Below are 288,358 nucleotides of genomic sequence, written 5' to 3'. Positions count from 1 at the left end.
CATCTCTGTGGATGTGCTGTCCTGGGCCTGCTTCAATAAGTGCTGTTTATCTGGCTATATTTTCAAGATAGCATGGAGGGATGCTAAACTTGGTATTTGAAATCTGTTTTTCCTCACAGCAGAAACAAGCCTGCAGCACAGCGCTACCAGCCAGCTAGCCAACCCCACAGCCGCCTGTTGGGCAAAGGAACCCTGGAACTCATTGAGGTTGCAGGAATATAGAGAAGATCATTTCTCCTCTTCATTTTCTTGCTGTCTTTTCTTTCTTAAAATCTTACCCTCCCAAAGCAACAACTGATGTGAGTCAGTATGTGTTGGCAGGGCAGGATGGTGTGTGTGTGTGTGTGTGTGTGTGTGTGTGTGTGTGTGTGTTCATTCTTCCTCCCTGTTCCTGTTTTCCCACCTCAGCCTTGGGTGTTGTTGATGAAACTCTTTTTTTTTTTTTTTTTTTTGAGACGGAGTCTCGCACTGTCGCACAGGCTGGAATGCAGTGGCACAATCTCGGCTCACTTCCACTTCTGCCTCCCGATTCTCCTGCCTCAGCCTCCCGAGTGGCTGGGATTACAGGTGCCTGCCACCATGCCCAGCTAATTTTTTGTATTTTTAGTAGAGACGGGGTTTCACCATGTTGGCCAGGCTGGTCTCGACCTCCTGCCCCTGTGATTCTCCTGCTTCAGCCACCCAAAGTGCTGAGATTACAGAAATGTTTTATATACCTATTTGCTGCAGGCAGAGTTTGAAGGCAGAGACATATCAGTTAGAGATCTGTAAAAGACAGTGAGGTGACATGAACAAAAGCATTCCCACCAACACTGGAAGTATTCAAGCCAGATTTTTAAACATGAGATTTCCACTTTAGGATCAAGGTTGGATCAGATAACTTTGAAGATCCTCTGCCATTTAAAAATTCTATGGGCCAGACGTGGTGGTTCACGTCTGTAATCCCAGCACTTTGGGAGACAGAGGCGGGAAGATCACCTGAGGTCAGGATTTCAAAGCCAGCCTGGCAAAGGTTGTGGCACATGCCTGTGATCCCAGCTACTTTGAAGGCTGAGGCACGAGAATCACTTGAACCTGGGAGGTGGAGGTTGCAGTGAGCCGAGATCACGCCCCTGCATTCTAGCCTGGGCGACAGAGTGAGACTCTGTCTAAAATAAACAAACAAATAAATAAAATAATAAATACAAAAATATTCTATGATGCCATGATCTTACTCCCAGTTTAATGAACAGTTCTGATGGTGATTTTTAGAGTGAAACTCATAGTTTCCTTGAATATTTTCCTACTTTGCATATTTCCCAAGATGCTTTTTCCATTTTGAGGAAGATACAAGATACTTCTCACTGAAAGTTCTCCTTTAAGGGGAGAAGCAATGGCATCTGAATCTCAAAGTTTGGAAAAAATAAACCGTTTTTTATCTCTTGGCTGAAGGCAAAGTGAAGAAGTAACCATAGCTCAGCTCTGTGGAGAGTAGGGGTGGCAGATGGGAAGGTGAAGGAAGGAAAAGCAAACACAGTCAGCCCTCCCTCCACACTGGCATCCATGCATCCATAGATTCAACCAAACAAGGACCAAAATATCCCCAAAATAAGAAATAAAATTAAAATGACAGTACAATGAAAAAAACAATACAATCTAATAAGACAATAGAGCACAACAACTATTTCAATAACATTTACATTGTGTGAGGTATTATAAGTAATCTAGAGATGATTTAAAGTATATGGGAGTATGTGCATAGGTTATATGCAAATCCTATGCCATTTTATATAAGAGACTTGAGCATCTCCAGATTTTGGTATCTGAGGGGATTCCTGGAACCAATTCCCTGCAGATACTGAGAAACAACGCTATGCTTTGGGCAGAAGTACTTCCAGAAGAGCCACACAATTTTTCCCTTATCCTTGCTCAACAAAATGCCAGCATCAGAAGAAACAACAGAAAAACCTGATTCTTTCACAAGAGCTGACCTCTGACTATAAAGGATTTAGGGACAAGATTCCCAACCTACTCTACATGGCAAAGGAAAAAAATAAAGTATTATCTTCTTTCTCCTCAGAGGTCACTCATTGCTTTTCCTCTCCAAAATATGCTTGTCTTAATTCATTCACCTATAACAAAATACCATAGACTGAGTGTCTTATAAACAACAGGAATGTATTGCTCACAGTTCTGGAGGCCGGGAAGCCCAAGATCAAGGTGACAGTGGATTTAGTGTCTGCTGAGGACCCACTTTCTGATTCATAGATGATGCTTTCTTGCTGTGTGCACTAATCTCATTCAAGAGGGCTCTACCTTCATGACCTAATCATCTCCCCAAGCCCCAATCTCCTAATACCATCACATTGGGGGTGAGGATTTCAACATGTGAATTTTGGGGACATAGAAACACTCAGCCTATAGCAATGCTCTTTTTATTTTGCCTTGCTGATAGCTAAGGTCACTCTGTGTGCACATTTATTTCACACTTGAAGCATCCCTGGTGTTTATAATAATCACCTCCAGCCTGTCACATGAAATTAATCACACACACACACACACACACACACACACACACACGACCATTTTTCATCAAGGCCATCTTCCAGAAAGAAATTACTCTTTGACTAGTCAGAGAAAGGTGCAGAGATTATTATAAAAATCAGGAGAGGCAATGAATAATATGAAGAAATTCAGTGTCCCAAGTTCTTTTCCTCCCACACTTATTTGTAGCCAGTGTGATCATTCCTTATGCACCTAAACTGCATAATCTAAATTAATTCCAACGTGTTGTAGAGTTTCACCACCATTACAGTTTGCTGTGATTAGCAAACCTTAACCTAGTGCCTTCATGTGGAAGTATGACTATTTTCACAGTTTTGTATGAATGTACTTGCTATATGACCTTGGGTAACTCACTTTACCTTCTTTGTCTTGGTCTTCTACCATCTGTAAAATATAGTACAGTTTTTCCTTCTCCATATTTTATGATTAACAAAAAATAGAAGATGGTTAGAAAATAATAGGCACACATGATTCATGCAATCATGCCAATAGTACCAGTAAATCGCAGTTTCAACATGTAATTTCTATGCAGGTCATCAGTAAAGCACATCTTTAAATCACTTTCAATCAATTCACAAGGTAACAGAATTTTGATTTTTTTTCCCTTTTTAGGTGCAGATTACATATCCCATCTAGATTAAGTTATATATATAATATATATATATGTACGAATCAATGCAATATCATATAGGGTCTCAAAATATGTTATTTTCTTACTCCTTGTTTACATTCTTCTCATTAAGTCATTTTTTCACTCAACAAATATTTATTGAGTGGCTATTATATTCCAAGAAGTATGTCAGGCATCACAGGCTCTCATTTCATCTGTATGCCTGGTGACAGGATAGCTTTGCCTTGACTATATGGTTTTTTTCAAATTTTCTTTCTTTCTTTTCTTTTTTTTTTTTTTCTTTTTTTGAGACGGAGTCTCACCCTGTTGCCCAGGCTGGAGTGTAATGGCGCTATCTTGGCACATTGCAACATCTGCCTCCCAGATACAAGTGATTCTCCTGCCTCAACCTCCCAGGTAGCTGAGATTACAGGTGTGTGCCACAATGCCCAGCTAATTTTTGTAATTTTAGAAGAGACAAAATTTTGTCATGTTGGCCAGGCCGGTCTTGAACACCTGACCTCAAGTGATCCACATGCCTCGGCCTTCTAAAGTGCTGGGATTACAGGCATGAGCCACAATGACTGACCTCAGATTTTCTATTGACTTCATTTCTACATAGCCAGACAGTAATGAATCAGTTCTGCTGATAATTATGGTCAGTATAAGTTAGAAACCCTTTTGTTTCCTTATGTATGTCTTTCTAAATTTCTGCTGGGCTATATCTTAATACCTTATTCCCAGACCTTAGCTCAGTGCCCCAGTGTCTGACACAAAATAGGCTCAAATAACAATTAGTTGAAATATAAATAATGATCATAATGCTAAATGACAAACAGCCTTTCTACTACGGGGTGACCTCGGGCAAGTCACTTCATCTGTTTTCTTCATTCATAAAATGATAGACAAGGCTGGTGGTTGCTAACCAGCTGAGTCAAGACTGGTGTTATTGTAAAGATGTGAAAATGCATATACATTCTATAATAAGTCCTACATAAAAACTGAATATACTATTTGTCATGTATATATTTGTATGTGTGTACGCACACCACATGTAAAACAAATAACAGTTTTACATGTATGTAGGTTACTGTGTCTAAGAAAACCAGTATCATTTAAAAGCACTGTAGAGTTTATAACATCTTTTGGCTACTATGTATTTCCTTAATAAGCACATACAAAAATGTAAAATTACAACCATTTTGACATTCTAAAACACCTTCACACTCCAACAGGGCATCACTGGATTAAATGATCTTGAATGTCCTATCTAGCACAAATATCTGTGGTTCCAATTCAAGAGCAAGCAGAAAATATTTCTCAAGTGTTAGCTATATACACAGCAAACAACCAAGTGGAAAGCAGAAAATACAGCCAATGAACTCTACAAGTAGAAAATGTGAGCATTTTCTTTTTTTTGTTTGTTTTTTTGAGACGAAGTCTTGCTCTTGTTGCCCAGGCTGGAGTGCAGTGGCACGATCTCGGCTCACTGCAACCTCCGCCTCTCAGGTTCAGGTGATTCTCCTGCCTCAGTCTCCCGAGTAGTTGAGATTACAGGCATGTGCCACCACGCCCAGATAATGTTTTTGCATTTTTGTATTTTTTGTAGAGATGGGCTGGTCTCAAACTCCTGAGCTCAGGTGATCTGCCCACCTTGGCCTCCCAAAGTGCTGGGATTACAGGCATGAGTCACTGCACCCAGCCTGATTTTCTTTTTTACTAAAGCTGCTGTCATGACTGGCTTTATCATGACACTCCCACTCCCCTGTCCCCAAGGTACACTGGCATGGTCCTGCTCTCCAGAGTAAGTTCTACACATAAAAGACCCTTTTCCCTGTGTCCAGTAAATGGCTGGGCCATGTCCTTTAAACCAGCAGTAGCTGTTAACTCTTGGTTAACCACACCCCATACCCACAATGTCATGCAATAAATGTTTCTGGGAGATGACTAAAGAGGCTGGTGGACACATTTGCTGCATGTTCAATAGTGACTGACAGTGGAGAGGAGGGAGTGATAGGCATTTCTTTTATTTATTTATTTTTCTGAGATGGAATCTTGCTCTGTCATCCAGGCTGGAGTGTAGTGGTGGGATCTCAGCTCACTGCAACCTCCACCTCCAGGGTTCAAGTGATTCTCCTGCCTCAGCCTCCCAAGCAGCTGGGATTATGGGTGCATGCCACCATGCCCAGCTAATTTTTTGTATTTTAGTAGAGACAGGGTTTCACCATGTTGGCTAGGCTGGTCTCGAACTCCTGACCTCAAGTGAACTGCCTGCCTTGGCTTCCCAAGATAGGCATTTCATAAGAATCATACAACTTGTCCTCCCTGTACCTGGGGCATACACAGACCAAGGATACAATGCTCATGAGCTAAAGAGATCTTGGCTGCAACGTATTTGAGCCAAAAAATAATAATCATTTGTATTATACAATGAAGAGAGATGATGAAATGGTTGCGACTTATTTGAGAATATAAACTATAGTGATCAATAAAATCACATTTGGTGCAGTATTTAACCCATTTATAGAGATGTATATTTTCACTCTATGTTAATTTGCAGGGACATTTGAGAGGAAATGTCTGTATCATAAAAACATTAAAATAGAATTATTTCAATCTCAGTTTTGCCTGAGGCCCCAAGTCCTTATTTATCAGGATTTGAAAACAGGATAACCAGAAAAAAAAAAAAAAACTTTATGACTCTGAGCCCCTCAGTCATCTTGAGGATATAAATCTCATGTGTATATTAAGGGTTCAAAATGGTAGGATTAGAAATTAAAATAAGGCTTATTTGGATAAATTGTTGTATAAACCCCCTCCCATAGGGAGTGTGGGGGAGTTCGCCTCTCACCTCAATCCTAGAGAAAGGTTTTAGACATCTTGATATGTAGCCCCTGGGGTTTGGAAACTGTATTAGTCAGTGTTTTCCAGAGAGACTGAATCAATAGAATACAGATATAGATGTAGATACAGATAGATGGAGGGAATTTATTAGGGGAATGGAATCACACAATTATGGAGGCTGAGACATCCCTCATAGGCCTTCTGCAGACTGGAGAACCAGAGAAGCCAGGAGAGTGGCTCAGTCCAAGTCTGAAGGCCTGAGAATCAAGAAAGTTAATGGTGTAGCTCTCAGTCTGAGGCCAAAGGCACAGGAACCCAGACGGCCACTGTTGCAAGCCCTGGAGTCCAAAGGCGGGAAAACCTGGAATCCTGATGTCCAAGCCCAGGAGAAGAAGGGCATCCCAGCTCCAAAAGAGAAGGTGAGCAAGACTCTGCCCTCCTTCCGCCGTTTTTTTTCTATCTGGGCCCCTAGCTGTTTTGCACGGTGCCTGTCAACATCAGGGTGGATCTTCCCCACTCAGTCCACTGGCACACATGCCAGTCTCCTGCATACACACCCTAACAGACAACGTTTCACCAGCCATCTAGGCATCCCTCAATCTAGTCAAGTTGACAACTAAAATTAGCTATCACGCAGACTGATGTCTGATTTGTGCTATAACATCTATGGAAAGAGAGACGGTGGCGGATACGCAGTTCTGATGGTGGCCTGAAGAGAGGGCAACAACCTGTCCCCACAGAGAGTCAGAGCAAAGAAAGCCCAAGTTCCTTAGACTCTGCTCAGGAAGCCTGTCCAGCCATGCAAGGAGACTCCAGCAGAAGGAAAATGAAGGGGTGCCACCTGCATGCGGGGGGTGAAGGGCTGAAGATGGGATCGTAAACAACCAGGAGAGGAGAAACACTCAACTCTGTCAAAGACACTGCAGATAGGAGATGTCAAGTGAACTGACAGGATGGATTAGGAATTCTTTTTTTTTTTTTTTTTTTTTTTTTTTTTTTTTTACTTTAAGTTCTGGGTTACATGTGTAGAACATGCAGTTTTGTTACATAGGTATACACGTGCCATGGTGGTTTGCTGCACCCATCAACCCATCACCTACAACACCAGGCTGCCACAACACTTGCGTTACATCTAATGAGGTGACTCCATTTCCATTGTATTGCTATTCTGGTTAGTGAGAAGATGCACTATAGTATAAAGTTTGCATTAGAAGAGCCAGGAAAATATGAAGTAGAATTCCCCTTCGATTAATGTTAAAGAACTTAATCACAGAGGGAGAAATAAATGTTCACATTGGCACCCATTGGTATCATGAATGGAATACAAGCTCCATGGTACTACGTGCTTCCTCTCTTGTAGGATACGGACTGAGCCACCTTGGCAAATTATGCCCATGGTATATTCACTTCATCAACAAAGCTAGTCCAGAACATTCTAAGCATTTGCTTCTTATAACCTGATTCTTGGCCACTTAAGCAGCATTCTCAATGCTTCCAATGAGTGAAAATGAAAAAAAGAGGACAAAATAAGCCAATAATTCTAGCTCATTAGCAGCCAAAAAAAAAAAAAAAAAAAAAAAAAAAAAAAAAAAAAAAAGATCTTTGGGCAAACCAAAGTTCTAAGGAGAAAGGGGGAATAATGAGCTAAAGACCAGTGCCATGTATGTTTGATACTCTTAACTGTAACTCTGGAACAACAACAACAACAACAAAAAACCCCATCCAGGTTTAAAAATATGTATAAAACACCATATTATAATATAATCTTGTGTTTATTATTTTAAAGTAGGAAAATGCAGATAGTGTGTCTTTTGCATCACTGTTGACAATATGATCATTCATTGAGGATAGAGCAGTGGTATCCTAGTTAAAACTCTTTCAAGTTATTCAACAATAATTGAGCGCTTCATCAATAGCAATTGCTATTTTCCATCACTGAATGCAACTCATTCCTGAAGCCCATTGAACACTCCAGAATATTGTGCGGGCATAGGTCTTGCTGACTCAGTTGTAGCCAGCAATAGTCAGTCATGCTCCTTGTCAGGTACTTCTGGCTCTCTATGATGTGGGGAAATGGTAGGAGGATGTCATTTGGACCCCTGTGTTCAATGGAGCAACGTGGTTGGTTCTGGCCAATGAGCTGTGAGTGGAAGAGACCTGCCGCTTCTGCCGAGCATTTCATATATGTGTGGGTGTGAGTATACTCTCCTTCTCCTCCCACGGTGGCCAGCAAGGCTCCAGGGGCTGAGCACCCTGAGAAGCAGTGCCCGCATTTGCCAGAGTCAGCCACGTGGTATGAGTGAGGAAGAAAACTTTGTTTTAAGCCCATGAGATTCAGGGGTTATTTGTTACCACCTGTTAACCTCCCCTGACTGATACAAAGGTCTTATTGTCTACCTCCTTACTGATATTGACTGATCAGGTCACTTACTGAATATGTCTGGACTGCAACTCAGTGCCCATTTTTATTTATAAAGATCGATGAGTTGTTTTATGATTGGAACTTGGGGTAATATAAGTAATACATTTCCCATACAAGCATCACTAAGAGTAAACATGGACTGACAATGAATAGTCATTGTTGATTTGCACATAAACCCAAAGGTAGGTTTTGTTCATTTTGTAAGATAGAAATTAGATGCATTGTCAGGCTGATGACTGAGGGTGGGAGCATCATGGAGAGTCACATTAGAAGTGGTGACACCTGCCACGAGGGCACAGCATTCGTGCAGGTACTGTGAGATCAAACGCACTGCCTTCAAGCTGGATGCAATGCAATCAATCCACTTTAACATGAGTAATCATTGCTGAGCATTTAACATGAAAATCATATTATAACGTATATTATGAGGAACTGAACAGTTTGGTGAAGAGGAGAGTTATACAAGTCATATCTATGAGTTCAGATGATGTAAAAAAAAAAGTGGTTAGATTTACAAAAGGCATGGAAGGAAAATGTGTAAAGGGAAATACTCTGTGCTGCTCCTCCAGGAAGACCTTCCCCAACAGAGGGGGGCTTGCCCCAGTCTGGTGCCACCTGTGTCCGGCAGGTAAGCCCATCTCTTTGGGTGTTCAGCATTGGATAACACATTTACCTGCAGATCTAAACCACATCCCGCAGCATAGCCTTTTTCAGTAATAATGGTGGAAACCTGATCTCCTTGGCCTTACTACTTTGTTCTATGTTTCAATTTGTCCAGAATAGGGACAGAGAAGCAAGTGCTGTTGATTGGTCTCTTCAAATACAGCAAGGGAAAGTCCTAATGGAGAAGCCAGTCTTAGGCTGAGATGGGAAGGAAGGAAGAAATGGGGTTTGGACGTGAGGAGGATGGGAAGTATTCCAGGATACAGTACTATGGCACAAAATCAAGGACTAAATGCTTATCTGTCTATTTTTTGAGTTCTGTAAAGTGCTTTCACATACATGATAAAAATGTATAACGGCACTGATGGTCAGTGTAAATCCTGTGCTCTCTTCTGTAACCAAACACTGGCAGCCCTGGACTCCTAGTGAAGGAGACAGACATGTATCCTGTTTTTGTGGTGAGATTCTAGTGGGGAAGTTAGACAAGAAGCAAGTAGTACATATATAAAGTATTTTCAGATACTGATTAGCGCCATGAATGAAAATAAGGTAGGGTAAGGAGACAGGATAGTGGAGGCTCGCTCTTTTGGGCAGTTGGTTAGGTCTGGTCTTATGAAGATGGGTCTTTGAGCAGAGTCCTAACTGCAAGGAGACAAAGAGCCCCAAGGAGAAACAGGAAGGGAAGAATCTCAGGCAGCAAGAAAGGCAATAGTACAGACCCTGAGGGGAAACATGTTTGGCTGTGGAGGAGGCCAGTGTGGCCCTAGGGGATCAGGAGGGGTGAGTCCAGGGGAACAAAGCAATAACATGCAAGTAGCAGCTGGAGAAGGACCCCAATGTCTAAGGTCAGGAGCTCTGAAATGAAAGAAAAGGCCAGGAAAAGCCAGGACTGTGCCCAGAGAAGGCGAAGTGATTAGAACACTCTTGAAAATGAATCTGCTGTTGGGTTAGGGTGTCTCCCCGAATGTCGGGAAAACTGGCCAGAGGTCATTAAAATATTGCAGATGTGAGAAAATTAGAACCTAGCCTTGGGCACTTATTACAGGTGCTAAAATCTGAAAACTCAAACTGAGGAAAATTGGCAGAGCTGGGAGACATATTGGATGACAAGGGCAAAGAGGAGAGAGAAATGACAGACAATTCAGGGTCACTGGCTGACTTTCACTGTCAGTGATGGCAGACATGGGAGGGGAGGCTATCTAACAAATGCTCACATCTAGGGGTTATGTAGTCAGCAGTGACAGCAACTTGCAAAAAAAAAAAAAAATACTGTTCCAAGAGCCATTTTTTAAAAAATGAATGTCATGCAGACATGAAAAATAAAATCAAGAAAAGGGATTGTATTACAAACTCACTATTCTCAAGATAAACTGAAAAAGGCAAATTTCATGCTTAGTAATGAGAACAAAATAAACCTTTCAATTGGTTAATATTGCAATACAATCATTTTGATTATGTGTCTTTATTTTAGTTGTTATTTTTTGAGTCAGGGTCTCACTCTGTTGCCCAGGCTAGAGTGCAGTGGCAACCTCTGCCTCCCAGTCCAAGCAATTCTCCCACCTCAGTCTCCCAAGTAGCTGGGATTACAGGTGCATAACCCCCAGGCCCAGCTAATTTTTGTATTTTTTGGTAGATATGGGTTTCACCATGTTGGCCAGGCTGGTGAACTCCTGACCCCAAGTGATCTCCCCTCCTCTACCTCCCAAAGTGTTGGGATTACAGGCGTGAGCCACCTCACCTGGCCAGATTATGTGTCTTTAAAAAATAAAAATGAAGACCTGCATAAATTAGTATAGTAGAAGGGGAAAAGAGATACGACATCTTTTATCTTTTTTAGGGACCAATGAAAGGACAAGAGATTTGAGAACTGTAAGAAAGCCCTGAGAAGCACATTGTTCAAAATTTATGCTCATTTGAAAAAAAAAAGGAAACGACCTAGACTGTTACGAAAGTTGAACCCAAACTGAGCACCTTTTAAATAAGGTTGTCAAAGGTAAGTATGTTTGAGGTAAAATTATTTCCCCAGTCTCAAAATGAAATTTCCAGTAGACTTTTTTTTAAAAAAATTATGGAAAACAAACATACACGAAGAAACTGCATTTTACAACTGAACATTGGGTTTCAAGTAGAGTGATTTTTAAAAATCTCATATTTAGATGCTGTCTGGTTTTAAAAATAGGCCAAATGGATCATAGGCTGAGAATCAGAAATCCTTCTTTTGGTTTGTCTCTTCTCCGTAAGCCTCAAGTACTTCTTAGTCCTTTCTTTATGACTAGATAAAATTATAGTAACTACCACAGGGATTATGATTCCTAGTCAAACATCAATCATAGTTAGTCCTACACACAAATGATGTCAAGTGCTAGGCACTGTCTAGGTTCTATAATATTAGAGTTCCTAAATTTACACGCGCACATGCACACACACACATACACTTGAGATAGAGGATAGAAAGATAGATAGATAGATAGATAGATAGATAGATAGGCAGATAGATAGATAGACAGACAGAAAGATAGATGCTAGGCTTGGAGTGGTGGCTCACACTTGTAATTTCAGCCCTTTAGGAGCCTGAAGCCAGAGGATTGCTTGAGCCCAGGAGTTCAAGACCACCTGGGCAACAAAGCAAGACTCTGTCTCTATGAAAAACAAACAAACAAAAAATTATCTGGACATGGTAATGCACACTTGTGGTCCCAGATACTAGGAAGGCTGAGGCAAAAGGATCACAGGAGCCCAGCAGGTCAAGGCTGTAGTGAGCCATGATTGTGCCACTGCACTCCAGCCTGGGCAACAGAGAGAGACTGTCTCAAAAAAAAAAGAAAAAAAAGAAAGATAGATGCTAGATAGATGATAGATGGAAAGGGGAAGGGAAGGGAAATGGGAGGGGAGCGGAAGGGAGGGGAGGGGAGGGGTGGGGAGGGGAGGGGAAATCCCTTCACTAAAGACTTGTAGGTCAAGTCTCAAAGAGCAGCCAGCAGACAGCCTTCAGCTGTCAACTACATCAGGGATTGACCCAGCTGCAGAGAACTGCCTCATACAAGGTCACACCCCTTCCTGGGTGACTCACAGTCAACTGACACAATCAATAAAACCTGTCTGTCTTGAGCCAGGTTGGCACAACTCTGAAGATCCATTCTGATTGTGGAGTTCCCTGTGAGGTCTGTGTGGTTGGGCCTGCATTGCAGCTCAATTTCTCCCCCTTCTCACTGCTGTTTCCTCTCTTCTCTTCCAGATGTCATTACTAAGGATCCTTTTTAATTAGCATCCAATATTCCAAACTCTAACCACAGTCTGCTTCCTGTACTTGCATACATTCATTACATACATGTGTGAGTGTACATATATGTTTTAAAAATCCCTAGCAAGAGTAAGTATGTTATTTGGTCAGTCAGCTGTTAAAACTTCCACTTTTTCCAGTTGTCTGGTGGAATTAAAAAAAAACAAAAAGACTTTCACTTTTATTGGTGCAATTCATATCAATGTGCCACTGGTAGCTCTTGGAAGAGAAAGAAGAGACAGCTAATATGGAACCTGGAGACAAGTTCCACTCTGCTCCTGCTGAATAACCTCCTCCTTTGCTTTTACCTACCTCCAGGAGCGCTGGCCAGTGTCAGCTCCTGAAAAGACTGATGCTCTGACCTGTTTCAGTGAACGGGGAGAGGACTTGAGGCTGGGAAACCTTTGGAATAGGCAAGGGGTCCCCCTACATGGGCTTGCCTCCATGACTCATAGTGTGTTCTTTGGTTCGCTCCCTGTGGTCAACCACCTGCTGCGAAAAGTCGTTCACTGCTGGTGTGAGAATCATTGTCATCTACACTCAAGTAAAAATGTGTATCAAAGGAACAGATACTTCTCTTCCATGTAACCTGAATATAGATCTATCAGGCAAATTCAGACAACTGTTCTAGATGCAGAGACCATCATCTCTGCTAGGGGTCAGCAAACACTGACCATGGCCGAAATCTGGCCTGCCATCAGATTTTGTTGGGCCCAGGAGTGAAGAATGTTTTCAGGCTTTTCAGTGGTTGAAAAAAAAAATAAAAAGCATGATACTTCATAATATGTGAAAACTATATAAAATCTAATTTGTAGTGTCCATAAATAAACTTTTTTCTTTTTTTTTTTTTTTTTTTTTTGATACTGAGTCTCGCTCTGTCACCCAGGCTAGAATGCAGTGGCGTGATCTGGGCTCACTGCAAGCTCCACCTCCTGGGTTCACGCCATTCTCCTGCCTCAGCCTCCCGAGTAGCTGTGACTACAGGTGCTCGCCACCACGCCTGGCTAATTTTTTTTTTTTTAATTTTTAGTAGAGACAGGGTTTCACCATGTTAGCCAGGATGGTCTCATCTCCTGACCTTATGATCCGCCCGCCTCAGCCTCCCAAAGTGCTGGAATTACAGGTGTGAGCCACCATGCCCGTCCCCATAAATAAACTTTTATTAGGACATAGCCATGCTAATTCATTTAGATATTGTCTATAGCTGCTTTTGATCCACAATAGCATAGTTGGGAAGTTGTGACAGATACCTGAAAGCCAAATATGTTTACTATCTGGCCCTTTGCAGAAAAACTTTGCCAACCACAGAGCTATGTGATTTAGGATTATACAACACAATATCACACATTTGCTTATTGGTGAACATCCAATGGGTGGATATTCACACAGATAGACTTGTTACCTATACATGTTTGTAAGTATCTAGCCTCTCATAAAACACTAAACACCTTCCACAGAAGTGCACTATGATGTAGAGACCCCAGGTTATGCTCAAACCCAAGTGCTATCTTTCTTCACCCCTTTTTAGTTCAAAATATCTGCCTTAAAAAAGAACTGGAAAAACAACATTTGTCAAGTAAGTGCAGCCGTGTTAATGTTAAATAGATGAATGCATGGATGGATCTTTTAACACACAAGCAATGGAGAAGATATGCCAGCAACGATAATACTTGTGTTAGTGTGAAGGGTATTTTAGATCTGCCCCAAACTCAGGTATAAAAAGTTTCCCTGACCTTTTCCCTACCAGTTTAGAATTTTAATTCATCCCAGAGAGTCAGTGGCTTTGACACAATAGCACTTACTCTTCAGATGCCTAAAAATTTATGGTCAAAAATATCAAAAGATTAGAAATGTGATTTTCAATCCCAAAAGCCACATTGAAGTTCAATTAAACAAAAATGCCTGGGGTTTTCATATGCACTGAAAATCATAAAAATCAATTTTATTACAAATCTACCCATGAAACCATCTATCTGTCTATCCATCCATCAATTTATTTCTGCAATATGTCTCAAAATAGCACCCAAGAGTTTGTGCCAATTCTTATTTTTCAAGGTATATTGAGCTTTTTCAAGTTCACAAACTCCATAAACTTCACGAACTCCATATGGTGTTCACAAAGGTATAATAAATATTTTTTATCTTTTGTATTGTTTATGAACACATAATTCATTTTTACTATATCAATTGCTTGCCTAAGAAGTTACAATGCTTCCTTTTCTGCTTATTCTGGCTTAAAAGCCTTTCGGAATTTAATCTTACCTGATCTGTTCAATATTACATTCTACATTACACACCCAATTTCACTGTATCTCACCCACCTGTCTTCCTACACACTAAAGCCCTTACTCCTCCCAATCGCCATGTTTTCGTTAGCTCCATGTCCCTTTTATGTGTTGTTCTTTCTACAAAGAAACCCCTTTTCTCCTCTTTTTGAAAAACACCTACTTATCCTTCTAGAACAACCTAAATGTAGGAACTTTCCAAATTCTCCAGGGAAATATAGCCCTTCCTTCCTTCCATCCATCCATCCATCCACCCACCCACTCACCCACTCACTAATTTATCCCTTACTGAACAAACATATTGAGCATCTATTAGATGCTCAAAAATGTGTAACAAATAAGCTATTTCTGCTTGGTTTATAAGGACACTGAGATATCAGCAAAGTGTTATGGACCAAAGAAGAAGAAAATAAAAGAAAGACATCTAAGTCAAATTGGAAGTAGGACAGTTTGGAAAGCATTTCCCAGAAGAGGTGATACTGAGTTAAGTGTACACAGGACAAGAATTATGCAGCCAGGTGGATGAGGGATGGGAAGAGGAGAAAGGGAGAGGGTGTTCTAAGCCAAAAACACAGCAGGTAAGAAACTGAGTCACCACTAGGAAAGTTAAATCAATATGGCAGAAAGAAAACCTGCTCCTTGGGCCATTTCATCATGCATTTGGTAGAGCATTTACAACTTTATATTAAGTAATATGGGCTTGAGGTTCTGCTTTAGATAATATGGACTTGAGGTTCTTCTACCTTTTATTACCTGTCAGAAATAAGGTTTTAATCCCTGGGAGGTGAAGCTTGCAGTGAGCAGAGATAGCACCACGGCACTCCAGCCTGGGTGACAGAGTGAGACTCCGTCTCAAAAAAAAAAAAAAAAAGAAATAGGGTTTTAATCTGGAAATATTTGGGGCTAAGTGTTGTCCTGAAAGGAACTTTGGAAAAGAAATATTCCATTACGCTTGCTTTGTCATCTTGTGATACAGACTCAGCCCATGGATCAACAAAATGCCTTCATTCTCAACAGTCCAAAGAGCTCTGGGTAGGATCTCACCTTCCTTATAAAATTCACGTCAGATGTTGAATAATAGACATTATTCTGTTTCTCTTCCAAGTGAGAGACAATGAGTGGCTCATCCCCTGAACGGTGTGTGGAATAAGGTGAAACATGTAGCAATCAAGAACTGGACTCATCCCCTGAACGGTGTGTGCAGTAAGGTGCAACATGCAGCAATCAAGAACTGGACTCATCCCCTGAACGGTGTGTGGAATAACACGTAGCAATCTAGAACTGGCTGCAGAATATATGTTTGGATTTTGTAACTTTCATGCTTCCAAAACTCAGGGTCATTTTTCTACATTGGCTCTTTCCCTGTATTATCAATTGTACCCTTCACATAAGAACTGTTTCATAATGGCAACCAATCAATTCAGAATTCAAATGGTGATTCACCAGTTTGATATGTACGTTGCCCTGGGGTTATGGAGAAGCTGCAAATTTTGGGGTACTGTTCCAGCTTATTAAATCTTTTTATTGAAATGATTCATCTTTTCCTGACCTTATCAAACCATCCAGGCCTTGTCATCTACAGCAGGACTTTGCAAAGTGGACTTCTGTCACCTGCTGCATTTTACTGGTGTGAAATCAGGAGGAGTATGGTGGATAATGCATTTTGAATCCGGTTAGACATGAATTATTAGGTTGGGGCAAAAGTGATAGTGTTTTTTGCCATTAAAAAACTATGATCACTTTTGCCTCAACCTAATAACACCCAAACCACCTGTAGAAATGATTAAGAAATCTTCAACTCAAATGCCTTCTTTCAGGAGGAGTTTTAAAACAGAAATTACATCATTCCAAGGTTGTGTCTGCGTATGCAGTTGTATCAAAAAACTTAAATGTAATTTTTGAGGGAACTAAGCCAGGAGAAAGGGCCATAGTGATGAATGTATCCAAAAGTAGCCATCAGAGAATCCGTGAGTTCTTACACTGACACAGGAAGACCCCTGTGTTTGACAGATGCAAAATTTCCATTCAGATCTGGTCAGCACTCTTCACCTAACTGGTGTTTTTAAGAGATAATTAAAACTGTTTGCACAATGGCACAGTCTATGACACATTAATAATAATAACTAATATTCAATTTAATTCTCATTTCTATAAGTGCCAGGAAATTTGCTAACATTGTATATATACATGCAATACATGTACATTACATCTCATGCAATCGTAACTGTTTTATTGCTTTTTTTTTTTTTTTTTTGAGACAGAGTCTCACTCTGTTGCCCATGCTGGAGTGCAATGGTACCACTTCGGCTCACTGCAACCTCCGCCTCCCAGGTTCACGTGATTCTCCTGCCTCAGTCTCCCAAGTAGCTGGGATTACAGGCACACACCACCACACCTGGCTAATTTTTTTTTTTGTATTTTTAGTAGAGACAGGGTTTCACTATGTTGGCAAGACTGGTCTTGAACTCCCATAATTAGAATGTTTAACAAGTTTTCTGGGGATGCTGCTGCTGCTGGACTGGGGAACCACACTTTGAGAACCATTGGCTGAGAAGCTCTAGCACAAGAGAGGCAGCTTGCCAGCAGGAAAGACATTAAGTGCTCTGCCTTCTGGGGGAGTTTTGCAGTAGTTCACCCACTGTCAGGAGCTACAAGGCTCACATCCAGCTGGTGTGAGGGCATCATGACTTAAAAGCTACATGCCTCACATCTCTTGTAATAATTTCATAGACATAGTGATGTGGTTTGGCTGTGTCCCCACCCAAATCTCATCTTGGATTTCCACATGTTGTGGGAGGGATCCGGTGGGAGGTAACTGAATCATGAGGGCAAGTTTTTCCCATGCTGTTCCTGTGGTATTGAATAAGTCTCATGAGATCTGATGGTTTTAAAAAGAGGAGTTTCCCTGGACGAGTTCTCTCTCTTTGCCTGCTGCCATCCATATAAGATGTGACGTGATCCTCCTTGCCTTCTGCCATGATTGTGAGGCTTTCCCTGTCACATGGAACTGTAAGTCCAATTAAACCTCTTTCTTTTGTAAATTGCCCAGCCTCAGGTGTGTCTTTATCAGCAGCATGAAAACGGACTAACACACAGAGCTTGCAGGGACCCCACTAGAGATGTGCCAGTTATCTGAGTCACAGTCTGAGAAGGCCAGAGTTATGGCTTCCTTTCAGCTATTTATAGGTCACCCAGTACAGGAATGACACCCATTAGTACCAATCAGGGGTCACTTTACAATGTTGCCTAGTGACAAAGTAGAACCATACCACCTTTGTATGTTTGCAGAGAAACAGAGCTAGAAAGATGAGGTCAAATTTTCATGCAGAAGGGGAAAGAAAGCATTCCTTTGTTAAGCCTTTATTCACAAGATACATATCTTTACTCACATTATGCCCCTATTTTAAAAGCTTAAGAAATGTAAACATTATGTCAAAAAGGTCCTCAATTTTTCATTCTTGGTTTAGCTGAATCTCAAAGCCACCACTTGGAAGGATCACACCAATCAAGGAAGTAGATGGCTTGCTTTGGGCTTCTTTAAAAAATCACCTAGATCCTAAATTGCTGTTTCTGTGACAATCCATATTGTCTGTTTCTGTTGTACATGATACCACAGGACTTGCTAATCTCTAACCTAATTTGTAAATAGGAAGTAAATTTCTACTTCAGAGCTTCTATCATCTAGTTTTTCTTCACCTGACTGCTATATGGTCTGCTTCATTTTGTTATGTTGCTTACTTGAAAAGACCATGGAGAAAACATATTTGTTATTTAAATAAATACCCAAATTTGCAACTCCAGATTTTAACTCTGCTAATAAAAGAAACTTTTAAAAGAAACAATCTTGGCCTAAGTAAGGCATTCTTACCCTTGTTACATAAACCTAGAGATCTTAAAGAAGTAATTATTAGCCCTGGTTGCATTCACTTGAAGATCTTTTTAAAAATACCGAAGCCTGAACCATACTGCAGGCCAATTAAATCACAATGTCTAGAGAGATAGGGTCCAGGTGCAGAATGTTCTTAAATCTCCCCAGGTAATTCTAATGTAGAGCCAGTGTTAAGAACTTTTGAAACTAAAGTCTATCACTGAGAGAAAATTATTTTTCCTTCCTGTCACCCTTCCTCCCCTTCTCCTTTTTTTAAAGAAAGAAAATACTGGGAAAGAAATCCGAGGCTGTAATTATGAGGGTTGGTTATAGCTTTCTTTACAAACACTCCTGGGTTATCAGAAGAACTGCTCTAACCTTGGGGCAGGTGGACTCTTCCTATAATGACATGTAATTATTAGTATTATTAATACTTTTACAATCATATTAATAATTAAGGTTCTTCTGCAATAAAAAAGAGACATGGGCCAGGCAGGTTGGCTCATGCCTATAATCCCAGCACTTTGGGAGGCTGATGCAGGAAGACTGGCTTGAGCTAAGAAGTTCGAGGTTGCAGTGAGCTATGTTTGCACCACTGCACTCCAGCCTGGGTGACAGAGAGAGAGAGAAGAAAGAAAAGAAAGAAAAGAAAAAAGAAGGAAGGAAGGAAGGAAGGAAGGAAGGAAGGAAGGAAGGAAAGAAAGAAAGAAAGAAAGAAAGAACGAACGAAAGAGAAAGAAAGAAAGAAAGAAAGGAAAGAAAGAAAGAAAGAGAAAGAAAGAAAGAAGGAAAGAAAGAAAGGAAGGAAGGAAGGAGAGAGAGAGAGAGACAGGGAGAGAGAGAGAGGGAGGGAGGGAGGGAAAGGAAGGAAGGAAGGAAGAAAGAAAGAATGAAAGAAAGAAAAAAGAGAAACAAAGAAAAGAAAGAAGGGAAAAAAGAAAGAGGAAGAAAGAAAGAAAGAGAAAAAGAGACATGAATCTAAGCTAAAAAATTAGAGAGACAAAGATTAGGTTCTGCACTTCAGTTTAAAAAAGAAGAAATAAGTACACAAATCTATCATTTAATGAGAGCAAATATTTATGTCTCCATGTCTTAAAAATGCAGATGTGGCATAGACTGGCTAGATGCTCACCCACCTGTTTCCTTTCTTCCTGAGCATGTGCCTGAACATTTCCCAGCTTCCTTTGTCCATGGATACAGGGATGTGACTGAGAATAGTCAGTGGAATACGGGCAGATGTAAATATCACATCCAGAGCTGGTCAATGAAGCCTACTCATACATGACTGTGATAGTTAATGTGTCAGCTTGGCTGGGCAACAATGCCCAGATAAGTAGTTAAACATTATTCTGGACATTTCTGTGAAGGTACTTTTGAATAAGATTAACATCACATCAGTGGGCTTTGAATAAAACAGATTACCTACAAGAATGTGCCTCATCCAATCAGTTGAAGGCCTGTATATAACAAAAGACTGACCACCCCCAAGCAAAAAAGAATTCTGTAGGAGATGGCCTTCGAACTTGAATGGAAACATCTACTCTTCTCTGGGTTTCCAAAGTTCTGGCCTATTCTATAAATTACAGACTTGCTAGCCTCCATAAACATAAGCCAATTCCTTAAAATAAATCTTTCTTTCCTTTCTCTCTCTCTCTGTCTTTAGACACACACACATACATTTTATACTCACACATATACACTTTATACACACACACATAGACACACCCATATTCTATTGGTTCTGTTTTTCTGGAGAACCCTGACTAATACAATGAATTTCTAGAAACAACTCTTAAGAATGAGGAAAGAATTGGGTTTCTTTGTTGGAAGTCCTCTTGCCAACCAGGGACATCCACATGGACTTAGCATGAATGGGAAATAAACTTTCATTGTGTTAAGCTACTGAAATTTGTGGTTGTGATTGTTATAACTGCCAGCATTACTTGATCTAACTAATATAGCAGATGTTGAATGAGATGGTTGTTAATTTCCCTTTATCGCTGACATTCTAAAGCAGTGGTTCTCAAACTTAGCTGTGCATAAAAAAATCTTAAAACTTTCAAAAAGTACTCATACTTGGTCTTCACCCCAAAATTATGATTTCATTGGTTTCTGAGGTATAGCCCAGGCACTGGAATTTCTAAATTCTCTCCAGGTGATTCTAATATGCTGATAATTTGAAGAACTACTGTTCTACAGGATGACTGAGACCAGAGTTAAAAGTTCACGGATAAGAGAAACCAAGAGGGTTCTGTTGGTGAAAGCCTTCATCTGGATGAATGGTATGATTTTCTGGCCTCAAAGCAGAGCTCTTGAGCTATATAATTATTGTTATTATTAATAGTACCAAGAGGATACATGCATTATCTTACTACCTTGCTAAATTCTCACAATAAAACTCTTCCATAAATATTATGATTCTCACATTTTAAATGAAAGAAGCAAAGCTCAAACAGAGATTAAGGTAACTTGCTCAAAGTCACACAGCTAAGGAGTAGAGCCCATGCTCCCAACTCTAACCTGTAATACCTCCCATTATCCTAAAGAAAATGCTATCCCACCCCCAGCCCCCCACCCCCTGACAGGCCCTGGTGTGTGATGTTCCCCTCCCTATGTCCATGTGTTCTCGTTGTTTAACTCCCACTTATGGGTGAGAACATGCAGTGTTTGGTTTTCTGTTCTTGCAATAGTTTGCTGAGAATGATGGTTTCCAGCTTCATTCATGTCCCTGCAAAGGACATGAACTCATCCTTTTTGATGGCAGCATAGTATTCCAAGGTGTATATGTGGCACATTTTCTTTATCCAGTCTATTATTGATGGACATTTAAATAACATATAGTTTCCCAAGCCATTTAGCAGGAGAACCTGCTATAGATCGAGAACCACTATAATTGAGAACCACTGCTTTAGAATGTCAGCGATAAACGGAAATTAACAACCATCTCATTCAACATCTGCTATATTAGTTAGATCAAGTAATGCTGGCAGCTATAACAATCACAACCACAAATTTCAGTAGCTTAACACAATGAAAGTTTATTTCCCATTCATGCTAAGTCCATGTGGATGTCCCTGGTTGGCAAATGTCCTGATTTGCCAAGATTTGTCCTGATAAAGAAAATGTCCTGATCAAAATAAGTAAGAATCACTCTGTGCAACTTGTTGGTCAGATACCTGAAATATTGCATTCAATTCCAAGAGTCCCAGTTTAAAGAAGAAGATAGTAAAATTGTGTTCAGAGAGGAGCAAGTAGGTTGTTGGAAAGCCTGGCAAGCAGGAATAAGTGGAAGAGAAAGGAAGTGTTAGATCCCAGAAAGGCAATGCTAAAAAAGAAGGAATGAGTAAAGAAAGAGAACATAATAGCACCTTCAAATATTGTAAAGGTTGACATGTGAAAGAGGAATTAGCCTGTTCTCCCTTTGTCCAGAGGGTTAAATCAGATCATAAATTAAACATTGCAAAAAAAAAAAAAAATTCTGCTTGGTGTAAAGAAGACCTTCTAATAATTAGAGCTTTTCTGAAGACTAGCAGGGTTGCTAGAATTTAATGAGAAAATATGTTCTATAAATGCATATAAAACACTGAGTATTTTTGCTGCTATTATCATGTAGGTGAGTGTTCCATTCGTTGAAATGTTCAGGTACATACTGAAATGGTGGTTCTGCACAAGATAGGAATAAGTTTGATGGTCATTAAGGTCCATTCTAATCCTAAGATTTTATCCTCACATATCTCAGGTCCCTCCAAAAAAAAAAAAAAAGTGTTTTATAAAATGCCTTGTCTAATGAGTGGTGACCAATATATATATATACCATATATATATATATATATATATACCATATATATATATATATATATATATACCATATATATATATATATATACCATATATATATATATATATATATTTCTTTACCATATATATATATATTTCTTTAATTAATTTTTTAATTATACTTTAAGTTCTGGGGTACATGTGCAGAACATGCAGTTTTGTTACATAGGTATACACGTGCCTTGGTGGTTTGCTGCACCCATCAACTCGTCACATTAGATATTTCTCCTAATGCTATCCCACCCCCAGCCCCCCACCCCACAACAGGCCCTGCTGTGTGATGTTCCCCTCCCTGTGTCCATGTGTTCTCATTGTTCAACTCCCACTTATGGGTGAGAACATGCAGTGTTTGGTTTTTTGTTCTTGTGATAGTTTGCTGAGAATGATGGTTTCCAGCTTCATCCATGTCCTTGCAAAGGACATCAACTCATCCTTTTTGATGGCTGCATAGAATTCCAAGGTGTATATGTGGCACATTTTCTTTATCCAGTCTATTATTGATGGACATTTAAATAACATATAGTTTCCCAAGCCATTTAGCAGGATATGCAGTCTCTTTCTTCCCACCATAAAAGTTAAAGAAAATCTACAGCAATAATTTGGTCAATTGTGGTTTACTGAAAACTTACTAGGAGGCTAACTTTGAGATATTCACTTTACTTGAATATAAATATCATAAAGTACATATAGTGGATAGAGTATATCCACATGGGCCTTCCTGAGACAGCACGATGGCCCATGTCTGTCCCCTTTAGCCCCTCCCATAGTCAATCATTCTGTTGAGTTGTTCAGTCTGCATTGTCTCATCTTCTCCATGGCAAGCTTTTCTGAACAGGCCCACTACGCTTTGGCATTCTCTCCACAGTATAGCGCAGTGATTGCCACACCATAGATGCTCAACAAAAGTTTGATTTGGAGATGACCTAGACCCTACAAAAGTTGTTTGTGGTCCTGCACTCACAGCATGATAACTGAGGGATAATGTGCAAGGAAAAATGTGGTTTTTTTCTTTTAAAAAAATTTTATATAAATGTAAGGGATGCAAGTGTAGTTTTGTTACATGGATATATTGCCTAGTGATGAAGCCTGGGCTGTTAGTGTACCCATCTCACAAATAGTGGACATTGTACCCGTTAAGTAATTTCTCATTCCTCATCCCCTTGTACCCTCCCACTTTTCCAAGTCTCCAATGACTATTATTCCACTCTCTGAATCCATATGTACACATTATTTCACTCCCACTTATAAGTGAGAACATGTGGTAAGAAAAATACATGTTAGATATATCTCTGTAATGAAAGGAAAAGTAAAAGAATCAGTCTTAAATTACTGCAATAATTTATGCATTTCTTCCACATGTGGCAAATATATCAACTCTCTTTAGGTATAATATACCTGACCTCATTGCTGATAGCATAAGAGCTTTAAACAAATATTTAAATTCAATACTTAGCTTTTTCTCTCATAAAATGGAACAAGATATACTAGGGTAGGGAGGACCCTTCTCACGTTCACTGCTGTATCCTCAGCACTTGGTACATAGTGTTTGCATCACAAATACTGGCTGGATGAATCAGTGAATGAATGAATGAATCGGAGGCTGTGGATGTGAAATGTTTGATATGCCTTTTAGAGAGATATTACAGGCCTTTGAGTGACTATGGTATTTTCACCAAGCTTCTCTTTGAGCATATGACTTAGTAAGCATCTTAAAGTTCATGTTGCCAGACAGGGTGAAAGTATGAATACTTTCTTGAGCTTGGTTATTTCTAACTTGTTAGGTACAGTTATCAACAGTGATAACAGTCCAGCCTGAGCTAGATATAAACAAGAACTGTATGCCAGCTTTCAAATTGCAGTTTCCATGATAAGCTGGCTCTGTTTTGCTGCCACTGAATAGAGTGCCATTTAGCAGTGGTGAGAGTAAGAAAAAGTTGATCCTTTGGTACTAAACAGTTGAGACCTACTCAAGGGAGCTGACATTTTCAACACCACTTGAAACTTGGGCTTGGAGCCAGGAGAAAGTTTACACACAATCAAGAGGGCACTGCTGCATCTGTAAAAGCAGTTTCCTGTAGCTAGATGGAAACAAGAGTGATGGAGATGAGAGCACCCAAGTTCATAAAAATTCCCTAATATGTTCATTTGTAAAAGAAGAAAACAACATTGGCCAAAGAAAGATGTTCTCCTAGAAAAAAGAAAAGAAAAAAAGGAAATCCATCTTAGCCTCCAGGTGAAAAACACAAATAAAATGTCTGCGGGAATATTAAATGCTTTTCCAAAATGTGCAAAACAATAAGCTTCCTACTGTCCTGGTGTGCAACGTTTAAGAGGAGGCTGGAGGAAGGAGCATCCTTGTCTATGGGCACCTGCTTCTGCCATGCTGGAGAGAAGGCAAATCTCAAAGGGTCTGGTGGTTAGGATGATTGGATAGAGAGATATCTCTATCTCAGTCTAAAGGATTGGAAGTACTACACATTCTTCCTTCAAACAGTCCACCTTTTCTGAGCACCTGTTAGCAGCCAGGCAGTGTAGTAGGAATGAGGAGATAATCAGTTAGCCAGACCACCCCTGCACTCATGGATCTTATACAAAAACAGAGGTAAAAGACAATCAACAATGGACTGATTCCATTACAATGAAGATAAGTGTTAGAAGAAGAAATAGTACTAGGAATTTACATAGTGGTGAAATCTGACCTACTTAATTCCATGAGCTGAACATTGATGCATAAGCAGAAATTGACAAAAGGAAGCCATTGCCACCATTGATAGGAATAAGAAATAACTATTTCCCAAATTCTTTACATTATCAAATTATTCTCCACACAGGTGTTTTGGCTTTGCTTTTTTAAATTCTGAAGTCTGAAGTTTCAGAAACTACATTGTAATTGAAAATAGGTACTCCTCTTTTTTCTTCTCTGATCCTTTCATTAAAAATTCTCATCATCTTTTTATGTTACTTATTTGGACCTTAAAATATATAAAAATATGTGTGGTTTTTGCTTGCAGAAGGCACACTTGGGATCTGAAGCAGCAATAATTATGAACTGACAATACAAAGGTTGGTTGGCTCTGATGAGGAACTCCAAGGACCTTAAAATTCACTTATGTCAAGAGGGGAAAAGGAGGAATCTACGATAGCAAAATAAAACCCTTGTACAGGATACACCCACGTGCACACGTGCACTGAGAGAAAATGAGAGTTGTAGGGGGCTGTAGGATCCTGACCGTCTCCTGCCTACAGTGAGAGGTTCATAGAGATTAAAGAGATTGCTCAGGTTGTCCAGCTTGGAAGTGACAAAGGCTGGGAGTGCTGAATACTGGAATGTAATGGAATCCATCTACAGGTAAAAAGCCTATGGCAACAATTCGAGGGAGAGGTAAGGTCTCTGAGGTGGCAGGCAATTGGTATGGAGCCTGAAAGCCCAGGACAGAGTTTTATTTGCTTTCAAGAGCAAATAGGCTCACACTTATAATCCTAGCACTTTGAGAGGCTCAGATGGGAGGATGGTTTGAATCCAGAAGTTCAGAGCCAGCCTGGGACACACAGTGAGACTCTGTCTCTACAAAAAAAAAAAAAAAAAAAAAAAAAAGAACAATTAGCTGGGCATGGTGCTGTGCACCTGTAGTCCCAGAGGCTGAGATGGGAGGTTTGCTTGAGCCCAGGAGGCTAAGGCTGCAGAGAGTGAGCCATGATTGCTCCACTGCATTCCACTGCACTCCTAGGTAACACAGCAAGACCTTGTGTCACCTCCAAAAAAAAAAGCCTTAGCAAACAGAAGTGAAGGTATCCTGAGGGAATATTCTATTTGGCTGGGGACTCCTTATCATTATTTTACTTAGTATTGCAGCAGACTGTGTTTTCTGAAGGTATGTGTTCCCCCTCAATCTCTCTCATCCCACCGGCCCTTCTCCAATGTGACCTTGCCATTCCTCCATCAAGAGGGGAACTCTAACTTGCCTCCCTCTTTGGATCTAGGCTACCTTATGAGTTGCTGGTCGCCAACAGGAGGTGGTGGTGGAAGTGGCACTGAGTGACTTCTCAGGCTATGCCAGAAAAGCCATGGGGCTTTTGCTTGATTCTTTTGGGACACTGGCTCTGGGGAAGCCACTGACCACGGCAGGTGACTCACTAGCCTGACGCTGCTATTTTGAAAAGGCCACATGTTGATGCTCTAGTCAATAGAGCATCAGGTGAGCTCAGTGTTCTGTACACCCCGGCCACAATGCCAAAACATGTGAATGAGGAAACCTCTGTAGAAGTGATCTCCTTCCAGCCATTTACATTTCCACCTGAGCCCCCAGAAATCATGGAGCTAAAATAACATGGCCTGTCTAAATTGCTAACACACAGAAACGGTACACATAACAAAATCACATAAATATAGATAAAATCCACTAGGTTAAAAGGAGTTTGTTGCACAGAAAAAAAAATGACTGAAATAAATGTTATGTTTCTATAAAGGTTACTATGGGCATTGAGCCCGCTGAACAGATGAGAAACCCAAGGTACAGAGAGATAAACCCAATTAGATGATAGAATCATAAGTAGAATCTTACAAATGCAGCAATAAAATGATCATAAAAGTACATGTGAGGACACTGACATTCATAGAAAAATGACTTGGATCCAGATGCACAGTTAATAAAGGCAGATCCAGGAAAAGAACTTAGATTTCCTGAAGAGTGCTGGAATCTGAAGCTCTTTCCAAAATATTAGATCAAGCACGGGATAGTTAAAAAAAAAATCACATGCTTTGGCATCAGATCTGGGCTGATTATATCCCTGAGGTAAGTTTACTTTATGCCTGGGTGCCCCTATCTTTAAATAGAAAGAAAACAGAGAAAGAATAATATGAATAAAACAATGAAATTTGGAACAGGCTTGTAGTTTAATAGGATCGTACTAATGTTAATTTCCTGGTTTTGATTATTCAACTATGATTACATGAAATGCTAATAGCAGCAGCAGCTGAGTGAGGGGTAAGTAGGAAACCTCTGTACTATTTTTGCAACTTTTTGTAAGTCTAAAATTAGATCAAAATAAAAAATTAAAAAGAAAAAAAAAGAAGGAAAAACCATACCTAACTTGTGGGGTTTTAAAAAACAAAGTTGGAAAATGCAATGCCTGGTACTTTAAAAAGATTTCAGATCTAATTCTCCTCTGCTACCCTCATTCCAGCTTTCTGATAAAGCCAGAACAGATGGCCCACTGACTTCTGGTTCAGGCCTTGCTCCCCAAGAAAAAGTCCCCTCATACTGCAGGTATATGCCAGCACTTTGCAGCTAGAACACTTCTGAGAAAATGAATTGAGGAAGCAGATGATGGGAAACTTCCCACGGTAGTGAAATCTCTAAACCTCTTCTTTGACCTTTGAATTCTTGGCAGCCCCAAGCTACGTTCCTGCCAAGAGTCCTCACGCGTGTAGCTTCCACATCTCCTCGCCCTCATTTAGAGGGCAGACTTCCTCCACACTCCAGTCATCTGGTGCCATCTGTCTGTGGCCATGAACTAGCTGAAAGCTCTCCGAAACTGCCTTCTCAAGCTAATTGAGCTGCTCTAAATATCTAAAGAGACAGAAATGGGGTTATACCAGAGATGGTTTAATAAAATATTGAAAGAGCTTTTTTCTAATGGTGTAGTAGTCCACTTCCTTCTTTCCTCCCCCAGGGAAATATGCATCTTATCAGTTTATTATCCGAATTGAACTTAACTGGTCCGGGAAATCGGCCACACCGTCGGGGGAGAGTGAAGGAGAAATTTCCAGGAACTGATCAGAACTATTTTAAAATCATTTTGCCAGTGCAAATCTTGAAATTCCGGGAACATTCATAAAACTTATCTATGAAGATAAAGACTGAACATAAAGAATAGCAATGGGCTTGGCCTCCTACCTTAAAACCATAGAGATTGACTATGTTAAAATATATTATTGAGGATCTATAACAGGAAACAGATAACCTTGGAAGCTACTGCACCAGTCAGCTTCTGGCTACAAGAGGATGAGTCCATCAGTTCACAAAACCAATGACTTCCATCAATTTATATTTAAGTTTTTTTTTCACTGAATAATTCTGTCCTTCTAATATGAATCTGACTTTTCTAACCTTGCCTTATACTTCTTGGAAATTCCTACTTAATATGAGTCCACATAATCAGAAAACATGATTAATTTTAGGGCACAAAAACTCACTTTTATTTATTTATTTATTTATTTATTTATTTGAGACACAGTCTCACTCCATAGCCCAGGCTGGAGTGCAGTGGTGCGATCTCGGCTCACTGAAACCTCCGCCTCCCAGGTTCAAGCGATTCTTGTGCCTCAGCCTCCTGAGTAGCTGGGACTACAGGTGTGTGCCACCACGCCTGGCTAATTTTTGTATTTTTAGTAGAGAGTGGGTTTCGCCAAGTTAGTCAGTCTGGTCCTGAACTCCTGACCTCAACTGATCTGCCCACCTTAGCCTCCCAAAGTTCTGGGATTACTATCATGAGCCACCACACCCGGCCAGGGCACAAAAACTAATTTTTCTACAAACAATTGCTGGGTATGCCACGGGGCCCATCAACAATGAAGCCCACTTTGACTCACAGTTCTGTGCTCTGAGTGAGCAAAAACATTAACCTCAAGGCCTGTACAATGCCTGAGCATTTTCTGAATCATTAAGTACAATGACACAGGGAAGGAGAGGACAGGAAGAAGGCTGGGACCAGGCCCCCTTCGCCCTAGTGTTCTGTCCTAGGACCGTGAGTACAGCTGCAGTCTTAGGTGTGCTTGTAGGTCGGGAGGAGGCAGGAAGCTTGGGAAGGAAACAGACACTTTGGTTGTCCCCATATTGCTTCTGGACCCCTCATGGTGCTCTAAGAAGGAGAGAGCAAATTTGTCTACTGAGAGGGACATTGTAGTGGACATCAAGATGCAACTTATTGCTTTATAAATTTATATTTCCTCATCTTTTCAAGTTTTACCTCTGATCATGATAACTCTGTTGGTTGTTGGTCGCACTCCCTCCTATTACCCTTGACTAGTCTAGAAATCACTCCTCCCTAAGTTCTCTACCCTTTTCTCCTTTTCTTTAGGCCATAATGTTCTCAAGTTGCCTTTGATGAAACTAGATCTGAAATGACTTCTGGTTGATTAATTTGTTCATACAATATACTGTGAAACTGGGCAAGAGATGATATAAACACTCCTTGAAGCTAGCTGGGGAGGACTTTGCCACTGTTTTTTCATTTTACAAAATGAAAGAGCATCTATTTATAGCTTTTGATGACATAGAATAGTCTATTTGATAAAAATTAATAGTATCCCCTAGTTCTAATAAAAAATTTATTTATTATGACAATATCTTTATAAATGTGGAGCGTCTTCCTCTTAATGATTTTCTGGAACTCTAGTGGTAAGATCACATTTTGATTCATGCTAACCCTGGGAGATCATTGAAAACCAGAACAGAGCAGCTTGATTAGGTGAATGTTTATAGTGTAGACCAAGAATATGCCTTCTGAGAGTTATTTCACATCTTAGGGAGACAGTAAGATGTGATCTACTTTTACAAATAATATAGTGATTAAATAAAGACAGGTATAAGAGAGAGAACATGCTACTCAGAACAGTGCACAATTGAAAACTTATGAATTGTTTATTCCTGAAATTTTCCACTTAATATTTTCAGATCACAGTTGACCACAAGTAACTGAAACTGTCAAAAGCGAAAGTGCCAACAAGGGACTGGGGTTGTGGAGGGTCAGGGGGACTACTGTATCTGCTTTCTTTTCCTATAGATTTGTCTGTTCTGGCCATTTCATATAAATGTAATAATACAATATATAATCTATGAAGTCTGACTTCTTTCACTTAGAATTATGTTTCCGAGGTTCCTTCATTTTGTAGCACACCAGATAGTTTGCTCCTTTTTGTTGCTGAATAATATTCTATTGTATGCATATGGCCCATTTTGTTTAGTCACTCACCGCTTGATGGACATTTGGATTGTTTGTATCTTTGGCGACTGTGAATAATTCTGCCATAAACATGTTGGTACATATATTGGGGTGGATATATATTTTCAATGCAGCTTAGGTAATGCCTTAAGGATTCATTTTTCTCTACATCTTCACCAACATTTGTCATTGCCTTTCTGATGATAGGTTTTCTAGTGGAGGCGAAGTGGTATCACACTATGGTCTTAATTTGTGACTCCTTAATGACAAGTGATATTGAGCATCTTTTCACGTGTTTATTTGCCATCTGTATGTCTTCATTGGCTAGTATCTGTTCAGGTCTTTTCCCACTTTTTAAAAAAAGTTTGTTTGTTTGTTTGTTTCAGACACAGTTTCACCCTGTCACCCAGGCTGGAGTTCAGTGGCACGATCTCAGCTCACTGCAACCTCCACCGCCTGGGTTCAAGTGATTCTCCTGCCTCAGCCTCCTGAGCAGCTGAGATTATAGGCGCACACCACCATACCTGGCTAATTTTTCCATTTTTAGTAGAGACAGGGTTTTGCCATGTTGGGCAGGCTGGTCTCAAACTCTATAGGCACGCACCACCACGCCTGGCTAATTTTTGTATTTTTAGTAGAGACAGGGTTTTGCCATGTTGGGCAGGCTTGTCTCGAACTCCTGACCTCAAGCGATCCACCCACCTTGGTCTCTCAAAGTGCTGGGATTACAGGCATGAGCCACCATGCCTGGCCTCTTTTCCCATTTTCTAATCAGTCATTTGTCTTATTGAGTTGTAAGATCCCTCTGTGTATTCTGAATACATGTCTTTATCAGATAAATGATTTGCAAATATTTCCTCTCACGATATGGCTTGGTTATTTTCTTAACAGTATCTTTTGAAGAGCAAAAGGTTTTAATTTTGACAAAGTTCAGTTTATCAATGTTTCTTTTATAGATTATGGTTTTGGTGTTATATCTAAAAACTCATTGCCTAACTCAAGATCACAAAAATTTTCTACCATGTTTTCTTTTAGACGTTTTATAACTTTTGCTCCTCTGCTTAGTTCTATTACTCATTTTGAGGTAATTTTATGTATAATGTAAGGTAAGGATTTAAATTCACTGCTTTTTATATGGATATATAATTGTTCCAGCGCTATTCGTTTAAAAAACAATGCTTACCCCCTTTGAATTGCCTTTACACCTATGTTGAAAACCAACTGACCATACATATAAAGGCTTATTTTGGGATCTCTTCTGTTCCATTGTTGTGTATGTCTATTCTCTCTCTCTCTCTCTCTCTCTCTCTCTTTTGAGATGCCAGAGTGCAGTGGTGAGACAGTAGCTCACTGCACCCTTGGACTCCTGAGCTTAAGTGATCCTCCCACTTCAGCCTCCTCAGTAGCTGGGACCACAGGCTTGAGACACTTTACTCAGCTAATTCAGCTAATTTTCAATTTTGTTTTGTTTTGTTTTGTTTTTTTGTCGAGAAGGGATCTCATTTTATTGCCCAGGCTGGTCTCAAACTCCTGGCCTCAAGCAATCCTCCTGTCTCAGCCTCACAAAGTGTTGGGATTACTGGTGTGAGCCACTGCACTGGGCTTATATGTCTATTAAGCCAAAACCACATTGCCTGATAAATGTAGGCTGGTCATAAGTTTTGAAACGAGTGGTGCAAATCCACTAACTTTCTTCTCTTTCAAAGTTGCTTGGCTGTTCTAGGTCATTTCCATTTCCATATATATTTTTTAGGAGCAGTTTGTCAATTTCTGGAAAAAAAAAAAAAAAAAAGGCCTGGGGGGAGCTTAGATAGGGATTGGGTTGAATCTGCAGATCTGCTGCAGAATGACAGTCTTAACTACGTAGAATCTTCCTATCTGTGAACATATAATGTCTCTCCATTTCTGTAGATCTTTTTCACATCCATGTTTGTAGTTTTCAGTGTGTACTTCTTGCATTTCTTTTCTTACATTTATTCCTAAGTGCTTTGTACTTTTTGATGCTATTTTTATTGTTATATTGTCCATTGCTAGCATACAGGATTAAATTATTGTAGTTTTGTAGGTCATTGGCTTATATAAAAAAATCTTATAATCTTTTTACAGGAATCATATGGTGACATGAAAAGGGCTCCATAATATAGTCCCCACCTGCTACTCCAGCATCACTCCCCAGCACCCGTAACTCAGAATGTATGTTTCCCTAGCACTGAACTTCTAAAAATTGATACATGTTAGATGTACATATTTTCAGGGTCCATGTGATAATTTCGTACATTTACATAATCAAATCAGGGTAACTTGGATATTCATCACCTTAATTATTTATCATTTCTTTATGCTAGGGACATTCAAATTATTATCTTCTAGTTATTTTGAAATGTACAATCAGCTAATATTAACTCTAGTAACTTTACTAGAGTTAATGGAACACCAGGTGTTAGGTCTTCTTTCAAGGTGTGTATCTGTACCCATTAATCAACTTCTCTTCCCTCCGCCACACTACCATTCCCAGCCTCTGGTAGCCACCAAACTACTCTCTATCTTCATGAGATCCACTTGCTAGCTCTCATAGTCTCACATATGAGTGAAAACATGTGATATTTGTCTTTCTGTGCCTGACTCACTTCCCTTAACATAATGACCTCTAGTTCTATCCATGTTGCTGCAAAGGACAGGATTTCATTTTTTTTATGGCTGAGTAATATTCCATTGTGTACATCTACCACATTTTTCTTATCCTTTCACCCACTGATGAACACTTAGGTTGACTCCACATTTTGGCTATTGTGAGCACTGCTGCCAAGTACATGTGAGTGAGGATATTGCTTCAATATATTGATATCATTTCTTTTGGATATATACTTAGTAGTGGGATTGCTGGATCATACAGTAGTTCTATTTTTTAGTTTTGTTTTTTTTTTAAGGAAACTCCATACTGTTTTCCACAGTGGCTGTATTAATTTACATTCCTACTAGCAATGTATGAGGGTTCCCCTTTCTCCACATCCTCACCACCATCTGTCATTCCCTATCTTTTTTATTTTAACTGGGATGAGATTATATCTCACTTTGGCTTTGATTTGCATTTCTTTCATCGTGAGCGCTGAACTTTCAGCAGTACCCTGCAACCTTATGATGTTTTTACTTAAATTTAATTTCAGCCTCAAGTCTCAGTTTATGCATTACCTCATCCTAGAAGCCTTCCCCATTTTCTCTCTACTTGCGCTACGCTGCATACACTGGGGAATGCATGTGTGCATGGACACTGTCATTTCTATACCGAATTTTAACTAATTACTTACATGTTCATCTGGAGAAACTTGTGTCACCATGTATAGCAAAACCTGCCAGTTGTTTATCGATATCCATCTTCTCTTTCCAAAACAATAGAACCCCTAATTTTTTGCTAGGCATAAAGCAAAAGAAATAAAGACCATATTTCCAACCCCCCTTGACATTAAATGCAGTGGTATGATTATCTTGCATCCTGTGAGAGAAGCTCATCGGGCAGCTCCCAGAAACCTTCCCTCAAAAACAGCCAATGCATATCTTGTTTTTCTTTTTCTTTTTTTCTTTTTTTTTTCTCCTTCTTGCCAGTTAAACCAGATCTGCTAAATGAGGCTAGACCAGCCAAAGTGAAGTGACTGTGGGAACAGAGACCCACATGGGGCAAAGCAACAATGAGAGGGGAGCCTGGGTCTCCATATCCCACCCTGGTCTGCCTACTTCTGGGCTTTCCATGAGAAAGACACATAATTCTCCCTGCTTTAGGCTGTTATTTTCATGGGTCTCTCTTACCTGTTGCCAAACTTAGTGGAAAGAGGTTTATACCACATCCTATTGCATCCTCAGTACCTGGTGCTGTGCCAAACACATAGTAGTTACTTGATTGATGTTTGCTAATTTACTGCAAAGGGATAGCAAAAGTTAAAAAAAAAAAAAAAAGGAAAAAAAAGCTTTATGGAATATTACCTTCAAATCCATCCTGCTCCACATGGTTACCAAATCTCTTTCCAGGGTAATAAAATCATAACATTTTAGGCATACAATTTGGCCTTCAAAGGTCTCCCAGCTTTTTAAATCTAATTTCTATTCTAATTTATTCATCATGATGTTAATAAGATGTTTGGTTTTTCATGTAGAAGGAAAAGCAAATTTATACAATGATTCCATGGATATTCAAGAGACAGAAGGCCTGTAATTGACTATAATAATAGATCTCACAAAATCATAAAACTGATAGTAACAATGGGGTTCAAGCAATTAAACAATTTTGATTCCACAGATGAAAAAGCTGATGTTCAGAGAGGTGACACAACTAATTCCAGGCCACACAAACATTGAATGGCAGATCTGATGTCAGAACCCAGATAATCTGACTTCCAACTTGGTACTCTCAGAATCAGTTAGAGTGCCTTTGGTTGTCAAGAGCAGACTAACTAACACAAGCAAAAATCCTTTTAAAATCTTAGAATTTACAGGATCCAAAGCTTGGAACAGGCAGGAACCAGGCAGCTCTGTTCCTGCCTGGTTTCCATGGCAATATCAGCTACAGAGCTCATACTGATTTAGCTGACGGAATGAATGAATAAACTCCAACCACGGTTATTGTTCTGTTTTTCATTCTGATTGTAGAATGCTTCTTTTTCTTTTCTATTCTTTTCTTTCTCTTTCTTTCTTTCTTCCTTTCTTTTTCTTTCTTTCTTCCTTTCTTCTCTTTTCTCTCTTTTCTTTTTTCTCTCTTTCTCTCTCTCTTTCTTTCTCTCTCTTTCTCTCTCTCTTTCTCTTTCTTTCTCTCTCTCCCTTCCTTTCCTTTCTTTTCCTTTCCTTCCCTTCTCTTTCTCTCTCTCTCTCTCTCTCTTCATTCCTTTCCACCATTATTCTTTGCTTACTGAATCTGCTTCCCAGAACAGTGGCTGATGAGAAGCCTAGGCACCAATTTTCTCATTCCCATTTCCCTCATCCTAATATAGGGAGTGAGATACAAGGGCGAATCCCTAGAAGATGCACTTTGAGAAAGAGAGAGAGAGAGAATGAGAAAGACAGAGACAGAGGAGAGGAGAGAGTAAGAGTTAGTTCTCTGGCTTTCCTGGCTTCCTCTCATTTTCTGTTTTTATATGCATTTTATTTGTTTACATGATTTTAAAGTCTGCAGTTCGAGACCATGAGATGACAAGGAGAGAACTGAAAGCCAAACTTTTGAGAATACTTGAAGGGAAAGTTACCAAGTGCCTGAGTCTTCTATGATATCACTGAGCAAATGACGACGCACCCCCCCCCATATTTTAGAAACAAATAACTGAATGCATGCATACCATAAAGGAAGATGAGTACACACATGTAAGCACTTAGAGAAAGGAGAAACCACCTTGTATTTTTATCTGGAAACTAATAAAAAGCAAAATGCATCCAGGAATATTATATGACATGCAATTTCACAATTCAAGGTTTTTCTTTTTCAGTGTGTAGAGTTAGCCATAAAGCAAATTTACAGATACTGAATGACCTAGTTAAATCTTCCATGGATGCTAATATCTCCTGTTAACACCTTGTAGCTTGACTCTAAGGACTTCTGCGCACCCATCACATGTATAGTATGGTGTTTATTTCTTGATTTTATATTTTTAATATATAAACATATTGGTTATAGACAAGAAAGACCTTCTGTCTTATTAAATGACTCACATGATTTGCCTCGAAACCACAAGCTAAGTCAAACTTGTGCTAAGCATGGTTTAATCTGACAGAATATAAAGATTCTAGGACAAATCAAACCCAAGTGAAAGTTTCCAGTTTTATTGTCACACCCAAGTTCGATAAAGAAGCAATATGAGCTTGAATTAAACTTGCAGCTGAGAAAGGTTAAAACTTGAATATAGTATTGAGCAGAAAGAAAACTTTCCATGGATCAAGGACTCAACATAATTCTAGGATCTATAGAAAAAAAATCCATCTGATTTTCAATGTGTGTACATTCTAGGAGTAAAACCTATGCTTTCTTAATATTACAAAGTAAAGCAATCTTCTTTCTTCCCAACAGCATTGCTTTGCCCATTTTAGTCTGTTATGTGGCATTATCCATGAAGAGCAGGACAAGGGAAATGTACAGCAAGCACTTGTTAATGGTCTTTGGAGAAAATGATTTAAGTGCACAGACAAATGCTGGGTCAGAGGTGATTGTGCAAGCCAGAGAAGGAAGAAAAGAAAATATTTTTTAAAATTAGCCAATAATCCATTTATAAGGACAACAAAAAATAGAAGCTTAATGACTTTTTGCCATATTACTAAAACATGTAAGAATTACACGTGACTTCTGGAACACAAAATTCTTAATCCCAGGTCAGAATAATTAATTCAAAACTAATTTGTTTTCAGAGAACATATCTAAGAAATAATAAAATGTAGGGTCTCAGCTCACATCCACCCTTGCTCAGATGAATGATCATAAAAATGGTCCTAGGCAGGCCATGGGTTCTGCCTGGCTGAGGGCTTTGTGCACAGGACCATATACCACAAGCAGTGAGTTATTTCAAACTCCAGCTATGGGAACAGAAACTCCTTAGGAGTCCGCACCAGAATGTCTAGAGGGGCAACTATATTTAAGAAGCATATTTTACGCTTAAAAAAAAATTAACCACAGAAACTGAGATTCCACCAAACTTCCTTGATACGAGGGAATACACAGAAGATGAACTGTAAAAGTTTTATTGAAGGACTTAATTTTTTAAATTAAGCCATTTAATTTAAAAAATGAGACTTTTAAAATAATGTTGAGAAACACACCCTTCACCAGAAGAAGAAAGGGGAGTGTGGCCAGGGAACCACAGCAGTTCCACCTGTACCTGGTTTATGCAGTGCATTTCTGAATATTGTCTTCGAGGAAAGGTTAGGACAGGAGAAAGCCTCCAGACACCACCGTTCAAGTATAATTTGAGCCAGGAAAGCTGTCAGTGCAGCTTTTTACTGTGTTCTAGAATCCTTTGGGAAAGAAATCTTTTCTTGGGTTCCTCTGAGAATTCTGACTGAGGCAAAACCACATTTATCAGGGATTTTGCCGATATCCCGAAATAAACAGTCTCTCAGCATGAGTCTAAAACTCCATCCGCCAAGACCGTCCCTGGGACTAAGCCCTGAAGCTGAGCGATCACTTGCTTCCTCTGCTCCTCTCTCATAAGAATTCCTTCCCTCAAAGGCCTCACAGGCTAGATAGGGAGGCAGACACACCAGAGAAACAACAGTGAAGCATGCAAAGTGCTGTGAGGAAGTGTTGTGCAGGTATTGTAGAAGCTCAGATTGGGAGTGCCCAGGGCTGACCGACCCAGACAGTCTTTTATACTGGGCATGTGTGTGGGTACATGCATATAGAAATTTGGGGAGGAGAAGAAAAAGAAATAAAAGGAAGTAATAGTGGCTGCAACTTCTGCCTACAGATACTATGACTTGTATAGGTAATGCTTTTGTGACTATACTTGGCCTTGCTTGCAACCCACCATCTGAGTCCTGCTAACTGAGGACCAACTACTTTGGAACAAGCTACACTGTGCCACCAAAACAGACCTCAACAACACCTTTATTACATACACAATTGCCCCAAGAATTTTTATAAATACTATTTTCCTTTGCGGCAACTTTACTTGCCCTCTCTCTCTTTTTCCTTTTAAAATTTTTAGAGGAGTTTCACTCTGTCACCCAGGGCTGGAGTGCAGTGGTACAATCATAGCTCACTGTAGCCTCGAACTCCTGGGGTCAAGTGATCCTCCTGTCTCGGCCTCCTGAGTGGCTAGGATTACACATGTGTGTCACCAGTCCCAGCTACTAAGCTAGTAACCCTCTCTTAAATACAATCTACTAAATCTATTGAATGATCCAGGAAGAAACAATATGAAAAAAAAAGAAAATTAAGAATTTCACAAAGCAAATACATGTATAATGTCTAGAAGAATCAAAGATGGAAAGATAATATGGTAATTTGACACTAAAGAGCCTGATGAACTTTTTGATTTGTTATAAAACATTTTAAAATTTTCCTTCAATATTTAATTGGCCAATGAGTCTCCAAATAGCTATTGCCTCTCTCTCTCTCTCTCTCTTTTTTTTTTTTTTTTTTTGAGATAGAGTCTTGCTCTGTTGCCCAGGCTGGAGTGCCCTGGTGCGATCTCAGCTCACTGCAACCTCCGCCTCCCAGGTTCAAGCTATTCTCCTGCCTCAGCCTTCTGAGCAGCTGGGACTACAGGTGTGTGCCACCACGCCCGGCTAATTTTGTGTATTTTTAGTAGAGACGGGTTTCAACATGTTGGCCAGGATGTTCTCGATCTCCGGACCTCGTGATCTGCCTCCCACAGCCTCCCTCCCAAAGTGCTGGGATTACAGGTGTCAGCCACTGCGCCCGGCCCTCCCTCTCTCTAACTCTTAATCCACATTGCCATGCATTGGTTCCCTGCTATTAACCTCTTTGGTTCTAATCTAGATGACGGCATCTGCTGGTCGGTGTCCTGGTCCAATGCGGATCCCATCCAGCATGCTCTCCACCCTACATGCAGAGCAGTCTTTGTAAATTACAAATCTCATCACGTCCCCCCTTCACTCAAACACTTAGATATCTTCCCCAAACAGCCTTTCAGGATAAAATCCAAACTTTTCAGCCCTCCATAATCTGACTCTTTTCTTGTTACTTGCTCAATTTGGGACATGTACTCTGGAAAAATGAACTGTGTCATACCCCAAGCACGTCATGGTCTTGTGTGCCTTCATCTTTTTTACTCTCTACTCCTTACCAGGAATGAACTGCCTCCCATTCTCAGTCTAGATCCGTGGTTCTCAAGGTTCTCAAGGGAACAGTGGCAACAGCAGCAAATGGGACATGTCAGAAATGCAAATGATCAGGCTTCATCCCAGATCTCCTGGGTCAGAAATTGTGAAGAAGGGACCAGCAATCTGCACATAAGGACTGTAGATGTTATGCCACAGAAAAGTTACGCAGCGTGCAAAGAACTAGCGTGCCATCGATGACTTCTTTGCCTGCAGTTCAGCAAATACGCAGCAGAAGTGAAGACCCCTAGGTCACTTGGTCAAGCTAGTCATAAAACAGAAGTGGCTCAAGGAGAATAAATGGATTATACGCAGGGACCCCTATAAGTATTCACTATATTTTATATATCTTTATCTATGGTTTTATCTATGGTTTTGCTTTCCATGCTTTGAGCACCTCATGGTCATCCATGGTCTGAAAATATTAAATGGAAAAATTCCTGAAACAAACAGCAAGTTTTAAATTGTGGACTATTCTGAACGACATGATGAAATCTCATGCGGTCTCACTGTCACACCTGGAAGATGAGTCCTCACTTTGTCCGATGTATCCATGTTGTGTGTGCTGCCTGCCCAGTAGACCCTTAGTCTTGGTTATCAGATTAACTGTCTGGTATCATAGTGCTTGTAACCCTTATTTCACTTACTAATGGACCCACAGTGCAGGAGTAGTGATGCTAGCATATTGTATAATTGCTTCTTTTATTATTAGTTATTGTTGGTAATCTCCTACTGTGCCTAATTTATCAATTTAACTTTATCACAGGTGGTATGTATATACATGGTCCCCAACTTACTGTGGTTCGACCTAAGATTTTTCAACTTTATGACGGCATGAAACTGTCACATTTTTAATGTAATGTATAATATTCAATAAATTACATGACGTGTTCAATACCTTATTATAAAATAGGCTTCGTGTTAGATGATTTTTGTCCACCTGTAGGTTAATGTAAGTGGTCTGAGCATGTTTAAGATAGGCTAGGCTAAGCTATGACGTTCAATAGGTAAAGTGTATTAAATGCATTTTTGACTCACGATATTTTCAACTTAGGATATTTTTATTCAATCATAAGTTGAGGAGCATCTGTATGTATAGGCAAAAACATAGTATACATGGAGTTGGGCAATATCTGCATTTTTAGGCATCCGTAGGGGTTCTTGAAACATATCCCCCTCGGATAAAGGGGAAGCATTCTATCTATAACAAGATCCTTATTAAAGGAATTGGCTCATGCAATTATGGAGGCCGAGAAGTCCCAAGATCCGCAGTTGGCCAGCTACAGATCCAGGAGAGCTGATGGTGTCATTCTGATCTGGTTCTGAAGGCCTGAAAACCAGGAGAGCCACCCCAAATTGTTCTACAGATTTAATGCAAATCCAATAAAAAATTCAACAAGAAGCCGGGCGCGGTGGCTCAAGCCTGTAATCCCAGCACTTTGGGAGGCCGAGGCAGGCAGATCACAAGGTCAGGAGATCGAGACCATCCTGGCTAACACAGTGAAATCCCGTCTCTACTAAAACAATAAAAAAAATGATCTGGGCATGGTGATGGGTGCCTGTAGTCCCAGCTACTCAGGAGGCTGAGGCAGGAGAATGGCATGAACCCGGGAGGCAGAGCTTGCAGTGAGCCAAGATCGTGCCACTGCACTCCAGCCTGGGCGACAGAGCGAGACTCTGCCTCGAAAAAAAAAAAAAATTCAGCAAGGGGTGTGTGTGTGTCTGTGTGTGTGTGTGTGCAAGCCATACACAGAATACTTTTTTTTTTTGAGACAGTCTTGCTCTGTCGCCCAGTCTGGAGTGCAGTGGCTCGATCTCAGCTCACTGCAACCTCCGCCTCCCAGGTTCAAGTGATTCTCCTGTCCCTGCCTCCTGTGTAGCTGGGATTACAGGTGTGCACCACCACATCTGGCTAATTTTTGTATTTTTAGTAGACACAGGGTTTCACCATGTTGGCCAGGCTAGTCTCCAACTCCTGGCCTCAAGTAATCTGCCCACTTCAGCCTCCCAAAGTGTTGGGATTATAGGCGTGAGCCACCGAGCCCAGCCAGTACACAGAATACCATTTTTTTACTTAAGTATATTAATCTAGAAGAATTCTTTAAAAATACAGTATACCATTTTTATTTATAACACTTAAAGACAATCAAAGCCAAACTATGCTGTTTCAAGATACCACATACTTAGAAAAACATCTATAAAAAGCAAGAGAAACATACAAATCAGGCCCGTCTGGAGAGAAGGGAGTGAAGCATTGCGCTGATACAGGGATAAATGCTGGTTGGGTAGACAGGCAGTCCTTATGCTTTTGGCTGACGTAGATGTTATGTGCTATTTCATGTGTTATCACACACTCCAGTAAACACGTAACATAAGAGAATAATTAACCACCATCAAGCGTTCTCATCTTGAGACAGGAAGATGTAGAGGAAAGACCTTGATGTGGGTGTCAGTTACAAGGATGTACACCAGTGACTGACATGACTTGGTGCAAATCTTGGGTAGAGACCTATACTTAAGCTCCTCACCCCCACCTGCCGAGGCGTAAGGGCTCAGAGGGGGTTCCATGGGGTGGGCGGGAGTGGTAAGGGTCCAGGTGCAGCCACAGCCTGGTGCCCCCCACCCCATGTGCACACCCTCTCCCTCCCCGCCGCCTCTTGTGCACACACCTTCCCACCTCGTGTGCACACCCTGTCCTTCCTCCTCACTACTTCTGCACACCCTCTCCCTCCCCCACCTCATGTGCACACCCTCTCCCTCCCCCGGTCCCATGTGCACACTCTCTCCCTCCCCCAACTCATGTACACACCCTCTCCCTCCTTTCCCATCTCATGTGCACACCCTCCCCCTCCCCCACCTCATGTGCACACCCTCTCCCTCCCTTCCCACCTCATGTGCACACCCTCTCCCTCCCCCGGTCCCATGTGCACACCCTCTCCCTCCCTTCCCACCTCATGTGCACACCCTCTCCCTCCCCCGGTCCCATGTGCACACCCTCTCCCTGCCCCCTGCCCCTTGTGTGCACCTTCTGTACCCCCCTTCCCGCCCCAGCCTGTGTTTGCAGTGCTGCAGGGTAGCTGCAGCCTTCGCCTCCCACAGCTCCTCGAGGTCAGAGGGCTGGGAACCCCTTGGATGTGGCTGAGATGAGGACCCTGCCCCTCCTCAGGCATTTCTGGGCAAGGCGCACAGAGACACAGCGAGCCCAGCAGCTGAGCCCCTCCTATCAGGCCACATGGGAAACTAAGGCATGAAGACAACCCCAGACTGGAAATAACAAAGCCATCATGTACTGTGTGCCTACTGAATGGCAAGCCCTATGCCCTATTCTTTAATGTCATCTTTAACGAGACGTCTTCACTCACTTCACCACATGATAGTAGACAGGTATTTATGATGTGCCTACTGCACGCTGGGCACTTTTCTGGGCCATGAGGACTCAGGGAGGTCCCTGCTCTGGTAGAAGTCAAATCCGACAGGAGACAGACTAGGGCCCCACACACCAGGAGGAAGTACCCAGTGCAGAGAGTGCCAGCAGGAAGCCACAGGGGCAGGGAAGGCGCTCCTGGGAGGGTGGGTGGCTGCGTCCTGAGGCTGAGCAGGGGGAGCTGGCCTCGGGACCAGATGTGCGCAGGCGTGGAGCAGGAAGTTCCTGGAATGATGGGCAAGAGGGAGCAGGTCACTGGGGGCAGGTCTAAATGCTGGGGGCTGCATTGGGATAGCAGAGGCCTCGGGCAGGCCCGCTCAGCATGTAGACTCCCCTCCCTGGCCTTCCCTAGGATGACAGTGGAGGTCCATCCCCAAGTGGTGGTGAGGACAGTCCTGACACAGAGACCCCAGCCCAGCTGGCAGGGGAAGGGGAGCCCCCAAGGACCCCTGTATGTTCGGGCGTGTCCCGCCAGGCGGCCCTCCATGGTGCCCAGCAGCAGCCCTGCTTGCGGACCCTCTTTAGTCCCCACTGTTAAAAAAATAATTCAATGAAAAACGACACTAGCTGGGCATGATGGCGGGTGCCTATAATCTCAGCTACTCGGGAGGCTGAGACAGGAGAATCGCTTGAACCAGGGAGTCAGAGGTTGCAGTGAGCCGAGATGGCGCCACTGTACTCCAGCCTGGGTGACAGAGTGAGACTCCATCTCGAAAAAAAAAAAGAAAAGAAAAGAAAAAGAAAAATGACACTTGCTAAAGCTCTGTAGGGAAGACTATTCAGGACCATGTCACTAGGTATAAGGGACCATGGCGATGAGATTCTGCAGTGGGTAAGAGATTGGGCTCAGCCTCGAAGACAGCATGGGCAAGTGGGATCTGACAGTCAAGGAGCAGGGTGCGGGGCAGCGCATGGAAAGTGACTAAGAGGAAACATCAGCAGCCAGGAATTCTGGCTAAACTCCCCTAACAGGATTCCTGCTGAAGGCCAGCCAGGATGGTCAGACCACACCTGGGGGACAGAGGGGGAACCCGATCAGATGTCAAGGATCGGGGGCTTCTCGCTAAACTGACTTTGCAGGATTTTTGCTAAAACTAGAGTTTATAAGGAAGTGCTCAGATGTGCCTAGGAGAAGGCTCAGGAGCCTAAATAAAGTTTGACCAAAGAATCTTTGTCACCAGCTGTGGTGAGAGTGAGGCCCAGAGTGGGTCAGGGCTTACCTGCTCAGGTTGTGCAATTGGGAGGGGTCCGTCAACAGCCCGGAGTTTTCCCACTGGGGACTGAGTCTGGGCCCTCAGGGTGCATACAGGTAGATGCTGGCAGGCCCAATACCCCATGCAGTGCAGACTGGGATTCTGGGGCCTGTGGCACAGACTGGTCAGACCCACCCCAGGCTAGACATTCTTTGCAGGGAGAGCTGAGGCTGCTGATGCCAGGAACAGACAAACAAGGTCATCACCAGGTAATGAGCTCGTTACCCACATCAGGCAAGGCCATTGCTGGGTAATCATTTGGCTTCCTGCAGAGCCACCTGCCCTGGGACGGTGCCCAGAGATCTGGCTAGCCAGTGCCACAGGAGGCCGGGGCACAGTTCCAGGGCCTAGTGGGCAAGGCAGGGGTATTCAGGGACAAGGTGTGCCTGAGTCCCCACAGGAAGCCCCAGACCCTGAAGTAAGACCTGGAACAAGTCATTCTCCTCTCTGAGCTCTCAAAGAAGAGGTCAGCTCAGGGGTCTGGGAGCCAAGGTCTCCTAGAGTAGACTAAGCTGGCCGCTGCCGTGGTAACACACACCCTCCCAGCCAGCCACTAGTCCTGACAGGTGAGGAAACTGAGGCTAGGTGTTTTCATGAGGCCTTTGAACCCAGAACCCAGTACCCAATGTCCTGAGCAAAGCCCAAGCCAGACCTGCCAGCTTATGTGTACAGAGGCCCCACTACGCAGCCTGCACTCCTGGGGCCTAAAAGGACCATCACCTCCCCTTCTAAGAGGCTGGGCACAGGGGCTGGGCCCCAGCCAGGCCAACCTCCCTCCTCCTCCAAAGGCCCAGCAGCAGCTGCTCCCAGAGCAAGCAGCACAGTCACAGCAAAGGTTGGACAAGTGTCCTGTGCTCTGTGGTCTGAGCAGAGGGCCAGGGGCCGTGACCCACATGGCCCCTCCAGGACCAGCTCCAAGATGAGCCTTCCTGTCCCGACCAGTGTGTCCGGGACCTCAGGGCAGATCAGCCGTACCTGCTGGCTGCTCCTGTTCCTTGCTCTTCCTGGGGCTCCCCACCACCTTTGGGAGGCAGCTCCAAGACCCTGCTGCCTCCCTTGCTTACCCTCAGGCACCTGCTGGGTGTGCCCCCTCCCCACACAGACCCCTGAGCCAGCTTCAAGGACTCTGCCTGCATCTCTACATCCACTCTGATGACCGTGAAGCTACAGTCACACTCTCTGCCTCCACCCCTGCCCTGCTGGGTCCCTGCAGCGCCTCTCAGAGGCCCCCATAGCCCCCTCCCACACACAGAGCTCGCATGGCCCTGAGCGCTCCCCTGGCTCCCAACTGCCCTTGGGCTCTGGGACATAAAACCTCCAGCCAAGGTGGCTGCCAAGTTTTATTTAATAGCCATAGAGCACAAAAGGGATGACAATTAAGTCACACGGAGAGACTGCCCCATCGGGACCCCTGGCCAAGCTAAGCAGAGGAGCCCTGGAGTTTCCTCTGACCCCCCACTGTGAATGCATTAGTGAGGGGCAAGGTGGCCAGTCGCCCACCCAGCCTGCACGTCTGCATGCACAGAGCTACAGCCTGGGCCCAGGGACAGCCCTAGGAGCTGGTGGCTTCCCACAGGCACAGCCAGCCTCCCCACCCCCACCGTGCCTGGCCCCTGGCCCAGGGCACACTGAAGGGAACAGGAGGGGAAGGAGTAGGTCCTGCACTGGAGCCTCAGTCAGCTCCTCTGTGCCAGGGGCAGCTGGGGCTGGCTGAATTTGAGGAACTTCCCGGAGGAACTGGAGAGCAGATCTGTGTGCGCGCCCCGCTCTGCCACGCTCCCTGAGGGACACACTGCTTTGGCCAGCCCTCATCCCATCTCCTCTCCGCCAGTCCCCAGTGTCCACCCCAGCCCCACTACCTATGAAGCTCAAGCCAGGGTCCCCACCATCTGCTTCACGGCCATCCCTGCACTTGAGCTCAGGGGCTCAGAGTTGTGCTGACACGCCTGCTTGTCCACCCCTCACCGACACCTCTGTGGTCCTCCTCAGGGCCCAACAGGGTCCCCAGGACCCCGCTCCCATTCTGCCCTTGCTCCTGCCAACCTGTCTTCTCTGTGCCCATGACTTTGGGACCCTCTGCCACATGTGCCAGCCCCCACATCTGTAGCCCCTGCAAGAACAAGCCCTAATCTGGACTCATTGCAAAGGCTCAGCTTCTCTTCCAGCCTGTTCATAAACCTCCAGGCAGAGATCACAAAACTAACAGCTCTTTCTGCAAATCTGGACTCTCTCCTGCACCTTCTCCACCATCCAGGCCTCCCTATCACCCCTCCTGGGGACCTCAGAGATCTCTTCATTTCACAGGTGAAGACTTGGCTTAGAGAGGGCACAGCCCCTGGGTCACACAGCCCGTCTCCAGCAGGGAAAAGAACCCAGGGCTCTGTTGTTGGCAGTGTTTTAATGACTGGGGGGAGGGAGAGAATGGCTAATGAGGCTCTAGGGATCAGTAGAGCCAGATGCTGGAGGTCCCAGAGGACGGGTGACTCAGCAGGAATGGGGGAGTCTGAGGGGTTGACAGAGTGCCCAACTCTCACCTCCTCCTGCACCTTCCAGAGAGACGGGCTGCAGGGAGTGATTGAGTGGATGAACATGACTAGAGGGACCCAGCCTTCTCCTCAGCAGCTGCTTGAGGACAGTATTAGCGGTCCCCTCAATCCCCCCCACCCACACATGCACATGTGCACTGACCCGCAGGGGCCAGACCCCGGTGGACCCGGGGACACAGCTTCCAGGGGCTGTCTTGCCATGTCCCTTCCCAGACCTGCCTGGATTCATGCCAGGCCACCCTCCACAATTTGCTGAGGGAGGCCCCAGGGTCCAGGGCACCCAGCCTGCTAACTAGCCCCTGGGGGTACAGGGAGAACAGCATGCTGTGTGGGGGATACTACTCTCTGCCCGTACCTAGGGCCCTGTGGCGGCCACAGGCAGCACTGCTTATGCAGAGGCACTGGGGTGAGAAGGAATAGGGTGCAGTAGTGAGGGCTCCACAGAGGGTGGAAGGGCTGCAGGGGAAGCAGGGAAGCCACGAGGGCCTCAGATGCCAGGCTGCAGAGGTGGACGGGCTGGCCAGCTCCTCTCCCCAGCCTCCTACTGTAAAATGGGAGAGGATCCCAGCCCTGCTGATTCATCCACTCACTCCACGGCAAGACAGCCACTGACAGCTGTGTCCTGGGGCCCACCCGGGCCTGGCCTCTCTGAAGGCTAGCACTCAGCATGCTTAGTGCCACACTCGGCCCAGGAGAAATGACCCAGCCCTGGGCTCAGAGACCCCACAGTGGGTGGATGGAGAACAGAGTCATTTAAATACAGGGTGCTGTGGAGGAGGGGCTCGAGGTCCCCAGTGTGGGACGGGGCGGTCATGGAACGTTTCCCTACCCAAGTGGGAAAAGTGTGAACCACCAGGAAAATGGCGGGGGTCGGGGGGAGAGGAACTATGCAAAGACCCAGAAGGATGAAGAAGACTGTGGGATTAGAGGAGGTTAAAGACACAGACAGACTCGGACATGGTGGCTCATGCCTGTAATCCCAGCACTTTGGGAGGCCAAGACAGGAGGATCACTTGAGGCCAGGAGTTCAAGACCAACCTGGGAAACACAGTGAGACCCTATCTCTACAAAAAAATAAATAAATAAAAATAAAAAAAAATTAGCCGGGCATGGTGGTGCACACTTGTAGTCCCATCTACTCAGCAGACTGAGGTGGGAGGATCGATTGAGCCCAGGAGGCAGAGGCTGCAGTGAGCTATGATTGCACCACTGCACTCCAGCCTGGGCAACACAGCAAGATCCTGTTTATAAAAACAGAACAAAACAAAAAAACCCAGCTTGAGATGGCCAGGGATTTCCAGAGGCCCTAGGTGGGCCGCCTTGGAGAGCAAGGGAGACCCTGAAGAGCTCGCATGGAAGGGCCAGCAGCTTGGGGCTGGAGATGCCACCTGGATGGATTCCTCCAGCTGTGTGGACTAGGGGACAGGGTGAGGAGATAATGGCCTGGACTACGGAAGGACGTCGCCCTGAGCCATTGAAAAGGGCTGTGGGGTCCACGACCACTCCTGGCCTTCCCTTGACTATGATGGAGACAGTAGCTTCCAGTGTAAAATGTGAGCTCAGTTCCTGACTCCTGTCTAGCGAGTGGTGCCTGGTCTTTGGCTGGCGATGCTCTATGTCACCTATGCCCAGAAACTGGGCCATGCCCACAACGTCGTCGTTCCCGCAGGGTCCCCTGGAAACCGGGCTGCCCGGGACCCGGCCCTGCCGGGGTTCCCTGCGCCCCAGGCCGGAACCCCCAGGGCTTTGGTCGTTCCCACAGCCGTCCCGCGGGCCCCCTCCACGGTGCGTCGCCTGGGCCCCAGCGGTCGCTAGGCTGCAGCCTGGGGCTCCCGGCCATCCCGGGCGCTGGTGGCGGTGGAGGCAGCAGGGCGGATGGCGGAGCCCGGCCGCCCGTGGGCCCAGGCGCGTAGTGCGTACAGAGCCAGCGAGGTGCTGCGGCGCGGCCCGGGCCGCCGGCGGGACCCGGGGCCGCAATCCAATGGGCCGGGCCAGGAAGACGCCCGAGCCCCGGGCCGGCGGGCTCGCCTGCGCGGCCAGCTCCGGGCCGAAGCGGCTTCGCGGTCCGTGGTGGAGCGTGCGGGGGCCGGGGCGGCGGGCGCGGGCGCGGGCGAGAGGACCGGCGCGCACACCGCGGCTCCGTGTGCTCGGTATGCGGGGAGCCCCGCGGCGGGGCCACCTACCCGGCGGGGGTCCTGGAGGTGAGCGAGCGGCGGCTGCAGGAGGGCCTGGCCGCAGTGCGCGAGGAGCTGGGCGCCGGGATTGAGGCGCTGCGCGCGGAGCTTCGAGCGGAGCTTAACGCCCTGCGCGCGCTGCTGCTGCCGCCGCCGCCGCCGCCGCCGCCGCCGTCCCCGCCTGCCCGCCGCGAGCCCCGCGCCGTCCCCCGCGCCGCGCCCCGCGGCCCGACCCTGCTGCGGACGCTCGGCACCGTGAGCGCCCTGGTCGCCGCCTCCAGGCCCTCAGACGACGCCCCGGACGGCCCAGCAGAAGGCGGAGCGCACCGAGCCCCGGCCAGGAAGAACCACAAGAAGATGCCAGTGCCGCCTGGGGCCCCGCAAGGTGGCGGGGACTGAGGGCGGCCGCACAAGGGCAGCCTAGGCGAGGTGCGGAAGGCGTCGCGCTGGCTACTGTGGTACCCCCAGGACGGGGCAAGTGAGCAGATCGGTCCCCCTCGTGGAGCGTGGCTCTGAGTCAGAAGGGTGCCCGGGTGCCGCCAGTTAGGGCTCCGGTACTGGAGGGAGGGGGTGGGCGTGGGACGGGCGGAGGGTGGGCCACGTGCGTCTGGGGAGTGCGGATGGCAGCCGGGGTCCTTGCCAGAGCCTGAGTCCGGCTAGAGAACGGGGTGGAGCCCCTTTGGACCTCAGAGCTGGGCCTTTGGGCCTTGGGTCTGGGTCAGGGCTGGGTCAGCCTCCAGGGGAACAGCCGAGACTCCCCTTCCTTGGAGTGACTGCAGGTTCTTTTTCTTTCAAGGTCTCAGTGAGGAGGCAGGGTCTCCACGCACTGGAATAGTGTCAAACCACACACAAGGGCACAGAACCCAGGGACACAGGGCGGCTGAGACACGCAGCTGGTGATGTCCCTCAGGACGGTGTCAACCAGTATGTAATCACATTCCACACGGCACCCACCTGGACAGCGGCCTCCGGTCAGCCTCACTCTGACGCAACCCCCCTCTCACTGGACAGCATCACCTGGGCACAGAGCCTCACCTAGTCTGTGTCCCGTGGACCCAGCTTTGCTTTGGACAGTGACACCAAGAATACTCACCCCTTTACTTAGCCAGACCACAGGCAGCCACCTGGACACAAACATCTCTCCAGAGTCACCCTCCACGCAGACTCCACAGCAGAACTCCCAGGGAGGCACTGGGGCATGGCTTCGGAACACCAGGCAGCCCTCCGCGGTGCCCAGCACCGGCTCAGCCAGGGCAGCCTGCAGCGGAGCCTGGAGCCAGCAGCTTCTCATATCTTGGCCTCGGGAAATGTAGCTGGAGTCATCATTTAGCAGAGCACAGTGTCCCTGGGTTGGTCACCCAGCTTAGTTTTAAAATAAAATAATGTAATCTTGGTCTAATGGTGGAATTTCTGACTGCTAGATTTTCTCCTTCCGTCTGACCAGGGGATTCTGACCAGGGGATTCAGACACCAGGGGATTCAGACATCCTCACCCTGAGGATGAGGGTGGGGGCCCTTCTCCCTCAGAGAGGAACCTGGAGAGGCCCGGGTTCTGGTAAGGTAGGAGAGGGTCACTCAGAGGGCTCCCACGGAACAGACAGGCACACTGAGGCCTCAGCGGGATTAGGGCAGGAAATGCCCATCTTGCAGTGGGGGACCGCGCCAGCTCACGCACCCACCCCCTCCAGGCCACCTTAGGCTAAGGTCACTCTGTGCATTATTTCATTATTTCACAAGGAGGGTCGCCCACGGTTGACAGAACCACAAGCTGAGCCCCAGGCCCATCAGAGCACAGTGCACACCTGCTAGGGTGGGGGAAGAGCGGGGGTCTGCTGCGGGGACCGAGGCTCTGGGGGAGGCCAATACTGTGTGCCCCTTAAGAGGCTGCTGTGGGCCGGGCGCGGTGGCTCACGCCTGTAATCCCAGCACTTTGGGAGGGCGAGGCGGGCGGATCAGGAGATCGAGACCATCCTGGCTAACACGGTGAAACCCTGTCTCTACCAAAAATACAAAAAAATTAGCCGGGCGTGGTGCCGGGCACCTGTAGTCCCAGCTACTCAGGAGGCTGAGGCAGGAGAATGGCGTGAACCCGGGAGGCGGAGCTTGCAGTGAGCTGAGATTCCGTCACTGCACTCCAGCCTGGGCGACAGAGCGAGACGCCGTCTCAAAAAAAAAAAAAAACAGAGGCTGCTGTGGGCGGAAGTTATCCGTGAGCGGTATGGGGTGAAAGTGGGAGGGTCCAGCCTGGGGCACGGTGTGGAACAGGGTCATCTGAGGGTGCAGGGCAAAGAGATCAAAACGGGGTGGAAGAGGGGCAGCGCCTGCGGGAGGAGCCAGACAAGGCCCGGGGAGGGGTGTCGGGGGGAGGGGGGACGGTGGCTCCACCTGCACCCACCGGATGGGTATGGGGTCCTCGAAGACGGTCCAGAGCACCGCGCGCTCGCAGTCAGGCGGGGTCAGCGACCTAGCGAAGCGATAGTAGCTCGAGGTGTTCGGCCGCATCGACGCCAGCGGGAAGGTGGACATCAGATTCACTGAGATCCCCGGGCAGCGGAGGGAGGGGGATTGGAACCAGCCTCCCCGTGCCCTGCTGGCGCCATCCCCAGCAACCCCCGCCCCTCGAGCCGGAAAACGACCCGGTGGCTCCTCACCCGGCTCAGGCACCTTCCTCAAGCCTGACACTATGGCGCAGAAGTTGGTGTTGCTACAGTCCTGCTCCTGGGAGGGGCTCCAAGTGCGAGGGGTTCTGAGTGGGGGAGTCTCTGAAGAGGGAACTCGGCTGGGGTACACTAAGCAGGAGGCTCCCAGTGGCAGGAGGCATCTGGCATCTGGGAAATGGGCTGGAGGGTTCTCGCCCCCACTGGCCCTGCCGATTCAGGCATTCCCACCGCCCCATCCTCCCACACAGATCCTATAGACCCTAGAGATCCCCGCACAGACTCCACAGGCCTGGCCTGTCCACTTCCAGGATCCCCATGGACCCCTTTTTTGGAAACATACATAGAATCACAGCCCCGCCTTCACCGCCAGCAGCACCGCCAGCAGCACTGCCAGCACTGGAGCCCATCACCATGGTGTGGCGCCTCCTCCATGCTCTGGTACTTTGTGTTACTGTGGACCACGTGCATCTGGGGGGAGGCACAGATCGTGGGAGATACCCAGCTGCCCCCACCTTGCTCTCTCTCACCTCCGTGGGAGCACTCCGGCCACCCGACCTTGTGCCCGAGTCTACCTCCATATCCTGGCGCTGCCTGTCCAGGCTGTGCTCCGAGTCTACTCGCCTCGGGCCCCCCCACCAGTTGAAGTGCAGCTGCAGTGTGCGGTAGACAGGCAACAGCAGCCCAGCCTCCCAAATCTCCAGGTGGTTCTGAGGATCAGTGTCCATTCAGAGTAGCAATGAAGGGGAGGAGGCACACGACACCCTCTCTACCTCAACACCTGCCCACCTTCTGCCATTAGGGCACAGGGTATGAGCAGAGGCCCTTCCTCAGGCCAGGCTGCTCCCCAGTGGGGCCCCATTGCCTCCATGGAATGGAACCCATGGTGTCCAGGGCTCCTGCTGGTCAGCAGAGCAGAGCTCCACAGACTGCAGGGGAAACCCTCCCCCCCACACCCAGCATGGCATGGAAGAGGGCAGAGGGCAGCCCTCCTGGGGTGGGGCTCTGAGCCCAGCTGTGTGTGGTCAGGGATCCTGGCCCTGCCAGAGACCCTGACTCCTGGTCCTCAGGGGCCATGGCTGGTTGTGATTTGTAGGGTGGGACCTGGCACCTACATAGAGGGCGCATCTTTACTGCTGTGTGAGGATGCTCCTTTCATGTGAAGCTAGCCCCTGTGGAGGGTTTTTGGCCCTGTAGGGTGTCTCAGCTCCCGTGTGTAGGGGGTCCTGGTCCCTGTGTACATGCAGGAGCTCTCATGCCCTGTGTGGGGCTCCTGCCCCTGCCTAGGAGGGGTCCTGACCACAGGGTGCTGACCTGTGTGGCTGTCATTCTCCAGGGTCCAAGGGCCTGGAGGTGCTGAGTCATAGCCTTGGAAGGTGAAGGGCCCTAGGGTAGAGTTCCGCCGGACCCTGTGAAGGTCAGTGTCGATGGGGGACTGGCCTGGGCCCCCACAGGCAGGGGCCAGCTTCTTCCAGTGGGTGGGGACTGTGGGAACAAGAACTGGGGCCTTTGGGGTGGGGTCAGGGAGGCAGCCTGGGGGTGCAGCAGAGAGTGGCCCCCATACACCCAGAGGATAGCCCAGCCTCAGGAAACCCAGCTGCCTGCTTCCCCCACACCTGAACAGGTCACAGCGCCCCCCTTCTCTTGTACCCTGCATCTGACCTATCCATCTAGTCTCCTGGTTGGCTGCCCCATGGTGAGATGAAGGCGGAAGGGTCTCCGGCACACAGTTGCACACCCACCCTGGGACCTCTATCACATGCACACGCTTGGGCTGGCCACAGTAACAGGCACACCAGCCTTGACTGACTCGGGACCAGTGATCACAGCAGGCCCAGACTCACACACAGGGGGACAGTCACGCACTTGCACCTGATGCCCAGTTAGTCTACTGGGGCAGAGGACTACAGACGGAAACCTGCAAAGAGCACAGAGTGCAGGGTGCAGACTGTCTCTTGGCCACTCTTGCACCACTGGCACATGCTCTGGTGGTCCCAGGACACAGACTGATCTCACACAGCCTCACATGACACTCTGTCCTCACCACACTTGGGGTCCTGGGAGTCGTAGCACCAGGCACCTCTAGAGACAGTGGGCAGGAGGCTGAGCTGAGGGCCAGTCATCTGGGCCCTCTCCAAGCCCCATCCCATCAGCTGTGGTCCAAGAATGAAGTAGGTCAGGGGCTTAGGCCAGGGGAGGCCAGTGAAGAACCTTCTCTCCTGTCACCCCTACCCCAGTATTTTCTCTCCCCAGTCCCTCCCCACTCCCAGTGGCAAGACCTAAGGGGTGGTGGAGCATGGCAAGAGGGTAGATTGGAGACCAGACGGGCAGAGTCCTGGTGCTCACTCTCAGAGTCTGCGCCACACCAGCTGCACCGCAAGGCGAGCATGATGCCAGGGGTGCGCGTGGCTCAGTGGCAGCCACAGCTAGGAAGGACTAGAAAGTGGCTAGACCGAGGAGCCAGGCTGCTGGGCTAGGGGCGTGGCTGTTGAGGAGAGGATGGGAGGGGTCAGTGCCCAGGCAGGGCCACCAGGAAGAGCACGAGCGCTCCAAACTCACCCAGGTGTGCTCTGGTCCCAGGGCTGCACTGACTGCCAGCAACAATCGCTGAGGTTAATCCTGCAGGGGAGGGGTGACCTATTATTATCCCCACTTACAGTCCAGGAAGCAGAGGCTGGGGACCAGAATGACACACCAAAGCCACCAGCAAGAAAGGTCAAATAGTGAGGGCACCTTGGACCCCAGCGCCCATGACTTTCGGGGCAAGGATGGGAGGAAGGTGTAGGATGTCTCTTGCCCCACTGTGGGCCCGGAACTGCCACCCCATCCCAAGACCACAGCCTCCCTCCTACCCAGGCCCCCTGCGGATCCAGGCCAAGACGGAGTCCTGCAGGAGGTCAGAGGAGGGGACTTCTTTGCACCCCACGCCTCTTTCCAATCACCAGAGAGCAGGGCCCTACCCACATTGGGGATGGGAAGACAGCCCCTACCCAGAGGCAGGGCTCGGGGCTCTGTCCAGAGTGCTGACAGTGACCTGTGCGCCCGGGACTCAACACCACCACTCCACTCCTGCCCCAGCAGATGGGATAAAAAATGAGGGGCCACATCCTTGAGGCTCCCATCCCTGCCAAGGGACTTACCAGTTCCTTTCCTAACCCTGACCCCTCTTGTGTCCGGCCGCAGGACTTCCCCCCAGTATACACACCTGGAGTGCCCCCAGAGCAGGGCATGCAATCACACTTCCTGGACCCCTACCCTCTGAGACCTAGAGATGGCACTGCTGGACATGAGCGAAGAGGCCCCAGAGGACCTAGGCTACTTTGTAACACTAGGTGGCTTGGACTGGAGGGAGGGGCTGTTTCCAGCCACCTGGATGATGAGGGGAGCTTAGAGGAAATGGGGCTGATGGCCAGGTTCCAAGCTCTGCCCTACCACCCCGTCCCATGCTAGCTCTCAGATGGTGTCAAGCAGCCCTGCCTCTATGTGGATCCTGTGCACGTCAGCAACACCTGCCAAGGCAGCAGCCAATGCCCTGAGCAGGGCTGGGTGCTGCAGGATAGCTGTAGGCAGCTCAGGGCTGCTGCTCTCCCTGCACATCCCACCTGGGGGCTCCAGGCTCAGCTCTGCCTGGTCCTCAGGGGGTTTGATGGACGCCTGCACGGGCTGCAAACCCTAGGAGCATTCTGCTGAAAGGTGGGTACCTAGCCTCTTCCACCTTAGCCTGTGGCAGCCGTGGGGGTCACACCAAGGACTGACTGTGCCTCTTCCAGAACACAAGTTTATTTGGCATTTGGATGAAATGATTCTCACAGCATCTTAAGAAAAGTTAGTGTCAACCCAACCAAAAACTAAAAACCCTTAATGAAAGGAAAACATAAAAAAACAGGCATCAAGACAATGTACAGTATCAAATCCCACCTCCACATGGCAGGTCAGAGGGCACCTGGGCTCTGAGAAACCGTGGCAAGGTGGTCCTGGGGGAGGAGGACCCCTGGAGCACAAGGTTCAGCAAGGGTGACCCCGGGACTTGCTGGTCAGACTGGGGGCTGCAGCAGGCCTTGCAAAGGGGGCATTCTGGATGGCGGTGCAAGGACAGATGAGCGAGTCCAGCTCTCCTCATGCCCCCAAGGGCCTCCTGGAGCCACAGTGGCAGAGGTGTTCCAGGCAGCCCTGCCATGTGGACCTTCTGCCTGGCCCAACGTGCCAATGGCCTGAGTGCTTGTGGAGGCCCATGGGGAAGGGGCCACCCAGCAACCCCTGGCCAGCCCAAGGCCCACCCTCTGCAGCCTGCATGGTCCACTTTACCCCGTTTCCTCACTGCCCCCTACATGTCTGACCGGCCCCTAATGTTCCTCTGGTCCCCAAAGGAAGCGTCCCAGTCCCACACGTCTTGTGCCAGCCACCCTGTCCCGCACACACAGTTCTGAGGCCCAGCAGGAACCCTCTGAGCTCTCAGACTCAGGCCCGTGGGGGACTCTGCTGCACGGTCCTCGGGCCCTCACTGGCCACCTGGCACCTATAATGCACGTGCCTTCTGCTCTGGAACCTGGCTGCCCTGCCCCAGTGCATGTGGGATACACAACGTGCTTCCTGCTTCGTCCTCTGCAGCCAGTGGGGGACTCTTGTGGCCAGGACTTCCTTCTTAAGTAGCAGCCCTTCTCCAAGGGGAGTACAAGCCTGCCCGCACACAGCCTCCAGCATCATGCTCCAGCAGGACAAGCTCAGGGACGGGCAACTCAGTGACAAAACTCACAGCTCTGGACAGCTCTGGCACAAAGGTCAAGTCTGTCTGTGGGCAACTCAAGATTCTCATTCCACACGGGATGGAAAAAATGGGTCTCCAGCCACAGTGTGAGAATGTGTCAAGAAGTGGACTGTGCATGGAGTCCGTCCCTGAGCAGCGCCACAGAACTGCATGCTTCAGCCAGGCCTCCCAGGTGCTGCCCCTGCTGGTCTGGAAAGACTGAGCGAGACAGCACTGCCTCAGCACAGCCCAGGATGCATCGATGACCCTGGAAGAGTGGGCCCCCACTGACCTGCTAAGTCCCATGTGCCACCCTCACCTGCAGACGCTTGGCCACATACACACACAGACACACAAACATACAAAGGAAAGATCCAGACATTCAACGTAGAAAAGATATGAATGTGCTAAAAATCGCACAGAACCCGCTTAATCTCCAAACCTCAGAAATGTTAAAGGCCCTGTGTCAGGCAACAAGACCACTGCCCAGGAGCAGGCAACAGGGTCCGTCAGGCAAAAGGGTGCCAGGAAGGTCTCCTGGCCCCTGCGCTGCTGAGGAGGGGCCGGAAGGTGTGCATGCGGCCGCTGGGCACTGAGGTGCAGCAGTGGAGGTGATGTAAGGAGTGGACTTTAAGTAGATAGATGCAGCCCAGGAAGGTGGTTTCAGCCACCCCTCCTGCAATGAAGCAACCCTTTATGGCACAAATGGGACTGGGGGCAGGCCCAGGGGCAATTCAACAGGAGGCAAGAGCCCAGGGCTCCAGAGTAGAGAGACAGGAGGCAGCTCAGTCCCCAGACCCCAGCAGAGCATCTGGGGCCTCGGCCCCACTCCAGAGCTTCTTCCTGAGGGAGCCATGCACAGCAATGCTGGGACGAACTGATGGGGTGGGGTCAGGCCTCCTGCCGCAGAGCTGGGCTGCAGAGCCCAGATGGAAAGACACAGTGAAGAGCTCAACCTCTTTCCAAGCTCTCCTTCTCAGGGCTTCAGGTTCCAGAGCCCCAGGGGAGCTCCCAGCCAGGGGCAGGGTCACCTTGATATTCACAACTGGGCTTGTGGGGGCCATCTTTAGTGCAGCCGTTGTGGCAAAGTCAAGAGGCTGCCTCCCTGAAGCAGACCCACTGCCTACACCACACTGACAGTCCAGAGGCCCCCTCCTAAGGGCAGCCAGCAAGGGGCACCGTAGCAGCTCCCGCTGTGCCCGTCCCAGACTGGGTCAGCAGGTCTCTCTGGACAGCGCACTGCACCGAGCAGGCCCACCAAAGACGCGTCAGGTGTGGCCATGGCCCACAGTACCTTCTTCATTCCCTGCCTCTAACATGTGTGGTCTGAATGAATTTTGTCACTCTTCTGCCATTTATAAAGGAGAAGACAGTGATCCAAAGCTATGCATGTTTCTGAAGCCCTCAAGGAAGCTCAGTGCAGGCCATCACTTCTTTTGGCAGGAGGCGGGCTGTGGTCTCTGTGTACACACGCATGCCCGCCAGTGATGTGCGGCAGTGTGCGGCATCCAGGCTGGGACAGGGGCCTTTCAAGTCTCCCCAGGGACCGGTGTTTTCGACAACAGACAGGTGCTCCCAGACCGTTGGGGTACAGGCCGGGCCATCTACACCACAGTATTGAGGGAGCTGTGGCTGTGGCGGCCACCGCCTGGCAGTGCCTCTGCAGCTGGGATGCTCCCGCTCTGGGCAGGGTCAGGGGGCACGAGCAGGGCGCTGCTGCTATCGGCAGAGTCTTCCAGGTCTGCCAGAGAGGCCCCCGCAGTGGGCAGAGGCTGCTCCAGGCGCCGGGGTAATGCACCTTCACTTCCACCATCCCCAGGGGCTGGCAGGCTGACCTCTGCAGGCTCAAAAGCATCATCGTCTGCAGGAAGAGACAGAGGGGTGTTAGAGGCAGGTACGGGCCTGGCACAAGGGATGCAGGGCAGCTGGGCAGAACCAGGAGACACTCCTCCTGCCTGAAGGCCCCCCTGAAGCTGGGTGGTGAGCAGGACCTGGGTGGCTCCCCCGGACCTCAGATTTTGAAGGAGGAGCCTGCCCTCCTTCATGACATGACACCTGTTGTACCTACTGCTCCCTGTGGCTGGGAACCTGGTATATGCAAGGTGCAGGGCACATCTCAAAAAATGGCAGACACGGGCCTGTCCCACCATCGGTGTGAGGTAGGGGAGACACACTGACCAGCAGTCACTAGAACAGAGGGGCCCAAAGGGAAACCGTCTCAGACTTAGTAAGGGTGAAGACCCAGCTCAGCGGGAAGGCAGGGGCATTTGTCATCAGGGAGGCACTGGGCCCAGGTGGTTGGAAGAACATTCAGGGCTGCAGCTGGAATGTGGCAACCAGAGTGTGGGCAACAGGGCTGCAGTGAGCGGCCTGGAAAACCACACAGGTGTTTGCAGGAAGCTCTGATCCAAGGCAGGCTGTGTGGCAGGGAGTCGACTTGCTTTGTTTTGCCCTATCTTTATTACTTGCTTTTTTTTTTCTTTTAAGAGACAGGATCTTAAAAGATCGCACACTGGTGTGCAGTGACGTGACCATGGCTCGTGACAGCCTTGAATTCCTGGGCTCAGCTGAAGCTGTAGAAGGATGGGAAGCAGGGGCATCACTTATTGGGCCAGAAGAGCCAGGTGAGAGCCAAGGACCTACGTGGTGAGAGGTCCATGCAGGCCAAGGGAGAGGAGATGTGACAGGAGCATGAGTCGGATGAGCTGGGGTCTGGAGGGAGCAGACATTGGCAGCAGAAGGTACAGAAACTGTACCCACCCCACAAAATGGCCCCAGGTCCTCTGGGGCCAAAGTCCAGGGCAAGGGCTAAGGAAGTGGTCAGAGGCCATGAAACAGGGCAAAAGCAGGAAGTACAAAAGGAAGAGGCTTGGCCCCTGCCTCAGTCTCTGGGCATTTGTCTGGCTCCCCTGGGGCAGAAGACAGTTCTAGCTGGGTGGGCCTAAGCTCTGGATGCAGGGACAAAAAATTGGTGGTAATTGATGAGAGCAGAAAGACCCAGCACAGGGGTCCCAGGAGGTTCTGGTAGCAAGTCCAGACCAGTGTTCGCAGGCAAACCTCCTGCAGCCCCAGCTCCTCCCCCCACAGGAGGCCACAGGGCCGGGATTCCAGTCCCAGCACTGCCCCTGACTCAGCGGGTAACCTTGGCAACATCCCTTCCTTCTCTGGCCTCAGTTTCTCATCTCTACAGTGGGAGAATTGGTCTAGATATTTCCTAAGGACCTCCTGGTTGTGAAATAAACACAACAGAGGCAGCTTTCAAAGATCTTCTTCCCCTTCTCCTTCCAAAGGGCTGGCAGGGAGGTTAAACCAACTTTGAGCCTCTCTCTTCTCTGCTTAAGAATTGAAGATTTCTATGAACTGGACTTTTTGATTTACAGTCCCAAGTGGTGTAGGGGGGAATAATAAGCTCTTTAGACTTGGAAGCTCCTGCAAGAAATGATGGATGTCCTCAAGGAAACGTACATCCAGGAAGGTGTCCCCAAACTCCCAGCAGGAATCAATCTCCCTGTCCCCTGAATGCTCGACATCTCCCTAGTAGCATTTTCTACCTTGTGTTTTGTGCAGCTGCTTGTGTGTCTCATATCCCCCAACTAGGTCACAAGCTCCCTGAGGTCAGTGACTGTGCACCTTGGGCTCTCGGGCAAGATTCATGGCATGGCTGCTGACCGGCTGGACAGATGGGACTTCTCTGATTTTTAACCAAGCATTCTTCCTGAAGATGAAAGTGTCCCACGTCATCTTGTTGGGATGATGTACCAGGATCTGTGCTGCTTTAAAAATGCACAAAATCCCTGGTACTTTGGAGTTCTTTGCAAGTAGAAAAAAAAAAATTGATGGAGGGTGGAGCCCGATGCTAAGTGGAAGTTGGAATGAGACCCCTGGAAGCTTTGTTGCTTGTATCTGAGGTCCTGACTCTATTGACACTACAGCACAGACCTCTGAAGACTGGGCCTCCCAGAAGCCTACTTGCCACCTTCTAGTATTGCAGGTCCCCCAAGAGCTGGGACCTGGTGGCATCATATGCTAAATAAGAAAAATAATCATTAACAGCGAGCTTACTTTTTTGCAAAGCCTGCTAAGCCCTTTAGCCACTGGTCCTCATTACAGCCCTATGATGGCAGAAACTATTGTCATCCCCAATACACAGATAAGGAAACTGAGGTCCAAAACCACACAACCAGGGACATTTTTCCTCCGACTCCTCACCTGGGTGCTCCTCATTCCTGAGGCCTCTCTTTGAGCATCACTTCCTCGGTCTGGCCTTTTTCACCACCCTCAGTCAAGAGGCTTTTGGCAGCCTCATCATTCTGTATCAGAGGTCATCAAACTTGAGCATGCACCTGAGCCACCTGGAGGGCTTGTTACGGCACAGGTTGTTGCCCCACTCACCCTAGAGTTTCTGACTCAGTAGGTCTGGGGTGGAACCTGAGAACTCACATTTCTTTAGTTTTTAAGTTATAATTTGTGTGGGTACATAAAAGGTGTTCATATTAATGGGGCATGTAGGATATTTTGATACAGGCACACAATGTATAATAGTCACATCAGGGTAAATGGGTATCTGTCACCTCAAGCCCCATCCTGTGTTAAAAACAATTCAATTATACTCTTTCAGTTATTTTTAAATGTACAATTAAATTATTATTGACTATAGTCACTCTGTTGTGCTTTCAAATACTAGATCTTATGCATTCTTTCTATTTTTTCTTTTGTACCGAGAACTTGCACTTCTAACGTGCTCCCAGATGATGTCGAAGCTGTTGGTCCGGGGACCACACTTCAAGAACCATTGCTCATAGCACTCCATTGATTTCCTTTAAAACACTAATCAGAGTCTGTAATTATTTAATTTGTTGATTTGCTTAATTGATTATTGTCTCTTCCACCAGATTGCACATTTCGGGAGGACAAGGACAGTACCTGTTTTGTTCAGTTCGCTATTGCTAGCTCCCAGCACAGTACCTGGCACATAATAGGTACTCAATAATATTTCTTGAATGAATGAGCACAGTGGTGGAGCTGAGACTAGGCCCAAGCCAAGCCTGCCTGACTGCAGAGTCTGTGCTCCAAACACACCTCAGGACTGTGTCCCTGGATTTTAAAACCTCCAGTGGGGCTGCCTCATTAAGAGGTAAATGGACACCAAATCTTTCGTTGTGGCCAAAGTGAGAGTTCCGCCACAGTCCAGTCATGTGTCTCCTGGAGACCACCCTAGAGAGATCAGGTGAGCAGTATGTGAGGTCCTGTGAGAGGCAAGGCCTTTGATTTCTGGAGTCCATGTGTGCCAGGGCAGCTAAGCAGCTAAGGGCCCAGGGTGAAGTGACTCCTGCCCTCCCACATCATCAGCCCACCTGGTTCTGCTGAGGCTGCGCAGACACAGCCCAGGAGGCCCCAGGTACCCAGGTCTGACCACGGAGAACAAGCTGATGGCATCTGATGCTTGGCTACACGTTCAGGAAACATCCTTGCAGATGTTTCCTCCTGAAGAGGAAGGCACAGGAGAAGAAAAAGGAGAGGAAGGACAAAAAAGAATATAATAAAATAAAATTGCTTGCTATGCCTCTTTTTGGCAAACTAAACCCTCGTTGAAATTAAGATAAGCTTGACAGGCTTTCGTTAGTAGTTTTTTGGGGCCTATCTGAGACTATCTTGCCTTGAGAGACTTCTATTAGAACCGGCTCCACAACTAATAATGTGGTCTCTGTCACTTAACTCAAAAGTCCCTACTGGACTCGTACAGTGAAGCATTAAGGAAATGAAATCTTTTTTCTTTTTTTCTTTTCTTTTCTTTTTTCTTTCTTCTTCTTCTTCTTTTTTTCTTTTTTTAACATGTACAGCAAAGTTTGATTTGTTGAGAACATTTCTTCAACTGACAAGTTACAAGCCATGTCTGAGAGGCCCACCGGGAACTTTCAAAATTTGAGCAGCAGTTTCTAATCACTGACAATCATTAGCATTTTAGCGAATAGATTTTTGATAAGAAAAATCTTTGCTCTGTGAGAAGAAAAAAAAAATCCTGACATTTGATAATGCAAACAGAGTAGCAATTTTAATTAGGCCTCCAACCCTCCTTGGCATAGCAAACATTGCACAAGATCCAGATGTTTCCCATCTTGTAGGATGTGAACTTAAGGCTGCGTCAAGGTCATTGGTACCAGGTACTATGCCACTGATTGACTCTCCGAGGCAAGCAATAATAACCATTATTTCCTGAGCACTTACTATGTGCCAGATGTTCTGCTATGTCACCAGCATTATCTCAACTGATCCTTATCTCAGTCTTAAGAGAGCTACCATTTTTATCATTCCCATTTTACAGATGGGAAAATTAAGCTCAGAATGGTTTGCTAATCCAAAGTTCCCCAGCTTGTTAGTGGTGGAGACACTAACCCAGGTCTGTGTGTGACTCCAGAGTTTCCACATTGAGCTTTACTGCCTCCCAGATGCAATTCAAATGGGGACAGGCTGAGTGACTGGGGAGGAGCATTAAGACCTCACCCTGGCTCTGTCACTGAGTGTGCGACAAATCACGTGATGTCTCCTGGCCTCAGCCTCCTTGTCTGTAGACTGGGGATACTATCAGACATATCTCCTTCACTAGACTCTTGTGGGGCTCTGGGGAAGGGCTAATTGTGCTTAGGAGGATGTTCTTTCCTCTCATGAAACCAGACCCAGACACCGTCTTCTTTCCGTTGATCTTAGCCCCACCCTTTGGGGCTACCCAGAAGAACTCTGGTTCCTTGCCCTGAGATCTTCAGGAATTTATAATCAACTCTTGAGTCTTCTCAATTTTATATTCTCCAGATCAAACATCTCTGATTCCTTCAACCAGTCTCCATATGCCATGACATTGAGTTTCAACACCTCCTATAGCAGAGATCTGTCATCAGCCCAATGGGGATAATAATGGTCATTGTGAAGATTAAATGAATAAATGTATGATGCTCTGAGAACAAGGTCTGGCATCCTAATATTCATTCTCCCCTTTTACTTAGTGATGGAGCCATGATATTATTTGGAGCATCTTTAGGACATTATTACCTGGCTTTCCTTGCTGATAGGGGCTGACCCATGAGGTATAATTTACATACAATGAACTGTTCAGATCTTAAATCTGTCTCATCAGTTTTCATGAAAGTAGATTAAATCAGAACTTTTTCAGGCAATCCTCACCCTCACCCCAAAACAACCATGAATCTAAGTTATATTACTACAGGATAGTTTTGCCTATCTTAGAATAAGTGGAATCACACGTTATACACGTTCTGAGTCTGGCTTCTTCCCTCATCATAATATTTTTGAGATTCATCCATATTGTTGCCTGTGTCTGTATCATGAGGATACCACTGGAAGACAATACTGTAGCTTACTTAGTTATTCTCCTGTTCATAGACATCTAGGTTGTTTCCATTCTTTAACTATTGTGGATACAATTTCTATGACAATTCTCCTACCAGCCTTTTTGTGGACATAGGTTTTTATTTCTCGGGTGACTAGCTAGAAATGAAATTTCTGAGTCACAGGGTAGATATATGTTTAGCTTTTCAAGAAATTATGAAACTGTTTTCAAAAGTGGTTATACCATATTACATTCCAAATTGCACTATATGTGAATTACGATTTTTCTACATTCTCTCCAATGTCTCGTGTTGTCAGCTTTTAGCATCTTAGCCATTCTAGACAGTAAGTAGTGATCTCTCATTGTCACTTGCATCTTCCTGATGACCAATGATGCTAAGTGACTTCTTGTACACTTATTAGCCACTTATATATCTTCTTTTGTAAAATGTCTGCTCAAGTCTTTTATCTTTTTTAAAATAAATTCTGCTGCCTGTCTTTATTACTGAGTTGTGGGAGTTTATATATTCTGCATACAAGTCTTTTGTCAGATAATTGTGGTGTTAATATTTCCTTTCATTCTGTAACTTCCTGATTTATTTTCTTGATGGTACTTTTTAATGAGCAGAAGTTTTAGTTTTGATCAAATTCATTTTCTCACCTTTTTCCTTTTATGATTTATGCTTTCTGTGTCTTTTCTAAGGAATCTTTGCTTACCCCAAGGTCACAAAGATATTCTGTTTTCCTTTAAGAACTTTATTGTTTTCACTTTTACCTTTAGGTCTGTAATTCAGCTTGAATTTATTTTTGTGTGTGGTGTGAGATGGGGCCAAGATTCTTTGTTTTCATATGGATTTCCATTTATTCCAGCACTATCTGCCAAAGACATTTTTCTTTCCCATTTAACTGTGTTGGCTTCCTTGTTAAAAATCAAGTGACAATATATGTGTGGACCTATGTCTGAATCCTCCATCCTGTTCCATTGATTTATTTGTCTATGCTTTCACCAAAGCCACACTGTTTTGATGGTTATAGCTTTATAGTAAGTCTTGAAATCTGATAGCATAAGTCTCCTCATTTTGTAATTAATTTTCAAGATTGTTTTGGCTATTATTGGTCTTTTGCCTTTCCAAATAAATTTAAAAATTTTTTGGACTGGGATTAAATTGGTATTTAGATCAATTTATGGAAAATTGATGCTATAATAATATTGTCTTTCAATCATGATTTTAAAATTTAATTGTTAATTTCCTTAATTTATTTATGTCTTTTAAATTCCTTTCAGCATTGTTTTATAGTTTCAGTGTAGAAGGTCTTCATCTTTTAAGCTTCTCCTTAAGCATTTGATGTTTTTGAATGCTTTTATACATAGTATTTATTTTTAATATAATTTTCTAATTGTTCACTCCTAATGTACAGAAATACAATTGATTTTTATATTTATTTTGTATATCGATTTATTCTAAATGGATTTATTAGTTCTAGTAGGTTTTTTGGGGGTAGATTCTTTAGGATCTCCTATGAACAATCATGTCATTTGAAAACAAAGACAACTTTAATTCTTCCTTTGTAATCTACATGCCTTTTAATTTATTTTGCTTGTCTTATTGCACCAGGTAGGCTTTTTCTCTTTAATGCATCTCAAGACACTCTTGATTTTGGTACAAGTCAGTCTTTGCACAGGTCTCAGGTTTTTCTCCTTCCTAAGAAAGCACAATCAATCAGTTGCCAAAATCCATTTTCCCTAAAAAGTTGGTGTTTTTCCAGATGAAAGGACACACTCAAGGATTTGGCTTTAATTTTTCTTCTTGGCATGGGATGAACTTCAACTTGCATAGTAGTTTTTAGTTCTGTTTGTGAAGTATTGCCAGTCCTCTCCATTTTCTGGGCACAGAAGATTTGCAATTCCTGGATGCCTTTTGGGTAAGTGGGCCTGTATGATTGGTTTTGGCCAAAAAGTAAGCCCTGAAATGATACATCACCTCTGCACCAAGGAATTGAACTACTGATAATGCAAGAGTTTCCAGAACTCTCTTTTCCTCTAGCACATTTACCTGTGATGTTTGAGGTGAAAGCTACTTCCTCTGCCTGGGTCTCTGAATGAGCACAACACTCATTCAGAGTCACAAAGAGGGGCAGATAACATGCCTGTCCTGGGAAGCCCAGAACAAGTTGCCTTATTACTAGGGGAGTGAGAAAGGCTGCTTATAAGAGGTAGTGCTTGGGCCAGGCCTAGAAGGACAGGAAGAACTCTCACAGGTGGGTGTTCTTCTGCCTGGGTCTACAATGAGCATAACACTCCCCTCAGCTCCTGCTGACCCACAACAGACATATGGCTTGAGGTGGAAATAAAATGCTATCTTAAGGCACTGAGATTTTGGGATTATTTGTTACAGCAGCATTACCTAGTCTGATGTAACTTATGTGAATTTCCAAAAGAGCGGTGGCCAAGCAAAACACTAAGTGGAGGCAATGTAAGATTACATATTGTTTTCTTCTCTGGATGAGACAAAGGGCATACACCCTCAGAGAAATCAGTGGTGAGCTAAGGCCCAGAATCTTATGCAGATCTTCCCCATTGCCCAGCACGTAGTAGACATTCCAAAAAAAAACATGCTTATATTCAGTTAAGCCAGAGTTCTCCTTTCCTCTTGAGGTCTGTGTAAGTAGAAGCACAGTACTTCTCTCACTCTCTCCTAGTATCTCCTCCGTGCCTGCAAATGGGAATGACAAAAACAACTTGTCCTCGAGAACTGTTGGGAGAAATTGTGCTGATTACAAAACACTGCAAAATGTAAAATCCTATCTAAGTGGCAATTTTCTCCATTGCTCTGCCAATTGTAATAAATAAATATTGTTTTTTAGAACTGGCTCCTGGCTTGCTTTCCCGCGGCCATCCCATCAAACACTCCAGCACGCCTGGGGTTATTGTCCACTCTGGATTTGCATGTGTGTGCGCGCATGGTGCTTATGTAATGCTATTTACTGAGGAGTTGAGTAAGCCCATCTTGTAGCAATAAAACTCGAGAACGATGTCATACCCCATTGGAGAGGTGATGGGTCAGAACAACTCACTCATGACAACTGTACTATTTGCTCCCAAGGGCAGGGGGGCTTGTTTCAGTCATTTCTGCAGCCCTAGTATGCCTGGATTAGGGAATATCCTTTGTGGTTATTAAAATTTTTTAATTCTTGACCCAGCTTGGATTGGGGCCCTAGGTTTCTGGCTCATGTTATAGCCATGGGTAGAGTCCAGGAACTCCTATAAACTGCACCTGCCAATGGTTAAATTCATGTTTGCTGACCACTTACTGTGACTATATGCGAGGAACAATGAAGGATATAAAGATCACTGACAGTCCCTGACCCCAGCAAGCTGCCATTTAGTACGGGGCTGGGGGAGCCTTTCATTTATTCATTCATATACCTATTCAGTCATTGACTCTACCAACAGTGATTCCACTAATTTTGACTGGTGTTTCAGGTGCCATTCTAGCTACAAAACAAAGTCTCAGGCTTCAGGGAGCATATGTTCTAATAGGAGGATACAGGCATTAATCAAATACTTTTAATAGTAATAAATATTTTACCATAATATGCAATAAGTACTGTTGAAAAAGAGTTTAGAATGCTGTGAACACAAGAAATCAAGGGGAAGAGACTTTTTCAGGGGGAGGCAGTTAAGGAAGGCTTCTCTGGGCAAGTAACCTTTGAGTTGAGACCTAAAAGATAAAATTAAGAATCACCCAGTCTGGAGACAGGATGGAGGTAGAGAGAGCAAGTCAGGCAAAAGAAACAATACATTTAATACAAGACAGACTATATGATAAGTCACAAAGAAGGGCAGATAACATGCCTGTCCTAGGAGGCCCAGAACAAGTTGCCTTATTACTAGGGGAGTGAGGGAGGCTGCTTATAAGAGGCAGTGCATGGGCCAGGCCTAGGACAGGAGGGACTCTCACAGGTAGGTGTTCCAGAGGAAGGAGGAGGAACAGCACAAGCAAAGACCCAGAGGTAGGAAAGAGAGGATGAGGAATTCAGGGCAGACTGTGAAGAGTATAGACTGCTGGGCTAAGGAGTCTGGACTATTCCCCATTGATAGTAGGGAGTAATTGGAGGCTTTTGAACAGGAGAGTGATGTGATCAGAGCACTTGAATGAAAGAGACTCCTTCGTCCCTCTTGGAAACAGTCTTGTGCATAACCCAAAAACATCTCAGAGCCTCTGGCCCCCCTTGAGCTTAAAGAGGACTTCCAGTGGTCTGGAAATTTCCTCTGCCCACAAGAAGAAACACCAAGACCCTGAGAAGACAGTGCAGGAGAGGCAGGAAGGGACACAGGGGCCTGTTACTGGGGCCTTCTTCCCCAGTGATGAAAGAATGTGTGTGTGAGCTTTGTACCCAAAGTGTCTCAGAGGAGGGGGCTGTGTACATGCCAACTATTGTGTAAAATAGGCAGACAGAAGGAAAGGCATTGTACTTGTTTTGGAACTTCTTTCAGGTACAAGGGGGGAAAAATCCCAAATCAATCTAAAAAATAGAATAAAGAGAATTAATTGGCCCATGACCCTGGGTACATCCAGGGGATGGCACTGGCTTCAGACACGGCTGAATCTAGGGCCTAAACCAAGTGATCGGGTTTCTCTTTCTCTCTCCATTTCTTGGGTTTGCTTCCATTTGTATATTGACCTCATTATTTCTCATTGCTATTGAGTTTCCTCAGTGCAGGTAAAGAAAAGAGCCCTTGAAAGCTCTAGCCTGGCATTGCAGCAGGAAGAAGGAGTTTCTGTGTATATAAGTCCCAGGGAAGCACTCTGATTGGTCTTGATGGATCACATGCCCATGCTCATCTCTTGGACCAATCACTGTTGCCAGAGGGAAGAGGTACTATGGGTGGCCAGGCTTGTCCTGAGACTGACTGGCAGTTCTAGCCAAATCACAGACAGTGAAGGAGAACAGAGCGCCAGTGGAAGCAAATCTGAGCTAACAAAAATAACCCAAGAGCCTTATGGTCCTTTTCTCAGGCTGTCCACTGTACAAGAAATGATCCATGGGAGAGTGTTTATAAATCAGAGTCTTCATCCCAGAAATCTGGGAGCCCAGGTCATTTCAAGAAATAATAATAATAAATATATAAAAATATATTTTAATGAGCTTTTGAAAACAGTCATGGTCATTTATTTTATATGACAAGATTAATTAAAGCTGAGGAATTCTGTTTTCAGTGGGGATCCAATTGCTCCCCCATAGGGTTTTGACACCAAGGGGACAGTGGTTCTGCTATGTTGCGGGAAGAGCCCTGGTGGGAAGTCATGTGACCTGGGCTTTCGCTCTGGGCCTGCCTCTGGCTCACTCTGTGATCTTGGGCAACTCCTTTCCTCTCCCTGGACCTCAGTTGACCTATCTTTACTGTGAGAAGGGTGATGTCTGCTGGTAGACCTCATGGTCTTTGGCCCACTCCTATAGTACTGGCTCTCTCTTAGTTAAGTCTCTTTGCAGGAGACATTCATTGTCCCCACAAGCCCTGGATGCCCTTACAAGGAACAGGTGAGTTCTGTCCCCACCAGCTTTCTTCTGAGGACTGCTGGGGCATATCATTTGTGCTAAGGTTAGGAATAAACTAAAATTCAGTGTTCCTGGAAGCTCCTGGCCCTGGCCCCACTAACAGGAACCCACAAAAAGGGTGATTACCAGCTATGATTTCTAAGAAGCAGATGCATAGGGTCAGAGACCTGGGATGGAAGGTCCTGAGTGGTTCCTGAGCCAAGGCTCCCATCCTATGCTAGAGGCTCCTCCCTGACTCCAGGATAGTGCTCCTCCAGTCATTGTAAACTGCTGCCTGTGACACTGGGCTCACCTCCATCCTTGGAGTCCTTGACAGTCCAATTTACCTGTGACATTTCCCTACAGGTCCCAGTGCACAGAAGGGGATCCCAGGCAGAGGGGATATTGTGTGCCAAGGCCCCAGTGTTAGGGGTGAAGGAGAGGAGAGAGAGATAGAGAGAGCTCAGAGGGAGCTAAAAGCTCAGTGGCAGGAGCAGGAAAAAAATAGGCAAGATCTCAAAGGCTGAAAAGGAGCCTGAATTCTGTGCCTCTGAAGGGAGTCAGGGGAGAAGCTTTGCCCCTTGGAAGGTCACCCAAGTGTGGTATGGAGAAGAACTGTAAGCCTGAAGGAGATGAGAGATGTCTGCACTGGGCAGTTGATGGGGGATAGACAGGTGGGAAGGCTGAAAGGTGGGCTGTGCTGCCTTTGGTGACACATTAGGTACAGGATATGCTCAAGTTGGAGGGTGGGGCTGCAGGTGCTGCTGGCTGGGATGGGGAGCCCAGGGAGGCTCTGGGAAGGAGCTATGTTCACTTGGGCACCTGGGGACATGGGATGTGCAGGGAGCCTTCTGGAGGTTTCAGGTAGTAGAGGTGGGAGGTTCAGACCAACCTTCCAAATTCGTACCAGGGCCAACAGAGGCCTCAGCAATGTCTTACCGGCCCTGGGCCTCTGAAAGAAAGAGTTTGCCCCACTCTAGTCGGTGCCACCATTTCTGAGCAGGCATCCTGTTTAAAACAGGAATTTCATGAGCATTTTGGGAGGCTGAGGCAGGCAGGTTGCTTGAGCCCAAGAGTTTGAAGACCAGCCTGGGCAACATGGTTAAACCTCACCTCTACCAAAAAAAAAAAAAAAAAAAAAAAAATTGGCCAGGTGTGGTGGTGTGTGCCTGTAGTCCCAGGTACTCAGGGGTGGGGAGGCTGAGGCTGGAGGATTGCTTGAGCCCAGGAAGTCAAGGCTGCAGTGAGCCAAAACTGTGCCCCTGCACTCCAGCCTTGGTGGAGACAGAGCAAAATCCTGTCAAAAAAGAAAGAAAGAAGAAAGAGAAAGAAGGAAAGAAAGAAAGAAAGAAGAAAGAAAGAAAGAAAGAAAAGGAAAAAAGAAAAAAGAAAGAAAAGAAGAGGAGGAAGGGAGGGAGGGAGGAAGGAAGGAAGGAAAAAGAAAGAAAGATAGAAAGAAAGAGGGAAAGAAAGAAGGAAGGGAGAAAGAAAGAGAAGGAGAGAGGAGGGAGGGAGGAAGGAACCCAAACAAACAAAAAACAAGGACTTCACTTCATTGTGGATCTTCCTCTGGAAACGGTCTGGATCATGGGGTCCTGGGGGGCAGTAGGACCTGTGGAGTGTGGCCAGCTGGGGACCTAGGCAGCCCAGAGTCGTCCCTGACTCTCTGGGGACAGAAAGATACCCTGCCAGTTCCCTTCCTCTGAGGCAGCTCCAGGCCAGCTTGGAGGGTGGGGTTTGGAGGCTGGAAAGGGAGGGTGGCTGAGGTGCCAGCTTCCCTTGTGTAGTCTGCCCAGTGGACAGGGCTGGCCACCAGCACGATCTGTGAGCATTCATTCCTCATTTACTAAACATTCCTGGTGGAACATTTCTCATGGGCAAGGGGCCACCTGAGAGAATATTAGCACCTACCTCTGCTTGGAAACAGAGACAAGCTCCTTGGGTCTGAATGAAAGGAAATCAGAGTTAAGGCCCTTTAAAGGGCTTAGGAACTGCCAAGAGGGGGAAAAGAACAGATGAGTTTGGTCGACAGGGCCATTCATCATGTGGCCGCGGCTGGTGGAGGAGCCTGGGGGAGCGGAGCTGACAGCTCAGCAAGGCTGGGATGCGGCCTGCGTCGGCAAGTTCACATATTTGGGCATTAGTGCAGCTATTAGTTTAACAAGCTTCGTTTATCCTTGTCACTACCACTTCAGCTTCCCATGTAATCATTTGAAATGTAGATTACAGCCAGACAAATGGGACAGCGCAGGACGCGCAGGGTGGAGGGAGTGACACGCAGCAGCTCGTTAGGGCCGCCTTCCCAGTCCCATCCCTTCTCAAGCAAGGCTTTGATTAGCTTAATATTCGCATGATTTCAGTGGGAAGCTCCTGTCACCTATGCCAGTGGAGGTGCCTGGGGTGCGTCCAGGTGAGGGTTCAGGTCCTGTCAGGGTGAGGTCCAGTGGATCCAAAGGCCCCCCCAGCCCTGCAAGGAAACACATGGGTGGCCAGGGCCTGCCCCCGGAATCCCTTCTGAAGGGGTCTTCCTTCCAGGACGAGGTGGCTCCAGCCCCTGGTTATTTCCTTTCTCCTCTCCCTGATCTCAGTATGCTGCCTCTCTGTGTGACCTGAGGAAGATCTGGCCCTTTCTGGGCCTTGTGTCCCCGTCCAGAAAATGGGGGTTCAGATTCACTCATGTAGGTTCACTTCCCCCATTCGGCTGGCGAGCTCACCATACCTTAGTTCCTCCGAAGGAGTCACCTGCCTCCTGCCCGATTTCTATTCCCCACGCTGTGGAACAAGGGCTCTTTTACAAATGTAAATCTGGCTGTGTCCAAAGGCCCTCTGGCCCTGAAGATAAAGACAGAACCCCTTAGTGGGGCTTGGGGTGGGGCAGGGAGGGCTGCAGTCCCCGGTGCCCCCTTCACAGCTTTCTCTCCCCGACCCCTCCCCTGTGAATGCACTTCAGCTCCCTGGTCCCCGGGCAGGGGGGACAGCTGTCAAATGCCCCCACCCCCTACTCCTGATCTGGCTCACCTCTAGGGGTTTGTACCTGCTGTTTCCTCTGCCAGAAACACCACTGTCCCTGCCTCTCTCCCCCAACTCCTTTTCTCGGACATCTCTTTCCCGTCCTTCAGATTCTCAGTTTGGTTGTTTCTTCCTCTTGGCCCCTCCACCCAGCGCCTCTCCTCCTCTGCTGCTCAAAGCCCTGTGCCTCCCACAATAGCACCTAACCCCTGACTGTAAACTCCATGAGGACAGCGCCTGCCTAGCATGGAAACGGGCCCCTGGAAGCCACCCAGCCAAGGCTTGTTAAAGGAATAGAAGAAGCACATGCAACATCATGCTGCAGAAGCCTCCTCCACGGGAGCAGCCGTGCATCAACATTTCTCACGGAGCATTTGCACGACGCCCCAGCTCCTGTTTCCATCCCTGACAGGCACACAGCCCTGGGAGGATCAGGCTCCTCTGAGTCAGTGCCTCTCAGGAGAAAATGGTCAGCCTACTCAAAGAGTTAAAGGGAGGAGAGTTTAACGATGAGACAGCGTATCATGGTGCAAACTGGCAGGGCCCAGGAACCCACTGTGGGAGGGTGCAGCCCCAGTGGGGAGCTGCGACTACCCTGAGGCCTGAAGGACAAGAGGATGGAATGTTGTTGACAGAACCTGGAGGAAGACCGGGAGCTGTGGAAGAGGGGCTGCAAGAGGATGTAACTCCTGAAGACAGCCACTGTCAGAACTGGGGTGAGGCAAGAAGGGAGTGGGGATAAATCCTCTGACCTCTCACTCCCTTCTCTCCAGTCTTCCGCTGCCTCTCATTGGCTGGATCCATCCCACCAGAAGCTAGAGGGCCAGGGAGTCGGGGTGAGGTGGTCTGCAGAGATCAACCTCCTGAGATGCAGAGCAGGGCTGAGGAGAGCCATGGAGCTGGTGGGGTTGGGGGCAGATGGAAAATACCCAGCACGCCAGTCCCCTCAGAGGGAGGCCGTGACCTCTTCAGAAGAGCCACGGAAAACATATCTCAGGACCAAACGGAGATGCATCTACAGAGGGCTCTGATGGTGTGGACACAATCACCACTGCCTTTTGTATTCGTCCCCTCACTGTCACATCTCCCTGCCCAACCCAGCTGGGCAAGAGCAGTCCTGCGCTCCGAGCTTCTTTCTTCACCTCTCCTCCTGCTGAGGAGCTTGTCTCCGTTTCCTTCCTGACACCTTCTGAATAATGACACCAGACCTTGAAACCAACCAGTCGTGAATCAAAGTGGCTTCTTGCTATCATAAAAGAGATGTTCTAAACCCCAAACATAAAGATCGTTTTATCTTTATTAATAGTTTAATGCATCTGAGAAAGCTATTTGACATTTTTTACACCTCCAACTCTTTCCTTCATGCATTGCTGGTCAGATTACACCAGGGTTCAGCCACTTAAATCCACTTAATAACTGACTAAATTCTACACTGAATTTACATTGAGCTACAAGCTGATTCTAGGATACAGATGAATTTTCTAGTGGGAAAAAAAAACCACCCAACACCTGACTCCAAAGTTGTAAATCTGTTCTAATAATGAAAAAGGAATTAGTCAATCTATTGGGATTGATGTGGTGTTTAACGGCACTTGGTGAGGAGGACTCTGCCGCACAGAGTGAAGGGATGGGCCTTGATGAATAATTGGGAGTGAGACATTTTCTTCACCTACATAATTAAAGCACCACACGTGGAAACACACACGTGAAATTAATTGAAAACACATGGAATTTGGGGCATGGAGAACAATTTGACCCTTCCCAGCTGCTGGCAGGCCCCACACACGTGCGTGCCTGACATTGTGAGGAGAGAGGCTTGGTCATTGATGACATCTGAATTAGAATAACACCACACACACACACACACACACACACACACACACACACCCTACCACCATCACATCACAAACATGTATCTAATACATAGCACTATACTTAACATGTTCATGTCCACACACTGTAGCCCAGTGCCCCCACACAAACATGTAACCCCACAGCCTGCACACACACATTCACATGTTTTCTCAATAAGAGAGGCACACGCATGGGCCCATATGATGCTCACACATACTTTCAGGCAAGACTTAGTGGGAAAAAAGGGAAAAACGTGTTCTCTGCCTCTCCCCAACTTCCCAGAAAGAAAAAAATCGTAATTGTCAGAAATGTGATAGGACTGTCAAAGACATATGGAAGAAACCCAAACAAACCATGGAACTTGTGAAACATAAATCCCAATTCTATTTGTTCTACGACAGTGTATAAACCACACATTTTTCATCAAGATAGAAAATTAAAACCCTCACCGGGCTCAGCATTGCTGGGGAAGTTGGACAGAAACCCTAGTGTCCTGGCAGAAGGAGAAGCAGCTGCTGGCTGGCCTGGGACTGAAAGATGCTTCTGAACCGTGGACCAGACCGCAGAGTTTAGCTGCCTCCCTGTCTCTACATTTTAGTTCTGCTGTGACTGTGTCCACACACCCACAGCTGTGATTAGCCAAACATCCCATGGGCATAGTCCGTATTTTGAAAGTCCCTTGATAAAACATAGGTTCAGCTTCTGGGGTGCTCCCGAGCAGCCTTAATGTCCACGTGGCTCCTGAACTGTGTCTTCTACTCCTCCAAGCCCATAGCTTGGAGTTCTTTTTCCCCCACTGAAGCTCACCTGATTCACTTCAGACCTCCAAGTAGCCTGGCAGCCCCTCCAGAGCCTTACTTAATTCCGATGGGCTTAACTCCTTTCTCACAAGAAATTCTCCCTAAAAACTACCAAATATTAATTAAAACCAGTTAATTCCACTCTCTAGAGAATTAGATAATGCTACTGTTTTCTATTCAGAGAAAAGTCTATTTTCCCCTACTTTTGGCTTTTCTTTCCCTAAGCCAGTGTGTTAATCATGAGGAAATGTCCCAAGACTTCTTGAAAAATGCTATGTTTTTAGTGGATTTCTGGGGGAATGTCTACAAAGGCATTTGAAGACTAAATAATAACATCTTTTGGTTTATTCTCATTCAGACATCATTCTTCCTCAAAGCCTCCTGGATCAGGCAGGCAGGCTTCTCTTTGCAGAAGCCACACTCCTTCCTCCATAGTTTGGACCTTATGAACCCGCAAGTTACCATTTTTTATAGTTCCCCTTTGGAAAACTTCTGTTGACAGGCAGTCTGCTGTATTTTACTTTCTGCCTAGCCTTTGGGTGGATGCTAGTGTTCACTGAGACCTAGCTCTTTGGCTCAGCAGAATAATGTGCCTGGGGGCTTCAGATGGCCTTTTGAGGGATGAGGGTCACCACAGGGAAGCCCAGCTCCAAGGGGCCCTTGATGTCTTTGATCTCTCACCTTTGACTTTCAGGCTTCATAATGAATGCTTGGTCCCTTGACTATGAGTCATTTAGAACCACACACTCATTGAGATTTTGAGATGGAAGGACTGGAAATCATGTGGCTCAAACTCATGTCTCTGGCCCCATTGCTCAGATGGAAACACCAAGTCCTAGGTGAGGGCCTTCTGATATAGGTATGAGAGTAAACAGGCAAGGTGATAATAGTTCTCTCTAGGGCTCGAGGCCGGTGGTCTTAGCTGGTCCCTTGTGAATTTTTGAAGCAGATCTGGGTCCTCTGTTATCTCCACACAAGTCCCTCCTTCTGCCATCTCCCTTTAATTCAACAAACATTTATTCGATAGCAATTGGTTGAATAAATGAAGAAATGTGTGTCTACTCTGACCAACTGGGCAATGGAGATAGAACAGAAACTGCTACTCACAATCCAATATCCAGTCTCTCCTTTTCCCAGAATAACAGAATTTGTAGCTGGACAAACAGGGCCACTCAGAGTAGAGATCCCCTTTCCCAGCCTTCCTTGCTGACAGATATGGCCTCAGGATGCGCTTCTGGTCCATGACATACATGCAGAAGTGCCAGGTGCCAGCCTCCTCGAACCTTACTCAGAGACAGCAGGTTCTCTTTCCTTTGTCTCCTCTGTCTTGCTGTCTGGAATTCTCATGCTGCCATCTTGGGCCTTGGGGCTGAGGGACACAGCCTCAGGAGGGCCACAGATGACTGAGTCTGGTCCGTGTGGGCCTCCTCGGCCAAGTTGCTGTATCAGCCATGGATCACTGGCCTCCAGACTCTGAATGTGAGAGAAGATAATCTGTACTGTTTTAGCCACTGCTGTTCTGGATTTTTCAGTCATTCATAGCTGATCTAATTCTGACTACTACAGGCAGTAAAATAAATATTTAACATGGGTTTGAAAAAAAATACTATTCTTTCTAGCTTTGCCAAGAAAAAGTTGGACTTCCTCAAAATGCAATTTTACAAAGAACGAGACTCTGAGAATATTTTAAATAAAGAGATATGTGTATATACACACATACCCGCAATATCTCTATGTATATGCATATATAACATGCATAAATTATCTCTGGAAGAATACACAGAGACTACAGTCATGGAAAAGAGACCTGGGAGCCTCAGGGTTGGAATGGAAGTGATATCTACTGCCTACTTTTTTTGTTCTGTTTGAATTTTGTTTTTTTGAGACAGAGTCTCGCACTGTTGCCCAGGCTGGAGTGCAATGGTGGGATCTCGGCTCACTGCAACCTCTACCTCCTGGGTTCAAGCGATTCTCCTGCCTCAGCCTCCTGAGTAGCTGGGATTACAGGTGCCCACCACCACACCTGGCTAATTTTTTTGATTTTTAGTAGAGATTGGGTTCCACTACATTGGCCAGGCTGGTTTCGAACTCCTGACCTTGTGATCTGCCCACGCTGGCCTCCCAAAGTGCTGTGATTACAGGCGTGAACCATTGCACCTGGCCTCTGTTTGAATTTTTTAACTGTGTGTGTGTGTATGATGTTTTTTTAAAAACACCAAAATTTAATACCAAAATGAAAACCCATTCTACACATAGAGGCCCACAGTCCAATCTTTATCAGATGAGACTTTTTGGTGTTGCCAAGTAAACATCCAGCTCTGGCTTGGGCTTCTTAGTGACAGGGTGCTCACTTCCTCCCCAGACAGCTTGATCTGAACCCATTTCCTCATCTGGGGAACATACAGATGCTCCTTGCAGGACTGTGGGAAGAGCACATCCTACCTGCTCAGGAAAGGTGCTGGTTACCAGTGACACACCACCATTCCCGTGTGGTCCAGTAGAGCCTGTCATTCCCACCAGACCCACAGTGTCTACCTCCTGAGATACTGCTCATAGACTCACAGATCTGCTGTACGGCTATGGATTTGCTCCCCCGCCCCACCACATGGGGCACTCCCTGAGGGCAGGGACCATGCCTGTTCCTCTTTGTTCCTGGGGTCCCTGTGCCTAGCCGAGACCCTAGCATGGAACAGATATCCAGGAGTGTTTATGGCCAAAAGAAGGAGAAGACAGCCGGCAATTCATTCTAAAATGCAGATGCTGACAGCAGTTTCAAGTCATCCCAGTTGATCCATGATTTTTACTGGAATTTTAGTTTTTCCTGGATTTGACTTCCAGCTGCATCAGAGCTGCCTAGGTGAGGCACAGTAGGAGAAGAGCCCTGGAGACTCTGCCTGGAGGTGTCACCAGCCAGTGCCTTTCTTGTGAAGGGTAAGAAAATGCCCTGCCATCTCCACTGAGCCTTCACTACCTGCTGCAGGGCCCAGATGCTGGGAGTTTGTGGGCTGAATGGGCAGCAGCAACTCTTGGGGACCCTCCACTTGGGGTCACACACAGCCTGGCTTCAAGTCTTGGCCATGGCTTGCCAGCTGTGTGACCTAGAGTGAGACAGCTGGGCTTTTCAGCCTGAGTCTCTCCACCCATAAAAGTGAGGATGGTAATAATTGTCAGGACCTCATAGTGTTCTTGTAAGGAGTAAGTGAGATCCTGCATGTGAAGTCCATTTTATAAAGGGGTCTTAATTCTTTGGGGTGTAAATATGACATAAGTTAATTTCCCCACCCCCCCCTCCCCCCCAGCTGTGCTACATGGAACTATCCTCCTTCTCGAATTTCTGGTAGGGTGGTGGCACCTTTATTGAAATCTTGGTCAGATTCCAGAACATTTGAATAACTTTCAGTTATTAGAACAGTTTCATTTTGGTATTTAACAGTCTGTCCTGTTCTTTTTGAAATTTCCATCTCAAACATAATCCAAAGCCGGAGTTCTCTGCCATCACCTGGGGATGACTGGCCCTTGCTGTGGCTCTGGCAGCCTGTGGAGAAACTACATTGGTTTTCTGCTGCTCCATAACAAGTTACCAGAAACCCAGTGGCTGGAGACAACATGCGTTGATTATTTCAGCTTCTGTGGGGTAGGAGTTGGGGTGTGACTTATCTGGGTCCTCTCCCTGGGGTCTTACAAGGCTGCATCAAGGTGCCAGCTGGGGCTGTCCTCTCACTTAAGGCTAGGGTCCTCTTCCACATTCCCTGCGTGTTGACAGAACTTGGGTCCTTGTAGTTAGACAGCTGAAGCCCTCAGCTCCTAGGGGGCTGCCCGCCAATCCCTGCTGTGTGGTCCTCTCCACAGCCTGATCCTCTGCTTCTTCAAGGCCAAAGGGAAGGAATCTGTTCTCTGACTGCTAGACCTTCTTTTAAAGAGATCACCTGATTAGGTCAGGCCCACTCAGGATCGTTTCCCTTTTGATTAACTTAAACTTAGCTGATTGGGGGCTCTCATGACGTCTACAGGATGTGTTGTCTTTGTTCTCATTTGGTAATCCCATGTGCCTGCCCTCTTTGACCCCTGCAGGCAGGTCCTGGATGGTGGGAGACGTGGCTCTGTTCCTTCTCCCAACCCTCATCAAAGACCATCCACCGCACAGCTTCCAGATGTTCCTGGTCCAGGGAGAGGCTTTTGGGGTGGGGTTCCCGCTGGGCAGTGGGAGGGTGGCTCTCATCAATGGTGTCCCACAGCTCACAAGGCACATGCATATCTTTACCCATTCTCCTTTCCCCTGTTTCAGGAAATGTAAGGGCAGGTCACCAAATCTGTTGGCCAAGCAGATGCCCATACAGACGGTAAAATCTCAGGCTCCCCTTTTTGAAGGTACCTCCAAACTTCCCAGGGAGTCTCTTAAAGCCATTGACCCCTGGCTTTGGACAGAGGAAACAGCAGCCCTGCCCACTAGTCTCTCTCCTGAATCTGCATCTTCCTCAAGCTGATGTCTCTTCCTCTCTCAGTCTTTACTTGTGTGGTGATGGTGGTGGTGGGGTGAGTAGGGGGTGTTATTGAGTGGTCAAGTTCATTCTCTGAATTGTCACCTCCCCACCCTGCAGGAGGTGACTGGACCCAACTATTGGAGGCTCTGTGAAATTACAGTTCTCAGCTTTGGCCTTGGCTGTGCAATTCTGGGACAATGGGAAAATTTTCACTAAGCATCAGTGCCTGGCAGATAGTTATAATTAGTGCTCAGTAAATGCTAACTGACATTCTTGCTCACAACTCAACCCAAATAGTCCTATGTTTAGAAGCAAGGCAGAAGATCAGAGTAGACCAAGAGCAGGGCTGATGATGACAAGCCCTGGGACTCCCTTCAGTTCTTTCAGGCCAGGAATGTGCTTGTTCTCCAAGCCTGGGGTCAGCGTGAGTTCACGAGAGAGCAGGACAAAGGTGAGGAGCAGGGGGCTGAGCTGGGTCAGGCACATGCATGCCATTGTTTTGCATCAACTTATTCTGCCTTCCACTGCCCCAGAGTTGGTAGAAAAGAACTGAGCAAAGCTGGGGTCGAAATTCTGGAATTCATGAGTGTCATGAAAATACTGCTTGGCTAGCTGTCCCACAGACCCATGTCCTCGTCTTCCTCAGCACAGAACTAGACTGCATTTCTCAGCCTCCTTGCAGTTGGGTAGGGCCACAGTACTGGGTTCTGGTCACTAGAATGTGAATGGAAATGATGTCTACCACTTCAGCCCTGCCCATGAACACTCTCCAGTGGCTGATCCTCCGTGCTCTCCTTTTTTGCAGGCCTGATGCAGACAAATGAGGTAAACTTGGAAGCCATAAGGTTGAAGATGGCAGAGCCAAAACAAGAAAGGAGGCTGGATCCCCGAGTCACCTTGTGGAAGGCTGCCTGCCTACCAGGAATGCTACATTTAACATGGGGTAAGACTTATGTGGGTCCTCTCCTTGGGGTCTCACAAGGCTGACATGTGAGTGAGAAACAGATTTTTATTGTGTTAAGACGTTGAAGTTACGGGATATGTTTCTTACATCAGTTGATATCACCTTAACCAATACACCAGTTTGCACTGTGAATGAGAAAATGAGTCTGCATCCACAATGTCCATGCTTTAAGAGCTTCTAGGAGTTTTAGAAGTTTATTTGCCATGCTCTGTAAAGTCTGCAAAATGTTTTAATTCCATTTCACAGAAAGGTTTTCTTTCCAAACCCTCTTCAGGGGCCTTCCCTATTAAAAAAGCCCATTTATAGAAACTACTACATAGCATTTTTAGAACTTGTTATCCTATTCAGCAGAGTCTAAGTCAGGAGGCTTTGAACTCGGACAATTACTGCTCTTGATTAACAACAAGAACTGATGAGTTGGCCTTTCCAGTGTGCTAAGCAAACTCAGCCAAGCAGAAAATATCACTGAAGGGGAAACAACCGGAAGTGATTTTCTTGGTTGCATTACACGCCGTCACAATGTTTACACGTTTGTGGATAATGTGGGAACCTCTGCTGCTTGCATGCCCTTCCAGATGATACCACTGGGCTGTAAATGTCATCCTGTGACTGCAGGCAGCCAGCCCAGGGAAAAACCACAGCACTGGGGGTGGTCAGGCCCCCTGCAGGATCCCCACTCCAACGCTTTCAAGTCCTAGCCCCTCCAGGTAACCTGGGGCCGAGCACCTAGGCCTAGAGATTTGTTTGTTTGTTTGTTTTTTAGAGATAGGGTCTTGCTGTGTTGCCCTGGCTGATCTGAAACTCCTGGCCTCAAGCAATCCACTCACCTTAGCCTCCTCAGTAGCTGGGATCACAGGCATGAACCACCCTACCCAGCTGGGGTTAGAGAGTAACAGCAGCCTTGGCCTCATATTGTAAGACAGCTCAGTGGCCGGATAGAGGGGTGTTCATTTCTTCTCGCTCTTGCCAGCACTAGGTATTTTTAAAAAATGATTTTTGTGAAGTCAAATAGTGTTTTCAGTGTTGGATTGAACATTGTGCTCATTTATGAGTGTTCTGTGGATACCTTTACCCATGTCTCTATTGAGGGTGGTAGGATTTTTCATAAAATTGTGTGCACATTTTTCATGTATTAAAGGCATTATACCTTTTCACATTTCTTAGATTTTTCCAACTTCTTTATCTTTGTATTTTGTTAAATGATTTTGGATATATAAAACTAAAAAAAGCAAATCATAAGATTAAATGTTTCAATTTTGTCCTTTGAGACTTTTCCATCTTTTTAAGCTTATAAAGTCCTATTTCATATAGAAATTTGAAATATATTCATCTATAACCCCATTCATTTTATTTAAAACTTTTTAAAGAAACTCTTGGCTCCACTAGGAATTATTTGGATGGAAGGTATGAGGGAAAGATCTTCCTGGGGGCCACATTTGGGAGTTGAGATCTGAGGGGCAGAAGCCTCTGGCTTTGGACAAACAGGGGCAGATGTCGCTGGTTAGGGGTGGCATAGCACGGGCAGAGGTAGTGTTGATGGGTGAAGAGCAGATCCCAGCTGGGACTGCTCTCAGGATCTGGGGGTCTCTTTCTTCTTAAATGGTGTTATGGACTAAATTGTGTCACCCCAACATTTATATGTTGACGTCCTAACCCTCAGTACCTTAGAATGTGACTATGTTTGGAGACTGGGTCTTTGAGAGGTAATGAAGTTAAAATGAGGTCTTTAGGGTGGGCCCTAATCCAGGGTGACTGATGCCTGTGTAAGAAGAGATTAGGACACAGATGCATCCAGAGGGAAGGGGGTGTGAAGACACAGAGAGAAGGCTAAGTAACCAACCCTGCCTGACACCTTCATCTTAGACTTCTAGCCCCAGAATTTCGAGAAAATAAATTGTTTCAGCCACCCAGTGTGTGTTCCTGTCCTCTGTACCCTAACAGACTCACACAGGCAGGTTCTTTGCTAAACGTCCTCAGAGCTGGTCTGTAGTGGAGCTTGCAGAGGCCCCCATCACTATCTGCTGGGAAGACCAAGCAAGGAGAGCAACATCAACTTTTAAAAATTATCTTCAAATTGTGTGTAATGCATGTGCACTGAAGAAAAATCAGGACATGTAGATGAATAAATCACTAAGATCACCTGGGGTGCTAAAGGCCCCAGTGGTCTAAAATCATAGCAGCTGTGTCTCCTGCAGAGCGGACCTCCTAGTGATAGCCTCCGCCTGAGTGTCTTTGCAGGCCAGGCATCCCTCCCAGAGACAGCTATTGAGGCAGTGTGCTCAGTCGGCCAGAAGGGTCCCCTTCCCCACATCACCACACAGCTGGCCAAGAGGCTCCACAGCTATTGGATCTGGAGCAGGGCTGGAAATCCATCTGGTCCCACCCCCATCTGAAACACGCTCCTCTCCGCTGCCTCCTAAGGAAGATGTCAGCCTCTGATTGCATTTGCCACCTCCTCTCCTCCTTGAGCAACCCGATCTGCTTGGAAATGACGTGAGCCTAGGCTAGCCCTAACCTTTGATCCAGAACCCAGGCTACCCTTTACCTTCGACCTGGTGGCACCCACAGAGCCTCAGAAGGTAGGCTTGGGGAAAAGGTCACAGTGCCTGGTTAACTCAGAGGTAAACGGTTCAGTATCTCCTCCCAACACACCCGTTTTCCCATCTGTGGCGCTTTGTTCACACTCTTACCTGTGCCTGGAATGCCATCCCTTCCTGTCCTCTCTAAAATTTCCTGTTAAAATTCTGCCCACCCTTCACAGCTCAGCTCAAAAGCCATCTCTTCCAGGAAGCCTTCTCTGACTACCCCTCCCACAACTGAAAGGAACCCCTCCTGAGACCACACCTCCCTGCCTGCTCCAGCTGTAGGTGATACTGGCCGTGTGATGCCTAGAATTAAAATACACACATCACCTGCCCCCAGAGAGCAGGCTCCTGGTTGGTTCATTTCTGCATTGTACCCTCCTTCTGTACCCAGCACAGAGGAGGTTCTGACTAGAATTTGACCTTGGGGTGTAAAATTTTGACTTCCTTACAGTGGAGAAGACATCCTGGCAAAACTCCCATTTGTCATTTGGAAAAACTTTTACACAATGCATAACACTTGTTTCTCATAACACTCTTGAGGTAAGTATTATCAGGTTTATACCCATTACACAGCTGAAGAAATCAAGGCTTCTAGAAGTTAAGAGACTGCTTATATCAGCAAACTGAACACCAAAACCCGGAATTGAGACTCCCAGGCATGGCTTGCGGGAGGCTTGATCTTTCTGCCCTGCAGCAGTCTCACTCCCCTAGGGGTTTCTTCTGTCCCCAGCACCCAGCATGGGGCTTGGCTCCCCGGGGAGTTCGAGGAACCCCTCCCATGGCACATCTCACTCTGTCTCTTCTCCTCTTTCACTGTCCCTGAGTGCAGAGGGGCTGCTGGAGGCTGCCTGAGGCTGTCAGGGTTGGTACTTCCACCTCCATACCTGGAGGCCTTGCCCACTGCCTCCATTCTGCTGTCGTGTGGGGGCTGCACATGCCCTGCTTACTGCAGAGACTGGTGCCCTGTTTCTGGGGAGGGCAGGTCTGAAGCTTCTGTCCCCAGAAAACCAAGGACAGAGCCACAGTGTCAGGAAACGAAGCACCTGCCCTGCCTCACCAGTTCATAGGTTTGGGGTCCGATTTCAGTTAAAAAACACGCCTACTTCTCTTTGAAGTTTGTGCTGTAAGTCAGGAGCACTGAGAAGGGAGGAGCCAGGCCAGCACTCTGCCGTGCCTCACTGTCTCTCCCTCAGGAGTCACCTTCACCACCATCCATTGCAGAAATGAATGGAGGCCGTGCAGCTGCTTTATTAAATATGAATGAGTTCCTGTCCATGGCCCCCACGCGGTCGTTCGCCCACTCCATCTCTGGCAATTACTGAGTTGCACACACTGTGCCAATGGGCACAGCGGTCCCTGCCCGCCCTTGCACACTCTGACATCCCCCGGCAGGGGCAGGGCTCAAGTCTGCAGCTGCCTTACCCGCTGATGAAAAGCCACCTCTGGGCTCCTTTGCACCTGAAATTTTCAGTTCCAAAGGCTTAAGGACAGGACAGAAGGATTGTGGACTCTTGCTCTCCGAGGTCTGACTGGATATGGCCTGTGGCTTTGGGGCCCAAAGGCGAGGTCTCCTGGTGTGAATGGCTTCTGAGTTCTGTCTGGTTCCAGGAGGCTCGACAGGATCAAAGTGAAAAGCACGTATGGGATGGGGGCGGTGGCTCATGCCTGTAATTCCAGCACTTTGGGGGTGCTGATGCAGGAGGAAAGCTTAAGGCCAGGAGTTTGAAATCAGCCTGGGCAACATAGTGAGAGCCTGTTTCTACAAAAAGTTTTTAAAAATTAGCTGATAATATGTTAGTTTGTAAGTAGGGAAAAATTATTTAAAAAACTGGCTGGGCTTGGTGGTGAACGCCTGTAGTCCTAGCTACTTGAGAGGCTGAGGCAAGAGGGTGGCTTGAACCCAGGAGTTCAAGGTTGCAGTGAGCTATGATTGTGCCACTGGTAGCACAGTCCTTGTTGGCCCTGTTCACTTCTGTGTCCCCAGTGCTGGGGACAGAATAGATGCTCGATCAGTATGTGCTGAATGAATGAATGAGGTGGGAATTACCATTTGGGAACTGAAGAAGTTGACATTAAATCACAGCTAGGAGTCAAATCCAGAGTGGAGGCTCACCCATGACTCAACCTGCCAAGCCTGGGGACATCTCAACGGTGGATTCTGTGCCTGCTGCCCCCTGCCCAGGGCAGAGCCCAATTCTGCAACATGGATTTGTTTTGACAAAACAATCAAATCCATGCATGACTACGGTACAGTCACAGTTGTCAAAGATCATCCTCAAACTAGTAAAAACAAACAAGATCAAATTCTTTTTCTGAACTTAAAAAATTACTTTTATTTTAGGAACGAATAAAATTATGGGAAATATTTACAAATAATTATCTCACATAAAGGTTACATAAAATCAATTCTTCACAAGTAACAGCCACTCATGAAAAGACACACAGATATTGAAACTACGCCAATCTTATTGCATGTTTCTCCAACTAATCTAAAATAAAGGTGTTGCAGTCAACCATTTAATTTAAAAGGAAGCCACAAATTTCAGGTTTGACGAGAAAAAAAGGTAAAAAAATAATAATAATAAACCAAAACTCCACCCCTATTTTCTCCCAAGTCCCACCCTTAGCCCTGCCCTCCTCCCCCAAAAAGAAAAATATGTCCAACATCTTTGGCAAATTGGCACTGCTGTAATTACATTCAAATATCATTACACACAAAAGCAACACACGTCACTAAGAAAAACACCACCAATATTTCAATCAGTTATTTTCTACTAGAAAAAAGGAATACAAAACATACACGTTTTTTAAGAAGCATTTTTTTTTTCAATCCGTTGGAGACAGATCATCTCCCACTTTCAAAGGCAATTCAATTGTGGTTTTTGTTGTTGGTTTTTTGGTATTTTTTTTTACAAGCAAGTGTCTATGCAGGCATCACAAACTTTGGTGGATACAGTAGATATGTATTTCTTTGATGCTGAAAGGTCAGTCCCTAAGACAAAATCAAATGTCTCAAAGAATTAAAAGCAAAATCCATGTGTCTTCCTGGCAAAGGTTTCCAATACAATTGCCATGTTTCAGCAGGCCCTCAGTAGAGATGGGGTTTCTCCATGTTGGTCACGCTGTTCTCGAACTCCTGACTTCAGGTGATCCACCCGCCTCAGCCTCCCAAAGTGCTGGGATTACAAGGGTGAGCCACCGCACCTGGCCATTTCTGTATTTTTAGTAGAGACGGAGTTTCACCATGTTGGCCAGGCTGGTCTCAAACTCCTGACCTCAAGTGTTCTGCCAGTCTCGGCCTCCCAAAGTGCTAGGATTACAGGCGAGAGCCACCACACCCGGCCTAGCCGCCACGCCTGGCCCATTTATTTCTAAATAGACAATACATTTGTATATTTCAAAATTCGGAAGGCACCATCTCAACCCCGTCCCTATTCCTGTAGTTTCTCAGATACAACCAAATAGATTTAGTTTCTTGGTATCTTTCTAGAGCTAGTTTATGAATATAAACAAATATCCAAATAAACAAATATGTTCTTTTGCTTTTTTTTATACAAATGGCACCTTATCGTACCTATTGATCTGTTCCTTTCTCTTTCTTTCTTTTTATAATTTTATTTTACTTTATTTTTTGAGAGAAGGTCTTGCTCTGTGGCCTAAGCTGGAGTATAGTTGTGCAATCTGGGCTCACTGCAGCCTTCACCTCCCAGGCTCAAGCAATCCTCCCACCTCAGCCTCCCGAATAGCTGGGACTACAGGGACATGCTACCAAGCCCGGCTAACTTTTTGTATATGTTGTAAAGGCAGAGTTTCACCGTGTTGCCCAGGCTGGTCTCAAACTCTTGGGCTCCCGCGATCTGCACAGGTAGGCCTCCCAAAGTGCTGGGATTACAGGCATGAGCCACCACGCCCAGCCTCCACCTCTTACAGTGGACCTGATATTATAATGCCCACTTCCTATGATGAAAAGGAACTGAATGAGTGTGGAATCTCTAGGACCACGCTGGCATATAATGGGCCCTTGGGGTTTAGTTTAGTAGCAAATTAAAAGGTGCCCATTCCTCAAAACCTTCTATAGACATCTTTCAGGAAACTGCCATGGATAAATAGCTGCAAATCAAAGCAAAATTTTAGGGACAAACTACATCAGTCTTCACTCGTGAATTTTGCATCTGTGATGCAAATGACATCCCTCTAAGGTGTTACCCTTCTGCAGTACACTACCTGTGCAACTGTCCTCAGCAAAGAGGGAGTAATCTGCAGTAACTGAGTGGTGGCTGCCCCCATTACAGAGGCATAAGTTCTCAACTTGCCACAGTCTGCACCATTCCGCTTTGTGCTGTGCCTGGTCCATTTTACTCACTGATATTACCCAACCTCTGAAGGTGTTTAAGTTTGACCATTGACCTCTCATTTCACAGTGAACCTCAGAGAGGTGAAAGGGTTCACCCAAGATCACTCAGCAAGTGTGCAGTGTCAGCAAGTTAGCAGTAAGTCAACACTAGGCCTTAAAGCTCTTGTCATTTCAGAGCAGGACTCTTACTGCCATGCAGCTACCTCTCTCACCAGATGGTCCAAGGCATTTGGTTGTCTCTGGCTCTGGTGGTTGTGGGAGGGGTGGATCAGAGATGCCCTGGGTCATGTTATGGCTCTAGGCCACACGCAAGCAAGCTGGAAACTGAATTGCCTCTGCAGCTGCAGAAGACTAATTTCTATATTGATATGTGGAAAAACTAAAAGCTAGAAAACACCATTCTACTCATTTTTAAAAGTAAGATCATATTAAATGACGTTACATGCATCATTTATATATTGCTTGCAGCGCCAGCATCCTCAAATATGGTTTTAATTTTGGTAGATATCTTGCTAGGGGGAGCACATTTCTAAGTTATCCAGATATAGGGCCCTCTTTCCTTCTCTTTCTGTCCACATGCAACCAGATGCTTTGTGGAGTTAAAGTTGACATTTATTTAAATGCTACTTGGTGTCTGGTTTTTTCACCTTTAATTTAGGGTTTTCTATCTGGGATGTAAAAGAATCACTTGGAGAGATTTTTCAAAATACCAATGGCCAGGCCACTAGCCAGTCAATCAGAAGCAAAATCTCCTTGGATGGGACCTAGAAGTCTTTACAGTTTTCCAGCATTTTAATGAATATCCCTGATTAAGAACCACCAGGTCTTAAGAGTGTGGTATATGTATTTTTCAAGTTCTTAGAGGCTCTCCAAAACAGAAAAAAAAAAGAAATCTGCTTTATTCTCTGCTTGATGTTGATGGATCAGTCTCTTTAGCCATTAGTCTGATCCTGGAAATTTATGGTCATAATTTGATGAGCAACGTTGGGAATGGCTTCTTCTTTTTCTTTTTTCGTTTTGAGACAGAGTCTCACTCTGTCGACCAGGCTGCAGTGTAGTGGCGCGATCTCCGCTCACTGCAACCTCCACCCCAATACTTTCATTTTTAAATATTATTTATGGAATCCAGGTTTGCATAAGATGGACTGGGTCAATGGCCATGCCCTTTATAAATCAATATTCTTAAGTTCTGCAAATTCAGTTTCCTAAAGAGCCAAATCACATCCTACTCATCAGCAAGGCGGGTAGACATCATCTTCACAATCACTTCTAATTTTTGACCATTGTAAAAAAAATGAAATATGTAATCACTTTCTTATTGTAAAATAAACAATTTACTTTTGCAGGACCTACTGCCTCCCTGCTCCCTTTTTTTTTTATTTCAAACAATCTTGAACCCTTTGTCATGGGTCAGTTGGCAAGAGAAGCCTGTTTGTTGGTTTGAGAGCAGTTCATGCAGACAGAGACCACTTCCTCTGAGAATTCATTTGCTTCCCCAGGATGGAATCCGGCTGGGCTCCTGACCTTGCTGGTCACGTGGGCCGGGGCCTCCATCAGTCATACCCTGGACTCCTATCTGTGTCTAAACACCACGCCCCACCCCGAACTGCATGGCAGCCACTTGCATAGTACTCTGGGAGGGCTCTGGGCATGAGCAGCGAGGACTCCATCAGCAGCTCCTCCAAATAAGCCCTGCTAATGAGGGTGGCTTGAGAAGTGGCTTTGATGTGCTCCTAAATCCAGTTGCAAAACAGAACTAAAGTTAAGGCCTCAGCACAGCACTAACTTTGAAGTATTCTTACTCTAGTGTCCTGTGTGGTGGTACTGGAATTGTCCATTGCTAAGACTCAGAGGAGAAAAGCACTTAGCATCACAGGACTTGGAGCACTGGTGCTGAGGCAGCCCTTCATTCATTCGTCAGATGTTTGTTAAGGCCTAGGCCTAGGGCAGGGGTCAGGGATTCTCCTCTCACACAGCATGTAGGTGGCAGGACCAATACCGGGTCTGATCTCCCAGCTGGGGGCACAGGCTGCTAACCTCAGGCCTGGAATCTGTCAGATGCCCTTCCTGTGCTGACTTGACTTAGACAGGCCTCCTGACCTTCCCGCAAACATCATGTGTGATTCACAGGGGTTCTGGCCACTTGAAAGGTTCCTGAGAAAGTACATGCAATGAGGACAGAGCTTGCAGAGGGAGCACAGGCATGCAGAAGGCTCTGTGTGCAGCCCCAGACCTGGGTACCTTCGTCACCGTCCTCACCCCGCCTCCGGGTGTGCAGATAGGGAGCAGGTCTCCTGTGTTATGGCCCAAGCAGGGCTGTTGGGACACTGAGAACATTCCCTCCTCCCGCAGGAGAGAGAGGTCCAAGGTGCCCTACATCACGCGCCAGTGTGTGGAGGAGATCGAGCGCCGAGGCATGGAGGAGGTGGGCATCTACCGCGTGTCCGGAGTGGCCGCAGACATCCAGGCACTGAAGGCAGCCTTCAACGTCAGTGAGTGTCGGCCTGCGCAGGACGGGATGGAGGTGTGGGCAGTGGTGTCCACGATGAGACCCTAGAGTGCTCCATGGCCCAGGCATGTCACATCCTTCTCTGTGTCTTTTCTTCATTTACTGTTTTATTATTTTTAAAAAAGAGAAAACAAGAGTTGTACAAACAGCTTCTATAGAAGCCAGTTTTTCTGCCTCCATCTCACCAACCCTCACAGGCTTTGAAGGACCCGGATATGCCTCAAATGCCAGGGGAGGGCACTGAGACCCCAGAGGGTCCTTCCCAGCATCTTCAAAGGGACAGGATTTTGTGCCTGCAGACCCTTCTTTGCAGCACACACCACCCACCCTGACCAGGACCCCTAGAATGCCCAGCATCCCTGGGAGGGCCCTGTGGTAGTTTCAGCTCCCTCTGGTGGCCCAGAATGGACCTGGCCTGTGGTAGGGAGGTAAGTTCCAGTGGCCAATTGGGTCCAAAGGAAGACACCGGTTCAAACACTAAACCAGTCAGATTCTCCCCCGGCCTTCCTGCTATGGGAAGACACTGGTGCAGGGGTGGTTGCTGTGTACAGGGCAGAGCCACCCAATCCCCACACAGGCGCTGTGTCCTGCCACGCTGGCCTCCTCCTGGCCATCACATCGGGCCAAGCAGGGGAGGGGAATCGGAATGCCCACGCACCCCTATCAATTCTGCAGACACAGAACCATGCACAGCTCTTGGGAGGAGTCACATGAGCTGCTCAAAGCCTGGGAGGGACCACACAGTGGTCAGCGTGGCAGGGACGATGCTTTAGCCAAGGCAGGGATGGCGGGCGACTCACTCAGGATCCTCAAGGAGGCTGCTGCATTTCTGTGCTCTTTCCAGATAACAAGGACGTGTCGGTGATGATGAGTGAGATGGACGTGAACGCCATTGCAGGCACGCTAAAGCTATACTTCCGTGAGCTGCCCGGGCCCCTCTTCACTGACGAGTTCTACCCCAAATTCGCAGAGGGCATCAGTGAGCACTAGAGGCCTTGGCCTCGTGGGAGACGTCTCCTCCACGTGCACTGCTGCCCTTGGAGGCTGTGAAAAGTGAGGTGTGGGAAACCGAGCTATGCCCCCTCTGCCATGGTCGGGTACCCTGCTGCTGCTGATCCCTGCGAGGTACAGAAAAGGTGATCAGGTGGTTCACACCCCACACAGGTGCCCCTCACAGGGTCCTCACTGGTGGCCAGCGCTGTGGGTGTGATGATGATGATGAGCCTAAACTGCGCAAGGACTCGTGTCCCGGGCGCTCCATGTGACCATCTCGGGAGAGGTCTCCGGCTTGTTGTAACCCAGAGGAGTAACCCACTGCCTCCTGCAGCTCTTTCAGACCCAGTGGCAAAGAAGAGCTGCATGCTCAACCTGCTGTTGTCCCTGCCGGAGGCCAACCTGCTCACCTTCCTTTTCCTTCTAGACCACCTGGAAAGGTAGCCTAGCTCTCTTGTGGCTGCCCAGGACTCCAGGTCTCCAGGCCGTGGGGTGCCCCTCTGCTCCCACCAGAACCCCAGCACCAAGGACCTTTTCCTCTGACCCCCATCTGCAATAACTCACTGCTTCTAAGGACTAGCACCGCTGCCACCCCCGCCCCTGTCTCTCCTCTTTGCCACCCTCCTCCCTCTGCACTGTGGCCTTAACAAAGAGCTCAGAGCTTTGGCCATGGCCAGCAGTGCACTTGTACCCCCCTCTTCCCTCCCAGTCACATCAAGGTGGAGACCTCCCCACCAGCCCAGAGTTGGCCCCTTGTCCTGGGCCACTGAGATCCAGAAGTACCAAGGCTGGAGTCAGCTTGCAGCACAGCCAGGGTCGAGGTCACTCCCTCCCTGAGGACTCTAGCACAGCACAGCCCCTCTGCCTCTCTCCTGGTGGTGGCGTTGAAACAGCACCCTCTGCTTCAGTCCTCTACAGGGTGGCAGAGAAGGAGGCAGTCAATGAGGTGTCCCTGCACAACCTTGCCACTGTCTTTGGCCCCACGCTGCTCCAGCCCTCCGAGAAAGAGAGCAAGCTCCCTGCCAATCCAAGCCATCACCATGACTGACAGCAGGTCCTTGGAGGTCATGTCCCAGGTATGGGAAGATAGTCTAGCCAATGCCACCCCAGCCTGACAGAGGTGGCCTCTGCCTGCCCCACCCCCAGTCCTGCCCATTTTCCGACTTGCATTGTATGTGGTGGTGGCTGAGATTCAGAGAGAGGGACTTGCCTAGGTTTGCACGGATGGGAGTGATAGGGGGTGCACAGGCCACCTCCTGGTCCTGCTGGTGCACCTTCCTGGGGGCTTAAAATCACCCCAAGTGTTCGGGTGTGGTGGCTCATGCCTGTAATCACAGCACTTTGGGAGGCCGAGGCAGGACGACCAAACCCAGGTGTTTGAGACCAGTCTGGGCAATGTAGCAAACCCCATCTCTAGAAAAAAATACAAAGCAAAATTAGTCAGGCATTGTGGCACACACCTGTAATCCTAGGTATCTGGGAGGCTGACACAGGAGGATTGCTTGAGCCCAGGAGTTAGAGGCTGCAGTGATCCATGATGGAGCCACTGTACTCCAGCCTGGGGGACAGAGCAAGGCCCTGGGCATCTCTAAAATAAATAACCACCCCCCACCCAACAAGTCATGCCTTGTCAGGACCCCACCCCACCCCCATCTCACTGTAAGGGGTTCATGACACTAGCGGGGGTTTCTAGCACCTGAGGTGGACTTGGGGGCTTGGGCCCCAAAGACCTCCCCACCAGCAGCTGTGAGCCCCCCTCTGAGCCACTCTCCTCTTCCCCACTCTGCCCGGGCAGGTCCAGGTGCTTCCTGCAGCTGGAGGCCATCCCTGTCCTGGACAGCAAGAGACAGAGCATCCTGTTCTCCACCAATGTCTAAAGGTCCCAATCCATCTCCTGGAGGCGGACAGGCAGCCTGGAAACCTCTGGCTAATCGGGCCATCTGTAGAGTGGGAATCAAGATTTTCTGAGGCATCCTTGGGCCACTCCCAAGTGTCAGGCCATCTGCCAAGAGACAGCGGCCCAAAGCAGAAGGACAGGTGGCCTGGGCAGATCCCGCCCAGGTCTGAAAGCCCCAGGCTGGCCTCAGACTGTGGGTTTTTATGTGGCCACCTGAGGGTGCCCCAAGCCAGTTCATCTCGGAGTCCAGGCCTGGCCTTGGGAGACAGGGTGAAAGGAGTGGTTTTTATGAACTGAACTTATAGAGTCTAAAAGATTTCTACTGGATCACTTGTTGAGAAGCGCCATCTCTGAGGAGAAGGGAACGTGACCGGATTCCCTCATTGTTGTATCTTGAATAAATGCTGCTGCTTCATCCTGTGGGGGCCATGGCCTGTGTGGGTGGGGCCTCTTCCCTTTCCCTGACTTAGAAACCACACTCCACTTAGAATAGGGTTTGAGAGGCTTAGTCAGCACTGGGTAGCGTTTTGACTCCATTCTTGGCTTTCTTCTTTTTCTTTCCAGAAGGATTTTTGTGCAGAAATGGGTCGTTTGTTGCCATGTTTGTCCTCTTTGGAAGGCAGCTCAGAAGCCCCGTGAAATGTCGGGGGACAGGACCCCCAGGGAGGGAATCCCAGGCTACACACTTCAGGGTTCCTTCTCCAGGGAGAGCAACCTCGTCCCCCGATCCTGACCGCCCTTCCGGCCCACGCTTTCCTGTTTGGCTTCCACAGGCCTGGACTTCTCTGGCTTCTCTGCCCACACACTCCCTGCCCCAAGTGTTCCTGCCCCTGCCGCAGCACAGGTGACTTCATTTCTGTCCTCTCAGCTCAGTGGACTCGCTCAGCTTTTGTATAAGTCTCCACTTGGTGGTAGCAGCTTGCTGATGACTTGTTTTAAAACTTTCTTCCTAAATAACCTTTTGATACTTGAATATTTTTAAGTTTTATACATACTTTCTAATTTTTTTCCCAACAGATCCAAATACCTAATAAGATGCTGGAATGTAATCCCTGGACAATCCGTGTCCTGGCAGCATTTGGTCTTCCTCTGAGCACCTGGCTCCGCTGTTCTCAGGAGTGGGTTCCGAAGTCTCTGGAGAACAGGATACGTGGAGGGTTAGGAAGGGGCCAGGCCTAGAGATGGGAGACTCCCTCCCAGAGCAGGTGGAGGCACAGGACCATTTGCTACCCCATCTGCTGGCACCTGTGGGGGAGCCCAGGCATTCTTTGTAAACCATCCTGACCACCTGGCTCAAAGAAAACAGAAGCGTGGAGGCCGCCAAGTATTTTCAAGAAATAACCCCATGAACATTGCATCACTTTTTTAGAAAGAGGGGCTTGGGGCAGGCAGAGGAGAGAAGGGAGAGCAAACTGAGGGCCAAGTTTCCAGATGGTCCTGCAGGAAGAGAGGATGCAGCTGCCCAGAAGGAAGCAGGATCACATTTATGGAAGTGTGTGGGGTCCCTGGATGACACCAGCACCCAGTGCGGCTCTGTCTGGCAACCGCTCCCAAGGTGGAAGGAGTGGGTGTCCCCTGTGTGTCAGTGGGCAGCTCCTGCTGAGCCAGCAGCTCATCATGGAGTCTGACAGAGGGGCCATGCGCCTGACACTCCTCTCTGCTTGTGGACCTGGTGAGGCAGGGAGCAGAAAACAGAGCCACTTGAAGGCTTTCTGTCTGCGTCTGTGTGTGGTGTGGATTTAGTTGTGCTTTTTTCTTGCTGGGAGAGCACAGCCACCATTTACAAGCAGTGTCACCCTCATGGGTGGCGAGGACAGAACAGGAGCCTCTGCTCTCTGTACCTATCTGGGCCAGGTGGGCTCCCATGCCCTGGCTTCCATCTCTGTCTCAGCGACCATTCAGCCCTGCGCAGGAACACATGTTGCTTAGAAAAGCCAAATCCAGCCCTTGTCTCAGTCTCCTCTGGTCTCATGATGTGCATCTGTTACCTGGAAACTGGAAACCAGTCTATCAATGTCTGTGCCAATTTTTTATTCCCTCCTCAACCTCCTTCCCCATACGACTTTTTATTTATGTAGGATGTGTGCTCTCTAATTATGGGATGACCACACTTTTCCATGTTCTAAAAGTGCTCCTCTCCCGCAGGGTCCCAGGGCTGATGGTTGCTTTGGGCCTACAGCTACGTCTTACCGGCCTCCTGCCTCAAAAGCCTGTGTGGTGGCAAAGCCGGTGTGGGGCTGGGGAAAGAAGCGTTCTCCAGGAGGGGGACCCGCCTCTCCTTCTGCAATGCAGGCGAAGGCCTAGATGCCAGTGTGACCTCCCACAAGGCATGGCTTCCAGACTCCCCGACCAGAAATGATGCTTTTTTGCCTCGGGCCCGGGGTTTGAAGCAGCCTGGCTTTCTCTCGGTAAGTGGCTGGTGTCTTAGCAGCTGCAATCTGAGCTCAGCCACCTACACACCACCGTGGGGGAAAGAACTGCTGAGACTTTCATTAAAAAGTTTCCTGAGACGACTTGAATGCGTGTTGATTTCATGATCAGCGCCACTGGGAAGAACCCCTGAGCCGGTGAGGTGGGGCTAGAAGCAGCAGGTGCAGTGATGGGGCTGGGTGCCCAGGAAGCCTCAGTGCTCAATCAGGCCAAGGTGGCCTAGCCCAGGCTGCAGGGAAGGCCGGCCTGGGGGGTGTGGGGTGAGCACAGGCAGGCGCCAGCTGGGCAGTGTTAGGATGCTGGAGCAGCATCCCTAACTCCACTGAGTCGGGTAGTCTGGTTGGGGCAGGGACCACTGTTGCTTTGGCAGAGAGAGATGATCCCCACTGGGGAGAGGCTGTTTTGACTCTGCAGGTGGCACAGGGACAGATGGCCACCAGGGTGACCCAGCTGGTCTTCCTTTGCTATGCTAAGCCCTGGGACATGGAGGATTCCCGCCACACATAGCCTGGGCCCGGGTTCTTACCTGTGGCCACCGCTCTGGCACGAGTCCCTCAGTCTTGGGTGGTTTCTGTCTGGTCCGGGATTTGGTGTTGCTGCTGAGTCCACCCTTTCCATCACCTCCGCATGGGCCGTGGGTGTTGTCAGCCGCCTCCCGCCTTGGCTTCAGTAGCTCACCCAGCTTACAGGGGAGCTGCCCTGGGCTGGAGATGGGCGTGTACCCTGGGTCCTACTTCAATGAATGCAGCTTGAGGAGACCCAGCCATATCCACTGGGCTACAGGTTACCCTCGGCAATGCCCACATCAGCCGTCAGCCTGAGCTTCCCCAGGAGAGCAAGGCTCACACGACAAAAGCTGCCCGTGGCCAGTGAGGTGGCTGAGCCCAGCCAGGACCTTTCTCAGACGTCTGGGATGTGGCTCTGCTCATGAGCTGCCTGGTCAGCTCTCTCGGGGTGAGAGGGGCTTGTCACACGGGCCCCTGCCTGCAGTGTGACTCTTCTCAGCTTCTCTCAGCAGCCCTGCCTGCAGAGTGTCACCGTCACCATGATCATTTCCCTGACACTGCGAGGGTGTGGGGATGTCCTGGGTAGAGACAGGGCCCATGGCAGCAGCAGGCTCAGGGGCGCCCTGCACTGGCGGGCTGGGGACATGGTGGAGACCACACCAAGGGCTGGACAAGGGGACGAGCCTCCATCCTGGCCTCTGCAGGCCTCAGCAGCCCCTCCCACAGGCAGAAGGGTTCATGCTGGGTTCTGCCCTCACTGCAAGAGCTGCCAGTGCCACGTGCTGTTCTGCCCAATTTGCTGTCTGCAGGTGAGGAAAGGGCTGCCGCTGGCCCATTTCTGAGTGTTCAGCACCTAAGGGTGACAGCACTGTCTGTCCCTACCCTCCGAGTCCTGTTTGAAAATCAAACCCATGCTCGCAGGCCGATTTTTTTTTTCTTTTAGAGACAGGGTCTCACTTTGTCACCCAAGCTGGAGTGCCGTTGTGCAGACCCGGGGCAGGGGAGTTGGAGCCTGGTTGGCCTCACTGGAACAGAAGAGAGCTGCTTCATGATGCGCAGCTGACAGGCAGAGCCTCACATAACCCAAGTTCTCACAGTTCAGAGAGGCCAGCCAGCGCGGGGACAAAGACAGGCACGCACTGAAATGGTTTCCTGGAAGACAGGGCCCAGTTGCATCTCTCAAATGGGGCCAGATTGGAAGGGAAACCAGCTGCTTTGGGCGAATGAGGCCACTTCTGAATAAGCTCCCAAACTAGATGGTGCCGAGGGCCCTGGACCTGGCAGCTGGGCTGGACATCGCACGGCCCTGTATTCCAGGAAACGGCATCTCAGTGCTTGTCTGGCCATTTCTCCAAAAGAACCATCCACAGTCCATTTTTCCATTCCCCTCCTATGCACAGACGGGGCCGGGCCTGACCAGAAACTCTCCCTTAGCGTTTTCAGTCACTGCCAAAACCTGAGCGCAGCAGTGAGGATGTGATGTTAAAATGTGACTCTGGGCCAGGCAGTGGCTCGTGCTCGTCAACCCAGTGCTTTTGGGAGGCTGAGTTGGGAGGATCAGTTGAGACCAACAGTTCAAGGCCAACCTGAGGAACATAGATCTCTACAAAAAATAAAAACTAGCCAACTCTGGTGACATGCACTGGTAGTCTCAGCTACTCAGACGGCTGAAGTGGCTTCAGCCCAGGAGTTCAAAGCTGCAGCTATGATCGTGCCACTGTATTCCAACACGAAATACAGAGTGAGACCATATCTTGAAAAAAGGAACAAATAAACTAGGTATAGAAGAAACATACCTGAAAATGGCAGGGCTGTGTGCAGTGGCTCATGCGTGTAATCCCAGCACTTTGGGAAGCTGAGGTGGGTGGATCACTTGATGTCAGCAGTTTGAGACCAGCCTGGCCAACATGGTGAAACCCTATCTCTACTAAAAGTACAAAAATTAGCCGGGCGTGGTGGCAGGCACCTGTAATCCCAGCTACTCAGGAGGCTGAGGCAGGAGAATCGCTTGAACCCAGGAGGCGGAGGTAGCAGTGAGCCAAGATCACAACATTGCACTCCAGCCTGGGTGGCAAGAGCAAGACTCTCTCTCAAAAAACACAAACAAACAAAACAACATTACTGAAAATAATAAAAGCTGATACAACGAAGCCATAGCTAACCTATTATAGAATGGGGGAAAGTTGAAAGCATTTCCTCTGTAAACAGGAACAAGACAAGGATGCCATTCTCACCACTCCTATTCGACATCACACAATCAGGCAAGAGAAAACAATAAAAGGCTTCCACACTGGAAAAGAGGACATCGAATTATCCTTGTCTGATGAAGATGTGATCTTGGATCTAGAAACATGTCAAGGCTCCACCAGAAAACCCCTAGACTTGATAAATAAATTAATACAGTCATTTGCAGAATACAGAATCAACAACAACAAAAAAAAAATCAGCAGCATTTCTATACACCAATAATGGTCTGGTTGGGAAAGAAATTAAGAAGGCAATCCCATTTACAATAGCAACAACATGGAAAGATGTATGCCACAGAAGAAATTTTACCAAGGAGGTGAAAGATTTCTACAAGGAAAACTACAAAACGCTGACGAAAATGTTTAAGAGGACACAAAGAAATGGACAATCATTTCATGCTCGTGGAAGGAATTCATAGCATTAAAATGACCATACTGCCCGAAGCAGTCTAGAGATTCAATACAACCCCTACCAAAATACCAATGTCATCACTCACGGAACTGGAAAGTCCTAAAATTCATAAAAAAGAACCAAAAAAGAGCTCAAAGACCCAAAGTCATGCTCAGCAAAAACAACAAAACTAGAGGCATCCCATTTCACTGCAAATTAGACTACAAAATTTTTGACAAGTGCATAGTAACCAAAATAGTATAATCCTAGCATAAAACTAGACACTTAGATCAATGGGACAGATGAGAGAACCCAGAAAGACAGACACATATTCACAGCCAATTGATCTTTGACAGAGCCGACAGAAACACACACTGGGGAAAGGACACCCTCTTCAATGAATGGCACTGGGAGGGTTGGATAGCCACATGCAGAAGAATGAAACTGGACCCTTATCTCTCAGCATATAGAAAAATCACCTCGAGATAGATTCAAGACGGAAATGTGAATGTTAAGATACGAAACTACAAAAATATTGGAAGGAAACATAGACACAACTCTTCTGGACCTCACTCTAGGAATTTATTGGATTTTATGATGGGCTCAAAAGCCCGACGTGGAGAAGGATGAGCTGGAGGATGGCGCATTGGACCTGTGTCCAGCAGAACTCCTGACAGCGCATGAGGGAGCCTTAGAAGCCAGGTTCCTCCTTGCTGTGCCTACGCGGGAAGTGGAGTTGCTAGGGTCAGAGGCCGGCCCAGACTTGCACGTGAAGCCTGCCTTGTTTGCAGTGGCACTGGATCCCCGACTTGCAATTGCAGGCGTTGGTTTAAATGGTCCCCCAGGGATGTGATGGAAAGTAAAGACAGAAGTGCCACCCAACAGAGTTGCTCCCCGTGCCAGGTCCCACGGTCACCATGGAAGTGCTCTGCCTGGGGGGCCCCCTGGGTGTTCAGGCCCCCTCATGCCCTATTTCCTTTGGTCCTTTCTCTTAAAAGATTTTCTTCTGACGGAATGCAGACGTGGATCCGACTCTAATCCGAATTACCGTGGGTGCGGCTGTAGGGCTGCAACTGGCTCCAGAAGTGCCAGGCTGTGGGCTTCTCATGCTTCCGTCCATGCTTGCAGCTGGGAAGGGGGCAGGAATCTGCCACATGACCTGGGCTGAGTACCAGAAGTACCATTAGTAGAAAAAGGTCGTAGGAGGGGGATATGAGGAGGAGAACGTGAGGGGGCCTGGTGGACTGTGCTCCCTGCCAAACACAGGAGCTGTAGAGGGGGCCCCTGCAGCAGAAGCTAGCGGGGCCACTGGGCCCAGGCGGTCTTGGGACTTGTGTCTCTCCTGCTGTGCATCCCTACTGGGTGCTTTAGAGACAGTGGGCACACAAGAAGCCCCTGTTGCAAGTGAGGACAAAGTGTGGGAAGGCCGTGAGGGTGTACAGTCCGAGACGGCCTTGGCCTCAGCCCGCAGTTCACTGTTGATGCGCTGGAATGCCGCCTCCTTCTCCAGGTCCAGGTCTTCAGCAGTGACCCGGAAACCCAGCTCCAAAGGAGGTGGCAGCATCAAAGGCTCCCCTCGCCTGCGTGGCAGCAGGGGAAACTTGCGTCTACGCGGCCTGTCGGCCTGGGATCTGGGGGAGCCATTCCTGGTGGCGAGTGTCTGCCCTGGTGCTACATCTGCCATCTTTTCACAGTGGGTGTGACCCGAAGAGACAGCCTGAGGTCCGTCCTCACTCACTGTCTTTGAGGAACTGAGGGTCAGCTGGCAGTGGGATGAAGCTGGCCCCCTCCTCCGCTTTAGCCCCGGGAGACCTCCCGTAGAGCTGTAGGAACTCGAGATGGCATTTCGCTTGGTGCACGAGCTCGTACAGGAGGTCTGGGATCTCTGGTTATATCTGACTTCTGACCTCTGGGCACCTGCTTCAGCCGTGGCTGCGGCCCAGAAATGTGAAGGGCCTCCATCCACTCCATTCAGTAGTGACCCCGATGTGGGGTTCAATGTGGAGGAGGGAGGGGCTGCTGCGGCAGCTGCAGGAGCAGAAGTGCCAGGCCTTGTTCTTCTGATGCCCGCATCCATGCTTGCAGCTGGGAAGCGGGCAGGAATCAGCGAGGTGACCTGGGCTGAGTCCCGGGAGTGGGAAGAGGTGGCAGGAAGGGGATCTGATGAGGAGAACAGGGGGCCTGGTGGTCTGTGCTTCTTCCCAGACACAGGAGCTGTAGAGGGGACCTCTGCAGCAGAAGCTAGGGGGGCCACTGGGCCCAGGCAGTCTTGGGACTTGTGTCTCTCCTGCTGTGCATCCGTACTGGGTGCTTTAGAGGCAGCGGGCACACCAGAAGCCCGTGTTGCAAGTGAGGACAAAGTGTGGGAAGGCCGTGAGGGTCTACAGTCCGAGATGGCCTTGGCCTCAGCCCGCAGTTCACTGTTGATGCGCTGGAATGCCGCCTCCTTCTCCAGGTCCAGGTCTTCGGCAGTGACCCGGAACACCAGCTCTAAGGGAGGTGGCAGCATCAGAGGATCCCCTTGCCTGCGTGGCGGCAGGGGAAGCTTGCGTTTACGGGGCCTAGAGGCCTGGGATCTGGGGGAGCCATTCCTGAGGGCCAGTGTGTGCCCTGGTAATATATCTGCCGTCTTTTCACACTGGGTGTGACCCGAAGAGACAGCCTGAGGTCCGTCCTCACTCACTGTCTTTGAGGAACTGAGGGCCAGCTGGCAGTGGGATGAGGCTGGCCCCCTCCTCTGCTTTAGCCCCGGGAGGCCTCCCGTAGAGCTGTCGGAGCTCGAGATGGCATTTCCTTCAGGGCACGAGCTCGTCCAGGAGGTCTGGGATCTCTGGTTATATCTGACTTCTGACCTCTGGGCACCTGCTGCAGCTGTGGCTGAGGCCCAGAAATGTGAAGGGCCTCCATCCACTCCATTCAGTAGTGACCCCGATGTGGGGTTCAATGTGGAGGGGGGAGGGGCTGCTGCAGCAGCTGCAGGAGCAGAAGTGTCAGGCCTTGTTCTTCTGATGCCCGCATCCATGCTTGCAGATGGGAAGGGGGCAGGAATCAGCGAGGTGACCTGGGCTGAGTCCCGGGAGTGGGAAGAGGTGGCAGGAAGGGGATCTGAGGAGGAGAACAGGGGGCCTGGTGGTCTGTGCTTCTTCCCAGACACAGGAGCTGTAGAGGGGACCTCTGCAGCAGAAGCTAGGGGGGCCACTGGGCCCAGGCAGTCTTGGGACTTGTGTCTCTCCTGCTGTGCATCCATACTGGGTGCTTTAGAGGCAGCGGGCACACCAGAAGCCCGTGTTGCAAGTGAGGACAAAGTGTGGGAAGACCGTGAGGGTCTACAGTCCGAGATGGCCTTGGCCTCAGCCCGCAGTTCACTGTTGATGCGCTGGAATGCCGCCTCCTTCTCCAGGTCCAGGTCTTCGGCAGTGACCCGGAACCCCAGCTCTAAGGGAGGTGGCAGTATCAGAGGATCCTCTTGCCTGTGTTGCGGCAGGGGAAGCTTGCGTTTACGGGGCCTAGAGGCCTGGGATCTGGGGGAGCCATTCCTGAGGGCCAGTGTCCGCCCTGGTGCTATATCTGCCGTCTTTTCACACTGGGTGTGACCCAAAGAGACAGCCTGAGGTCCGTCCTCACTCACTGTCTTTGAGAAACTGAGGGCCAGCTGGCAGTGGGATGAGGCTGGCCCCCTCCTCTGCTTTAGCCCCGGAAGTCCTCCCGTAGAGCTGTGGGAGCTCGAGATGGCATTTTGTTGAGGGCACGAGCTCGTCCAGGAGGTCTGGGATCTCTGGTTATATCTGACTTCTGACCTCTGGGCATGGAGGTCTCTCTGCAGAGTCCCGCGCCTGGGCACAAAGGGAGAGAGGCCTCTGTTGTCCCGCAGGGGCCGAAATGCAGACCGTGCATCCCCGGTGACCTCGGGGACCCTTCTCTGATCGTCAGGATTCTCTTGGACTCTAGGGTCCTTGTCCTGCTCAGGCATCCCTGCCCCGCTCTCCTTGAGGTCCCTCAATACTATCTTCCCTGGCCACAAGTCTGGGGACAGCCAGGTGTTGTGGGCCCCAAATGGGTGGCTACCTGCTTCTGGGTCCCACAGAGATTCCTTGTGCTCAGTGTAGTGGCTGAGCTGGAGGACGCCCTGGAATTTGGCGCACACAGCACTGGCTTGCTGTGGTACCTGTGCAATCAAATTGAAGGCAGAACCACCGGGAAGGAACACAGGTCTTGCAGGATCACAAAAAACCTTCTTAGAATTGTCTTGACACCACTGATGCCAAGTTCCCGGGTGCTGGTAGGATGGCCTGCCACTCAGTCCAGGGGCAGGAGCAACGGGGAGATCCCACAAGCAAAGTGAACTGGGGGATGGGCTGAACGGACTCCAGGCAACTGAGCCCTACTAGCAGGTCCTCAGCCTGGGCCCCGACAGGAATGAGGGGCACAGAGTGCCCAGGTAACCGCTCTTCGGAGGAGTGGGGAACCGTCGGATACTTGAACGCTGGAGAGCTGGACTCTGAGCGTCCTCGTGGAGCTGCCAACTCGGGCAAAGGCTAAGCCAGCAGTTCCTTCTGTTGCCGAGCAACGCGCCTTCTAAACCTGAGGGAGTGTGTGCGTGAGCTCATAATGGCCCCAGAGACGGAGTGACCTTAAGGGATTAATAAGCGCAGCAAGGTACCCGCGCAAAGCACTTGCTGGCAATGGCGGGAGGCGGATGTGGGGGGGCATGCAATAGGTACTGGAAGGGGAGACATGGGCACAAAAGTCACGGGAAGAACAGGTGCCCACAATGGCTGCAGATCTGCCCGTGGATCACTGAAGATTCCTGCTCTCCTGCAGAGGTGGAGATTACAGTGAGCTGAGATCGCACCATTGCACTCCAGCCGGGGCAACAAGAGCAAAACTCCGTCTCAAAATAAAAAAAAAGAAAAAGAAAAAAAAGAGGCCGGGCGTGGTGGCTTATGCCTATAATCCTAGCACTTTGGGAGGTCGGGGCGGACGGATCAGGAGATCAGGAGTTGGAGACCAGCATGGCCAACATAGTGAAACCCCGTCTCTAGTAAAAATACAAATTTAGTCAGACATGATGGCACGCGCCTGTAGTCCCAGCTACTCGGGTGGCTGAGACAGGAGAATCACTTGAACCCGGGGGCGGGGCAGGGATTGTGACGCCACTGCACTCCAGCCTGGGTAACAGAGCCAGACTCTGTCTTTTTTTTTTGAGACGGAGTCTCCCTCTGTCGCCCAGGCTGGATTCCAGTGGCCTGAACTGGGCTCACCACAAGCTCCGCCTACCGGGTTCAGGCCATTCTCCTGCCTTAGCCTCTGGAGTAGCTGGGACTACAGGCGCCCGCCACCACACCTGGCTAATTCTTTGTATTTTTAGTAGAGACGGGGTTTCACCGTGTTAACCAGGATGGTCTCGATCTCCTGACCTCGTGATCAGCCCGCCTCGGCCTCCCAAAGTGCTAGGACTAAAGGCGTGAGCCACCGCGCCCGGCTGAGACTCTGTCTTAAAAAGAAAGGCCGGGCGCGGTGGCACTTTGGGAGGCGGAGGCGGGCGGATCACGAGGTCAGGAGTTAGAGACCAGCCTGGCCAACATAGCGAAACCCCATCTCTACTAAAACTACAAAAAATTAGCCGGGCGTGGTGGCGGGCGCCTGTAGTCCCAGCTACTCTGGAGGCTGAGGCAGGAGAATGGCGTGAACTCGGGAGACAAAGCTTGCAGTGACCCGAGATCTCGCCACTGCACTCCAGCCTGGGTGACAGTGTGAATCTCCCTCTCAAAAAAAAAAAAAAAAAAAAAAAAGAGAGAGAGAGAGAGACAGAGAGAAAAAGGTTTATTTATTTAACGCACTTTTATGCTTGTGTTCTTCAATTTGCTTAGGAAACACCCATAAGAGAGCTGGGACTGTGGCCCTGATTGTGGACATGAAATATATGGTTTCTTGCAAAAAATGGACACTGAATAATTACGATTTAGTTGAGCTAGAAATCCATTTGGTTTCTTCCATATGTTTCCAAAATTTTCATCCTTTTCTTTTAATTTTGAGATGGAGTTTCGCTCTTGTCCCCCAGGCTGGAGTGCAATGGCGCGATCTCAGCACCTGCTGGCAATGGCGGGAGGCTGCGGGATGCTCGCGCGATAGGTACTGGAAGGAGAGGCACCCACACAAAAGTCATGGGAAGACCAGGAGCCCACAATGGCTGCAGATCCGCCAGTGGATCGCTGAAGATTCCTGCTCTCCTGCTGAGGCAGGGGTTGTAGTAAACTGAGATCGCACCATTGCACTCTAGCCTGGGCAACAAGAGCGAAACTCCATCTCACACACACACACACCAAAAAAAAACCACACACACACAAAGAAAAGGAAAAGTAGTGGCCAGGCGTGGGGGCTCACACATCCCAGCACTTTGGGAGGTCGGGGCAGGCGGATCACGAGATCAGGAGCTGGAGACTAGCCTGGCCAACATAGTGAAATCCTGTCTCCACTAAAACTACAAAAATGAGCTAGGCATGGTGGCACGCACCTGTAGTCCCAGCTACTGGTGCGGCCGAGGCAGGAGAATCACTTGAACCCGGGAGGCGGAGGTTGTGGTGGGCCGAGATGGCGCCACTGCACTCCAGCCTGGGCAATAGAGTGAGACTCCGTCTTAAAACAAATTTTTTAAAAAGAGGGTTATTAATTTAATGCACTTTTATGCCTGTGTCTTCAATTTGCTTAGGAACTAGAAATCCATTTGGTTTCTTCCATATTTTTCCAAATTTTTCATCCTTTTTTCTTTTTTTGAGACGGAGTTTTGCTCTTGTCCCCCAGCCTGGAGTGCAATGGCACGATCTCAGCTCACTGCAACCTCCGCCTCCTGGGTTCAAGCGATTCTCCTGCCTCAGCCTCCTGTAATCCCAGCCACTCAGGAGGCTGAGGCAGGGGAATTGCTTGAACCCAGGAGATGGAGGTTGTGCTGAGCCGAGATTGCACCATTGTATTCCAGCCTGGGCAACAAGAGTGAAACTCCGTCTCAAAACAAAACAAAACAAAAATTAGCTGGGTGTGGTGGCAGGTGCCTGTAATCCCAGCTACTAGGGAGGTTGAGGCATGAGAATCGCTTGAACCTGGGAGGTGGAGGTCACAGTGAGCCAAGATCAGGCCACTGCACTCCAGCGTGGGTGACAGAGTGAGACTCAATCTCAATAAATAAATAAATAAATAATGTTAAGACAAAAATCATAAAGACATTACATAAACCATGTTATGCCAGTGATTTTTTAAAATATCAAAACAGTTTTATAGAAAACTATAACTCAGGCCTGGTGGGGTGGCTAGCGCCTATAATCCCAGCACTTTAGGAGGCCAAGGTTGGTGGATCACCTGATGTCAGGAGTTCGAGACCAGCCTGGCCAACATAGTAAAACCCCAACTCTACTAAAAATACAAAAATTAGCTGGGCCTGGTGGCACATGTGTGTAATCCCAGCTATTCCGGAGCCTGAGGCGGGAGAATCACTTGAACCTGGGAGGCGGAGGTTGCAGTGAGCTGAGATCGGGTGACTGCAGTCTAGCCTGGGCATCGGAGAAATTCCGTCTCAAAAGAAAAATATGACTTCATAAAAATGAAGTAGGAAGAAACAGAAAATTTTGTCTAGATCTAGAACCATTAAAGGAATTGAATGTTTATTTTAAAATCTGTATCCCATCCCGTCAAAAATCTCACAAAAAACAAAACCAAAGGAAAGCACCTGGCCCAGATGATTTATACATAAGTCCAGCAAACATTAAAAAAAACAGAAAGTCTTTATCTTCTACAGAATTTTTTTAAAATAATTAATTAATGTATTTATTTCTGAGAGGAAGTCTCCCTCTGTAGCCCAGACTGGAGTGCAGTGGCGTGATCTCCGCTCACCGCAAACTCTGCCTCCCAGGTTCAAGCGATTCTCCTGCTTCAGCCTCTACAGTAGCTGGGATTACAGGTGTGCCTGGCTAATTTTTTGTAGTTTTAGTAGAGACGGGGTTTCACCACCCTAGCCAGGGTGTTCTTGAACTCCTGACCTCAGGTAATCCGCCGCCTCGGCCTCCCAAAGTGAATAAGCCACAGTGCGTGGCCTACATAATCTCTTTTTTTTTTTTTTTTTTGAGACGGAGTCTCGCTCTGTCACCCAGGCTGGAGTGCAGTGGCGCGATCTGGGCTCACTGCAAGCTCCGCCTCCCGGGTTCACGCCATTCTGCTGCCTCAGCCTCCTGAGTAGCTGGGACTACAAGCACCCGCCACCAAGCCCGGCTAATTTTTTGTATTTTTAGTAGAGACAGGGTTTCACCGTGTTAGCCAGCATGGTCTCGATCTCCTGACCTCGTGATCCGCCCGCCTTGGCCTCCCAAAGTGCTGGGATTACAGGCATCAGCCACCGCGCCCAGCCCCGGCCTACATAATCGTCCAGAAAAAGAAGCAAATGGAATTCTCCCCAACCCATTGTGAATTTATTATAAGCTTAATACCAAATCAGACATAAATATACAAGGAGGCAAAAGTATAGACTAACTTCTTATGGATATATATGCAAAAATGCTAAATAAAATATTAGCAAATAATCCAGCAATGGATTAAACATGTATCACGACCAAGTTGGGTTTTCCTAGGAGACTAAGATGATGTAATAAAAGAAAAAACTATTAAAGTAGTACAAACTATCAAAGGAAAAAACCTGTATGATCATTGCAACGGGTTCATTTGCGACATAATATAACTTTTTTCTTTTTTTTTTTTTAAGTCTTTTTGGCTGTAAGTTTATTCAATGCAAAATAATCCTCTCCAATTTTACTGAGGCAGCTGACCACATCCACGACGAAATCTGCCTCTAAACTGGAATTCAGTAGCTGACCCAGCCCCAGCCTCGGCTTTCTTGTCGGCACCAGGGGGCACAGCACTCCCTCTGTAGGTATCTCTGTCGGCTTCCGCTCTTGTGAGTCTTGCAGGTCGCTCACCCTTCAGACCTTTAGACCGAGGCCTGCCAGTCCCTGGACGGCTGCGGCGTAGGGTGGCAGGCAGAATCTCCAGGGGCAGATGAAGGTAATTCCGGAGATACTGGATACCCTCATTGGTAAGGTACGAGTAGACATGTCTCCAGGCAAATTGTTCCTTCACGTAGTAGCCTCGGGACTACATGACAAGAAGGTTGGGCATATTTTTTTTTTTTTTTTTTTTGAGACGAGTCTCACTCTGTCGCCCAGGCTGGAGTGCAGGGGCGCGATCTGGGCTCACTGCAACCTCCATCCCCTGGGTTCAAGCGACCTCCGTCCCCTGGGTTCAAGCGATTCTCCTGCCTCAGCCTCCTGACTAGCTGGGATTACAGGGAACAGTGTTTTCTTTTGTCAAAAGAGCCTCTTAAGCCATTGATAATATTTCCCAAGCTTATAACAGATACAAGCCTTTAAAGAATGACATTTGCAGTCACCTAGTAAGACATATCTTGAGATGAAATCAGAGTTGCAGGCTTTGTAGACAACAGCAGTCATTTCTGGTGGCTTCCGGGAGTGGAGGGGGACTGCAGTTTCAGCAACATAGGTGATACCAAAAAGACTACAGTAATTTTTTCTTAGTAATTAAAAACCAGGCTGGGCGCAGTGGCTCGTGCCTGTAATCCCGGCACTTTGGGAGGCTGGGGTGGGCGGATCACCTGAAATCAGGAGTTCGAGACCACCCTGACCAACATGGTGAAATCCTGTCTCTACTAAAAATACAAAAATTAGCCGGGCGTGGTGGCGCATGCCTGTAATCCCAGCTACTGAGGAGGGTGAGGCAGGAGAATCGCTTGAATCCAGGATGCAGAGGTTGTAGTGAGCCAAGATCGTGCCATCACACTTCAGCCTGGGGGACAAGAGCGAGACTTTGTCTCAAAAAATAAAAATAAAAAAGTATACCAGCACTGATGACAACATGGGACAAGTAGACAAATCTAGAAGGGGCAGATTGAGCTGTGTAGTTTTAGTGTTCTTACAGTTTGTTTATATGTTGTGAAATATTCATTGAGATCAAAATCTGGCATTCCTAACTTGTGTTGTGTGTGTATTGGAGGCCATATAGAGTGGCAGTAGTGAAGTGGGGTTTGAATTCAGACCGTTGTTCCTCAAGAATGAATTGACCTGGAGAGAATTACTTGCAATCTCTGATCTTTAGTTCCTTCATCTAGACATACCCACCTGGGATCACGTGAAGATTCAGTGAACTGTACAAGGTACTGCACAGGACATCGCGCTTGCTGCCTGGGAGAGGCTCAAGGCCTTCAGTGCCTTTCCCTGTTATTTTGGAAGCATTGCATCTATTTTGGTGTGTTTTAAGAAACACTGTTTGACAAATACACGAGGCATACTTCATGGACTATTGCTGTTTCAGATTATTCTTAGAACACAGAGGCAGGATCCACAATGTTTTTATGAGGAGAGCTACTTTTTATTCCCCCAAACCTTGACTTTCCTGGACTAGAGGTCTCAGTGATGTGTGCCGATGTGACACCTTTGAGCAAAGTTGGAGAAGAGATAGTGGTAATTTCCACCACTTCCCCTTCTCCAAGACACTGGAAGTGCTGTGAACTGTGCTCCTCCGCTCCTCTGCTCTGTAATCTCTGCCTGGGGGCTCTAGAGGGGCTCTAGGGAGGAGTGTCAGCCAGTGATTCCTCCGTCTCGACCAGGCGGGGACCCAGGATCTTCTGGTGAATTCTGATTTTTTACTTAAGGTAAACCTCTACTTACAGCTTAAACTATGAATGTGGAAATGTCTCCCATATTGTTAAGTAAAATTAAGTAAAATATGCAAGATAAAACGATCTATGTTTTTAATGTTAATATTCTCTGTTAAGTGTATTCAATTCAACAATGTTTACTGGTTACCCAATATGTGTGAAACACTATGTAGGGGTTAGAGACAAAACAAAGAACAAAGTCCTTCTACTTATAAAGCTCATATTCTAGTGAATCTGTGGCTCGGACTTCGGGAAATGTCCTAAGTCAGACCATGATGTGTCAGTGTGGGACAGCCCATGCCCCTGTCAACAGGGGTGGTGTTTGTCATGTCAAGATATCCTTGGATGTGGTCAATCTTAAAATGTTCTTGAGGTCAATCTGAGAGTCGGATATGAGACTTTAGAAAGTGTGGCTAAGAGTAAAATGAAGAAACTGTATACTCTTTTTCTTCCACTAGGAGTCAGTTGAGCCCAGACTCTGGGCCTAAATATACCTAGAAGATTTTAGTGATATTGATGACTGTCCTGAGACATGAGAAGAGCCTCAGAGAAGTAGCTTCTAAAAGACACAAGGATAGCTCTGGGCTGGGAAAGGGTCATAGTTACCCTGTGTGCTGTGTTTTTCTTCTTCTATCCCTGGAGCTCAACAAAACCTTGTGAAAAGTTAAGAGTCTGAGAGATCATGGAGGAAGTCTGTGAAGTGGTACAGGCTGCATAATATCCTGAGCACAAGCAGTGCCCTTGGCTAGGGTCAAAGTGATTGTGCCAAGAAGTGGGAAATCTCAAAAAAAAAAAAAAAACAAAAAAAGGCTGTGGCAAGAGTATGGGCTTCACAAGCCGGTGGGGGCAAAGAGACATGAGATATTGGTTCACGAGAGGTCCAAGAACATGATCACATATGGGGAGTAGGAAAGACACTGAGTGGGGCTCGTTCCAGTGATAAAGCCAGAGTGGGCTCAGGCCTTCAAAGAAGACTGGACAGACAGATGTGCTAGAATTTAAGCTATGGCTATCTCAGGGAGCTTTTTATGAGTGCTTTTTATTTTCCTCTTTTTATTTGTTCATGTTTCCCAAATTCCAAATTACAAAAAGCAAATTAGAGTTATTGCTTTTAAAGAATCCAAAATGTTTTAAGAAAATTGTGTACATTATAAGTAACTACATGTGACATTTGACTCCTGTCCCTAGGCAGGGGCTGCTGAAACATCTACCAACCAATATCCATATTCAAACTTCCAATATCCAAACAACCAATATCCAATATCCCAGGAAGACTTGGTGGATCAGTTCATGAGGGCCAAGGGTTCACTGATGGTGCTACCAGAAGTAAGAATAAAGATGGGGTGCACCCATCACTTCTCACACAAGAAGCCCATGACTATCCAGACACACCCGTGTTCACGGATGAACCCCAGCAGAGGAAGAGGTGAATGTCGTATTTGCTAAAACAAATGAGTAAGCCTCAGTCCTTTGAAAACCAGACACTCCCTCTTCCTATGGGCATTCAGTAGAAGCAAAATGCTACTGATGCCTGGCAGATCCCTTCCAAGATTTGGTTTAAATCAAAAGAGCAGTTATTACCCGAAAATAACACAAATCACAATCTGAGCATGTGCCTCCTGTGAAATGGAGATAATCAGAATTCAACATGGTGCGCATAATGTACTGTAATGGGCCTCAAAGCCCAGGTATTAGTGAGCACAGCAGGAAGCAGGAATTCTGGATAATTCAAGAGGCCCCAATCACTTGAATTTAATATAACTGCAAAATTAAAAAAAAAAAAAGCATTTTAGTCTTAGTAGACTTGCAGCCTCCCTCACTTAAAGGGGAATTTTCAAAATTTGAAAATCACATCAGATGTTACAACTGAGGATTTTAGACTCATTATTTTTAAAAGGGTGACCTTTTACTGTACAGCAGGAACCTGTCTGTGTGGTTTGGGACAAATGACAATGAAGAGATGGATATGTTCCTAGGATCATATTTAGGCTATAAAACATCTATCTGTGCCCTTATCACACTTTTTGTACCGCTGTAGTTAGCATCTCCTATCATTATTAGCTGTGATAAAAGAAAATGCTTCATGAAATATGACATACAAATAGAATAAGCAGCATTGTTCTCAACTGAAATATAGGAGGGGGAAAACTTAACTCATTCCTCATCTGGGAAATAAGAAATATCATGTTATCTTTAATAAAAGATAAAGGGATCTGACTTTTCAGACAGCTCTTACACAACTATCTTTGGCCCCTTCTGGGTAACAGGTAAAATCGTACATTTCTCTGTCATTTTCTGAGTGGCTACCCTGATGAATAGGCATATCCTTAGATGATATCTTCTGCTCTAGGCCTTATTAGCTTTATCCAGTGCTTTTTACTTTTCTTTTCTTCTATTCTTCTTCCCTTCTTCCTTTTTTAGGAAAGTTACTTATGTCTTATTTCTTTGCCAAACAAAATTCAAGTCGGCTTATAAAAGGAACACATATATGCAGAAAGGAAAGTGAGGCTCTAAAAAGAAGAAGAAAGCAAAGAGGCCAGCCAGTTACTGGAAGAATCAGACAATGCCACAGGACAATTGTGCATTGTCCATTTGGTCTGTATAGCAAGCTTCATTTTTGTTTTTTCTAGTGGATAGTGTAGAAATATCAAGCTCTGCTGTAATAGGAGATGTTCCTATGTGTAATTAAACACATCTTCAAATGTCCATTGAACTCTGGCCTCATTATGTTTGTTCAAGTTCTACAAGATAAAAGACAGAAATTCTAATTAGATTTCCAGCTGCCTTTTGTATTTTCCTTAATAGCTGACAACTCTAACAAACAATATATAGTTAAAAAGCCAATCAGATAAAAATGAGAGAGGTCACAAAACTCTGGGACTGGCATTTATAGATGCATGTGCTGTCCAGCAAAAACCAAAAATGGAATTAGGACAGACAGAGCACCTACTGGTCTCTAACAAACGTACTGTGTTGGCATGATGCCGACACACCAGGTATGAATCCCAGCTCTGCTCCTCAGTTCTGCTGGGAGTCTTAGGGGCTTCATCTGTGAAGTGAAGCTGACATCCCTCACCTGGAGCAGTGTTCATGCTTTTAAATCAAATGTATCTGGGTTTGAATACTGGTTATCTCTCCTATTCGCTTCATGATCTGAGACTTACATTTTTCAATGTACAGTCTATTTCTTCAAATTTTCTTTCTTTTCTCTTGGAGTTCAGAATAACATATATCAAGTTCTCAACATGATGTTCAGCACATAGTTGATGCTCAGTAAATGTGAGCTTTCTTGCCCCCTTCCTACTTACAAGAACTAAATGAGAGGAAAACATCCAGCATGGTACCTGGGGGGGACCCAACTGATTAATGCTCATGTGTGATAGTTCTTTTTTGCTGTAACTGCAATATAGTGATAGAGGTGGGAAGTGAAGGCAGCCAGAAACTCAAACCTGAAAAAGCCTTTATCAACGGGAAAGATGGTCTGAAATAATGGCAGACATCCTGGGGGAAATACCCCCTACTTTGGCAATGAAAACTTCAACGTATGGCCTTCATGAAGACCTTTCAGTACATTCTAGGTTTGGGGACTTTGTTGTGCAGAGCAATTGGATAATTATACAAGTCAGTGGAAACAGTCACTCGTTGCATTACAGAATGCAGTATTTAAATGCAAATGCAACACCAAAAACAAATAAGGTGAGGAGTAAAAGAAGAGTGTGGCTAGCTTCTAGGTTAAATAAGACAGTTGGTCCCAACAGGTTGGATGTGACAGGACTGCGCTGGATGGCACTGATCACTTTGAATGGCAGACGTCATAGAGGAACATGTGCAGACTTCTCACTTTCTGTATACTAGAGCATTCCCAAGGGGCAAGGGGCCGCCAAAAGAGAGATTCCTGGTGTTATTAAATATGTAAGATATGCCGGGCACAGTGGCTTACGCCTGTAATCCCAGCACTTTGGGAGGCCGTGGCGGGTGGATTACTCGAGGTCAGGAGTTCAAGACCAGCCTGGCCAACATGGTGAAACCCCATCTCTACTAAAAGACAAAAACTAGCATGGTGGTGTGCCCCTGTAATCCCAGCTACACAGGAGGCTGAGACAGGAGAATTGCTTGAACCCGGGGGCAGAGGTTGCAGTGAGCTGATATTGCACCACTGCACTCCAGCCTGGATGATAGAGGGAGATTCCGTCTCAAAACAAAATAAAATAAATAAATAAATAAAATAAAAATAAATGTACAAGATACCATAATTTTGGTGGATCTGCTGTAGACTGAATGTCTGTATCACCCCCAAATTCATACGGGAGGTGATTAGGTAATGAGGGCACGGCCCTTATGAATGGAGTTAGTGCTTTTATAAAAGAGGCTCCAGAGAGCTCGCTCTCCCCTTCTGCCATGTGAGGCCACAGCGAGAAGACAGCCATCCATGAACCAGAACGCAGACCCTCAGCAGACACAAAGGCATGAGCATCTTGACCTCGGACTTCCCAGCTTCCCAAACTGTGAGAAATAAATCTTCCTGTTGTTTGAGCCACTCAGTCTACTGCATTCTGTTATAGTACCCTGAATGAACATAGATAGGGTACCAACAGAATATAGGCAAAAATAAATTCCTCCCTTCTAAAGAAAAGCTCCTAATACACTGAAATGAATACACAAAGAAAACTATAGTTCTTGCTCCTCTCACATGAAATAAGTAGAACTACATATAAGATTCCCCATGTACACAGCTATGAAGCTCTGGCTGCAGTAGCCAGGGTGTGGGATGAGAGCAGGTACCCAAAGATATGAGGACTTTGTTTCTTAAGCATTATTTATAATATAAAATGCACGTTTGCAAGATGAATGCTTGGGTAATATCTATTATCTTGAAACTAGGCCAAATCAATCAATCTTGTTAGATTTATACTTAATGGCTCCAAACTATGACTTCTTGCATATTATCATCAGAGTGTTAAATATATCTCAGAAACCTAGAATGTTTTTATATAGTGGTTTACTAGCACTGGAACAATAATAAAGTGGTCATTTTTATTTATTTCCTATGGACATGACAGCTTGCTCAGTGGACAATAAAATATATATTTTATAGGTTTATAGGTTTGTAAGGGTCTTAATGGTTATTTGCAAGGGATATTTTAAATGCTTCTACCCCTTCCCTCTACTGAAGCAAGATTGTTGTTTGAAACAATTTGAAGAGCATACAGAAAAGATCTGTTTTTATTGACCTGTAATATACGAGCTGAAATACATAGGAAATTGCTCTAACAAAATGGTGTACCCAGAATGCAACAGGTAAATATAATATCAAATCCAAGGAAATACAATACTTTATTCCAAAAGACATTATGTAATGTGCCTTTGGGTCAGTTGCGTCCATGCCTCTCTTATGGTTGCCCGCCATTTACGCAAAAGCAGAATCCAGCTCTGAAATAGTTGTTCAAAAAGGTGCAGGAGTCTGCTGCAGTGGCTCATACCTGTAATCCCAGCACCTTGAGAGGCCAAGGCAGGGAGATCCCTTGAGACCAGAGTTTGAGGCCAGCCTGGGCAACAACCCCGCCTCTCAAAAAAAAAAAAAAAAAAAAAATTAAAATCAAATAACTAAACGAATAAATATCAGCTGAGTGTGGTGATACATGCCTGTGGTCCCAGCTATTCAGGAAGCTTAAGCGGGAGGATCACCGGGGCCTGGGAGGTCAAGGCTGCAGTGGGCCCTGATTGTGCCACGGCACTCCAGCCTGGACAACAGGAGAAAGACTCCAAATAAAAAAAAAAAAAAAAAAAAAGGAGCCGACACACAGCATAGAGGTTGTACCTACTGTGCTTTTATTTCAAGGTTTTTGTGTGACTTTAGATATTCACAAGTTTCTCTCCTGTTAATTTTCCGGTTGTAAATTGATGAGATGTCTGCCTGGCTACTTCATGATATTGATATGATAATCAAATAAAATAATCTAATTAAGGCTGGGGCCCATGGTTCACGCCTGTATTCCAGCGCTTTGGGAGGCAGAGGAGGGTGGATCACCTGAGGTCAGGAGTTTGAGACCAACTTGGCCAACATGGTGAAACCCTGTCTCTACTAAAAATACAAAAATTAGCCAGGAGTGGTGGCTAATCCCAGCTACTCAGAAGGCTGAGGCAGGAGAATTACTTGAACCCGGGAGGCTGAGGTTGCAGTGAGCCGAGATCACGCCACTGCACTCTAGCCTGGGTGACAGAGCAAGACAGACTCTCAAAAAAAAAAAAAAAAAAAAAAAATCTAATTAAATGATTTGGAAAAGCATAAGACACTTTGTAAGTCCAAAACATTATCAAAGATAACAGAGACATTCCTTTTTTTTTTTTTTTTTTTTTGAGACGTAGTCTCGCTCTGTCGCCCAGGCTGGAGTGCAGTGGCGCGATCTCGGCTCACTGCAAGCTCCGCCTCCCAGATACATGCCATTCTCCTACCTCAGCCTCCAAAGTAACTGGGACTACAGGCACCCGCCACTGTGCCCGGCTAATTTTTTTTTGTATTTTTAGTAGAGACGGGGTTTCACTGTGGTCTCGATCTCCTGACCTTGTGATCCACCCGCCTCAGCCTCCCAAAGTGCTGGGATTACAGGGGTAAGCCACTATGCCCGGCCAGAGACATTCTTTACTTTCTCAGTTCTGATGCACCCTCACGTTCCTTGGGCTGTAATTTCATTGGCAGTTTAACTAAATTCCTGGAATACAAAGGCCATTTGTAATGGAGTTTTATTAAATTAATTAACAAGATTTAGAGCACTTTCTTCTTCAGAAGACTTGTGGCAGGCTTGGGAGGCAGATGACAGACTCTATATAATGGTGTGCACAATGGATTGATTTAATTAATTCAGTGATAATTAAGTTACTTGATCCAGTTGTTTGATGGTGTGTAAGCAAAACATCTGGTTGATTTGCCTGAATCTTGATTTTCACTGGTATTTTTACAACAGATATTGCTTCTAGAGGAAGAAACTTTGCAGGTATTTGTCATTAAGTTTTTATCCTAGATAAATTATATTTATCCTTAATCTTATTCTTCTATCTGCATTTTAAGCCATTTTATTTACACTGGGTTTTGTTTAGATAAAGAACAATTCATTTAAAATTTCTTTCTGTTCACTTTCTCACATCCATTTAAGAGAGCACAAACTGAATCATCAGCTACCATAAATCTGATGCCACTTCAGTGAATTCCCATTAATCAAAAAAACAAGTGATTATTGAGAATTGATTGACTGTGGCACTTCATTTGATGGCTGGAGAGGGTTTCTGTCCTCTGCCATTATGTTGCTTAGATTCAACTGAAGTGATGAGACCAACATACATAAAACAAAAAATAAAAGATAATTAAACTAAGCAACAGATGAAGTAGTATCAAATGCAAATATTCTTTCAGCTTATGGCAAAGAAAAGCCACTGGGGGCTGAATTATGGAAGAAAGGCTCATGGAATAGGCTGTATTTGAAGACTAGTATAAAAATTGTATGCATTTAAAAAAATTCCATTCAGTTAAATGTACTTGCACATATTCAGAGTTTTAAAAATTTGGCCTACATAAAAATACAATTAAGATTCTGGCCCACTTGCATGTTGATTCTTTTAAGTATCACAAAACATGGTATTAAAAGCACTTTTCAGAGGAAGGAAAAAAAAAAAAAAACCAGAGAAATTAATTTGCCCAATGCCTGTAACCAGTAAGTGCTTGAAACAGGATTGAAGCTCAAGCATGTCTGCAAAGCTCATGACCCTCTTCAATGCCAGGATTCCTCTCAAGGAATGCTGAAAACTCAAGAAGCAAGGGATGATGGAGAGAAGGAAAAAAGATGGAGCAAACAGCTGCCACTCAAAGAACACAGAAATGCGGCCGGGCACGGTGGCGACACCTGTAATCCCAGCATTTTGGGAGGCCGAGGCAGGCGGATCATGAAGTCAAGAGATTGAGACCATCCTGGCCAACATGGTGAAACCCCATCTCTACTAAAAATACAAAAATTAGCTGGGCATGGTGGCGTGCGCCTGCAGTCTCAGCTACTCAGGAGGCTGAGGCAGGAGAATAGCTTGAACCTGGGAGGCGGAGGTTGCAGCAAGCCAAGATCACACCACTTCACTCCAGCCTAGGCAACAGAGCAAGACTTCGTCTAAAAAAAAAAAAGAACACATAAATGCATAACGTTCCTTGATACCCAGGAGTGACAGCAAGACTCATTTCAAATACTCCACCAGCAGGCAGGAGGCAGGGCCACGTGCCCAACAACCTACGTTATCAATTTCTACTTCTACTTACGCATTCTATTCTTTTTCTTAATTTCCAAAGGTTTTTGGGGAACACATGGTGTTTGGTTATATGAGTAAGTTTTTTAATGGTGATTTGTGAAATTTTCGTGCACCCATCACCTGAGCAGTATACACTGAACCCAACTTGTAGTCTGTTATCCCTCACCTTCCTCCCACCCTTTCAGCCTCCCTGACTCGCCAAAGTCCATTGTATTATTCTTAAGCCTTTACATCCTCATAGCTTGGCTCCCTCTTATGAGTGAGAACATACGACATTTGGCTTTCCATTCCTGAGTTATTTCACTTAGATAATAGTCCCCAGTCCCATCCAGTTTGCAGCGAATGCCATTAATTCATTCCTTTTTATGGCTAAGTAGCATTTCATCATCATCATATGATCATATGTCATACTTCCTTTATCCACTTGTTGACTGATGAGTATTTTGGGCTGGCTCCATATTTTTGCAATTGCAAATTGTGCTGCTATAAAAATGCATGTGCAAGGATCTCTTTCCTCCATGAGGCATGAGACACTTGGGTAGATCAGGGTGGAGACGATTCTCATTTGTTAAGAAAAAAAAAAAAAAGTCCAGAAAAGATGAAAGAGCCTTATTCCAAAGATTCTTAAGATCTGAAGCAGAGTTTTCTCCAACCAAGCTAAATAATGTGAAGAACCACCCCATTCCAAAATAGGTGTGGGATTGAACCAAGTGATTTGTATTTTTAAAGCTCCCTTGGAAAAATCAGATGATCATGCAGACTTCAGAACAACCAGACCAAGCGGCACATGAATACCATATTTTCCAGGCTCCCCAGGATGGAAAGTGTGATTTCCATGGGTAAAAAGAGAAAATAGAGGGATGGGCACAGCGGCTCACACCCGTAATTCCAGCACTTTGGGAGTCCCAGGCAGGAGAATCGGTTGAGGCCAGGAGTTTGAGACCAGCCTGGGCAACACAGTGAAACCCTGTATCTATAAAAAATTAAAAAATTAGTCAGCCCTGGTTTTGCCAGCCTGTAGTCCTAGCTATTCGGGAGGCTGAGGTGGGAGGATTCTTATGAATATATTCTTTTAATAAGAATTTTAAAATTAAAAATTTTTAAAGAGCCAATAGAAAAACAACACATCAAATCAAATCAGACTCTTCAGACTGGCAAAATTTTTTAATGTGCCCGGACACAAGGTTTCTTTTTTCATCATTTTGATAAAAATGTTTTGAAACATGAGGGAAGTGGTGGTTGAGCAACACTGTGAATGGACTAAATGCCACTGAATTTTTCACTTTAAAATGATTATATTATGTGAATTTCACCTCAATAAAAAAGACATATTTAATATTAAATAAAAGAGAATGAGAGATGTATCACCAAGAAATCCCCAGTGGATGTTCTCTTTAACTTTCACTCCGGAACCAGAGACACCATAAGCGGATCAGAGTTATGGGGCATGTCCAATCAATGAACTAATTTCCTTTCTGCTTAGGGAATTATATTCCCTCGTTAGTCTGGGTGACAGATACCACAGTAAAGAGGGTTAGAAAGAATGTCAACTGACAGGGACACACGCAGCACATCTGGGGTTCTTAACCACTTTAAGCCATGAATAAAAACGACTCACCCGCACAATGATGCCCATACGTTTGCTTTCATAGGTGAAAGGAAGATCTGCAGGACGGTGAAGTTCAGGATCTGGTCACCAGGGGTCCTCAGCTGCATGGAAGACTGGTCCCGGCCCACCAGGCTTAAGCCCACACTTTCGGTCCACTGTACCAGGGCCACCTAAACGTCACACAGGGTCGAAGGTCAGATGCACAGCCAAGAATCTGGGTTCACAGGCTGTGCCATGAACACAAAGGCAGAAGGGGAATCACAGTAGTCACTGCCCTTAGGGACGCCAAGTGCTCTGTGCTGGCCCATGACAGTGTCTGTTCCTCTGGGTTTATGAGGGCTCCCACACTGAAAGCTGCCCCTCTATAAGGCACAATTCACCTTTTCTAGGCTCAGAGCAGGCTGCACACCAGAGGCATGGCGGAAAGAGACGGCAAAGGATTAAGAGTGATTGCAACTGGGTGCAGTGGCTCAGGCCTGTAATCCCAGCATTTTGGGAGGCCGAGGTGGGTGGATCACCTGAGGTCAGGAGTTCAAGACCAGCCTGGCCAATATGGTGAAACCCCGTCTTTACTAAAAATACAAAAATTAGCCAGGCATGGTGGCGGACACCTGTAATCCCAGCTAGTCAGAAGGCTGAGGCAGGAAAATCACTTGAACCCAGGAGGCGGAGATGCAGTGAGCTGAGATCACGCCATTGCACTCCAGCCTGGGTGACAGAGCGAGACTCTGTCCCCGTCCCCCCCCGCCCCCTGAAAAAAAGAGCGATTGGCACAATTATGGATCACTCCTGAAAGTATCTGCAACAAGCTAAACAACAAAAAAAGAAGGAAGAGAATGCTGACTGACACAGCCCTTCACCTTCAGACTCTCCTTTCAGCCTCACGCACTGCACTGGGGGAGCGTTTTCAGTGGTTCTCAACTGGGTGATTCTGTCCCCCAGGGGACCTGCGGCAACATCTGGGGTAATTTGTACTTGTCACAACTGGAAGGAGGTAATGCTGGTATCCAGTGGGCAGAGGCCAGGGATGCTACAAAACATCCCGTAACACACAAGACAGACCCCACCAGAGAATGATCTGGCCCCAAATGTCAATAGTACTGATGTGGAGAACACGGGTCCACACAGAAGAGGAAACCGAGGCTCAGAGCAGTTAATGAAGTTGCCCAAGGTGACAGCGCTGGCATGTGGCAAAGCTAGGCCAGGCTGGCACCTGGATCTGCCTGGTGTAAAGTTCCACAGCACACACTCTTCCCTTCCAGGAGGCATCGCGTGGGTGTCGAGTCAGAACCTTCTCATGGCCTCAGCCAGACGTACTCAGCTTAAGGTCAAAGGCATGAGGGTTGCAAACTCCAAGACAGGAGCCAGAGTGTTGATGCAAATAGCAAAGAGGGCTGAGTGGGGGCTGTGGCAAGCAGGAGCCCAGCCCCAGCCAAAGGGGCTGCTGCTACTATACACACAGGTGGCGGTTACTGCCCTGCAGGGACGATGGCCAGGGTGGATGGAGCTTCCAGTTTCTCAAGAAAAAACAGAAATTTAGACTTCTCCCCGAGACAGTCCAACTTTTAAATGTAAGCAATTGGCCAGGTGCCGTGACTCACACTTTTAATCCCACCACTTGGGGAGGTTGACGCAGAAGGATCACTTGAGCCCAGGAGTTTGAGACAAGCCTAGGTAACACAAGGAGACCCCATCTCTAAAATTTTTTTTTTTAATTATTAGGGTGGTGGCTCATGCCTGTAATCCCAGAACTTTGGGAGGCTGAGGCAGGCAGATCACTTGAGGTCAGGAGTTCGAGACCAGCCTGGCCAACATGGTGAAATCCAGTCTCTACTAAAAATACAAAAATTAGCCGGAGGCGGTGGCATGTGCCTGTAATCCCAGCTACTCAGGAGGCTGAGGGAGGAGAATCTCTTGAACCTGGAAGGTAGAAGTTGCAGTGAGTAGAGATCGCGCCACCCCACTCCAGCCTGGGCCACAAAGCGAGACTGTATCTCAAAAAAAAAATTATTATTAGGGTGGGATGGTGCATGTCTGTCGTCTCAGTTACTCAAGAGGTTGAGGTGGGAGGATCACGATCTGGGAGATGGAGGCTACAGTGAGCCATAATGGTGCCACGGTACTCCCACCTGAACAACAGAGTAAGACCCTGTCTCAAAAAAATAATAACAGAGCCGGGCGCGGTGGCTCACACCTATAATCTCAGCACTTTGGGAGGCTGAGGTGAGTGGATCACCTGAGGTCAGGAGTTCGAGACCAGCCTGGCCAACATAGTGAAACCCCATCTCTGCGAAAAAAATACAAAAAATAAGCTGGGCGTGGTGGCAGGCACCTGTAATCCCAGCTACTAGGGAGGCTGAGGCAGGAGAATCACTCGAACCCAGGAGGCAGAGGTTGCAGTGAGCCGAGGTCGCGCCATTGCACTCCAGCCTGGGCAACAAGAGCGAAACTCCATCTCAAAAGAACAAAAAAAAGAAGAAGATAACCAAACACTTCCAGTGGAGGTGACGCCTTCCGAGTACCCCTCTCCCTATCACCTACCCACAGCCCCTGTCAACACCCTCCTAAAACCTGCCTCCCCTACTCCCCCTAAAGATTAAGCTTTATGAGAGGAAAGTGGGAGGGCCTTCCTTTTCTTCTTTCTTGATTTTTTGTGGACACTCTACCTTTGGACTTGGATGGGAATAAAGTGACAGCTTGTTTGGCATTGAAGTTGGAAGCCCTCCTGTATTCCTTCCCTGTTGTTGCTGTACCAAATTACTGTGCATCTGTTTTTTGTTTTGTTTGTTTTGTTTTCGTGATGGAGTCTCACTCTGTCACCCAGGCTGGAGTGCAGTGGTGCGATCTTGGCTCATTGCAACCTCCACCTCCCGGGTTCAAGCAATTCTCCTGCATTAGCCTCCCAAGTAGCTGGGATTACAGGTACCTGCCACTACATCTGCCTAATTTTTGTAATTTTAATAGAGATGGGATTTCACCATGTTGGCCAGATTGGTCTCAAACTCCTGATCTCAAGTGATCCACCTGCTTCAACCTCCCAAAGTTCTGGGATTACAGCCGTGGGCCACCGCACCGGCCAGCATCTGTTTTAAAATGAAATGAAACAAATAGATTTTCTTACAGTTCTACAGATCAGGGGTGACACGGGACGAGGGTCTCGCTGAGACAGGATCAAGGTCACTTGATTACCATTGCTGCGTTGCTGCTGAGGCTCTAGGGGAGCACCTGTAGTCCCAGCTACTGGAGAGGCTGAGATGGGAAGATTGATTGAGCCTGGGAGGCAGAGGCTACAGTAAGCTGAGACCATGCCACTGCACTCTAGCCTGGGTGAGAGTGAGACTCTGTCTCAAAAAAAAAAAAAAAAAAAAACAACCTGGGGTTCCTCTTGAGTTCCTGTTCCTTTTACCAAGAGAGCTCTGCAGAAGCCACGAGGCAAAGGTATGCAGCGCTCCACCCCCAGTCCTTTCTTTCTCTGGAACCCCTGGATGTCATCTTGGCTGGCCTGCTATACCCTGAAGAAGAGATCAAGCTGGAGCTCAAAACTGGGGTTCCAGTCCCCGCTCTGCCACCAGCCCCCAGCCCCCACAGACCTCTGCAAAATAAAGATCTTGGAGTAGATGACTATTTCTCATTTCTGCTCCAGCTCTGAAAATGCATCTTTATGCATCCTTAGTCTACTATGCTCAGATATCGAATTCAATTTCTGTTGCTTCTATTAACTAAATTTACATTAGCAAGAAATCATTTTTCAAGACTCTCCCTTATTTAAGTTCAAGTCATAATGAGTCAGCCAGCACTAACTAGCTTTGAGCTTTGACCAATGGAAGAAACTGTCATCCTGACCTCTACCTTTCAAAGAAAGGACCAATCAAGTAGTGGGTTTTTCTGTTTTTTGTGTGTGTTTTTTTAGTTTTAGTTTTTGGCTACTGGCCTGCCTAAGTCGTTGAAAACTCATTCACTTAGTCATTTGTTGAATTTAATGGCTGTGCTATAGACAATGTTTATGTCCCTAAAATTCATGTGTTGAAACCTAATCCCCAATGTGATAGCAGTTGGAGATGGGGCCTCTGGGAGGTGATTAAGTCCTGGGGGTGGGGTTCCTCATGAGCGGATGAGTGCCTTTATAAAAGAAACCCCAGAGAGCTCCCTCGCTCCTTCTGCCGTGAGAGACGGAGTGAAAAGAGGGCCTTTTATCAGCCAGGAAGCAGGCCCTCACCAGACACCAAATCTGCCAGTATGCTGATACAGGACTTCCCAGCCTCCAGAACTAGGAGAAATAACTACTGTTGTTTACATGATACCCAGCTGATGGTATTTTGTTATAGCAGGCCAAACAGACTAAGACACTCTAACTTTCAGTATAGCCCTGTTTTGTCTGCTAACAATTGTCTTCCAAAGTTTAAAATTAACAAATCAGTAATGATTCGCAAATATAAAATCATACCAGCCGGGCGCAGTAGCTCATGTCTGTAATCCCAGCACTTTGGGAGGCCGAGGCAGGAGGATCACCTGAGGTCAGGAGTTCAAGACCAGTCTGGTCAACATAGTGAAACCCCATCTCTACAAAAATACAAAAATTAGCCAGGCATAATGGCAGATGCCTGTAATCCCAGCTGCTTGGAAGGCTGAGGCAGGAGAATCACGTGAACCCCAGAGGCAGAGGTTGCAGTGAGCTGGGATGGCGCCATTGCACTTCAGCCTGGGCGACAGAACAAGACTCCGCCTCAAAAATAAATAAATAAATAAAAATAAGAAAAAAAATCATCCCATCTATGTAAAAAAGCTTGGGTGCAGTGTAAAAATGTTTATAGAGTGATACACATGGAGAGAATTACTTCTAGCTTTTTTTTTTTTTTTTTTTTTTTTTTTGAGACGGAGTCTCACTCTGTTGCCCAGGCTGGAGTGCAGTGGCGCAATCTCGGCTCACTGCAAACTCCACCTCCTGGGTTCATGTCATTCTCCTGCCTCAGCCTCCCGAGTAGCTGGTGCCCGCCACCACACCCGGCTAATTTTTTTTTTTTGTATGTTTAGTAGAGACAGGTTTCACCGTGTTAGTCAGGACGGTCTCGATCTCCTGACCTCGTGATCTGCCCACCTCGGCCTCCCAAAGTGCTGGGATTACAGGCATGGGCCATGGCGCCCGGCCACTTCTAGCTTTCTATACCACTGAAATGTTTCAAACATGTATATGTATTTCTTTTATGTTTAACTTTAATTAAATAAACATCCCAATATAATTCAAATATTACAAATACCTAGTTCTGTACAAGCTAAAAACCCTGACTAAATTTATATCCTTCCTTATATACCTATTTAGTAATAAAGTAAAAAAAAAAAATTATTCTTCAGGTACTTTCAACACTTATGGAAATGATTTTTTTATTCCTATTCTCAAGCAGCTATTACTTCACCTGTTAATTGTCCTGAAAAGATGTGAAAAGTCTGTGATACTGGGCTTCCAAGAGATACATTAATTCCCCAAAAGACTGCTCTTAACTTCAATCAAGAAAGAACCTGTAACTCCAGAACCAGAAGAGGCTTCCAGGGCTGGGCAGCAGAATCGGCCAGCTCAGCATGCCCAGCTACAGACCCCACAGGCCCATGTTAGTGGAAATGTTGAATAACTATAACCTGAAATGATCAGAAATGACAAACACTTTTGAGGAAAGATCAATTACAGCTGTATGTAAACATCTTTTAGCCTTGCTTTCTTCTAGAGCAAGCCTCTCAGTGGAGCTTAGGAGCCTACGACAGCTATCTCTGTAGCCGTTCCCCACCCCTGGGATCCACCATCCTAGTCAAAACCTCTAAAGGGTCTGGTGAGGTGGCTCAAACCTGTAATCCCAGCCTTTGGGAGGCCAAGGCGGGCAGATCACCTGAGGTCAGGAGTTTGAGACCAGCCTGGCCAACATGGTGAAACCCCGTCTCTACTAAAGATACAAAAATTAGCCAGGCGTGGTGGCAGGCACCTATAATCCCAGCTTCTCAGGAGGCTGAGGCAGGAGAATCACTTGAACCCAGGAGGTGGAGGTTGCAGAAAGCTGAGATTGCACCACTGCATTCCATCCTGGGCGACAGAGAAAGACTGTCTCAAAAACAAAACAAAACAAAACCAAACAAGAACGTTCTCAGTCTCTTTGGGAGCTGATTCCAACAGGATCTGAGCCCTGCAGAAGTCTTTCCTTCTCCCTTTCCACTCTCCTCCACTTTAGCTTAAGTCAGTGTTAATTTAAAGCTACTTTCTAACAGGACACATAACATCCCCCAGAGTCCTACTCAGGGAAGACCAGTTTAGAAGCGGGGTACTCACTAACACCTCTCGATTGTGGGCCAGACAAACATCTGGGGAGTGAGCTGAGATAACTGCATTCCCTCCCAAAACACAGTGATATACAACAAGGTTACTTTAGTAACACTCTGGCTTCTGTTCAAAGAAATCACCCCTTAACACACAAGATAGAGGATTTCAGGGGCTTGCATCTCACTGCTGTTAACAGCCTCAGTTAGGGTCTCAATAACTGCAGGTCAGGCCAGTAGCAGAAAACGCAACCTCGTTAAGGTGGATGAATGAACAGATACATTAGACGCGAGCTGGATAAAATGCTGGAAAGGTAGAAAGGGCAGGGAGGGGATCCTGTCTCAGGAGTCTGTTGTGTTTTCTCCTCTGGGTGACAAGAAACCAAAGGGGCAGAGCCCACACCTTTCCCTTCCTCAAATGCCCATGTGAGGGACTCAGGCCAGAAACCATCCGTGAAAGGGCTTTTTCATCATTTCTTGGTCAGCAATAAACCACCTGTGACAAGTTTTTAAAGTTTTCTCTTTGTACCTGGGATGCTGTGCTTGGGAAATAAGTCAGATCATGTTCAGTAGCCTTGAATTCTTGTCAAAAGCGGGATACATACCAAATCATCAGAGCACGTATGATACGAGGTGGGAATGTGACATCTGATAAAAGGGGTTATTTGGTGGCATTCAATAAGATAAATACTCAAGCTCACAAAGAGTCACCGGTCAGCCCTAATCCAGCCTTTCAAAATTATAAATCTATCCACAGACCCACGGTTTTCTTCACTCAATACGAAAATACATTCAAATGCACCAGGCAGTGGTTGCAGGTTCAAATGCCGACAGGGGTTGGGAGACGAGCAGACAGGAGCAGGGCAGGGCCATGTGGGGGTCAGAAGAAAACTGAGGCAGCAGCTGCCCAGCTTGGCCAACCACTGCCAGGTAGAAGTTGGGCCCACTATTTCCAGACCTGATCTTTCTTGAGTAAAACTAATTTTGATATAAAATCAAGTGATTTTTAAATACTGCTTCAATTTTTTCTTTTAACATAGCATGAAACAAACAAAACACAGCCTGCTAGGAATCAGCGGAAGAGACAGTGGCATAAAAGGTCACTTCTTGCCGGGTGCAGTGGCTCATGCCTGTAATCCCAACACCTTGGGAGGTTGAAGTGGGTGAATCACCTCAGGTATGGAGCTCAAGACCAGCCTGGCCAACATAATGAAAACCCATCTCTACTAAAAAAAGTACAAAACATTCGCTGGGCCGGTGGGTGCCTGTAATCCCAGCTACTCGGGAGGCTGAGGCAGTGGAATTGCTTGAACCCAGGAGGTGGAGGTTGCAGTGAGCTGAGATCACACCACTGCACTCCAGCCTGGGCAACAGAGCAAGACTCTGTCTCAAATAAATAAATAAATAAATAGTCACTTCTTGATCCAAATGTCTTGTACTTGAAATTGAACTTCCTATCACTTGACTGATAAAAATTAATACTTAAGAAGAAAGAACAGCATCATCTTCCTAAAACGTGATCATTAAGAAATCACTATTTATGGGCCAGGCACAGTGGCTCACACCTGTAATCCCAGCACTTTGTGGGGCCAAGGATGGTGGATCACTTGAGGTAAGGAGTTCAAGACCAGCCTAGCCAACATGGTGAAACCCCATCTCTACTAAAAATACAAAAAAATTAGCCAGGCGTGGTGGTGCACGCCTGTAATCCCAGCTCCTCAGGAGGCTGAGGCAGGAGAATCACTTAAACCCGGGAGGCGGAGGTTGCAGTGAGCTGAGATTGTGGCACTGCACTCCAGCCTGGGCAACAGAGCAAGACTTCATCTCAAAACAAACAAATAAACTAAAAATACAAAATTAGCCAGGCATGGTGGCATGTGCCTGTAGTCCCAGCTACCTAGGAGGCTGAGGCAGGAGAATAGCTGGAACCCAGGAGGTGGAGGTTGTAGTGAGCCAAGATTGCACCACTGCACTCCAGCCTGGGCAACAGAGCAAGACTCTGTCTCAAAAAAGAAAAAGAAAAAAAAAAGAAATGACTATATATTAACTCTATTCTGAGCCAACACTAATATTACACAGGACAGAGCTTTTGCCTCTATGGCCCATGGATAAGCTAACACTAAGGGAGGCACACCTGACAGTTTCCTACAGTGTCTGTAAAACACTGTCCAGCTCTGCTCAAACTGCCCCCGCTGTCTTCTTCTGAACAACCACAGTCCTGTTTTGAGACCCCACTTCGGTGGCTAATCAATAACTGGATGGAAGAGCTCCCCTATAGCTCCTGACCTCTGTTCTCTGACCTTACCCCCTGGGTCCAAGGTCATGGCAACGTGGCGGTAAAACTCCAACACCCTCCTAAATCTTTCTGCTTCACACTCCGAGCTCATTTGTGTACATGTCTGAATGCTGTCATTGTCTGGACCTGAGGCTGAGGCTCAGGCTATGCCCAAGGCATTGAGGAGAACTGCATACATCTTATGGTTCACCAAGAATGCGCTCATAAAAAAACAAACCAACCAAACTCGTAGCCGCAGAAGGACCGCGAGATTGTCTGCCCTCCCCAGCGCCATGTACTTGAGCTCTCTGGCAGTTTTTACACTCACGTTCAGCAACAGGGTTAGGACGAGGCAAAAGGAGACAACTGGAACCTTTTACACACATGGTCAAAGATGTGCAGACAGAACATGGAAGGCAACTCATCGTGGAATGATTTATGATAGCCAAAAGGGGGAAACCTCCTAAGTGGTAAGCTTGGGAGATAGAACAAATACTCTGTGGTGTACGTAGGCAGAAGAATATTGTATAGCCATTAAAAATCCTCTTATTGGCCCAATGCAGTGCTTATGCCTGTAATTCCAGCACTCTGGGAGGCTGAGGCAGGACAATTGCTTGAGTTCTGGAGTTTGAGATTGGCCTGGGCAACATAGCAAGACCCCCATTGCTACAATAAAATACAAAAATTTATCCAGGTGTGGTAGTGTGTGCCTCTCATCCCAGCTACTTGGGAGGCTGAGGCGGGAGGACCGCTTGAGGCCAGGAGGTCAAGGCTGCAGTGAGCCAAGACTGCACCACTATATTCCAGCCTGGACAATACAGCAAGATCCTATCTCAAAAAAATAAGCAAAACACATTAAAAAAGAAAGAAATTCTCTGACTTGCAGCAACATAGATGGAACTGGAAGTTGTTAAGTGAAACATGCTCATTTTAATTTTCCTTTCTAAGGGATGAATCCTAATGAGGTGGGTGGTAAAGGCAAGATACTCAGAAGGTAGGCTGCCAGGGTCTGGCAGAAAAAAGCTTATTTTCACCAAGCTCGGAAGCTTCCCCAGATGAGAAAAGAGGGAAGAGACCAAAAAATAAAAAATAAAAAATAAAAATTCCACTGCACTTGGGAGATGCAGAGTGTCTGAACATTACCTCCAAACAGGGTACCCTGTTTGGCTAAAAATAGCCAGAGACTGTAGAACTTCATCCAGTATCAGCCCTGAGTCTCCCAAACAGGCATCTTCACTCTCTGGAGCGCTTCAGGAGTTTACAAAGCACTTTCAAGCCATCATCCCCCGGGGAGGAAAGTGGTATTGTGGGTTGCATAGTCCAGACTCTAGGCGTGGGCTGTCTGGTTTTAATCTTCCCAGCTATGTGACCGTGGGAACTTTCCTTAGCCAACTTACACTTCATCTGCAAAATGGGCACAATCGTTGTGACTCTATCATAAGAGGGGCTCACAGCCCAGGGCCTGGCACAGAGCAGGTATTCAATAGGTGGTCATTTCTCACTGCCGTCAGTACCACTGTTATCACCATTACTAAATCATCTTTAGCAAGGACCTGTGAGGTCAATGGCCCTAGCCCCTCTTTACCTTTGAGGAGGCTGAGGTGCAGCAATGATTTCCTTAAAATCGCACAGCTAGGCCGGGTGCGGTAGATCACGCCTGTAATCCCAGCACTGTGGGAGGCCAAGGCGGGCAGATCACTTGAGGTCAGGAGTTCGAGACCAGCCTGGCCAACATGGTGAAACCTCGTCTCTACTAAAAATTCAAAATTAGCCGGGCGTGGTGGCGGATGCCTGTAGTCCCAGCTACTTGGGAGGTGAAGCAAGAGAATCGCTTGAACCTGGGAGGTGGAGGTTGAAGTGAGCCAAGATCGTATCACTGCACTCTAGCCTGGGCAGCAGAGCAAGAATTCGTCTCAAAAAAAAAAAAAAAAAAAAATCACACAGCTGATTGAATTGAAAGTTACAAGTGAAACATGGCCAGCAATTGCACTGCAGAAGCAGGGAAGGCCAATGTGATGCCCTCACCTTCCATGAAAGTGAGTAGACAGGGTCTTGAAATACAGACATGCGTTTATGCCACTGGGAGGCTACAGGAACCCACGGCAGATGTTTCAGTAAAACTCAGCCCTCTGCTGAGGTCACAGTGCAATGATATTCCATGTCCTGGCACATTTGTAAAAACAGAGCTACTAAAAGCAAAGTGCAAAACTGCATCTGTAATTTACAGCTGTGCTTTTAAATTTTAAAAAATACTTTAATAGGCTGGGTGCGGTGGCTCATGCCTGTACTCCCAGCACTTTGGGAGGCCAAGGTGGGTGAGTCACAAGGTCAGGAATTTGAGACCAGCCTGGCCAATATGGTGAAACCCCATCTCTACTAAAAATACAAAAATTAGCTGGGCATGGTGGTGTGCACTTGTAGTCCCAGCTGCTCGGGAGGCCAAGGCAGGAGAATCACTTGAACCCAGGAGGCAGAGGTTGCAGTGAGCCAAGATCGTGCCACTGCACTCCAGCCTGGGTGACAGAATGAGACTCCATCTCAAAAAAATAAATAAATAATAAAAAAAATATATATATATATTTTAATGAAGCGTGAGGGTAATTCTAATACATGCAAAGAATTATCTCTGCAAGTATACTCAGATATTAATAACAGTGGGTGCCGCAGAGGAAGGAGCCTGGGAGAATGGAAGTCAGGGAAGGAGAGTGACAGGCTTCTCACTCTGTGCCATGAGCATGTGCTAGCCATGCAGACACTCTGCATGTTACCTAGAACTGCTGATTCATTGCTCAGCTATTCAAGGCCCAGTGAAATACAGCAAGCAGCTTTCATTCATACACGCACATGTGCATCCATGTGCACACACACACTAACATGGCACACGGGCAAATACATCACACACACACACACACACACACACGTATACCTGCACACAAGCGTAAGTCCTACAGAAATGTGAAAGTCATGTGACTTTCTTTTTTTTTTTTAATTTATTTTTTTGCGACAGTCTCGCTCTGTTGCCCAGGCTCGGGTGCAGTGGTGCAATCTCGGAAAGCCATGACTTTCTAAAGGAAGTTACTTAATTCACCCTCCTTCCTGTTCAATTATATGTACTACAGCATGATTCTGTACTCATCCTCTCTCTCTCTCTCTCTCTCCATATATACATATATATATACACACACACACACAAAGTAAATATTATTTTATATATTTATACATTATGTGAATATTTAAATTATTTACATAATATATATTTACATATTTATTTATATAATATATTTTACATAATATATAATATATTTTACATAATATATAATATATTTTACATAATATATATTATATAATATATATTTTATAATTAATATATATTTTATAATTAATACATAAAATATATATTTTATAATTAAATATATATTATATAATATATATTTACATAATATATATTTATTTACATAATATATATTTGTTTACAGAACATATTTATAATATGTAAATATTTACATATTATATAAATATAAATGTGTATATCTTATATAAATACACATAAAAAATATATATATATATATTTAAATATGCATACATTTAGAAGGAGTCTGAGAAAATCTATACCAGAACATAAACAGTAGAGTTATCGCCAGGTGGTAAGAATCACAGGTTATTTTTATCTTCTTTTTGATTCTACAATTTCTCCCTTTTCTGTAGTGAAGACAATAGTACTTGTGATTTTAAAAGCTTTTTTGGCCGGGAGTGGTGGTTCACGCTTGTAATCCTAGCACTTTGGGAGGCCGAGGTAGGTGGATCATTTGAGGTTAGGAGTTTGAGACCAGCCTGGCCAACATGGTGAAACCCTGTCTCTACTAAAAATACAAAAACTAACCAGGCATGGTGGTGGGCACCTGTAGTCCCAGCTACTCAGGAGGCTGAGGCAGGAGAACGGTTTGAACCCAGGAGGCAGAGGTTGCAGTAAGCCAAGATCACACCACTGCACTCCAGCCTGGGCGACAGAGCGAGACTCTGTCTCAAAAGCGCCTAGCCAAAAAAAGAAAAAAAGTTTTTTAAATATGAAAAATTCATGGAAAAGACAAGTGAATGAGCCATGGACAGAGCTGATCCTAGCTGCTTGCAGGACAGCACCTCCTGGCTCAAACCAAGAAACAAAGGCTTGGAAAGCTGCATTATCACCACGGCCCCACTCCCACTCCCCACCACCCACTCTCGACACTGGAACATCCTGGAAACGGTGGGATGCTGTCAGGGCTGAGGCCTGCTCGCTCCAGCATCTGAGCAGCGCTCCGCTCCTCCGCGTCCGATCGTATCTATTTCATTTCCTCCGTGAGTTACTGTAGGGTGGCAGGGAGGGCCCAGAGCCCCCAGGCTGTAATCGATAGCTGAATAAAGACACTTCAAGGTTCCCCAACTGGAATGTGCACAGGAAACAAATTTAGGAAATCCTGCTTTCTGTTACAGGAAATGAATCCTACGCCAACTGGTAGAAATTACTCCAGCAGCTCCCAAGTAAAATGCATACTGGTTTCTATACGTGTTCCATAAACTGATCTTGCCTAGGCTAGCAATGTTTTATTGATATTGAATTTCAAAGGCACGATTCTAGAGCCAGCCAAGTCTATGTGGAATCCTACAGGGACCTGGAAACAGTACGGCTTTCTGAAAGATTTCACCTGAACTAGATTTAGCCTCCTTTGAGCCTCATGAGGCATTTATACAAACCTATTCATATTTGGCGGTAGGCGGCCTCTGAAGCAGTTTAGAAGGCTGATCAGGAAGACTTTAACAATGACTATACCTTTAGTAAGATTATGGGTTACTTTTTACTTTTCTGATCAATGCATTCATGTGTTCTACTATAGACATAAAATAACTGCAATACAAAATAATAAAAGTTGGAAAAAAAAAAAACACAGCAAGGCTAGTCGCGGTGGCTCACGCCTGTAATCCCAACACTTTGGGAGGCCAAGGCGGGCGGATCACGAGGTCAGGAGATCGAGACCAACCTGGCTAACACGGTGAAACCCCATCTCTACTAAAAATACAAAAAAATTAGCCGGGCATGGCAGCGTGTGCCTGTAGTCTCAGCTGCTGGGGAGACTGAGGCAGAAGAATGTTGTGAACCCGGGAGGCGGAGCTTGCAGTGAGCCGAGATCACGCCACTGCACTCCAGCCTGGGTGACAGAGCAAGACTCCATCTCAAAAAAAAAAAAAAAAAAAAACCACAGCAAAAAGGTAACACTGGCTTCTGAAGACACCAAAGGCCAAAGGAAAGTAGTTCTTTTTTTTTTCTCAGTCATGATTCAGAATCTTAGAAAAACAAGACAAATCTGAATTCAAGTGCAATTCATCCACAGAAGAGATAAAGTACCATTCACTTTAAGAAAAAGGGGCCGAGAAGTGCAAAGCATTCCATGAAAGATTTACCCTCATGGAAAAATCTTTGCACAGCCCTAAAACAAACACACCAAAGTCCAGTGGGAGCAGAGGAGTGGGCGACAGGCATTAAAGCCTGCAGAGATGCCAACAGGAGCATCAAGGGCCTCAGGCAGGACTTGCTTCTCAGATCATCAGCATTTGGGGCTTGCTCAAATTTGAATTCCGCTGGGTGCGGTGGTTACGCCTGTAACCCCAGCACTTTAGGAGGCCGAGGCAGGCAGATCACTTAAGCTCAGGAGTTTGAGACCAGCCTGGCTATCATGGTGAAAACCCTGTCTCTACTAAAAATACAAAAATTAGCCAGGCATGGTGGCGCACTTCTGTAATCCCAACTACTTGGGAAGCTGAGGCACGAGAATCGCTTGAACCCAGAAGGTGGAGGTTGCAGTGAGCCGAGATCATACCACTGCACTCCAGCCTGGGCGACAGAGCAAGGAAAAAAAAAAAAAAAAAAGGCCTGGCACAGTGGCTCACGCCTGTAGTCCCAGCACTATGGGAGGCTGAAGGATCACTTGAGGTCAGGAGCTCAAACAAAATAAAATAAATTTGAATTCCATCAAATACCCACAGGTTACTAGTTCCCAGTCCATAGCTACCAAAAATATGGCCCTCTCTGACATCGCTATTCCACAGTATCATTCCCAAAGGGAAAAACAGACTAAACCTGCCAAGCCACAGAAAGAAGAAATGATGATAAACCTGAAATTGTCACTTACTATGGCACAATCCAAGTAGATCAGGACAATCACCCAAACCTACCCTCCCTCCCCCTCTCTCTTTCTGCACACAATTCCCATCTCAGAAGCTGGCCAGGGGGCTGCAACATTTTTCACTCCTAAAAAGCCTGGTTCAAATGTCAACAGTCATGGATGAACTAGGTTTTATAGCTTGAGCTGTTCCACAAACACCCTGCAGGCTGGAAGGAGGAGTCTCTCAGGTGACAAATTCCACCGCAAAAATTCCACTGCCTAAAAAAGGGAGAAAGAAGCACCAGGACAGAGAAGATGACACTCAAGCGTTCTTTCATTTGTGAACTTTGGGAAAGATTTTCATTGTGCCATCCCCCAACCGCCGGGAACCACAGGCTCACTGATACTTGCAAATTGGTCCAGAACTTTAGGAGCCCCATTCTTCCTAAAATGGATTAAAAAAAAAAATTGGGATTCCTCCCAATGTTGGTAGAAGAGTTAAATGTTTAAAAAAAAAAAAAAATTCTGGGAAGCACTTTGGCCATAGTTACCATGAGCATTACACTCATTTAAAGCCGGGCATGGTGGCACACGCCTGTAGTCCTGACTACTCAGGAGGCTGAGGTGGGAGGATGGCTCGTGTCCAGGAGTTCAAGGCTGCAGCGAGCCATGATTGCACCTATCAAGAGCTGCTGCACTACTCCAGCCTGGGCAACATAGTGAGACCCCATCTCTAAAAAAATACTCATTCAATTTGACCCACAAGATATACTGACTGCCTACTTGGGGCTTCACAACAGCCCCACTGTGGGGGTTCCATGGCACAGATCTGGAGGCACAGCAAGCATAAGTAACTGCCCAAGTATGGAGCTGGATCCCGGGAGTGAGTCACACACTACACTGTGTCACACAAGCCTCCTCCCTAGGGGCCTGGGGCTGTCTTGTTAGCACTAATATCACAGTGTTAGTCTACTCAAAAGTATCTCTTAAATTCATAAACCTAATCACACCACTTCTAGAATTATAAGGTGTAAGGATGTTCATTGCAAAATACTTATAAATATCATTGCTAAAAATTAGGAATAACCTAAGTTCCTACAGTATGAGAAGTTCCAATTATGAGAACAGTTAGGATATTAGGGCACATGCATAGGTAGCAATTCTTAAAGAAAGTTTTTAATAATATTCGAGATGATTAGAAAACAGAAATGATAAAATAGTAAGTGAAAAAAGGAGGATACAAACTATATCAATAGGAAAATTCACGTTTTAAAAAGTAAATTAAAAGATATTGAAAGGTGGCCGGGCGCTGTGGCTCACACCTAAAATCCCAGCACTCTGGGAGATGGAGCTGGGAAGATCGTGCCACTGCACTCCAGCCTGGGCGACAGAGCAAAACAAAAACAAACAACAAAAAGAAAAACAGACAAAGTAAAAATGGGTAAAGGATATGGATAAAACATTTTTCCAAAGAAGATAAACAAATGGCCAAAAAGCATACGAAAAGATGCTCAACATTAGGAGCCATCCGGAAAACACAAATCAAAACCACAATGGGATACCGCTCCACACTGACTAGAACGTCCAGAATCCAAAGAACTGACAATAACAAGTATTGACCAAGATGTGGAGAAACGGAAGCTGTCATACGTTGCTGGTAGATACGTAAAATAGTGCAGCCACTTTTGGAAAACAGACAGTTCCTCAAAAGGTTAACTATAGAGTCACCATATGACATTGCCAACCCACTCCTAGGTATATACCCAAGAGAAACAGGAATCTACACCCACTCAAATACTTGTACACAACTGTCCATAGCAGCATTATCTATATAGACAAAAAAAAAACCCCAAACGTGCATTAATTGATGAATGGATAAATAAAAGGTAATATATCCATAAACAGATTATTATTCAGTTATAAAAAGGAATGAAGCATTGATGCATGAATATGCATGGATGAATCTTGAAAACATTACACTAAGTAAAACAGGCCAATCACAAAAGGCCACCTATTGTATGGTTCCAGTTGTTTGGAGTGTCTGTCATAGGCAAATCTATAGAGGTAGAAAGTAGATTAGTGGGTGCTTTAGGGCTGGAGGAATGAGGAAGAGAAGGAGGTACAGCAGGAAAGTGGGTATAGAATTTCCTTTGGGGTGATAAAAATATCCTAATTTGATTGTGATGATGGATGCCAAAAAAAAAAAAATCCCAAAATATACTAACTATATTAAGAAGCCATACTCACCAACGCAGTGGCTCACACCTGTAATCCCAACACTGTGGGAGGCCAAGGCGGGTGGATCACCTGAGGTCAGGAGTTCGAGACCAGCCTGGCCAATATGGTGAAACCCCATCTCTATTAAAAATACAAAAAATTAGCCGGGCGTGGTGGTGGGCGCCTGTAATCCCAGCTATTCAGGAGGCTGAGGCAGGAGAATCGCTCGAACCCCAGTGGGAGGTTGTAGTGAGCCGAGATCACGCCACTGCACTCCAGCCTGGGCGACACAGTGAGACTGTATCTCGGGGAAAAAATAAAAATAAAAAAGTCATACTTTAAATGGGTAGACTGTATGGAATGTGGAGTTTATCTTAATTAAGATCTTAATTATTTACATCTTTTTTAAAGTACGTGGTTTAAATGGGACCTTGTGCCCTGTTATGCTGGCCTCTTGAGTTACAAAACAAAATCTCTAACTTTCCTAATTCAGGCTATACCTCAAGTCCAAGGCTACTCTTTTTAGAGGAAGAGCGGTTCTTTCTTGTATTTGAAAACACGTCTCCCAGCAGCCCTGCACCATCCTGGCTCCTGTCTGCCCTGACACATTGCTTCCTTAGAAAATGCCTAATTCCAGCACAGAGAAAACAACTAGGGCCTCCCCACGCCTTGCCACACCTGCCCAGGTTTACCTCATCGGGGCTGGATGCCTGGTACACGCGGCAGGAGTCTTCGTACTGCTTCTCGGCCTCAGCCTGATCGGTCACACCGTTGGACTCAAACACAGGAGTCACGTTGTGGCAGAGCGCGATGGCCTTCACGGCTTCGTGCACGCGGCTGCTCATGGTCCGCCGGACCTTAGTGGTGAGCGTCGGGCCCTTCTGAGCTGGTGGGTCCTGGGATTGCTACAGGAAGGAGAAATGAACAAGGAAGATGACCAGAGGCAGGAATGATTTGGAGAGTGTGGAAGAACAGCCGTGCAGCTATTGCTTTTCTTCTACTGTTCCAACACACAGAACTCTTAGATATATCTACAATGATGTTGCAAATAAATGACATGCAATTTTCAGGGTTTGTCATTTATGCTCGGCAAAAAAAAAAAAAAGAAAAAGAAACAGAGGAAAAAATTACAATTTAATGAACGAGAATGATTCTACCTGCAGACTGAGTGAATCTATCTTCCCTGGGGCTTTTGACAGAATGAGGACCCCACTGCACTGAAAGGGATCCCGGTAGTTCAGAGCGGGGCTTCCCAACTTGGGTACTCCTATGTTGGGGGACATTATAGGGTGTTCAGCAGCATCCCTGTCCTCCAGCCACCAGATGTGCTGGATGCCAGCAGCTGTCCCCTAGTTGTGACAAGAGATGTCACCAAATGTCCAATGGAGGCCAAAATCACCCTCGGCTTAGAACCACTGTTTAAGCTCACAATCTTCTCGGTTTACAACAGAAGGCAACAACTTCATTGGGTACCCTATGCAAGTAACAACCATCAACAACAAGCAACCCAGGGCAGTCCAGCAAGGCGTCAGGAACAGCCGGAGGAAACCCTGTCCGGACGGGACTCACTGCAAAATGGCACCTGGCCCTCCACTGAAGCTAGACTTTCAGGTGTAATGGTAACTGCGCTCAAGTTTTGCCTTGCAGGCTGACTTTAGACCCCAGCTCTTGCCTGAGAGGCAGCTCCATGGCATACACTGGCCTTCTCCATCCTTCCTTTACAACTGGCAACACAGCTGAGCCTCTGAAGGGCTGGGAATGGGTTAAGTCTTGGAAAAATGGTTTTGAGCAACATGGTAAAAAGAGCACTGAAGGGGAACCAAAGCTGAGCCTTATTCTTGGATGGGTGGTAAGCAGCTAGGAGACCTGCAGCAAGTGGTGTCTGTTCTCTGAGCCCGTTTCCTGTCAATGAGAGGAGTGAACTGGAGGTGGTTTTTAATCCATGCGCCACACTGAGCCCCAGGAATCCTGAGAAACCCACTCAGCAGGATGGGAGATGCAGCCTGCAGCTCCGTTCCTCTGTCACACATCAGGTGCTACCTATGCTTCCTTTTTTTTTTGAGACATGAGTCTTACTCTGTCACCCAGGCTGGAGTGCAGTGGCATTAGCTCACTGCAATCTCTGCCTCCTGGGTTCAAGTGATTCTCCTGCCTCAGCCTCCCCAGTAGCTGGCATTACAGGAGCCCACCACCAAGCCCTGCTAATTCTTGTATTTTTAGTAGAGATGGGGTTTCACCATGTTGACCAGGCTGGTCTCGAACTCCTGACCTCCAGCGATCCACCCACCTCGGCCTCCCAAAGTGCTGGGATTACAGGCGTGAGCCACCGTGCCCGGCCCCCACCTAGGCTTCCTTTGAAGAAAGGGTTCTACTGCTTTAGAATATAATGAAAATTAAGACCACTGGGGGGGAAAAAGGCACTTGTTAACAATCTACGGCTCATTGTTCAACACAAGCCAAATGCCCTCGCATCTGATCAGCACCTGCCTGCATCTCCAGCTGTCCCTCAGGCCATCTTCCTCCTGTTCCCCTCTGCTCCAGCCATGCTGGCCTTTCTGTTCTTTGGGCACTGCCAAGCTTCTTTCTGCCTGAGGGCCTCTGCACTTGCCGTGCCCTCTGCCTGGAACCCCATCCCCCAGCTCACTGCAGGGCTGGCTTGCTCAGTCTCATCATTCAGGCCTCAATTCAACTTTACCTCCTCAAAGAGGCTCTTCCTGGGCCCCCCAATTCATGGCACTCCACTTGCCTTCCCATTGCAAGTCACATTTCGGCAACACCCTGTGTGTTACTCTCTTCATTGTCTAAATTGGCCTATTTACCTGACGGTTCCCTCTCATTAGACCATAGGAACAGAAGGCTCACCTGAGTGAGTTACTCATCATTGTATTCCTAGTACCCAGGGCAGTGTCTGGTATGTAACAGATATTCGCTGAACAATTAAATTAATAACTTAATATTCCCAAGGTGGTGGTAGGGAGTCTTCAACTGACATGATCTTTTTTTCATTTTCAAGAAGAAACAACTATGAAATCAACATCAGTTTCAGATTTTAAATCACAGATTTAAACAAGGGGTCACCTACAACAGTCTTATTGAATCCACAGCTAACTGAATCGTGGGGGCTAGAAATGTGTATGGAGTTACCAGAGTCTACATTCTATTAAAAACATATTTATCCAACAGGAGAGAAGTGATCTGATCCTTTAAAATGAGTCGCACTTTACACCCATGACACCCGATTGCCCAAAACAGAGAACAGATGGGTTACAAGAAACAAGAAAATGACTTTCATTTAATTTTTTAATACTATTTTTAGTAGTAGCATTAGACTCCTCAGGTAATTAGACAATTACTAAATTATTCTGGTCACTGCGGGGACACAGTGCTCTGGCTTCCTGCTCTGTTAACCTCTGGTGTCAGGAGCACATGAGTTTCACTTCCAGGCCAAAGGGCTCTGCATGGTAACAATAATTAGAGTAATGAATCAGAACTCCGGTTTAAATGAATCATTATTTGCCAAGTGCTTTTAATTATAAAGAATTTAACTCTAAAATTATTAAGAAAAGATTTACAGAAAGGTTCTCTATTGGAGAGACTAAATCGAGAACCTTTTTTTTTTTCAATTCTATAATTTACGTTCTAGCCACGAACACGTGTCTTCATTTCTGTCCGCATTCCTCAGCACCTGGACCAAATGGTTATTTAACATTAGGTGCAATAACAAGACCTTTGACAAAGTAATTACTGTGGTTGGCAAGTTTCAGTAACCATGGATTTAAATGAAAAGCTGTACTGAGGGCATCCTTCATGAACTTCTGGATTTTGTAAAGCAATCTGCTTTCATATCTACAAAAGTCAAATGCTTCTACTAATATTTCAAACATGGGATAACACAGAGCCACGGGATTTTGTATTCCAGGCGAAACAATTCCCAAGCAAGGCAAAAAGAGAACCACAGACGGTCAGATGTTCGCGAAGGCCTCATAGCTCAGGGCACCATCTGACAATGAATGAATTGGAAGACAACTACGATAGCCTGACCAACATCACAGGCCACAGGTTCAATGCCTCCACCCACATATCTTTATTTCTCTCTTAAATTAATACTTTCCCACCTTTCCTACTAAAATGTTCCAGGAAGGAGAGGAAATACTCATTGGTGCTGAAACTGCTTCTTTTAATTGTTAAATAAAGTCTCATTTGCACACCAAATGGTCATGCGCATACATCCTTAAGGCACTGAAACTGACCAGGGGCTGTGTTTGGATGATGCCTGTCTTAGGCCTGGTCTTCAAACATCCTCACATTCCCCATATGGAAGAGTTTCACATTGTACAGTGTTTATCTCTAACCTCCTCCCCATAGGCCCTTTAACCTACACACATTTCTTCTTACTTAAAAAATACCAGGGGAAAACAAAAACAGATGTGGCATCCACAGAGGCAGGTTATGACTCTTTTTGCCCTGGGGAAAAACCACTGGTCCCCTTATGGAGGGAGGGAGGGCAGAACAGCTCCACACGAGGTCAGAAGTGACTTCAGAACCAAGCACAGGTCACTACTGGGAGAGGAATTAAGATCTCCAAATACAAAGGGCCCTGACTTGGGCCCCTGGGCGGGTGTCTCAAATCCTATAAAGCCCCTGAGTCATTTATAGCATCCCAGCCAATAAATGCGACACCAAGGCAGGGAAAATAGGCTTCCCTTTCCCATTAGTAATCCACGGCTAGGGCCATTTCCCGACAAGAACTACAGCCTGTTATTACAGAAAAGATTAATACAAAAATTAAACGTTGAGTCACCAGGAATGCCAATTTTCTTTCCAAATGCAGTTAAAACTTCACCACATATGGGCATTCATACTACTAATGGATACCAGGAATGGGTTGCAGTTGACTGAAATACACTTTTTTTTTTTAAGACAGGGTCTCACTCTGTTGCCCAGGCTGGAGTGAAGTGGCATGATCACAGCTCACTGCAGCCTCAACCTTCTGGGCTCAAGTAATCCTCCCACCTCAGCCTTCTGAATATCGGGACCACAGGCGTGTGCCACCATGCCCAGCTTTTTTTTTTTTTTTTGGTAGAGACAAGGTCTCCCTCTATTGCCCAGGCTGTTTTCTAACTCCCAGGCTCAAGTCAACCTCCCGCCTCGGTCTCCCAAAGTGCTGGGATTACAGGTGTGAGCCACTGCGCCCAGCCAGAAATACACTATTAAAGATAAAGAATTTCTGTTATGATAACCCTAACTAACCTGCCACCTCAAAAAAGCTCAGAGCTGATGACTCATTCACCTCAAAGGGCCACCATCAAAGAGACAGGCTCAGAGCTGCTACCTCCAAATGAATCAGCTGAGCTACAGGCTGATTAAGTGACTGAGGAAATCCAATGTTTACTGTTTTAGAGCAGACATCATCATGCAACACAAAGTCAATAAATTTTAATGTACCCATATATCATCATCATTCTCAACTTCGATGATTTTGCCCCTCATTTGGTCATGTCTGGAGACATAACTGGTTGTCACAAATGTGAGGGGACAGGGGTGCTATAGGAATCTGTAGCGTGCTGCTTAACCTCCTACAAGGCATAGGACAGCCTCCCATGACAAAGAATAATCCAGCCCCAATACGTCAATAATGAGAAGCCTGATAGCCACTGAAACTATAAACCCAGGAATAGGACCAGGGTGAGTTAGCAGAGCTGAATTGTGCTAGCCCAAGGTTGGACCTTGCCTTCATTTAAAATCTCAGTATTTCATTCTTCATGAATGTCTTACACTTGAGTTTTTAAAATATTGCACCGTGCCGGCTGCGGTAGCTCACGCCTGTAATCCCAGCACTTTGGGGGAAGACAAGTGGATCACCTGAGGTCAGGAGCTCGAGACCAGCCTGGCCAACAGAGTGAAACCCCGTCTCTACTAAAAAATACAAAAATTAGCCAGGCATGGTGGCAGGTGCCTGTAATCCCAGCTACTCGGGAGCCTGAGGCAGAATTGCTAGAACCGCGGAGGTGGAGGTTGCAGTGAGCTGAGATCATGCCACTGCACTCCAGCCTGGTTAACAGAGCAAGACTCTGTCTCAAAAAAAAAAAAAAAAAAATTCACCAAAATATGATTTGCTTTTTTTTTTTTTGGCACCTGGTTAAATTTGCTATGTGAGTTCCTCACTTGTCTTACTCTAGTCTGGACTGTGTTATGAAACCATTAAAAACCTTGACATGAGTGAAAAGAAGGAAGTTAAATAGTGTTATTCTGGCAGTGGTTCTTAACCAGGAAGGCTTCTCAGAATAACCAATAAAGATTTTTTAAAATATACACACCGGGCACAGTGGCTCACACCTGTAATCCCAGCACTTTGGGAGGCTGAGGCGGGCAGATCACCTGAGGTCAGGAGTTCGAGATCAGCCTGGCCAACATGGTGGAACCCCGTTTCTACTAAAAATACAAAAATTAGCTGGCATGGTGGCAGGCACCTGGAATCCCAGCTACTCAGGAAGCTGAGGCAGGAGAATCGCTTGAACCCATGAGGCAGAGGTTGCAGTGAGCCAAGATCACACCACTGCACTCCAGCCTGGGCAGTAAGATCGAAAACTCCATCTCAAAAAAAAAGATTTTTAAAATATACATACTTAAGATCCAGACCCAAAGAATGCAGTAGAGCCCAGGCATATATTTGTATTTATATTTTTTAAACTTTACAGGCAATTCTGGTGATCAACTCTAGTTAAAAAAGAAAGGAATATGATGGGTTCTCATTGAAAAGAAAACAGAGACAGAGAGAAATAAAGAACACATCTATCCAGACACACAAAGGCAGAGCCTTTGGCATTTTATCCACCCAGGTGTTAATACTGGTTACTGCCGAATGATATGAATACAGGTGAATTCAATGTTTTGTCTTTCTGTTTAGCTGTATGATTTATTTTTTCTGCAAAAAAATTTTCATAAATACCAGCAAGTTTTTCAATGAGTAAAAAATGAAGTAGGTTCCATGTCCCGGAGAAAACCACACCAACAAAAAAAATTCTTCCTCAAGAGAATGTAAACTTGGTGGCTCATGCCTGTAATCCCAGCACTTTGGGAGGCCGAGGCAGGCGGATCACGAGGTCAGGAGATCAAGACCATCCTGGCTAACATGGTGAAACCCCGTCTCTACCAAAAATACAAAAAATTAGCCGGGCATGGTGGCAGGCGCCTGTAATCCCAGCTACTTAGGAGGCTGAGGCAGGAGAATGGCGTGAACTCGGGAGGTGGAGCTTGCAGTGAGCAGAGATCGTGCCACTGCACACCAGCTTGGGAAACAGAGCGAGACTCCATCTCAAAAAAAAAAAAAGAGAGAACATAAACTGAACTTTGTATCTGTTTTCTGTGGATGCAGAAAGAAAGAAGAACGCTCTCTGGCAATCAGTACTGATGAACTGAGTGCATCCTGTGCATATATGTTGTGTGTAGAAAAATAAATCATAAACTCACACGCTCATAAAAAAAAAACCTCAGTAAATGAAAAATGACAGTTCACAGACCAAAGTAGGTGGAATAATCCCAATTCTGGTTTGAGACCGTCTTGCTCTGTCACCCAGGCTAGGTGCAGTGGCACGATCTCAGCTCACTGCAACCTCTACCTCCTGAGTTCAAGCAAGTCTCCTGCCTCAGCCTCCGGAATAGCTGGGATTACAGGCGCCCGCCACCACGCCTGGCTACATTTTGTTTTTTGTTTGTTTGTTTGTTTGTTTGAGACAGAGTCTCGCTCTGTCGCCCAGGCTGGAGTGCAGTGGCACAAGCTTGGCTCACTACAACCTCCACCGCCCGGTTCAAGCAATTCTCCTGCCTCAGCCTCCCACGTAGCTGCGACTACAGGCGCGTGCCACCACGCCCAGCTAAGTTTTTGTATTTTTTTAGTAGAGACAGGGTTTCACAATGTTAACCAGGATGGGCTCCATCTCCTGACCTTGTGATCCACCCGCCTCGGCCTCCCAAAGTGCTGGGATTGCAGGCATGAGCCACCACACCCGGCCTAATTTTTCCATTTTTAGTAGAGACAGGATTTCGCCATGTTAGCCAGGCTGGTCTCGAACTCCTGACCTCAAGTGATCCACCCACCTTGGCTTCCCAAAGTGCTGTGATTACAGGTATGGGCCACTGAGCCCGGCCCCAATTATGGTTTAAAATATGAATTTATGTGTACAAAGCAGGCTAGAGAAACAGGCGGACGTGCTGGCCACGTGTCTCTGGGCAGGGCACCACAAGGCTCCCATTTTCTGTAGTCCTTCATGTTTTCCTCAGATGCATCTATTAACAAGAATTCAAGATATTTCCACTTGCTGGGAAGAGTAAAATAAACTACCACAAGCTCTAGGTAATACAGACTAGTTGTCTTGAAATATTTTGATCATGTAACATATTGGGAAAAGTTTTTCTTTTTTTTTTTTTTGTGAGATGGAGTTTCGCTCTTGTTGCCCAGGCTGGAGTACAATGGCACCATCTCGGCTCACTGCAACCTCCGCCTCCCAGGTTCAAGTGATTCTCCTGCCTCAGCCTCCCGAGTAGCTGGGATTACAGGTATGCACCACCACGCCCGGCTAATTTTGTATTTTTAATAGAGACAGGGTTTCTCCATGTTCTCAGGCTGGTCTTGAACTCCCGATCTCAGGTGATCTGCTCACCTCGGCCTCCCAAAATGCTGGGATTACAGGCATGAGCTACCATGCCAGGCAGGAAAAGTTTTTCAAGTACCTTCCATCTATATATATTGATCTTTGTATAAATACTGTACTATTGAACATTATAAAACAAGAAAAAAATTCTAAAGTCCTATGATAAAAATGAAAAACAGGGCTGGCTGCAGTGGCTCATGCCTGTAATTCCAGCACTTTGGGAGGCTGAGGTGGGCTAATTGCTGGAGCCCAAGAGTTCGAGACCAGCCTGGGCAAATGGTAACACACCCTCTCTACAAAAAATACAAAAATTAGCCAGGTATGGTGACACATGCCTGTGGTCCCAGCTACTTGGGAGGCTGGGGTGGGAGGATCACCTGAGCCTGGGAGGTCAAGGCTACAGTGAGCTGTGATGGCACCATTGCACTGTAGTCTGGGTAAGAGAGTAAGACTCTGTCTCAAAAAACTAAAAATAAAAATGAATAAGAAAACAAAATGGAAAACAGCATTTCTCAGACAATTAGCTAATATCTCAAAATAACATATACTCGGGGTAAGGAGCACTGAGAATTATAGATTTAAACTTAAATTTCTTTTTTTTTCCTTTTGAGAGGAGTCTCGCTCTGTCACCCAGGTTGAAGTGCAGTGGCGTGATCTCGGCTCACTTCAACCTCTGCCTGCCGGGTTCAAGCTATTCTCCTGCCTCAGCCTCCTGAGTAGCTGGGATTACAGGTGCCGGCCACCACCCCTGGTTAATTTTTTTTTTTTTTTTGTATTTTTAGTAGAGATGGGGTTTCACCATGTTGGTCAGGCTGGTCTCAAACTCCCGATCTCGTGATCTGCCCGCCTCGGCCTCCCAAAGTGCTGGGATTACAGGCGTGAGCCACCGCACCCAGCCTAAATTTAAATTTCAAATCGTCATACCTGTTATTCAGCTACAAAGAAGAATAAAGTACATACACCTGCTACAACCAGGAAGAACCTTGCAAATACTCTGCTAAACGGAAGACTGGCCAGACACAAAAGGTCACATATTGTTTGATTCTATTTATAGGCAATGTTCAGAACAGGCAAATCCAGAGACAGAAAGTAGACTGACAGCTGGGGGGATAGAGCAGGGGGGGTTGGGAGCTCAAGGGATGTGGGCTTTCTTTTTAGGGGTGATAAAAATGTTCTAAAATTAGACAGTACCAATATCTGCACAGTATTGTGAACATATTAAAAACTACAGAATCATATGCTTAAAATAGCAAATTTTATGGTTTTTAAATTGTATCTCCTTTTTCCATTAAAAGTACTAGTAAATGGCCAGACGTGGTGGTTCAAGCCTGTAATCCCAGCACTTTGGGAGGCCGAGGCAGGTGGATCATCTGAGATCAGGAGTTCGAGGCCAGCCTGGCCAACATGGTGAAACCCCGTCTCTACCAAAAATACAAAAAAAAATTAGCCAGGTGTGTTGGCACATGCCTGTGATCCCAGCTACTATGGAGGCTGAGGCAGGAGAATCTCTTGAACCCAGGAGGCAGAGTTTGCAGTAAGCCAAGATAGCACCACTACACTCCAAGATGGGGCGACAGAGTGAGACTTTGTCTCAAAAAAAAAAAAAACAGTACCAGTAAATGAATAACCCAGGGGAAAAATCATCACAAGTCCTTAGCTGGTTACAGTTTTCTCTCCTAATGTGTTGGCCATTTTCTTACTTGGCCTTGTATTAATAATCTGAAGCTTTCCTGCAGGAATCTTTTCAAACCACCTGCTCTCTTTATGAGGCCAGTTTAGTTCAACCACATCCTTAGAACAAGTCACCTGGACACTCATAAACTGCGGCCTACATTTCAACACTGGGAAAATAAACAACTGTGGAATTCCAGCCCCTTCCGCAGGACACCTCAAGGACCGGACCTGACAAGTACCTGTCTGATACATGGAGTGAGGGCCCCTGGGTCAACCTCAATAGTATTAGTAAGATTTTAATTTTGCATTAATTTTGGAGATGAAACTGAAATATAAAGAGGTGCTTCCTGTACCCCAGTGGGTCATCTTGCAAACTCTTCCTTGGAGTCCACAGGTTTAGATACCCATGCTCTGAACAGGGATGAAGCTCAGTTTCACAGCAGCTGTTCTCCAACACTACTGTACTCTGGAAACACCTGGTTCACCTGTTAAAACTGCAGGTCTGGGCACCACTCCTTGTGCTCCTGACCCTGGCCCAAGTGATCTAGCCCAGGGGTTCCAAAGGCTGTACTTTAAGAAACACTGGGCCGGGCATGGTGACTCACGTCTGTAATCCCAGCACTTTGAGAAGCCAAGGCGGACGGATCACCTGAGGTCAGGAGTTTGAGACCAGCCAGGCCAACATGGTGAAACCCTGTCTCTACTAAAATACAAAAATTAGCCGGGCATGGTGGCAGGTGCCTGTAATCCCAGCTACTAGAAAGGCTGAGGCAGAGAATTGCTTGAACCCGGGAGGTGGAGGTTGCAGTGAGCCAAGATCGCACCCCTGCACCTCAGCCTGGACAACAGAGTAAGACTGTGTCTCAAAAAAAAAAGAAAGAAAGAAAGAAAAAGAAGAAAGAACCACTGGTATGAGAACCCCTTACGAAGCTCTAAGTTGGGAGGAGTGACTGCAATGGGAGCAGGGGTGGTGGGCATATTCTAAGATCAGATATTTGGGATGGTTCCACAGCTGTAAATTTACTAAAAGTCACCACACTGTGTATTCAACATGGCTGAACTTTCAGGTATGTAAATCATCCCTCAATAAAACTGGGTTTAAAAAAGCATGCAAAAGCTTCCATATGTCCCATCACACACGTGTTCCTGTGCTTATGCCAGGATTTTTAGACATCACGAGAGAAAGATGCACACAGCCTCACTTGGGTAGATCTGTACTGGAATTCTGAGCTCACCCCAGCCTCGCACAGCTAACCCTAACCCCACAACACACAGCTATGTGAGACTCAAGGCCGGAATGGGCAAATTGATTTATGAGCTTCCCCTAAGGAAGGAGTATGAGGTGGGGTTCACGGTAAGAAGTGTGGTTTTCTGAATTCCAACACTTTACAGAGTGTTATCTGTGCTAAGCCAAAAATGAACCATAAAAGCTAAAATACACAAATATCCTGAGATGGGACGGCTTCTGTAAACACCAGGAGCTCTTAAAAATACCAGCAACATGGCATGGGTGTAACTCCCACCAGATGCACACACCGCCACCTGTGAAGCTGTCTAATATAACCATCAAGAGTCAGCGCAGCCGAAAGGGGGCTGGGGGCTATACAGGCATGCAGCTGGGTGCTGATATGCATGACAATCCAATCAATGAGCCCCCCAAGAAGGAGCCTGGTGGGCATTTGGGGTTGGTGGCTCCAAGGGAAGGGTCTAATTTAAGACACAGAAATGAGGCAGCTCACCCTGCCTGGAAGGCTGAACTGCGGGAAAGGGGAGGGGATGAAGACCAAGGCTAGACCCCACTGGAAGTCTCAGACTCCACCACGGAGCTGATGGTATGGAGAGGCTCCTGAGAAGAGGGCAAGAAGGAAAGCTGGGCAGCTTTCCTGTGCAGGGGGTCACGGCAGACAGGCGAGGGAGGGGGTCACCTTGCTGAGTGAATAAGAAGGGATGAAGACGAAAGGCCAAAGGTGGCTGGGTGCAGTGGCTCATGCCTGTAATCCCAACACTTTGGGAAGCCTTTGGGAGGTGAGGGGATCACTTGAGCCCAGGAGTTAAAGTCCAGCCTGGGCAACACAGTGAGACCTTGTCTCTATAAAAAATAAACCAAATTAGCCAGGTGTGATGGTGCATACCCAGTACACACTTGTAGTCCCAGCTACTTGGGAGGCTGAGATGGGAGGATCGCTTGAGCCCAGAAGTTTGAGGCTGCAGTGAGTTATGATTGCACCACTGCACTCCAGCCTGGGTGACAGAGCGAGACCCTGTTACAAAAGAAGGAAGGGAGGTGGGGAGCGGAGGGGAGGGGAGAGGATGGGAGGGGAGGGGAGGGGAGGGGGGAGGGGCTGGGGGAGGGAAGGGAGGGGAAGGGAAGGAAGGGAAGAAAGGGAGAAGAAAAAAAAAAAGGCCGAAGGGGTGATCTAGTGATTGGGTGGGAGCAGGTACTGGAGAAGGGGCAGTGGCTGTCAGCTGGGGTGACGAGGGTACCAGGATGGAGGGCGTGGTGTGCACTGAGACAAGGAGCCCTGGGAGAGAATAAGTTTAGGAGATGAGGGAAGAAAGTCAGGAGGGGTCCCAGGTACGGCATCCTTATGAGCCACATGCAGCAATGCCAAACATTCGGCTACATTATAATCCAAAGCTCCAGGTCAGGCCTAGAGATGGAGATGGAGACAGAGCCATCAGCATCCACAGAGCGATGGAAGCAGGGTGAGGGGCCATCCGGGAGCAACTTTACAAGAGTCCAGCACCGAGCCCCAGAGACACCAACCCCAAATCACCACGCAGAGGAAGACGGTCAAAGACACAGAAAGGAAACGGGGGCTGTGCGGCACATCCTCCCCGTTCAGGGAAGCTCCTCGTGATTTCTTAATGGTGCTAACGTACATCTTTGAAAAAGGTCCATGGATCCATCTGGAGACCAGCCATGACGCTTCCCCATGGAGCCTGGAACAGCAACAAGGGCTTTGTTGCTGGTTGTAGATGATGACAAGAACTGTGTCAAGTCAGCTGTTCTAACTTAACATCCACTCCCACTGTCACACTGTCCCCTGTTCTGCCATTTTCAGGAGACAGCCTGGAAATCCAGCCCACTGACTAATGTTCCAGAAAATTAAATGTCAATTATGACCGTATCAAGAAGTATTCAGGGATTCTGCCTTTAACCTGTATACAGAGATAATTCATTCATATTTCTTACTGGTCTTCTGACTATGGGAATGTTCTCTATTTCGACGAATTTAAGCAAAATATGACCTCCTTATTCTCTTGTTATCACCAAACAAGTGCTGCAACATGGAGCTGGTCTAATGCAGTCTGGCTCAGCCTTGGATGTGCCTCAGAATTAGCAAGGGGTGTGTTTGTCTTACTTTTAAAACCCAAAGCCACGCCCTGCCCTAAGTCTTAATGAGTAAGAATCTCCAGGGTATCAAGCCCAAATAAATGTCTCGTTTTTGTTCTGTTTTGTTTTGAAACACCACCAGCAATTCTGACACACAGCCAAGATGGGGACCCACAAGTCTAACACTTTAGGAATATTAGGCTATTTGCCAGTAATACTTTCTCTGAAAAGTGACTGGTTTTGGGAAACTTGGTAGGAAAAATAAAGGTAGGAACAGATAAACTGCAAGTCATCTCTGATGAACTAATTTCTTCTTCATGATTGTTGAGTTGAATGTAGATGAGAAACTAAAGGTAATCAATAACGTCATGATTATTTCATAAGCAGACCATTTGTTATTGGTGCTCCGGCTCATAGCCAGGGAAAGGGAAAACATCAACATGGTTGTAAACTTGAAGTATAATCAACCAGCAGGTTCCTTCTGGTTCTGTTTATTGGGCATATAATTTTCTCACAGGTTTTTCCTAATGTCCATCAGCACTTCAGAGGAGCAGATTAGCACTGAAGATGAGGAAGATGGGGAAGGACCCCAACTGCAATTTTATTCAAAGTGTAAAGGAAGTGTGGATGTCATGGGTATAGAAGGTAGGTAGTGGGGAGTGACTGCTGATGGGTAGAGGGCTTCTTTTTGGGGTAAACATAAAATCGATTGCAGTGACAGTTGCTCAACTCTGAATATGCTTTAAAAAAAAACAATGAATTGTACTCTTGAAAGGGTGAATTGTACGGTATTGTGAATTATATCTCAATATAGCTGTTAAAAAAAATGTCAAGGAATTGTTTTGGGTGTTGAAACGGAAGGCTTTACCTGGGTGTAAATGCTGAAGATGTGGCTTTGTACTTCATCCATTGAGTCGAGGCCATAGGCTACTGTTCCAAGATGGAGCCGTTTGAAAATCATCTCGCTCTGGGTAAGAGTGCCTAAAACGTGAGACAAATGAGTGGCCGGCCTGTCTCTCAGGATGTCTGTTACTATTAACAGTAATGACAGTTGCCGTCTTTGGAGAGTTTGCTGTATGTCACACACTGCAGTCAGTACTGTCCCTGCTGGGGTAGACACCTGCAGTGTTTTGACTGCCTAGAATCCCATTCCCCTTTTGAAAATGGCTTCCTAGCTTTCCCAGGGGAAATTAACCACACCATGCCCATTCCCTAAGGTGGCCCAAGAGGACTGTCAATCAGGGGCCTGGCCCATTCCGTTGGCCAAGAGGGTGACAAATGACATACACTAGAGCAATCAGATTCTATCTTGAAGGATTCTGACCCTTGAGTAGAAAGATACATCCCTAATGGCAGAGCCCTGCAGAGAGCACCTGGAGGGTCCTAATGCTGACTTGTCCAGAACTTTCCTGGTTGCTCTCCTTCCAGAACCTCATTTTTCTCTGATTTGGTGAGCCGCCAAGGATCTTTGCATTATCTTCCCTTCTACCCCATGGACATTAAGTGGTAGAGATAAGGCTTAAACTAGATCTTCCCCCTCCCAATCCTTGCTCTTCACCACTCTGATAGCCTAATGCCTGGACAGGCATTAAGCTGTGTAGCAGTATCAGGGTGTGGTCAGAGATCAGGCCTGACTGCCTGAGTTAAAGCTTGCTTTGGCTACTGTGAGCCCATGACAAGTCACTTACCCTCTCTGGGCCACATTTCCTCATCTGTGGAAGGGGGACAGAAACACTACCTAACTCACAAGGTTCGGGTGAGGACTGAAGGAATGACCGCACTGAAACTCCCCAGAATTGTATTCTGCACATAATTCACCCTCAGTAAGGGTTTGCTGCTGTTATCATCATCTTCATCACCAAAGAATCTTCATCAAAAGATGAAGAGAATAAAATAGCAGCAACACACATCTCTCATATGTCCAGCGAGAGCCCAAGAGTTTCAGCCAAAGCCCTCAGGCATCTTCTCTCACCGGGAATCCTGTGTAGGTCCCAGAAAGCAGCTCACCTGTCTTGTCTGTGAGTAAGTACGAAATCCTGCCCAGCTGCTCGGGAATCGTGCTGGAGCGAACCATGGTCCCGGGGATTTTCGAGTCCCTTCGAATCACCCAGCTGTACACGATCTTGCCCATGTCCAGGTTCACGCGCAAACTAGTCACAAAACCAGAGCAAACAGGTTAACAGGAAAGATGTAAGGCTCCTTGTATCTTTATAAAAACATGGACTGTAAACACATTTGTGCCATCGCATCCGGACTCACTGCCTGCAGAAGCACACTGCTGGAGCTGAACGCACAGACTCAGCAAGAGCCAGCACCACCATCAAGTCACACACGGAACAAATCCATTATTGTCACAAAGCTCATGTTATGGACTGAAGTCACTTAAAATACAGAGAGGGTAGTGGTTTCCATCTCACCTTTTAGAAAAATTACTGATCCCTTAAGCTAATATATTTTTGATGCTATATTCATTTTTTTAATTGCGGTAAAATATACATAACAGGAAATTTACCATTCTATAGTACTGAGTACATTCACATTGTTATCAGCCATCAGCATCATCTACCTCCGTAATTCTTTCATCTTCCCAAACTGAAATTCCACACCCATTCAACAATAACTCCCCATCCCTCACCAACCCTAGCCCTGGCAGCCCCTGGCAACCAGCACTCTACTTACATTTCTATGAATTTGACTACTTTTTTTTTTTTTTTTTTTTTTTGAGACAAAGTCTCACTCTGTTGTTCAGGCTGGAGTGCAGTGGTGCTTTTTCAGCTCACCACAACCTTTGCCTCCTGGGTTCAAGCGATTCTCACACCTCAGCCTCCAGAGTAGATGGGATTACAGGTATGTGCCACCATGCCCGGCTAATTTTTTGTATTTTTAGTAGAGATGGGGTTTCACCATGTAGCCCAGGCTGGTCTCAAACTCCTGGGCTCAAGCGATCCACCCGTCTTGGCCTCCCAAAGTGCTGGGATTACAGACGTGAGCCACCGTGCCTGGCCAGAATTTAACTACCTTAGACACTGCATGTAAGTTGAATCATACACTTTTTCTGACTTTTTGGGGGGCTTATTTTTCTGGCTTATTTTGCTTAGCATAAAGTTCTCAAGGTTCACCCACACTGTAAGGTGCATTAGAATTTCCTTCTTTTTGAAGGCTGAAGAGTATTCCATTGTATGTATTATATTCATTTTGAACTTTAATTTTATTGCACAAAGTAAACAGAAGTCTTCACATTAATTCAACATCCTATAAACTAATCAAATTGCTTGCCATTTTACTGGCTAGCCCTGGGACAAATGAAGAGTCGACTCACCAATTTTTTATCATGTTACAGGTAGAACTTTGAAGGCTACCAGGTCACTTAGATCGAATACTTGTTTTGCTAGCAGTCAAGTCACTAAAGTGGAGGTATTTATCCTCTGAATCCACTATCCAGAGCATGCTGACTTGGGCACAATCCCCCTGTCCTTGTCACACTATCTTACACAAAACGACAATCTCTGTCCCCAGAAAAACACAAATTCTCACCAAGATGATCTAAATATGCAAAATAGCAAGACAAAATATAAGATAATATGTCAAGTATAAGAGAGAGTATAAGCACTGAAAGTTTCAGGGAAAAAAATATGTAGTTTAATATTTACTAATTATTATGGGGAAAAAGTAGAAGCAAACAGAACAATATGGGGAAAAGTAGACTGCTAACCCACATCACAGAGAAGCTCTAAAAAATGATGGGACACACATACAAGTGATGTGAAAAGTTATTCAAAACACACTGCTCCAATTTTTTTGTAAAGGCAGATTTTAGTAGACCAAACTCCCCTTTTTCTAAAATCAAAAGCACTCTAGAAAAAAGCATATCCCAAAGTATTAACAATGATTATCCCTTGGTAGTGAGAGCAGAGGTGATTTATATTTTATTCTTTTGCTAATATGGGCTTTCATTTTTTTCTACTATGAAAATCTATTATTTATATCACTTTAAAAAACCAGGCCAGGCGCAGTAGCTCACACCTGTAACCCCAGCACTTTGGGAGGCTGAGGCGGGTGGATCACTTGAGGTCAGGAGTTCCAGACCAGCCTGGCCAACATGGTGAAACCCCAACTCTACTAAAAATACAAAAATTAGCCAGGCGTGGTGGCAGAAGCCTGTAATTCCAGCTACTCGGGAGGCTGAGGCAGAAGAATCACTTGAACCCAGGGTGTATAGGCTGCAGTGAGCTGAGATCGCACCACTGCACTCCAGCCTGGGGGACAGAGCGAGACTGCATCTCAAAAATAAATAAATAACCATTTATTCAACCTCCAAATCAGGGAGGCAAATGATTGGCATGTGCCACCAAGCTTTCATTGCACACCTACAGCAGACACTGCTGTCAATCACAACACCATTTCCCTTTGAGCCCAGATGCAGGCTCAGAATCCTTCTCAACACAGCAGTCCCGACAGCCACTATCAACCTTGCAGAGCTGGCTGATGACAGGAGATCTAAATGGCATCCCTAGCATAGGGAGACAAGGCAAGGAAAGATCTCTGATTCAAGAAAGGATGGCTTGTGGAGGAATGTGATCTTCTGGTGCTAGAGACTCAGTGTGGTTCACACTCCTGACTCTGATTGCTCTTGGTCCTCACTCTACAAACAGATCTGCTCCTTCTAAAAGCCGATGGGCGCGGTGGCTCACACCTACAATCCCAGTACCTTGGGAGGCCGAGTCAGGCAGATCACCTGAGGTCAGGAGTTCAAGACAAACCTGGCGAACGTGGTGAAACCCCATCTCTACTAAAAATACAAAAATTAGCCAGGCGTGGTGGTACATGCCTGTAATCCCAGCTACTTAGGAGGCTGAGACAGGAGAATCACTTGAACCTGAGAGGTGGAGGTTGCAGTGAGCCAAGATCGCGCCACTGCCCTCCAGCCTGGGCGACAAGAGCAAAACTCCATCTCAAAAAAGAATAATAATAATAAAAGCCACAGAACCATCATCTTTGAATGAGTAAAGAGAAGAAGGAGTCACAGCGGCCAAACTCAAGCTCGTCGCCTGCTTACCTAATGGGGATGATGTTGGAAAACAAGAGGAGGAAGCGGATGATCTGCAGGTACCAACGACCTGCAAAGTGCTGAAGGGCAACCATGACCAGCGAGACCACCACCAGGGCACCAAAGAGGATCTTGGTGAGGCAGTTCACTTCCAAGTCGAACAGGCCGATCTGTGGGACAAAGCACAAACCAGGGCTTGAGATTAGCTGGTGCAACTCACAGCTTGCCGGAGAGCTGCTCCTTCCCCTGCAAACACCTCTACCCCAGGTAGGACAGTGGGATCCATCGATCCTCATATCTTTGGTCTAAGAACACTGTGCTTCCATGGGCTGGAGTTCATAACAGGCATCCAAGGGAACTCAAAGAATTCTGAAAATTCAAAAAAATGTTTACAACTAAAGAAGATTTACACTTGGAAATGTATCAGCGAGTTACCGCTGTGCTGGCTGGGTTGTGCACTGCATAGCCTCCACCACCCTGCAGAGTGCCCCTGGCCTTGTAAAATGACTCAGATCCTAAACTCTTAGCACCCTACCCGACACCAACTCGGTAGTGCCTGAAAGTCTGGGGCGCACACCAGTGGTGGCACCTGATTTTTAGGTGGTGCATTAATGGACATTATTTTATTATTTATTTATTTAGAGATGGAGTCTCGCTTTGTCACCCAGGCTGGAGTGCAAGGGCACAATCTTGGCTCACACCTCCTGGGTTCGAGCGATTCTCCTACCTCAGCCTCCTGATAAGCTGGGATTATGGCGCCTGCCACCACACCCAGCTAATTTTTGTATTTTTAGTAGAGACGGGGTTTCACCATGTTGGCCAGGCTGGTCTCAATTCCTGGCCTCAGGTGATCCACCTGCCTCGGCCTCCCAAAGTGCTGAGATTACAGGTGTGAGCCACCGTGCCCAGCCCTGGACATTATTATTTTAATAATAATACATTTATTTTCATGTGTAGTCTTTTAAAAAGTAGCAAATCATATCCATAACTTCATAGAAATATGCCCCAGGATAAGGCTAAAACATTAAACAAACAATTTTATAGTTGTAATGATGGCTATAACGTCTAATGGTGGAGCGACCACGACTGAAGTTTAGGAGACACAGCATTCTTTCCTGCTACTGACAAAAGACATTATTCTGTAACGTTCTGACTCTTAAAAATTGGAGGAGGGGTAAGCTGGGACAGCGGGTCACAGTTTGAATCACATGGGCCTGCCCCGTCCTCACTGTGTAGCCTGGACAGGGCACAGTGCTTCCTGAAGCCATTTCTCATGGATAAAGGAAGCACTGCACTCACAGGGCTGTTATGAGGATGAAATGAGATGCATGTGAAGGGTGAAACACAAGGCGTGCAAATGGTACGTGCTCCATAGTTGAACCTAAAAGCACAAAAAATGCTGGGCGCCATGGCTCATGCCTGTAATCCCAGCACTTTGGGAGGCCGAGGAGGGAGGAACACTTGATGTCTGGAGCTTGAGACCAGCCTGGCCAACATGGTGAAACCCCATCTCTAATAAAAATACAAAAATTAGCCAGGCATGGTGGTATGTGCCTATAGTCCCAGCTACTCAGGAGGTGGAATTGGGAGGATTGCTTGAGCCCGGGAGGCAGAGGTTACAGTGAGCCAAAATCAAGCCACTGTATTCCTGCCTGAGCAACAAAGCAAGACCCTGTCTCAAAAAAAAAAAGAAAAAAAAAAGGCACAAAAAATGTCATGTATCCACAAACATGTGACTACGTATTTATGTACTGTATTACATATGTGTATGTATATGTATTTATTGTATACACACACACACATGCATATGCATAAAAAGATAGGATGTCTGTATAAATATCACTCTTAGGTGTTCCTATTTTAATATCTCGTCACTCACCCACCAGAACCAACCAGCCCACAGCCGGTCAATGTACCCCATGACCTCGTACACACCTTACTTTGGGGATTTGAGGTATTCATGACACTCCGGAGTTCTCTGCCAGTGTAAAGAACAACACCCACAACAGTACCTAAAATGGAAAAAAAAAAAAAGAAAAGAAAAGAAATATTAATACAGACAGGCAGGCTTGCAAATAGAAGAGTCTGATCTTCTTGAGAGACTCAGTTCTTTTTTTTCTTTTTCTTTTTCTTTTTTTTTTTGAGACAGAGTCTCGCTCTGTTGCCCAGGCTGGAGTCTGGAGTGCAGTGGCACAACACAGGCTCACTGAAAGCCTCCCACCAGGTTCAAGCGATTCTCCTGCCTTAGCCTCCTGAATAACTGGGATTACAGGCGTGCACCACCATGCCTGGCTAACTTTTGGTTTTGTTTCGTTTTGAGATGGAGTTTTACTCTTGTTGCCCAGACTGGAGTGCAATGGCACGATCTCGGCTTACTGCAACCTCTACCTCCTGGCTTCAAGCAATTCTCCTGCCTCAGCTTCCCGAGTAGCTTGGATTACAGGCACCTGCCACCATACCCGGCTGATTTTTGTATTTTAAGTAGAGACAGGGTTTCACCATGTTGGCCAGGCTGGTTTTGAACTCCTGACTTCAACTGATCCATCCGCCTCGGCCTCCCAAAGTGCTGGGATTACAGGCATGAGCCACTGCGCCCAGCCTCAATTTTTGTATTTTTAGTTCAGATGGGGTTTCACCATATTGGCCAGGCTGGTCTTGAACTCCTGACTTCAACTGATCCATCTGCCTCAGCCTCCCAAAGTTCTGGGATTACAGGCATGAGCCACCACACCCAGTCTCTTTATTTTTTTTTTTTTTTGAGAGAGGGTCTTACTCTGTTGCCCAGGCTAGAGTGCAGTGGGACAATCATATTAATAGCTCACTGCAGCCTCAACATCCTGGGCTCAAGCGATCCTCCCACTTCGGCCTCCCAAGTAGCTGGGACCACAGGCACATGCCACCATGCTTGGCTAATTTTTGTGTTTTTTGTAGAAATGAGGTCTCACTATGTTGCCCAGACTGGTCTTGAATTCCTGGATTCAAGTGATCCTCCCACCTTGGCCTCCCAAAGTGCTTGGATTACAGGCATGAGCCACCTCGCCTGACCCAACAGCCACACTATGAGAACATCAGAGGTTTTTTACATTAGGGCCAAACCAATGATCTGTGGCTATACTGACCAATAGAACAGCCACTAACCACTGAAAACCCTTTAAGTTTAAATACATTTAAATTAAATACAGCGCCTACCCTCCCTAGCCCTATTTCATAGCCACATGAGCTTGTAGCTACCTCATGGAACAGTGAACACCCAGAGCCTTCTCCTTTTACCGCAAAACTTGTACTGGTAAATGCTGGTCTACGAGGCCCAGCAGCTTCTAACGGAAGGAGACTGGGGAAAGGGGTGGCTTGCCGTTTGTGCCCCTGGTCATACAGGCTTCCAGAGGTGCCTAGAACATTCCTACCTTCATTAACTATTATGGAAACTTGGAAACAGATGCTTCTTTTTAGAGCACATTCTTCCTGTGAAGTCTGATCCCGTTCAGTCTAACTTGCCCATTTGGGGGATGTCTGTCCCAAGGACAACTCTTTCCTAAGAACTCCCCCACCCCTTCTATCCTCCAGACACAATAAGAAAAGGCATGAATCCTTCGAAAGTCAACAATTTACTCAAGAAATAAACATGGCCAGTGAACAAGAGGAAAATGCTCAATCTAGTAAATAATCAAAAAATGCAAAATAAACCATTTTTATCCCAATTAGATTGGCAAAAATTAAGAAAACTGAGAACAACCAGGGTTAGCCAATAGCAGAGAAAGCAAATCCTGTGGTACACACTGCTGGCCGACTGGTGTGATCTATTTTGGAGAGAAATTTGGCAGTATCTGTCAAAATTTCACTTCTCTCCCCTTCTCAGTGTGTGCCAAGAAAATCAACACAGCAGGAAAGATAGAGAATAAAGAAGGAAACCAAGAAACACGGCATCACAGGGAGTGAGCAGCACTAGGCTGAAAGTCAAGTCAAGCGGAGAAACAGACAGGACCGGGTAGCGGGGCCGGGGGCAGGGGGTGGTGGGGGGCAGGCAGTTTGTACTGTCTCCATTCACGTCATCTGAGCTGTAACTTGGAACACGAAGGAGCCAGCCCTGCCAAGCTCTCAGGGAAGATCCCAGGAATACAAGCAATTTGGTCTCTGCTGGAAAGAGAAAACACCTCCTTCTCTGTGCTCTCTCCCTCTCACTCTCAGGAATGCCACTGACAGGAGATACAAAAATCCAAAGAGGCTGAAGCACATCTGCGGTAAAGAGCCCGCCCCCAAACGCAGCGCTGGGACCACATCCTGGACAAAGAGCCCTAGGAGGAGGCACTGAAGTCCTTCCAGGGTCTAACACACTCAGCCAGGCAAACAATGTTCTCCAGCACAATGCAGTTCCCTTCCAGGGAGGCTCCCGGCAGATGGCAGGCCAGGGAGAGCTTGCGGTGGCTTCTTGGCAGATGGCAGGCTCCTGTGAACACAGGTAGTCCCTCCCTTCAGGCCCCTGTCACCACAGCAGATGGCTGGACAGTGGGAACTGAGCCTGGGCGGAGCTTGGAATGACCACACCACCACTGCATCCACTTCTATGCAGATGCAGCTCAGCCTCAATCCCCAGAGCCCAGGGTTAGAGAGGGCCCCAGTAACAAGGAGGACCCCAAAGGGAGTATCCCCCACACCTGGCCTAGCCAAACTTGATGCCATCAAATGCTGCTGAAAATGGCCTTTCCCATCCCATGCCTTCTTGTGCTCAGGACACAGGCTCTGCCTCCACAAGATCCAAACCCCAGCCTCATCCTCAGTGAGACCACCAACCGGAGAGGATGCACACACCGGATGTGTCTTGGCTTGGTCTGCACGGTGCTTTCAAGGTTCTGAATAACTGGCCACTTTTAAATTCAGGAGCTTGCCTATCTAGAAAAAATAAAAAAATAAAAAAATAAATGAAGCCTGGCACAGTGGCTCATGCCTGTAATCCCATCACTTTGGGAGGCTGAGGCAGGCGGATCACCTGAGGTCAGGAGTTTGAGACCAGCCTGGCCAACGTGGCGAAACACCGTCTCTACTAAAAATATAAAAATCAGCCGGGCATGGTGGCTCATGCCTGTAATCCCAGCTACTTGGGAGGCTGAGGCAGGACAATTGCTTGAACCCGGGAGGTGGAGGTTGCAGTGAGCCGAGATCATGCCACTGCACTCCAGCCTGGGTGACAGAATGAGACTCTGTCAAGAAAAAAAAATTCTAAAAAAAAGAGATCTCTGGCTTTTCCTGGAAGGGTGGAAGATCTGATGACACCGAGTCCACGTTCCTCATGCTACACTCAGGGAGTGTTGAGGAACAACCACCTCTTAGACAGGCACATGCTCTGAGCTCACCATGGTCCCCATCCGCCACTATCCACTCCTTTAAATCCTCTGCCCAATTTGTAACTGTTGACCCGAAAGTATCCACCCCCAGGCCTCTGATCCCCTCCTTCCCCTGCTGTCACCTCTGCAGCCCCTCCTTGCTCTCAAGGTTCTTTTCACTCCCACCCTCTGCAGCCTGCAGGCCACGCAGCCCTTTCCATTCTCCCAGCCAGTGTCCATCTGGTTTCTCCAAAAGGCCAAGAGGTCATGGTCAGGCATTTCACGGAGTTCTAACTGACTCTCTGGAACAGTGTGGTGCTGCCAGAGGTCAGGGCTACTCTGTGACCCCTTTGTTCCTCATCCACAACAAAATAAATGCTGAACCCGAGAATCAGGGTTTGGAAATTTTTACAGCAATTAAATATTGCTGCAATATTCGAGCATGTGATCAGAGCAGTCATCTCATCAAATGGGGTATAGACCATGGAGGCACCATCAAACTGTTGTGGGCCGGGCACGGTGTCTCACGCCTGTATTCCCAGCACTTTGGGAGGCTGAGGCGGGTGGATCACTTGAGGTCAGAAGTTCGAGACCAGCCTGGCCAACATGGTGAAATCCCATCTCCACTAAAAATATAAAAAGTATACAGGCGTGGTGATGGGCGCCTGTAATCCCAGCTACTGGGGAGGCCGACGCAGAAGAACAGCTTGAACCCAGGAGGTGGAGGTTGCAGTGAACCAAGATCGCACCACTGCACTCCAGCCTGAGCGACAGAGTGAGACTCTGTCTTACAAAAAAAAAAAAAAAAAAAAAAAAAAACTTGTGGCAAGGTGCACATAGTGTGGCTGCTTATTACTCATGCACAGAGGCAGGACCACAAATTGATCTTCTACACATTAGGGGGAAAACCCAACAAACTGGTTCCTCTCCACTAAAAGTTTGACAAGAACTGGGCTAGAGCACCAGTTCTTCTCACCTTCTAAGAGGTGGCTGTTCCTCAACCTGGGCTCTGTAACATCCAGGCCACCTTCTCTGCCAAGTCCCTGGTCCTCCTCCATCCCTTCCCTTATCCATCACTCTTGTGCTGCCTCAGCCTTGCAGCCCTGCATTGGCTACCATGGCAACCACATCTTCTACAGATTAATGCCAGCTGATGCAGCCGGACCTCAGCACTGCCTGGCAAGCTTTTTTATTTTTTTTAAACTTCCAACAGATAACAGCAGACCTGTTAACCGAGAGGCAGGAGTTACAGCCTATAGGGAACACAGAAGTGAAATCTCACGTAATTAAGATGACTCTTGCTGGCTGTTCCTTGCGTTAAGAACTAGAAGGAAATGGCTTGTGTTTATGTTAGAATCAGAGGGCAATTAGATGTCTACTCAGTGAGATGCAGGGGAAACTGAGGCCAATTAAGGAAGCAGTCAATGCCCAGCTGCTCATACTGACTCCAAATCATACACCCACTAAGGGGCAGGGCAGGCAATGCCATCAGATCACTGCTGTGCTCTCCCTCCCCTACCGCACCCCCCACTAAAATAACCAAGCACACAGAGAGGAATTCAGACAAGGGAAAACGTATCTTTAACTCCACAAGGCATCTCCCATGAACTGTCTGAAATACCTTTCTTCTTCAAGATGCCAATATGCCTTCCACTCTCCTCCTCCCAGGAGATGACCTCTCCAAGGCATGTGACCTTGAACAAGCTGCTTAACCTGAGACTCAGTGCCTCATCCCATTAAATGTCCTCATGTAATGTTACGAGACCAAAGTAAGAGAATGGCAGCAAAACACTTTGTCAATTAAAAGTAAGTGATAAGTGAAGACTTAATTAGCATTGCTCATCTCTGAGACTAAGACTGACAAGCCCTTCCAACATTGCTCCTTCCACCTCAGATTTCTCTGCATTTGCAGCTCAGCTCAACTGTTTTCCTTTTTACTGATTTTGGAGGAAATACATAAAACTCTCTCCCATTTCCTCTATAGCCCATCCTAAATTTTTTTTTTTTTTTTTTTTTTTTGAGGAGTCTCACTCTGTCGCCCAGGCTGGAGTGCAGTGGTGCAATTTCGGCTCATTGCAACCTCCGCCTCCCAGGTTCAAGCAATTCTCCTGCCTCAGCCTCCCAAGTAGCTGGGACTACAGGTGCGCGCTACCACACCCAGCTCATTTTTGTATTTTTAGTAGAGATGGGGTTTCACCATGTTGGTCAGGCTGGTCTCGAACTCCTGACCTCAAGTGATCCACTCGCCTCAGCCTCCCAAAGTACTGGGATTACAGGCGTGAGCCACTGTGCCCGGCCTCCATCCAAAACTTCTAATAAACTATAAATCCCATGTTGTAGGCACACGCATCTGTCTCCTAAGGCACTACCATAGCACTGGGACCGGCAATGGACCTCAGCACCGAACAGGTGTGCTCTTGCTGCATGAAAAGGAGGAAGGAAGGAGAGAAGAAAATCACCAGAATGAAAAACAAACAGGCATATGAAAATGCATTTATTACTGAAACGCTAACATTTTCAGTAGCCAAGGTGGTGGTTACCCTTGGGCGGGTGTGGGGCAGCTAGAAGGGAGTGGAGGGAGCTTTTTCGGGGGTGGGGGGTGATAATATCCTGTTTCTTGATCTGGGTGCTAGTCACACAAATGTGTTGCCTGTGTTAAAATCCATCAAGCACAGGGTGGAAGGAGGGTGACGATCAGAAAACACTACCTATTGCGTACTATGCTTACTGCCCGGGTGACAACATCATCTGTACACTAAACCCCCGCAGCATGCAATTTGCCCGTGTAACAAACCTGCACATGTACCCCCAAACCTAAAATAAAGTTGGAAAGAAAAAAAAATAAATCCACCAAGCACTATGTTTAGGATTTTCTGTGTATGTACTATCCTTCCACAAAAGGTTTAGAAAAGAAGAAGAAATGGTGAACTGTCCACAAAAAATGAAGTACACCCTATTCACGTGGCTGTCTAGTAAGGAGACGGGCACACGACAGGTAGTCATGAATTTCCAGCCCTGCCTATGCCAGATGCAACAGGACATGACAACTTTAACCTCATCTTGTTCTCATTGCTTTTAACGCCTCTTTATTCCACTCAAAGAGAAAAGCATTTGACACAGACGTCCTCTGCTCTAAAGTGTGTTGCTTTTCATTGTATCTTTTTTTTTTTTTTTTTTTTGAGACAGAGTTTCCCTCTTGTGGCCCAGGCTTGGGGTGCAATGGTGCAATCCTGGCTCACTGCAACTTCTGCCTCCCGGGTTCAAGTGATTCTCCTGCCTCAGCCTCCTGAGTAACTGAGATTACAGGCACGCACCACCACACCTGGCTAATTTTTTGTATTTTTAGTAGAGACAGGGTTTTACCACGTTGGCCAGGCTAATCTCGAACTCCTGACCTCAGGTGATCCAGCCGCATTGGCCTCCCAAAGTGCTGGGATTACAGGCCTGAGTCACCGCATTCAAGACCAGCCTGACCAACATGGTAAAACCTCATCTTTACTAAAAATACAAAAAATTAGCCAGGTGTGGTGGTGCACGCCTGTAATCCCAGCTACTCAGAAGGCTGAGGCAGGAGAATCGCTTGAACCCAGGAGGCGGAGGTTGCAATGAGCAGAGATTGCACCATTGCACTCCAGCCTGGGGGACAAGAGCGAAACTTTTTCTCAAAAAAAAAATAATAATAAATAGAGTCTTTCTCTGTCACCCAAACTGGAGTACACTGGTGATCACAGCTGACTGCAGCCTTGACCTCCAAGCTCAAGCAATCTTCCCACCTCAGCTTCCTGTATAGTTAGGACCAAAGGCATACAACACAACACCTGGATGTTTGTTTGTTTGTTTGTTTTTGAGACAGAATCTTGCTCTGTCACCCAGGATGGACTGCAGTGGCGCGATCTCAGCTCACTGCAACCTCCGCTTCCCAGATTCAAGCGATTCTCCTGCCTCAGCCTCCCGAGTAGCTGGGATTAGAGGTGCCCGCCACCACGTCCAGCTGATTATTATTATTATTATTATTATTATTATTATTATTTTGTACTTTTAGTAGAGACGGGGTTCACTGTGTTAGCCAGGATGGTCTCGATCTCCTGACATTGTGATCCACCCGCCTCAGCCTCCCAAAGTGCTGGGATTACAGGCATGAGCCACCGCACCCGGCCATGTTTTTATTTTTTGTAGAGATGGGTTTTCACTATGTTGCCTAGGCTGGTCTCAAACTCCTGGACTCAAGCGATCCTCCTGCCTTGGTCTCCCAAAGTACTAGGATTACAGGTGTGAGCTAATGCACCCAGCCTCGTTTTACACTTTCACTCCCCATAAGGCTGCTTGTTCACACGGGGCCAGAAACGCTGACTGGGCCTAAGGGTCTGGAGCCTGGAGTCTGACCTGAGGTAATATTCCCATGCCAGTTAGTTCTCCTAACTCTATTCCTTAAAGCAAGTATTTTAATGTAAGACTATATAAACACTCCAAAAAGAGTCAGTGGATATTTTTATAATTTTAGAGCAGGGAAAATTTTCTTAGCATGACACAAACAACAGAAACCATAAAGAAACAAAAGATCCCAGCCTGGGCAACATGGCAAAACCCCATCTCTACAAAAAATACAAAAACTTAGCCAGGCGTGGTGAGGTGCGCCTATACTCCCAGCTACTCAGGAGGCTGAGGTGGGAGAATCATTTGAACCCAGAAGGTCGAGGCTGCAGTGAGCCCTGATCATGTCTCTGCACAACAACCTGGGTGACAGATCAAGACCCAGTCTTGAAAAGAAAAAAGATCAATAGGTCTGACTAGATAAAAACTGCAAACTTTAGTTCCAAAAAACAAATGAGATCAAGTGAAACAGTCATTGCAATTAAGGCAACAAAGATTAATATTCTTATGACATAAACAATTCTTACAAATTATTTTTTAAAAACCAACTCATAAGCAGAAAAAACCAGCACAGGACACAAACTGGTCATTCACACATATATTTAAGAAAATACGGCCAGGCGCGGTGGCTCATGCCTGTAATCCCAGCACTTTGGGAGGCTGAGGCGGGTGGATCACGAGGTCAGGAGATCGAGACCATCCTGGCTAACACAGTGAAACTCCATCTCTACTAAAAATACAAAAAATTAGCCAGGCGCAGTGGCGGGCGCCTGTAGTCCCAGCCACTGGGGAGGCTAAGGCAGGAGAATGGCGTGAACCCGGGAGGCAGAGCTTGCAGTGAGCCGAGATCGCGCCACTGCACTCCAGCCTGGGTGAAACAGCGAGACTCTGTCTCAAAAAAAAAAAAAAAAGAAAGAAAAAAGAAAATACAGGCTGGGCGCGGTGGCTCACTCCTGTAATCCCAGCACTTTGGGAGGCTGAGACAGGTGGATCACGAGGTCAGGAGATCGAGACCATCCTGGCTAACACGGTGAAACCCCGTCTCTACTAAAAATACAAAAAAAATTAGCCGGGCGTAGTGGCGGGCGCCTGTAGTCCCAGCTACTAGGGAGGCTGAGGAAGGAGAATGGCATGAACCCAGGAGGCGGAGCTTGCAGTGAGCCAAGATTGTGCCACTGCCCTCTAGCCTGGGCGACTGAGCGAGACTCTGTCTCCAAAAAAAAATTTAAAAAAAAAAAAACAAATAAATAGTAAACTTAAAGGAAGATGTTTGCACAAATAATTTTTCTAAAGGCAAATCAATATGCTAAAATTTGTTCAATGTCTATCACATGGGCAAAAATTAGAAAGCCAAACACACTGTTGGTTAGGTACACATATAAGTCAAGATTATCAGGAGCATGAAGAAGAAGAGGCAAGTTTCCTGGGTGAATCAAAACATAAAATATATATGGCCTTCCAACAGTCATCCTGTTTTCATGAAAACATAGGTACACGCCTGTAATCCCTAGCACTTTAAGAGACTGAGGCGGGTGGATCATGAGGTCAGGAGTTTGAGACCAGCCTGGACAACATGATGAAACCCCAACTCTACTAAAAATACAAAAAAATTAGCTGGGCATGGTGGCAGGCCCCTATAATCCCAGCTACTCGGGAGGCTGAGGCAGGAGAATCACTTGAACCTGGGAAGGTGGAGGTTGCAGTGAGTCGAGATCACAACACTGCACTCCAGCCTGGGAAACAAGAACGAGACTCAGTCTCAAAAAACAAAAAACAAAAAAAAAAAAAAAGAAAAAGAAAAAAGAAAAGAAAAGAAAAACAGACACAAAAAAATGCTCATCATCCCTGGCCATCAGAGAAATGCAAATCACAACCACAATGAGATACCATCTCACACCAGTTAGAATGGTGATCATTAAAAACTCAGGAAACAACAGGTGCCGGAGAGGATGTGCAGAAATAGGAACACTTTTACACTGTTGGTGGGACTGTAAACTAGTTCAACCATTGTGGAAGACAGTGTGGTAATTCCTCCAGGATCTAGAACTAGAAATACCATTTGACCCAGCCATCCCATTACTGGGTATATACCAAAAGATTATAAATCATGCTGCTATAAAGACACATGCACATGTATGTTTATTGCGGCACTATTCACAATAGCAAAGACTTGGAACCAACCCAAATGTCCATCAATGATAGACTGGATCAAGCAAATGAATAAAATACTATGCATAGAATACTATGCAGCCATAAAAAAGGATGAGTTCATATCCTTTGCAGGGACATGGATGAAACTGGAAACCATCATTCTCAGCAAACTATCGCAAGGAAAGAAAACCAAACACCGCACGTTCTCACTCATAGGTGGGAACTGAACAGTGAGAACACTTGGACACAGGATGGGGAACATCACACACCGGGGCCTGTCGTGGGGTGGGGGAGGTGGGAGGGATAGCATTAGGAGATATACCTAATGTAAATGACGAGTTAATGGGCGCAGCACACAAACATAGCACATGTATACATATGTAACAAACCTGCACGTTGTGCACATGTACCCTTATAATTAAAGCATAATTTAAAAAAAAAAGAAAATGTAGGCAATAAAAAAATTTTAAATTTCTATATGGTAAAAGAAAATAAAGCCCAACACAAACACAAAAGACAAACAAAAAACTGAAAAAATATTTCTAACCCACAACAAGTGAAAGTTTGATATTCTTTCCTCTATAAAGCATTCTAACAAAGTAATGAGAAAAAGAAGAACCACAAAGGAAGGTAGATAGACCAGAATATTAAGAATTAGCTGACAGGTAGAAAGACATTCAACTATATTTGCAATTAAGTCAAAATTAAAACAGTAGGCTGGGTGCGGTGGCTCATGCCCGTAACCCCAGCACTCTGGGAGGCCGAGGCAGGTGGATCACATGAGGTCAGGAGTTCGAGACCAGCCTGGCCAACATGGTGAAATCCCGTCTTTACTGAAAATACAAAAATTAGCCAGGGGTGGTTGCACACACCTGTAATCCCAGCTACTGGAGAGGCTGAGGCAGGAGAATCACTTGAACCTGGGAGGCGGAGGTTGCAGTGAGCCAAGATGGTACCACTGCACTCCAGCCTGGGCGACAGAGAGACTCTTTTTTTTTTTTTTTTTTTTTTTTAAGCCAACTAATAACTTACAAAGAAACAAAACAGGCAGATGCAAATATGACCACCTGCCAGGTAATCTAGGAAATTCAAACTGAATGAGATAATTATTTTTCAGTCAAATTATCAAAGAATAAAAAGAGTAATTAATTATTTGTTAATAAATTACTTGAAAGCAGGAAAAAATTGGTTCAGATGACATGGGTGGAAAGTGGTGAGGAGGGGCAGGATGTGACCGTCCGCATGCTGCGTGCCCTGGGTGGCTGTGCCCAGGCGTGGCCCAGGCATGACCATGCAGAATTTCTCGCTCTTTAGTCATCGGGGGACTGAGAGACGTACCAAAGTATGATGAAAATAAAGGCAGGCAGTGGAAATGAAATGTAGCAAAAAAAACCTCAAGGGAGAGTGCACCTCTGCCTATTTGTATTAAGTAGTGCACATGTGGATGGTGACACATGGTACTCCAGGGATAGTTTGTGCTGCTTCATTCCCTCTCCTTGCCACACAGGATCCTAATCGAGCGTCTACTACTGTACTAGAGAGCGACAAAAAAGGAAAAGGCAAGGTGGTTTACACCCATGATCCCAGCATTTTGGCTGAAGCAGAAGGATCACTTGAGTCTGAGAGTCTGAGACCAGCCTGGGCAAGAGTGAGACTCCCATCTCTAAAAAAGTATTTAGAAATTAGCTGGGCATGGTGGCATGCACTTGTAGTCCCAATGTTTGGGAGGCTGAGACAGGAGGACTGCTTGAGCCCAGGAGTTCGAGGCTGCAGTGAGCCATGATTGCACCCCTGCACTCCAGCCTGGGCAACAGAATGAGACCCTGTCTCAAAAAAAAAAAAAAAAGAAAGAAAGAATGAATGAATGAATGAAAGAGAGAAGCAACCAGCAGAGGAAAATGGCTTGATGGTGGGGAGTGGAGAATACTATGTTTGAAGAGAGGAAAAAAAATTGATTCCTCTAATAGTAAAGACAGAAAGTCACCAGCAGTAGAATTATAATACTAATTATACTATTAAGTTAATAATATCACAAAATGTAAGAAAATGATGGCTACACAGTAAGTTCTGTTTCTGGAGCAAAATGCCTAGGTTCAAGTTCCAACTCTGCCTTTTACCTGCTGTGTGACCTTGGAGCAAGTTACTTAACCTCACTCAGCCTCAGTTCCGTCATCTGCAGAATGGGCATAATACGAATAATAGTATCTACCCTCATGGTGCCGTTAGGAGGGTGGGTTAAGTGCAGTGTGTAACACACATAAGCACCCAGCACAGGGTCTGACACATGGGCTGCATGCCGCTGATGTTAACCACTGCTATCGGGGGTCATATTCAGCCCATGCAGTCCTGATCACTGTCATCCCAGCACTGAAAGACACCAATGGGCCAGATGCAGTGGCTCACATCTGTAATCCCAGCACTTAGGGAGGCTGAGATGGGTGGATCACTTGAGGTCAGAAGTTTGAAACCAGCCTGGCCAACATGGTGAAACCCCGTCTCTACTAAAAATACAAAAATTAGCCAGCGTGGTGGTGCGGGCCTATAATCCCAGCTACTTGGGAGACTGAGACACAAGAATCATTTGAACCCGGGGGGCGGAGGTTACAGTGAGCCAAGATTGTGCCACTGTACTCCAGCCTAGGTGACAGAGTAAGACCTTGTCTCAAAAAAAGAGAAAAGAAAAAAAAAGAGAAAAAGAAAAAGAAAGGCACCAACATCCACTTCCTCTTGGTGTTTAAACACAGAAGCTCCAGCTCAAGCCCATGCCCTTTCCTAGGGCTCCGGTGCTGGCAGTCCCAGCGCGACATACCCTGCAAACACAACCTCCAGCCAGAACATCCAGGCTGCCTCCCGCTGTGGTACAGATTAGAATGTCAATCTGAAGAGGCAATCAGAGCTATTCCCAGCATGGACGCTGCAGAAAGGTCCACAGGCCACGCTGGCTTCTCCTCCAGGTGTCTCTAAGTGTCCCAGCTGCAATTAGATGTCAGTTTAATTCCCTGGAGGTGTCGGAACAAGTGGAAAATGCCATTTGACTGAGCACTCATTTTTCCAACTGACAGATGATTATTCTAATTACAAAAGGATTTTCTTTCCTTTTCAAATTGCTACCACATTCCTCAAAATGGCGCCTCACCTGATGCGACCACAGTGCCAGCCCACAGCGTGTTCTCTATGCTCAGGCTCTCGCTGATCGGGGGGTCGCTGTCTTCCTGGAAAAGACCAAACGGACACACGTTCACCCCCCAAAGCTTCCCCAGAATCCACAGGCTGCTTCTAGCCTGGTCCGCTCGAGACAGAAAGAGAGGCTCCCCCTGATGAAACTGGAGGCCCAGTTTGGAAGCCGACGGCTCCACCACAAGGGGAGGGCCGAGCTCTTCCACTACTGCCCTTGGGGTTTTCATCTCCCACAGAAATACGTGAAAAAGTTGGCCTGTGATTTAAGAAGCGCAGGCCTCTTAGCACTGAAAAATATTTTATGAGGTAAGAATCAAAACATAAAAGCAAACCAGTCAGGCTGTCTGCAGGCCAGCTTTGTTTGTGTCTTATAGAAAGAGAATGTGGACAATGTAATGTGGGTTCTAGAAACCTGTTGACCCATATTCCTAAAATAATTTTTTTTTTTTTGAGACGGAGTCTTGCTCTGCCGCCCAGGCTGGAGTGCAGTGGCGCGATCCTGGCTTACTGCAACCTCCACCTCCCAGGTTCAAGCAATTCTCCTGACCTCAGGAGATCCGCTCACCTCAGCCTCCCAAAGTGCTGGGATTACAGGTGTGAGCCACCACGCCAGGCCTCCTAAAACAAATTAAATCCAAATTAAATTTCTCTTCTGAAAGATGTGGAAGGGGCTTAAAAATTATGAAAATGGCAGATACGACTTGTATGAATAAAAGAGGACAAAGTCAGGTGCGGTAGCTCACACCTGTAATCCCAGCACTTTGGGAGGTCAAGGTGGGTGGATCACCTGAGGTCAGGAGTTCAAGACTAGCCTGGCCAACATGGTGAAACCCCGTCTCTACTAAAAATACAAAAAATTAGCCAGGCGTGGTGATGCACGCCTGTAATCCCAGCTACTCAGGAAGCTTAGACAGGAGAATCACTTGAACCTGGGAGGCAGAGGTTCCAACGAGCCGAGATCGCACCACTGCACTCCAGCCTAGGCGACAGGAGGAGACTGTCTCAAAAAAAAAAAAAAAAAAAAAAAAGGCCAGGTACGGCGGCTCATGCCTGTAATCCCAGCACTTTGGGAGGCTGAGGCGGGTGGATCACAAGGTCAGGGGATCGAGACCATCATGGCTAACATGGTGAAAACCTGTCTCTACTAAAAATACAAAAAATTAGCCGGGCGTGATGGCGGGCGCCTGTAGTCCCAGCTACTTGGGAGGCTGAGGCAGGAGAATGGCGTGAACCCGGGAGGCGGAGCTTGCAGTGAGCCGAGATCGTGCCGCTGCACTCCAGCCTGGGCGACAGAGCGAGACTCCGTCTCAAAAAAAAACAACAGAGGACACAGATCCATCTGAAGGACAGAGAAAGAAAAACTATTTCAGATGCCAGCGTTCACATGAATTACAGCAAATGCTTGCTCTAAGTTGTCGGGTCAGTCAAGCTGTTCCAAGGCCGGGAGAAAATTCCAGTTTTGCCGACCTTACTGAGAAACAATATGCTGGCTTTCAAGGTGGTGCCTTCTTTATGTCCCCACCCGGCATAAAACTACTTCCTGACAAAGAACTGTCAGTACTTCTCGGCCTTCATCCCTTACACACTCCCGGACCCGGTGTGAAGGAAACTCACTTACTCGGGTAAAAGTTCCCATGAAGTTGTGAATGTCAATATTTGGCTCTTCTGCATACACATACGATCGAATCTGAGGAAGGTCCTGTTCAACAGAAGTCACATTTGGGAGTCAAAGTCAGTTCACAATGCAAGACTTCAGGAGGCATCCACTATGTTTCCAAAGCAACTATATTTCCCACACACAGCAAATGGCCCCTCAAAATTACAGGGAAGGTGGAAAGAAGAGGAAAGTCCTCTGTTAAGTAAGTTGAGGAGTCGCTGCATACAGTATCTCAAGGCACCCTGACAGACTCTACAGTGAAGACCCCGTGTTTCTGTTTACTCAGCACTTTCCAGACTTGATGGGGTGATGCTACACACCTACAAATACCCTGGAAAGTGGCAGATCCTCCTCTGCTAAATTCTGGCTTGCAAGACTTGTTTGTACCATTGAAAACACTCATTCAGGCCAGGTGCAGTGGCTCATGCCTGTAATCCCAGCACTTTGGGAGGCCGAAATGGGCGGCTCACTTGAGGCCAGGAGTTTGAGACCAGCATGGCCAACTTGTTGAAACCCCATCTCTACTAAAAATACAAAAAAATTAGCCGGGTGTGGTGGCGGGCACCTGTAGTCCCAGCTACTTGGGAGGCTGAGGCAGGAGAATGGCGTGAACCCGGGAGGCGGAGCTTGCAGTGAGCCGAGATCGCGCCACTGCACTCCAGCCTGGGCGACAGAGCAAGACTCTGTCTCAAAAAAAAAAAAAAAAAAAAAAAAAAAAATTAGCCGGGCATGGTGGTGTGTGCCTGTAATCGCAGCTACTCAGGACGCTGAGGCAGGAGAATCGCTTGAACCCGGGAGGTGAAGGTTGCAGTAAGCTGAGATCGCGCCACTGCACTCCAGCCTGAGCGACAGAGCGAGACTCCATCTCAAAAAAGAAAAGAAAATACTCATTCAACAAATGGTTACTGGGCATCTACTCTGTATAAACCTCTGGGAAGAGCTGAAAAAAGTAAGAACGCCTCCCACCCGTAAGGATGGCTGCTATCAAAACAAAAACAAGTGTGATGAAGATGTGGAGAATCTGGAGGCCCTGTGCACTGTTGCTGGGAATGCAAGATGGTGCAGCAGCTATGGAAACAGCACTTCCTCAAAAAATTAATCAGAAAACTACCAATAATCCAGCAATTCCACCTCCGACTATATACCCAAAAGAACTGAAAGCAGGGACTTGAAGTGATCATCTGTCCACCCATGTACGTAGCAGCATTATTCACAACAAACAAGAAGTGGAAGCAACTCAAACAAGCATCAGTGGATGAATGGATAAACAAAGTGTGGTCTGTCCATACAATGGAATATTACTCAGCCTTAAAAAGGAAGAAGTTCTGACACATGCTACAATACGGATGAACCTTGAAGACATTATGCTAAGTGAAATAAACCGGTCACAAAAAGACAAAAACTAGGTGATTCCACTTACAGGAGGAACTTAGAGTAGTTTAATTCATAGAGACAGAAAACAGAAAGATGCTTGCCAGGGGCTGGGCCGAGGGGGGAATGAAGTTACTGCTTAATGAGTCCAGAGTTCCAGTTTTGAAAGATGAAAAAAGTTCCGAAGATGAACACGGCTGATGCCTGCATAACAAGGTCAATGGACTTCATGCCACTGAGCTGTACACTTAAAAACGGTTACGATGGTAGATTTTATGTTATGTGTCTTTTAGCGCAATTTTTTAAAAAGCAAACAAGAAGTCAACCTTAGGTGATAAGAAAGCCCAAAAGTGAAAGCTCTTGGCAAAAACTACATTTCAAAGCAGCATATGTGAAGTGGCGTAAGACAGGTAGTCAGGGGGAGCAGCAGTCACTGTTAGAACAGTGAGTTTCTAACTACTGGCTAGGAGCCCCTGGGGACTTGTAGCAGTCACCATCATGTGAAGTGGGGCCGGAGGGGGAGCGTGGGGTCCTGGAGAGCCCCTGGGAGGTGATGGCTCATGCCTGTAACCCCAGCACTTTGGGAAGCTGAGGCGGGTGGATCAATTGAGGCCAGGAGTTTGAGACCAGCCTGGCCAACACGGTGAAACCGTGTCTCTACTAAAAATACAAATATTAGCCAGGCGTGATGGCGGGTGCCTGTAATCCCAGCTACTCAGGAGGCTGAGGCAGGAAAATTGCTTGAACTCAGGAGGTGGAGGGAGGTTGCAGTGAGCCAAGATCATGCCACTGCACTCCAGCCTGGGTGACAGATAAAGATTCCATCTCATAAATAAATAAATAATAAAATAAAATTCCCGGTTTAAAATTAACAGTAATAATGGTGTTATTTCACTTTTTATTAGCCATGAAAAATCATTCATAGAGTGGCTACATTTCTTGTTATGTCAATCCCGCCAAGATATGGAACTTTCCTCCTCCCTCAGGGGACACAGTAAGGAGTGGCTTCGATCCATGTGACGTGAGCACAGGGAAACTTCTGTGTTCCACTTCATCCTTCCAGACCACAGTGGGGCATGCCACTCACTGGGCACTGAAGTTACACATGGCCAACTACTGTGGCCATCCTCTCAGCGAGGACCTGCACCCCGTCATACACACTGGGGATACGGCAGAGAACACAACAGGCAGAACCCACCCGCAGGGACACTGCCTGGAAGTGAGTGAAGCAGGGATGCAGGGAGAGGTGGGCAGAAAGAGCCTCTCCGATAAGGAGACTCGTGAGCAAAAACTCAGTGGAGTGTGCAGATGCCCTGCCAGGCAGATTCGCCAGGGATCAGAGGGCTCCCAGTGGAGCAAATGGCAACAGTAAACATCCAGGGACAGAATGACAGACCCGACAGGCTGGCAGGCAGAGGAGAGAGGGTCAGGCACTGAGGTCGGAGCCTCAGCAGAGAGACAAATGGGAAGGAACTGAAGACGACAGCAAGCACCGCAGAACTGATTCTCAGTAAGGTAAGAAATCTTTGGAGGGTTTTTTTTTTTTTTATGGTTATTACTTTTATTAGATACAGGTGTCACTACGCTGACCAGGCTGGAGTGCAGTTGCTATTCCCAGGCACAATCATGGCTCACTGCAGCCTCGAACCCACAGGCTTAAGCAATCCTCCCGACTCAGCCTCTTGAGAAGCTGGGACTACAGGTGCATGCTGCTGAGCCCTGGCCTACCTTCGTAGGTTTTGAGCAGAGGAGTGACATGCTCTGGCTTACCTTTTCAATTTTGGTGAGGCCCCTTGGCAAGGCTCCTTATGGTTTTCAGCTTCCCGCGGGAGAGCTCACTCCCCGCACTCAGGGTCTGCTTTTGGCCATGTCAGGGAAGCCAACTAGTCCCAGGGGCGCTCCAGGACCCCATGCTCCCCTACCGGCCCCACTTCACAGTTGCCATCCCATGCCAAGGGACGGCCCCCAAGGTATCTGGGTTTGAGAACCCTGCTAAGACAGGTTGCCCGCATGGGCTTCTGCAGGGAAAGCTACTCATGGCGGCCGTGGGGAGCCTCTGCATGCAGGCCACGGGAAGCCGCAGCTTCCAGTCCGTCTCCCCATCCAGCTGATCCGTCCGCAAGAAGCATGACCCTGTGGAAGGAAGTCGGGTGCCATCACCTGCACCTCAAGCACCCTTCCCTCGGCAGCTCTGGGCAGCGTCTGCTCTGGTCCTTATAAAAACAGCCAACCAATAGCCAGAGACCACAAGGGAAAATACATATCCTATCTCCCATTTCTTCCATAATAAGCTCGGGGGTCAGAAAGCTCAGAGTTCAAATCCTCACTCTGCCACTCTCTCTGAGTGGAATCCCCAGCTAGTTTCTTGGACTTGTCAAGCTTTAGTGTCTGTAAAATGTGGAGAAACATAGACTTCGCAAGCTTGCTGTAAAGATTCAATGGGGAGATAGAACGGGGACGAGCACAGGGTGACCAGCATTCCGAACCGTCTGACCAGGCATCGCCAGCACCTTCTCAGGACCCAAACCACCTGAGTGCGGGTCCAGGCTCTGCCACGTAATAGCTTTGTGCCCTGAGAGTTGCCTATCCTCTCTGAGCCTCAGTTTCCTTGTGTGTAAAAGTAGAGATAGGAACAGCACTGACCCTGTAGAGACGCTGTGACAATTAAAGAGCTGATTCGTACACAGAGTTCAGAACAGGACTGATCGATCCAGGCAAGCACTAGGTCATTATGGGCTGGCATATTTCAGGTGTATCTTTCAGTCTGACATACAGATCCATGCAAGTAGTCAGCTGTATACTCCATCAGACACAGAACATACTCCATTCACTGACACTGCAGTTCAGTCTTTGAGAACTATTAAAGTAGAACACTCATAATTTTGGTGTTTTTGGTTTTTTTTTTTTCAAGAAAAAAAGAGCATGTCAGAGGCCCTACTCCATAATGCTCTGTTTTCACTAAATAGCGCACAAGAACGAATTTAAAGACAAAGCTGCAGTTTTTCAAAGGCTGTTTTAATCTAGTGCCTTTTACCTCCTGTCCTGATTACATATTAGTATAAAATTTTACTTGTACTTTAATTCTATTCATAATGAAATACATTGCAGCATCCTCAAAGGAATACAAATGTAACTTTTTCACGTGTTCAAAAACCTCCGATCATGCCAGATAAGAGAAAAACAGCCTTATTTCCTCAGAACAGCTTAAATAACAAAAATTAAAAGTAAGGCCATTTTGGCCAGCTGTGGCGGCTCACACCTGTAATTCCAGCACTTTGGGAGGCCAATGGGATCACTTGAAGTCAGGAGTTCAAGACTAGCCTGGCCAACACAGTGAAACCCCGTCTCTACTAAAAATACAAAAATTAGCCGGGCATGGTGGTGCACAGGAGGCTGAAGCAGGAGAATGGCTTGAACCCAGGAGGCAGAGGTTGAGGTAAGCCGAGATCGTACCACTACACTCCAGCCTGGGCGACAGAGCAAGACCCGGTCTCAAGGAAAAAAAAAAAAAAAAAACTAAGGCAATTTTAGTAGACTGATAGGGTGGGCAGGCAACGGCAGCTGCCACCCTAGGGAACAACCGCAAGGAGTTAAGGGCCTTGTAGGAGACTTCAGAGATTCCCACCCCGCAAACTCAGGCTACAACAAATAAATCAATAGGTGCTATGGGCAAGGTCCCCCAACTCATGAACAAAGGGCAGAAAAGACGCCCACCTCTCCCCAGTTTCTGTACTGCCCCCACTCATGACACATCTGCTGGTATCAGCTTAGAAGAGAGAGGATTTCTGTTTACTTCTACATGGTAGAGACACTTCCTCGTCCCAACTCCTGAGGTTGAGCTTAACAGCCCGGAGAGGAAATCCAAGGCCACTGTACGCGTGACTTTACCAGCTGTGAGTCAGCCGGTGTTCCACAAACTGTATTTTTTAATGATCACAATCTATTGACTTTTAAAACACCAACAACACTGTTTTAAAAGAATGGTCTATTTAAAAAGATGCTTTTGATTTCCCTCCATGGCTCCAAAATGATAATCTACTTTGTGACATTTTCAAATGATTATTCTGCCAAATTACCACTGAAAGGTTAATGGTTATTTTCCAAATTGATCTCAGATGTTTACCATTTTTTTCTGATGTCCTCAGGAAGATCATGTCGGCAGAGACCCGCTGGTTCTGTGTTACGAAAAGAAAGACTGTTACTGTGAATGAATGACCATGTGCTGGGCAGCGGGGAGGGGGGGTGGGACTGAAACTCACAGCCTCTTTTACGTTTCTGCCTTTGTCAAAGACAGATTTGGGGATTTATTTTGTTTTGAATCTGAAAAATCTTGCACACTGCTGCTACTTTACTAATCCCCTATCAAAATCTTATCTTGGAAAGAGAGCTTCTAGTTTTCTGGCACATTCAACCATTACCTCCCCAAATCCCAAAGGCCTGCCTCCCCAGCTGGCTCTCTTCCAGTCTGTCTGCTGAGACTCAAGACAGACCCGCCGCTCTCGCTTTCTGCTTCTACCAACTTCCCAGCTTGATGTTTGGCTTTTAGTGGATTTTAACAAGCAAGGAAAGTAGTAAGAAGCAACAAAAGCCATTCTCAAAAAAACTAGGGGGGTGCGGGGAGCCAGTAGCCCCCATTTAATTATGAACAGAAAAGTATGTGATAACATAGAGGGGGTTGTGTGGTTCTTCTGAGCTGCCACCCAAAAGAGTTTCACTTTACCTTAAAGCAGCTCTGAGTTCTTGGATTTAATCCTTTTAAAAGAGCATAGCTCAATTTCTACAGAAACAAGTTAAGACACAACCCTTTTCTGATCAAATATTATTCCAAGCCTCTCCAGAGCCACCCCCCAAAATCCAATACCTTCCAAATATACACACTAGAAAAAGATATGAGTGTTTGCTAAAGTAACAAACATACTGACACGGCTATTTTTTAAAATGTATTTTTGGTCTTTTTACTGTTCTCAAGTTACACTTAACTCCTGCTCCCCATAAAATAATAGACAAGCACAATGGTTAAGTCAGGAAATGCAAGCTAAATGGCTCAAAAGGTAAATTAGATAAATATTTTAAGTGTCTATGTAGTAAGCAGACTTCTAGGAAAGATTTTATGATATTTTTTATCCCAAAATAATAAGCACATCGAACAGGAAATCAAAACTTGTATTTGTAAGCAGGATTTCTGGCTAACCAACACATATAAACCTTGAAAAAATATGTGTGTGTGTGTGTGTGTGTGTGTGGGTGTGTGTATGTGTGTGTGTGTCTCACAGGAAAGAGATTTTCCTCCCCAGGCAAAGTTTTTGGATAGAATCCCAAAATGCATCACTCACTTCGTCTACCAGATACACAAATGACACGTTAGGACCCATGAAGTGGTATTCACACACAAGCTTCTAGATTCTGCTCACCTTTTCAACGATGATAAGGTCTCCAACTTGGATGTTAGAACTCTTCACCTTCACTGTGCCTGCAAAGCAACAGGTTCAAGATACATCACCATCTTAATTCATTTCAATTCAACATGTCTTTACAGAGTGCCCAGCCTGCAAACACACAATACACCCAGAAGTACATGCTCCCACACACGGCTGCCAGTGACTCCAGCACCGTTATTTCCTGCCTCTCCAGGAAAGGGCTCAACCGCTGCAGAGGCCGTTGCAGAAATAAATGCCCACTTCATGGGGCACTGGAATAACTTAAGCCCTTCATGAAAGATCATTTATTTGCCTTCAGAGTGACTTAGATGGAAAGTACTGGGGGAAAAAAGTCTTAATTTTCAACACCACTTAACAGTGACTTAGATGCAAAGTACTGGGGGAAAAAAGTCTTAATTTTCACCACCACCAAAAAGAAAGAAGCTAACTAATTCCAAATGACTGATTTACTTTTTAATTTATAACTGCTATATGCTTTGATTTATAGGATTATGATCAGACTATATAATTTTTGCTGGATGTTTAGATAAACAGTAAAAGCTAACATTAAATGCTAATTCTGTGCTCAGAACTGTACAGATCTTGATGGTTTCATTTAAGCTTCACAATAGCCCTCAGAAGAAGGTAGTTCCATCTCCAGCTTTCAGACAAGGAAAGGAGACTCAGGATGTCCCACCTTCCCCCAAAGTCTCAGAGTTAGAACAAGCCAGTGCTGGGATTCACATCTGCATCTGACTCCAGAGTACAGAATAAAAGCAGTGAGTTCCATTCAACCCAAAAAACATGACTGGGCCAGGCACAGTGGCTCACATCTGTAGTCCCAGGACTTTGGAAGGCCGAAGCAGGCAGATGGCTTGAGCCCAGGAGTTCCAAACCAGCCTGGCCACATGTCAAAACCCTGTCTCTACCAAAAATATAAAAATTAGCTGGGTGTGTTGGCACATGCCTGTAGTCCCGGCTATTCGAGAGGCTGATGTGTGGGAGGATCGCTTGTGCCCAGGAGATAGAGGCTGCAGTGAGCCGTGATCATGTCACTCCAGCCTGGGCAACAGTGAGACCCTGTCTCAACAGCCAGACAGCATTTACTGAACACCTGCTGTATGCCAGGCGTTCTAAGGGCTGGGGATACGTGAAACTCAATTCCAGTGGAGGGGAGGAGGCAATAAACAAATAATGGATGAAAGGGGTTGGAGAATCAGAGGGGTGGCTGTCAACAAACTCTCTGTCGGAGAGCTGAGGCCAGAATTAGACAGACGAAGGACACTGTGTTTACCAGTAACTGACAAAAGGCACCCTGAGATGTGAGAAAATGGGACAGGTGAATAAGCTAACAGCATGCACACAGCCAAAGGCCAGAACTCCCTCAGCAAGACATGAAGCATCAGGAAAGCAGGGAATAGCGAGAGATCAAAGTGGAAGGGGCCAGTTGGGGCCAGGTGGCCCCACACCATGAGTGAGCCCAGAGAGGAAGAGAGAATTTATTCTGGTGATAGGTGAAATTCACATATGGGAGCAACACCACAAAATCTTTATGATGCTGCTATCTTGTAACAAGCCCATGTAACTTACAAATGTTCAGCTAAGAGAGAGATAAAAAGTAATTACAGGCCGGGCACCACGGTGGCTCCCCACGTCTGTAATCCCAGCACTTTGGGAGGCCGAGGCAGGTAGATCACCTGAGGTCAGGAGTTCAAGACCAGCCTGGCCAACATGGTGAAATATTGTCTCTACTAAAAATACAAAACTTAGCCAGGCATGGTGACAGGGACGTGTAATCTCAGCTACTGAGGCAGGAGAAACACTTGAACCCGGGAGGTGGAGGTTGCAGTGAGCCAAGATCTCACCCTTGCACTCCAGCCTGGGCAACACAAGCAAAACTCCATCTCAAAAAAAAAAAAAAAAAAAAAAAAGAACTTAAAGACTTAAAAGACACGAAATAATATAAGTGCACAACTCTAGATTTTTAGTGTCTCACATATTTTACATTTTAATATAATTTAATATCATTTATTTTTTAAGTATTTCACTACCATTGAGATTTTTCAGAGCATTCCAATGTTTTCCTATTGAAACAACTCTCTTTAATCAGTTCCATAAGGTTTGTTTTTAACTAATTTTTGTATGTCGTTAAATCTTGTCATTAAACAATAAGTAGAACTGGCATCAAAAGGTCTGATATAAACACTACTGACTTCTTTTTTTTTCTTTTTTAGACGGAGTCTCGCTCTGTTACCCAGGCTGGAGTGCAGTGGCATGATCTCCTCGGCTCACTGCAACCTCCACCTCCTGGATTCAAGCGATTCTTCTGCCTCAGCCTCCAGAGTAGCTGGGACTACAGGCACCCACCACCACGACTGGCTAATTTTTGTAGTTTTAGTAGAGACGGGGTTTCACCATATTGGCCAGGCTGTTCTCGAACTCCTGACCTCGTGATCCACCCGCCTCAGCCTTCCAAAGTGCAGGGATTACAGGCATGAGCCACCACGCCCGGCCAACACTACTGACTTCTAGAAAGCACCCAACTAACAATGGCAAGCTGAACTAACCCTCGATTGCTGGTAAGACTTCTGGACTCTCCTAGTGTGAGTATTTCACCCTACTAAGTGAGCATCTAGCATCTAATGGTACCTCATTTTCATAAAATGTGATGCTAAACTCAATCCAATGACCGGAGCCCTGGCCTGCTAGAGAGAGATCCACTGGCCTCCTTTCATTACGTCTTGGGCTTTGGTCAATACATTTACAGAGAAACTGGAGAACATCCAAGCAGATGATTAGAAATGGGTAAAGAGGCCAGACGCAGTGACTCACACCTGTAATCTCAGCACTTTGGGAGGCTGAGACAGGTGGATCGCTTGAGCCTATTAGTTCAAGACCAGCTTAGGCAATGTGGCAAGACCCTGTCTCTACAACAAACACAAAAGTTAGCCAGGTGTAGTGATGTGCGCCTGTAGTCCCAGCTACTTGGGAGACTGAGGTGGGAGGAATGCTTGAGCCCAGGCGGTCAAGGCTGCTGTGAGCCGAGATTGTGCCACTGTACTGCAGCCTAGGCAAAAGAACAAGACCCTGCCTCAAAAAAAGAGAGAGAGAGAGAGAAACAGCGCCGGGCGTGGTGGCTCACACCTGTAATCTCAGCACTTTGGGAGGCCGAGGTGGGTGGATCACCTGAGGTCAGGAGTTTGAGACCAGCCTCACCAACATGGAGAAACTCCATCTCTACTAATATTAGCCGGATGTGGTGGCACATGCCTGTAATCCCAGCTACTCGTGAGGCTGAAGCAGGAGAATCGCTTGAAGCCGGGAGGCGGAGGTTGCAGTGAGCCCAGTTCGCACCATTGCACTCCAACCTGGGCAACAAGATCGAAACTCTGTCTCAAAAAAAAAGAAAACAGGGAGCGAAAGAAAGAGAGAAATGGGTAAAGAGAGGGTCTAACTGGCAGAACGATTTCATGGCCTGAACCACTCTTCTTGCTCCACTAGGGGGCAAAAGGGAAAACAGACACAGACGTGTCATTTTTCTGGGAGCTCAGGAAGGTATTACTTGAAAGAAGACCGTAAATTCAATATGGCCCTCAGCGCCAATGAACTTTTCCTTCACCTGAGCTTGCCCCAACTTTCCCAAACATAAATTTACACATTGTCTTTGGTTTTATTACTAAAATTTATGCTGCTGGCCTGGCCCAAATGATCACACCTGGGTTCAGATCTTCAAGCTCTAGTTACAGGTTCCCTCTTAAAATCTAACTCATAGAAGAGCATATGTTTTCATTCTTATTAAATAATAATCGCCTATGTACATGTGTGTACGTTAGCAGGACAGAGGACAAAATCAGGGAGATTCTACTAAAAGGATCGGCAGGGCTTTCTCTGGCACATATATTTTCCAAATTTTTCACATGAATTGTTTTTCCATTAAGCATAAGGTTGCTTTCCTAAGAAGAAAAAAAAATAATTAAAATTAGCTCAAAGTTTTAAGTGACCAGACCCAGATTTTTCCCTTCTGCAAGTGAGTCCTGATTTATGATCCATTCATTTGAACTCTGTCTCTCTCTGTGCATCTGTTCTGCCTCAACAAAAACCCCTTTAATCCTCTGTGTTTGCAGAGCAGTTTCTGAGTAACCCCAGCAGGCCAATCCTTCATGCAAACACACCTACTGTACCCAACTGTCCGTCAGCCAACAGGGCTCTTGCTCCACCTCTAAGGGAGGAAGCAGGAGCCACACCATCATGAGGTCACTTGGGATTTTTAGCCACGGCCATTCATTAGCATTGCAGTGTTTTGGGGGATGAGCCTCAGATCTGCAGCTTGAACAAACACAGATTCCCAGACTCTCCCCTTCTGTTGAGCCACTGCAGAGTGCTGTCAATTTGCCCCATGTTGCCTGTTCTTTTGGTGATCAAAAACATGTAGTCTGGCTGGGCACAGTGGCTCCCAATCCTAGCACTTTGGGAGGCCAAGGCGGGTGGATTGCTTGAGCCCAGGAGTTTGAGACCAGCCTGGGCAGCATGGCAAAACCCTGTCTCTATTTTTTAAAAAAAGTTAAATTAGGCCAGGCGTGGTGGCTCACACCTGTAATCCCAGCACTTTGGGAGGCCGAGGCGGGTGGATCATGAGGTCAGGCGTGCGATATCAGCCCGGCCAACATAGTGAAACCCCGTCTCCACTCAAAATATACAAAATTAGCCGGGCATGGTGGCAGGCGCCTGTAATCCCAGCTACTTAGGAGGCTGAGGCAGGAGAATCGCTTGAACCTGCAAAGGCGGAAGTTGCAGTGAGCAAAGACCGTGCCACAGCCCGGGCGACAGTGCGAGACTCTGTCTCAAAAAAAAAATTAAATATCTGTAGGTACATAGTTTGGGACTTCATGCTTCATGGTGTGTGTGTGTGTGTGCGTGTGTGTGTGCATGTAATGAGAGAAAATACAAATAAAACCAGAATGAAAAGGAGAAAAAGCAGCAAGAAAAGAAATAAAAAAACAGATACTGTTATTTATATTCCCATATTTACTAGGAGTTTTCCACCAGCCAGGCCCTAGGCTTGGCTGTCAGTATTTGACTAAAATGTCCCTCTCTAATGGAGCTCTCAAGTTGGTAGGGAGAAAGAGGGAGAAAAGAGAGACCAAAGTCAGAAGTGAGGAATCACTGGGCATTCAGTGGTCAGAACTGACTCCCAGAATGAAAAAATTGGCAAGGGTGTGGAAAGGGCTCAAAACACATGATTTTTCTAACTTCACAGCAACCACTGTTCTGAGTCTTTTACGAACATTGTTGCAAAAAAGGGGAAGAACAAGATACGGAGAAGCAACCTGACAGAAAGGTTCTTGTCTTCCTAAGAAAGTAACAGGAGAAAGAAAAAACAGCACATTGATAGCAATTGTTACCAATCTCAAAAAAGGGCAGGAACTCTCCCTACCGTTGATCTGACAGGAAACAAAATGCCCTCCCAACAGGCCTCCGGCAGGCACACTTCCCAAGCGCTCCTTGGTTTTTTTGTTGTTGTTGTTGTTTTGTTTTGGTCTCATCTTCCCCAGAGACTCCTAAGATGGAAAAAGGACCAATACACAGAGCTCCCAGCTTGGGTGATGCTTCACTGTTAATGTCTTAAAATTCTTGGTCAGTTTTGTGTTTTTTTAAACTCAAGATCTAACCACCTGATCTTAATACTTTTTGAACAACCCCACCTCCCACCGCAATTTTCATTTTTCACTGGTTCCCACAAATTATGTAGCTGGTCCAGAAGTGAAGTAAAAACACCCAATAATATCTTCTTCATCAAGTGCACAGGAAAACCTGGCCCTGTCCTAAGAACCGAGGCCACAGAACTCTGAACTTCTCCTGTAACACCCCATCTCCAATATCGAGGCTCTAAGATTTTTAAACGCATTTGCAGAAATTCTACAAAAGGTAAGAGATTTTTGCAAAAGTTAAGCGGAAAATTCTCTGCCTGCCACATCCTAAATCATTGAAAGTCTTCTAATAAATCTATCCCTTTCAGCTTTCGCCACTTCACCCAAGTCGTCTCTCAATCAGAGTTTATAACGGGGAACAAACTTCCAATTATTAGAGCTGTTTATTTCTGTAGCGATGGACCCCCAAGCCTTTCATAAGCAAACCTATTGAGCCCAAACCATGCCTTTCATGGATGACAGCTTCAGAATAAGAGCAGTTTGTCTACATTGCAGGGAGAAACCAGATGTTTCCCTTGAGTCGAAACAAGCAAATGACAATTCAGTCAAACTGCAGAATATCCTACCAAAAAAATTTTTTAATAAATTCCAGGGCAGTAGTATGTGCGGGCCTATTTTTTGATCCTGAACACCTCCAACTATAACTTGTATTTTTCATTGTTCATGCAGGACATTGATTGCTTTTGTAGATCTCTAACAACAGTCTCCATGCACTAACCCTGGTTAATGTATTACTCTTTAACTCACACTTTAATCTAACCGTGACAGTGATGAGTTGTAAATTCTGCTTCATGTGTACATTTCCTGGGGTTGACATTAAAACGCCTCTGCAGACCCAGCAGAGTTCAGAGTTTTAAAGTTGAAATTTTCATATTCAAATAGAGTTGTCTGCATTCCCCAAAGCCAAAGAAAAGACTTATTTGAAAACAGGCAAAGAGTTGAAAGGATTATTATAAATAATCACTACCACTTCCTGGGGCTTTTGTTTAAATAGTGGGAACTTAAAAAAAAAAAAAAAAAAAGGCTGCAGTTTAAATGTAACAAGTTTATACCCAACAGTGGCTTTTAAAATAAATATATAAATGGTCTTGCCGGCTTATGGTGCCCAGAAATGATGACGCAGACGAACACCCTTACAGGGAGAAATAAATACCTTTTGGGAATAACAGTGCAATTTGCAAGTTTGAGTTTTTGGTGTTTTTTGGTTTTTTTAATTAAACAATAGATCAGTTCACCAATGACTTGTACTAAAATGAAATTGAGTACTTTGAAAGGAAAATCTGAACTTTGTGGATCTTAAATAACTTTATATCTGGGCCGGGCGCAGTGGCTCAGGCCTGTAATCCCAGCACTTTGGGAGGCTGAAGCAGGCAGATCACCTGTGGTCGGGAGTTCAAGACCAGCCTGACTCACATGGAGAAACACCGTCTCTACTAAAAATACAAAATTAGCTGGGCATGGTGGCGCATGCCTGTAATCCCAGCTACTCGGGAGGCTGAGGCAGGAGAATCGCTTGAACCCAGAAGGCAGAGGTTGTGGTAAGCCGAGATCGCGCCATTGCACTCTAGCCTGGGCAACAAAAGTGAAACTCCATCTCAAAAAAAAAAAAAAAAACAACTTTATATCTGTACCAGGCAGTATGAAAAAGTATTCAGCAAAATCTGTTATAAATAAGACTCACTCGTACCTGCTGATGCTCTGAATCTTAGACAAGGGAAATTTGGGAAGGGAATTCTTTGCTCACTGAATTGTCTTTGAGGTCCTTAGTGAAGGATCTTTGCAGCAGTTTTGCTGCAGTAACATTGAAAAGTCTATCAATACCATTCTCTTCTTTAAAAAAAATCATAATGCATATCTTAGTGTTCTCCATGTCTGGACAGAGTTTATACTTTGAAACATAAGTAGTACTTGTGTTTAGGAATATAAAGTTTCAATTTAGTTAATTATTGGCTAAACAATTCCCCATTAATGAATGTACCTTCCCTACATTATTATACCTTCTGATTAACCACAATGACATACAACTCCAAAAGAGAAAAAGGTGCATTCTTAGGTCTTGAAATTTAAGTCACATTAATTGCAATCCTAGATAATGGTACAACATGGGTTTTGTGCTACACTGAAAAAATTGTTGTCTCTTGTTACTCAAGAGATCCTTGAGGTTACAGGTGATTCTGTAAATGAGAAAGAGTAAGCAGAGAGCATCGCTCAACTATCTAAAAAGAAGTGGAAAAGGAAAGATAATCAGGTCGATTTTTTATACCACATATGTAGGAGAAAGCTGAAGATATGCAAAAGAGCATAGACCTTTGGCTTATGACTTATGGTCAGCCTGCCCAGATGTCCCCAGCAGGAAAGAAGCATCAGCAATTGTGTTAATTATGCCTCTGTTTGCACTTCTTTCAAGGCTAATTGTCCGCTTGCTTCACTTAGCCGTTGATCAGAAGTTAGTCTGGGAAAGCATTCCTGGTATGAACACCCATGGAATTCATCTTGTGAAAATGCAAAACCCATTTCCCTCACCACCTGTGATAATCGAGGCAACCCCCCACCCCCATTAAACTTTTGGTTTGGGGAAGGCAAGTATAAAGAGAAATAATTCCTTCACTAATTATTCTTTTCCAATCCAACCCAATTCTCTTGAGTAACAAAACCAAGTTTTGCTGGGTCTGCTACATCTCCAAGATCTTCTCCTTTCTGGCTTTATTTCCAGTGCCACTGAATGCTATTAATTTAGGAAGACAGCTCTATAATTAAAACCATAAAAACTCATAAAGGTCTAAGAACTGCTCTTAAGTCTCTGATGTTTAAATGTGAATTTTTAAGTAGGAGGAAAGGGATGCTTGTTTATCCAAAAGCACTACCCCATGTGGCTGTCAACAGTTTGTCCATCTGACAATGAGGCTAGACTGATAGGTTTCTTTGGACTCAGAGATATGTTTTAAAATGACTCAAATCTTAAAAGCACCTCTGTAGCATATGTATTAAGGCTGAACACTGTAGCAGTTGTTGAGATATTATATGCAAAAGTGCTGAGCTCAGCTCCTGGCACATAGTAGGTACCTTGACTTAAAGGCTAAGGTTTTACATGTAAACAAGCCTGGGTTCACATCCCAGCTCTGCCCTTTGCTAGCTCATCATCCCAGACAGGATGCTTTTCCTCTCTTTTGTTATAGGGGCCTCAGCCATGAACCTACCAATGAGTGAGAGAAAGAAATTTTTTCATTCCCTACATCCACACCCATAAAAGCTACCTTCACAGGGCTATCTAGAAGACTACAGATTAGGCTGGGCACGTTGGCTCATGCCTGTAATCCCAACACTTTGGGAAGCCAAGGCAGGAGGATCACTTGAGCCCAGGAGTTCGAGACCAGCCTGGGCAACCTCATCTCTACAAAGAATTAAAAAGTTAGCCAGGTATAGTGACATGCAACTATGGTCCCAGTTACTTGGGAGGCTGAAGTGGGAGAATCACTTAAGCCTGGACAGTAGAGACTGCAGTGAACTGTGACTGTGCCACTGTACTCCAGCCTGGGTGACAGAGTGAGATCCCATTTCAAAAATAAAGAACAAAAAGAAACTACAGACTAAACCTTATCTAGCACCTGGCTAGCTGATGGCAGGTAGCCTTTCTTCATTTTTTCTCCTGCTTCTTAATTTGAACAGCAGTTTTTCAAACAGCTCAGTGCCACCTTTTTCCTATAGCATGCCTGTACTGTATATGAATTCTTGAAACACAGAATCAACCACAGCCTCAGGTTCTCACTGGCCTGTGTGGTCTTTTCTGGAGAGGCTCAAGAAACTTAGCCTAATTGGGAACAGCAACCTGGTATTGGAACCTGAGGTTCTGTAGCCTGCCACCCCAGCTGTCACAGGCTGCAGCTTTGCATTCGACTTGATGCTCTTTTTGGAGAACTCTTTACCAAGGCATGCCATCTGAGTCCTGGCCTGAGTTCCATGTTCAGGAGGGTCCCGTACTTGGTCTAATGCCCTGCTGCTGCCATCTTGAGATTCTTAATAATTTCTGAATAAGGGTCCCACATGTTCATTTGCATTGGGTCCCACAAATCATGTAGCCAGTCCTGCTCTCTTCCTTCCTCTAAGACTCAAGATGAAGGTCACCTCTTCTGGAAAGACATCACCAGATTCTCTCTGATGGACTCCCATCACCCCTGGCTCATACCTCCATTAATCCACCCACTGACACTTAAGAAATGCCTGCTTCAATACCATCCACCCTGGCCTCTCTCCACAATGCCAAGTCCCAAGGCACAGTGCTGAGCCCTTCCCATATAAGAGCTTCACTTACAGCAACCCTCTAAGGTAGGTGCTATCATTTTCCCTGATGTAGATTCATTTACTGAGAACTTAAAGGATCTACCCAGGTGGAAGCAGGACTCCTGAACCCTGGCACAGCAAGTTTGGAGCCACTACTTTCAAATCCTGGGAACAATGCTCAGAACCGAGAATGCAGTGGACAGAAAGGGGACATTCCTTATGAGGATCACCACACTCATACCACTTTTTGTAATTATCTGTCTACAGGCCTGAATACCTCACTGGATTATAACTTCCTGGGACCCCAAGCTCTCACGTTCATCTCTGTGATGCAGAAACCTAGCATAGACTTGGTACATGATGAAGTCTCAACTGTGCGTGTGTGTGTGTGTAGCGTGTATTTTAGAGATGGAGTCTGGCTCTGTCCCCCAGTCTAGAGTACGGTGATGTGATCATGGCTCACTGCAGTGTTCAACTCCTGGCCTCAAGCAATCCTCCTACCTCAGCCTCCCAAAGTGCTGGCATTACAGGCATGAGTCACTGTGCCCAACCAAATATTTCCTAAAATAATGACTAAAAGGTCATTTCCATGTAGATAGCTAATTTGATTATCAAAGTACTTCAAATACATTTTATTAAGCCATGGCAGTTGTATCAAAAATTAATCCAATTGATGTTGTTCGAGATACACCTTGGCTGGGCACAGTGGCTCACACCTGTAATCCCAGCACTTTGGGAGGGTGAGGTGGGTGCCATCACTTGAGCTCAGAAGTTCGAAACCAGCCTGGGCAACATGGCAAAACCCCATCTCCAAGATTAAAAAAAAAAAAAAAAAAGATATACCTTGATTGAAATAAGATTATCTAAAATGTTGAAAACTAAAACAAAGCAACAACAATAAAAAAAAAACCTGTCATCCATTTTTCCTCCCAATAATGAGTTCCTATTAATGAGGATTTTAATTCAGCTGTTTAAAATTACTAGCCAGGCGTGGTGGCTCACACCTGTAATCCCAGACCTTTGGGAGGCTGAGGTGGGCGGGTCACTTGAGCCTAGGAGCTCGAGACCAGCCTGGCCAATATGGCGAAACCTCGTCTCTATTAAAAATACAAAAATTAGCCAGGCATGGTGGCACACACCCGTAATCCCAGCTACTTGAGTGGCCGAGGCAGGGAGAGAACTGCTTGAATCCAGGAGGTGGAGGTTGCAGTGAGCTGAGATCACGCTACTGCACTCTAGCCTGGGCGACACAGCAAGACTCTGTCTCAATAAATAAACAAATAAATAAATAAATAAATCTAGTTTTGAGGCCACATCCAACAAATACAAATGGAGGGACAGGACACAAAGTAACTGCTTTGAAACCGGCCTGTCCTCTTCGAAATGTCAAGATCATGAAAGACAAAGAAAACCAAGGAGCTCTGCCAGGCTAGAGGAGACCAAGGAGAGAGGACAACTAAATATAACTGACAAACCTGGTCTGTTCCTGAACTAAGAAAAAAATGCTATCAAAGGACATTTTATGGACAAATGGCAAAATTTTAAAAAGGATTGTAAATTAGATTAATAGCAATATATTGATGCTCAATTTATTTGATTTTGGTAATTGTACATAACTGTGTTATATAAGAGAAACGTCCTTTAAGGAATTAAGCACTTAAGTATTTAGGCACAAAAGGGAATGTCTGCAACTTGTCTCAAATGACCCCAGATATATCTATATGTATATGGACATGGGGGGAAACAAAGTATTAAAAAGCAACTGTGGCCAGGCACAGTGGCTCACACCTGTAATCCCAACACTTTGGGAGGCTGAGGTGGGCGGACTGCCTGAGGTCAGGAGTTCAAGACCAGCCTGGCTAACATGGTGAAAACCCGTCTCTACTAAAAATACAAAAATTAGCAGGGCATGGTGGTGCACACCTGTAATCCCAGCTACTCGGGAGGCTCAGGCAGGAGAATTGCTTCAACCCAGGAGGCAGAAGTTGCAGTGAGCGGAGATTGTGCCATTGCATTCCAGCCTGTGCAAGGGGGTTCGGTGGGGAAGAAAAAAAGCAACTGTGCAGCCTGGGCAACATGGCAACCCCATCTCTACAAATAAAAAATAGAAATTTAGCAGGGCATGGTGGTGTGCACCTGTAGTCCCAACTACTCAGAGGCTGAAGTGAGAAGACTGCTTGAGCCTGGAAGGCAGAGGTTGCAGTGAGTCCAGATCCCACCACTGCACTCCAACCCGGGTGACACAGTGAGATCCTGTCTCTAAATAAATAAACAACTGTGGTGAAATATCACAATTCATGAATCTGGGTTAAGGGCATATTGGAATTCTCCATACAATTCTTGCAAATTTTTTGCTTGTTAGGATTTATTGCAAAAACAAATTTTAAAATTTAACTATAATAATACAAGTACTGCTATTATTATTCATCATAAAAAGATGTAGCAGGTAGGTAAACACCATGGCCTATAGATTCTGACTCCTGGCCATTTTCATCCCACAAAATACTGTTGAAAAGAACATTTTAAGACCTCATGTGAGGCCGGGCGCAGTGGCTCACACCTGTAATCCCAGTACTCTGGGAGGCTGAGGCAGGTGGATCACCTGAGGCCAGGAGTTCAAGACCAGCGCAGCCAACATGGTGAAACCCCATCTCTACTAAAAATACAAAAAAATTAGCTGGGCGTGATAGCGGGCGCCTGTAATCCCAGCCAGGAGGCTGAGGCAGGAGAATCGCTTAAACCCGGGAGGTGGAGGTTGCAGTGAGCCGAGATCACGAAATTGCACTCCAGCTTGGGCAACAAGAGCGAAACTCCGTCTTAAAAAAAAAAAGACTTCATGTGACAGAAAGAAAACAGTCCATCATGAATATACTCATACATACTTATTTCATTTTGCTTTGGAACTTACTAAGTGAAGATGGTGAAGTTTTGCTCAAGGAAATATTATGAAGGAATTCGACAGGAAAGTCAAAAAAGGCTTCTTTTTCTCCCTCTTCCCTGCAATCTCCCAGTTTAGGTTTGCTACCCTGGCCGACCCCGCAAAGCGTATCAAATAACTAAACTCGCCTCATCACTTTCCAAGCTGACAGTTTCTTCAGTGTTTTCTTGGGCTTTCACAACAAACTGCAGTGCTAGGGTCTGGGTTAATATTCAGAACTGTGCTCTGTTTTCCCTACAGTGGCATTGGCATGACAATGGACACCAGGGGCCACAAAGGGAGACCCACAAAGGAGACAAGTTTTTAATGCTAGAGCCATCTGCCAATTCTCCTTAGGATCTTTTCAAGAGCTGAGTGAAGTTAAAGTAAGAGCTGGGAAGGGGTGTGCAGTGGAGGGCAGAAAAATCATTCACGGGAAAAGCAATTGCAATATGAAAAGAACCAAAGGAGGGTCGAAGCCTGGATGGATGAATGAATGGAATCCAAAGGCCTCTTCTCTTGAGCTCTAAAGAGATCCACCGCACTCTCTCCGATGGGGCTTTTGTTGGTTGCCAAGCATTTTAAATGTCATAGTAAGAATATGTTATTAAAGGAGGATTTAATATACACGAACCACACACAAAAAAAGCCCTCCAGAAGGGTCTTCTGACTACTCACGCAGAAAGCCCAAGCCACCTGCCTCTGCAAAGATTACACTGATTCTTTTTCTTTTGGTAGCAACATGTCCTAAATACAGTAGTTTAGCATGAATAAAGAATTTCTTTACCAACTCTAAATTCCCCCTTCTCCCAGAGACGTGCATATTTTTAAGACCACCAACTATGACAATGTATTCAAATACACTAAAACAAAGTATTTTCATACCCTTGGGAAATATAATTAAAATCTGCATTTTTTTTTAGCCCAAAACATACACCTCTGACATTTTTCCCAAAAAGGAAAACTCTACTGAAAACCCTGAAGGAACCGTGGATGGACTGCTTCCTTGGAAGCATAAAGCACTTAACAGCAGTTCAGACCTTGACTCAGGTGCTAAGTCCCTTGGCATCTAACCATCTTATCTCTTTCCAAATTCTCAATTTCCTGAAGGCAAGGCACAGCCTTTATTCCCCTCCACCTCTTTAAACAGCATTAATCCCTGAATGGGATCAGTCATCTTAGGGGACAATCGAATAGACTTTCCTTGGCCAGATTAGCAAACTTTAGGTAACATTCTCTCATTTCTGAATGCAACCTTACAGTAAATCTATTGTAGTCAGAAACAGACGTCAACAATGGCTGGGCTGTTTCGTGGCCTTTTCACCGTGTGTTTGAGTGGGTTTTTAAGTTCTAGCATTTAAAATGCACATATCTTGCGGGGGCGGGGGAGGGGGTCAGTGATTAAAGGATTTTCATATCCCTGGGAAATGTTATTAAAATTTCAATTTCAATTTTTTTTTCTTCTTTTTTTTGAGATGGAGTTTCCCTCTTGTCACCCAGGCTGGAGTGCAATGGCATGATCTTGGCTCACTGCAGCCTCCGCCTCCCAGATTCAAGTGAGTCTCCTGCCTCAGCCTCCGGAGTAGCTGGGATTACAGATGTATGCAACCACGCCCAGCTAATTTTTTTTGTATTTTTAGTAGAGACAGGGTTTCACCGTGTTAGCCAGGATGGTCTCAATCTCCAGACCTCGTGATCCGCCCTCCTCAGCCTCCCTAAGTGCTGGGATTACAGGCGTGAGCCACTGTACTGGGCCAAAATTTCAATTTTTTGTTTTTGAGCCCAAAACATATAACTCTGACATACACAACTGGTCATTTATTTTTGGATCAGACTCCATGCTCTGCAGGCCTCAATTTCCAGAATTTATAAAATGCCTTCAAAGAAATCTTCACGGATGCAGTTATTTACCTAAATCGGTTGCCTTTCTAAAAACTAAACTAGCAACAGTTTAATCACTGCTGAAAGAGTATCTTTGAAAACGGTTTGCAGCCTCCCATGTGAACAGCAGGGGCGCCCTCCTCCCCGCTTCAGCCGGCCGGCAGAAAGGGAAAGGGATTAGCCAGCCGAGATGCCAGCACACAAAATGTAATTCCAGGTTGATGACACATAGTTATTTGACAAGACCAACACCAAGAGGCCTGTGGATGCCGCCAGGGCCTGGTGGGACCCCGTCAACCTGTCATCCAGGGCAGATGGAGGCCTCCCTGGTGCTGGAGTAACCAAGCGACTGTTCGGCCACGTGGCATTCCCACACCCGCGGCCCGGGCCTTGAACTCTTCTCCCCTGACTGTCAACGGCCCGTGATTGAGCTGCAACCCTGTGGCCCAGGAGCCAGAAGGCTGACCTCGTGCTGTGAGCCGGCTGTAGACCTGGGAGTTGACTTCCTTGTCCCACACGTAGCATTGGATCTCCTCCACCGCCTCACGGATGACAGTGATGGCCAGCACGAAACCCTGCAGAGAGAGACGACATGAGTCTTGCTACAGGCAGTGAGCCCTGCTGCAGCCAACCGTCCCCTCCTGGTGCCAGGGGCAGAAAAGGCGAGAGGCCACTTGAGAGGGCAGGGGGACAGGACCTGTGAATTATTCCAAATGCACACGCCGCTGCAAGCCCCCCTCTCTGAATCTGTCTTAGGGAACACGCACTCCCGAACACAACCTGGAGAAACACTATCCTAGAGAAACACTCACTGCCACACACGCACAAGCAAGTCCATATTCACCACCTCAGGGAGAGGGTGACACACACAGGAACACTCAAACTGTCCCTCCACAAGCAAGCAATGGTGACCGCTAACACTGTCTCTCACCCACCATGTGCTGGGCACTATTGGAAGTGCACTTCATCCTCACAACAACCCTGAGATATGCTCCTATAACTGAGATCCCCATGCAGATGAGGAAACTGAGGCACAGAGAGGCTGAGTAATCTTGCCCAAAGACATAAAGCTACTAAGTGATAAATGGGAACTGAAATGTAGGAAATCTTAATCTTTACTGACACTGTATCTAGAGAAACTTAGGTGGATGGAGCCAGTAAGAGGGACCACCAGGCAACAGTTAAACAGAATAAGATACATCCATTGCATTCACAGAGCCAAGTGGAAAAAATCCATCTTTCAGGACATACACTAGAACCCCATTCATATAAATAGCAACAAAGATTCTATACAATTAAATGTTTTCCAATTTCCTTAACTACAGGTTAGATTTCTCTACCAGGAAGGAGACTAGAATCAGGACAGGGAGGGACTGAAAGGAGCTTCAGCCTATCTGTAATGTCCTCAGATTTTTGTTTTGTTTGTTTGTTGGAGTCTCACTCTGTCGCCAGGCTGGAGTGCAGTGGCTCGATCTCGGCTCACTGCATCCTCCACCTCCCGGGTTCAAGTGATTCTCCTGCCTCAGCCTCTCGAGTAGCTGGGACTACAGATGCACACCACCATGCCCAGCTAATTTTTGTCTTTTTAGTAGAGACCAGGTTTCACCATATTGGCCAGGATGGTCTCGATCTCTTGACCTCGTGATCCGCCCACCTCGGCCTCCCAAAGTGCTGGGATTACAGGGTTTTTTTGTTTGTTTTGAGATAGGGTCTCGTTCTGTCACCCAGGCAGGAGTGCAGTAGCATGACCTTGGCTCACTGCAATCTCCACCTCCCGGGCTCAAGAGATCCTCCTGCCTCAGCCTCCGGAGTAGCTGGGACCACAGGTGTGTGCGCCACCATGCCTGGCTAATTTTTGTATTTTTGGTAGAGATGGTTTGTTGTTGTTGTTGTTGTCGTTGTTACAGAGTCTCACTCTGCTACCCAGGATGGAATGCAGCGGCACCATCTCGGCTCACTGCAACCTCCGCCTCCTGGGCTCAAGCGATTCTCTTGCCTCAGCCTCCCTAGTAGCTGGTATTACAGGTACCCACCACCATGCCCAGCTAATTTTTGTATTTTTACTAGAGACAGGGTTTCACCATGTTGGCCAGGCTGGTCTTGAACTCCTGACCTCAGGTGATCCACCCACCTCGGCCTCCCAAAGTGCTGGGATTACAGGCGTGAGCCACCACGCCCAGCAGAGATGGGTTTTTGCCATGTTGCCCAGGCTGGTCCTGAACTCCTGAGCTCACGCAATTCACCCACCTCAGCCTCCCAAAATGCTGGGATTACAGGCATGGGCCACTGCGCCCAGCTGTTTTAAGTTTTTATAAGGAAACTCTATTAAAGTATTAATTGCATAAGTAGAAACTAATAAAAATTTAAAACTTCCCCAACCTTCCTCTGAGTTGGGAACCCCAACTCATAAAATCTGGTTGGGGGGAGGGAGTCACGCATAGCAGAATCTACTTCCAATCTAGATTTTTTTCCTCTTGTAATCAATAAAGCCAAAATCATTCATTCATTTTACTTATGTGCTTACAGTCATTCATTTTCATTGTCATCCCTCCCCCATCCCCTTTTAAAGCTTGCCAGGACAGTTATTTTTTAAATACGGTCAGCATAACCACCCAAGGGTTAGCAGTTGTGGTTCTTGGAGAATTTCACTTTCATACTGTTTACCCTGTGAAATATATTAACTTTGATTCAAAGGACTTTAAATCTCTTATGTAAATCTATCCAGAGATGTGCTGCTTTATGAAACTCCTCCCAACACCCATACATCTTCACAATCAAAGGATTACTCCTGTTTCCAATCAGATGTAAAGTACACACTGCAGCCAAAAGAAACTGGTACATATCAGAATCAAAACATAACCAGACCACATAGGGAGTGAGAGAAAACCTGTTCTGCGAGGAGCACAGACCCGGTGTGCAGGGCTGCTATTTTGTTGTTCTGTGCCAAAACCCAAGTTGTTGTTGTTGTTTGTTTTTTCGAATGTTCCAGTTTCTATTTCTCTCTGCGTGGGCCTGGCTAAATCCCATTGATGTTCATGGAAAGTGTGTGCTCATACAAAGACAGGAGCCGCTCACTAACCTCCCTGCTGCAAATAAATACCATCTCCTAAATTATCACGTCTCCCACCACATATACACACACAGTTCTCATTAATCCTAGCGGCCATGCCATGCCTTAGTATTTTTACTAGAGACAGGGTTTCATCATGTTGGCCAGGCTGGTGAAATTGCTTTACAAAGAGATGCAAATGAACCATCCAGTTTAGGAGGTCCTTAATATCCATTCACAGATATTTAGAAAGAAGCTTTAATGGGCGGGGGAAGGGGGGCCGTTGAAGGAGGCAGCTGTCGGAGCTGGTGAAGAATCATAGGCAGTGACAACTCAGACAAGCAACTCTGAAAGTGCAAGCCTCTTTTGTTAAGTTGTACCTCAAAAATAAATTCACTAAAGCAAAGCTAATCTATGGGAGATAGAAATCAGAAAAGCGGTTGCCTGGGGTGGTGGGGGTGGGTGGGGTGATAGGAACAGGCACTGGGGAACTTCCTGGGGTGATGGAAATGTTCCATATCTTGATTGAGGTGGTATTTATGTGGAGGCTGACAAATGTCAAAACTCAATGAATTGAAAACTGAAGATCTGTGTATTTTATGGGTATACAGATTATATCTCAATACAAAAATACCCTACATTTATTTGGTCATCATATAATGTTATAGATTATTTCTGCTCTCCTGAGTTACTTCTCCCCTAATATATTAGTACCAAGAAAAAACTTATTAAAAGCTAAAACATGGCTGCGTGTGGTGGCTCACACCTATAATCCCAGCATTTGGGGAGGCTGAGGTGGGAAGATCACTTGAGCCCAGGAGTTTGAGACCAGCCTGGGCAACATAGGGAGACCCCATCTTTACAAAACTACAAAAAGAATTAGCCGGTTTCTACAAAAGAAAATAGAAACCTGAAACTGAAAAAAATAAAATAAAAATAGCCGGGCATGGTGGCTCGTGCTATGGTCCCAGCTACTCAGGAGGCTGAGGCGGGAGGATTGTCTGAGCCCAGGAGGCAGAGGTTGTTGCAGTGAGCAGAGATTGAGCCACTACACTCCAGCCTGGGCGACAGAATGAGACTCTGTCTCAGGGGGAAAAAAATTAAAACTTAATCTGAACAATGAAAAACATGTCATTAGTGGCAGAATTTAAAAATTCAAATCAGAATGTTTCCTGAGAATTCTATACAGCCACATGAAGCATTTTTACTTGCAGTAATTCATTTAAACCTCCCAACAAACGAAGGCAGTAGAAAGGGTCATTCCTTTTTACAGATGACAAAACTGCAGCTCAGAAAAGTAGCCTTGGTTCAAATTACACGACTTCTCAGAGCGCAATTAAGAGCTAAACCAGGTCAGCTGTCGTGGCTCACACCTGTAATCCCAGTACTTCGGGAGGCCGAGGTGGGCAGATCACCTGAGGTCAGGAGTTCGAGATCAGCCTAGCCAACATGGTGAAACCCCTGTCTCTATTAAAAACACAAAAATTAGCCAGGTGTGGTGGGCACCTGTAATCCCAGCTCCTCAGGAGGCTGAGGCAGGAGAATCGCTTGAACCTGAAAGGCAGAAGTTACAGTGAGCTGAGATCTCACCACTGCACTCCAGCCTGGGCGACAGAGCAAGACTCTGTCTCAAAAAAAAAAAAAAGAGCTAAACCCAAACCACTTGGCTCCACAGCCCTCATTCAGAACTGCTGCACTTAAGAGCTGGGTTTGAAATGAGGCAACTTTCAGAGTGGGAAATGTCTTCTAGCCAAGAACTGAAAATTGACTCTCTACATAAAAATCTATTAAGGAAATCAGCTATGGTCACCTAGAAGTAGATGCTAATTTATTTTTCACCCCAAACCCTTTTTTCTGTAGTTCTTGGAAAGAGAGGAAAAATACAAGACAAATATCCCCCAACTTAGCCATCACAGGAAAAGCTGACTAAAAAGGGCCTACAACGTGGAGACCGACTGCTAGAGGCGCCAAAACCTAGAAACAAGCTATATTAATATACCTATTAATAGCTATAGTCAAAGGGAATAGCTATAGTCAAAGGGAAAACAGGCCAGTCAGGAGACAGCAGAGGTGGGGGCAGAGAAGGCCTCAGTGGAAATAAATTTTTTAAAAAATCATAATTGCCGGGTGTGGAGGCTCATTCCTGTAATCCCAGCACTTTGGGAGGCTGGGGCAGGTAGATCACAAGGTCAGGAGTTCGAGACCAGCCTGGCCAACATGGTGAAACCGCGTATCCACTAAAAATACAAAACTTAGCCAGGCATGGTGGTGCATGCCCGTAATCCCAGCTACTTGGGGAGCTGAGGCAGGAGAATCACTTGAACCCGGGAGGTGGAGGCTGCAGTGAGCCGAGATCACGCCATTGCACTCCAGCCTGGGTGACAGAGCGAGACTCCGTCTTAAAAAAAAAAAAAAAAAAAAAAGAGAGAGAAAGAAAGAAAAGGAAAAATGTATGCCAAACATGGCTAAGGTCTCCTCCCAACATGCATGCCAATTATAGTGTAAATGAGGCTGCAGGGCTGCTCATGTCTGTACTCCCAGGAGCTGCTCACATGTGGAATTCTACTGCAGCCAGGGCAATGGATAAGGGGAGGTGGCAGAGACCAGACTACACATCACGCTTGAGATATAAAAAGCAGGGAGACGGAGAGACACGTGGCTGCCTTCGAGGACACCTTGGGATCCCAAATCTATAAAACATGCATCTGCAGAATATATATGGTTTAATGTAAGGTATGTTATAGTGTACATAAAATACATGCATAAGTAAGAAGGCACTGGAAGGAAACACACCAGAATCATAAATGGGATATTTTAGGGTAGTAGCTACACAGGTGATTTTCATCACCCTATATGTGTGTGTGGGTTTTGTTTGTTTGTTTGTTTTGGTGCTTTAAATATTTCTCCAATATCATGCGATCTTTTCTATTTGAAAAAAGAACAGTGAACAGGAGCAGCTTTGGAGGGGTAGGGGGCAGAGAGAATGGCAGGATCTGGCTTTTAAGATAATTCAATAGATGTGGCTTGAGTCGAGCGCTCACACCTGTAATCCCAGCACTTTGGGAGGCCAAGGTGGGCGGATCACATAAGGCCAGGAGTTCGAGACCAGCCTGGCCAACAGGTGAAACCCCGTCTCTAAAACTACAAAAGTTAGCCAGGTGTGGTGGCACACATCTGTAATCCCAGCTACTCGGGAGATGGAGGCAGGAGAATCACTTGAGCCTGGAAAGCGGAGGTTGCAGTGGGCCGAGATCGTGCCACTGCATTCCAGCCTGGGCAACAGAGCAAGACCCCATCTCAAAAAAAAAAAAAAAAAAAAAAAAAGAGGCCGGGCGCAGTAGCTCATGCCTGTAATCCCAGCACTTTAGGAGGCTGAGGCAGGTGGATCACAAGGTCAGGAGTTCGAGACCAGCCTCACCAACATGATGAAACCCCATCTCTACTAAAAATACAAAAATTAGCCGGGCTTGGTGGCGCACACCTGAAATTCCAGCTACTCAGGAGGCTGAGGAAGGAGTATCACCTGAACCCAGGAGGCAGAGGTTGCAGTGAACTGAGATTGCACCACTGCACTCCAGCCTGGGCGACAGAGTGAGACTCTGTCTCAAAAAAAAAAGAGAGAGATGTGGCTTGAGAGATGGCGTCTGGAGCATTCCTTGCTGGGGGCCAGGGAGGGGCCTCCTGAGCTCAGAAGCACAGGGGTGAGGTAATATGAAAGTCCCTCACCTTCAACAAGAGCAGAGAGGACAAGGGACAGCCTGAACATACAGACCACAAGGAAAAGGGATGGGTCCAATTCACATACTGCTTTTAATTGTTATTAATGAGTTGTTGATGTTTAAAAATCAAGAGAAAAATATACTAAAAATTTTAAAAAATGATTAAAAACTATGTGTATCTTATTTTTTTCCTAAAAAGAAACATGAGCCAGGTGCAGTGGCTCACGCCTGTAATCCCAGCACTTTGGGAGGCCGAGATGGGCGGATCAAGAGATCAAGAGATCGAGACCATCCTGGCCAACATGGTGAAACCCCGTCTCTACTAAAAATACAAAAATTAGCTGGGCATGGTGGCACGCACCTGTAGTCCCAGCTACTTGGGAGGCTGAGGCAGGAGAATCGCTTGAACCCAGGAGGCAGAGGTTGCAGTGAGCCAAGATCGCACCACTGCACTCCAGCCTGGCAACAGATCAAGACTCTGTCTCAAAAAAAAAAAAAGAAGAAGAAGAAACGGGCTGGGCACAGTGGCTCATGCCTATAATCCCAATACTTTGGGAGGCCAAGGCAAAAAGATCACTTAAGGTCAGGAGTTCAAGACCAGCCTGGCCAAAAATGGTGAAACCCCCATCTCTACTAAAAATACAAAAATTAACTGGGCGTGATGGCACACGCCTGTAATCCCAGTTACTCAGGAGACTGAGGCAGAGGAGAATCACTTGAACCCGAGAGGCAGAGGTTGCGGTTAGCCCAGATCATGTCACTGCACCAGCCTGGGTGACAGTGAGTGAGACTCTGAATGAGTCAATCAATAAAAAGAAAGTTGTAAGAATTTTTATTCATTGTACTTTGTTCATAAAGCAACTCTGGAGGGAAGGACAAGAAATGAAAGCAAAACTGGATGGAAGTAGACTCTTCAAAAGGAACATCTGTATATTTCTTGAGTCATGTGAATGTACTACCTTTCAAATAACTACACTTCAAAAAGATAACCAATAAAAGGCAATATGATGAATGATATTTTATATACATTGTAGACTAACTTTGTTAAAGTAACTTATGGTTTGATTTTTATATAAGTATATAGTAAACAGTTATGGAACTAAAAAACTAAAATAAAGTTAGAGTATTTCACATAAAACTATAGAGTTTGTAACTCTTGGGTCTGGCAACTCCTGGTCCCTGTTTGTACCTGACTGGGCGGAGTAGCCGACAGGAGCTCCTCATTCTCCCATGACTTTACTGCATCAGCCCAGCTCTAGGGCATCTCAGTTTATAAGGTAAAGCCAACAGTTTCCTAGGCCTAGCGCAGTGGCTCACACCTGTCATCTCAGCTTTGGGAGGTCAAGGTGGGCGGATCACTTGAGGTCAGGAGTTCGAGAGCAGCGTGGCCACCGTGGTGAAACCTCGTCTCTACTAAAAATACAAAAATTAGCCGGGTGTGGTAATGGGTGCCTGTAATCCCCGTTACTCAGGAGGCTGAGGCATGAGAATCGCTTGAACCCGGGAGGTGACGGCTACAGTAAGCTGATATTGCGCCATTGCACTCCAATCTAGGCGACACAGTGAGACTCTGTCTCACAAAAAAACAAAAACAAAAATCGTTTCCTGATGATCACAATATCAGTGCTTAAAGGCGCAGGCATCACCTGGCACTTGGTTAAGCATGCCACCTGACACAGGCAGGAATGTCTGTTATCAGAGGGGGAGGGATGCTTGGATGAAGGGCCGCTCTAGCTCTTAGGATGCTACTTCACCCCAAAATGACTCAGAGCAGAAAAGAACTATTCTTGTCATTCCAGAAGCACCTGCATTGCTTGTGTGGAAGAAATGACCTCCCTTCCTCTTCTCAGGGCAAGAGCTGTTGGCGTCACTTGTCTGATAATGTGGCACATACGGCATATGCACACCCACTCCCTGGTCCCTGAGCATCTGGCTTCCTCCGCTCCATAAGCACCTCTACACCAAATCTTTATCATCCCTCACCTGCTGCCCACAGCAAAAAGGCTTATTGTTTTTGTTTCTTTAAGGAGAGCCTAAATCTTTTTTATGTTTACAACTTTCTCTTAGTCAAAAAAATTTAATAAGTTGGGCATGTCGGCTCATATCTGTAATCCTAGCACCTTGGAAGGCCCAGGTAAGTGGATTCCTGAGCCCAGGAGTTGGAGATGAGTCTGTGCCACATAATGAGATCCCGTCTCTACATAAAACTTTAAAATTAGCCAAGAGCATCATTCTTCACAGAATTAGAAAAAACAATTCTTGGGCCAGGCGCGGTGGCTCATGCCTGTAATCCCAGCACTTTGGGAGGCCAAGGTGGGTGGATCATGAGGTCAGGAGATCGAGACCATCCTGGCTAACACAGGTGAAACCCCGTCTCTACTAAAAATAAAAAAAAAAATTAGCCAGGCATGGTGGCAGGCGCCTGTAGTCCCAGCTACTCGGGAGGCTGAGGCAGGAGAATGGCATGAACCTGGGAGGCGGAGCTTACAGTGAGCCAAGATCACACGACTACACTCCAGCCTGGGTGACAGAGCGAGACTCCATCTGAAAAAAAAAAAAGAAAAAGAAAAAAGAAAAAACAATTCTAAAATTCATATGGAACCAAAAAAGAGCCTGCACAGTGAAAGCAAGACTAAGCAAAAAGAACAAATCTAGAGGTATCACACTACCTGATTTCAAACTATACTATAAGGCCATAGTCATCAAAACAGCATGGTACGGGTATAAAAATAGGCACATAGACCAATGGAACAGAAGAGAGAACCCAGAAATAAACCCAAGTACTTACAGCCGACTGCTCTTCAACAAAACAAACAAAAACGTAAAGTGGGGGAAAGGACACCCTTTTCTACAAATGTGCTGGGATAACTGGCTAGCCACATGTAAGAGAATGAAACTGGATCCTCATCTCTCATCTTATACAAAAAATCAACTCAAGATGGATTAAGGACTTAAATCTAAGTCCTGAAACTATAAAAATTCTAGAAGATAACATTGGAAAAACCCTTCTAGACATTGGCTTAGGCAAGGATTTCATGACCAAGAACCCAAAAGCAAATGCAATAAAAACAAAGATAAATAGTTCGGACTTAACTAAACTAAAGAGCTTTTACACAGCAAGAGGAACAGTCAGCAGAGTAAACAGACAACCCACAGAGTGGGAGAAATCTATACAATCTATACATCTGACAAAGGACTAACATCCAGAATCTACAAAGAACTCAAACAAATCAGTAAGAAAAAAACAAACAATCCCATCAAAAAGTGGGCTAAGGACATGAATAGACAATTTTCAAAAGAAGATACACAAATGGCCAACAAATATATGAAAAAATGCTCAACATCACTAATGGTCAGGGAAATGCAAATCAAAACCACAATGCGATATACCACCTTACTCCTGCAAGAATGGCCATAATCTAAAAATCAAAAAACAGTAGATGTTGGTGTGAACAGGGAACACTTCTACACTGCTGGTGGGAATGTAAATACAACCACTATGGAAAACAGTGTGGAGATTCCTTCAAGAACTAAAAGTAGAACTACCATTGATCCACCAATCCCACTATTGGGTTCTACCCAGAGGAAAAGAAGTCATTATACAAAAAAGATACTTGCACACACATGTTTATAGTGGCACAATTCACAATTGCAAAATCGTGGAACCAACCCAAGTAGTTGGGATTACAGGTGCCCGCCACCATGCCCAGCTAATTTTTTGTATTTTTAGTAGAGATTGAGGCCCATCAATTGACCAGTGGATAAATAAACTGTGGTATATATATTCAACGGACTACTCCTCACCCATAAAAAGGAATGAATTAACAGCATTTGCAGTGACCTGGATGAGACTGGAGACTATTATTTGAAGTGAAGTAACTCAGGAATGGAAAACCAAACTTCATATGTTCTCACTCTTATGTGGGAGCTCAGCTATGAGGACACAAAGGCGTATGAATGATGCAATGGATTTTGGGGACTTGGGGGAAAGAGTGGGTGGGGGGCAAGGGATAAAACACAACAAATAGGGTTCAGCGTATACTGCTCGGGTGATGAGTGTGCCAAAATCTCACAAATCACCACTGAAGAACTTACTCATGTAACAACATACCACCTGTACCCCAATAACCTATAGGAAAAAAAATGAATTAAAAAAAATTATCCAGGCATGGTGGCATGCGCCTGTAGTCCCAGCCACACAGGGGGCTGAGGCAGGAGGATTCCTTTAGCACAGGAATTCAAGGCTACAGTGAGTTATGATTGCACACTGCACTACAGCCTGGCCAAAAGCAAATTCCTTTTTTTTTTTTTTTTGAGATGGAGTCTCGTTCTGTTGACCAGGCTGGAGCGCAGTGGCGCTCACTGCCACCTCTGCCTCCCGGATTCAAGTAATTCTCCTGCCTCAGCCTCCTGAGTAGCTGGGACTACAGGCTCTCGCCACCACGCCCAGCTAATTTTTGTATTTTTAATAGAGACGGGGTTTCACCATGTTGGCCAGGATGGTCTCGATCTCTTGACCTCTTGATCCACCCATCTCGGCCTCCCAAAGTGCTGGAATTACAGGTGTGAGCCACCGTGCCCGGCCTAAAAGCAAATTCTTTAATTAAAAATAAAAATAGAGCCAGGCGCAGTGTCTCATGCCTATAATCCCAGCACTTTGGGAGGCCGAGGCAGGTGGATTGCCTGAGGTCAGTAGTTTGAGACCAACCTGGCCAACAGAGTGAAACCCTATCTCTACTAAAAATACAAAAAATTAGCTGGGCATGGTGGCGGGCGCCTGTAATCCCAGCTACTTGGGAGGCTGAGGCAGGAGAATCGCTTGAACCCAGGAGGCGGAGGTTGCGATGAGCCGAAATTGTGCCATTGCACTCCAGCCTGGGCAACAAAAGCGAAACTCCATATCAAAAATAAATAAATAAATAAATAAATAAAAATAAAAATGTTAATGAGATTTATGAACAGAGAATCCAAGTGTTCCCCCTGGGTCCCACTTGTTGAGAATATAAACAGCAACTGCATTTCATAATACCTCAGTTTGGAGAAAACAGGGTATCCATTCTGCCCTCTCCACAGCTCAGTTACATTGGACCTCTTTCTGTTTCTCAAATGCTCTAAAAGCACATGCCTGCTACAGGGCCTTTGCATCGCTGCCCCCTAGAATATTCTCCTCCTTCTCATCACACCTCAGGAGGCCTTTCACAGCCACACAGGCTAAGGCTGCCCCTTCACATCTCCTACCCTTCACCTTCATTCATGCAAAAAAAATACTAAACGTATCTGGGATACCTCATCTGTCCTACGACCTTATTCTGTTACCTTCAGAGCACTTTTCACAATTTGTAACAATTTCGTTTATTGGTTTATTGTCTATCCCCTCTGAATGTCAGCCCCACAGGGCAGAAATATTTGTCTACTCTGTTCATTGCTGCACCCCCAGAACCCAGCACAGGGCCTGGCACACAGCAGGTGCTCAACCACCATCTGCCAAATCAATGGAGAAAGAAAAGGAGGCGAGGGAAGGAACAGAGGGGCTGCTTGGTTCTGCTACACATCACATGCACAAAAGCATAGATTCTGCTACTTTTCCAACCCCTCACACTCAAATACTCTACACTGGATAAAAAGAAAATGTGATCCCAGGAAACAATTCAAATACAAGGTGAGCATCCCTGAGGCAGAACGTTTGGGAGCCGAAGTGTTTGAGATTGCAGATGTTTTCAGATTGGGGGACATCTGCGCCATCCTTACCAGCTGAGCATCTCAAATCCGAAAATCTGAAATCCAAAATGCTCCAGTGAGCATTTCCTTTGAGTCCCATGTTAGTGCTCAAAAGTTTTAGATTTTAGATTTATTTATTTGGAATTTTTTGTTTTTGTTTTTGTTTCAAGGCAGGTCTCTCTCCATCACCCAGGCTGGAGTGCAGTGGCGTGATGTCAACTTACTGCAACCTCTGCCTCTCAGGTTCAAGCGATTCTCCTGCCTCAGCCTCACATAAGTAGTTGGGACTACAGGCGCATGCCACCACACCCCACTAATTTTTATATTTTTAGTAGAGATGGGTTTCACCATGTTGCCCAGGCTGGTCTCAAAACTCCTGGCCTCAGGCAATCCTCCCACCTCGGCCTCCCAAAGTGCTAGCACTACAGGCGTGAGCCACCATGCCTGGTCAGATTTTAGACCATTTGAGATTTTGGATTTGGGATGCTCAACCTGTGATATAATCCATGAGGACAGGGGATTTGTCTTTCTCATTTGCCACTGTGTTCCCAGAGTCTAGACTTGTGCCATATACAATAAACATACAATAAATCCTTGTTGAGATAATGCAAGACCCAACAGCTAAATGAATAAATGAATGGCACAGGCTTTGCTATAGTTTGATCCAGGCGATATATGAAATGGAGCTTCAACGTTAAAGTCCCAGAGACTCCCAATGTGTTGGCCTAAGGGCATCCTTTCCCTTACAAGGCCACCATCCCATTCCAGATGCCTGAGTGAGAGAAACAAAGAACTTTCTGTTTCCAAATCTCTAAGGTTACTGAACAAACAATGCCGATTAACTTACCAGGGGAACCCAGTAGGTATAGAGTGCACCAAGTCTCATTTCGGGAACAAACTGAGAGCAGGCAAGAAGTAAGAAATAGAGGCTGAAAAAGTATTTGAACTGGTTGAACAGCACCTGGAATGGAGGGAGACAACAGAGAAAGACACTCAGGGCTTGTCTGATGAGATCTGGAACATTTGGCGGGAAATGAATAACATTTAAAAACATTCCTGCGGCCAGGCGTGGTGGTTCACACCTATAATCCCAGAACTTTGGGAGGCCGAGGCGGGCAGATCACCTGAGGTCAGGAGTTCGAGACCAGCCTGACCAACATGGAGAAACCCTGTCTCTACTAAAAATACAAAAATTAGCCAGGCGTGGTGGCAGGCACCTACAATCCCAGCTACTCAGGAGGCTGAGGCAGAAGAATTGCTTGAATCTGGGAGGAGGAAGTTGCGGATCGTACCATTGCACTCCAGCCTGGGCAACAAGAGCGAAACTCTGCCTCGAAAATTAAAAAAAATAAAATAAAAATAAAAATTCCTGCTTTAGAATACAATTTACATGATACTTTTCACATAGAGCTTAAACACTTCCATATGTCGTTTAGAAAAACATACATGGGTAATAAAAATATCATTTGTAAAAGAAAGAGTAAATAATTTATACATGGAAATTGTAAACACCAAATTCAGAAGAGTAGTTACTTCCTGGGGAAGGAGTAAAATCTAACATGGAGGGGCACACAGGGGCATCAACTATGTTATGTGTGTTTTGGGGTTTGGTTTTGCTTTTTGAGACCAGGTCTTGCTCGGTCACCCGGCTGGAGTCCAGTGGCGTGATCGTAGCTCACTGCAGCCTCGAACTCCTGGGCTCAGGCAATCCTCCTGTCACAGCCTCCCAAGTAGCTGAAACCACAAGCATGCACCACCATGCCCAGTTAAATTTTTTGCTATTTGTAGAGACAGGGTCTCCTCCTATGTTGCCCAGGCTGGCCTTGAACTCCTGGGCTCAAGCGATCCTCCCACTTCAGCCTCCCAAAGTGTTGGGATTACAGACCTGAGCCACTGCGTCCAGACTGTGTTATTTCTTTTTTCTTTGTTTCTTTTTTTGAGATGGAGTCTTGCTTTGTTGTTTAGGAGGAGGTTTTTGTGGAAAATGCTTATGCTATAAGGTTGAGTGCAAAAAGAAAGATAAAAAGTTATGTCCAGCCAGGCGCAGAGGCTCACACCTGTAATCCCAGCACTTTGGGAGGCTGAGGCAGGCGGATCACGAGGTCAGGATATCAAGACCATCCTGCCCAACAAGGTGAAACCCCGTCTCTACAAAAATAAAAAAAATTAGCCAGGCACCTGTAGGCTACTCAGGAGGCTGAGGCAAGAGAATCGCTTGAACACAAGAGGCAGACATTGCAGTGAGCTGAGATCGCGCCACTACACTCCAGCCTGGGTGACAGAGCAAAACTCCATCTCAAAAAAAAAAAAAGTTACATCCACGACATGTCCAGACGTGGTGGTACGTGCCTGTAATCCCAGCACTTTGGGAAGCTGAGGTTGGCAGATTGCTTGAGCTCAAGAGTTCGAGACCAGCCATGGCAACATGGTAAAACCCCATCACTACAAAAAATACAAATATTAGCCAAGAGTGGTGGCATGCACCTGCAGTCCCAGCTACTCAGGAGGCTGAAGTGGGAGGATCAATTGAGCCCAGGAGGTGGAGATAGTAGTGAGCCGAGATCATGTCACTGCACTCCCGCCTGGGTGACAGTGAGTCCCCCACCTCAAAAAATAAAGTGAAACCCCATCTCAAAAAATAAAATAAAATAAAAAATAATTTTTAAAAAGTTACATGGCCGCACACAGTGGCTCACGCCTGTAATCCCAGCACTTTGGGAAGCCGAGGCGGACGAATCACGAGGTCAGGAGTTCAAGACCAGCCTGACCAACATGGTGAAACCCCGTCTCTACTAAAAAATAAAAACAGTAGCCGGATGTGGGGGCACGCGCCTGTAATCCCAGCTACTCAGGAGGCTGAGGCAGGAGAATGGCTTAAACCCAGGAGGTGGAGGTCGCAATGAGCTGAGATCACGCCATTGTGCACCAGCCTGGGCAACAGAGGGAGACTCTGTCTCAAAAAAAAAAAAAGTTATGTCCACAATATGACCTCAATTCCATAAAATAACACAGTCAAATCTTCCCCTGAGGAGCAGCTGGGTGCTAGTGTGGTTCTGACCATTGGCATGCACCCGAGAGTCAGACTGACACCACATGACTAGTTTGGGCCAATAGGTAATGAATGGAAGTACTGTGTCTCCTTGAGGCTAAGGCAGCTAAGAGCCATTGGTGCCTCTTGCGCCACCCTGGTGACTTTGGTGGCCACATATTCCAGGTGGCATAGCCAGGAAATGGAGGAGTGTGGCCCAGTCTGCATCAGACTTTCCATGAATGAGAATAAACCTATTCCTCACTTAAGGTACTGAGAGTTGGGGAGAGTTGAGGAAACTGGCAATGAGTATAGTCAAAATCAACCTTAAAAACATTCATGGCTGGTCACATTCATGGCAATGAATATAGTCAAAATCACCCTTAAAAACATTCATGGCTGGGCACCTATAATCCCAGCACTTTGGAAGGCCAAGGTGGGTGGATAACCTGAGGTCAGGAGTTCGAGACCAGCCTGGGCAACATGGTGAAACCCTGTCTCTACTAAAAATACAAAAAATTAGCCAGGTGTGGTGGTGGGTGCCTGTGATCCCAGCTACTTGGGAGGCTGAGGCAGGAGAATTGCTCAAACCCGGGAGGCGCAGTTACAGTGAGCCAAGATGGCTCGCTGTGCTCCAGCCTGGGCGACAGAGTGAGACTCCATCTCAAAAAAAAAAAAAAAAAAAAAAATTCAAATTGCTGTTTGGGAGGCTGAGAGAGGAGCATGGCTTGAGCCCAGGAGTCTGAGGCTGCAATAAGCTCTGATCATGCCACTGCACTCCAGCCCAGGCAAGACAGTGAGATCTGGTCTCTAAAAAAAAAAAATTCCAATTGACCTTGAACCCGACTATGTAATAGATTTGTGCGTCTGTACTACCACTCAATATCTAACACTGCCATTATGTTCCTTTCTGTTTTGGAGCTGACTGCTACTGTTGCTTCTCAAAGTCAAGTGGTGTGTGTTTGGAGGCCGTGCTGGATAAAAATAGATATTTAATTTATGTGCATGTTGGGGGAAAGGTTTGCTGAGTACATGTCTATGGATTAGTGTAAGTTAACGTGGAAGTGTTATGCCACCAGAAACATTTATTATTAGCAAAAATATTAATGAAAATTCTCTCTATAGATGGCAAGATTAAAATGCCATCTTTATTTTTTCTCCTCTAAGCTATTATCTCCCAACTTGCCAATACTGACTACATGTGTCATGGTGGGGGGAAATTTAAGCACTGCTGACATTCTTTTCTGCTGTTTTGGTCATAATGCTAGGTCCCCAGAATGTCTTTTTCATTCTTAGGCTTAGCACACCAAATACATATGAAGTTACTCTAACTGAGCAGGTGGGGTCACACAGCCTTGCAGACAGAAGGCAGGTGCCCCCTCCACCCCACCCCACCTCCAACCCCGCCACTACCCAGTGCTGAACCCAGGGAAGATGAACAACCAGGGACTAAGGTGGCACAGAAAAGTCACCGACATCTGCCACAGGGAACTCAGTCTTTTAAGACTGTACTGGCGGGCAAGGTGGCTCACATCTGTAATCCCAGCACTTTGGGAGGCTGAAGTGGGTGGATCACCTGAAGTCAGGAGTTCAAGACCAGCCTGGCCAACATGGTGAAACCCCATCTCTACTAAAAATACAAAAATTAGCCAGGCATGGTGGCACATGCCTGTAATCCCAGCTATTCGGGAGGCTGAGGCAGGAGAATCGCTTGAATTCAGGAGGCGGAGGTTGCAGTGAGCCAAGATTGCGCCACTGCAGTCCAGCCTGGGTGATAGAGTGAGACTCTGTCTAAAAAATAATATGACATGACATGACATAACATCTGTACCAACGCATGTATTTGTGATTGAAAAAAGAAAAGAACATGGTCCCTGCCTGCACGTACCCCAGGAAGAAAGGCGAAGAAATTGTACTTCTGATTGTTGATGACATTTCGAGGATACCTCTGGTCTCTCTTCTCGGGGTGCCCCAGCCAGACAGTGCGGGGCCTGGCCTCCCCTCCACCGCAGCATCTCAGCCACTCGCAGCACCTGTGGGAAAGAAAGACCCATGCATCAAGGCCACGCCCACACATCAAGGCTGTGCTCATGTCTGTCCACTCTTCACAGAATGCTTTTCTCTACAGCATCTTCTCTGGCTCAGGACCACAGCCATATTTGAGGCTTCATCTTTCAGTGAAACAAGAAAACAGAGCAGAAGCTCCCATGAAGCTGTGGTCCAAATAAAAGATGCTTCGTCCCGGCCAGGCGCGGTAGCTCACGCCCGTAATCCCAGCACTTTGGGAGGCCGAGGCGGGCGGATCACAAGGTCAAGAAATCACCACCCTGGCCGACATGGTGAAATCCCCTCTGTACTAAAAACACAAAAATAAGCCAGGCATGGTGGCATGTGCCTGTAATCCCAGCTACTCAGGGGGCTGAGGGAGGATAATCGCTTGAGACCGAGAGGCGGAGGTCACAGTGAGCCAAGATCGCACCACTGCACTCCAGCCTGGCGAAAAAGTGAGACTTTGTCTCAAAAAATAAATAAATAAATAAATAAAAAGATGCTTTGTCCCCAATCGCAAATTATTTACAGTCATGCATTGTTAAGCGACAGGGATACGCTCTAAGAAACTCATTAGGCTGTTTCGGCACTGTGGGAACATTCTAGAGTGACTTACACAACCTGGATGCTATCACCTGCTATGCACTAGGCTGGATGGTACAGCCTATTATTCCTCAGCTACAAATCTGCACAGGATGAGACTGTACTGAATAAGACAGGCAGTGGTAGCACAACGGTAAGTACTTGTGTCTCTAAACATATCTAAACATAGAAAAAATACAGTAAAAATACAGTATTCTAATCTGATGGGGCCACTGTTATATATGTGGTCTGTGGTTGATATGTCATTATGTGGCACAAGACTGTGTTCCAAAAAGTAGGATTCGGCCAGCCATGGTGGTTTATGCCTGTAATCCCAACACTTTGGGAGGCCAAGGCGAGAGGATCATTTGGGGCCAGGAGATTGACACCAGCCTGGGCAACAAAGTGAGACACTCATCTCTGATAAAAATTAAATTTTTTAGCCAGGCACGGTGGCTCATGCCTGTAATCTCAGCACTTTGGGAGGCCGAGGCAGGCGGATCATGAGGTCAGGAGTTCGAGATCAGCCTCACCAAGATGGTGAAACGCCGTCTCTGCTGAAAATACAAAAATTAGCCGGGCATGGTGGCAGGCGTCTATAATCCCAGCTACTCAGGAGGCTGAGGCAGGAGAATCGCTTGAGCGCAGTAGGCGGAGGTTGCAGTGAGCTATTGCCACTGCACTCCAGCCTGGGCGACAGAGCGAGACTCTGTCTCAAATAAACAAATAAATAAAAATAATAATAATTTTTTTAAAGGTAGGCTTTATTTTAGAATAAAAGGATTTAAGAAAATAAATATATCACAATAAGTACTATTATTACATCTATGCTTCAAAGATAGAGAAGCTTGGGCCAGGCGAGGTGGCTCGTGCCTGTAATCCCAGCACTTTGGGAGGCCGAGGCAGGTAGAGTACCTGAGGCCAGGAGTTCAAGACCAGCCTGGCCAACATGGTGAAACCCCGCCCCTACTAGAATTACAAAAATTAGCCAGGTGTGGTGGCGGACGCCTATAATCCCAGTTACCCGGGAGGCTCAGGCAGGAGAATAGCTTGAACCCAGGAGGCGGAGGTTGCAGTGAGCCGAGATCATGCCACTGCACTCCAGCCTGGGTGACAGAGGGAGACTCCATCTCCAAAAAAAAAAAGAAGAGAGAGAAGCTTGGAACAGCTAAAGCACCCAAGTTTTCAGAGACGTGAGAAACAGCTGGGTCTGGCCTTGAACTGTGTCAGCCTTGTTCCAAAGCCTAGTGTCTTTTCCCCACCCCATGCTGTCACAGCTGCTGGTTTCACCAAGACTGCTATATAAAGGGAAAGGGGGAGCGGGGGAATCTCCTCTCCACCCCCGGCTTTCCTTTTCAGCAACACATTAGAGGAGCAAGCCACAAAGATGATGTCTCAGAGCTCGATATAACCTGGAGAGATGCCAGCACACCAGCTGTCGGCAGAACGACCCCAAGGGCACCCCCAACATGGTTTTCCCAACAAGGCAGCTCATTGGTGCCAACATCAGCACCCCACTCCCAGGTCACCCTCCCACGAGGCAAAGGAACACCTAGGAATCTGGGCTGCTCTGGCAAAACAAGGTGCCCTGAGGACCCCAAAAAGGGCAGCTTGTCCTTCAGGAGAGCTTTATTAAATAAGGCATTCTGAGAAGTGCAAGCTCCCAAAAAACTGCAACAAAAACGTCCCTCACTGGACCGCTCACCTCACTGCCCCAGCACTCAAAGGCTGAGGCAAGGTCCCAGCCCTGCCAGCCCCCTGGGATGTCGCCAGCTGAGGTGAAACCAACAACTCACATATTACTCGTCCACCACAGACCTTCCTTCCTCCCTTCTTGCCACAGAGCAGGACCTGGTGGGTGCTGGGGTACAGAGCTAAGAAAACACAGCCTCTGTCCATCAGGACCTTAAAGATGAGTGAGCCAGCAGGCTGCCTGCTCAGATGCTCAAAATTTCCATGATGAAACACAATGCTCTTTCTTAAAAATAGCATCCTCATTCCAGTAAACCAGCATTCATGGTGGAGTGTGGCTCTGCTAAGGTTTCACTTCTAGTAACTCATTCTTGTTGGCCCCTTTCTAAGTTGTCCAAAAGCCAGAGACGCACAAAGAAGCCTCAAGGAGTCCAACCACTCTCGCCACTCCTGCTCCCAAGCGCAAATCGCCCATGCTGGCCATCAGTGGACACTCAAACTGAATACATTTTGAATGAATGGAGGAAGCAAAGAGGGAGGGGGAGAGGAAAGGGATGGGAGAAAAAAGGGAAGGAGGAGAGGATGGAAGGAAGATTCATTTGACAGAAAGCGCATCACTGTATTTGCAGAAACCTTACTGGATGGTGAAGACTAACTCCTCTATGAGCCAGTAATTCTCCCCCTATCCTATAATAATCTAGTAATGACTGTTTTCATAGTTGTATGGTTCTAATGAAAGATGAAAAATGAATTTAAGAGAATCACAAACTGTCAGGTTAACTGTATACAAAATTTTTGTTCTGTTTTAGCAGAAGTTTCCACACATCAAGCTATCTGGTTACAGTTAAGCTATTTATTAATTACTTAGCCTATCACCTTTGTGCATTTGCACAAAGTACAGGTCACTCACTGCACTGTGGGAGCAAGAGATTGGAAACAAATCTAACCATTTGTTTCAGTCCCTTCCTGCTACTATAACAAAATACCTTAGACTATGTAATTTACAAACAAGGAAATGTATTGCTTATAGTTCTGGAGGCTGCAAAGTCCAAGATGGAGACACCAGTAGATTCAGTATCTGGTAAGGCCCATTCCTTATGCCCTTTTTTTTTTTTTTTTTTTTTGTTTGTTTCCAGACAGAGTCTAATTCTGTTGCCCAGGCTGGAGAACAGTGGCATGATCTCCACTCACTGCAACCTCTGCCTACTGGATTCAAGCCATTCTCCTGCCTTAGCCTCCTGAGTAGCTGGGATTACAGGCATGTGCCACCATGCCTGGCTAATTTTTGTATTTTTAAGTACAGATGCGGTTTCACCATCTTGGTCAGACTGGTCTTGAACTCCTGACCTCATCATGATCTGCCTGCCTTGGCCTCCTAAAGTGCTGGGATTACAGGCGTGAGCCACTGTAGCTGGCCTTTTTTTTTTTTTTTAATTAAAAAATCACTGTATTACCCAGGCTGGTGTACAGTGGTACAATCACAGCTCACTGTAGCCTCAAACTCCTGGGCTGAAGCAATCCTCTTACCTTAGCCTCCCAAGTATACGGGACTAAATGCATGTGCCACCATGCCTGGCTAATTTTTTAATATTTTGTAGAGTCAGGGTCTCACTGTGATGTCCAGGGTGGTCTCAAACACCTGGCCTCAGGGATCTTGCATTTCCATATGAATTTAATACTACCATGTCAATTTCTACCCAAAGAGCACTGCTCTTTTAATTGGTATTGTGTTGAATCTACAGACCAATTTAAAAGACTACTACAAGATATTAACAATATTGAGTATTCCAATCTATAAATGACATCACTTTCTATTTATTCAATTTTTCTCAGCAATATTTTATTGTTTTCATTGCACAGGTTGTGCATACATTTCATTATATTTATTGCTAAGTATTTCAATCTCCAATTATTCATGCTAATATACAGAAAAACAAATAACTTTTGTATAGGACCTCGTGTAAACCTTGACACTGCTCAACTCAAAAAGCTTTTATGTGGACTCCTTAGGATTTTCTACATAAATGATCATGTTATCTGCAAATAATGACAGTTTTACTTTACCCTTTCCAAACTTGTATGCTGTCTTTTCTTTCTTTTTTTTTTTTTTTTTTGGTCTTATGCAATTGCACAGGGTAAGAGCTCCAGCAAAATGCTGAACAAAAGTGGTGAGAGTGGGTATCCTTACCTTGCTCCTGATCCTGGTGGGAAAGCATTCAGTCTCCAGATTAAGTATGATGCTAGCTGTGGAGTTCCCACAGGTCTCCTTCTACTTCTAGTTTGCTAAAGAGTTTTACTATGAATGGGTGTAAAATTTTGTCAAATAGTTTTCTAAAGATGTTGAGATTAATGTTTTTTTTTTTTTAATTTTTTTTTCCTCTTTTATTGTGTTGAGGTAAATTTTAACCTTGCACCCCTGGGATACATCACACTTGGTAATGATGGATTATCGTTTTTATATATTGCTGGATTCAGTTTTGTTAATGTGTGCTTTTATATTGCATCTATAACCATCTATAATCATGAGGAATACTGGCTAGCCGTTTTCTTTTTTTGCAATGTCTTTGTCTGGTTTTGCTATCAGGTAATGCTAGCTTCCTAAAATGAACTGGAAAGTCCTTCTACTCTTCTGTTTTCTGAAAGACTGTATACAATTGGAATTATTTCTTCCGCAAAGGATTGATTCGATTAACTAGTAAAACCACCTGGGCCTAGAGTTTTCTATGTGGGAAGCCTTTTTATTTTAAACTTTTATTCTGAAACACTTATGGATTCCCAGGAAGTTGTAAAGACAGTACAGCAAAGTCCCATATACTCCTCATTCACTTTCCCCCAACTGTCTGTGGATAATGAATTCCCTCAGCTTTTATTTGCCTAAAAAATTTTAATTTTACTTTTTTTTTTTTTTTTTAAATACACAGAATTCTAAGTTGACAGGGTTTTTCTTTCACATTTGAAGATGCCATTTTGGGCTGGGCACAGTGGCTCACTTTGGGAGGCCGAGGAAGGTGAATCACCTGAGTCCAGGAATTTGAGACAAGCCTGGGCAACATGGAGAAACCCCATCTCTACTAAAAATACAAAAATTAGCCGGGCGCCATGGCATGCACCTGTAGTCCCAGCTACTCAGGAGGCTGAGGCAGGAGAAGAATCACTTGAATCCAGGAGGCAGAGGTTGCAGTGAGCCAAGGTCATGCCACTGCATTCCAGCCTGGGCGACAGAACTAGACTCCATCTCAAAAAAAAAAAAAAAAAAAAAAAAAAAAAAAAACCCAACCATTTTGTTGTCTTCTGACTTGCACAGTTTCTAACTAGAAGTCTGTGATCATTCTCACCTGCCTGTCCTTAAGAGTTTCTTATCACTGTTTGTCACCAATGCCTTAATGGGCATGGGGATGAGGGTGTTTGTATATTTATATATGCTTATCTTGCTTTAGCTTCCTGATTTTCTTGGATCTATGAGTATATAATTTCCATCAAATTTGGATGGATTTTGGCTATTATTTCCTCAAAAAAAAATTTTTTTTAAAGATGGAGTCTCCCTGTGTCACCCAGGCTGGAGTGCAGTGGTGCAATCTCAGCTCACTGCAACCTCTGCCTCCCGGGTTAAAGTGATTCTCCTGCCCCAGCCTCCCAAGTAGCTGGGACTACAGGCACACACCACCATGCCTGCCTAATTTTTTGTAATTTTAGTAAAGACGGGGTTTCGCCATGTTGCCCAGGCTGGTTTCAAACTCCTGAGCTCAGGTGATCTGCCCACATCGGCCTCCCAAAGTGCTGGGATTACAGGCGTGAGCCACTGCGTCCAGCCTATTTCTTCAAATGTTTTTTCAGACACACTTCCCACTCTGCCCCCTGACCCGCCTTTTTTTCTTGGGCTCCAATTTCAGGTATGTAGGACCACTTAATTTCATCCCACAAGTCAGGGGTTCAGTTCATTTTTTTCCCCAGTCTTTTTACCTCTCTGTTACTCATTATGGACAGATTCTACTGCTATGTCCTCAAACATACTCATCTTTTCCTCTATTTTTTTTTTTTTTTTTTTTTTTTTGAGACGGAGTCCTGCTCTGTCGCCCAGGCTGGAGTGCAACGGCACAATCTCAGCTCATTGCAACCTCCGCCTCCTGGGTTCAAGCAATTCTCCTGCCTCAGCCTCCTGAGTAGCTGGGATTACAGGCACACACCACTGTGCCTGGCTAATTTTTTTGTAGTTTTAGTAGAGATGGGGTTTCGCCATGGTGGCCAGGCTGGTCTTGAACTCCTGAACTCAGGTGATCCACCTGCCTTGGCCTCCCAAAGTGCTGGGATTACAGGCATGAGCCACCGCACCTGGCCTCCTCTATTCTTTTTCATATCTTTCACTTCTCTCTTCATCTGTGCATGCTTCCCTTTACATACTTAAACAGAGATCATATTTACATCGATGCATGCTAATCCTATCATTTCTATCCGTTCTAGATCTGCATCTATTGACTGATTTTTCCCCTGGTTATAGGTGACATTTTCCTGCTTCTTCATTGTCTAGTAATTTTTTATTGCATGCCAGATTATGATGGAGTCTTATATTTTGCTGTATTCCTTTAAAAATTATTACTTTGGCAAATAAGTACGCTACTGTATTAGTTACCTATGCTGCATGACAAATTACTTCAAATCTTTAGTGGCTTAAAACAATCCATTTATGATCTCATAGTTTCTGTGGGTCAGAAAGCTTAGCGGAGTGCCTCTGGCTCAAGGTCTAGCACGAGGAGGCAATCAAGTTGTCAGCAGGGCTGCAGTTATCTCGAGGATCGAAGATCTGCTTCCAAGCTCATCTACATGGCTGCTGGCAAGCTTCAGAAGATCTGTTCCCACACTTCCTAATGTGGGCCTCTCTGCAGGGCTGGCTCACAACATGGGAACTGGGATTCCCCGGAGTAGGTGGCTCTAAGTGATAGCAAGAGGAGCATTCAAGGCAGAAGCAAAGCTTTTCGTAACTATTTTAGCAGTGATAACCTTATCCCACCACTTCTTTTGCTTTGCCATATTCACTGGAAGCAAATCACGAGCTGCAGCCAACACTCAACAGGAGCAAATTACACAAGGAGCAACTACCACCAATTGGGGATCGCTGGGGAACATTTTAGAGGCTGCCTACTATAGCTACTTAAGGATCTCCTTGGTCCTTCTGCATCTTATTTTTAAAGATCTTTTACGGCAAATCTAGAATACTATTTACTCTGAGGGTATTTAGTTCTATGATACTTTCAGGTGTGGTCCTTTAGGAGTCTATAATGAATGCCATCTATTCAAAGAGGTGTCCCACAGCGGCTGGTGGGAACTCAAATGATTTCCTGCCCTAGGTGAACTACCAGAAGTGTTTGCCTGATAGCTCCCTGTTCCTGGAAATTGTTCCTGGAAAATTATTCTTGCGGGGCTGTTCCTGGAAAATTATCCTTGTGGGGTTTCACCCAATGCAGGTACAGGTTGGTATTCAGGCAGACTCAAAGGGATGCCTGTGCAGATTTCTATGCTCCTTTCTCTATGCAGCTCCCTCCTCCCAGTATCTGCCCTGCAAATTCGAGCAGTCGCCTTCTCCTTGAATGTTGATTTGTGTTTACTCAGATCCAATTGGTTTTCTCTTCCCTGCTCCATGTAGGTTCATCTTCCCTGCACCACCACCTGGAAATTGCCTCCGGGAAAAGACTGTGGGCCACAGTAGGACTTACCTCATTTTAAAATTTTTGTTCAGGGGTCACAGTTACGTACAATGTCTGAAAATAATTGCTTCTTATATTTTGTCCATCTTTCTATTAATAGTTGTTTGTGATGGCAGAATAATCCAGCCTGTTACTCCCACATAGCTAGGAGTAGAATTCCTACCCAGAGAGTTTTGAAAAATGAACAATCCCAATCTTAGGCCCCAGTCCCCAGAGATTATGATTTACCAGGATGAGGTCTGGGAATTTTACGTGTTTAAAAACTCTCCACATGATTTTTATATACGATTAGGTTTGAGAAGCACTGTACTAACTAATCATGTACTAAAAAGCTACTGAATGTAGCTTATAAGTATTAGCTTTTTGCAACTTGTAGAAATATTTTTCACCTCCTATCTTTACAAAGATTTACAAAGTGATGCCTCGTACATTAAACGTCAACTGATAAACACCACTTAAAGAAAGTTCATCTTATTTGAAGTTTATTACATTTGGCATCTTTATTTTGCTTTTATCTATATTTTCAGAATTTTAGATGAAGTTTGATTAATAGGGAGCACATAAAAAAGCATTAAATCAGCTGTGCACAGTGGCTCACGCCTGTAATCCCAGCACTTTGGAAGGCTGAAGAGGGCAGATTGCTTGAGGTCAGGAATTTGAGACCAGCTTGGCCAACATGGTTAATACCATCTCTACTAAAAATACAAAAATTAGCTGGGTGTGGTGGTGCACACCTGTAATCCTGGCTACTTGGAGGCTGAGGCATGAGAATCACTTGAACCCAGGAGGTGGAGGTTGCAGTGAGCCGAAATCATGCCACTTCATTCCAGCCTGGGCAACAGAGTGAGACTCTGTCTCAAAAAAAAAAAGGTCATTACATGGTGGAACAGTATTCCCTTCCCTTCTTTTTAAATTACGACATGATGTCAGGCATGGTAGTTCATGCCTGTAATCCCAGCACTTTGGGAGGACCAGGCAGGTGGATTACCTGAGCTCAGGAGCTCAAGACCAGCCTGGGCAATGTGGCAGAACCCTGTCTTTACCAAAAACACAGAAAATAGCTGGGCATGGTGGTGCACGCCTGTGGTCCCAGCTACTTGGGAGGCTGAGGTGGGAGGACTGGTTGGGCCTGGGAGGCAGAGGTTGTGCAGTGAGCCGAGATCATGCAACTACACTCCAATCTGGGTGACAGTGAGACCCCGTTTCGGGGGAGGAAAAAAAAAAAAGACATAACATCTTGTATATACATGCAAATACAAAGCCACGAACTCACAATATAAATGCAGAGGGAGTACACTAGTAAACACAGCACAAATGTCTCAACTCGAAATGAAAATGCTCCCCAACACCATTATTTTAGGGAAGAGGTGCAGCCAGGGCTACCCTTTATCACAGGATAATGAGGTTTAGGCAATGTTTCCTTTGGCTACTCTCACCTATGTGGAAATACTCCGCCTCAACTATACTGTCCAAAAGCGGCTAAATAAAATGCACAATGAGCGGCCTCTTGAGCACTACTGAATAGCCCTCTGCCCCGCTTCTCAACTGCATTCCACAATGGCATGGAGGAGCAACTTTTAAACTTGTTTCTAATGTATCAATAATGACCTGTGCCGGACCGGTTACAAAACAGCCCTCATGAATCACGCTTCTCTGAATTCATGCCTTGTGCACCCCTTCCACTCTGAATCGCAGCTGCCCTGTGACTTGCTTGGATTAAAATAGCAGGACAGAAGTGTCACTGTCCAAGTTCCAAGCTTAGGTCTTCAGAAGCTTTGCTAACTTCCATTTTCAGTCTCTTGGAGCTGGAGATAACCATGCTGTGAAGGAGCCTGAGAAGACAAATCACATGAAGAAAGCGGCCCAGGAATCCTGTTGAGCCCAGGCCCTATCCCACCTTCTCTATGAATTCAACTGCAGGAATGAGCCCAGGAAAGCCAGCAAAGAATTGCCTAGTCAACTCAGAGAAATGTGAAAACTAACAGAACTGTTCTTTCAAGCCACTAAGTTCTGAAGTGATTTGCTATGCAGTAAAGGCTGAGACATGGCAACCACATATTCTACTCAAGAGACACCTCTGTGTCTTAGTGCAGTGACTAAAGTCACTGAATCCAGACAGCCTAGCTCTGAACCCCCACTCTACCACTTAATTGCACGAACCTCGGCAAGTTACTTAACTTTTCTGGGCCTCAGTAACCACATGTGAAAAATACAGATAAGAACAGTACCTAATACCCAAGAGTTGTAAGGATTAAATGAGTTAACATTATAAAGCATTCAGAACAGTGTAGAACACATAGCAAGTGTTCAATTGTTGCTATCATTATTAGAGTCTATCAGAATAATACAATTTACACTTATATAATTTATCTCTATTAAAGATACTTACAGTATTTTAGGAAACAAATTCTAGATACATCCCTGCTGAGGTAGTCATTTACCCAACTAATACAGGTGTATATGACTGTGAAGAAAAGGCTTCAACTTTCAGATTCTGAGGCCCTAAGAGCCTCCTGTGGTTCCAGGCACTCACCTGCATAGGGGACACAGCTGCTGCAGGAGGGGTTTTCATAGGACTTGGGCTCAGGGGTGTTCGAGGAATTGCAGCTGCAGCAGGGTTTGGTACTACAAAAACAACAAACGGAAATAACGTCACTGTACAGTGGAAGCTTAACTGGTCTCCACTTAAGGACTCGCCTGATTACCCAATGCTCTCAAACCCTGCTGGACACTGTCTTGGCTGACGTCTAGCCTCTGCTGAACATCTGTAGCCGTGTCTTAGCACACAGGTGCTTTTCCTCCCATCAGGTGAATTATTTGCATCCGTAGAGTAGTCATGCTTATTTCTAACCCTTGTTATGGCAGTCATTTCGTTTTTGTTATTTAATTATGTTATGTAGTTAAAGTGCTCCATAAAGCAATGAAATTCAAGTAGTAAAACCCAAGAGGAGTATTTACATAACTATATCAGGTAAGAAGCCTGGCAGGTAAAGGATGTTCAACAGTTGCATATTAAACAAAAGAATGAGGAACTCCTGCTTGTCTTTCCTCAATTCCTCCTGCAGAGTCCATCACTTCACATATATTTTCTGATTTGTATTTAACGCAGGGATGTGGAATCACTTGTTGGCATATCAGTCTCTCTCTCTCTATAATAAACTGCTGAAAAGTAGTTTATGTTTTTAGAATTTATTAATTTCCAGACAGTTGAGCATAGCACAGATTCTGGTAAAGGCTGCAAAAATGATTATTCATTTGATGCTGAATTAAATTAAAAATGGGATACAAACACACAGTGTGGAAAGATGAAGCAGATCACTGTGGACTTTTTTAATGCAGCCAATATAAACATGAATATATTTACTTACATTTAGAATTGATATCTTTAGATGTATTCTCACGTACTAAGACAAAATTCACAAAACATAAAGTTAACCGTTTAAAAATGTGCAGTTCAGTGGCATTTAGTGCATTCACGATATTACGCAACCATCACCTCTACCTAGTTACAAAACATTTCATCATTCCAAAAGAAAACCTAGTATCCCAATAGTCACTTCCCATCCACTGTCCTGCCAGCATCTGGCAATCTGCTTTCTGTCTCTATGGACTGACCTAGTGTGAATATTTAACATAAATGGAATCTTACAATATGTGACCTGTTGTATCTGGCTTCCTTCAATAAACATAATGTTGTAAAGATTCATCCATGTTAAAGTATGTGTTACTACTTCATTCCTTCTTGTGGCTGAATAATATTCCATTGTATGAATATACCACATTTTGTTTATCCATTCATCCAATGCATGGATACTTGGGTTGCTTTCATCTATTAGCTATTGTGAGCAGAGCTGCTACGAACATTTAAGTACAAGCACAGATGCTTCTCGATTTATGATGGAGTTACGTCCTGATAAACCCATCATAAGCAAGTCAAAAATGCATTTAATACACCTAACCTCCCAAACATCCCAGCTTAACCTTGCCTACCTTAAACAAGATCAAAACATTACATTAGCCTACAGTTAGGCAAAATCATCTAACATGAAGCCTATTTTATAATAAATGGCTATGTTGAATAACTCATTTAAATTACTGAATGCTGTACTGAATGTGTATCACTGGCACTACTGTAAAGTCAAAAAATCAAAAGTTAAAGTATCGTTAAGTCAGGGACTGTATTTGTCTGATTATCTATTTCAGTTCTTTTGAATATATAATTAGAAGTAGAATTGCTGGGTCATTTACATATATTTTATTATAAAATAACATGAGGCTTTTTAAAAACATTAGTATGAAGCAGTTTTGTGCATTAAAGCATGCTTTACTAACATTTTGAATAGGTGTATAATTTTAATTTAATGTAGACATTCCATTATCAATTTGATTTTCAAAGCATATATATATTTTATTCTTTAGAGACAGAGTCTTGCTCTGTTGTCCAGGCTAGAGTACAGTGGCTATTAACAGGTGCGGTGATAGCATGTTACCGCCTCGTCCTCGTAAGTAGTTGGAACTACAGGCACTTGTCAGCTCAAAGCATATATATTTTAAAGTTCTCCTTTCATCTTACCCCATCATATTACCCAGAGGTGGCCACTAACAACAGTTCTGGGTACATCTTTCTTGCACTTTAAATGCAAAAACATTTAGTTATCTAAGTACCTTAAAAAAACAAGACCACACACACTATATATGTACACACACACATATAGGTATATATAGATATATACACACATATATATATGTACTGGCCTGCAACTTACTATAAAGGATTGCAGCGCACAGAGCCACTGCTCTGGTGGCACACTTGAATAAAGGACCACAGACATGTTTTAACATCAGTACTTTGAGATCTATGTCATCCTTATTAAAATATGCATAGTATTTTACTGTATTAATTGGTCATAACTGTCTTAATCCTTTTAGTAGGTGTTTAAGCAATTTCTAGGTGTTCCATTTTTCCAAACAATGCTATACTGAAAACTCTGTATATGTATACATATGTATACATACACATATACAGAGTTTTTCATACATAATACTATCTTTATACATAATACTTGTGCCAGTACTAAGTATAACAACTTCAGAGTCTGTAAAGATAGTATTATACATAATACTATCTTGTATTATACATAATACATATAAAGATGGTATTATACATAATACCATCTTTATGCATAATACTTGTGCCAGTACTAAGTATAACAACTTCAGAGTCTATGAATATGGCATTTTAAACTGGAAGGTGTTGCCTAACAGTCCTCCAGAATGTCTACACCAACAGTGTGTAGGAGTATACATGTGGCTTTTGCTCTGCTTTTAAAGTCAATGAAAACTCATTTGTGTATAATCACAGAATACAGATTCTAGTAGCCTGTTAATAAAGTTTAAAGAATTTCTAGATAAAAATTTGAGCTTCAGGACATATTACAATTAACTGTTTGAAAAAACCACAACGCTTTTCCTTTCCCAGAGCTGAGGAAGTTAGATGAAAAAAAGTCAGTCATTTGAAAGTGGGAAGAGTAAGCCTCTAGAGCTTGTATGAAAGAAAGCCCGGCTTGATTCAGAACCTGAAGTGCCGTGTAGGACTACAGTGAGTGGGGGAAGAGTGGTTCAACTGAGGCAAAGAGTAGGCAGGGGTCAGACCATGGAGGCATTTGGGAATCTGAATTTCGTTTCAACTATAATAAGCAACTGAAGGACTTTAAACAAGAAAAGATATTTTTATCACGGGATGAAACAGGGAGATTAATTTGGAGGTTACTGAAATTACTGGTTGATGGTGGCTTGAACTAAAGCTTGTGCCACTAGAGATGGAGAGAAGACAAAGCAAAGATATCCATGATGTAGGCTGTATCAACAGAATTTGCTAGTAATGGACTAGATGTAGTGGTAAGAAAGAACAAGAATTTAAGGAAGATCCCCAGACTTTTGGCTTAAGTAACTGGGTAGAGTGATGCTGCCATTGATGCATGGGGAGGAGGCTGAAGATGGCAGACAAGAGTTTGGTTTTTGGATGTCAGATGTCCAGGAGACACCTGAGGGTCCATGTCAAGTAGGCATCTGGATAGACATGACTGAGGAGTTTAGAGGAAGGGAAGAGCTAAAGTTATACATCTGGAAGTTCTTAGGCATAGAAAACCTACTTAAAGTAACAGGAATGTGTGTGATCCACCGAGGGTGAGAAGACACATCTCTGCTTGGGATTAAGGCTTCTGTCTAAGACTAACACCTCTGAAGCTGAAGAGATCTCAAACCTTCTATTAAATATCACCTTCTGTTAAGTCTAGTGCATTAATACTATATGAAAGTTAATGGGACTAAGAGTAAGACAGTAAAGAATACCAAATCAGACCAGAGAATATAAGGTAAGTAAACACAACCGCATGCAGTAGGCACAATGTAGGAGAAATTAATTACCTTGAGATGCACTGTCAAAGGACTTGATGAGGGTTTTTACTGTAGGAGTTGGCTCTGAGGAAGTCGAGGACCTTCTACTCAGTCCCATTCCCTGCCTTAAGGCTGCCAAATCTCTCTCAACGGCATTCATGTAATTGTATACCCAGCCTCGCTCCTCCTCTTGCCTGAAAATAATATTGAAATCAGAGCATTTTTACATAGGTACTAGAACATACACATTTTCCCTGCCCAGCTGAAAGGCACTAAAAACTATCAGTTTAATGGCCGGGCGCGGTGGCTCACACCTGTAATCACAGCACTTTGGGAGGCCAAGGCAGGAGGATCACGAGGTCAGGAGATCAAGACCATCTTGGCTAACACAGTGAAACCCCGTCTCTACTAAAGATACAAAAAATTAGCCAGGCGCGGTGGCGGGCGCCTGTAGTCCCAGCTACTTGGGAGGCTGAGGCAGGAGAATGGCGTGAACCCATGAGGCAGAGCTTGCAGTGAGCCGAGATAGTGCCACTGCAGTCCGGCCTGGGTGAAAGAGCGAGACTCCATCTCAAAAAAAAAAAAACTATCAGTTTAAAAAAATTGTATCAGTTGAGCTTAGTAAATTACCTGGTCTAATGTTCTCATTTGCTTGGTAAATACCAGGAAATGATGCTGAAATTTTTATATCAGGTTATCCTAAGTAAGTTAAGCAACCATCAAATTCCATTTTCATCTGAGTAAGTGTAAGGTAAGGACATCAGTAATCAATTAGCAGTAAAATAGGAGGTAGACTGGCTCAGAGCTGAGACTCCCCAGGTCCTGTGCTGCCGAGAAGGCCCTTCTCAGGAGTCTGGAGGTTCACCAGTACCTGATACTGTATAATATTAATTTATACTGGCTCTAGCTAATACATCATGCTTAGCCCACACTCTTTAAAAAAATAAAAATAAAAACGAGGCAAGTGGTGTAGACTTCAAATAGAATTCTACAAAAAAAAAAAAAGCCCAGACCCATATTAGTAACATGAGTCCCCTAGAAGCTCAGTGTGATGCATCCTGAGTCATCTGAAAAAATCAATTCCATTTCATTTCTGGCACATTCTAAATTCACTATGCTGACTAACACAGAATTCTTTCATCTGGAATGAGATTACAATTGCAGAGTTTGTACATGTCATATAACTATCAAGTACGTGAATAAAAATTAAGCCAGTCCTTAGGAAAAATCCGTCTTTGGTGGCCATTTGGCCTTCTGACAGTATTTTGCCTCAAGATGTACCACAGGCTCTTAAGGTCATTTAGCTGTCATGATTACAACTTTCTTTTCTTTTTTTTGAGATGGAGTTTCGCTCTTGTTGCCCAGGCTGGAGTGCAGCGGCGCATCTCAGCTCACCACAACCTCCGCCTCCCAGGTTCAAGTGATTCTCCTGCCTCAGTCTCCCGAGTAGCTGGGATTACAGGCATGTGCCACCACGCCCGGCTAATTTTGTATTTTTAGTAGAGACTGGGTTTCTCCACGTTGGTCAGGCTGGTCTCAAACTCCTGACCTCAAATGATAACGCCCACCTAGGCCTCCCAAAGTGCTGGGACTACACGCATGAGCCACTGCGCCCGGCTGATTAGAACTTTTAATAAAAAATCTATAACAGTGATTATCAAACTTTTTGATCTTAGAGCCCCTTTCTACTCCTAAAAATGAGTAAGGACCCCAAAAAGCTTTTGTTTATAATAGCTGTCTTCCATTACATTAAAACTAAGAATACATAAAAATATTTAATCATCTAAAAATAAAAATAAATACAGGGCTAATATATTTTTATGAAAAATAACTATGTTTTCCAAAACCAAAAAAAAATTAGTAAGGAGAGTAACAGGGCTTTGCATTTTTAAATCATCTCTTTAATGTCTGGCTTAAGAGTAAACAGCTAAACTCTCATTTCTTCTGTATTCAACCTATTTTGATATGAAAAAAAGCAAGTCTTACATAGATAAGGCAGGTGGAAAAGGGAAGATTTTAATAGCCCTTTTAGATAACTGTAGCTGTTCTTCTTTGATAACTGCACTAAAATGCAACAAGTAGTAACTTAAAAGTTAGCTCCAATGTGGAATCTGCAACCATATAAGTGAACTTTTCCTATTCTGCCCATTAAAATCCACTGGTCAATCTTGTTTAACATCACAGACTGGCTGTAAGGAAAATATTAGTTCACTGAATTACACAGATTTTCTAAATTCTGTCATTATACATTTTTTTAAGTCGCAATGATCTCATCAGAAGACACCTTATGGGAAGCTGCCAAACTCACCAATGGTAAATTACAAGTTTTCCAAAATCCTAACATTCACTTCAAAGCCCACATTTTATCACTGGCAACGAATACTGTCAGTTGTTTTCCTTTAAGTGATAGGCTGTCTTAATTGTTTTCACAAAATATCCACCAAATAACACCAAAGTCTGAATGATGCACAGTTTGTCTGTCATTCTCAAGTAAAAAAATGGCATTCCATGAAAAAAGAAAGCAGTTCAAACTAACCACAGCACTTTCCTCAACGTGACCTCACTCTTCAGTATAGTCTTGAGTTTAGCAGATAAAGCACAAGTGCTTTTTCTGTACTTCCCATTTTGTCACACAGAATGCTAAAGAGTGTACTCAAGGACCAGGATTTAGTAAAATTAATAATTTACTGTTTTACCAAGGACATCTTTAAGTGAAACCTACATTAAAAAAAAACTGCAAGTATGTGGTGGTGAAGAGTATAATGACTATGAGTGCAATTTATTGCCAAGACCTTGGTTAATCAACAGTTTACACTTGCTTTTCACTAACAGTTTAGAAGTCAACACAGGGAAAAGGGCAAACAATGTGATGGTATTATGAAGACAGTTTGACCTCACAGAGTCCTTAAAGGGCCTTAGGGACACCCAGCAATCTGCAGGCCTCACTCTGAGAACCACTGCCCTACAAGACGCTACCTCTTTCAGAAAGCATTTTAAAAACATGTGTCTTAAAGTCTTATGAATTTTTGAGATCCAAAGGAATGAAACTTTAACAGTAGAATTTCATTCACTCAGGATAACTACAGAATGAAGCATTTCTGATACGTTATTCGTTTAATAATATAAAGAAAAAAAGTAACGTAATACATGTTTTATACTAGTAGAGAAACAATAATCTGTCTCATTCCATGTTCTGCTTAAGGAATCCAATGAAAAATGCTTAGCAATACTTTTCTCTGACCCATTTACTAGAGCAAGGCAATAATAAGACCATTTTTTAAAGATATACTGTTAGTTTTCTAAATTTCTTCCTATGCCCACTTAATAATTACTCAAACTAAGGAATAATCAAATTCTTAGTAATAACCTCAAACACAAAAATACTATCCCCTACTCTTAGATGGAGTCTCACTGTGGAGCTCACATGTCACAACTGTCATTTCATCTAATAATTTTCATCAGTTTCCAATGATGTCTATGTTACATGGGGGAAAAAAACCTACTGCGGAGATTCATGTGATTATAAGATAAAACAAGTGAAAATTCCTCAAGTAAGTGATAGAGAGAAACTCACTTTGCATTCTTTACTTGGGTCTCCAAAAATACCAGCTAAAGTATACTGATCATTGGCCTGAGCACTTGGCAGGCATTATCTTATTTAATCCTTATGACAACACTGTAAGGCAGGTAGTATTGTGTCATTTTCAAGATGAGAAAACTGAGGCTCAGGGAAGTCAAGACTTCTGACCAAGATTACAGCTAGTAAGAGGCAGAGCTGGACATGAGCCAAGAATATCTGTCTCCAGAGTCCACATCCTTAATCATGAGGCTACACAATCTAAAGAAAATTAATAGGGCTGGACTGTGGGGCTGGGGGAAAGGAGAATCATGTGAGAGACCATCCTGGCTCCCTCCAGAGTTGTGGATCACTGATACTGACAACTCTGAAAGATCCACATAGACGGTACTAGTTTACATGTGCCATAAAATGAGGCCCAGAAAAGCTGAGTAACTTCCATCAGATCCAAACTCAGTAAGTATCAAACTCCACATTTTTTCCATAGCACCACATCAAAAATTGGGATTTAAGTGTTCTCTACTGAAACATAAGTACACAACAGGTTTCTCAGAACTTACTTGCGTGACTTTATTTCCTCCAATTCTTTTGTGAGTTTCTCATTTTTTTCTTGAGCCTCATGTAACCAGCGCTTCATATCACCAATCTCCTCTTGGGCTTCAGATTTAATGTCATTTGCAATGACTACTGCAGTCTGGAGATCAGCCTGAAACTGCCGCCATTCCACAGATTCTTCCTATATTAAAAAACTAACTTTTTATGTCCAAAAGAGAGCAATCAAGATTTATTTAAAAGCAATAAAATTTGTTTATGATTGGATTGCTATAACGCACTAATGCTTCCAAATGATGATTAATTTTTTTAATCCCAGAGAACTGCTATTATCTAACAGGCAATGCAACTATTATTAGTGAACTTGTTCTTAATAAGGAAGATTTTCCAGCTGATCTGCCTACTGAGGCATCAAGTACTCAGAGTGCTCAACAGATATTAATGATAATAATGTCAAGCTTCCCTTCTTCATGCAAGTTTCAAAGCAAGTCTTATGAAAATAAACATCATCCAGAATTTATGGATCTTTACCTCTGAAAAGCACAAGAAGGTATATAATGGTATGTGAACCATACAGTGAAAAACTATAAATACCCTGACATCAAAACCTAACAGGAAAAAAAAAAAAAAAATCAAAAGAAAAGGAAGAGGAAGAGGAAGCCAGAAGAAAAACACTAAACTCAATATAGGCAGGCAAAATTATACAAAGAGGCAGTAAGGAACTACGTGGTCTGTTGCTTCCCACAGTCATGGAGGATGCGGGTGTGTCCGGGTGGGGAAGTCTCCCTGGGACTCACCTCCATCAGAGCCATAGCTGGGGCATGCCTGAGCCCCATGCCCCCCATACCTGTAAAGCAATTTTCTTACACCATGAAAGCAGCCTGAGCAACTGTGGTATGACCCAAACGACTGAGTAGCTTTCTCCCTACTCCCTGCAGCATGGCTGCATTGCTGTTGGCAAGATGGATCATGGCCACAAAATGAAGAAAACTTGTATGAAAACAGACTAGTTTGGGGCACCTTATAACCAAAAGCTAATAATCTTTCTTACACTTTTTCCCCAAATCTATCTTTCTAAAATTACTACCCATAAATTTCTACAGGTCGAGTATCACTTATCCAAAACCATTTCAGATTTAAGATTCTTTGGATTTTGGAATATTTGCACTATACTTAACAGCTAAGCATCCCAAATCTGAAAATCCGAAATCCAAAATGCTCCAATAAGCATTTCCTTTGAGTATCATGCCATCACTCCAAGAGTTGCAAATTTTGGAATATTTTAGATTTCAGAATGTCTGGTTAGGGATACTCAACCTATAGTACATTCTTCTACCCAAAATCTAGCACCAATCCCAATTTGAAATGATAGCATTTGCTTTCTGCCCAAAGCCCAATGGGGCCAGTATTATCACTGTATCCAAAACTTAAGATGAATGATAACATGGTCAATGACTACACCTCAGATTTCAGAAAACTGTTTTCTAACAAGACAATACATGAAGATTTATCCTACCCGAAGTCTTCTGTGGAGTGTCTTTATTTCTCTTTCCATGTCGTGCTTTTGATCCTGGAGTTTTTTAACTGTATCTGAAAAGATCACCAAAGTTTAAATATCTATTCTCACAACAATCTTCAGAGTAATAATACAAAGAAAAGGGGTACTTAAATATGACATTCAAAAAAACTTATCCTGTCCAAAGACTATAAAAAATTTTAATACAAAACTTTAACAGAAAAAATGTTAAATCCAGGTAATAACCAATATTACTTTCCTTGGAAAATATCAAGTTAAAAATCACAATTTCTAAATCACTTCCTTCCACAGTATCTTAATTTTGAAACAAAAAGTAAAACCGTTAGAAATTCACTTTGTTGGTACATAACCAATCAAAACAATATTGACTGTGACTACAATATGAACTTTTAATCATAAGTATTATTAATCTGCAGTATTTATATAAGCATATCTTTCCTTATACACTGGAATAAATTCCAGAAAAGAAGTGAATTAGTAAAATCAAAATTAGTAAAAAATATAATACCCAGGGTAGCTGCTGTTTCAATTAATCCTATAAAAATCTTCTTAAAAAATAAAGAATATATTTATAAAGTAAATCAATAATTCCTCGAATTATTTATCCCATAATGTGAATTTTCTTAGAAAAATTTCATTCACTCTAAAAACATTCAATGAGCACCAATAAGATGCAAAGTACCATTCTAGATAGAGTGAGGATACAAGGATGAAAGTGTAGCACAGGCTAGTCTCCCTGGAACCAGAAACGTAAAGGGAAGTCACCTTCTCTTTGGAGGTTCTACTCTAAAATCCATGCATAAGAGATAATGCCTTAGGAGGGTGCTATGCTGATAGCTGCCACTAAGTAAACCGCTCACGGCTGGTTACTTTGACAGCTCAGGAACCAATCACTTTTTGGTTAAGGGCAAGAAAGGGTACTTACACAACTGGTGGCAAATCCTTTACCCTGATTTACTTACAGCCCCACCCCAGTAGATCCCTGGCTGTTGTGTGTGTGTTCCAAGTGTGTCTTACACAGCCTTGTACCATGTTGCCGCCAATATTACCACATCTCGACACATCTGTCTCAACCATTAGACTAAAAACACTTCAAAGGCAGAAGCCATGTGATGACCTCACAGACTCAGTAGTTGGAACATGGTATCTTTAAAATGGAATAAATTTATAAATGTGCCCGCTAATGGTAGCAGTAATAAAAAGTAATGCTGAAATCATTACCTAGGGTTTTTTTTTTTCGTTTTGTTTTTTAATAATTATCCTATTGACAGAACTTAACGATTTATCATCAGGGACAACATAACTATAGACATTAGTGTTTCTGGGTAAATAACATTCTCTCCCATTCCTTATACTTAGTAGCAGGAATTCAGGCATAGTGAACACCTGCTTGCAATGACACATGTAATCAAAAAATTATTCCTCTAGCTAATACTTTATTGGCTTTTAATCAGGACCCTAAAGTATGAGTATGCTGATGTTTTTTCTTAGATGGCTCATCATCTTCTTTATCCCTGTTCCACTAGAATCTTCTCTTCTAAAACTTTTTTGCCATTATGCTTTACATTTGATGTTGGTATATGTGTGTTCTGATTTTTTTTTTTTTGAGACGGAGTCTCAATCTGTTGCCCAGGCTGGAGTGCAGTGGTGTGATTTCAGCTCACTGCAACCTCTGCCCCCTGGGTTCAAGCGATTCTCCTGCCTCAGCCTCCTGTGGAGATGGGATTACAGGTGCCTGCCACCATGTCCAGCTAATTTTTGTATTTTTAGTACAGACGGGGTTTCACCATCTTGGCCAGGCTGGTCTTGAACTGCTGACCTCATGATTCACCCGCCTCGGCCTCCCAAAGTGCTAGGATTACAAGCATGAGCCACTGCACCCGGCCAGTGTTCTGGTATTTCTAAATGGCATAAATTCACTTTAACAACATAGAGCCTACAATATTTACAACAATTATATGTGGAATAATAATTACTACAAATAAATAATAATGCTGTATTTTCTAAAGCTGGATCAGAAATAAATGGGATAAAACGTTGGTGGCAGGGGCAATTCTGGTAGCCAGTAGTTAACTTGCTCTCATTCATTGCCCCAAAACTGTGTAACAAAGTCAGGTCCTGTGAAATAAAAAGGTTCAAAATTTACTCTTTAATTCGATAAATGTGTCATATGTACCAACTTTGTACCAGGCTTTTTTCTAAGTGCTTAAGATGTAAAGGAAAGGAAAAAGATATAATCTTCATCCTCTTAGAGACAGAAAGGCTAGTCTTGTGTTGAGACAACAAAGGTAGATGACTTCATAAGCAAAAGATTAAACTTTAAAGCCTGTCTCACATATAAGCTACTTCAGACTCAACCTGCAAACTAAGAGTCAAACAGACCATCTAATCTGGTTTGGGTAAAGCAGACACCAAGCTGAGTAGACGAGTCTAATGCCCTGATCCTTATCTCTGGAGGCAAGGATGGCTCTGGAATCAGCAAGGGAACTTGGTTCCTTGCGACCTCACACATAGACAAATTCAGGGTTTTGGACATAGACGAGGAGTAAGGACAGAAGCTGAAAAATTTCTGATGTTGAAAACACTGGGAGTTACACCTTTCATTTACATTGTATCAATTTATATGCAAGAAATATTTCATAATCAAAACAGGCGGTCAGGCGTGGTGGCACAGGTCTGTAATATCTGCCGATCACCTGAGGTCAGGAGTTCGAGACCAGCCTGGCCAACGTGGTGAAACCCTGTCTCTACTAAAAATAAAAAATTAGCCGGGTGTGGTGGTGGGCGCCTGTAATTCCAGCTACGCAGGAGGCTGAAGCAGGAGAATCGCTTGAACCCGGGGGGCAGAGGTTGCAGTGAGCCAACATGGTACCATTGCACTCTGGCCTGGGCACCAAGAACGAAACTCCATCCCAAAAAAGCAAACAAACAGCAAAAAACAGGCAAGCAAACAAAAAATGTTAGGAGTGTAAGTTCTCTTGAAATTTGCTAAAAATTGTTTTCTTTTTCTTGTCACAAAGGACATGACACAGCTACTTATTGTTAAACATAATACACACAAGACAAATGACAGCAAATCTCAGGACAGCTCACTTTTAACATTTGGCATTTTGATTCTCAGGCGACATTTTAAGCTACCTGGTCATCTTAGACTGATCATAAATTCTCAAGTTGCATTCATTCCTTTGCTCTTTTTCTCTTTATTGACCTTTTTTCATTCATGGCCACAGAATTCACATAATCACTGTTCTTTAAAAGGTGTTTTTCTGCTCCCTGGCACTACATTTTTATTATTGTCACTTCTTAAAAATAAATAAATAATCCTTTTAAATAAAAGGGAAAGTGGCAGCCAGTGGAAATATTCAGACAGAATAAAGTGCACTAAAAGTGTCTGTAGGGATTTGATTTAAACTTTACAATCTTTACAATCATGACTACGTTTTTACTCTGAAATGGAATGTATTTTTTTTTTCCTGGAAACAAAGGAATTTGTGCTTAAGTTCTTGTTGTGAAGACTAGTTTGCAAAACTGCCATCTAGCACTATTTGTGGTCACACAAGAAAGCAGCATTACTCTTCGACTCTCAAACCTCTAACAGCAGTTTCCTTCCTCTTCAGTGTTCCTACTGTGAGGGACACTGCCATCTACTGTCTTCAACTCAAAAGCAACATTCAAGTCTACCAAGGAAAAGAACTACTACTATGATCTTCCTATTTTTAAATTACAAATTATAACTCAATTTTTACAATGTTATTTTTATTCTAGAGATCAGGCAAACTGCTGTTCTCAATGTTATTAGACCAACTTTGTTCTGAACAACTCTGGGCACTGCCCTACTCATTTAACAATGGGTTCATAACTTTTGAGTCCCATTATTGATTATGAACCCCATGATTCTCTGACAAAAAATAATCCATTCTCGGTCTGGTTATATCCCCATCAATCATGCTGATATTGCCAGGCAGTTACCATGGACACAGGATCAACCTGTGACTTTTTCTTTTCTGTTCTGAGATAAAGTGTCACTCTGTCGCCCAGGCTTGACTGCACTGGCACAATCTCAGCTCACTGCAGCCTCCACCTCTTGGGTTCAAGCAATCCTCCCACCTCAGCCTCCCAAGTAGCTGGGATTACAGGCACCTGCCACCACACCCGGCTAATGTTTGTATTTTTAGTAGATATGGGGTTTTACCATGTTGGCCAGGCTGGTCTCAAACTCCTGAACTCAAGTGATCTGCCTGCCTTGGCCTCCCAAGGTACTGGGACTACAGGCGTGAGCCACTGCGCCCAGCCTGGTTCGGTTTTGAACTCCCAAAGTGCTGGAATTACAGGCATGAGCCACCGTGCCCAGCCCTATTTTATTACTAAATGCAAATTATCCCCACATGTTTAAAAGAGTAGGACAAAAAAGAATGAAAAGTTATCACTTACTCTCTAGATCAGAAATAATGAGGTTGTCATGAAGTTTCACAGCACGACGTTGTTCTACTTCATCTTCAAGTTCAAAGATGGTTTCTTTCATGTCACTCCTTTCTGTTTCTTTTTCATCCAGGTCTGATCTTAATTTTGCTAACGTCATATTCAAATCTTCAATTTGTTTCTTAGCTTCTTCTTGGAAGGCTCGGTATTCATCCTCTACCTATGTAAAATTGATGATGCAGATTTAGAAAAGTTAAGAGTTGTTCTAAGGTAAGTTCCAGAATTGAGGTACACACAGTTTCCAAGGGGAGCTAAGTATGAGGCACTATGGATAAACTAAAACAACCTGTGTAATAACTGTTAAAAAGTATGAAAAAGCACTCCATGGTAAGATTTTATATAATACACTTAAACATAAACTGTTGCTGTAACACTGACTGAAATTATATTGATGTATCATTGAACTTAACCAGATTATTTACAAGGAAACTTTGGAAATTTTCGTTTCTCCAAAGTTTGGACTGAAAGCATGTACGTTTGATTAATGATTAACATGTTGTCCTAACAAAAATGATGTCATATTTGTGACGGTTCCAGTATCAAACTGAAATAGGGAAAACAATTCTCAAATAGTGTTTTTACGAAATTATTAGTTCACAGTAGCCTCTCAACATATATGTGCCAAGAAATAATACAAATCTCCTAAACCGTAACTTTAAAAGTGATCACTAAAAAAACCCTAAAATCTAAATTACTCAAATTTTGGCCAAAGATATATTAAAATTTATTTTAAAATCATTGCACTAAAATAACAAATAAATAAAATGTAAGCTAGAATAACTAGTATAACTAGAATAACTCATGGAAATAAACAGTTCATCAGCAACCACATGGGGTATAGATCCCTGGCCAGAATGCCAGGGGCCCTGGGTAGCAGTTCCAACTGAGTCCTCACTATTATGCTGGAGGCATGTAAAACAAGGGGCTGGACTGATAATTGCTAAGGTCCCTGCCAGCAATAAATCACAAGCCTCTGAGAAACAGGTGCCTCTATATGCCAAAAATATTTTTTAACTCTCAACAGATCTCTATTTGAAAAACTATTACTATAGCAAGATAAGAGGAAACATGCACTGCTGATGCTACAGACTGGAATACTGACTCTCCACCTATATTACACCAAAACAGATTCGAGATGAGGTGGGGGGAGGTAAAATTTCATGACCCACTCCATAGGCATACTCAGAACTAGGGACAAATTCTGGTTTTAGCTGTAATACCAGCCACATCGTCTCACAGGCAGGAAAACAGAACAAGTGAGAGAAAGTGACATTATCTTAAGAACACTTTTCACTCTATTCCAATAAAAGGAAACCATTCTCAAGTTTTAAAAATATGTTTTAAAAAAAAGCTAATAACACACCAAACCAAACCAGTGACCCAGGTTCTCAGTAAACACTGTGCACGGCAGCTGCCTAATGCTGTCCGGAACATTTTAATCTATTTAAACAATACCTTAGCAATGGCATCCTGTAATCGACTGGCATCATTTGGGGTATGAGCCAGATCTTCCTGCAAGCTACTAGCCAAAGTCTCTGCTTTTTCTTTGTCCAGCCTGACACTCTCCAGGAGGTCCTGAATATCAGATTTGTCTCCAGAGTTATGGATAGAATACAGCTCTGCCACTTTCTGCTTTTCATTCTCCAGCTGGGCCTTCAGGCGATTCATCTCTATCTGGTCACTGGCCACTGTGGCTTTGTACTCCTCTAACGTGGCTGCCAAGGCTGCTTTCTCTTTCTGCTCAGACTCAATAATTCGCTCCATATGGTGACTGCGTTCTTTGAGTGCCCCTATCATTTCTTGAGCTTCCTTATTGTCTTGTTCTGCCATTTTCAAAGTATTGCTTAAATGCTGCTGGACACCAAGAAGCTGCTCCCGTTCACAACGGGCATTCTCAGCGAGGTCCATGTAACGTTGTTCTAATTCCATATAGCGCCCACTTTTTACATCTTCATCTATGACGTAAGAAATGTGATGCTCATCTAGAAGAGAGCGGAAGTATTCAATCTGTCGACTAAAGTGTTCCAACTTATCACTCTGCTGACATAAAGACTCCATCAGAATAACCTTCTCTTCTCCAAGCCTTTCGTTTTCACTATTCAGTTCCTGGGTAATCTGCTGTAAATCAGCTAGCTCTTGCAGGGTTGCCTGGAGTTCCTCACTTGTACTGTGCTGGTTCTCTTCCATCTGGTGTATCCGTTCAGTCAGGCAAGCCACGGACACTTCACTGGCGTTCCCGCTGCTCCCCTTCCGGGAGCGCTCTATGCTGGGGATGCCTTCCGACTCTGAGGAGGATGGTGCATCCAGCGCATCATCGCTCGATGTGAGGGGCTGGTAGACCTCACTGCACTCACTGTCTAAATTGTCCATGGAGTTACTGTGCTGATGGTCCATTAGCGTATTTTCATCCTGACTCAAGAGATCCTCCACTGAGCCAGGGGCAGAGCCTTCCACTGAAGAAGTCAGAGTTCCTCCTCCATCGCTCTGGTTACCAGGGGTGATTTCTGGGCTCAGGGACTGATAGCCAAACGGTTTTTCAGAATTGTCTAACCTCTGCTCTAGGGAAAAGCCCAATGCATTCAACCTGTCCTTTAACATTCTGTTTTCATTTTTCAGCTGGTTGAGTTCTTCACGGATGGCAGTATTCTGTTCCTGCAACTGCAATAAAGTGGACTCCACATCAGTCGGCTGGTGAGCCATAATAGTTTCCTTCTCAGATTTTTCATCACCCTCAGAATGATCCTCATTAATGCCCAGCTGGGCACGCATGTCTCGCAGTTCATTTCTCAAATGTAAAATTTCTACGTCTTTGGTTTTTGCCAGTGTGAGAAGATCCTTCACTTTGGCCTCCAAAGCAGCTCTGTCAGTGATCTGATTGTCTGACTTAGACTTGCTCATACGAACGTCACATTCTGTAGCAGTTCGACTGTGGGAACGTTTGGCCAATGCCATGTCATTAGCTCCCTGACCTGCAGAAGGTAGTTTTTTGCTCTGGTTTAATCGGGTACGTTCACGTAATCTTTCTCTAGTAGAACTGGATTCTTTATTACCTGTAGAAGTGCTCCGCTTGGTTGAAGAAGCTGTGCCTATGTGTTTAATACAAAAAATGTAAGGCAAAAATGTCAGCAATAAAAGGCTACATAGAATACACAGTTCCTGCCCCAGGTGTAATGAGATGAAATCCAGGATCTACACAATGATTTATATCTACAATAATCTTGCCTTAGAGTCTGTTACTTTAAAGTTCAATTTCTTCAAAACCAGAAGATCATTCATCTTTTAATTATCAAGGAGAAATAAGTTATACACTTTGTTTTACACGTTTTTAAGAGAGTAAATTTTATGGAATGTGAATTACATCTCTATAAAGCTGTTACTGAAATGATATACATTAACTTGAATCCAGAAGCAGGGTTTTAACCAGTTCACCAGAGGCATAATATTCTAGGGCAAGACAGGCGAAGGTAACTCCAGGATTAGCCAGTCGGTGGTAAACTAACTGCACACAGATAGTGAAGGGAGATCATAGGTGGGCAAGAAGGGAAAAGCAGTCTCTGAGCAAACCAAAAATCTAAGCTACCTACTAGAAACACAAAAATTTTACTCTGACCAAAGTAAATGCAAAAAAGTTTTAACACCATAAAATGCCACATAAATAGTAACAATTATAACAATAGCTAACACATACCTAGCACTTGGTTATACAAATACATTAACACTTCACATACATTAACTTATATAAGCCTCATTAAACACTTGAGATAGGTGCTATTATCACCTTGTTTTACAGATGAAGAAACTCAGACACAGATGTTAAATAATTTGCCAACATGTCACAGGTAATAAATAGATGAGCCAAAATTGAAACCCAGGCAGTCTGGTTCCAGATTTTGCACCTTAACCAGTATGTTATACTGTCTCTCTAAATGTAAAAAACAATGAAGCACTAATGTTAAATAATGATGATGTGTCAATCAAATCTACGTGAATCACATGATTACTTAACTACTAAAATTTTAAACCTGTGAAAACTGACACAATCATTTGTTTAATACAAAAACAACAGGAAGTTTTTTTTGTTTGTTTGTTTTTTGAGATGGAGTCTCTCTAGACCGTCACCCAGGCTATAGTGCAGTAGAGCGATTTCGGCTCACTGCAACCTCTGACTCCCAGGTTCAAGCGATTCTCCTTCCTCGGCCTCCCAAGTAGCTGGGATTACAGGCACGTGCCACCATGCCTGGCTAATTTTTTTGTATTTTTAGTAGAGACAGGGTTTCACCACGTTGGCCAGGCTGGTCTCAAACTCCTGACCTCAAATGATCTGCCCGCGTCGGTCTCCCAACGTGCTGGGATTACAGGTGTGAGCCACCGCACCTGGCCAGGAATATGTTTAAATACCTGTAAATACTTCAGAAATACTGAATTTTTATGTTAAAAAATAAGATCCACATCGAATCAATAAGTATTTTTAAAGACCCTGCTGGTTCATTAGGTGGTGGGATCTAGGCTGTAGAGGTAAACAGGGAGCAAATGATCTCCACAGATAGAGGGAGATAGCCACTAACAGAACAGGTGTACAGGAGGATGCGGAATTCAGGCTGGCAAAAAGACAGACAAGGAAAGGAAGCAGAAGTGAACATGGCACACAGAAAGGAAAAGTACAGTCACACAGTTAACGGAAGTTGCTGGGGAATGTTCATACAGAGTCCCAAAAGATAGGCAGAATTCAGTGAGTCACACTAAGTCAATAAATGATCCTGAGTAGGAAAGAAATGTAAGGAAAAGTACATTTTATGAAAATTAATCTAGAGGATACTAATATGGTTTGGCTGCGTCCCCACCCAAATCTCATCTTGAACTGTAGTTCCCATAATCCCTATGTGTTTCGGGAGGGACCTGTTGGGAGGTAATTTAATCATGGAAGCAGTTACCCTCACGCTGTTCTCGTGATAGTGAGTTCTCATGATATCCGATGGTAAGGGGCTTCTCCTTTGCTTGGCTCTCATTCTTCTCCTTCCTGCCACTATGTGGAGGAGGACATGTCTGCTACCCCTTCCACCATAATTCTAAGTTTCCAGAGGCCTCCCCATCTCTGTGGACCTGTGAGTAAATTAAACCTCTTTTCTTTATAAATTACTCAGTCTGGGGCAGTTCTTTACAGCAGCATGAGAATGGACTAATACAGATACTCAGTGGAATACATAAGGAAGAAAGCAGAGCAGCAGAGGAGGAATGTGGGCAGGTAGACCAATGAGGTAAAAGAGGTCCTACATTCAGGGGTGGCAGTAAGAACACAGAAGAGGCAAGAAATCTGTGACAGATATGAAAGGCAAAAGTAATCAGACTGGGAGAAACAACTGTATACGGAGGCCAAAAATGGAAAAAGATGGCATAACTCTTTTTTTTTTTTTTGAGGCTCTGTCACCCAGGCTAGAGTGCAGTCGTGCCATCACAGATCACGGCAACTCTACCTCCCAGGCTCAGGTGATCCTCCCACCTCAGCCTCCTCAGTAGCTAGGACGACAAGCACACGCCACCATACCCAGCTAATTTTTGTATTTTTTGTAGAGACGGGGGCTTCACCACGTTGGGCATGTTGCCCAAGCTGGTCTTGAACTCCTAGGCTCAAGTGATCCGCCCACCTTGGCCTCCCAAAGTGCTGGGATTACAGGCGTGCACCATCGCACCTGGCTGGGGTAACTTTTTTCCCCAACATTAATTCCTTTCCCTAGTTCTGTAAGTGGTACCGCATCCTTATCTAAATCAAAAATCCTTACAAAAAAGAAAATCTGTTCATGTTTGAAAGATAAAAGAAGAAAAATTCCTCTCTGGATTACTGTAATGAGTAGACAGAATAATCTGAGGTAAAGACAAGTGAATTGATACACGGAAATCAAACAGTCTTAGGAAAGTCACTGGAGGAGGTAAAGGTAGAGCAGATGAACTGAAGAATAAGGATGTTGTTATAGGCTGAACTGTGCTCCCACAAAACACACAAAATTAATATGTTGAAGCCCTAACCCCAAAACCTCAAATGTGACCGCACCTGGAGACAGGATAATGAAGTTAAAGAGGTAATTAAGGTAAGATGAAGTCATTAGGGTGGGCCCTAATCCAACACGACTGGTGTTCTTGTAAGAGGAGGAGATGAGGACACACACACATAGAGGGACGAACCAGTGAAGACACAGAGAAGGCAGCCATCTGCAAGACAAAAAAGATATCTCAGGAGAAAGTAAATCTGCTAACACCCCCATCTCAGACTTCTGGCCTCCAGATTTGAGAAAATAAATTTCTGTGGTTTAAGCCATCCAGTCTGTGGTATTTTGTTATGACATCCCCAGCAAAATAAAATAAACGTACAAAGCCATACTGGGGCAGCTAATCCAGAGAGGTGATAACTGAATCCTGAGGTCAGGTAGCATCAGTCAGCAAGAAACTAAGTATATAAACACATGGAATCTCTCCCAGTACAATTCTAAAGGCAGGAAACAGGAAGACATGCAAATGGCAAGAGTATTTAATTTCCTTCCTACCACATAAGCTACAATGTTAAATGTGGTGATGACCCCAGGCTTGGGAGTAAAGACCTTGCCTCACCACCAGCCTTGTGGCCTTGTCAAAACACATCCCCAATAAATATTTACTGAGCAAATGAATGCACGGCCTTGGCCAAGACACTTAAACTTTCTCATCTCTAAAATGAGGATACTAGTTCTCACAGGGCTACAGTGAGGATAAAATGAAATCATGCCTGTAAATCACAAAGCAAGGACTTCAATATTCCTTCTTGTTAATCACACCTATTATCATTAACAGGGGGGCCCAATCTGAAATGGAAGGAAGAATCTGCATAAAGCCAAAGCAAAAATGAAGACAGTAGGTAATCCTGGGCTAGAAGAGTCTAATACACACAAGAGGGGCTAAGAGCCTAAATTATGATGACAGAAAAGGATCTGATGTAATTTTTACAATTTGCCTTCATAAGCTTTATTACAAACACTTGATCTTATGTTTACTAGAAGTTTTAAAGTTCTTTTTCTATAAATGTAAGAAGTAAAATATGAGAGCATTACTCCTTGGACTGTAGGATAAATTAATTTATCAACTCCATCAATCTAAAAACAAATACCTGTTACTGAATGAAGAAAGATGGCAGAATTAGAATGAATGGATCTAGGCACTGATCATCAGAGGCTTCTAACATCATTTGAAGAGGGACAATCAGAAACTATGTGTTTCCTGATGGGTGGACACACCACCACCTATGAAGGAGTCTTGTATTTTGGTTGTTTTGTTTTCAAAATAGGGGGACAGGGGACCTGAATCTGTCCCATAAGGCTCCAATGCCATTTACAATAAATACAGACAATAAAGGGTGATGGGAAAAAACATCATGGGGATATTGCGATATAAAAATCCACATACTCAGAACTCTACAGCTCATATGACCAGCTTCCACAAAAATTAAACTGCAAGAATCAGGATAAACCCATAGATTTTAAAAAAGAAGATTTAAGAGACACATCAGCCAATTATATATGGACCTACATGAGTCCTGATCCAAATATAAAAATAGACAGTAAATAAAACAAAAATATTTATAAGACTCTTGGAAATTTAAATACTCATTGAATAAGTTATGATTTAAGGAATGATTATCGGTTATTTCAAGGACTGATAATGGTATTATGATTATATTTTTAAAACAATCCTTCTCTGGCCGGGCGCGGGGGCTCATGCCTGTAATACCAGCACTTTGGGAGGCTGAGGCGGGCGGATCACGAGGTCAGGAGATCGAGACCATCCTGGCTAACACGGTGAAACTCTGTCTCTACTAAAAATACAAAAAACAAAATTAGGTGGGCTTGGTGATGGGCGCCTGTAGTCCTAACTACTCGGGAGGCTGAGGCAGGAGAATGGCATCAACCCAGGAGGCGAAGGTTGCAGTTAGCCGAGATCGTGCCATTGCACTCCAGTCTGGGTGATAGAGCAAGACTCCATCTCAAAAAAAAAAAAAAAATCCTTCTCCTAGGCCCGGTGTGGTGGCTCATGACTGTAATCCCAACACTTTGGGAGGCCGAGGCACACAGACCACGAGGTCAGGAGTTCGAGACCAGTCTGACCAACATGGTGAAACCCCATCTTTACTAAAAATACAAAAATTAGCCAGGCATGGTGGCGCATGCCTGTAATCCCAGCTACTCAGGAGGCTGAGGCAGGAGAATTGCTTGAACCTGGGAGGCGAAGGTTGCGATGAGCCAAGATCAGGCCATTGCACTTCAGCCTGCATGACTAAGACTCCGTCTCAAAAAAAAAAAAAAAAAAGAATCTTTCTCTTTCCAAGATAATAAAGTATTTATGGATGAAATGATATGATGTCCAGAATCTGCTTCAAAATAATAAGAGGGAACAGTGGGTATCAGGAGTTACAACTGGCTGTGAGTTGATAATGGTGATGAGCGTATTGGGCTGAAATATCAATCCATCTACTTTTGTATGTCTACAATTTCCTATAATGAGATGGAACACTGTAAACACCAATGCATCCTGCCTATTCAAACAAAAAAGAAGTTGAAGTCTCAGACTGAATGTCACCAATACCTGTGCTAATCTTGGATTTGTTCTCCACGGTGGTCATGGCAGGGGCAGATGCTGAAGGTGCTGCAGATGGGCAGGTGCTTTTCTTTCCTTTAACACCATTAGTCACCGTTACCCCTCCGGCCATTCCAGCTAAAAGGTCATCACTGCTCTTGGTCTAGAAGCAACAGAAAATAAAAACAAATTTACTAGATCAAGCTAGATTAGATATTTTGGGACTCGACAAAGCTCATGACTTTTATACTAAGTTCAAGAGCCCTATTACCAAAACTATCTGACAGGTAGTAAGCAGCACACCATACTGTGCTACAGAAACAGAACTTCTTTATAGGTTTATAAACAATCACTTACTTCTTTTTAAAATAATAAAATTGTACATGTAATCAAAGACTTTATGGAAGCCTGCTATGTGTCCACATATGCCGGATTCAGATGATGGGGGATAGCACATGATATCTTGGGAAAGTCCTATAATGCCACAGGAAGTGTCATCTTGCAATTTCTAGAAAGAAATATCATTGAGAGTCAAATAATCTTCACTGCTCTAAAGTGATTCCATGATGAGGCCAGTATCTAAAAGAATTTATTCTGAAATTTATCTTTTTTACCTTATAATTCTGTAGTAATCAAATTTTAGTCACAATTGAAAGGAGGTATTTTCTAAAACATGCATAATATATTAATAAAAAACTAAAGACTTTACAGTTTGAGAAAGGGTTCTGCTATCTAAATGATCGTTATTACGTGAGAAAGACCATCTGCAATACTTATATTTTATAAAGACAATTTTAAAAACATGAGCCTTAAAAAAACACTATGGATAATAAATCGGCTGTAAATTTATTATTCTAAAAAGTAGTGAAGAAACGTTTTTACTTCTCCTAGAAATGAAGGGAACACAGAGCAGTTAAAGATATGTGGGGGAAAAAAAGAGAAAAACTACTTTTTAACAAAAGAACCCAAAAGTTTTCTCTCTTTGGCATGAGTTAGCCGACTGATTTACACTATCTTCTATCTGGAACCATGCCCTCTCTCAGATAATCATACTGAATTCATTTCTACTAGTTAAGATAGTTCATAAGTAACTAATCTCTAAAGTCTCTTCCAGTTCTAAATGTCAGTGACTCCATATGGAGCATATTTCTGTTATTCAATTATCAAAGTTCTAATACAGTACCATTAGGTTAAAAAGAGGCAGAAAAGGCTGGGCACAGTGGCTCATGCCTGTAATCTTAGCATTTTGGGAGGCCGAGGTGGATCACTTGAGCCCAGGAGTTCAACACCAGCCTGGGCAACATAGGGAGATTTCCGTTTCTACAAAAAATTTAAAAACTAATTACCTGGGCAAAGTGGCACATGCCTGTAGTCCCAGTTATTGGGAAGGATGAAGTGAGAGGATCGCTTGAGCCCAGGAGGTCAAAGCTGCACTGAGCTGTGATCACACCACTGTACTCCAGCCTAGGCAACAGAGTGAGACCCTGTCCCCACCCACCCCCCAAAAAAAGAGGCAGAAAAAGGAATAAATATTTTCAATGAATTAAACAGAATTCAACTCTGGTAATTAAGGGCTGTTACATTATGAAATCTAGAATACATAAAAAGAGAGGGAAACACTGCATTAATTTCAAGGACTGTTCATATTCTTTTTTTTTTTTTTTTTTGAGACAAAGTCTCACTCTGTCACTGAGGCTGGAGTGCACTGGCATGATCTCGGCTCACTGCAATCTCCACCTCCCGGGTACTAGTGATTCTCCCACCTCAGCCTCCTGAGTAGCTAGGACTACAGGCATGCGCCACCATGCTCAGCTAATTTTTATATTCTTAGTAGAGATGGGGTATTGCCACGTTGGCCAAGCTGGTCTCGAACTCCTGGCCTTCAAGTGATCTGCCCACCTCGGCCTCCCAAACTGCTGGGATTACAAGTGTGAGCTACCATGCCTGGCCTGTTCATACTTTTAAGACTTGTTTCTGTTCACAAAAACTGGCCATCAACTATGATGCCGAAGTCACACAATGAAAGTCATGCCACTTTCCTGCCAATTTGTCCCTCCTCTATTAGCCAGTAAATAGCCAGTAAATAAACTCAACACATTCTTATATTTTCAGTCTTCTTTTGTATCCTGCTAATAAAAGTAAAATTATCTTTGAACTAATCTTTCTTCCTCCATAAGTTAAATTCTTCCATTTGACAATAATTACATTGAAAACCACCCTACATTGTCATGTCAAAGTGGACTACTCATCACACTTCTCTGGTTACAATTTGCCTTTGGCTAATGACAAAGTTAAATATACATAAGGGCACCAAATCATAAACTTTGCACTTATAATAATTAAGACAGTACAGTGCTGGAACAAGAATAAACTAGTGAAACAGAGTCCATAAGGAAACTGCATATTTATAGACACTTGATTTATAACCAAGGCAGCAAGGGAGAAAACAAGAGTTTTCCAGAAAATGGTGCTAGGTCAAGTGCATACACCAAGGGGGCAAAAATAAATGCTGAGACCTATTTCACACCATATCAAACATAAAGTCCAAGGTTTTCTAACTATGATTTTAAATCTAAAATTGTAAAACAAAGATTTGATCGATGTGACTACATAAAAATTAAAATCTTAAAAATAAAAAATCCTTTTAATTAAAAAAACGTTAAAATGTTTTGTACGACCAAAAAACCATCATAAATAGAATTTTAGAACATAAAAAACTGGGAAAGTCTATTTGCAATATCTCACAAACAAATGGTTAAGGTCCCTAACACAGAATGCTTTAAAATTGAGGGGGAAAAGACGAAAAAAAGACAGAAAAATGAACAAAATGAATGAATCACACAATCAGTTTACACACACACATACACACAGAGAGAGAGAGAGAGAGAGAGAGAGAGAAAATGATGATCAACCTAACTCATAATGAGAGAAATGCAAATTAAGCAGCACTTGTCACTTGACAGATTGGTACACATGCTCTTTTGGGAGGAATATGGGGAAACAGGCACTCTCCTTAGTTGCTGACGGGATGCACCTTGACATAAGCCTTATGAAAGGAATCATGCAATATCTAACAAAGTTACACATGTATTTACCTTCTCCCCAGCAACTTCACTTCTAGGAATTTAACCTGAAGATACACCTCCAATAATACAAAAATACATATGCACATGGCTAATTATTCACTGCAGCATTGTTTTTTATTGCAAAATACTGGTACGCCTTAAATGCCTATATATACGCAGGAAAGCATATGAAGTACACTTTAGTGAATACAATGAGGTATTAAACAGCAACAAAAAATAAGAAAGACTGCTACCAATTGGTATGGAGAGAGATTTCTAGAGTACATTAAGTGAAAAGATTAACAGAGTGCAAAAGAATATATTTTGCCACCTTGTGTAAAAAAGGATGTAAAAAATGTGTATTTGCTCATTTATGCAAAAAGAAACATGAGAAGAATAAACAAAAACTAAATTGCCTGTTAACCTCTGGGATGGGTGGGAACTGAGTAAGAGGGAACAGGGGAGGGGAGGGGCACTTTTCTGAACATATCTTCTCATATAGTTCTGACTCGTGGAGCCATGTTAGTGTTTCATATGCTGAAAATAAACAAATAAATAAAGATAGGAGAAACCTAAAATGGAATAGGATAGGAACAAACAGACTAACCGTATTTCAAATGAACAACACAACCCAAGTATTTTTTCAACACGGTAGTATTTTGACCATAAATCCTCAAACTGTCAAGCCAAAGACAAAAGTATGCAAATATTGAACTTCAGGCCAGTCACAGTGGCTCACGCCTGTAATCCCAGCACTTTGGGAGGATGAGGTGGGTAGATCACGAGGTCAGGAGTTCAAGACCAGCCTGGCCAACATGGTGAAACCCCATCTCTACTAAAAATACAAAAATTAGCTGGGTGTGGCAGCATGTGCCCATAATCCCAGTTACTCAGGAGCCTGAGGCAGGAGAATCGCTTGAACCCGGGAGGCGGAGGTTGCAGTGAGCCGAGATCTCGCCGCTGTACTCCAGCCTGGCGACAGAGCTAGACTCTCAAAAAAAAAAAAAAAAAAAAAAAATTGAACTTCAGTTGATAAATTGTTTTTCACAGTTGTACAGATAATTCTAAAACTATTTTCTGTACATTCTAGAGTGGAGAAAATAAGTAAATATAGGCTGTAGAAGCCAGGTGTTTCAGTGTTGGATAAATGGATTACAATTATAGGATGTGGAAAGGCTGTTATGAACCTTTTAAGTCAATGGAATTGGAAATATCAGTGTGAACTCACACATTTTAATAGATACAGCTACAGAAATTGACACAGATATGTGTGTGTGTGTGTGTGTGTGTGTGTGTGTGTCCCAAAAGCAATGAACACATCTAACCTCCAGGTCTTGGTTTTTAAGTACTATCCTCCACTAAAAAGAACAAGGCCTCCTTGAAGAAATGGCTGATTCTAGGGCTGGGACTGAAAAGGTACAAAACTTATTGTGCCAGAAATGAAGGAAGTGCTCAAAGAGTAATAGGAACATGTCAAAAGGACACAGGAACCAGCTTGATGGGGCTCCCAGTGGACAAATCAGGGATAATCTAGGCATAAAACTAAATGATCCTAATAATTTATACCCCACTAAGAATCTATGAATTTACAGTAATATAAATGAATATATAAACCAAGGGAAAGTGAAAACTCTTCCTTGTAGCAGAATGCCAACTAACACATGTAGAAGGAATGACGGAATTAGAAAATTGCCATGTGGCAAAAATCACAATACTAACTGATTTGGGAAAGAACTATCCAAAAAAATGCTAAAACCAGGGTGAAAAGTCTAGTGAAAAAAAGGATAGATATATGTACAAAGTTTCAAAGTATCTCTGACAAGCTACTTATTAATTACAAGAGGGAACACAGTAACCTGACAGTGGAGAAGCCTAGCCAAAGGAAGTTAACATCCCCCACAATGGAAAACATGGAAGCCTTTCGCTCTTTAGAAATGTCAAGGTGATAAAAGACAGAGTGAGAAACTATTCCAAATTTAAAGAGTATGAGGAGCATAACAACTAAATGCAATACATAATCCTGGATTGGATCCTGGGCCAGAAAACAGATTTTTTTTTCCTCTTTTGCTGTATCTGAAATTAGCACAACTGGCGAAATTTAATGAAAGGTTATACATTAGATACTAGCATCCTATCAATGTTATTACTATGGTTATAAAAAAGAATGTCCTTATTTTTCTGGAAATACACACTGAAATATTCAGCAGTAAAGGAGCATTATGTCTATAGTTCATGCTGAAACAGCCCCCCCACCCCCAAAAAAACTATGTGTGTATACATGGTATATACAGGAAAGTGATAATCATGACAGGTTAACATATGAGGAATACTGATAGAGTATACTGGAATTCTTTGTACTAGTCCTTCAGCTTTTCTGTAAGTCTAAAATTATTTCAAAATAAAAAGATTTTACATGATTATTTCCAGACAGATTGAGGATCTAAACAGGAAATTTAGAAAAACACTTTTAGAAAAAAAAAAATAGGGGCCAGGCATGGTGGCTCACACCTATAATCCCAAGGCTTTGGGAGGGTGAGGCAGAAGGATCTCCTGCAATCAGGAGATTGAGACAAGCCTGGGCAACATAGTGAGACCTTGTTTCTACAAAAAGAAAAAGAAAAAAACATAGGCAACTATTTCATTTGACCTAGGGATGGGTTAAGATTTCTTAAACAAAACACATACACATATACACGTACATACATACACACATACACACTCACATATACACACAGACACACATACCCCATAAAGAAAAGATTAACAAATTGGGCTACATTAAAATAAATAACTGCTGTTCATGAAGATACCTTTAAAGGTATCATACCTTTATGAAGTGGAGGGGAGGGGAGGGGAGGGGAGAGAAGAGAGAGAAAGCAAGGCAGAGTGGGGGAATATACGTGCAGCATGTATAAATGATAAAGGGCTCACATCTAGAAGAGGTAAAGAACCACAAATCAGTGCAAAATGACACTGTACCCTCTCACACCCACTAGAATGGATACTATCAAAAAACAAAATAACAACTATTGCAGAGGACGTGAAAAAATTGGAACCCTTATGTACTGCAAATGGTGTAGCTGCTAGCAGTGAGAAACAATAGGCAGTTCCTTAAAGAATTAAAAATGGACTTGCCATATGATGTAGCAATTCCACCCATGGGTATATACCCCCCCAAAATTGAAAGCAGGGCCTTGAAGAGATCTTTGTACACTCATATTTATAGCAGCACTATCCACAGTAGCCAAAAGGTGGAAGCAACCCAAGTGTTCACTGACAGATGAATGGATAAACAAAATATAGCATATACATACAATGAACACCATTTAGCCTTAAAAACAGAAGGAATTCTGACACATGCTACAACATGGATGAACCTTGAGGACATGATGCTAAGTTAAATAAGCCAGACACAAAACAAGTGGCGTATGATTCCACTTATATAAGGTAGCTAGAGCAGTGAAATTCATAGAGATAGAAAGTAGAATGGTGGTTGTCAGGTGTTGGAGAGAAGAGGGAATGTGGAGTCATTATATAATGGGTACAGATTCAGTTTAGCAAGATGACAAGTTCTGGAGATGGATGGTGATGACGGTTGCACAACAATGTGAATGTATTTAATGGAACTGAACTGCACACTTAAAAACTGTTAAGATGGCTGGGCACAGTGGCTCACACCTAAAATCCCACCTTCACAGGAGAATTACTTGAGGCCAAGGAGTTAGAGACCAGCCAGGGTAAAAAAGTGAGACCCTGCCTCTAAAAAAATTTTTGTTTTGATTAGCTGGGTATGGTGACACACATCTGTAATTCCAGCTACACAGGACACTGAAGCCTGAAGACTGCTTGAGCCCAGGAGTTCAAGGCTGCAGTGAGCTAGGATCACGCCACTGCACTCCAGCCTGGGCAGGCAACAGAGTGAGACTCCATCTCTTAAAAAAATTAAAAAATTAAAATTAAAAATTAAAAGGCCAAGGTGATGAATGTTGTATGCATTTTTCCACAATAAAAAAAAAAAAAAGTTCGGAAAAAAAAAAGACAACAGAAAAATGGGCAAGTGACTTGAACAGGCACTTCATAGAAGTGGGTCTAAATGTCCACTGAGCACATAAAAAATGTATAAGGCCGGGTGCAGTGGCTCATGCCTGTAATTCCAGCACTTTGGGAGGCCAAGGTGGGCAGATCACCTGAGGTCGGCAGTTCAAGACCAGCCTGACCAACATGGAGAAACCCCGTCTCTACTAAAAATACAAAAAATTAGCCAGGCGTGGTGGCACATGCCTGTAATCCCAGCTACTCGGGAGGCTGAGGCAGGAGAATCACTTGAACCCGGGAGGTGGAGATGGCGCCATTGCACTCCAGCCTGGGCAACAAGAGTGAAACTCCATCTCAAAAAAAAAAAAAGATCGTATGAAAAAAAAAAAAGATCGTATGAAAAGGTATTCAATCTTACTGGTAACGATGCAAATTAATGCCACTGCTCCATCCCTTTATACATCCGTGAGTGCTTAACATGAAAGGAATAACAATTTAAGTACAGGAGAGAATGTGAAGTAACCAGGAGTGTAAACTGGTAACCACCTTGAGAAATGATTTTCTTCTATCTATAATATTAAAGCTGAACATAGGTATACTCTATGGTCCAGTAATTTCACTCCTCGTTCTAGAACCAACACAAATGGGTGCACATGTGTATTAATACACACGTATAAGAATGTTCATAACAATAATACTCATAGCCACAGAGAAGAAACTCTAAAAGTCTGCCAATAGTAGTAAAAGTCTGCCAATAGTACAAGAGATGAACAAACTGTGGTATATTCATCCCATGGATTACTAACCAGCAATGAAAAGGAAGTGACCGCTGCTAGATGCAACAGTACGGATAAGAAACCAGACACACATAAAAAGAACACAGTGTATGACTACGTTCCTGTAAAGATCAAAAACTGGCAAAAATCATCTCTGGTGCTAGAAGTTAGAATGGTAGTTACTTTTGGGGAGGACAGGAAGGGCAATGATTAAGCAGAGGCACGGTGGAAGCTTCTGAGGGGCACGTATGTTCTGTTTCTTTAACTAGGTGGTGACTGCAGGGTATGTTTCATTTTGTGATGATTCACTAAGCTCAACACCTATGCTTTGTGGACTTTGCTGTACATATGTTTTACTTCAACAAAAAAAGTAAAAACAAAACAAAACACAACTCTGCATTTTCCAACTTACCTTTTACCATAAGCTACTAGCAGGCTCTCTGCTATTTTTCCCTATTTCTTTTAATTTTTGCTACAAAATTCTGTAAAGGCATGTGCATTCCCACACATAAACATCCCCCATCGGTAAGTCTAAAAACATGAAACTGATGAAGGAATAAATGTTCAGCCTACTCTTTGTAACTGATGCAAAATGCAAATAATTTGGTACAAGCATTCTGGACACAAATAATGAAATACTACAACCAGGTACATATACTTCTCAAGGTCAAGCCCAAGTTTCACATGTATCTTTCTCTCAAATTTGAAGATTTGTTATCAAATTTTACCTTTCAAGTTTCAGAGGTGGATTGTACATACTATTAACAAACGTTTACACTGTATGACCACAAATAATCATGGAGAGTTATCAATTATAGATTCTAACTGAAGCTTATTAATTCATGTCTGTAATTTTTAGAAAAAATTATCATCGGTATAATGGAAAAGTATATTACTTCAAAAGAACTAATCATGAACACCTGAACAGTAAGTGAACCCTGCAAAGTGTAGGCATGCAGGAAACCCTCTCTACATGGAAAATAATCCTCTCCACTGACTGTGACAAAGGAGAATTAAGCATACAAAGGCTGCAAGCCCAATGACACAGCTCCTGACAGAAGTGGGAATAATGTCCCCAAAACTCACTGTGAGCAGCAGTAGTGTTTTGTATTTACAAAAGCTCCAACCAGCAGTGAAGTGTTCTGGATCAAAAGAGTCCTTCCCCTTAACCCTCAACTACATCTAGCCTCAAACAATACTTGAAATGAGAGGTGAAGAAATGCATATCCTGTACCCTATCACTACAAGAAGAGAGTCATGAGAATATTGTGCAGTGACAGACACACAGGTGTGGGTGTCCATAAATGAATGGGTGTGTGCACATGCTGTCTCAATAATTAAGCCAAACACTTCATTCATCTGGCTAATCATCAATGCTCCATGACAGTTAAAGGAATTCAAATTGTAGGAAGTATCTAGATGCCAGAGAAGCACAGGAAAAAAAAATGTTAGAAAAATAAAATAACACTGTGGGGTCTCAAAGCCCTTCAATGTTTTCCTTTTTTTTTCACTATTTTCTTCTTTCCTTCTCTGTTTTTACTTTAATCTCCATTTAATGACTTTTTCCTTCCCCTCTCTTAGGTGAAGGCAATTGCTCCACTCCAGGAAAAGTGTTGCCAAATAGCTTTACCTCTGCCCTGACCTTCCTGCTATACACACACACACAGACACACACACACACACACACACACACACAGACACCCCCTACTTAAACAAACTTGTCAACGCAGCAGAGCCAAAGCTATGGACAGCTGGCATGTGCTGGCAAGAGTAAGTGTACAGTTTTGCTTTACAGTGGAAAAGTACTCACTGTTCAAGACCAAATTCCCAGCAACTCCAGATCCAAGACTCAGAAGATGTAACATGCCTGCTCAGTGCACATTCCATAGTAAACCTCCAAAGACACTGCCTGCCTCTGACGAAGAGGCCACAGAAGGAAGGCAGCAGTGCACATCTAATGCCAACATTTCAACCTGTTCTTCCAGTCACATACATAACAGGTCACCTAGTCACACAGGCACTCCACGCCAAAGAGAGCCCCAGCAACTGAATAACCAGTTAGGTCAGAAAATGCCACCTGTCTTACACCAAAGAGCAGCAGCACTGCCACCAACAAAATGATTCAGTGTGTTCACTGAGACAATGGAAGCTGGGCAAGGGTCTATTCCTGGTACCATCCTCCAGGTCACAGAATGATACCTAACAATTCATCAGGGCCATAGCAAGGAGAAAATCTGTGTGCATCTCCGAGCCAAGGGAATAAGCCTGGGTTCAGTTCCAACAACCTTAGAATAGAAAAACCAGCATTTCCTGTTAGATCTTTCTACACATATCAGGAAGTTCCTCATTGGCTGTTCCTGAGTTCCTTCTTAAAATAATTAAGCCATGATCTATCAGGGCCCTGCCTAGAATGAACAGATCATGTTTCCAGTTGTGCATGCATACGCACACCCCTAGTCCAGCTATTCGAGAGGCTGAGGCAGGAGGATCCACTGAACCCAGGAGACCAGCCTGGGCAACACAGAACTCATCTATTTAAAAAAAAAAAATGGTAATAGTAATAATAATATCTCATCTCTTTTTAAAAAAATGGTAATAATAATAATAATCATCATCATCGTGGACCAGCTGCCAGAAGAACAGCAATTTGTGGTGGTGAAGGTGAGGGAGACAGGCAGATAAAAACACCCGTCTAGGGGTCACAGGACTGCCAGACTTGACTCACATGACCTTTTCATAAAACCTTCCCAGGCTTGAAACAATATTTACTTACCTGAAACTGTTCACAATGCTTTACTGCTCTCCCAGGGTATCTGACATTCTCCCTGGGTATTTTCATTATTCATGTTTGTGCCTTGCCTCCATCCTTTCCTCCACAAGCTCCCTGAAGGCAGACTGTACCTCCAGCTCACACAATCACAGCATCCTGCACAAGGCAGGTGCTCAATTATTGTTTCATGAACAAGCCTATTGTCTGGTTTCATTCAAAAAGACAGATCAAAAACAGCAATTAGGTCCACCCCACTGTAAGCTCTGTTCAAAGGCCAAGTGTTCCCAGCACCAGAAGAGGGCACACCCCTAAGAATGCTCATTTAATATATTAAACATCATATTTAAATTCAGTCCTCCAAAAACCCATCATGTATTCAAACATCACATGAATACCTTTGACAATGATGCTGCTGTTCCAGGTTTTACAAGTTTGCCTCCCGTAGATGCTGAAGAGCTGTTTTCAGGTTTAATTTTTTCTGCTGTTTGCGTTTTACTTACTGCAGACACTTTAGGCACTGAGCCAACACTCCTGCTTGCTTTCTTCATTCTGAGCTGCCTCTTCGTGATGCATTTACAAGCAAATCTGTGGGAAAAAATGGCATTACACTGAGAACATAACTGGAAGGAAGTGCTTTAGAAGTTTGTTTCTGAAGAATTTTACCATGTGATAAAACTGAAAGCTAGATGTCACTACAGAAAAGTTGAAAAATTCTTTTTTTTTTGAGACGGAGTCTCGCTCTGTCACCCAGGCTGGAGCGCAGTGGCGCGATCTCGGCTCGGCTCACTGCAAGCTCCGCCTCCTGGGTTCACACCATTCTCCTGCCTCAGCCTCCCGAGTAGTTGGGACTACAGGCGCCCACCACCACGCCCGGCTAATTTTTTGTATTTTTAGTAGAGACGGGGTTTCACCATGTTACCCAGGATGGTCTCGATCTCCTGACATGATCCGCCCGCCCCGGCCTCCCAAAGTGCTGGGATTATAGGCGTGAGCCACTGTGCCCAGCCCTGACATATCTTATAATACGGGTGAACCTTGAAAACAATACATAGATGACCCCGACTTACTATTTTTAAACTTTATAATGTTTCAACTTTACAATGATGTGAAAGCAATAAACCTTTAGAAACCACACTTTAGAGTACCCATACAACCATTGTTTTTCACTGTCAGTACTGTACTCAATAAACTACATAAGATATTCAACACGTTATTATAAAATAGGCTTTGTGTTAGATGATTCTGTCTAACTGTAGACTAATTTAAGTGTTCCAACCATGTTTAAGGTAGGTTAGGCTAAGCTACGATGTTCAGTATGTTAGGTACAATAAATGCATTTTCAACACATGACATTGTCAACTTATGAGGGGTTTATAGGATGTAACCCCATGTTAAATAAAGGAGCATCTGCACCAAGTAAAAGAAGACCACGTAAATGTCTTCTTTTGAGAAGTGTCTGTTCACATCCTTTGCCCAATTTTTGATGGGGTTGTTTTCTTCTTGTAAATTTGTTTAAGTTACTTGTAAATTCTGGATATTAGACATTTGTTAGATGGGTAGATTGCAAAAGTTTCTCCCATTCTGTAGGTTGCCTGTTTGCTCTGATGATAGTTTCTTTTGCTGTGCAGAAGCTCTTTAGTTTACTTAGATCCCATTTGTCAATTTTGGTTTTTGTTGCAATTGCTTTTGGTGTTTTTGTCATGAAAGTCTTTGCCCGTGCCTATGTCCTGAATGGTATTGCCTAAGTTTTCTTCTAGGATTTTTATGGTTTTGGGTTTTACATTTAAGTCTTTAATCCAGCTTGAGTTAATTTTTTATAAGGTGTAAGGAAGGAGTCCAGTTTCAGTTTTCTGCATACAGCTACCCAGTTTTCCCAGTACCACTTAATGAATAGAAAATCCTTTCCCTATTGCTTATTTTTGTCAGGTTTGTTGAAGATGAGATGGTTGTAGATGTGTGGTGTTATTTCTGAGGTCTCTGTTCTGTTCCATTGGTCTATATATCAACATCACTGTTCTGTTCTATTGGTCTATATATCAACATCACTGATCATCTGAGAAATGCAAATCAAAACCACAATGAGATAACATCTCATGCCAGTCAGAATTGCAATGATTAAAAAGTCAAGAAACAGCAGATGCTGGCAAGGCTGTGGAGAAATAGGAATGCTTTTACACTGTTGGTGGAAATGTAAATTACTTGAACTATTGTGGAAGACAGTATGGTGATTCCTCAAGGATCTAGAACCAGAAATACCCCAGCAATCCCATTATTGGGTAGACACTCAAAGGAATACAAATCGTTCTACTATAAAGATACATGCACACGGTATGTTTATTGCAGCACTGTTTACAATAGCAAAGACATGGAACCAACGCAAATGCCTGTCAATGATAGACTGGATGAAGAAAATGTGGTACATATACACCATGGAATACTATGCAGCCATAAGAAGGAATGAGATCATGTCCTTTGGAGGGACATGGATGAAGCTGGAAGCCATCATCCTCAGCAAACACAGGAACAGAAAACCAAACACTGCATGTTCTTGCTCATAAGTGGAGTTGAACAATGAGAATACAAGGACACAGAGAAGGGAACAACACACAACAGGGCCTGTTGTGGGGTGGGGAATGAGGGGAGAGAACTTAGAGGATGGGTCAATAGGTGCAGCAAACCACCATGGCACACGTATACCTATGTAACAAACCTGCATGTTCTGCACATGTATCCTGTTGTTTTTTTTAAAATAAAGAACAAAAAAACACAAAGGCCACAAAGGACCATGTATTATATGATTCCATTTGTACAAATTATCTAGCAGAAACAAATCCATAGAGATAAAAAGAATATGAGTGATTGCCAGGGGTTGGGATAGGGAGTATAGAGGCTGGCTACTAATGGATACAGGGTTTCTTTTTGGAGTGATGCAAAGTTCTAACATTAGATCACGGTGATAGTTGCACAATCCTGTGAATATATTGAAAACCACTAAGTTTTACACTTTAAATAAGTGCATTGTATGACATATAAATTACATATCATTAGAGCTAAAATTTAAAAAAAACAACCGTAAGTTTTTCCTAAACTTATGATGAAATAACATTGTAAGTCGAACAAGGACTTCTGGAAAATATATCCCAACGCTGTAAAATATGTGATAAAGAGAAAGATTATGGTTTTGCAGAGGTCCAAGAGGAGAAAAGAAACACAGTCAAAGCTTTAAAGATGCTGAGATGCAGACTGTTCAAGGAGGCTGGCAGCTTGAGATCACTTAGACCGCTGGTTCTTAGCCATATCAGACCCAAATACCCACTGCGCACCTTTTTTTTAAGACAGGGTCTTACTCTGTCACCCATGCTGGAGTGCAGTGGTGCAGTCACGGCTCACTGCAGCCTTGACCTTCCAAGCTCAATGGATCCTGCCACCTCAGCCTCCCGAATAGCTGGGATTACAAGTGTGAACCACCATGCCTCACCCCCGTTCTTTAAAGACTATTAAAAATATACCTTTACTATCCTGAAATAAAATTCAGAAATAACTTATGACATATATATTCCAAAAATATCTACTTAACACAGCAACTATAATATAAAAACAATTTTTAATAAAATAAATATAAATTTCAATATGTAAATTTTCAGGCAGAAGGGTCAGAAATCCACATCTCTAAGTTGAATCACTGAATTTCACAGCTACAAATACTCTTCACTTGGGTATGTCATTTTGGCAACTCAGATACCACACTACCTATCATGAATGCTATCAATAATGTGATTGATTCTTCATTTACCTAAAAAGGTAAATCACTCTTAGTGTGATGGTTAATTTATGTGTCAATCTGACTGCATCATGGAGTGCCCAGACATTTGGTCAAATATTACTCTGGGTGTCTCTCTGAGGGTGTTTCTGGATGAAATCAATGTTTTACTCAATGGACTGTCTAAAGCAGATTAACTTCCCTAATGTGGGTGGGCCTCATCTTATCAACTGTAGACCTGAATAGAACAGAAAGGCTAAGTAAGAGGGAACCCCTCCCGCCTGACTGCTGAGCTGGGACATCTCTACTTGCCGTCTGACTCAAACTGAAACAAACATTGGTTTTCCTTGGGTCTAAAGCCTGCTGGATTTCAGACAGAAACTTACATCAGTGGCTCTCCTGGTTTTCAGGCCTTCAGAACCAGATCAGAATGACACCATCAGCTCTCCTGGATCTCTAGCTGGCCAACTGCAGATCTTGGGACTTCTCGGCCTCCATAATTGCATGAGCCAATTCCTTTAATAAGGATCTTGTTATAGATAGAATGCTTCCCCCCTTTATCCGAGGGGGATATGTTTCAAGAACCCCTACGGATGCCTAAAAATGCAGATATTGCCCAACTCCATATATACTATGTTTTTGCCTATACATATAGATGCTCCTCAACTTATGATGGAATAAAAATATCCTAAGTTGAAAATATCACAAGTCAAAAATGCATTTAATACACTTTACCTATTGAACGTCATAGCTTACCTAGCCTATCTTAAACATGCTCAGACCACTTACATTAACCTATAGGTGGACAAAAATCATCTAACACGAAGCCTATTTTATAATAAAGTATTGAACACGTCATGTAATTTATTGAATATTATACATTACATTAAAAATGTGACAGTTTCACGCCGTCATAAAGTTGAAAAATCTTAGGTTGAACCACAGTAAGTTGGGGACCATGTATATACATACCACCTGTGATAAAGTTAAGTTGATAAATTAGGCACAGTAGGAGATTAACAACAATAACTAATAATAAAAGCAGCAATTATACAATATGCTAGCATCACTACTCCTGCACTGTGGGTCCATTAGTAAGTGAAATAAGGGTAATAAGCACTATGATACCAGACAGTTAATCTGATAACCAAGACTAACGGTCTATTGGGCAGGCAGCACACACAGCATGGATACATCGGACAAAGTGAGGACTCATCTTCCAGGTGTGACAGTGAGACCGCACAAGATTTCATCATGTCATTCAAACAGTCCACAATTTAAAACTTGCCAACTGTTTGTTTCAGGAATTTTTCCATTCAATATTTTCGGACCGTGGTTGACCATGAGGTATTCAAAGCATGGAAAGCAAAAGCATAGATAAAGGGCAACTGCTGAATACTTATATTTTCTCCAGAGAAACAGAACCAATAGGATGCGTGTGATACAATCATACATATTGGTTAAATATAGTTAAATATACTATATATACAAACATATCTCACTCTCTCTTTCCTACTGGAGACATATATACAGAGAGAGACATACATATATATATATATATATCGGTTCTGTTTCTTGAGAGAACCAAGACTAGTAATACACTTAGTAAAACTAAGAACAAGATGAGATAATTTCCCTTCAAAGTCTAGACTAATTCCATTTCCTGAAATTTCCATTTATACTAAATTACATTTAAAAAAATCCTTTATGTAAAATGGAATTCAGTTATACGTTCAGCCTTAAACAGTTTTTTTCTATCTACATAAATTATTCAGCAAGATATTCTAGGCCAGGCACAGTGGCTCATGCTTGTAATCCCAGCACTTTGGGAGGCCGAGGTGGATGGATCACCTGAGGTCAGGAGTTGGAGAACAGCCTGGTCAACATGGTGAAACTCCGCCTCTACTAAAAATACAAAAATTAGCCGAGCGTGGTGGCACATCTCTTAATTCCAGCTACTTGGGAAGCTGAGGCAGGACAGTCGCTTGAACCCAGGTTGCAGTGAGCTGGGATCACACCACTACACTCTGTCCTGGGTGACAGAGTAAGACTCAGTCTCAGAAAAAAAAAAAAAAAAAAAGATATTCTAAAGCTGTGCAGATCATAGGAAAAGTTCTATTTTACAGAACTGTCACCACACTAAGCCTTGAATTCCATGGGCCCTACCTATTAAATAAATGCCTATAGCACCCACCAACCATTGAGACAATCACAAATGCTTCCACAAATTCTTAAAATGACCCTCAGGCTCAAAAAAAAAAACAAATCAGAATTCACCAGAAGATCCTGGGTCCCCACCTGGTCGAGAAGGAGGAATCACTGGCTGACACTCCTCCCTAGAGCCCCTCTAGAGCCCCCAGGCAGAGATTACAGAGCAGAGGAGCGAAGGAGCACAGTTCACAGCACTTCCAGTGTCTTGGAGAAGGGGAAGTGGTGGAAATTACCACTATCTCTTCTCCAACTTTGCTCAAGGGTGTCACATCAGCACACACCACTGAGACCTCTAGTCCAGGAAAGTCAAGGTTTGGGGGAATAAAAAGTAGCTCTCCTCATAAAAACATTGTGGATCCTGAAACAACAATAGTCCATGAAGTATGCCCCATGTATTTGTCAAACAGTGTTTCTTAAGAACATCAAATAGATGCACTACTCCCAAAATAACAGGGATAGGCACTGAAGGCCTTGAGCCTCTCCCAGGCAGCAAGCACCATGTCCTGTGCAGTACCTTGTACAGTTCACTGAATCCTCACATGATCCCAGGTGGGTATGTCTAGATGAAGGAACTAAGGATCAGAGATTGCAAGTAATTCTCTCCAGGTCAATTCATTCTTGAGGAACAACGGTCTGAATTCAAACCCCACTTCACTTCTGCCACTCCATATGGCCTCCAATACTCACATAACACAAGTTGGGAATGCCAGATTTTGATCTCAATGAATATTTCACAACATATAAACAAACTGTGACAACACTAAAACTACACAGCTCAATCTGCCCCTTCTAGATTTGTCTACTTGTCCAATGTTGTCATCAGTGCTGGTATACTTTTTGTTTTTGAGACCAAGTCTTGCTCTTCTCCCCCAGTCTGGAGTGCGACGGCACGATCTTGGCTCACTGCAACCTCTGCCTCCCGGGTCAAGCGATTCTCCTCCCTCAGCCTCCCGAGTACCTGGGATTACGGGTGCCTGCCATCACGCCTGGCTAATTTTTGTATTTTTCGTAGAGACAGGTTTCACCAGGTTGGCCAGGCTGGTCTCGAACTCCTGACCTCAGATGATCCGCCCTCGGCCTCCCAAAGTGCTGAGATTACAATTGTGAGCCACTGGGCCCGTGCTGGTATTCTTAATCAAAATTTTTTATTTTGATTATTTAACATAAAACCTTTCTTAGAGCAGAATATCTATTGCCAGGTCTAGATCAATATGTATTAAATTAGAGCTGTAAAAGTAAAATTCTTAGTTGTAATCATACTAATTGGAAGAAGGGAATGAAGGATGGGCATGAGTTGAAAAACTATGCTCACTACCTGGGTGACGGGATCTGTATCCCAAACCTCAGCATCGTGCAACATACCCATGCAACAAACCTGTGTGTGTACCCCTTGAGTCTAAAATAAATTATTGAAATGTACTAAAATTACTTTTTTAAACAATTATTGAAATTATTTTTAAAATCATACTAATTTATATATATCTACTTTTAAATTTAAAATATTTGTCATAATTGAATATTAAAATATCATTTGGGTGAGACACAAACCACTCTCATTAGAGAAATAAACCCTTCATTTATGAGGCTGCAATCTGGGTGGCCTGAACGCTCACTAGAATGTCCCAGTGCTCCTCAGGACAGGGTTCACAGCTCTGGGAGCCCTGTCCAAAGCTAATTACACATTCACAGCCACAGAGGAAGCTCCAGAGTTTCCTTTAGTTCTACAAGGACATCACATAATTAAAACCTCCTGAGGAAAACAAAGGGCTATCTCTTACCTTCCACATAAGGTAGACATAATACTATTTAAAAATCAACTCACAGATTCTTTACTAGAAATGAAAAATATCTCGGAAGCCATTTTACAGGAAACTCTATGTGCAACATCGACAAAAAAATACTCTTGTAGTTACAAGTCTACTGTGCTAGGATCCTGACTACTAAAAAGTTATGAGGCAAGTCATTGTGGGCACATTTATTTATCAATAAATGTTTATTCCGTGTCCAGGCAAGCCAAGCACCAATTCTCTGGGAACCTAGTCAAGGAGGGCTCAAATATATGGGCATATGAAGACTAGGACAGGCCAGCCACAGTGGCTCATGCCTCTAATCCCAGCACTTTGGGAGGCCGAGGCAGGTGGATCACTTGAGGTCAGAAGTTTGAGACCAGCCTAGCCAACATGGTGAAACCCTGTCTCTACCAAAAATATAAAAAATTAGCTGGGTGTGGTGGTGCGTGCCTGTAATCCCATCTAATCGGGAGGCTGAGGCAGGAGAATTGCTTGAACCCGGGAGGCAGAGGTTGCAATGAGCCGATATCGTGCCACTGCACTCCAGCCTGGGCGACAGAGCGAGACTCCATCTCAAAAGGACTAGGACAAAAATATCTACTTTCAAGGAGTTCACAGTCTACAGGAATAAACAGGACATGTAAATGAACAAAACAGGTCCCCATCCTTTATAAATCTACTTTAAAAACAAAACACAGGGCAAGTATATGTACAGGATACAATGGAAGCAGAAAGATCCCCAATTCTGCCTTACTTTGGGCAACAAAGTAGGAGGTACACCTCAAAGGTATGAGAGTAAACACAGGTTCAACTGAAGAACTCTAATGACTTGGCTAGAATACAGTATGGCTACAATACAGACATGTCAAAATGAGGACTGGTCGGCAAGGGCCAGAAGACCAGTCAAGCCCCGGACTTCATGTGACACAGGACGGTGAATAAAAGCCGTGCAGTCCTATAACTTGACTTGCAGTTCCCAAAGACTAACCTGCGCTGCTGTACTGAAGATACAGAATGGGAGGGTCAGGGATGAGGAAAACAGAATAGGCATCTAATTCCCTGTAATGTCTTTGCTCTCCCTTAATCTAAGCTTTATATTCAAAATAAAAGTACCACTCTTACTCCACAACTCCCCCAATATCTGAAGACCACCATGGAGCTTCCCTAAATTGGCCCTTCTTCCAAGTCAGCACCACACATTCCCCATCCACTCCTCCAGATTTCAGTACCCTGTATCCACTGGCATCAAAGTACAACAGGCATCAAAGTATAACAAAGTATAACCTCGGAAGTGGGCACAGATACAAGACAGATCTGATCTGGCAAGCACAGAACTCAGCAAGACTATTATTTCCCTCCATCTAGAAACTGAGCTGCTACCTTAATCTAAGAAAAAAAAAATCTGCTTTTCTAGGAGCTTCCAGAGGCTCATAAGTTCATGGTTATCTACTATTTTCAAGTCTTTTACCACACAAACTGTTGCTAAGCTACTTTTCTCTTTTATCCCCCTCTTATTTTTTGTTTTGGAGATGGAGTCTCGCTCTGTCGCCAGGCTGGAGTACAGTGGCACGATCTTGGCTCACTGCAACCTCCGCCTCCCGGGTTCAAGCAATTCTCCTGCCTCAGCCTCCCAAGTAGCTGGGACTACAGGCGCGTGCCACCATGCCCCGTTAATTTTTGTACTTTTAGTAGAGATGAGGTTTCACTATGTTGGCCAGGATAGTCTCGATCTCCTGACCTCGTGATCCGACTGCCTCGGCCTCCCAAAGTGCTGAGATTATAGGCATGAGCCACCGTGCCCAGCCTCCCCTAACGTTTTATTATGAAATTTTACAAACATGCAGAAATGTTGAAAAACTGTACAGTAAGCAACATCCCACTTCTTTCCTTTTCTTCTTAATTTTTTTTCTCTATAATAGCACATTACAGCCTGAGCTCCGCCTCAGCCTCCCAAGTTGCTGGGATTACAGGAGCAAACCACCATGCCCAGCGTTTCCTCTTCAGTGCTGTGTAATCTGTATTCTAAAAAATCTAAACCTTTATCTGTTAAAATTCGTATTTGGTAAATCAACACCCAAGGTTCCAGCCTTTAGGATACTTTTAAATTCTGACTTTCACTCAAAACCCATTAGTCTTCCTTCTAACAAGTGCTGTCTTCAATCTAAGTCACTTGGCCACCCAGTATTCTCATCTACAATAAAAAGGAAGTTGGATTCTAAGGCACCTCTACGACACCTTCTGACTCTTGTAATGTCAGATAATTCACATAACTGATGATGTTACATAGGACAAAGCAATGGTAAGGCTATGTGACACACCAAAAGAATCTCCTTCCAGGTCTCCCATACAGTGAGTAGAGAACTGAACTTAAAGGTCAAGAGACCTGGGTTCAAGCTCCAGTTCTGCCATCCAAGTTGGGTGACTCTGGACAAATCACTTAATCACTTTATGTATCTGCAAATCTGTTTCTTCTCCTATAAAAAACTGATAAAATCTAGTTTATAGAGTTCTTTTAAAAAATAACATGTGTAAACCAACAAGAACATAACTCCTGATATCCCACTTCCACAAGTTATTTCATCACAGATCAAAGGTCAAAGGAAAAATGGTATAACAGTCCAAGGTCAGGGATGGCAACTTATTTCAGTGGTTCAGAAACCCCACCCTCACCAACCATCCACCCATGAAAAACACACCAATCAAGTTTCAGAAATATGCCAAAAGGACATTATAAATTTATCTTACTGTCATACTGCATCCAGAAGGATCCACCCTGATTAGAGGACAACACAAATTGTCCTGGAAACCACAAGGGAGCTCCAAGGCCGTTCCCTGGCTGAGAAGCACCTTCAGCCCTGGCACAGGGTGGGACACGAACCCTTCTTGGCAACTACAGGGGCAGTCCCCAATCTCTCCATTCTGTAGTCACACCAGGATCTTGATTGCTGTCACTACTTTCTTCTTTCAGTTCCTCCTATTCACCTCCATTAGAATCTTTTCCCCTCAATGTTTCCAAAACGTACTGCTATTTAAAACCATTTAAATTTCCTATTTAATTAATAATTCTCTGTGCTTATTCAAAAACAACAACAAAAAGAAAACACTACTATCCAGGAGACTGCCCAACCACGTATGATCAAATCTGTATCCTTCTGTATCCTTGGGTAAGTTAACCTCTCTGAAATCTGTTTCTTCATTGTAAAAGGGAGCTGGTAATACTATGTACCTTCCTTATAAGGATGTTGAGAGGATTCAATGAAATAATGAACCTAAAGTGGTTAGCAGGTTGGCAGCCCACAGTAAAGACCAGATAACATGGGCTATCATAATTTACAGAAGAATATACTGCATGCCCCATGTATGAATACTGCCTTATTAAAATAAAAGCAGCAATTCAAAAGACACTTTGTAAAAGAAACCCTTTATAAGGAATGACTAAAGATTGTTTTTACCTACTACTTATATTAGATTATATACCATGGCCCATAGATGTCAACAAACAACATTAGCTTCTGGGTTTTTCCCACTGAAAATTACATATTATGAAAATATATAGTATGGAGTCCACTGGAACAATAATCAAGAGACCTGGATTGCGGTCCCAGGTCTGGCACCATCTATGTGACCTTGTGCAAGTCACCCACACTCTGTGAGCCTTGTTTATAAAGGAGAGTGGATTAGTAGCTTTCAGAAGTTCGAAAATTTCATTTCATAATCTGTACTTTTAGAACATGGAATCAAACAATTTCAAAGGAACTGCTTATTAATTATGACTTTCTATGCCTATCAATACCCACTGAAAATCCAAAAAGGGTTTTTAACCTCAGCAATCTAAATATATTTATCTCTCTTATTTCACAGACTTCATTTTCAAAATGTAGAGATCATATTAAAATTGCAAATTAAGAACAGACTTAAAACACTGAGAAGAAAGAATCACACAGTCAAGGGAAACTGTAACTCAGGGAAAGGGCCACTTCAGAGTCAGAAAGTGAATGTTGCTAAATGAAGCAAAATCAACAATCAATTTGATAAAAACATGTGTCTTACCAAAAGCCAATCAAAACTTTCAAAAGAAACCCAGTAAGAAGTGTTTAAATCAAATAAATCATAATGTAATGGATTGATCCTATATTCTTCCACATATACATAACCTTTCTTATGGTGAATTATGACACACATTCAGGAAGGTGCATTTTATGTACACATTTTAAAGACTTGGAGTGAGACTCCACTGAAAAAGTCAAGGAAAGTCTGAGCCTTGTCATGTCAAAAAACTGCACATGTGCAAGTCGGCATATATTCAAGGTGCATGAAACAGACAGGAGGGAGAGAGAAGCAGGGGTAAGATGCCTTCAGATATTTGATTCTCTGCTCAGTCTGAATCCAGACAGAAGTCCAGTACTGCTCAAAAAACTTCAATGCTTACTGACTGAGGAGGCAAAACTTTTAAATGCTTGTTTTATAAGACAGTACTTTCTTAATTTTTAAAGACAGATTTTATACTACGCCTAAAATTGTTAACATGTAGTACATTTAACAGGGTAGTTTCCCATTTCCAGGAATCAACGATATTGATTATGACTTATGAGGAAAGATGGCATCCAGATCTACCTCCCCTGTTTCTACCTCCAACTCCAAGACGAAAGAAACTGTACTCTATGTCCTCTCCCCACTCCAGGTAGGCACTCCCTCTTAAACACCCTCATGGCCACGGAAGGAAAATGCAGCTCCTTTCTGCTTTAATCCAGTTCTTCTCACAATTCCCTCCTTTCTGCCTGTCCAACCAGTTAAGGAAGTCTCAAGGTGAATCCACAGGAGAAAGACTGCTCAGTCATGCCTGAGTGGCCACTTTAATCAAGATAAGGAGGTGATGGTGAGCAGGGCCAACGAAGCCCCAGTGAAGGGATGGAGGCCAAGTCATGCTGCAGTGGAGTGGAATAAAAAGCTGAGTAGGAAAGAAAAGGATAAAGAACTTCTCAAAAATGTGTGAAGGGGAGAGAGCCAGGGGGTAATGAGGAGGCAGAGACACTTTGTTGATGTTGCCATTGTCGTTTAACTATGAAAGTAAGCTGCCTGGAAAGCACCAGCCAGACAATGTGGAAAGCCCACACTGCACAAATACTAGGGCACTGATTCTCATAATTACCCCACGTGGACGGAAAGGAAAAACAAATTTTGGTTAGAGAGAAAAGCAAGCACAACTACATATAGGATGCTACACCAACCACAACTACACATAGGATGCTAAAAAAAAAAAGGAGGTAGTTATCAGTAATACCAATTCAAACGGCCACTAAACAGCACAACTGTATTCCCACTTGTTTTGGCCAACGAAAAGCTTACTCACACTAACTTATGATTTATATTATTCTATGAAGCTTAACACAAGAAAATAATTAGAAACGATTAGAAGCTTCCTGGATTTTTTAAACTTAGAACCACATAAGTCTTCTCCTTCTTTCTACTTTTTGAAAAATAAAGAAATGAAAGTCCTAATCTTATGCCAAGATCTCTTCAGATCCATTTCTGGAGATCTTCTCTCACTTTAATGCAAGCTGCTGGAAAGGACGTTAAACTACTGACAACACTTAACATTCCAGACAAGTGACAAGCCTGGAAAAGGACAGCCTAAAAGAATGTCTGGCAACAGTACATAAGTGATTTTTCCAGATTTAGTCGAAAACACATTGGTTCCCACAGTTCAAACTGCCAGAATGCAACAAATTTTGCGTCTCCTCTGGCCACTACCTCCTTAGCCAAAGTTTCTGAATATTTACAAAAAGAAAACGTTTATTCAGGATCCTTTCAAACCACAGCTTTATGCTCAGACTCTTGGCAGGCAAGTTTAAACTTGCACAATTTGGTATCGATAAAATTAACTGTCGGCCATAGTTTTAATTCAAAACATCAATCTATTTGTACATTTGTAACAACCTCTGATGTGAAATACTAAATGAAACATTTCATTTTGCACTTCATTAATGGTTCAAGTATAACAATGTAAAAAATCCTTTCTAAAAAGCTTATAATTCGCCGGGAGCAGTGGCTCATGCCTGTAATCCCAGCACTTTGGGAGGCCAAGGCGGGTGGATCACAAGGTCAGGAGTTCAAGACCAGCCTGACCAACATGGTGAAAACCCGTCTCTACTAAAAATACAAAAATTAGCCGAGTGTGGTGGCAGACACCTGTAATTCCAGCTACTGAGGAAGCTGAGGCAGGAGAATCGCTTGAACCCCGGAGGCAGAAGTTGCAGTGAGCCGAGATCACGCCATTGCACTCCAGCCTGGGCGACAGAGCAAGGCTATGTCCCCCACAAAAAAAAAAAAAAAAAAAAAAGCTTAAAATTTTGGATTTGAGAAGTCTTTCTAAACTAAATAAGTTAAAATAGAATTCAAATTCAGTGTAGTAAAAACTAAGTCTTTTTTTCAACAAGCATTTCGCTGGTTAGGTTAAAAAGAAATTAATAAAAAATGCTAACAAGTTCTTTTTCCCTGTGTCTAGTGAGCATAAAGCAGCGGTACCTAATGAGGGGTAGGGGAAAATTTTGTACCCTGGGGGATATTTGGCACTGCCTGTACACATTATTCGTTGTCACAACTGGGTGGGAGGCAAGGTGCTACAGACAGTGAGTGTGTAAGAGGCCAGGAATCCTAGTAAACTCCCTACAACACACTGGACAGCCCCCCACAAAGAATTATACAGCCTAAAATATCAATACAGCCAAGGTTGGGAAACCTTGGTATAAGGGGACTGGTTAAACTTGGAAGGAAGGCTTTGTCTTTCTGTAAACCATCCCATAAATAAGGTCTCATGTGTACAGACAATCTGCTAAGAAAGCCACAGTTCTGGCAGCTGGTAGAGCTGAAAGAGAAGGGAAAATCTATGCACAGGGCCCTTGGATTTCCACCCATATTCCCCAGGAAAGGATACAGTTCCAGGAAGGGCTCTCTCTGATCTCCCAGAATGAAATCTGAGAATGAACCACAGGGCCTCATTGCTTACCTGTACCTCCTTTTTGTAGTCTCCAGCTGGCCTGGCACAGTCTGACAACCCCAAATGGACGGTCGAAATCCACTGTTCTCCAGTCCCTCTCAAACCTCACTGGCAAGAAGGAAAGAAACTAAACCCCGAGGGCCCATTATATTCCAGTGGGGTCCTAGGGATTCCACACTCATTCAGCTCCTTTTCATCATAAGAAGTAGGTATTATAATATCAGATCCACTATAAAAGGTGATCCCAAAGCAAATGGGAGAGCAGGAGTCTGAATAGGGGTACATCCAAAAGCCACACCCATCCACCACAGCTCCCAGGGGTTTCTTTCTAATCTCAAAGGTGGCCTATACCCTGGGACTATAGAGGGCCTTGGTGTGCTAAATCTTCACAGACATTTTTAAACGGTCAAGACGCCTCTTGGCGGCTGGAGGAAGTTCCTGACCTCGCGGCATTCCCTCCTTCCCATCCCCACTACCACACCAATCCTATGCCAACCTGTCTGTGTCAGGGAAGAAGTCCAGCTGGACAACTCTGGCAGCCTCCTGCCGCCCTCCCCTGCCAGCAATCCTTCTGTGCCACAGCTGTGTGTCCACACTCTAAAGCACACATCCCACCAGGCCACTGTCCTGTAAAATAATGCCTCACTGTCCCAGGCCAAATACCCCAGCGCCGATACCTGCTTCTTCAAATCCAGGCTGCAACCCATCCCTCCATCTCATTTCCATTCTACGTGCACACGTAGTCATACACTTTCACATACCCACACTTTGGCTCCTACTGTTCCTACCCCTGAAAACCCCTTACCACTTTCTTCCCTGAGAAATAACTGCTCGTGCGTCACTTCAGGACTCAGCTCCACCGCCGTGTCCTTAGTGATACCTTCCCTTGTCTCTAGTTGGTTGGCCCCCCATCCCTCTTACCTTTCTGGCCACAGCACTCACCTAAGTGTCTTTTATCCAGACAACATTTAGGGTATACTTATACCAAAAAAGTCATCACTATTTATCTGAAATTCACATTTAGTTATTTTTAATTTTCATTTTTCTGGAGACAGAGTCTCGCTCTTTAGCCCAGGCTGGAGTGCAGTGGTGCGATCTCAGCTCACTGTAACCTCTGCTTGCAGGGTTCAAGTGATTCTTCTGCCTCAGCCTCTTACTTGAAAAACAGACAAAAGCAAAGCTATGATGTGAATAGCCTGAATTACTGCAAACAGTACATGAACGTCAGAAGTAAATCCTAACTCTTACTAGATAGGTCAGTTAATCAGTGACACAGTTCATGGCCTGTTATTAAGATATCCTATAACTGAGTCTAGAACTTTGCTCACTTCTTAGTGGTAGGACAAAGATATAAGACAGAAAAAGAGGAAAGCAGTAAAAAGTACTTCCTTTCAAATTCAAAATGTCATGGTCCATACTTCCTTGTTAAAATGCCGAAACACACCATATGACTCAATTATTAATACACTAATTTTGCTGTTACCAACCTAGGATAAGCTTCACCTATGTCTTTATCTCAGGAGCAATGTATTGCAAGTTCAAGCAATAAAGTGTAATTACATGCGAGAATGTCAATATAACATAACTAATCAGGTACTAAAAAAACAGAACATGTAAAATAACTATGATGTTTCTTCCCAATATTTCATTCTCATTTTTAAAAAGTAAACTTTCAGAACAATATTGTGTGACATAAGCAAACTTTGACTTTCAGTGAAAGGTTACTACTAACGGCAAGTGTCAAGAACAGACTACCATGCAGATTTCAATGCAGCTTACCCCCACTTTATCAGATGGAAGTCTTAAATCTAAGCCTTCGAAACTATATTCTAGGTTACAAACATCACCAAAAAATCACCAAAGCCCTACACACATATACATGCCTCTGAGAATGTTGCCTGTCGAATCTGATTTACTGAATAAATGAGTAACTTGATTATTTTAGTTTAAATAAACAATCCCTTCTAAGGACTTCAAAACACAAAATCAAGATTTTCTTTTTAAAAAAGAACAGCGTGCCAGGCGCGGTAGCTCACGCCTGTAATCCCAGAACTTTGGGAGGCTGAGGCGGGCGGATCATGAGGTCAGGAGTTCGAGATTAGCCTGGCCAACATAGTGAAACCCCGTCTCTACTAAAAATACAAAAATTAGCCAGGCGTGGTGGCGGGTGCCTGTAATCCCAGCTACTTGAGAGGCTGAGGCAGGAGAATCACTTGAACCCAGGAAGCGGAAGTCGCAGTGAGCTGAGACCGTGACACTGCACTCCAGCCTGGGCGACAGAGCAAGACTCTGTCTCAAAAAAACAAAACAAAACAAAACAAAACAGAACAAAACAAAACAAAAAAACAGTGGTATTGTTTTAGGTCATAACACTTAACATAGACCACGTGATACACAGAAGGCAGCTCTTTGAATACGAGCAGCCTGGTACATTTGCTGGCTTGTATTCATGAATTTACATACCAAGTGGAAAGAACTCAGACTGTGGTTGGGTAGAATACGTGTTCAAATGCTAACAACTCCACCACTTATTAGTTATCTGGCTCTGGGCATATTACTCATCTCCAAACTTCAGTCTTTCATCTTTAAGCAGAAACAGCTAACACATAGGATGCTATAAGAACCACATCAAACGATGTGTGGAAACTAACAAGGAAAATGCTCAGCCCACAGAATTACAGTAGGCATCCATCTCCTTTCCTTCCCACTACAACCAGAAGGACAAATTTCCCTTTATTCTAAACTTACTTTCTTCTATCTCGTCATAGTACTAGTAGACATATAGCTCTCCCTTTCCACTACAATCCCCAGGGCTGCTTCCACTCCGACTTAAGCAGAGAAACTTCAGAGGTTCTTCTGGACCGCTACAAACTTTGTCACTCCAATCTAAGTGTGTGCCACCCTCTTCCAATCCTAACCACCACAGCTTTGATCACTCTAGAGTTTAATTCAACACAGCTTTCTTTTACCTTCCTCCATCTTCCTCATTCAATCAACTACAAACTTACACTTACTTTTCCTTTGATTGTCCCTGGTGACTATGTGTCTCTCCCCTTCTCTTCTCATCCACTCCCTCTACTCTGCATGAGTCACTCCACTGGCCTTTTATCAGGCTTTCTTGACTGACACAGATCTCTCTGATCCTTTCTGTATTCTTTCAAATTGTCCTCCTTCTTTCTGAACTGTTGCTTTTTAAAGATCGGATAATAGTATTGTGGTGGTGTTTTTTTTAAAAGATTCTCAGCTGGGTGTTGTGGTTCACGCATGTAATCCCAGCACCTTCAGAGGCCAAGGCTGGCGGATCACGAGGTCAGGAGATCAAGACCATCCTGGCTAATGCGGTGAAATCCCGTCTCTACTAAAAATACAAAAAAATTAGCCGGATGTGGTAGTGGGTGCCTGTAGTCCCAGCTACTCGGGAGGCTGAGGCAGGAGAATGGCGTGAACCCGGAAGGCGGAGCTTGCAGTGAGCCGAGATCACGCCACTGCACTCCAGCCTGGGCGACAGAGCAAGACTCTGTCTCAAAAAATAAATAAATAAATAAAAGATTCTCTATTAATGAAATTACAAAATAATGCAATATCTCTGGAAAATTCCAAAATACTCACGAACTCACATACTTCTAAATCTATGAACTAAAGAAGAAACCAAAAGGGAAATCAGAATGTGTTTTGAACTTAAAATGAAAACATAACATATCAAAATTTGTGGGCTACCCTTAAAGCAGTAAAGGGAAATTTATAACACTAAATACCTATGTTGGAAAAGAAGAAGACTCAAATCAGCTCCTACTTTAAGAAACAAGAAAAAGAAGAGCAATGAAACACAAAGTATGGAGAAGAAAAGAATAAACATCTAAGTAAAAATCAATCAAATAGAAAACGTAAAATAGAGATCAATGAAACAAAAAATGGGTTGAGAAGATCAAGAAAACTGATAAACCTCTAGCCACACTCATAAAAAAGAGAGGACACAAATTACCAGCATTAAGAATGGAAAGGCTAACAACACTACAGATTCTACAGCTATCAGAGGAAAATAAGAGACTATCAGGAACCACTTTATGCCAGTAAATTCAACAACTTGGATAAAATAAATGAATTTCTTGAAAGACAAACTATCATAAAATAAGTGAATTTCTTGAAAGACAAACTATCGAAGCTCAAACAGTGATAAATAACTTGAATAGCTCTATATTTATTGAAGACATTGGATTTGTAGTTAAAAACTTTCCTACAATGAAAACCCCAGGCGTAGATGGATTCACTCAGGAATTCCACTAAAGAAGAAATAAAACAAATTGTTTACAAACTCTTCCAGAAAACTGAGAAGAATATTTCCCAACTCATTCTATGAAGCCAGCATTACTTTGATACCAAAATCTGACAGACATTACAAAAAAAGAAAACTACAGACCCATATCTCTTGTGAAAATAAATGTAAAAATTACAAGCAAAATTTTAGCAAACTGAGTCTAACAATCTAGAAAAAAAGGATAATATATCATAACCAAGTAGGGTTTATCCCACAAATGCAAGGTTAGTTTAACATTCAAAAATCGGCCAGGCAGGCTGGGTGTGGTGGCTCACGCCTCTAATCCCAGCACTTTGGGAGACCGAGGTGGGCGGATCACCAGGTCAGGAGATCGAGACCATCCTGGCTAACACAGTGAAACCCCACATCTACTAAAAAGACAAAAAATTAGCCGGGCATGGTGGCCAGCGCCAGTAGTCCCAGCTACTCTGGAGGCTGAGGCAGGAGAATGGCGTGAACCCAGGAGGAGGAGCTTGCAGTGAGCCGAGGTAGAACTACTGCACTCCAGCCTGGGCGGCAGTACAAGACTCCATCTCAGAAAAAAAAAAAAAAAAAATCGGCCAGGCACAGTGACTCATGCCTGTAATCCCAGCACTTTGGGAGGCTGAGGTGGGTGGATCACCTGAGGTCAGTAGTTTGAGACCAGCCTGGCCAACATGCTGAAACCCCGCCTCTACTAAAAATACAAAAATTAGTCAGGCATGGTGGTGCACACCTGTAATCACAGCTATTTGGGAGGCTAAGGCAGGAGAATTGCTTGAATCCAGGAGGCGGAGGTTGCAGTAAGCCAGGATTACGCCACTGCACTCCAGCCTGGGTGACAGGGTGCGACCCCGTCTTAAAAAAAAAAAAAAAAAAAGAAAAAAAATTGAAAACTCAATGTAACTCACCACATTGTAAACTAAAACAGAAAAGCCATATGATCTTCTCAATACACACAGAAAAACACTGAACAAAACCCAACATTCATTCCTTATTTAAAAAAATGCAAAACTCCACACAGAGGATAACCTACTAAACCTGATAAACAGCATATATGAAATATCTGTAGCTAATATCATGCTGAATGACCTAAGACTGAATATTTTCCCCATAAGATCAAAAATGAGACAAGGAAATCCACTTTTACCACGATTGAAACTGCCTTTGCAAAATTATGACTGAGACAGTGAGAGATCTAACTTAACCGACTCCATCTTGCTTCTAACCTCCAAGTTGTCCTTGCTCATTCCTGGGTGTAGACTGAACTAACTTCGGGAGAAACTTAGTTTATAGTTGATAGTTTAAAACAAAGACGGTAACAGCCCTTTCCCAAAGCAGACCTCCTTCTTGCCTGGGCACCAGACTGCCTTCGTAGGACTCACATTAGCCACAAGATTAGAAATTATGGTTTAGGAGTCATGCAGCTGAAGGCTAAAGATTCTGACCCTCCCTAAACTGCTCTTAAGATCAGTGCTTGAGAAATTTTGCAGACCCTGCACTTGATGGATCAGCTGGCACCATCCAGATCGATTAACTGGCTCATCTGATCTTGTGGCCCCCACCCAGGAACTGACTCAGCTCAAGAAGAAAGCTTCGACTCCCTTTGATTTCATCCCTGACCAATCAGCACTCCTGGCCCATTGGCTTCCCCCCACCTGCCAAGCTGTCCTTAAAAACTCTGCTCCTTAAATGCTCAGGGAGACTGATTTGAGTAATAATAAAACTCCGGTCTCCCACCCAGCAGGCTCTGCCTGAATTACTCTTTCTCTATCGCAATTCCCATCTTGATGATTCGGCTCTGTCTAGGAAGTGGGCAAGGTGAACCCATTGGGCAGTTACACGTCTATTCATTATGTACTTAGAAGTTCTAGCCAGTGCAGTAAAGGAAGCAAAAATAAATAAAAGGCATTCAGAGTGGGAAGAAAAAAGTACAACTGTCTTTATTCACAGACAATATTGAAAGAATAGCCAATGGAATCCACAAAAAAGCTTTGAAAATGAATTACATTAAGGTCTCAGGATACAAGATTAATATACAAAAACCAAGTATTATTTTTATATATTAGCAATGAATAATGGGAAGCTGAAATTCACAGTATCAAAATATATGAAATAGGAGTAAATCTGACCACATCCCTTCAAAAAACTGGAAAGATCTGTACACTGAAAACTACAAAATATTGTTGAGAAAAATTAAAGAAAAACTAAATAAATTGCGAAGTATACCATGGTCATGGGTTAGGAGACTTAATTTTATTAAGAAGTCAATTCTTCCCCTGAAATTATCTACAGACTCAAAACAATCCCAACAGAAATTCCAGGAGCTTTTTTGTAGAATGTGACAAGTTGATTCTAAAACACAGAAATGCAAAGGACCTACGACTGATAATTGTTGAAGGTAGGTGATACATACATCACTTGGTATTTCATTACATTTTTCTCTCTACTTTGTAAATGTTTGAAATTTTCCATAGTGAAAATGTGTTGTGAATAAAAACTCAGATGCTTCCAGGAACACATATAAATACAAAACATCCTTCCTTTAAAATTTTCATTACATTACAAAAATGGTTTCCTCTTTCATACTACTTTAAGTCTAACTCCCTGGCTTGGTTTCCCAGGCCCTATAACCAGTCCTCTCTGCTTCCTGTTCTTCTATGACAGGGGTCAACAAACCACAATCCGGGGCCAAATATGACCCATCACTTGTCTTTTTTCGGCCCAAAAACTAAGAATGTTTTGCACTTTTAAATGGTTGGGGGAAAAAAAATCAAAAGACTATTTTGGGCTGGACACTGCTCATACCTGTAATCCCAACACTTTCGGTGGCTGAGTAGGGTGCACAGCGTGAGCCCAGAAGTTCAGGGGTTCAAGACCAGCCTGGCCAACATGGTGAAACCCCGCCTCTACAAAAAATACAAAAATTAGTGGGGCGTGGTGGTGTGTGCCTGTAGTCCCAGCTACTTGGAAGGCTGAGGTGGAAGGATCACTTGAGCCTAGGAAGTCAGGGCTGCAATAAGCTGTGATCATACTGCTGCCCTCCAGCCTCAATAACAGAGTGACACTGTCTCAAAAAAAAAGAAGAAAATGTTATTGAAACATAGTCACATTCATTCACATCTGTAGCATCTGTGGTTACTTTTGCACTACAATGATGGAGTTGATTAGTTGCAACAGAGACCTTAAGGTCTTCAATGACTAAAACATGTACTGTATGGCCCTTTACAGACAGTCTGTCAATCCCTAATTTATTATATGCCTTCTTCCCCCTCAGCTAACTAATTGCCTCACCCCAGGAATGTTCATTACTACCTCTTCTTTGTTCAAGCCCCAGCTACTCCTCAAAACCCAAAATTCCCTTCTTCCCCTTTCCCAAATCTTAACCATATCAGCAGTTTGTGTGGAAGTAGGTAAGCAAAACACCATTCGTTATTATGTAAAGCAAGGCATTGGAGATGCAGTCCCTACATGTACAAGGGGAGGCTGATTACCCCCCCGATTCATTTCCAATTTCTCAAAGCAGGTTGGCAGGCTAGCACCTAGGAAGGAGAGAGCGAGCAGACGATGCAGATAGAGCACTGAGAAATTCCTCAGTAACGCATGAGAGTTCATGTGTCAGTCCCGTTGTCTGCTATGTCATCCTTTAAACACCAATTCAAGACAGCAAACTTCGAAAAAGAAATCAGGAAGAAAAAGGTGATGAGGGGCAGAAGGAAAAGAGAGGAGAACTTGTCACTTCACAATGTAGAGACTGTCACAAACTGTGGTGAATGGAAAACTATTCCGTTCACCTGGGCATGGTGGCTCACGCCTGTAATCCCAGCACTTTGGGAGGCTGAGGCGGGCAGATCACTTGAGGTCAGAAGTGCAAGACCAGCCTGACCAACATGGTGAAACCCCGTCTCTACTAAAAATACAAAAAATTAGCCGGGCATGGTGGCACATGCCTGTAATCCCAGCTACTTGGAAGGCTGAGGCATGAAAATCGCTTGAACCCAGGAGGCGGAGGTTGCACTGAGCCAAGATCATGCCGCAGCCTGGGTGACAGAGTGAGACTCCGTCTCCGAAAAAAAAAAAAAAGAAAAGAAAACTATAGAGACTCTAGCAAGCAAAGAGGTAGTCCTCCATCACTGGGAGGCCCAAGCAAAACAGCCTATGAAGGAGGGGGCATAGCAGAGCTTTACCTTGAACATCTCAACTCATCAGGTGTCCTGATCTGTTGAGTTAGCACACAAAATGAAGTGGCAAAATCTGCTGGCTTAACACTCAGGGATTACTACCTTCCTTGCGTGCCATTTGGAAACAAATATTTTTGTTTGTTTGTTTGTTTGTTTTGAAACAAGGTCTCACTCTGTCACTCAGGTTGGAGCACAGTGGTGCAATCACAACTCACTGCAGCCTCAATCTCCCAGACTCAAGGGATACTCCCACCTCAGCCTCCTGAGCAGCTGGGATCACAGGCGAGTGCCACCATGCCCAACTAAATTTTTTATTTTTAGTAGAGACGAGGTCTCACTATGTTGCCCGAGATGGTCTTGAACTCCTGGGCTCAAGCAATCCTCCCTCCTTGGCCTCCCAAAGTGCTGGGATTACAGGTGTGAGCCACTGCACCCAGCCTGGAAACAAAAAAATGAATTTCTGTAACTGAAGTCCCAAATAGGAACGCCTGAGCTTTTGGGGATACTTAATTTTTTCATCTCCTAAAATTTAAAGTGGCAAATGAGGATGGTCATGGTGGCTCTGGCCTGTAATCCCAGCACTTTGGAAGGCCAAAGTCAGGAGTTCGAAACCAGCCTGGTCAACATGGTGAAACCCCCATCTCTACTAAAAATATAAAAATTAGCTGGGTGTGGTAGCGCTTGCCTGTGATCCCAGCTACTCAGGAGGCTGAGGCAGGTGAATCACTTGAACCTAGGAGGCGGAGGCTGCAGTGAGCCGAGATCGTGCCACTGAACTACAGCCTGGGCAACAGAGTGAGACTCCATCTCAAAAAATAAATAAACAAAGTGGCAAATGAGAGAGGAAGCAGGTTTTGGAAGTGCATAGATGCCTCAAAGGTCAGCATTTGATCTTACTGCCTATGAGTTCCCAGTAAAACCAGAACATCTGAAAGGACTCTGAGGCACAAAAATACAGTTGGATAGTCCTGGGCAGGCAAGAGGAAAGTTGAGTAAATGTGTGTCTAAAACGTGCATTTCTAGGCTGGGCACAGTGGCTTACACATATAATCCTAGCACTTTAGGAGACTGAGGCAGGAGAATCACTCCAGCCCAGGAGTGCGAGATCAGCTTGGGCAACATAGTGAGACCCTGTCTCTACAGAAATAAAAATTAGCTGTGGTGACGAGTACCTGTAGTCTTAACTACTCAGGATCCTGAGGCAGGAAAATCACTTGAGCACAGGAGATGGAGGCTGCAGTGAGCTGTGATTGCACCATTGTTGCCCTCCAACCTGGGCAACAGAGCTAGACCCGTTTCTAAAATAATAATAATAATAATAATAATAATAATAATAATAATAAAATGTACATTTCTAACTTCATTTCAAAGTTAAGGCCAGGTGCAGTGGCTCATGCCTGTAATCCCAGCATTTGGGAGGCCGAGGCAAGGGGACCACTTGAGCCCAGGAATCCGAGACCAGCCTGTGCAAAATAGTGAAACCTTGTCTATAAATTAAAATAAAATAAAAGGTAAACAAAGTCAATTTTTTTTTTTTTTTAATCAGAACAGAAATGTTTAACTGCATTACTTCTATGCCCAACAGAGCCGGGGTTAGCACAGGCGCAACCAGGTTGCATATCTACATACAATCTGCCCTGGCAGGAAGGACATCCTTTTCTTCCAGGCTTAACCACTCTAGGTGACCCAGATTATTTTAAATTATAGCGTCAACAATTTAAAGCAGGTTTTACTGTAAGGCACAATCTCAATAATTAATAGGGCAATATAATAAATACATAAAAGCTCAGGGAGAAAACAAGACTCTTGAATGGGCCTGGAAGTTTTGCCATGTCCCCCAAAAATACTCTCAGTTGCATCCTTCGGAACCTTTCAACACATACACATATACCTCCCTCATCCTTTTGTGAAGAGTGTCTATTAATCACTAGATTAAGAGGATTTGGATAAAATTTAGAAATCTACAAACTTTGCTACCAAGGACTGACACATTTACTTTTCTAGCTCATCAGTTTATGTACTAGAAAAACTCCAGATCCACATTAACCAGCTGTTTTCTATTTTTCATTTTATGATGCTGTTTCCACTTTCACCTGCAAAGTGAGTAACAGTAATACTTATTACAGTAATTTAAGTAACACCATTTAGAGTAATTTCGTCTTTAGTACTGTATTTATACTACTAAGAAAGCTGCCAACGATTCAAGCTGCACTCACTGGTGAAATCCTATGCTATATATGTAATTAATTTATTTCCTAAATTCTTACCTCCCTCCACCCCCTCCATTGGAAAATAAACTCTAAGAATGAAACGTTTTTGTGTGTTTTTGTTTAACACTTAGAGCAGTGCCTGGCACCTAACAGTCAATATCTGCTAACTTTGACGAATGAATGGTATATCTATATTATGCAATATTACTATGAAGCCATGAAACACAATGAGTTAGAGTAGTACCAACTAATTTAATGGAATTTCCAGAAGTATGAAACTAAGAAAACAAGAAAAGTGTCAAAAATATCATCCCACTTTTTTTTTCTTCCCTGAAACGGAGTCTTCCTCTGACACCCAGGCTACAGTATAGTGCTGCCATCATGGCTCACTGCAACCTCAGACTTCTGGGCTCAGGGAATCCTTCCACCTCAGCCTCCCAAGTAGCTGGGACTACAGGTGTGTGCCACAACGCCCAGCTAATTTATTTTAAATTATTTTTCGTAGAGACAGGGTCTCCCTATGTTGCCCAGGCTGGTCTCAAACTACTGGGCTCAAGTGATCCTCCCACCTCAGCTTCCCAAAGTGTTGGGATTACAGGTGTGAGCCACTGTGCCCAGCCTAATCCCACTTTGTAAAAAGTACACCCCCAAATCCATACACTGGTGAGGAAGTGGAGAACGTGGAATCCTCATACACAGAATGTAAAATGGTACAGCTCTGGAAAACATTTTAGCAGTTTCTCAAAATGTTTAACATAGCTACTACACGACCCAGCAATTCAACTCCCAGATATACACCTAAGAGAATTGAAAGGATATGTCCACACAAAAATTTGCAGAGGAACTTGTACACACTTCACAGTAGCGTTATTCATAATAGACCAAAGTGGCAAAAACGCAAATGTTCATCAACTGATGGACAAATAAAGTATGAACTATCATTCAGCCATATAAGAAATGAAGTGCTAATACATGCTACAACAGGGATAGACCTTGACAACATTTTGCTAAATGAAAAAAGTCAAACAAAAGGTCACATGTTGTATGATTCCATTTACATAAAAATACCTAGACTAGGCAAATCCATAGAGACACAAAGATCAGTGACTGCCCAGAGCCAGAGGGAGTGGTGAATGTGAAATGACTACTAATGAGTACAGACTTCTTTTTGAGGTATTGAACATGTTATGGAATCAGATGGTGGTGATCAATGCATAACTTTGTGAACATACCAAAAACCACATGAAAGGTACACTTTAAAAAGCCTGAATTTTAAGGTATGTGAATTATATCTCCATAAACCTATGATTTTGTTAATATACGCTTATTTGCAAATGAATACATGGATAATGAGGAATAATATGAAAGGTTAATGACAACCTTGGTGATAGGGTACACGAGACTGGGAGAGGAAGATAAGTGTTGAGGTAGAAGAAGACAAAAAATAAAAGACTAAAACAATAATCCAGGGCCAGAGGCCATGAGTTGGGAGATGGAGCAAGACGAAGTGTACAAAGAAACGAGCATAAATCATAAAAAGGAGGGAACTAGGGTTGAAAAATCCAGCAAGTAGTTTGTAATGGGGGAGACGAAGCAAACCTAAGTAACTGCAGTGATTCAACGGAATTTGCAGAAAATGCAGAAGGGCGAGAAAAACAATGAAAAGATGGATCAGAAGATTTAAAATTGGCTCTACCCCACCAAAGTTTTAAAAAGCAAGCAAGAAGAAAATTCAGTTGCTCCTGGGCAAGAATTCTTGGGCCCAGTGGGGTAGAATCAAACCATGATAAGGAGACACCAGTGTTTTGTAAGCAAGAGAATACATTAAAGAGAGAAAAGGGGCATTTATTGGGAGAAAAGGTCTCACTGTGATTGTTCTGGAATAAAGTAGCCCCATCAGACTGCCTCAGGAACTCACGGTGGAAGAGGTGCCACTGGAAAATGGCTTCGTCAGGATCTTCCCCAAGAACACTAGAAGAGAGAGAGGAAGAATAGAACAGCTTTAAATTTTAGCAGATATTTCTTTTTCTTAATTAAAATAAACGTTATTGACCTAATATTTTTGAGACTGGGCTCTTGCAATGCTGCCCAAGCTGAACTCAAACTCCTAGGCTCAAGAGATTCTCCCACTTCAGCCTCCTGAAAAGCTGGCACTACAGGTGTGCACCACTGGGCCCAGTATAATGGCAATTTCTTGACAAATCTTGACAATGCCACCAGTATGTTTTTCTTTAGAGACAGAGTCTCTCTTTGTAGCCCAGGCTGGAGAACAGCGGTGTGATCCTAGCTCACTGCAGCCTCAAACACCTGGACTCAGGAGATCCCCCTGCCTCAGCCTCTCAAGTAGCTGAGACTACAGGTACGCACCACCACACCTGGCTAATTTTATTTTATTTTTTTATTATACTTTAAGTTCTAGGGTACATACACCTGGCTAATTATAAAATGTTTATTTGTACAGACCGGGTCTCGTTATGTTGCCCAGGCTGGTCTCAAACTCTCAGCCTCAAGCAATCCTCTCCTCTTCACCTCCCAAAGCCCTGAAATATGCCCACATCCAGTCTGCCACCAGTTTCTTTGCATACTTCTTTCCTAGGCTTGACCAAGACCTTTACTTTCTTCTGTGTACAGCTCAGCATTAAAAAAAAAAAAAAAAAAAGTTTAGGCTGGGCACAATGGGTCACGCCTGTAATCCCAACACTTAGGGTGGCCAAGGCGGGAGGTTTGCTTGAACCCAGGAGTTCCACACCAGCCTAGGCAAGATGGCAAGACCACATCTCTCCAAAACAATTTTTGTAAAATTAGCCAGGTGTGCTGGCACGGGCCTGCAGTCTCAGCTAGTGAGAAGACTAAGGCAAGAGGAACGCTTGAACCCAGGAGTTCAAGGCTACGGTGAGCTGTGATCACCTCTCCAGCCTGGGTGATAGGGTGAGACCCAGTCTCTGAAAACAATTAAAAATTTAAAAAGTTGAATAATGAGTCTTCTTTTTAGAGGCAATGCATTTTTCCTCTTTAACTTTTTGTTTTCCTTAGGCTATATGCACAATAGACAAAGTTGAAATTTAATCTTAATCTCTTAAACCCTTACTGTCCAAACACATCAAACTCAAAAAAAAAAAAAAACCAAAAAAGGTGAAAGGTGTACAAGAGAAAAAAGGGAAGTAATCTGTGCCAAATGTACATTCCTTCCACAATTTGGGACAAAAATGATGCCTACCTGGTCTCTGGGTGCCAAAATAAGACATCAGAGACACTCCCCTCCTTCAAGAAATAAAATTGGAATCAGACACTAAGATACAATTAAACAGACTTTGAAAGTTGGTATGCACTACTGGTAGGTGTCTCACAGCTGGCAGGGTCAATTGCAACTAGAATAAAAGCTCCTAAGGGCAGAAACTAAGTGGCTCACTTCCTCTGTAACACTGCCGTGCCCAGCACTGTACCAGCACCCCAGCAGAGTCAACAACTTTCCATCAAGCCACACACTTAACGGTCTCATCCAGTGGAGGCCGCAGACGAGATATAGTGTGCCAAATCCCAAATGCACAGGGTGCCAGACAAGTCTGCAGGAGGCAGGAGGACTAGGGAAGCCTTCCAGGCAAGGTGATGCCTGAGCTGAGTTGTTTTTCTTTTGAGTTTGGAACATTAATTTAATTGGAGAAAAACAAGGGACATGAAAAGGGCAAGGAAATAAGAAAATGAGCTGAGTTTTGAAGGCAATCATCAGATGAAGTGAGAGAAGAATATTCCAGCAGAGGGAAACACGGAGACTGCAGAGATTTTAAGGGGCCAAGAGCTGTTTGGTGTAGCTCAGTGAAGCACCTAAACAGAGGTGGGGGAAGGAGAACAGGGGTCAAAGCCCAGTATTGAAGTGTTCTGGATACCAAGCTAAGGAGACCTTATTAGGAAGGTAGTGGTGCTGTTGAAGGGTTTAAATGGGAGAGTGATTGTGAACAGATTAATAGTTTGGAAAGATACAGGCAGAAGTAAACCTCTGGATTTAACCAAAAAATAAAGGACAGAACCACAATGAAGATGTTGGAAAAGATCAGGAAAAACACTGTTAAAAGATATTCACTCTCTTCTCTTATTTACAGATTTCCTTTATGGAATTACCAAATTATTCTTTGAAAATAGAGAACTCAGAAGTGGCTGAGAGCAGTCAGTCAGTCAGTCTTCAGAATCTAAAAACTACTATTCTGAAGAAGTAGATATTACATTATTAATTTCATTTCAAGATGCTTTAAAAATGTGCCTTTTGATACACTGCAGGATTTTTAAGAGTATGTCACAATAACTCTAAATCTTACTTGAAATTAACAGAAGAAGAGCACTATAAATTTTAAAGGCTTCACAGACACAGGGATCATCTGTTATGTTCACTTTGGAACAGATCATAACTGTCCCTCCCCCTCAACATACCCAAGATACATTGTTTAAGGCTACTTTCTTAATGGTCATGTTATTTCACAGTAAAAGACTGAGGTCACAATGATTTCTGAGCTGATAGAAAACCCCATGGGGGTTCTTTACCTGGCAGCTAGTCTATTCAGTACTAAAAATTCCAACCACCGGAAGGAATTTCCCTGCCTAGGCTTATTTGTTGGCACAACACAAAAAAATCTCCTGGGGCCCGGTGAGGTGGCTAGTGTCTGTAATCCCAGCACTTTGGGAGGCCAAGGCAGGCGGATCACCTGAGGTCGGAAGTTCCAGACCAGCCTGACCAACATGGAGAAACCCTGTCTCTACTAAAAATACAAAATCAGCCAGGGGTGGTGGCACATGCCTGTAATCCCAGCTACCTGGGAGGCTGAGGCAGGAGAATCGCTTGAACCTGGGAGGCGGAGGTTGCAGTGAGCCAAGATCATGCCATTAGACTACAGCCTGGGCAACAAGAGCAAAACTCTGTCTCAAAACAAAATATCTCCTGACATTTTATATCTAATAAGAAAAGATCTATTTAACAGATCAGAATAGGAACATCTTTAATGCCACGCAAATTTAACAGCTTTCTCAGTGGATTTCTCAGTAGACTGTGACAAATGACCTCAAAATAAACTCATATTTACTCTTAAGAAATATTCTATATTTGAATCTTCTTAACAGCAAAAGCCCCAGGAACTTTTTCCTGAACTCCCTAACAACAGCAGCAAAACGAGATTCTCGGTTCTTTTTATTTTTACAAATCACAATAACTACCCTTGAATTTACTATTTACGTTTACCATATATCACCATTTACTATCACCATCATTTCATAAGAGAAGCTTTATTTTAACACCAAGAAAGCAGAACTTTTTTAAAGAAAGGATAGTCCTTCAATCAAACAAATTGAATTGTATAAGACTCCCAATATTGTCCTTTTTTTCTTATTTCTGTTCCCTTACTGAGCTGAGCAGTTTGTGTAATACCACACACAGGTTAGTCATGTGATTTAAATATGTATATGATAGTAATTTTGATACTATCACTTAAGTCATTTGAAATATCAGATGCACTGCGTGTCAAGTCAATTATAGAGAACCACTGCTTCAGAGAAATCACATCTGAGGAGGAAACACCGCAGATACACCCCCTAAAAGTTCACCTTTGAAACAGAAATTTTGATACAAACTTCACTTTAACTACAACTGTAATTGTAATTATTACAGTTATTCTCCACTCACTAGATACTGTACTTGACACTCAACGTTATTTGGTTGGCTACCAACGTGCACCAGTGATAAAGCTTTCCTATGGCACAACATTCACTTTCTTACTGAAAATGTCAAGAAAACCCCTACACACCTGCAACCCTTAGGAAGCATTCTCCAGCTATCAAAAAAGTCACTGAGTCGGCTAAGCGACTCTGTGTGGTGTACACTAAATCAAAGGGGAAAAGGTGTTTTTATGGAGGAAAAAAATACTGGATCAGCCATTTATTCATAGAAACAATTTTACCCACAACAATACTTCTCCTTTCACTATACACCCTTCTATATTGATTTGGTTATTTTACAACATACATGTATATTGTAATAGCTCTTTTTTTGTTTGTTTGTTTATTTTTGAGACAGAGTCTCACTCTGTCGCCCAGGCTGGAGTGCGGCGCAGTGGCGAGACCTCGGTTCACACCCTCCGCCTCCTAAGCAATTCTCCTGCCTCGGCCTCCCGAGCCGCTGGGATCACAAGCGTGTGCCACCACGCCCGGCTAATTTTTATATTTTTTGTAGAGACCTGGTTTCACCATGTTGGCCAGGCTGGTATCGAACTCCTGACCTCAGATGATCCGCCCGCCTAGGCCTCCCAAATTACTGAGATTACAGGCGTGAGCCAGGGTGCTCGGCCTTTGTTGTCTGGTTTTTGTTTTTTTTGAGATGGAGCCTCGCTCTGTCGCCCAGGCTGGAGTACAGTGGCGCGAACTTGGCTCACTGCAACCTCCGCCTCCTGGGTTCAAGCGATTCTCCTGCCTCACCCTCCTGAGTAGCTGGGATTACAGGAGCGCGCTTTTTGTATTTTTAGTAGAGACAGGATGTCACCATGTTGGTCAGGCTGGTCTTGAACTCCTGACTTGAGGTGATCCGCCCGCCCCGGCCTCCCAATGTGCTGGGATTACAGGCATGAGGCACCGCGCCTGGCCTGGTTTTTAATTACGAAGAAAAAATTACTATAGTCCCTTTGGTATCACCCACATTGGCAAAACTGCAGTCCCCCGCCACTCCCCGAAGCCACCAGAAATGACTGCTGTTGTCTACAAAGCCTACAGCTCTGATTTCATCTCAAGATGTGTCCTACTGGGTGACAGCAAATGTCATTTTTTAAAGGCTTGTATCTGTTATAAGCTTGGGAAATATTATCAAAGGCTTAAGAGGCTCTTTTGACAAAAGAAAACACTGTTCCCTGAAATCACCTGGGCTGTATTCACGGAAATCTTTTCCTCGCCCTTCGGGTACTTCGGACAAATGATCAAGGACATCAACAAATCACGGTTCCCTGCATTTGAATGATCACAGAATTTTTGCATGTTCTGTAAATGGGCTAAAACTACTGGAAACTGATTTCTTTTCGTCATCTCCAGGGCAGCTTGCCCAACGTGCCGTGACTATGATGTCTTAGACTTAACTACTTAAGGTAATATAATTACCAAATTCCTGGAAACGCAAAACGTCCTCAGACAGGTACCGGATTATTCACATCCAACCTGATGCAATTAACCACGTCTCAAGAAGAAAGGACGTTCCGTCTGCCTCGGGCGCCGGCCACAGCAGAAGCAGCACCCGCAGCAGGCCCGGGTCCGCCGCCTGTGGCCCCTGCTCCTCTGCGCTGCGCCCTCGGGGCCACCGAACAACGCTGTCCCCGCCCCAGGCAAGGGACCCGGACGATGGGGCGGTAGCCGCAGCCTCTACCGGAGCACCGGAAAGGCAAGCACGAGGGTCGCACCCGGCCTGTCTGCACACAGACAAGCCACAAGCAGGATCCCAAAACCAGCTGAACCCCAACATCAACGGACGAAGGCCCGTGGGTCTCGGCGGCGAAGCCTGCGGGTTGTCCCAGGAGCCCCGAAGCCCAGAACGAGGACGGCGCGGGAACGGAAAGGCACAGGCGCGGGACACACTGGAGGGGCCCAGGAGCAGGGACGGCGTAGGCGCCGGGCCTGCCGGGGTCTGCCGGGGTCTGCGGGGACGCCCGGGCGCAGCGCGCGGGCGGCGCTGAGGCGATAAACCAACCCGCCAGCGAACACTGCGGGAACCCGGCCGTGGCTCTTACCGCGCGGCACCGCATCGCTCCCTCACAGTCTCCTCGTTTGAGCTGGGCGGTGAGCTCACCCGCTGGCTTAGCCGAGACCCGTTGAGTCCGGCCTCAGGGAAGCAGCCAGGCCCGCCGTGCCGCTTGCCGGCCCCGCCCTTGGCCAGCCCCTTCGCGCCCAGCAGGGCTGCGGCCGTCGTGGCCGTCTGCGCAGGCGCCGTGGCCGTCTGCGCAGGCGCCGTGGCCGTCTGCGCAGGCGCCGTGGCCGTCTGCGCAGGCGCCGTGGCCGTCTGCGCAGGCGCCGTGGCCGTCTGCGCAGGCGCCGTGGCCGTCTGCGCAGGCGCCGTGGCCGTCTGCGCAGGCGCCGTGGCCGTCTGCGCAGGCGCCGCCTACATTCCTTCACTGCGCAGGCGCCGCTGCCCCCCACCACCACCACCCCCTTCCCCCCCCACCACCACCACCACCCCCTCCCCCCCCACCACCACGCCCTCCCCTTCCCCCATCTCCAGCTCCCGTCAGTCTGGGCACTGGGTCGCACAGGCGCCGTGTCACTTGGCCGGTCAACAAAAAAGTAGCCGGCCAGCCGGTGCGCATGCGTTAGGCCTTGGGCTAGAGCCTGGCAAGGCGGGTCCCTTCAGAGGCCCCACTGGGCCCAGCGGAATGATGCTCAGAGTCCGCTAGTCCCAAGATTCTCCTCAGCGTGTTTACCGTGTGCCAAGGACTGTGCTCTGCATGAGCCAGACAGTGGTGAGGAAAACACAAATCCCTGTCCTCCTGGCACTCCCGGTACATAAGAGAACAGACAAAAAAATAGGCGAGCAACATATATATATGTATATACACACATATATACATATATATGTGTGTGTATAGATATGTGTGTGTGTATATATGTATATATATAAAATATTAAAGAAATTCTGGTGGAGTTCGAGTTCCATCGGCCCCCATCCGGGCCACCCTGCCGCCTTAGTGGCTACTCCTCCCCAGAATGCTGATGCCTAAGAAAAACCGGATTGCCATTTATGAACTCCTTTTTAAAGAGGAAGTCACAGTGGTCAAGAAGGATGTCCACGTGCCTAAGCACCTGGAGCTGGCAGACAAGAATGTGCCCGGCCAGGCAGGCGCGGTGGCTTACGCCTGTAATCCCAGCACTTTGGGAGGCTGAGGCGGGTGGATCACGAGGTCAGGAGTTCAAGACCAGCCGGGCCAAGATGGTGAAACCCCATGTCTACTAAAAATACAAAAATATTAGCCAGGCGCGGTGGCAGACACCTGTAATCCCAGCTAGTCGGGAGGCCGAGGTAGGAGAATTGCTTGAACCCAGGGGGCGGAGGTTGCAGTGAGACGAGATCGCGCCCCTGCACTCCAGTCTGGGCGACAGAGTGAGACTCATCTCAAAAAAAAAAAAAAGAATGTGCCCAGCCTTCATGTCGTGTAGTCCCGAGGCTACTACGTGAAGGAACAGTTTGCCTGGAGACTTTTCCACTGGTACCTTACCAATGAGGGTATCCAGTATCTCCGTGATTACCTTCATCTGCCCCTGGAGATTGTGCCTGCCACCCTACGCCGCAGC

The 288,358-nt window shown here is 44.8% G+C and overlaps 3 protein-coding genes and 2 pseudogenes across 12 annotated transcripts; 2 read left to right on the top strand and 3 right to left on the bottom strand.

Annotated features, from left to right (window-relative positions):
• Window positions 1-48,206: 48,206 nt before the first annotated feature.
• Window positions 48,207-49,910, top strand: LOC129052553 (protein FAM246A). The gene is given in 3 exon segments (XM_054543122.2): window positions 48,207-48,459; window positions 48,462-48,934; window positions 49,302-49,910. Coding segments are annotated over 2 exon segments (696 nt in total). The 3' UTR covers window positions 48,905-48,934; window positions 49,302-49,910.
• Window positions 49,911-85,337: 35,427 nt separating this feature from the next.
• On the bottom strand, window positions 85,338-106,902 carry LOC129052550 (putative POM121-like protein 1-like; annotated as a pseudogene).
• LOC100451497 (breakpoint cluster region protein-like) lies at window positions 90,557-93,637 on the top strand (annotated as a pseudogene).
• Window positions 106,903-116,677: 9,775 nt separating the features above from the next.
• On the bottom strand, window positions 116,678-173,974 carry LOC112131855 (probable phospholipid-transporting ATPase IIA). The gene is given in 10 exon segments (XM_063722777.1): window positions 116,678-118,469; window positions 118,472-118,586; window positions 136,035-136,247; window positions 149,873-149,985; window positions 151,012-151,154; window positions 154,061-154,221; window positions 155,987-156,063; window positions 169,028-169,103; window positions 170,687-170,767; window positions 173,867-173,974. Coding segments are annotated over 9 exon segments (1,032 nt in total). The 5' UTR covers window positions 170,705-170,767; window positions 173,867-173,974; the 3' UTR covers window positions 116,678-118,353.
• A 3,533-nt stretch (window positions 173,975-177,507) lies between these two features.
• Window positions 177,508-287,013, bottom strand: LOC100445226 (cytospin-A-like). 10 transcript variants are annotated; one of them, XR_010139434.1, is made up of 14 exons: window positions 286,804-286,972; window positions 280,977-281,029; window positions 254,011-254,200; window positions 242,979-243,132; window positions 235,830-237,460; window positions 234,327-234,534; window positions 229,875-229,948; window positions 228,367-228,542; window positions 224,260-224,423; window positions 220,367-220,458; window positions 209,700-209,844; window positions 205,631-205,744; window positions 192,764-192,872; window positions 177,508-177,566 (listed from the first exon to the last, which is right to left on the bottom strand). XR_010139434.1 is itself a non-coding variant. In XM_063722775.1 (14 exons), exons 3-14 carry the CDS (start codon window positions 254,161-254,163, stop codon window positions 192,841-192,843), a joined length of 2,862 nt encoding a protein of 953 aa, XP_063578845.1. In that variant the 5' UTR covers window positions 254,164-254,200; window positions 280,926-281,029; window positions 286,804-286,972; the 3' UTR covers window positions 192,764-192,840. The 10 variants fall into 10 exon arrangements, 9 of the variants coding, with proteins under 9 accessions (XP_063578845.1, XP_063578846.1, XP_063578843.1 ...); XM_063722775.1 differs by lacking the exon at window positions 177,508-177,566 and having other exon boundaries at window positions 235,830-237,343; window positions 237,425-237,460; window positions 280,926-281,029; XM_063722776.1 differs by lacking the exon at window positions 177,508-177,566 and having other exon boundaries at window positions 235,830-237,343; window positions 237,425-237,460; window positions 286,181-286,966.
• Window positions 287,014-288,358: the final 1,345 nt, after the last annotated feature.

The sequence above is a fragment of the Pongo abelii genome, chromosome 23, assembly GCF_028885655.2.
Source record: "Pongo abelii isolate AG06213 chromosome 23, NHGRI_mPonAbe1-v2.0_pri, whole genome shotgun sequence".
In the NCBI taxonomy this organism is placed as follows: Eukaryota; Metazoa; Chordata; class Mammalia; order Primates; family Hominidae; genus Pongo; species Pongo abelii.
Note: the sequence above shows the minus strand (reverse complement) of the source record. Positions and strands in the feature narration are given on the sequence as shown.

What these genes read in the sequence shown, in the direction of transcription:
- LOC100445226 (XM_063722773.1), bottom strand. Translation starts at nt 254,163, where the DNA reads ATGAAGAAAGCAAGCAGGAGTGTTGGCTCAGTGCCTAAAGTGTCTGCA. An exon ending in TACAGGATGCCATTGCTAAG is followed by an intron (nt 234,535 to 235,829) that starts GTATTGTTTAAA and finishes AATTTTACATAG; the next exon opens with GTAGAGGATGAATACCGAGC. An exon ending in TCTTCGCCTTTCTTCCTGGG is followed by an intron (nt 205,745 to 209,699) that starts GTACGTGCAGGC and finishes CCTCCATTCCAG; the next exon opens with GTGCTGTTCAACCAGTTCAA.